The sequence below is a fragment of the Caretta caretta genome, chromosome 16, assembly GCF_965140235.1.
Source record: "Caretta caretta isolate rCarCar2 chromosome 16, rCarCar1.hap1, whole genome shotgun sequence".
NCBI classification, from domain to species: domain Eukaryota; kingdom Metazoa; phylum Chordata; order Testudines; family Cheloniidae; genus Caretta; species Caretta caretta.
This window is the reverse complement of record NC_134221.1, coordinates 11698311-11942103: the sequence shown is the minus strand read 5'-3', so window position 1 is coordinate 11942103 and position 243793 is coordinate 11698311. Positions and strand designations below refer to the sequence as shown.

The window sequence follows — 243793 nt, the reverse complement described above, 5'->3', positions numbered from 1 at the left end:
TGTCAGCAGAAGGCGGCTGGGAGACCACGCGGGAGGCTGTTGTTCAAGCACAGACCAGCGCTTGGCGCAGGACACGCTGCAAGGGCTTTTGGTCTCCCCGTGCAAGCCCGGCACCTTCCCCGGTTTTGCCAAAACACCAGCGGGAATTTTATTTAAAAAAAAAACCAAAAAAATTAAAACCAAGAACAACGAAGGGGAAACTCCCGCTCCAGGTTCACGGCCGGCCCCGCAGCCCACGGCCCCAAAGAAGCCCCCCCCCCGCGCCGGGGGCACGCGGAGGCGGCTCCTTTGTTAGCCGCAGCCTGCGGGGCCGGGCGCGCCCGGCGGCCGCCCGTGTCACTCCGGCAACGCACAATGCCGCCCGGCCCCGCCCCCCGGCGCCCCAGCCCGTCGGCCATTGGCGGGGCGGCGCCCCACGCCTGCCGTCACGGGGCCGGGCCCGGCGGGCGATTGGCTGGGCGCTCCCTCGCCGGCGCGAGGCGCGAGGGGGCGGGGGCAGGCCGGGCTCGCGGCCGGCTGTCACAGCGAGCCGCGGAGGGATGGTGCGGCGGCCGGCGGCCGGGCAGCGCGCATCGCACGCGGGCGGGCGGGCGGCGCGGATGGGGCAGCGCTGCGCGGCGCCATGAGGGTCCCGCGGAGCCCGGCGCGGCTCGCCCTGCTCTGGCTGGTGGCCGCCCTGGCCGCCGGCTCGCTGCCGCGGGGACCCAGCCCGGCCCCGGGCGCCGAGGCGGGGAACGAGCTCAGCCCCGAGGCCGCCGCGCCTCAGCCCACCTTCGCCGCCACCCTGGGCAGCCCCCAGCCCAGCGCCGCCGCGGGGCGAGCGCGGCCGGGAGCCCCGGAGCGGGCGAGCCTGGCGCCGGAGCGGGCGAGCCTGGCGCCGCCGGGAGCCCAGCCCGGCCCCGGCACGGCAGCCTCCCCGGTGGCGGCAGGTTCTCCCCGGCCCAGCCAGTGGCCCAGCACCGGCCTCCCCGCGGCAGTCCCGTCCCCACCTGCCGAGCAGGAGGACGTGGCCACCGGCGGCAGCCAAGGTGAGTCCCCGCCCCGCCCTGCTGCCTCTTTTGCCCCGCGCGGGGGGGACCATCCAGGGAGCCGCGGGCTTGAGCTGGGAAGGGGCCGATGAGGACGATGCTCAGGGTGCGCAGTGATGCCTGAGGCTCCTGAATGTTGAGCCAGCGCCAGAGGGAAACAGCCCCGGTGCCTCCCTGTCCCCCAGCTGCCGGGGACGATGGACGCTTCTGCTGATGGGGGCAGATGTAGACAGGCCAGGAGAAAAATGTTTGCTTCCACTTCCCCCACCCCGCTTCCCCCTCCAGGAAAGCCTGGGCGATCATCTGATGTTGAGCCGTGGTCAGCAAAGGGTCGTTTTTCTTTTTTGTCGTTCCGCTGGTTTTCTCACCTCCCTGCGGCGCTGGTTGTCTTTTTTTTTTTTTTCTTGTGGTACATTTGGGTCATTCGTGGCATTTAAAATAGAAGACCCCGCAGAGGGATTTTCAGGATCAGGCCACATAAAGTTTGGTTTAAAGATAAGCAAGGGGCAGGTGTAAACTTGATCAGTTGCACATTAACAGAGGGTGGAGGCTTTTAGCTTTTCATTCACGGCTATTTCTCCTGTACGTCTGTGTTGTTGACATATGGACGGTAATGACAAATGGACACAGGATAAAACCACAGACGAGAGTGGGAAGCTTTATGCTAGGCAGATGCCTGATGTCCGGTATCTACCTTGACAGACACCTGCTGTTTTTACCTTTTTATTACACTTTGGCAACACTGCTCATGCAAATACAAAAAAATTAGTTTTATTGAGCTAGAATATACCCAGTATTTCACCTCTGGTTTTTATAAATGGATGTGAGGGTGAGAAAGAAAATGTGGAATTTTGTTATGTACACATACTAACCCTTATTATGGGTTTGATCGTGCTCCCATTGAAGTCAATGGGAATTTAGAAATTGGATTGAATAGTAGCAGGGTTCCATGCCCCTATATTAAATAATGCTTGTACAAGCAAAGATCAGATTTTTCTATTGATCAAGGAGCCAACAAGGAGGAGTTTCATTTAAAAGAAACTTATTTTTAGAGCCTTTTATATTCTGAATTGTACATGGAGAGGAGGGGGTAATTGTTTGTGATGCCTTCAAGCAATGGTTTCCAGCACAAATAGTACAAATAAAGATGCACTAGGCTCCAATTCTGCTCCCTTTGACCTTGATGACAAAATTCCCATTGGCTTCAAAGGGAGCAGGGTTGGATTCATGTTGTGTTGATAAAGGGGGCATGTTAGCCATAATGGGGGATGGGGTAAAATCTATACAACACCCGTGACACACCTGTATATCTATCCACTGAATGCATCCGATGAAGTGAGCTGTAGCTCACGAAAGCTTATGCTCAAATAAATTTGTTAGTCTCTAAGGTGCCACAAGTACTCCTTTTCTTTTTGCTAATACAGACTAACAGGGCTGCTACTCTGAAACCTGTATATCTATAGGTATTTATAGATATATATGGCCGGGGGGAACCTGGGATGCTTGTAGGAGAATACATGGAAGAAGTGTCTTTGGTATAATCACAAGTACAGATGATGATGATTGATCCCTGAGTGTGCAAGGGATGGAGAGGGCACAAGACACCTTCTCCTCTGTCTTGAGTCACTTGTGCAGGGGCCCAGGAGAAGATGCTCGGCACAAGAATAGCTCCTAGCTAGAGCAGCAGCACCTTTAAAGGGGCAGGGAAGAATGTGGAGGAGGGCACGATCATCCTTCCACCCTAGCCAGCAGAACTGGGCAGGTTCAGAAGGGAGACCACACTACATCTTTAAGGGATGTAGCAACCAGTGTGTGCCCACTGTAAGGCATTGTGCTCCCTGGCCAGCCCCTAAAAGGCAAGTTGAGTCATAAGAGTAAGAGATTCTATCCACACGCCGGTGACAGGAAATTTACGTAGGCTGGGATTCGTGGTACTTGTTTATGTGGATGCTGTCTAAATTCTGTATATTGGGGAGGAGGGAAAGGGATATGTAAATGATGAGTATTTGCCAAGACTTTGGGAGGAGCCTGTGCAAATGCAATGCCTGATTTTTCATGTGAGTTAAAAAGGCCTTCAGCTTTTTTCCATTCTGGGAAGTATCACAACATAGTCATAATCAACTCTAGGGCTGATTCTGCTTCAGTTGAATTCAGTGGAGCTATACCCAGTTATACCAGTTGAGTATCTGAACCTTATTTTTGTATTGGCTCTTCCATACATCTATATCCCCAAAATGCCTTAAAGAGCCATTATGGGAAAGGGTGAGATATGAAGCAGCAGAGGCCAGGGAGAAAAGCTGTTTTCAGCTGAGATTTGAAGTGATATGGAGAATTAGCGAGGTGGAGCATACACCCCTCTCCAGAGCTTTTGTGTTCTCATCCACATGTGTTGGAAACTCAGTTTTCTCCTAATGAAAGTAGACAAAACTCCGCTGAAGTCAATAGAGCTATTCCCATTTACTCCCGCAGAGAATTTGTCCCTATAATTTCAGAAACGAAGACTGTTTATACAGACAGACACTTATAAATACACCAACACTGAAGATATTTTGAAGAAACAATGTTAAATTCCGGACAAGGATGTGAAACTGGATGGTATTTTGCTGCTGCTTTTTACCACTTCAGCAGTCAGCGTCCTTTTGAGCAGATGATTTCAGCCAACTTTTCTTACATGGCTAGAAATGTGGTTTGTGGGAAACCTGGATTCTTCCCCTTTCCCACCCACACCCTTTTGTTTCTGTTGTGTTTTGTGTCTTTATTTCCTTTTGAAGACACAGGATGGTTTAAGGTTGGAAATGATAGATAAGACTAGGAGCAGGTTGTATTTTCTCAGAGCAAAAGCAACCTTCTCAGTTGTACAATGATTAAACTTCATCTGCTCTGTCAACAAACTAATTGAGTGAGTTGCAGTTTCCAGAATATGTAGTTTGAACCTGAGGGCCTGAAGTATTGAGAGTGAATAGACAGGTTGTTGAGTCATATAAAGTAAATATTCTCCAACTGATTTTATGCCTAGTGTTTCTCTGCTAACTGGTTGAAATCTGTTGGGAGAGAAGATGACTTATATTAGGAGCAGCCACTATAGCCACCACCCAGAAATGTTTATGGTCATGTCTGGAAGTACTGTAGTGTATCACCTCTAAAACAGGTAATGCAGTACCAGAAAGTACTCCTCTATTACGCAGCCTCCACAAGGACAGTACTTCTAGCAGCAGTATCTTGGAATTATATCCAAACCCCTCACCTTTTAAGGCTAAGAGAACCAGGGCCTCTTGATTTCATGCTTTATTGAGACAGTGAGCGGAGCTGTCTAGTTTCCATATAGACAAAAGTACAAGTATCCTGCATAGATGATGCAAGACGTGAAAGGAAAGCTCAAAATTTAATGAGGATCCTCACTCTTCCATGTTCTGTGCATGATTCTTCCATGTTCCATGTATGATTCTTGCATGTTTGCTGGGATGGGTGGTTTCAGTTAAGGACTGGGAGTCAGGAATTCTTGAGTCTAATCCCAGTGCTGCCTCTGACCTCCCCTCCCTGCCCCGGGGCAAGTTACTACACCTGTCTGTACTTCAGTTTCCTCATCTGTAAAATGGGAACAACAATACTTCCCTTATCTACTGCAGGGATGGAAAGAAAATTTGTTAATCATGCTTGTGAAGCTCTTAGAAGTTGATAAATGCTAATTATTATTAATAGCTACAGCCAGTTGATGTCCACATTATTCATCTTTGGTGCCTTTAATACCGCAATGATAGGCACCTTAGAAACACCTCTGTGGACAGGTTACACTCACTCTTGCATGTTGTTCGTTAGTAAAGGCAGTTTGAGTTTGATTCATGGAGGGTTTAATGTACAGTAACAGATGTAATGGGTTTAGGCCACCAAGTCCGGAATACATGAACCAGGAGAGCGGCTTCCTTTTTGTGTGTGCAACATAGTTCATTTTAATCCGAGGCACATACCTGATTTCATATGGAAAAGCCTGTTTGATTTGCGAAGTTGGTATATGTGGTAGGCACAGCCATCAGCCTGCACCCTAGTTAATCCATATATTTTTAGTACTGTTCCAGTCTATGAAGTATCACTGGGAATCCTGTAGGGGCAGAGATTCATTTTCAAACAGTCATGTGTGGTTTTAACCGCACGACTACCATTACAATCAATGGCCATCACATGGCTGACTACAGAAATGGACCCCGTTTTATCAAGGCTGCATTTACTCTCAACACTACTATTGCAACCCATAATGGGGAGAATAACATTTTATTGGAAGCTGGTGGGCTGGATTCTCATCTGGTTTAAATAAGGAGCAACTCCATTGGAATGAATAGAGTTACGCTGGTGTCAGAGTAGTGTAAATGGGAGGAAAATCAGGCCTAATGTTTGTTTGGCTCTGTCAAGATGTGAAGTGCTATTTAAGTGCTGTTACTATTATTTTATTAGCAATGTATTTTTTCCTTCCACACATCAGTTTACAGCTGTTTCAACAGTAGGTGCAGTGTTGTCAACTCTTGTGACTTTTATCACTAGTTTCGTGATATGTGATGTGGCTTTTTCCCCGAGTCTCAGCTCCTGAAGTCATGTGATAATATCAGAACCTCAGCTTTCATTTATAAGAAAAGTAAGTTTCTAGCCCTCAAGGTTGTGGAGAAAAGCTTGAAAATTTGACCTCTCAAGGCTCCAACAAGGGAAGCAAATAAAGAGTCCCCAATTTTTTTTAAAGTTACTATCTTTAAGTGAATCTCAGGATTTTTCAGGGGCTTAGCTCTTTGTGTGTGGGGGGTGATAGGGGGAGGCATTGATGATTCCGATCTTGGGAGTGGCTAGGCAGGTCATTTAGTTCATTATAGTCAAGGTTTTTGTTTTCCATACACAGAGAGCAAAATATTTTTCAATCCAGAAGATTTATTTGTATCAGATGAACAAACCAGAGAGAACAAATGCAAAATCTTCATGAGAGAAAGATCAGAATGTGTCTCTCACTGTATAAATCCCCCATCTTGATTCCCTTTCAGAGCCTGGCTCGGGCCCAACCCCAGAAGATGAACAGGAAGACAGACCTATTGAATGTAATGGTTTGCTACATAGAAAATGGATTGATTGCTACCTACACCTCAGTCCAAAACCCTAAATCCAGACATCCCTGGAATTTTGAGGTTATTTGAAATCTGAACCCAGATCCAGGTTTCAGAAACTGTCTCCACTTTTGCAATGGTTCTAATCGGATCTCTAGCTCAGTACCACGAAATTTTGGGTGTTCAGAATCTGGTTCCATATCTGAATTTTGCAACATGTACATTTTGAGCGTAGGGGAAAATAATAATTCTTTGAGCACCTATCGGGAAAGGTACCTGAAGTGATTGTGGATACGCAGCATTATTTGCATAAATGAAGCAGATCTTGGTACATTGAAATGTGGGATATCAGGCAAAGCAAGGTATCCTGACAGTAAGTGACCTGTGTAACCACATTTAGAATACTACTATCTGTGCTGTTTTGTTGCTGGGAATACTCTATCCAGACTGAAAAGGTGCAGCCGAAAGCAGCCAGATCGATTGTGTCCATGTTAGAACGAAAGATTAGCTAATAGACTTTGCTCACAAACAAGAAACTAAGGCAAATCCCATAGAGGGTTATAAAATCCTGGAAGGAGTACAGTACTTCCAATCAGCTGTCTTGTAAACAAGAGATGTTTCGGGACTGGGGCCATTGAGGGCATTTGCAGCTCTGTTTCCCTACTCATTCTGACACCTCATGGCTCTGATTGGGTCCCCATCTCTAGTTTGCCTTTGACTGTGTCCTTGAGGTTTGTGCTTTGGGGAAAAGTGCAGTGTACAATACGTAAAGGGGAAGGCAGGGTGGGATAAGTATGGGACTTGGAACCAGGAACAGCTCCGGTCTGAATCTCTGACTCAGCCATAGGCTCCCTTTGTGACCTCAGGCAAGCTATGTGAACCTGTCTTAGTTTCCCCATCGGTAGATGAGGGATAATAACACTTTCCCACCTCACAGGGGGTGCTACAATGTAATATTTTAACATGCACAGCACTTTATAAATCTGGACTAACACAAAAGGCAGCATTGTAAGGCAAGAGAGATGGATCTGAGTTTGAGTTTGGATCCAGCTGAACACTGCTGCCACAAGTACTCCTTGTTAGTTTGTATCAGCAAAAAGAACACAGCTACCACTCTGAAACCTGTCAACATTTTATAGAATCTCACCCACTATTGCATCAGACTTAAGCTTCTTGCATCAAATTTTCAAAGCTCCTAAATGCCACTGGGACTTAAAGGCACTTAGCTGCATTTTGAAAATTTTACCCCTTGTCACGAAAGTGCTACATAACTCCTTTGTCTCAACTTACTCATCTTCCTTTATCAAGCTTCGTTTGGGCTCCGCAACCTCTCAGCTGCTTTGGCCTACATATTTATCAGTTTCTTGCACAATCCCTTCAGTTCCTTCTTCCACAAACCCCTCTCCTTTACATCGAATGACCCCCTCCGAGCTGATCCGTGTTTTCCTACCCACATTTACGTTCCTCTTAAAGACCCACTTCTGCTACACTGCCTACAGTGAATTGAGCTGACTTGTGTGTCATTGGCCTGTTACAATGCCCTTTCCTCTGTGCTCTGTCTGTTTCTTTCCTTAGGCTCCAACCTTCTACTTGAGCACATCAGACGCGCTGAGTGCATTGGAGGTGCTACCCTAGAGAAATAATACTAAGGGCTGTCTCTGAGGTTCTCGAGTGATGTTTGGATTTGGGCCTATCTTTAATAAAGAACTGAAGATCAGTTAAAAGAAAAGGAGGACTCGTGGCACTTTAGAGACTAACAAATTTATATGAGCATAAGCTTTTGTGAGCTACAGCTCACTTCATCGGATGCATCGAATACAGACTAACATGGCTGCTACTCTGAAACCTGAGGATCAGTTGCTTTCCAAGTACCTGAAAAGCAGGCAGCTGTTGGCTGCTTTTCATGGGGAATGAGAAACAATTTTGAGGAGTGTTTTTTATTCAAATATAGGCTAGCATGGAAACCCGAGACCTGGAGAACATACTCCCTGCCACTCTTTGCTTCCCTTTCTTCCTCCATCTGACTGAGGCTGATCTTTCTCACGTCTGCTCACAAAACTGCCTCTCTCTTCCCTAGATTTTCACCACTGGATGAATGCCATGATCTTCCTCTTGCCACTGCTGCTGGGGGTTGGTGTATCTCGGTATGGCATGGCAGGATGGTAGGGCTTCACAGTTGTTCCTCTTGGGTACATTAGAAGTTGTAATGTAGGAATTACTAGGTGAGGTTCTGTGGCCTGTGTCATGCAGGAGATCAGACTAGATGATCATAATGGCCCCTTTTGGCCTTAAAATCTATGACTCTCCAAGCAGGGAAGGCTCCCAATCCATGGATATTGATATCTCTCTGGTGCTGGAAGACAACTTGGCTGAAAGCAATCCAGGAAGAGCCTGATGGTGCTTGCCTTATCTTTAGACAAAAAGGATGGGATACAATATGTATAGAACGACCTATGGGAGCTGCTCCAAGCCGTCACAGTCCTGTCCTCTTGCTAAGCACTTGGAAATACAGCTTACGCTTGGTATCATTTGAAAGCTCTGGATTTGCAGTTCGACATGGCTGACAAGATACCAAGGTTTCAAGGAGACAACATCAGGATTTAAAATTTTTTTTTTTTTTTTTTAAGAAATGGAAATTGAATCCCGGCTGGGAAGTAAGGAATGGTTGTGCTATATAGAAACCATCCTGGGAGGGGCCAGAGGAGTGAGGGTGTATGTTATAAATCATGAGCCTCCTATTGTGAGTCTGAAAAAATAAATAAATAAAATCATGTTGCCTTCAGCAGGAAACAGAACAACAAAGCACGCATTGCCGCTTCCATGGAGCGGGTGTGGTGTGGTCTCAGAGCCATGTCAAACTCACATATGCATCGAACTGTCAGCAGGGCCAACCACAAGCATTAAAAACAATCATGAGTTAGGACAGAAAAATAATATGGGATTATAAAACCTCATAAATTTTGGGTCATCTTACTTGCTGGTTCTTGAGCCTTTAGGGATCACATTTTCAAACTTTCTCAGCAATGAAGAGGGCTAGAAATTTGTATGTTTTTTTTGTTTTTGTTTTTTTATGAAAACTGAGTCTCACAGTATCACATGATTCCAGGAGTTGTTGGGGCTGAAAGAAAAATCCCAAAGAATGCTCAGTATAAAATTGCAAGAATTAGCAATGCTGAATTACAGAACATCCTGATCTGTTTACTTAAGGTACCTATCTGGCTCCATCATTGCAGTGTATGAGCACCTCACAATCTTTGAATGTATTTATCCACACAACTCCCCTTTGAGACATGGCAGTGCTATTATTCTCATTGAACAGATGGGGAAATGAGGCACAGAGAGACAAAGTGACTTGCCCCAGGTCACACAGGAAGCCTGTGGCGGTACAGGGAATTGAACCCAGGTTTCAGGCCAGGGGTTAGGGCCTAGGCTGTCTTTCCTTTCTGGTAACTAAAACCTCAGTGCTTGAGTCCGTCCCCTGGACTCCAAACACAAGGTAATTCATTCTGCTGCTTATAAAATTGAAACGTTCATGCCATTTGGCAGACAGGAAATGCTTCCACAGATCTGATCCGATTGCCCAAGCTCTCAAGAGGGAGTGGGATGTTGCTACTCAAGATATATCTTTTATCAATAGAAATAAACTCATTTCTATGCTGGCTGTGAGGAGTTCAGGTTTCTCTTGGGAATATGTGGCTGGGGGAAGGGATTGTTGTTTCTGTTTTCCTCCATTAAAAACCTGTTTTAAAAAAACAGCTTACAGGGACTGAATTGCCTTACATAAATTAGATTGCAGCAGAGACTTTGTTTAGCTGTTATAAATGAGGTTCCTGCAAAGACTCTGATTAGCTTCAGAGCCCTGGGTGCCCATAGAGTGTTTGATCCTGCTCCCTTGGGTCACACTGAGCAGCCATTGAAATCGACAGGGCTCCTTGTACAGTAAGGCGTTGATCAGCATGAATATGGGGACAGAATCTGGCTCCCAGGTAGGGATTTTTATATCTGCTACCTAAAGGCTAGATTGGAACTCTGCCAGGTACTCTGCCTGGTGAGTAGCTGCACCACCCCACGAATGGACCAGAGAACCCAATAGGATTCAGAACCTCAGGTCCACCCCTGCTCCTGCCCGCTGGAGGAGGAGTGAGTTACTTCACTGCCTTCTTGGGAACAGCACATGACCCCTCTCTGCTCCTGGCCAGGGCTGCTCCTCCTCACAGTGGGGAATTTTCAGAAGAGTAGTCCCACCTGTCCTCCCCACAGCCAGTGTCACAGTCTGAGCAGGACCCAGTGGGAGAATAGTAGGGGCCTTGTAAGGTTGAATTAGGTGTGTGACGGTCTAGCTCTCAGTGGTGGTTTTCATTGAACAGAAGAGAGAGCTGCTTGGTTGAGGGGGTTTTCTGGAACATACGTCGCTGACTGCAGAGAACAGACCATCTAAACATGATGACATAGCCCTAATCTGCCTAGGAATGTTTGATCTTAACAAAGCTAGCCCATTGTTTAATGACTGAATTCCTTTCCTGGTTGATGCTCTTTGGGCTGCTGCTCTATTAATTCCACTGAGAGTTGGCAACACATGAAGAATTGCAGAATAGGGGTAGAGGGTGAGCTTTCCTGGGCCTTCTACACCAGAGCCGAGCAAGTGAGATCAACAGGACTTTTCTACCTAGGGAGGACTGCAGGGCTGGCTCTAGAATTTGTACTTTCTGCTCCATGCACACGTGCGTCCTATTTCAGAGCAGGTGTAAGTGGCAGCAACCTCAGTTGAGTTGCATCTGCTTACACCAAGTCTGAGTTTGAACCCATGCTACTCAGACTAGACATATGCTGAATGTCCAGTATTTGAAGTAAAATTTGCCCATAACTGTAACTAATTCAGAGTCTAAGCATGAGAGACTAGAGTGTTTTCCTGCAAAACTCCTGCAACGCTGCCCCTTCCTCTAAGGTTCATGTCTACACTATAAGGTTTGCCATGATGATCAGCTAGCATTTTGAATTCATTAATTCCATGTCCATATAAATAAACCCAGAGAAGAATAGCCAGCCATGACAGTCTTGGGTATTTGCTAGTACTCATTGCTATACATGCCTTTTAAAAATTGGACAGGGGACTGGTTCTGTAGCCTTTCAGTGAGAAAATGGAACTATTGTGTTTCTCTCTTCAGAGTTCCTGAGCTGTTTGTAGCCAACCTTCACACGAACTAAATGAGAACCCTTTCTCTGGGTTTGTCTGAATGCCTTCAAGCACTGATTTTGGGGTGTGTCACCCAGCATTCCATCAGTCATGCTTTCTGCCACGGGAGCAACAGTGCCAATGCCTAGAAAAAGGAGGACGCATGTCCCAGTGGTTAGGGCCGTAATCTGGCAATGGTGAGACCTGTGTTCAGCTCCTTGCTCTGCCACAGGTGACCTGTGTGAACTTGGGCAAGTCACTTAACCTCTCCATGCCTCAGATCCTCATCTGTGAAATGGGGACAATAGCACTTCCCTACTTCACAATGCTGTTGTGAGAATGAATACATTACAGATGAGGTGCTTAGATGCTACAGTGATGAAGGCCATAAAAGGACAGGGGAGAATGTGGGTCTAGGACAGAGCAGGCTAAGAGCTGGGAGTCAGGATCCTGGGGTCATATTTTCAGTTCTGTTGCTCAGAGATTTTAAGGCCAGAAGGGGCCATTGTGATCATCTAGTCTGACCTCCTGCACATCTCAGGCCACAGAAGTTCATCCATCCACTCCTGAAATAGATCCCTAACCTCTGCCTGAGTCACTGAAGTCCTCAAATCTTGATTTAAAGACTTCAAGTTACAGAAAATACACCATTTACTCTAGTTCAAACCAGCAAGTGACCTGTGCCCCGCAATGCAGAGGAAGTTTAAAAAAAAAAACCCCACAAAAAACCCCATGGTCTCGGCCAGTCTGACCTGGGGGAAAATTCCTCCTCTGCCCCAAATACGGTGATCAGTTTGACCCTGAGCATATGGGCAGGACCCACCAGCCAGATGCCTGGGAAAGAATTAGCTGTAGAAGCTCAGAGCCCTCCGTGTCTAGTATCCCGTGTCTGGCTGTTGGATGTATTTGCCATGAGCGGGCTCACATGGACTGCAGCTGCTGACTTGCTCGGTCACCTATACAAATTAATTAGCACCAGCCACTGTACACATTTGAAGTCAGTGGGAGTTTTGCCATTGAGTGTAATGGGAACAAGCCTGTGTTCTTAATCTCTCCATGCCTTATTAATGTTGTCCATAAAATGGGTATAATACTTGTCTACCTCCCAGCAGGGTTGCCAGGCTTAATTAATTAGCGCTCATCTGGAAAGTTAGTTGGAATTTCCCCCATACATGTCCATATTGATTCAGTTAGGGCTGCTGACGTATTTTGGACCTGCAGCTGCTACTACTCAAGCCACAACAAGGGATATAGCTAAACTTTGAAATGAGAGGAAATTTGAACACATAGGGACACTTGGTCTTGGGGCGGGAGGGGGTATATTCCTCCCACCTCAACCTGGCATTCCAGCTCTTCATGGCAATTATTACTAAATCAGTTGTAAATGTGGCTAATTTGACATTTCACAAGCTTTAAACTTGTGTGTGTGTATATATATAAAAATCTGTGTTAACCTCTTAGTTCTTGCTTTACACTGCATCTCCTCTGTGTAATCAGTAGGCTGCATATAACCTTTACCTGCATAACTGGTCATGCTTGCAGCATGCTTTCAACTAAATCTGCTTCGTTCCTTTCCCTACAAATTATATTTCATCAATTTTACGGCAGCTTTACATGGTATTTTGACTGAGTGGCTGCCTATATTAACTAATAAAGCAGCTAAGATAGCTTTGATCCTGTATTTTTATGGAAATGATGGCATGTATTTCTGGGTAGCTGATTAATGCCATGTGTGTTTTTAATGTACTAGCTTTACTGTGTGGTCTGTGCTAAATGATTATATGGTCAAGCTGGGTTCTTTAAGTTTCTTATGAAAAGCATGTTGAAATGGATCATATTTGTTTTTTTTCAATAGTCTCCTCTTGTACTATTTCAGTTCCCATAGATCTTTTCTTTGTAGGGTCACTTACATTAGCACGGTGCATTCATGTTTTATTGGTAACAATAGAGAATTCATTGACTGCATTACACAGCCCGTAAATTTAGAGCATCAAGTTGGAGGCTCATGGAAGATAGAGATGTGAAAACAACCTGTCAGGTCCTCTAATCCATTCCCTTCCTAATGCTGATTATTTCCTGCAGGGTATTTTTCTGCATCTTTGTCTAGTCTAGGTTTAAATGCCACAGTAGTGGCGCTTTCACCGCCTCCATAATCCATGCTAGTAAGGATTGTTCTCTGTGGGAAGCGTGATGGGGGCCTGTGCACACTCAGTCCCTCCCGGAGGAGGGCAAACCAGAGTAAAATAGACAGACAGGAAAGATGAAGTGGCAGATGTGTAGCTGCAATGTATGTTCTCCCCCGCCAACCCTTTCCATTCCTGGGAGCCCATGAAAGCTGCTCTATGACAGCTCTGTGTTGTTGGGCCCCTAACTCTTATACTGCAGTGGCGGCACCTAGAGTCCTCAACCAAGTGAAAGCTCCATTGTGCGAGGTGCTGTACAAACCTAGAGGAAATAACAGTCCCCGTCCCAAAGAGCATACAGTATAAAAGGCAAGACAAGGGTGAGACCAGTGTGGATCAGAGGGGAGAGGATGAGTGGGAAACAAAAATAACAGGCTGCTTTGACATTGATTGTGTGCATGTGTATACCACACCGCCAGTCCTCAGCAGCAATCCTAACTCTGGAAGGGCAACTTCAGCAGCATCCTAGCAAAAAAGGGAAACGAGTCTAATTTGGGGCATATAATTACTGTCTTCTGTCACCCAATGTTTAACAATCAAGGTTAGCGGGTACTAAGGAAACACTTCTTTATGGTATGATCAGAACTATCTCGGTGATGACTGTACTTTCCGGAGTCAGGCAATGACTCATTCCGAGGACACCACCTGAGTCAGAAGATCTCGCTGTTCCTAAAATAGTTTATTTTTAATCATTCCCTGTGACCTATACAATAATGCAGCGTGCAACATGCCCCACCCTTGCCTTTATTTGATTCTCAACCCAAGGGTTGAAGAATCCCTTTCAGAACTGTTGATTCCAAAGATTACCAGCTCTTTTCACGGTAACTCTGTTGTTTAGAGGCAGAGTTTCTGAATGGTGGAACAGTCCTAGACCCTGTAAAGGAGTCCAGGAGACCTCATTCTCTTCTAGAGTGGAAGCGTGTAGGTTTCCCAGTTCCTGGAAGCAGTAAGCAGATGTCCTTCAATTCACTTGCAGAGAAAATAGGATGAGAAGGCATTTCCTTTATATCGTTTCACCTGAAGTGAAATGTGCCAGCTTTGCTCACCCTGTGGTGTTCTGATGTGGCTTCCTGAAGGAATCAGCTTTTTCTCTGCAATCTGAGATGCAGCACGACTAGCGTTCTCTGGGGTAGTGGTGACACAAGTAAAAAGTGAGGTGGTACATTTGTGAGCCCGTGAATTGGGACTTCCAGGCTCTGGGGCAGCCCCAGTTCCATAATTATGGGAGCCTTTGTGTAAGTTGCTGAGCTCCATACCCATAGGTACCCTGGGTATAATGAGTCAGATTCACCTCCTAGCCCACGTCCCAGTGCCAGCCTGTTGGATCCCATGGGGAATTCTCTCCTGTGAGAGGACAGGTGTTTTGTGGTTCCTCTTGCCCTGGTATCCTTACCTGGAGATTCCCCCATGCAGATTCTGCACCATCATGAGAACCGCAACAGAGGTCACACTGATGCATGGATTTGCCCCCAACAGTTGTGCTGTCATGGGGAACAGCAAGGCATGGTCAAGTCACTTTTGAATGAACAGGAAGGCAGGAGGGATGATCTTGCCGTTAAGGCACTGGGCTGGGTTTTAGAACACTGGGATTCAATTCCCAACTCTGCCACAGACTTCCAGTATGGCTTTGGACAAGTCCGTAGTCAATCTGCGTCTCCTTTCCCATCTGTACAATGGGGATGACAATATTGCCTTTCTCCCATCCTTTGTCTAGATTGTAAGCTGTGCGGAGCAGGAGTGCCTTGTGCTCTGTGCATGTACAGCACCTAGTACAATGAGACCCTCATCTTGGTTGGAGCCATGAGGGGCAACTGTAATACAAATAGTAAATCATGCTCTTTGAAAGTCTTGCATGAAAGGTGCTATAGAAGTGCAAAGTATTATCGTTCTTATTTATTATTATTAAGGCTGGTTGAATGAAACTAAGCATTTTTCCCATTGGGTTTTGTGAAAAGTCAACATTTTCTGTGGGGAAAAGATTTTGGTGGAATTTTCCACTGGAAAATCTAAATTGAATGTTTCTAAACCAAAATTTTTCGAACTTCTTGTTTCACAAAAAGTTTCAATATTTGACTTATTTTTGTGCTCTGATTTGGGATGAAAACAAATGTTGACATATCAGACATTCCCCTTTCCAGTCAGCTCTATTACCTTTCTTACCATAAACAAACAAAACATAGCGTTACTGGTTTGTTTTGCCCAACATACAGACCTAGTAACATATAAACACCATAAAGGCAGCCATACAGAGAAGAGAAAAATAGAGCAGGATCTTTTATGCCTGCATCAGAATAGATGACATGGGAACAGGAGAGACTTTCTGGGTAGACTAAAAACTAGGGGCTGTCTTTCCAAAATAGGAATAGCTTTCATGAGTAATTGACTAAATCAATGCCTGGCTATTAAATATATGGTCTTGTTTTACTGCTTTAGGAAACCAAGCAAATTGAATTGCATAACGCAAGACAGATTGTATAAGATGGTTTCATTTCCATACTCCTCTTTCCCTTGCAGCTCTACAACCAACAGTCTAGGAGAGCTGGTGGGTTTTTAAAAATTATTTTGAATTAATCTGACTTCACAATATCAAGCACAGAAAGATCCAAAGATTTGGTAAACAAAGTTCGCAAATCAAATCAGAATGCAGACCTGTTGGCTCTTGTCGGGGCTGGATATTATTCTTTTTCTTTTCTTAGAGCCTTCTCTTCTATTTATAGCAGCCACTTCATTCTCTGCCTTTGTCATATTCTCAGTCTGGCTTTTTTCTTTTTTGTGGGCTTTCCTTCTCTTCAAGTCCTGTTACTCGGGCGAAACTCCCCCTGAAGTCAACTGAGGTTAGAACTGTGGAACTTGCCTCCTCTGCCTTGGGGATTTGACCCAAACACAGCTGCTGGTGCAGACCTGCAAAGGGGCTGTTTGCACAATTGGAGCTTACACTGTTTTCAAGCCGGGGGAACATGTTTCAGTGCAAATAGTGGCTTTGCCTGTCTGTGCTGGGAGTGCACTGGTGCTGTAATTTGAGTGAATCCCTAGGGTGGACAAGACCTGGAAGCAGAATTTGATCCAGTGGGTGATTTTCCTCCATAGGGAGTCTTGCATAGGGCTGGCTGTCTTCACTCTGTGTAGACATCCTCTTCCTGTTTGTCTTTCTCTCCCCTTTTTGTCCTCAGATACTTATTATGACTTATTTTTATTTCCCTGGTGCCTAAAAACCCTAGTTAAGGGGCAGGACCCCATTGTGCAAGGTGCTGTACCAGAACAGAACAAAAAACAGGAGTTTCCCATGTGCTGCAATAAAGGCTTCCTCCCATACCCCCAACACTGAATGCTAGTGGGTTATGATGACTATCCTCTTTGTTCTCACTGGAGATTAAACCCCAGGCTTCTAGACCCCAGCATATGAGCCTCTAGAGATTGTGCTAAAGTCCCTTAGCTAGGAGCTTGTAGTACTGTAGTAGGGTCATTCTCTATGGATCAGGTGCAGAGGGAGCTGTATAACTCACACCTAATAGTGAGCTATACAATGTCAAGGTGGGGGAGGAGCTAAATTCTCCAGTGAGTTATACTATGAGAGAGAGTTCACCAAATACCTGTTATGAAAGAAAAGTTAGCAAATGCTATATCTGCTGATAGAGCTTCTCCCTTCAAGGGCAAGCTGGACACACAGGGTATAAGCTTTCTGCAAAGTACGTATTATTATTAACGTGCCTTCCTTGGCTTGCGGCTGCTGTTGAGAAATCCAAGACTGGCTCCAGATAATGAATGACAAACATTTCCCTTGTCTTAACTATTTTACTGTGAGCATTTTACTCCTGGAAGTCTACTATTCGTTGTTAATAGCATGCCACCGTTGACATTCATTCCCACTGAAGCACGACATTGGGATCGTCTCTTTTGTTTCATCTCTCGTTGGTTTCTTTTCAGGACACACTGTTGTGCAAGCCTAACCTGTTTAAAATTAAAATACATTGATGACCAAAATACTTAAGGGATGCACTGATAAATGAGTCTTCAGTGCTGGCTTCCCTACAAAACAAGCCGCGTTTTAGGACCAGTTGGGGAAGAGGAATGATCTTGGTGTGAGAAGACAGGCCTAGGTGTCAGAGAAAGGGGGTTCTGTTCCCAGCTTTTTATTGTTGGTTTTTGCGGTAGGGCCTAGAGACCCCAATCAAGGACCAGGGCTCCTTTGTGTTACGTACTATACAAACATAAAAGACACAAGCTGGTCCTTGCCTTAAAGAGCCTGCTGCTCTCACTGACTCTGATGTGTGGTGTTGGGCATGTCATGTTAGGGCCTGGTTTTCCAGAGGTGTTGAGCACCTGCGGCTCCCATAGACTGCAGTTAAGATTTTGGGAGTCTGGTTTTCAGACTCAAGAGCTTTGTGCCTTGTTTTCCTCATCTGTAAAATGAAGACAATACTCCCCCTCCTGCAACGTCACAGGTGTGTTTTTTGTAAAGCTTAACTCATTCATATTTGTGAAGCTCTACTTCATACTATGGCACTGAGGTGTGTGTGTATATATATTTTCCTTTCTACTCTCTCATCTGGGAAGTTTGGCTGAGGTTTTTTATTTTATCATGGAGGAATCCCTGTATTTTAGCCTTTATTGGTCTTGGTGTCCTTTGTGCCTGATTCTCCATTGACCTGCCCTTGCTGGCATCACCTACATCTCTGCAAAGTAGATCTAAAGAGCTTCGGGGGCACTATGCTGATTTACCTCAGTTGAGGATATGGCCCACTGGCTTCAAAGGAGCAACACTGACTTGCACCAGCTGGTCATTTTGCATGTTTACTGCAATGGAGGTATATTGATTTGGGGATATGGTGCTTTAATGTAAGAGTGATGCAAGGCATCCACTCTTCGGTTTGAACCACTAAGATCCAGTAAAACACTGGAGATAGAAAATGTTAGAGTCCTTGGGCCATTCTGTTACGCTGGAGTGGAGCCTGTTGACACTCGGTTTGAATTTGGTCCATTGACTTTAATGCATTGAACCAGCATAATTGAAAGGAGAATTTGGCCTATCTTAGTGACAACAAAGTAGTTGGAATGGTCCATATTACCAACAGCTGATGATTACATGCATTTCCCTATTTAAAACAGGTAAATGGTGATTTGAAGCCTAGTAACATAGGAGGAAGGAATCCCTTAAATTCTGGCATCCCCCTCAGATTCAAGAATACTTCATATATACATAAAAAACATTACAACAGCTTAAAAATAAAAAGGGCTCAAGTGCAGGATTGGTTGAAGTTTCATTACCCTGCCAGTTGAGAAGAACAGAGCCAGCCTGCAAAATGGATGGTGCAATGAACATGTCTTGTATGCACATCTGCACATCCAAAGGAAGCTGGTAGATTTCATTTCAGGCCACTGACAATGCCCATTTAAAATTGTGCTCAGTCTAATACCTGCTTGCATTTCTTACTGGGCTCTGAAGGATGGGACTTCGGAGTGGATGATTCTTGAACTTTTCTCTCCTTTGCTGAGTGAACTATTTTGTGAAACCAGCCAGACAGGTTTGTCCGTGCATTTCTAATGCTGTGACACAACAAGTAATGAGAGAACAATCCAACAGACTTGAATGTCCTGTTGATCCAGTAAGGCAGATGACTTAGGTACTTAGCATTGAGCACACAGTAGTAACACACACACAGAGTGCTTTACGAACATTACCCCATGGAGCAGATCAAGGCTGCTAGAGTTGGGACGGAGAATGCAAGAAGCCCTAGCCCCCAGCCCTGTGCTCCATCCACTTTTGTTCCTAACCTTGCAGTGAGACCGCATGTACATTTTAGAGAGGGCTCCAGCCCCTAGGAATCTTCCTGCTATAATGTAGATGCTCAACTCCCATGGTGATGAGTGCAGTAAAAATGTCTGGTGTGGCGTATAACACTTATGAATTGTTTTCTCTGGGCTGCACTTTTAAATTTTTCAGGAACCTGCCCATTTGCAGGAGCATTGACTCTTTTATGAGGTGGAACTGATGCAGCATGTTAAAGGGGATATACACATTCTACCTACTCATGGAGATCTGGAGTCTTGTTTGCCTTGGGGAGGGAATGGTCTGTGTGTGCTTTTAAACCACTGTGTGTATAAGGAAATCATAACACTGATAGCTTGGTATTCATTCGGAAGGTTTCAGGGACTTCGTGCTGAACTTATCCAAGTTGGAGTGTTTGTTTATGTATTCTGAACTTGCTATTTAATGGAAATTTTCCTTCTGGATGCGAACGGCTGGTGTACATAAATGTAAATAATTCATGGTGGGGGAGCAACTGAACTGAAATGGAACATCATTGCAGCATCAATTGCAAGCTTTACACTAAGGAGAGAACTTAGGAGCCATGGTACAATACTGATTGAAGCATTAATCTATGGTATGACTCCAGTTTTTAAAAAACAAAGGTAAATGGGATGTCGGGAGGCATAAGAACATTAGAATACAAATCTGAGGAAGTGCTCTTTGGGTGAAGTAGGAGTTAGGCCGTGTCCGCACTAGCGAGCTTACAGTGGCGTAGCTGCATTGGTGCAGCTGTGCCGCTGTGAGCTCGCTCATGTAGCTGCTCTCTGCTGACGGCAGAGCGTTCTCGCGCCGACATGGTAAAACCACCTCAACAAGTGGCGGTAGCTGTACCAGTGGGAGAAGCTCTCCGCCGACACAGCGCTGTGCGCACTTGTCCTTCTGCAGGCAAAACTTATTTCTCTCAGGGGTGGTTTTTTCCCCCACACCCCTGAGTGACATAAGTTTTGTTGACATAAGTGGTAGTGTAGACATGGCCTTAGATGCCACCTAAAACGCTTATGGCTCAACTTTGCCTTCTGTTACACCCATGCAGCCCTACTGATTTCAATGGGATCGCATGGGGTAGCCGCACCTAGTAAACTCATATGGTGCTCCAAGGGCATACAATGGCCGATGCCAGCCCCCTTCTTCAGAGGGAAACGGAGCTCCGAAGAACACCCCAACAGTTGTCATCTGACAGCATCCACTGCCCCAGTTCCATTGGTCCTGGATAAAGGAAGATGTTCTTAGTGAATTTTTTTTTTTTTTTAAAAAGTCACAAAATAAGAGAGCTGATAATAACTGCATCCAGTTGGGTTAGGGTTACCATGTTTCAGGTTCCCAAAAAGAGGACCCTGTTGGAGGGGCAGTACAACTGGGGGGTGCTGTAGAGGGTACCTGGGGCCTCCCTCTTGAGGTGAGGGGTAGTTTCATCCCTGTCACGGTGGCAGAGCTGCTGGTGCAGACCCAGGATGCAGCAACAGCTGTCAGTCAGCACCTCCCGGCGGGGCTCTCCCCCTCCCATGGGAGGGCTTGGGTGGACCTTCACAGCTGCCATATCCCATCCACTCAGATGCGGATGCAGATGCAGGTGAGGGGACCCAATCGGGAAGCAGACCAATCAGGGCTCTTTCTGAGCTGCAACATTTGCTCTGCAAAAACCTGGACATTGCCTCTTCTTTTGATCCTCCACTTCTTTCCAGGTGGATTTTTCAAATAAACGAGGCAATGTCTGGGAAAACCCGGACATATGGTAAGTTAACCCTGAGTTGCATACTGTGAATTGTATGGCGAGTGAGCAGAAAGCTAGTGTTACAAAATACGAAAATAAAACCTAAAGAAAAATAGCCAGAAACATTCTCTCCCCCAGCTTAAAAGGTGTCCCAGTCTGTCATGTGTCCCAGGGAAGTGTCTCTCCATGCTCTCTGGTTTTATAATTTTGTTCTCTTTGCCTGGCAAGTGTTAAATCCGAATTAGCCTATGGCATTGTGCCATTGTACCCCTGAAACTAGACCAAAATGGCAAAACCTGCGTGAATCCAGTCCTCATAACTCCTGTGTCTTGCTATCCCTATCTCTCTACCCCACCCCACCTCCAATGTAAGTTCTGGTAGGGCAATTCCACTTATTGAACAACAGGATAAAACAGTTTTATTGAGCTCAGAGCCTAAACCCTTCAATAATTAAAAGAGCAGGAGCGCACCAGCTCTGGGTTGGCAAAAGCTCACCTTCCCTCCCCCCCCCCCCCCCCCCGCCTTTTGTTTTCCATACCTGGCATTAAAGGTGACTTGTAAGGGGTGTCGGAGGGGAATTGAGTTTGTACTCTTTTTTTGCACTTTTTTTTATGACGGACAAAAGTCCTGAAAAGGATTTGTTTTTTAATTCTAATTTTTATTAAATTAGACAAAAATAACTAGATTGGAAAACATTCTGGCAAGTGGAGACTTAGTGAAATGATGACCTCACAAGACCCAAGAATGAAAGTCGAGTAAGTGAGATGATTTGGGATTTTTAGTCAGGCTGTTTTAAGTCTCTTTTTAGGAACGCTTTCAGTGACTGGTGAACACTTTGGATAATGGAAGCCTTCATGAAAGAATCCACACACTTGCTCCTTCAATATGGTATTAGTGCTTACAATAAATACCCCACAGAGCTCCCAGAGGTCGCCAGCAAAACCAAGAAAGACAAGAATTTTCATTCCCAGTGATTCTAAGGTGTTTTTTTGTTAATTTGTTTTTTTAAATAAATAAAGCAAAACATCAGTGCCCCCACCCTGTCAGGCCCTCTTTATACATCCTAAAAAAATCAGACACAAGCTCAACTCTTAAATTCTTTTGCAAGTCACCTTTAAGGTGGACTACTCATTCTGTGCAAAGCCACACAGAATACTAATACATGGCAACCTTCAGCTGTGGCTGTCAGTTTATGCTAAACACTTTTCCTGCTCCCAAGCATGCATGAACATTTCAGTAATAGTCTCTTGAAAGTACTTAGACTGTGCGATAATCTGCATGCATAGTCATTAGTCTTTGTCCACCTTAACTACTTTCAACAACCCCAGTTAAGGCTCTGGGGCAAATCCCTGGGGCTTGCATCTCAGAAATGAGCATTGTATCAAGTGGGAAATGACATAGGCAGGCAGTTTAAACAGTGCTAACTAATGCGTATGGTTGCAGCTCTCTGTCACACGTGGGCATAACAGAGAGCAGAAACTGGCCCTTGGTCAGTCATTTTTCAGTGATGAGGAGGGTGTGGTATACAGCAGCCAAGATGATGCTAGCCATTGGGCATTCCTATGAAGAGAGGAAGTGGGGTAGTTCATAGCTGACCTCAGAAGTACTGCCACCACTGAGGCAATTTCTTAAAACCCTCAGGACAAGTATTCTGCATATAGATTCTAGGATCCAACTATAGAGGATTGTGTAGGTCAGTGTCAGAACCTTGAACTGCAACCGCAGAATAAATAAGATGTAAACAGAACTTCATGGAGATCAAGTTGTATTGTCGTGGCAGGAATCTTTTTAGAGAGGCATTGTTAGAAAGCAGGGGTGCTTAGCCCTTGGAACCTTGTGGTGTGCTGAAGTCGGAATCATGCAAATATGTTTTTCAGTTTGGAGGCGAGATGGGGCCCAAGTCTGAAAGCTCTGATCCAGTTTGAACCAGGCTTTTGGCTTAGGCCTAGCTCTGGTTTGTTTCTAAAAACATTAATTTTGTTGCTAGAAGAAATTCTGCACTGTAGCAGGATTTTTAAAATTGCTCAGACTTAGCCTAACTCTGCCCCCCATGAAGTGGGTGGTAAAGCTGCCATTGACTTCAGCGGGAGCAGAGATAGGCAAAGGCCAAGTGCTTGTGACTCCACCCTTTAGCACAAACCAGATATGGAGCACACTCCCTTTTCTAGATATGAAATCATTGTATGTTTGTCTTTATCATTGTGCCAAGCTGCTTGATGGTCTTACATCCAGGGCCAAATTCTGTCCTGGCATATGTCGGTGTAACATTCAATGGAATCAATGAGAGTTACACCCACTTACACCAGGACTAAATTTGGCTCCACGAACTTAGGCACTAAATGCTAAAGACTCTGTATAACATGCTTTACTGTGATCACAGATGCCTCTGGAGGAAAGAGTTTGGAAAGACACAATCTCTTCCTTCCAGCAAAGTATTTTTAAGTAAGTTTAATTATATGAGACAAATGCGCAGTCCGCGTACATTGTCTGTAGCTAGGCTGAGTGTTTCTTCTCCAGCCACGCAAAGTACCTCATCTGTAGCCAGCTCATTTTTTTCCATGTCAGGGAGGAAACCTGGCCTAATGGGTAAAATGCTGGGAGCCAAAAGCATGGGTTTGATTTTCCCCCCGCTGCCATAGGCAAGCTGTATGTGACCTTTAGGACGTCATTTGGGTTCAAATTTAAACAAAAAAGATCTCTGAGACCTGGGACTGATTCTCTCTCCCCACCCGCCCTCCGTGCCCCCCCCCCCCCCCAGTAGTGCTGAGGTTTGGACCTTAATCTTTTGGTGTGGACCTTAATCTGTTGGTGCCTCAGTTTTGTCAACTGGTTTCCCACCTCACCAGGGTCTGGGGATAGTGAATTCACTGGTACCCTTTGAAATCCTGACGTGGGAGGTGCTATGAAAACCATACTGTGAATTCTGTGTTTGTGCAAAGATCCCAGCTCCCTATCACAACGATCAGGAGTTGGGATTGCAGCTGCACCTTTAGGGAGAACTGTAGGTATCCATCTCTTTGCACAAGGTTTTCCATGTGTTTTTGGCATTGTGCAAGTAGGAGATTCTCCCCCCCCACCCCAATATTAATTTCATAAAATGAAGGAGGGGTAGAGAGCAAATCCTTTTGGACAGAAGATTTCTTTCCTTAACTGCTATGGTGGCCCTATCCTGATCCTACTGAATTTGATGGCAAAGCAGCTTTTCTTGTATAATTTTAAGCAAGATCGTTATGCAGACAAATCCCAGGGAATGTAGTCTCCTTGCAGATTGAACACCATCCAGATCAATCACTAGCTAGGTCCTTAAGAGGGTCTGGCTGGATGTTCACTCTTTATCCTCTACCAGTGATCTTATCATACCACCAAAGATTTTGGCGCTCAAGAGATTGCCAGCTGTGCAGTGGCATTCCTGGATAAATGCACAGCTTAATTTTAAGCAAGAGAGAGAGACAAATCACCTTGGTTGCTTAGTTTCCATGGATGCAGAGAAGCAATGGCATATCAGCACATCTTGAAGTTACTGTGTGAAATCCTGGTCCCAGTGAAGTGAATGGGGGTTTTGCCATCTGCTTCAGAATAGGACCAGTTTTTTACCCATTAACTTTAATGGAGCAGGATCTGGCCTCTAGGTACTGTATTGTTGAGGACACAGATACATAAATTTGCACAACCAAAAGCCAGGGAAATATTCTGCTTTGACGTAAAGTGTACCTTAATGTACAAACATAACTAATCTAATGAAGCTCCTGCAGTGTGAGCCAATTACATGGGTTTAAAACTGATTTAATTGCATTGATAGTGTATCTAAAAAAACAAAAACAAATATTACGTCTTGTTACTGCCCTTTTGGTGCTGGTGACATAAATACAGCACCTCCTTGCCAAAAATGTCATGTGAGGTGCTACACTTAGTTACAAAAGTCTCTTCAGTTAAGATCTGTTCCTTTCCCGACCTCCAAAGCAATGCAGCATATTTTGTCCATTTTTAATGCATCTTTTGCAAATGGTTTGTCTTGGTGGCACAAACTTCTGCAAAACAAGTTCAAGGAGGAAAAGCACTTTCTGGGATCAGGTATGGTGTTGTGTAAGAAAGGGGTGAATGATTAATCTGGTGACATTCTATGTTCCATGCCCCCCTCCTTGCATGTGTACGGTGATTTTTGCTGTATGTCTGTTATCCTGTCATTTTCTGATATTAGAATTCCATGTAAAACCAGGAGAAGAGAGGCTACCAGATTTGGGCCTACATTGAAATTTCAGCCCTTGTATAGCTGCATCAAGACAATCCTCTTGATTGACCACTGCAGCAGGATTTCCACCAGTAGTTTACCAGCTGGTGCAAAGCCCTGGGATAGATACAGTTTATGTTGATGCAATGCTATGTGCACTGGTGCAGTTTATCCTGGTTTCAAACTATTAAATTGCATGACTGTAAATTGCATTGAACTGGTGAAAAATCAGGTCTCTGCTAGTGATTTGAATTGGTACAGCTGTGCAAAATGGCAGAAATCCCAGGGTAGACAAAGCCTTTGTTCTTCAAGTCTGGATGAGCCAGTTATGCTGAAGTGAGTTACACGGATAAAAGAATCCTTAATTATCTCAGCCAAAGCTGTTGAGGAGCAATGAAGCTGGCAGCCCACAAACAGAAGGGTGAACACTTATACTGGGAGCCAGCATGAGTGAAAGAGCTTTTCATCCAGCTAAGTGACATCACTGCCTCTTCATTTAGTGCTAAGGTGTGTGGGTGGGTTGTGGGGTATGGGAAGGGAGGGAGGAGAGGATTCCTGGATAAGCCAATTGAGGTAGCAGCTGGAGGTTCCAACAGAGGTGTCACCTGATCTGATAAGAACATCCTAGCAAGGGGGATGGTGCGCGGGAACCTGAAACAATACAAGGGAGCTGAGAACAAAGCCAGATTATGTAGCATTTGTTCTCTCTAACGCACCTCCAATGCATAAGAGTCATCCCATAAGCTTTCCACCTACTTAGATTCTGATGTGGCCCTTACCACTGCTATAGCCAAGCACCTCCCATGTAGATTTATCTTCACAACACCCCGATGAGCTAAGGAAGTATCATCCCCCTATATTATAGATGGGTAAATGAGGTGCAGGGCTGATTAAGTGACTTTCCCAGGGTCACACTGTGATCTGTGGCAGAGTCAGGAATTGACCCCAGTGATTTCCCAGTCTAGTGCCTTAACAGCAAGCCCATCTGTCCTCCCTAGAACTGGTTGAATTCATATTTGTTACAAATTTAGCCCTCCCTCCCCCCCATTTGTGAATCAGTCCTGCTTCTACAAATGTATTTATCTGTAAATATTCACTAAATAGTTTCTACCAGCAAAATTCAGCCTGTAGGTTGTTAGTGAATTCCATTGGCCAGCTGAAAGGTGTGTGATTGGTCACCTAAATCGCATGGTAATTTTTCTTGTCCCTGATTTGCATGACGAACTTTTTAAATAGGTAAATAAGGGCTAGCAAGTAACACACTTTCTGATATGAACTTTTGGCCAGGTAATCATTTGGCTTTGTCTACACCAGTGCTCACTTCTTCAAGAAAGAAGTGCTGGGGCTCAAGTAATAACAGTATCAGTTGTATTGTCAGTGTGGGACATTGTGGGATGGCTTCTGAAAGTCAGTAATGGTCAACATAAGCAACACAGTGTCTGCACTGACACTGTGTTGATTAATGACATCAACTGTGACTCTATGCCTCTTAGGGAAGTGGTGTTACTATCTCGGCATAAAGAGGTACTGACGTTAGTGGGAGTCAAATTTAAGTGAAGGCGTTTCCACAGCTAGGTCATCGCAGGGCAGCATAGTATAGACCATATAACATAGACGAGGCCTGAAACACTACAGCTGAAGTGGCATAGCTGTGCCAGTGTAGCATTTAAAGTGTAGCTACACCCATGGCTGGAATCAGTCTTGCTCACCTGTGTGTTAGTGTTGTTAAAATAGGTATTAAAATTATAAGAATGTGCTTAGTGTTTAGACTGTACTGAATGCTTGTAAGTTGCTGCATGCATGTAATCTCACTTACGACGTCTGTATCCCACATGTAAGGTAGTATTTAAGCATTTGTATTATAAACCTCTGTGACTGTGTAAATCACCAAATAGGAGAGAGACATTAAGTAAAGTGCTGACCTCCAACAGAAGGTGTTCATCCTGGCCAAAAAAGAAGGCCCATCAACACCAGATGAATTTATTGTAGAATGTTAAAGAGGACAAAAGACTTTGTTGATTGCTCACCAGATGAGTCATGCAAGTGAATTCCTCCCATCAGCTGGGTTTGCAGCTTGAAGAACCAGGGTGAAAGGGAATAAAAATTCCTAACAAGAAGGAACAGTATCTCTATGCTGCTTGAACTCTGGAGGGCAAGGTTTTTTAGGCATAAACAAGAGGTACCCAACTGTTTAGCCTGGGTTAGCCCTAAAGGACATATAGAGCTTGCTTATTGTAGAAGCTTCTATTTTCTTTTGAATTTAAGATTGTAACTTTTGTGTGTATCTTTACCGGCTTTAAACTTGTAAATAGTTTTCTTGTTTCCTTTTCCTTTTAATAAATCTGTGTATAGTTTAATGTAGGATTGACTACAAGTGTTGTCTTTGGTGTTAGATCTAAAGTGTGATTGACCTAGGGTAAGCGGCTGTCCTTTGGGACTGGGAGTAGCCTGAATATTGCTGTAACTCTTGGTGTAAGGGACCACCTCTCACAAAGGCAGGCTATGACTACACTAGATAGATGACAGCTGTAGCACTGGTAGTGGAGACGCTCTAAGCCGATGGGAGAGAGCTCTCCCATTGACTTAATCCACCCTCAACAAGCGACAGTAGTTCTGTTGGTGGGAGAAGCTGTCCTGCTGACATAGCCTTCTTCACTCCGGTGCTTAGGTTGATGTAATTTACGTTGCTCAGGGGCGTGGCTTATTCACATCCCTCAGCAACATATGTTACACCAACCTCATCATCGTTCTTCAAGTGTGGTGTCCAAATCTGGACACACTACTCCTGCTGAGGCCTCACCAGTGCTGACTAGAATGGGACAGTTACCTCCCATGTCTCTGATACTCTTGTTAATACATCCCAGAATATTAGCCTTTTTTGCAACTGCATCACATTGTTGATTAATAATCAATCTGTGATCCACTATAACCGCAGATTTTTTCTACAGTACTACTGCCTCATTAGTCATTCCCCTCTAGTATTTGTGCATTTGATTTCCCTCCCTCACTTCCTTAGTGAACTACTTTGCATTTGTCTTTATTGAATTGTTCATCTTGTTGATTTCAGACCAGTTCTCCAATTTGTCAAGCTCACTTTGAATTCTAATCTTGCCTTCCAAGGTGCTAGCAGCCCCTCCCAGATTGATGTCAACCACAGATTTTATAAGCGTACTCTCCACTCCATTATCCGAGTCATTAATGAAAATATTGAACAGTGCAGGACCCCACTAAATACATCCTCGCAGTTTGACAGCGAACCATTGATAACTACTCTTTGAACCAGTTGTGCACCCAACTTACAGTTATTTCTCTAGTTTGCTTATGAAACTGTCATGTGGGACTGTGTCAAAAGCCTTATTAAAATCAAGATAAATCACATCTACTGCTTCCCCCTGCCATCCCCCATTCATTAGGCCAGTGACCCTGAAGGACATAAATCCACACCATGTAGAGGTCAAGCACAGGAGTTTATTACGTACAGCGCTGATGGAGTGTCACCTTGCTTATTAGGCTCAGAGACACTGTCAGTCAATTGATTACAAGGGAATATATGGATTTTCCATGGACAGGGGAAAGTGACAGGGTAGGCAGTCCCACGCCCCTGGATAGGTCTAGCAGCAAGACATGATAGCACAGTAGCAATGGTCAAAGGTTACATAATGTCTGCGCCCATGGTCTCAAGTAGACAAATTAACATTTAACATTTAATTAGTACTTTAATAAATATATTAGTATAAAGTATATATTTTGAATTCTGATTTGGGGTCCATAAGAATGAAGTAGTTCCTTTGATTGTCCAACAAATACATATTTAGGGGTAAAAGAAAAGAAACAGTGAAAATATGTGGCAATAAAGATTCTTTCAGGTTGTTCATTTGTGTTTTAAGGCAGGCATTGGTCCCTGGGAAAGGGAGGTGGAGGAGACCATATCTTATACTGACATGCTTGAACCTTTCATAAACTCAAGGTTGGATGTGTGGGAAGAACATCACCCTACAGAAGAAACTAACACAACAGAACAGGGCTTCTTTGTTTTATTTGCAACTTTGAATAAGACACAATTATTGCCCCCAACATCTGGCGTTTTGCTGACCAGGCATATCTCAGCAAAAGCAAGGTTATCTTTTGGTTATTCTGCTTTCTCTTAGCTAATCACTATTTGCTAGGCCTCTGACCTCTTGACCAAACTCTGGACTTTGGGCCTGTACACAAATCCATACACCAGGTTATTACATCAGCAATGGATTTTAACCCTTCAGGCCCTGTCAAAGAAGGTTGGTCTGCAAATTAGGTTGGTCTGAAATGATTTATTCTTGACAAATCCATGTTGGCTATAGTAATTTTGTCACTCTGTTATCTGGTAGGTGCTTACAAACTGATTGTGTAATGATTTGTTTTAGTATTTTTCCAGGTATTGAAGTTAAGCTGATTAGTCAGTGATTCTCCAGGTGCTTTGTCTCCCTCGCTCCACCTCCTCTTTTTCTTTTTTTAACATAGATACTCTGTTTGCCCTACTCCCAGTTGACCTCATCTGTATTCCTTGAGTTCTCGAAGATAATTGCTAGTAGTCCTGAGATTTGCTTCAGCTAGTTCCTTAAGTACCCTAGGGTGAATTTAACCAGGCCCTGCTGACTTGAATACATCTAATTTATCTAAATATTCTTTAACCTGTTCTATCCCTATTCACGTTTGTTTTCCTTCCCCAGTCATAGAATCATAGAATATCAGGGTTGGAAGGACCTCAGCAGGTCATCTAGACCAACCCCCTGCTCAAAGCAGGACCAGTCCCCAACTAAATCATCCCAGCCAGGGCTTTGTCAAGCCTGACCTTGAAAACCTCTAAGGAAGGAGATTCCACCATCTCCCTAGGGAACCCATTCCAGTGCTTCACCACCCTCCTAGTGAAAAAGTTTTCCCTAACATCCAACCTAAACCTCCCCCATTGCAACTTGAGACCATTCCTCCTTGTTCTGTCATCTGCTACCACTGAGAACAGTCTAGATCCATCCTCTTTGGAACCCCCTTTCAGGTAGTTGAAAGCAGCTATCAAATCCCCCCTCCCCCATTCTTCTCTTCTGCAGACTAAACAATCCCAGTTCTCTCAGCCTCTCCTAATAAGTCATGTGCTCCAGCCCCCCCTAATCATTTTTCTTGCCCTTGTCACGGAGTCCCTGGGCGATGCTCTGGAACTGCTCCCCATGAAGCCAGTCAGGACTCTGGGGCAGTCGCCTTTCTGTAAGCAGCCTGTCTTCAGGACACACAGCTCACACAGCTTCCACCTTCCTGGGTCTGACCTCGGAGCATTCAGCATCCTCTGCCCCTCCGTGCACTTCCCCCCAGCGAGTCCGCTCAGGCGGGGCTCCTGGGGAAGCCAGAGGGTCCTGCACCCCAACTTCACAGTCAGACGTGACTCTCAGCCAGCCAGTAAAACAGAAGGTTTATTAGACGACAGGAATATGGTCTAAAACAGAGCTTGCAGGTGCAGAGAACGGGACCCCTCAGCTGGGTCCATTTTGGGGGGGCAGTGAGCCAGACAACCACGTCTGCACTTCACTCCATGTCCCAGCCAGCCCCAAACTGAAAACCCCCTCCAGCCCCTCCTCCTCTGGGCTTTGTTCCTTTCCCGGGCCAGGTGGTCACCTGATTCCTTTGTTCTCCAACCCTTCAGCTCTCACCTTGCAGGGGGGGAAGGGCCCAGGCCATCAGTTGCCAGGAAACAGGGTGTCAGCCCTTCTCTGTGTCCAGACCCCTGCACACACCTGCCCTCTAGGGCTCTGCAATGATCATACACCCTTACTCCACCCACTAGATACTTAAGAACTGCCTGGGGAAACTGAGGCACCCCCACACTATTCAGAGGAAACATTAAGAACAGTCCCACTTCGTCACAGCCCTCCACTGGACTCTTTCCAGTTTTTCCACATCCTTCTTGTAGTGTGGGGCCCAAAACTGGACACAGTACTCCAGATGAGGCCTCACCAATGTCGAATAGAGGGGAATGATCACGTCCCTCGATCTGCTGGCTATGCCCCTACATATACATCCCAAAATGCCATTGGCCTTCTTGGCAACAAGGGCACACTGTTGACTCATATCCAGCTTCTCGTCCACTGTAACCCCCAGGTCCTTTTCTGCAGAACTGCCTAGCCATTCGGTCCCTAGTCTGTAGCGGTGCATGGGAGTCTTCCGTCCTAAGTGCAGGACTCTGCACTTTTCCTTGTTGAACCTCATCAGATTTCTTGTTAATATTGTATTAAGCGTCTAGTCACCATTAACCCTTTTAGCAAAGACTGAAGCAAAATATGCATTAAACACTTCAGCCTTCTTGATACCATCAGTTATTAGCTCTCCTTTCCCTGCTAAGTAGTGGACCTACACTTTCCTTTGTCTTTCTCTTGCCACTAAGGTATTTATAGAGCCTCTCTTATTGCTTTTTGTGTCCCTACAACTCATTTTGTGCCTTAACCATTCTGATTTTTGTCCCTACATGCTTGTGCTGTTCTTTTGCACTCTTCCTTAGCAACTCATCCGTGTTTCCACTTTTTGTAGGATTCCTTTTTGATTTTCAGGTCATTAAAGAGTTCCTGATGCAGCCATGTTGCTCTTATTATTCTTTCTGTCTTTCCTTTGCATCAGAATAGTTTGCTGTTGTGCCTTAAATATTGTCTCTCTGAGAAACTGCCAGCTCTCCTGAACTCCTTTATCCCTTAAATTTTCTCCCCACACCACCTAACCTACCAGTTCTGAGTGTGCTGAGTCTGTTTTCTTTGAAGTCTGTTGTCTTTAGTCTGCTGCTCTCTATTCTGTTCCTTAGAATTGTGAAACGTGTCCTTTCATGGTCTATGGGCCAAATGTGCCTCTGGTGTAACTCCACTGACTTCAGTGTACCAGGGATAGATAGTATGGTCCTATGTATTTTCCTAGAGGCTACTTTTGTAAGGTCATTCTCACCCTATGATGAAATTAATTCTTTTCCTGGTGTTCACCAGTGTGAACATTAACTGCAGTGGAATCACTCCTGATTTACCCAACTGTTGGTGAGAAGAAAATCGGGTCTGTTCTCTTTATGAAGGCAGTTTGAACGTGTAGCTTTCCATAGTCAACTTCTACTTAGTGATTCAGCTTTTGCCTTACTGTTGAGGTTCCACTTGAGTTGGTAACTTAACCACATATATATTTTTTCTACTCAGTCTCCAAGTATTCCCAGACAAGGAATTAAGAAAGGAACCCTTTTCTCCTTCCCAAAAGAACTTCTCTCTGCTAACCCTTCTGATAAGGCAGGTTCAAGAACCAGACATCCTGATTCTTTTCTCACTCATGGGTGTAATTCCACTGAAGTTAATGAAATAAATGAGAGGAGGATTCAGCTGTCTTGTTTGGTGTTTATCAGACTATTAAAAGACCTTGGTCTCATGGTTTAGGAGCACATAAGCCCCTTGTTGATGGGTTCTGCTTACAGGGCAGGCTTTTGAAGAGGCTTATTTTTTAAATTGCATTTGCTCTTTCAAGATCAGCACGGAGAAGATGGCTGATGAGTGGAAGATAATAACTAAGTGCCTGGTCTGCATTGTCTGTTCAAGGTGTTATGAGAACAGAGTGCTCAGATTTCTTTCCTCTTCTCCGGGAATCAAACGGAGCATGGCTTGTCTGAGACCTGATGGCCATAGGAAATCTCTCCAGCTGCGCTTTTCTGGATTAGTTAAAACAAGGCCTGAGGCTACCATGTGAACCAAGGAATTGGTAAAATCTGCCTTGGCCCAGGAGAGAAGTTGGCTTCTTTAATGTTGACATTGTTGCTGTTAATCTTCACATGGTGAATTTAGCGCCAGCCTATTTGAAATCCTGATGTGAAAGGTGCTAGACTGGCTGCCTTGGAGATCCAAGTCCTCTATTTGACTATAGTACAGGTATAGCATAAGCAGCAGGGATACAAACTTCCCTACATTGTCCTACCAATATGCACAAACCCTAACCTGCGGGGACCACTCTGAGAGCTAGGAGGGAGGCTACGCCTACTGCCAGTTCATTCCTTAGCCCTCTGCTGGGGTTGCTGGTGAGTATCCTGACTAGTGCTACTTGTGGTAGTTTCTATGATGTGGACTTCTCTCCATGGGGAGCTAGACTAAGATCAAACTCATTTCAGCAAACAGCCATCAGATGGTTTCCCCTTTTGGCGACTGTTGACGTGGACTGGATTTGAACCAGAAAACTAAGGATAAATTCATACTTGTAACTCCATTGACTTCAGGGATAGATTTCTGCAGCCAGTTCTTAACCCTGAGAAATCCAGCCCCTCAGTCACTAACCTTTTAAACTTTTTTTTTAAGGTTTGGGATACAACTTTGGGGCTCTAAAGGGACCTGGAAATCAGCTGATCCTATGAGATTGCTACCATTTGGGCCCAAAAATCTCATGAATGAGACATGCCTACACAAACACCAGGCCCTTGCCCTGGCTCAGTGTTGGACCGAGATCCTGTCTGTCAAGGGAGTCCATTGTTGGGCTTTGTCTAGACTAGGTTTTAGAAGGTGTTAGCTAACACATGTTAACAACCTAGTGTGGACAAGGCAGTGTTCCTTTAACACATTACAAATCCTTGTCTAGGCAAGGCAGATGTTATGTGAAGGGATGTTACCAATATACATCTTCACTTAATTGCAGAAGATGGGGCAAACAGAAGAATGTTTTGAATAACAGCCCCAGAACCTAATTTGAGCTCCATTCTCATTTTGCCCATATAAGTCTCAAATTTTCTCCCTATTTATCCATGCACAAAATTTATAGCCCAAGTGCAAATGATTGAGGGATTATTCTTACTCCAGCTTTTTGCAGCTCATTTAAAGCCGCTGTGTGAATTAACACATTCTTTCATGAGCTACAATTCCCCAAAGCACCAAGGAAAGTTTGTGATTCTAATTATTTTGCTTTAAGCAAAGTACACAGAGACGTTAATGATTATATTCCATATTATTCATGTAATTTTTTTATTTCCCTCTCTCTTTAGGACGTGGTACATAGATATTAAAATTGAAGTATGCTAATAAATTTTCAGGCCTGCTGCTTAAGAGGTGCCTTGATCCTGTATCAAAAGAATGTTGCTGACACGATGATTATATTTCTTGAGGGGTATCAGACGATTGCTTACAAATGTACTCCCAGTTTGAACTTCCAGTAGGCTGGGAGTCTGGGGGTTGCCTAGTGCTATTTTGGAGTTGTTTGCCAGCATTCCATTTAATCCTTGTCTCATATTGTTTATCTATAAACTTGAAGCATTCAGTTAGCTTTGTCACAGCCTGGGTGGTTTAAAAGTATGGAAATTTTAAATAGAACGGACTGAATATTTATATGGTTACAGACGGTCATGAAAACGTTGCATTTTCCTACCAATCGGCAAAAGTGAAATGCCAGCAGACTTTTTAAATGAATTAAAAGGAAAGGATGGATTTTTAACTGTGGATTCTTCAATCCTTGAGCATTTCTTTCGCTCTCTTTGGTATTTCTAAAACTGCATGTATTCTAGACATCTTAGGGCCCAATTCTTATTTATATTAAGGCCCTTGCACATAGTGTAAAGCATCCAGTGGTCTTGTCTACGTGGGAAAACTTCCCAGCAGAGCTGTAGTGGGATAGCTATTCCGCTACTGGTATAAATCCTCATGCGGACACCCTATTCCAGAATGAAAGTGGTTTTTATTCTGTAATATTTACTCTACTTTGGAGTGATCAGAATCAGTTTCATTCTGGAATAGTGTATCCACATTGGACACCAGTATAGCTATAGCAGAAGACAGGTTTCAGAGTAACAGCCGTGTTAGTCTGTATTTGCAAAAAGAAAAGGAGTACTTGTGGCACCTTAGAGACTAACCAATTTATTTGAGCATGAGCTTTCGTGAGCTACAGCTCACTTCATCGGATGCATACCGTGGAAACTGCAGCAGACTTTATATACACACAGAGAATATGAAACAATACCTCCTCCCACCCCACTGTCCTGCTGGTAATAGCTTATCTAAAGTGATCATCAAGTTGGGCCATTTCCAGCACAAATCCAGGTTTTCTCGCCCTCCACCCCTCCACACAAATTCACTCTCCTGCTGGTGATAGCCCAGATAGCCCAGTCAATGGGGGCTGCAGGAAGCGCAGTCAGCACATCCCTCAGCCCGTTCTGCTTCCCGCAGCCCCCATTGGCCTGGAGCAGCGAACTGCGGCCAGTGGAAGTCGCAATTGGCTGAAACTGTGGACACGGCAGGTAAACAAGCCAGCCCGGCGCGCCAGGGGCTTTCCCTGAACAAGCGGTGGATCACAGTTGAGAACCACTGGTTTAAATGGTCTGTATGAAAAAGAAATGGCTAAAATGTGCACTTCTGTACACTTTGAACAGGGATCTCTTCTGTACACTTTGAACATCACGAGTCAGAAAGGAAGTGAAAAATTAATTCAGTCTTCTACTTGACTGAACTGTTTTATAGGTGATTCACAAATGAAAAATGTGGATCATGCTATTAAATCTGGCAGCATGTACGATTGGTGTCTGCCTCCCGTAACTGAAAGGCAAATAATCAGTTGGGGCAGGAGGAAGGTGCTATAGGGTAGTCAGCAGTCCCTTCCATGGCTGCTTAGTTCAGGTCAGGATAGAGAGACCTTGTAAGATGACACTAGGTTGCACAGGCTATTAATTGGAGAACTACAGGGTCTGTGAGTAGTAGGTCTACACTGCAATAAAGCACCTCCGGCTGCTGACTTGGGTTTGAGCTGCGGGGATATAGAATTGCAGTTTAGACATTCAGGTTCGGGCTGGAGCCTGGGTTCTTGGACCCTCCCCCTTCACGGATTCCTGGAGCGCAGGTACCAGCCTGAGCCTGAGTGTCTACACTGCAGTTTTATAGTTCTGCAGCCCAAGCCCTGTGAGCCCAAGTCAGCTGACATGGGCCAGCCGTGGGTGTTGTATTGCAGTGTAGACAAACCTAGAGTGTCCAGAAGCTTCAGTAAAGCATCCCCTTGCAGCCAGATCCTGTCTCCCTACTACATTACAGGCATCATTGGAACTCCTAGTTAGAATTTTCATACCTGTTTCCCATGTCATCTTTCAGTCTTTCCAGACACTTTGATGCCTTGATGGCAATACACTCCTCTCCCTCCGCCTCCCCCCACAAAAGGGGGTTGGCCCATAGATGCCCCTTGCTGTTGCGTGATAAACACCCATTTTTTCATGTTCTGTGTGTATATAAATCTCCTCACTGTATTTTCCACTGAATGCATCCGGTGAAGTGAGCTGTAGCTCACAAAAGCTTATGCTCAAATAAATTGCTTAGTCTCTAAGGTGCCACAAGTCCTCCTTTTTCTTATTGCTCAGTAAGAGTTTTGTCAATCACTTGTGTCTTTTGTATTAGTTGAGGGCCTGATCTTGCTCAATCTCTCAAAGTTTTGAGACTAGATTTCCCTTCCCATTTTTCCTCGTGTGGGGTCAAGTCAAAGACCTTGCGAAGCTTAAGATAGAAGCAGGTAGGTAGGAGCAGAAAGAACCTGTCCTCTGTATACCAGTATCTCCTTTGGCTTTCGATTACATCTTTACTTACTGGTTTTACTCATTAAGGTCTTATTTCATAAGAAGGAAGCTGGAAAACTTCACCCTAGAGTTAAATAATTTGAAGTGAACAAATTATATTAACACATTTAGCTTCTCTTGTTTGATGGATATCCCTCAAATCATCACTTATTCAAATTTATTCAAATGTAGACAAATATTTATTTGAATTTTTTACTCTTTGGGTGGATGTTAAAAATTCAATATGTTGCTTAGGGTGAGATTGGTTGGCTAAGTCACAAGGTATTGTTTCTGGTTCTTGATTGGATGGGTGCACTTCAGACACCTGGAATACAAACGTAACATTCTGTTTCAGTGCATTCCAGCCTGCATGGATTTGAAATGTGCTTTCTGCAAACATTTGTGCTAGAGAGCCTCTATCACTCCAATGTTCCCAGAAAGTCAGCACTAAAGGGGCAGGAGTATGGCCCATAATTGTTCATTTAAGAAACTCAGTTGATTATTTGCAGGACATTTTGCTGTATTTACCAAGCTGTAGTGTGACCACACACAGCTTTAGCTCACCACTAAAACATATGCTGGGTGTCTTCCCTGCTTGACTGTGGCACGGTCCTAGTTCTCTTCCTCTGAGAAGCACCCCAGCTGCCCTCTCTAAAAGCCCAACTCTACAGAGGGAAGGAGAGTTTTATTCCAGATCTGATTCATTGTCAGAAGTGACCCTGAGCAAGCGAAAGACTGTCCTCTTACATCAAAACTATGGTGAGGTGGGATTTGGGCCATCTGTCCTAACCCCTAATAGACTGCAGACAACCAATTCCTCTGCCACAGGTACTGTGCTGGGCTACTGTAGACAGTGGGGGGCATGCCAGAAACGAAGCCAGGGAAGAGAAGGTGTAGGATAATGGCAGATACCCATTCTGGCTTGTGCAAGCCATAGGCAGCATTGGGGGGCGCTACTGTAACTTAAAGCTGCTGCTGGGGCTGCTCTGAGTTACTCCAAAAACTGTTCCGGACCCTGCAGCAGCCCAAAATTGGGAGGGCATGAAGGTAGCTTAAAACTCCCCCACCTACATAAGAATGGCCATACTGGGTCAGACCAAAGGTCCATCTAGCCCAGTATCCTGTCTGCCGACAGCGGCCAACACCAGGTGCCCCAGAGGGAGTGAACCTAACAGGCAATAATCAAGTGATCTCTCTCCTGCCATCCATCTCCACCCTCTGACAAACAGGGGCTAGGGACACCATTCCTTACCCATCCTGGCTAATAGCCATTAATGGACTTAACCTCCATGAATTTATCCAGTTCTCTTTTAAACTGTGTTATAGTCCTAGCCTTCACAACCTCCTCAGGCAAGGAGTTCCACAGGTTGACTGCGCTGAGTGAAGAAGAACTTCTTTTTTTTGTTTTAAACCTGCTGCTCATTAACTTCAATTGGTGGCCCCTAGTTCTTATATTATGGAACCAAGTAAATAACTGTTCCTTATTCACTTTCTCCACACCACTCATTATTTTATCTACCTCTATCATATCCCCCCTTAGTCTTCTCTTTTCCAAGCTGAAAAGTCCAAGCCTCTTTAATCTCTCCTCATATGGGACCCATAATTGTGGCTGTTGCATGAAGCGTTATTTGTGAGCAGACAGCCATGGAAAGAAAGAAGTAGTCATGAAAGCCTCATCTGTGTCTGATCACTGTTACATAGAATGTGCCTGTGATTTTTCAGGGTTTCTAACTGTTTCGGCAGCAGAAAGTGCACAGGAAACAGATCTGAGCCTGGCTGAAGTAGGTTCTGTAACAGCTACTTCAGTGCCTCCCCAGACTGCTTTCGTTCAACAAGATCACAGAAATAGCCACCAGGCTTGCTGCTAGGAGAGCTTGAACGTTGGTTTTCCCAGGTTGTGAACAAAAAGCTGCTGCATACTCTCCTTTGTTTTGGATTATCGCTGCATTTTCCACCCTGTCAAGTAACTGGTGTAAGCAGATCCTAGCCTGTGTATTCCATATCAAGCCCGTTGTCTGAATCCTTGCCGTCTGGAATCTTTTACTTGACTTAGCGGAACAGTGTTTGTTTCATGGTCAAAGATCTGCTAACATAAGGGCTGAGATTTAATGATGCAGGAGGTCAGACTAGAGGATCTGGTGGTTCCTTCTGGCCTTTAAACTCCATGCTTTCAGGAAGCTTACCAATCATGAGACCATCATTGTGTCTTCAGCGTACAGACAACAGCCACACCATGAGGGAGGCTTGATTATTATTATTATTTTTTTTTTGTAGTAGGCAGTGTTGCAAAAATCAACCAAAAATCAGTTTCTCATTCTAACTGGGCAGCAAGGGCATTTTTATTTTTCTTCAGTGTGGGAGAACTGTAGAGGAAAACACTGCACGTAGTATTCATCGATCTTGAGAAGGTTTGATGGAGTGTATAGACCCCATGCTGAAGATGAAGGTGCCACAGAAGCCCTGGGGGCAAGGCTAGCCATGCCATGCCCTGCCCTGCCCTGCCCTGCCCTGTCAATCATGTATGGTAGGGAGGAGGCCATTGAAAGGGAAGAAAATACAGGCAGCTGTAGGGGAAGAGCATGATTGCCCTAAGTGGGAAACTGCTGGAGTGACTCTGGAAGCCACCCAGGAGACTGTCATCCCAAACCTATGGGGAATGCAGCAAACTCTCGGGCTAAGCCAGACAGAGTAAGTCTGACTCAGTAGCCCAGCTGGAGGGAGTTCTTAAAACCCAGTACGTGGGAACTATATCCCTGGCAGCACTGTGGACCTTCCACTCCCTGCCCCCTGAAAAGCAGGTACCCTTGAGTGTGTTGGGGTATTTATGTCTCCTTTTGATTCCCCGACTCAGAGAGACTTAAGAAGGCCTACAAGGGGCAGGGCCCTCTTCTAAGCATTAAGGGACTGGAACTGGGCGGGGCCACATTCTTCCACCATCTGGTAGAAAAACTTCAGGGGACTCCTTCACAGAAGGCTTATGACCATTTTCTGAGAGAAGTCGTCTGGTGTATGGGAGTGAAACAGATGCCAGAAGCCTGTCAGACTTGTCCAGCCACTTATGAGGATGCTGTTTCAGAAGGCCTTGCTAGAGAAACTGAACCGTTTCTAGTAAGAGTTGGAATGCAACAAAGCTTGGCACTAGGTCCCTTTTTGTTCATGTTGGTGCTCGATGCTCTTACAGAAAACATCTAGAGTGGCACCCTGGTGAGTGCTTTTTGCAGGGGATAGTGCTCGTGGGGGAAACCGAAGAGGAAGTGGGAAGAAGATTTAAAGAGTTGGGAGGTGTATACTTGAAAGAAATGGCATGAAAATCAGCAGAACTAAAACAATATATGGTCTGTTGATTCAATGATACACTGCAGGAAGATGAGACTGTAAGTCTGGGGGGCCAGCCTCTACCAAAGGTACAGAAGTTCAAGTACCTAGGTTTCATAGAACAGGATAATGGTGAACTTGGTGACTAACTTCTAAGCAGAACAGGAGAGGCTTGGACTAAATGGATAGAAGTGAGTGCAGTGATAGGTATTCTCCTATTGCAGATCAAATTGAACAGTAAGATCTACGAGATAGAAATTAGATCTGCAGTGTTATATGGCTCCGAATGCTGGACACTGAGGAAGAGACAGGAACAGATCTCAAATACAGTGAAAATGAAAATGTTAAGACAGATGCTTGGAGTTACTGGGATGGATCATGTTCAGAATGAATGAAATAAGGGAAGTGTGTAGGTGCTACCAATTATAGAAAAGCCGAGATAATCCAGGCTTAGATGCTTTGGGCATATGAAAAGAGTATCAGAAGAACATATAGGAAACAGGATGTTAAATTTTAAAAGTGGAGAGTAAGAGAATGGTTGGAAGATCCAAAGCTAGATTAATGGATATCGTACAAAAAGAATTAGCTCTGAGGAACTGTTTGAAAACAGACTGGAATGGAGAAGGACTCAGAGCTCTGACCCCACATAGATGGGACCAAGGCTAGATGAAGATTTTTTTTTTTTTTTAAGATAATAAGCTCTTTGGGACATTGCTTCCTATATCTTTGTATATCTAGAGTATGTTAGGCACTCTTGCAATATAGATGATGATCCAATTAACTGGCCTCAGTCAGGGGCTGGATAGGACCAAAGATTTCTCTTTTAGATGGCTTAACTTCTCTGATCAGGGACGAAAGATGCAGTGTGTCTGAATATAGCCCATCTTCTATTAATTTTTCCATAGCTAACTTTTTCTCAAGATTTATAGGCTCTCAAAAGGGAATCTGTTACCTCAGTGATGAGATGAGTGGGAAATAAATTCTTCCTGTTCGTGTTTGAGATACCACATTGCGTGTGGCACTCTGTCCTTCTCTAAGGGTGGGTGGGCCACAGATAAAAGTTCATGAGCCTGCTACAGTGTGGTGTGACATCAATTAACGGTCTTTTCAGAATCTTAGGGTAATTAACTTCTAAAGTAATAACGACGAGGAGTCCTTGTGGCACCTTAGAGACTAACAAATTTATTTGGGCATAAGCTTTCGTGGGCTAGAACCCACTTCATCAGATGCATGGAGTGGAAAATACAGGAGCAGGTATAAATACATGAAAAGGGAGTTGCCTTACCAAGTGTGAGGTCAGTCTAACGAGACAATTCAATTAACAGTAGGATAGCAAGGGAGGAAAAATAACTTTTGTAGTGGTAATGAGAGGTAGGTAATGGTAGGTAGTCACCTACTACAAGACAGGCCCAACAAAGAAAGTCACAGAACGCCAGAAAGGACGAAAGAAAGAGAGTCCCATATGTTGAAGAGGCTAATCTTGTGACCTATTGACTGTCACTTATGGCACACCGACACCATGATGATGGGCATGGTTGAGAACCAGAATGGTTGAGAACTTTGCTGGTATAATGGAGTGAATAATTCACAACATAACCTCTTATCCTTCAAGTTCTTGTGGACCGGCAGATGCTGCTACTGGCTTCTGCGGCTATTGGTTCACCCTCATTCAGTTGGGCACCGCATGTGCATAGCTGAATAGGACTCCGTGAAGGTGCTCTGTGAAGGTGCAGTCTGTGTGCCTGAAGTTGCAGGATTGGGGTCTAATACATTCTATGGATACATTAACTTTTCTTTTTCACTTATGGAACATCTGCTATTGTATTGTGACTCTCGCTAGAATTTATTCAACATTGTTAATTTTGGTTTTGCAGTTGTTGTTTTTTAACAGTGGAGAGTGCGGGGCTTGTGAATGGAGCTGGGTGAAATTTTGATGAAAGACTGCAAAAATCCCATAGTCCGCTTTGAACATCTCAGCCAAAGTCTTTATTATTCTTTCTATCGTTTTGAAAGCTATGTTAAGACATAGAACATTGTAGATGCTGCAGATGTAAAATATAATCCAAAGCATGACTTATATTTGGTTTCCTCCAGCTGCAGTACTTGAGATCTCATCTATCTAATGTATTTACATGACCTCCCCCGTTACTATAGTGTCTGAGCACTGCACAATCTTAGTATATTTACCTTCACAACTCCCATGTTAGTTTCTCTGTGCCTCTCCGCTAAGGCTGGCAGGGCAGTGCTCTTAGCCCTAAGTGCCTTGATCAGGCAGGAAGTTTTTGTAACAGAGCCAGAAACTGCACCTGAGTTTCCCGAGTTCCAGACTAGCACCATAACCATTAGACTTCCCCTTCCTCTCACGAAACTCTGAAAGTTTGAACCACTTCACTGCTCATTTGAATGAATTAGGCTGGATTTGGCTAGTCGTTTGGGCCAGTGTTGCTTTTCCGCACCTTTTTGCTAGATAGATTATCTGAGCTCTGCAACCCTCCCCCCACCCACCCACCCCACCCAAAAAAGGTCTCTTTTGAGAGGATATAGTCCAATTCTCCTTTTTACTCTGGAGAAACTATAGTGATGTCAGTTGAGTTGCAATTAGAAGAGAAGTTGGGCTGTAATAGCCATGGCTTTCCCTGTAGAACTGGTGGACTATCAACGAGCAGCAGAAAGCTATCGCAGACATTTCTGCAGTGTTACGTTGACTCTAGCCTTGTAAAATAAGAACGAGCAATGATTTATGTTATGCTGCGACTGCAGCAGTAAGATCTTCTGAATATGGAGCAATATGTAATAGTTGTCTCTCTTCTCCACCACTTTCATAGCCCTCTTAGCATCTAGGAACACTGTTCAATTAGATAGAACATCATCTTTTTTATCAAATTTGTTATGACTAATTACTTTTAAAAACTCATTGTATGGAATGTAATTAATGTGTTTCATAGTTTGATTTAAAAACTGAAAAGGGACCGCTTATTCCAATAACTGCCCATGACCTGTGCTCATTGGTAGAAGTCAAAGTGCCAAAATCAATGAGGCCACACCGGTATAACTGAGATGGGAATTTGTGCTTGTGATGGGAAGTGGATGTTTACCTCTATAACTACAGGTCTCCAGGTTTTCCTTTCAGTAATCAGTTCTGATCCAAGAAAATACAGGCCCAGTTCTAATCTCACTTACACAGGGGTAAATGCAGAATAATTATTGATGTTAGTGGAGTTACTCCAGATTTATGTTGGCATGAATGAGAGAAAATTTTTCATCTCTTAATCTGGTGCAAAACTGATCTGTGCATCTGATGGATTGAATTACTGTAAAAACAATAAACCTGGTATCACTCTAAATATTGAGCTGCATGACGTTTAACTGTCTGGATATTTGATTCTTAGGAAGTTCCCAGTACTTCCCCATTCAACCCTTTATGAGAAGAAGGCTTCCAGCATTCCTTTCACCGTTTTTCATTATTTAATTCCAGAACTAATTTGGCATAATCTTAAAAAGAATGTTTTAAATGTATGTAACCAGTTGGGAAGTTGATTTATAATCTCTTCCTCCACCCCAAGTTCCACAAGCAAATATACCAAGAATAGCCATCATGAAATGAGTAAATTAATCTGACGAATGGATAAATGTACTTTCTCTCTGGGATGCCGGTATTTCTAAAGGCACTTTTGAGATCCTCGGTAAGGTTCCAGTTCAACAAAACATTTAAATACATTCTGAAATCTGTCCATGTTCAGACCAACACTTAAGCATGTGCCTAAAGCTAAACATGTGTTCAAGTCTCCTTGACTTCAGTGAAACTTAAACAGGTGCATAAAATTAGGCATATGATTAAGTGCTTTGCTCAGTAGGGACGGACTGCTGAATAGGGACATAAGTGTACACTATAATTGTGAAGTACGAATATTGAAATATTTTATTAATTTTAGGCCCTCCAGTGCTCCAGTAGGCAAAACTCCAGTAGGCTTCAGTGGGTGACTTCTGGGGGTAAAGTGTGTGAGATTGGGTTCTTGATTGTAAATTCCTCTGGTTAGTGGCTATAGCAGCTGCCTCCATGTGTACGGCGCCATGGACCCTGGCTGCTCTCGGTAAATAATAATCAGTGTTGCCTAACTCCCTCGAAGCCTGTTTTCCATGTCAGACATGAACCTTATTCAAAATTCAGTCTTGGTAGATAAATACTTTAAATTATTAATAGCCCAATATTTTCCAGTAAAGAAAGGAAGTTGTAACTAATTGTGTCAATTTCTAGTTTGCTGGGGAGAAATTCTAATTTTATTGTAAACACTTCAGTTTATGTAGACTGAGAACTTGTGGTCTGATCTTTTGCCTCTGCCCTTTGAGGGCTGGATTTGGTAAACCTTCCAAATGAAGAACTTCCATGGAAGTTGGTTGGAGGGGGGTGCGTGGCTGCATGGCTCTTCAGATAAGATGATAGCCCTGTGGTGACTCTAGTGGAGTTCTGCCTGCCAACAGCAAGGCTGAAATTGCTTCGTTCTGTTTTAGGTAATGAGAGGAAGGATTTTCTTGTGGTTAAGGCAGTGGACTGGGACTTGGCGGGTCTGGGTTCAGTTCCTAGCTCTGCCACAGATTTCCTGTATGACCCTGGGCAAGTCATTTTAGGGCAAGATTTTCAGATGTTCAGCATCCACACTCAGAGGCACATTTTCAGAAGAGATTGGTGGCTCTTTAGTAGGCACCAGCATCATGGCTAGATTTTGAAACCTGGGCAATATCCACAGCTGTTGTTGTGCCATTTGCGATCAGCACTCAAAAGTGCTCAGCACTCAAAAGTGCTCAGCGCTCGATGTGTTGAGCTTTTTTGAAAATCTGGCCCTTCACCTCACTCTCTGTGCAGTTCCTCATCTGTAAAGAGGGGATAATAATACCGCCTTAGCTCACTGGAGTGTGATGAAGATAAATCCATGAATTGTGAGGTGCTCTAATGCTGTGGAGCTGAAGGCTATATAAGCAGATAGCGATGTTGCCAGATGTTGCAGTTTTATCATGAGTCTTGTGATATTTGGTGTCTTTTTGAAAGCCCCAGCTCCTTGAGTCATGTGATTATGGGATAGTCTCAACTTTTTTTTTAAAGTAAGTTTTGAGGCCCTGACTGATCATCTTTGACTGGGGTTGGCAATGCTGTTTCAAAGCTACACACGCAGAAAGAGCATGCAAGCCTGATTGCCCCAAATATGCTCCTGGAAATTTTTGCATGTTTACAGAGAGTTTTTTCCCCAATGCTTATATACTTCATTTTATGACCTGAGCATGTTAATTTCAGTTTCTTTTTTCTTTTGCAGACTATCTGTGTAACTGCAGTGCTCTTGGGAGTGCAAGTGTGAATGAGTGCAATACTTCAACCGGACAGTGCGAGTGTCACAAAGGCTACACTGGTCTGCGGTGTGAAAACTGCGAGGAAGGATATCTCCTGAACCAAACCAGTGGGCTCTGCCTTCCGTGTGGCTGCAGTTCCAAAGGCTCTGTCAACTCCCTGTGTGACAAGTAAGTAACATGACATTTCAATAAGCCTCCCTAGGGATTGTGTGCCATGTTTTGTAATTTGGGTGTATTTTGAGATCCAGGGTGTATTTTGAGGCTCAGGTGTGGGATCTTCTCACATAGTGTGGAGTGTGTGTGTGTGTGTGTATGTATAAGCTGGTCTTATAAAAACTAATGAAGCATATGCTGCCCCTCCTTTTAAAGATCAGATTATAAAAATATCCATAGCTGTAGCAAAAAACCTAGCAATTCACAAGGGAGTTAACTTCAGTTTCTGAGCTGAATGTATGCTGCTACAGAATTTTGCCTGTAATTCCCTGTGCATCTCTCCTCTCACAAGATTTCCTTCATTTACCAGGGAAGAGTGGGTGGAGGCGTGCATTGGGGTGTTGGGAGAGGTCACTTTCAAAGGTTATTTCTTGCATCAGAGGCTGGGATCTCAAACAGAGCTTTGACTTTCTTTCTCTGAGCATCACAAAAGAAATAGTTGAGTGAGAGACTGTAACGGGTCCTTACTTCTTCCTTTGTTGGATGCACTGCTGCATCAGTTTCCCTCTTTTCCTAGTCAGATCTCCACAACTGGTGCTTTTGAATTACCCTCTTCTGAGGTCTGGTTTATTTACATAAAATAACCATTTAACTCAGAGCTAGAATCTCCCGGCCTTCTCTAGACTCACCAATTCATTACTCTCCTCATAGGCTCAGCACAGGGGTTATTCATGGAAGTAAGTACTGTAAACTCTCTGAGGCAAGGACCATTGTTTTGTAGTGTGTTTGTACAGCACCTAGCACAGTGTGGTCCTGGTCTGTGCCTGGGGCTCTTAGGCACTACAGCAATGTAAATAAAAAGAAAAATAATGCAGCCTACATTTTCCAGGGTTTTTAGGTGCTCAGCTTGTGAAATCTCAAATGGGCCTGATTCTCAGAGGGTGGATTGAAAATCTGGCCCTTTTAAGGCATCTCAGGTTGGACACCCAGAAATTAAGGCATCCTGTATCACTAGTCACTTTTGAAAACTTAGGCCTATGCTGGTAGCTAAGTGTTTAAACTGAGAGTAATAGGACCTGATCCTGTAACTGATTATTTGTTAATGATTGCTGAGTGATTAAATTCTTCTGGGATTACGTGCAGGCGAGTGACGTTGATAACAGCTGTAGAAAGTACACAGTGTAGCTCACTGTTCTGTCAGCAGCTTTCGAAACTCGAATTGCTTGCCACTGCAGGTGAAATGAATAAATAACTGGATTAAAAATAAACCTCTCTCTTTTCTGCTGTGTCCAATTTGTCTCTCTCCCTCCTCCCCCCCCACCCCCCCGACCCAGGGCGCATTTTCCTGGGTCTGTTTGGTGCAATGTGACAGCTCTGCTGAGAAATCCTGGGCCAAATCTCATGCACTTCCCTGATTTCAGCATGACTCCTCACATAAGTAAGGCAATCAGATCTGGCCTTTTATTTGGAAACACAAGGGGTGAGAATGTACCAGCTCCTCTTCAGTGAGGGAATTAAGGACACACGTGGTTGAGAAAGAAAAGAAATGCAATAATAAAAGCTGGCTGGATAGTGGGCAATTTAGGGATGTAACTGCTTGTCTTTGCCAAAAGTCATGGGTCACCTTCAGGAAGGAATGTGGGGGAAATGTTCTTGTTAGAAGGTGACTCCGCAGTGAGTCATTGGAGGTCTAGCAGCCTTAAAGCCCCTTTTGCAGTGCCCATATAATTGCTGTGTTGTAATTGGTTGTTCAGTAGGATTCTAGTCACTTTATCTGGGGTATTTCATGCAGCTTGGGAGCCCCCTAGAACCACATAAAATCCACTGTTTCAACTTGCAAGGGGTAGGACAAGCCTTTTCTTTGGCCTTGGACTCATGTGGTTTTCTAACAACTGAGAGTGGGGTTTGTAAAAAGCCCGGGCTCAAAACAAGATGCTGTCAAAGCTAGCCGTGGTCCTGAGCGGCAAATGGTCGCACTGGCTCTCTTGCAGGCTGTGAAATTGCCTGCAGGCTCCTGAAGTGGAGAGGGGTGTTGGATTGTTTGGCCCATTGTAGAGACGAGAGCCTGCTGTAAAGTTTACATCCAGATCAGAACTTCACGAAAGGTTTTTGATCTGGACCCACCTCTAGGCAAAGTGGCTGAATGGTTTCTTGTTTCTGTGTGAAACCAGAATCTGTCCCAGACTGACTCAGACATAGGTTTACTGACTGGCTTAGAGTTTAGGCTGAATTTTGCATTTTAAAATGAGAACCCAGAATCAGGCAAGTTCAGGGGTCTATTAATACAGTTGAGCAGAATTCTAGAGTGCACTGTCCTACCCTAAGGAAAGCATAAAGGGTACTGCTAGTAACTGCTGAATTCTCCTTCTGTTAAGGATGCATCAGATACTTGATATTATTTGCTGAAGTTGTTCCTTCCTGTGTTTGTAGCACATAACCCCCTCCCCCCCCATGAGTAGCATTGCATGACTGTCTAGATGATTTGAAGGATTTTTTTTTCTTACTGTAAAGGATTGTGCTGTTACACCTAGGAGACTTGGCTTGATGGTCCAATGATCTGATCTAGTAGAGCAAATCAGATGCCTAAAAGGGGAACTCTGTCACAGTGGGTATTATCCATCTGGAGTCTGTGCTGGCTTCCACGCTAATAGACACTAACAGAGGCTTCCTGGCAGTGGAAACTCAACCAGGGACATGGTAAGCAGCTGCAACCTCCCCTTCACTGGCAGCCCACAGGAGGCAAATGGTGCTGGCTGGGGATGGTGTGCGGCTAGGACTGCAAGGAGGTGCTTTGAGTCAGTGCACGCTGCTGTTGCTTCCACTGGCAGATTTCCTGTGGAAGAATTCCAGGCCCATCACTGACTAGTATGGAGCAGCTACACACTGAACTCTGAATATAATCTCATGCCCTAATTTCACAAGAATAGGATCAGCCTTTCTTTGCAATGTAAACTCTGTGCAGTTTTAAGGCTTAATTCAGTCCCTCGGTGCATGGGACTCCATTGGCTTCGGAGGGAGTTCTGCTTGCTAAGCTGTTGCAGTTTCAACCCTTGCATCAGATGGTTTTCCCCCTCCACTTTATTTACACCAGCTAAGAGTCAAGGGAAAAACAGACCCTGATTTCTCTTATTTGAATTACTTCAGTCAAATAATCATGCCGGGTAAAGTTTATGCAGCAGAAAGGTCAGAACTGCTGATAGGGCCCAGACTGGAACCTTGAATCTCAGCCCCGTATTTGAGTAGCTGGGTTGAGGAAGGTGCCTTGGAATCAGAGGCTGGGGAGGTACCATGAAGGAAATGGGAAGTATCTGCAAGGGAGTGAGTCAGCGGAGAGGAGGGTGTGTTCCAGAGCTTCCTGTGGGATCAGCAGGAAGGGTAGCGAAGGGCAGCCTCTCCTGGAATTAATGTAACAGGGAAGGTTTGATTTAATTTTACCTCATTGACCGTTCTTGCAGCCAGGGCTTGCAGGCAGAAGTAACATAAGAATGGCCATACTGAGTCAGACCAAAGGTCCATCTAGCTCAGTCCTGTCTTCCAACAGTGGCCAATGCCAGGTGCCCCAGAGGGGATGAACAGAACAGGTAATCATCAAGTGATCCATCCCCTGTCGCTCATTCCCTGCTTCTGGCAAACAGAGGCTAGGAACACCATCCCTGCCCATCCTGGCTAATAGCCATTGATGGACCTATCCTCCATGAATTTATCTAGTTCTTTTTTGAATCCTGTTATAGTCTTGGCCTAGCAAAGAGTTCCACAGGTTGATTGTGCATTGTGTGAAGAAATACTTCCTTTTGTTTGTTTTAAATCTGTTGCCTATTAATTTCATTTGGTGACCCCTAGTTCTTGTGTTATGAGAACGAGTAAATAACGCTTCCTCATTTACTTTTGCCACACCAGTCATGCTTTTATAGACCTTTTTCATATCCCCCGAGTCATCTCTTTTCCAAGCTGATTTATTGGTAAAGTACTGATCTCTCACCAAAACCAGTGCAGGTAATATGCAAGATCTTCCCAACCATAAGAATATCTAGTGCTGTATAGTACCTTCCTTCCTGGGATTTCAAAATTAGAGCATGTCAAAAACATTTTTCCAGTGGAATGTCTTTTCATTGGAAAACTGTTTTGTCGAAATGGAAATTCTTTCTGGGGGGAACAGGTTGATTTTGACAAGATTTCATTTTGAAAATAAAAATTGGGGGAAAGTGTTTCAATAAGGTTCCAACTTTGCATTTTGAAATCTATTTCAAATCTTACAAAGTATAATATAAAATCAAGTCAAAATAGAAATAGAAAATTTTTTTCCAAAAGCTTTGGTTTACAGGAAATTTCCATAATTTGGGGGGAGTGGAAGGTTGTTTCTGATTTGAAATGAAAACAAATGTTGAAATGTCAGACTCTCCTGTGGAATGGTAATTCAAAGGTGTGACCACCCCTACTCAAAATGCTTCAGAAAGGTCAGATGAGTATTATCCTCTTGGGGGAAGCTGAGGACCAGAGTAGTCAAGGGCAGGTTCTGATATCCTAAAACTCAGGTTGAATAGGACCTTATCTCACAAATACAGCATATAATCAGTGGGCAAGGCAACTTGTGGAGAAAGATGTTTCCCAGCCTGGTTGTGGATATCAGGATCTTTTCCCAAAAATCAGGTTATGAATCACCCTGGTGAGCAGTCCGACTGGAGTGAATGGGCATACTCAGGTGAATGTGAGTGAGGGGTTCACTTCACAGTCTGGCCTTGAGTCACGCGCCTAGCTTCACACATCAGTCAGTTGGCATAGGAGCTCATCTTTCCCCACTCCCAGCCCTCCAGTTTTAACCACTATACCTTATAAAATAGAATCGTCCAGGAAGCGTTATTGGGAATTTAGGGAAAGATTCCCAAAGGCACTAAGGGGAGTTATGTGGGATTTTAACATCTACCTGCCCATTGTAATTTGGAAAATCTTTCCCTTAATTCCACCTGGACAGAATTTGGGATGCTGTGGAATTCCACAGCTTTTTGAAGAGGGAACAAAAAGCAAAAGTAGGCGAAAATGAGGTGGGTTGGGGGGGAAGTGAGATAATGCTATGAATACAAAGCTGCTCTCTGTTTCTAATTCCACACCCAGTGCGTTTTGCCACAGACAGAAATGACCTCCAGGTATTCAAAAAAAAAAAAAAAAAGTAGGTCAGTTGTCTGTTGCAGAACTAGGAACATCAGTATTGCCACAGGATGGGCAGACTCATGCACAGCGATGAGAGTGTGTGAAAAAATTAAATGGGAAACGAAAAACAAAGTGCCAAATACTCTACTGCATTCACAGGAGTTAAAACGGGTTAATACGGCTTGTACGTTGCAAACATATTGCACTAGATCCTTATGGATAGTTGACTGTGGGACAGGAGGGGAAATGTATTTGGGACTTTCATGTTGGATTGTTGAGCTGGTACTTTGTGTAATTTTGTTATTTATTATCTGTACTGCGGTAGCACCTAGAGCTTTCACTCAGGATTGGGCCCCCATTGTGCTATACATTACAGGAGTGGGTGGGTGAGGTTCTGTGGCCTGCAATATGCAGGAGGTCAGACTAGATGATCATGATGGTCCCCTCTGGCCTTAAAGTCTGAGTCTATGCGTATACACTCTACACAAGTCCCAGTGTAAAGATGATCCCTGCCCAAAAGATTCTGGTGTAAACTCTAGAGTCAAAATGTCCTCAGGTGTGGGGACCTATTCCCCCCGCCTTGTCAAAGTTGATAGGAGCTGCCTGTGGGTATCTAAGAACAAGATTTGGCCCCATATGATCTCGTGGCTAAAGCACAGGGACTTGAGTGATCTGGGTTCAATTCCCAGCTCAGCCACAAACTCCCTGTGTGACTTTGGGCAAGGTACTTATTCTCCGTGCCTCTGTTCCCCATCTATAAAATGGGGCTGACAATCTATCCTCTCCCAATAGTTTTTGGGACGGGGCTGTCCCTTATTATGTGTATTTACAACAGCTAGCCCAGTGGGCCCACAGACTGAGCTGTGACCTGGGGAGTACTACCATAATACCCATAATGAGGCCCATAGTTGTTTTTGGTTTGTTTGCTAATATAATGAAAATACCTTAAGCTGTTTTTTAAAAACAAGTTCACACCAGTTGCATAAGCTAATGCACATGTACCCCTTCTAAAAAGTGTGTATTCACGGGAAGACTGTCTCAGTAAACCTGAAACGTAATTTTGGACTGTGACCAGTCTTAGACAGTCCTTGATTTGAGAAGCATAATTCCTAGAGGCTGAGCTCTAAGGAGAAACAACATATCTCCTATATATCAGCTTGCGTGCACTTTTGTAAAGGTTGCTTTTTAAAGGACAACTGTAATTTTTTTTTTAAAGCACACTTTACCCGACAGCGTGTCACCCACCCCACCCCAATGTGGTAATTATTAACTAGACCTCCAGTACAGACCTTAGAATAAAAAAACAAAACAAAACCCCTTTCCCCAGGCGTAGGATTGATTTTAGGAGTGAACATTGACCTGACAGTGCTGTCACTATGAATGGTCTCTGTTGCTGCTAGTCAAAGGCCCTTTTTCGACTTGTTTATCTGTAGAGATCAGCACGGTCTCCTCTGGGATGGTGCGTTTCAATACATGGCCCACTGGCCAGTTCAGAGTGGTTTTGAAACTGGTTTTAATTTTGCTCTGTTAAAATGTCATCTTGCCTCATTGTTTTGCTTTCTGTTTAGCTATTACAGCAAACTGTTTTCTAAAAATATAATCAGGTGACTCGAATGTATTATTGGACTAGAGTGTCAAGGATAAAATGTCTGTTTTTATGATTACTGTTTGTGTTCCAGTGGAACTTGGATCACCAGCTGAATTCGGGCCCCCTTGTGCACTCTATGAACCTATAGTAAGAGACAGTCCCTGCCATGAAGAGCTCATAGTTCAAGTAGAAAAAAGGGTAGGAGGAGGATACAGAAGTAAAGTGACTTACCCAAGGTCACCCACAGAGCTGGGACTAGAACCCAGGCCTCTTGATTTGGAGGTTAGGATCTAAGCCACTAGCCCACCTTTGTAAACTGTCTCCATACTAAAGTGTGTGACTTCAGAGTGGACTTTGAAACAGCACCAATCAGGCAGAGGTGGAGCCTTACATCCACCCTGCTAGCTTTGGCTGTGGAGCTGTCTGCCCAAGGAATTAAGAGCTGTGTCATGCTGGCGTGAGCTCAAAACAAAATCCCCTTCTCCATGGATGCTACAGCTTCCTCCTCTAGCATCCCAGACAAGCTGCGTCTCTTGCTGCTTGCTCAGATGGAGCAAATCAGAAGAGCTTTGCCATGAGTCTTTAAAGGTTCTGTCTGGCACACTCAGGTGGGTCTCGGGCACTGTTTCTTGGCCGAGGGGTTAAATTACCCTGAGGAAAGTTAACTGAGTCTGGATTGGTTGAATCAATGACTTAAAACTGAATAGATTTCATAGGCTCCTGTATTTTTTATTATGTGAAAGCAACTGAGATTCCTCCACAGGGCCTCTGCTTGACCTCTAACCTCCCACTTTCTGAAGCCGGGGAAGGAACCAAGAGAGAGGGCGAGGAAGGCTGTCTTCAGCCTTCGTAATAGCAGCATGGGTCAGTGCAGAGCAGCGGAAGCTTCAGGGTCTCCGTGGAGCAATTCAATGTGGTGAGGTTAAGCTGGCTGGGATATTCGGTCCCTCCCCCGTGCCTGTGCCAGGGACCTGCTCCTCGCTGAGCTTTTTGATGTCCGCATCCTGCACAGCTGATACAGTGTAGGGAAAATCCTCCACTTTCCACGTACCTAGGATTTAGCAAGCCACAGTTCCGGGCTTCCTTCGAGGTTACCCTTTCACTGTATGGGAATCCTGGGGAAGTACTGGATTCTCCTGGTTAAAAATGGTGCTGCCCTCACTAGGGCATGAGAGAGGACGGTCAACTCAGGGCTTGTCTATACAGGAAACTTATCCAGTTATATCACTGTGGTTGTGCCAGTGTAACTCCCCATGTGGACACTCTTACTCCAGAATAAGAGAGCCTTTTTTTCTGTTTGTCCTAACCACTTCCAAAGCAAAATAAAGTAAACCAGTAAAAGACACACTTACACCAAAGTAAGATTGCCCACACAGGGAGTTATACTGGTGCAGCTACAGCAATTTAAATTCACACCATATCTTATCCTGGTATAACTTTCCCATGTAGACAAGCCATTAGAGACTGGAAGAGATGTATATGGCTATGACTTAGCTTGGAAAAATAGTTGTATTTTGAAAGCATGTTAAGCTAACCCATGTTAGACTAAACTGTGTCACGATCCAGTGAAGATGAGGCAGTGGTAGTTTTAATCTTTATTAAACCTTTACCTCAACCAGTTAATACAAATCTTGTCTTCACTAGGTTAATAGCACTGGTTAGTTCGCAAGGATTGACTTGACCTGAGGTAAAATGCACCTTGTTTTCCTAGTGAAAACAAGGCCTAAAGATTAAAGCAGGGACTGAGAGTCAAGTGTGCTGGGTTCTGGTCCTGGCTCTGCCACTGATTTGGCAAGCAACACTGGAAAATTCACTTAGCTTCTCCATGCCTCAGTTTCCCCATCTGTAAACTGGGATAGCAATCTTGATCTCCCTCACTGGGGTGTTGAGGCTTAATTAGTTCAGGCTGAGATCCTTGGCTGAAATGCACTGTAGCACTGCACAACATTCTGTTATCTCCCTGCTTCGTTATGCAGTTGTGTAGCTAATAGGGCAGCCTATTGGTATTCAAAGCTGAATTCGTAGAGGGTTTTCAGCAAATACCCAGGGTTCGTGCATGCAGCCATAGGTGTGGGGTATATCACATTAGAGGGATATCTTGTCATTCTGTTCCGCTTAAAAATAAATTGTTATGCATGCTTGTAAATGTCAAAGTGTAGATGTTCTGCCCTCGGAGGGGGATCTCACGCCTCGTATGCCCAGTAAAGGGCATGGAAATGGAGCCTCCCTAGGAACATTTATACGTCACTGTGTCCCCTGGAGCAGAGGATGCACTGAGTCTGAAAGGGGAATTCCACTTGATGGACAGTCTTGGCACTGTGTGTGCCCTCTGTGTAGGGGTCTCCCTTTGAGACGCTGACCCTGCCAGCCTTGTTCCCATGGATTGAAACAGCACTACTGCTGTTACTGGCAGATCCAGCCAGCCATATGTTACCTACATAAAGCCTGGCATTTCTCAAAAAGCCTAGCGGAATTGGGCATTGAGAGCTGGGGGCCTGATTCACCAAGGTATTAAAGTTTCTAAAGATGCAGCGAGGGGCCTAGTGGGCCTAGTTTTACAAAAGCACCTAAGTAGGTTGGGCACCCCACTCCCATTGAAAGTGACATAATCACTTTTGAAAATCCCACTACATACCTCTCGGCATCGTTAGGTGCCTAAATCCCTTTAACTCTGTCCATGAGCACTTCACTCCCATGTGCCCTTTAGAAAAACCCAGCCCAAACCTGTATTTTTTTTTTCTTCTAAAATAACTGTTCCCATGTTTATTGACTAGCAGAGCAGAAGTGATGGTTCATCTCCCAGCTAATGCCTTGTCAGCACCTCTGGGAATGAACGAGTTTTTATTTCTAATGGAAATTGTTCCATGTGGGCAACATAAAAGCAGTGGAAAGTGGCTAAGAGTATGTTTTGTTGTGTGCTTAAATTAGCTAAGTATCTGTTATGATTTCTATTCTTTTACAGCTTATTAAACCCCCCATAGTCAGTAAATGGTGAACCTGGATATTACTTTTGTTTGCTGACGGGAGTAATTCACAAACTTCTCTACCTCAAAGCAATTTATTACTGACGGCTCCTCCAGTGGAAAATTGCCAGTTGTTACCCTCTCTCTTACAGCAGCTGTGGCCTCCAAGAAATGCTGTTATTTCCCTCCAGCAGGCTTCCCCATTCCTATGTTTCTGCCCTAGAGCTGCACCTCACCTGCTGGATGAATCAGTGCTCTTAAAAATATTGAATCAAGACTTCTAAAATCCTTGATACAAAGTATTCATTATAGTGTAGGGAGCAGGAGAGTGGTGAGCTGGTGGCTAGGTCACTGGCATGGGATGGTGAAGATCTGCCTTCTATTCTTAGTTCTGCTATGTGACCTTGGGCAAATCATTTTACCTTTCTCTGCCTCTGTTTCTCTTCCTGTTCTTTGTAAGCTCTTTGGTGTAGTGACTATCTCTTACTCCATGTTCCTATAATGCCTGGTATGGGTCCCTGGTCTTGACTGGGACCTCTAGGTGCTATCGTAATGAAAACAACAACAATGGAGTGAAATATTCGGGGCTAAGTTCTGATCGGTTGCACCCAGACTTCAGTGGAATTACTTTGGATTTGCACTGCTGGAATGAAGATCAAAATCTGACTCTCAAATCTTTGCAAAAATGCTTTTTTCGTAATAGGAGAATAAAGGCTGTAAATGTGCAGATTCCAGGCCCCAGAAGGAGATATCACTTTTACAATCTTGGGGGCCCTTCCCTTTGGTTGCAAAAACACTTCATTAGGCGGAACATCTGCATAATTGGGTTTTTGCCATAAGGGTGTTTTTTAAAAATAACAATGACAATACCAGACAAACCTGCCAAAAGGCGCAACCTTGTTTTTCTGATTACTGAATATCCAGAAAAGATTACTAAAAAGGCTCACATACGTACATTCTCTATGTATTTTTGTGAGCCAGTCACTTCTGCTTTAACTCTGCCTGATATTGGTAACTTAAGAGGCAGGATAGTCCAGTGGTTAGGGCCCTATCCTGGGCCATGGGCGATGAGGTTTCAATTCTTGATCCACAACAGTGGCTGATTGACAATGGGGCGAATAAACACTTAGAGGCTATTTCTTCTCTTGCTCATACTAGTTTGTGAAGGAAAATGAATGCTGGTTTAGAAACAGTGGATGAGAGGAGAATCCGATGCTCCGGCCCAGCCTACACTTAAACGTTAGGTCAACCCAGCTTCAGAATTCTTCCATTGACCTAGCTACTGCCTCTCGGGGAGGTGGATTAACTACAGTGCCAGGGGAGCCCTTCCCCTAACTGTAGTGAGCGTCTACACTGAAGTGCTGCAACTGTGCCACTGTAACGGTTTAAGTGTAGACGTGGCCTGAGTGTAGAAAATACATGGAGCCAAATTCTCCTCTGGTGCAATCCCGGGGACTTCAAGTAACCAGTACTCAAGAACACAGAGTAACTTGGCCTAGACAAACCTTTTGTTACTCCTAGGCAACTCTTCACCATACCATAAATATTTCCTTTCATAGCATTTCACTGTTTGCCACTGAATACCCTTATTTCTGTTTATATGAGCCCTGAAACGGGGTCCTTGGCCTGGGTCACCCCTCCTTTGGAACAAAGTCTTTTTTGTTCTGTCTCTGTACAGCGCCTGCCTCAATGGGGTCCTGATTCATGAGTGCAGGTTCTGCGTGCTATGATAATACAAACAATATCCACCTTGGATGGCCCCTTCTATGGAATCTCCGCCAGAATCATTCTGTTATGAGATAACTGTCTGTGCAATGGGGAGTGATTCTACCCCAAAGGCTCCTGCAATCTCCTAGGATCTTCTCCACTGGCTCGGGGCCACTGTGCTGCATCTCCCTGACCCTGGGAGAAGTACTGTCATTGCTCTCCCCAGCCACTGATGCTCCTAGGATCCCCATTAATAGCATGGAGGAGTTAAGACAGTCCAGGCTGCAGTATCTCCGCTGTCTTATCCATGGGGCTTGTAGAGCACAATGCCTGTGCCCTAGGCCCTCCTCTCTGCAGCCATGACCCAGGGAGGGGGTGACCAGTGCCCGGGGCGGGGGAGATGGCACTGTGGAAGCGGTACTTTTGGCCAGACGATCTGGCCCTTTGACATTTATAAAATGCCCTTTCATAGCTGTTAAGTATTCCGTCTCCGGCGATGGATTCCATATACATACATTTTGTCCACTGGCACAAAGCAAGGAATGTTTCACACAATGACCCAATGTTTGCTACAATAAAGCCGTCCTTCTTCCCCCTTCCACAAAAGGAGCCCTCAGTGGGCTTGCATAATGGGCTTCTTTGGCATGTGAATCGCACACAGAAGGTGTTATTAAATTAGCACCGGGGAGAAAGTGTTGGGCTTCCAACGGCTGTAGTGGAACCAGAGGAGCAAGGAGATGAAAGTGAGCCATGTGCTAATGGCTTCTCTGTTCTTCTTTTCCCCATCTGTTAATACCCAAATCAATTAACCTGAAAATCAACCGACAGGTTGTGATGGTTGTGTTAGGGCTCAGTATGCTCACGGCAAGTACTAATGGTGATGTTCCGCCATGAAAATGTCCCATACAAATTAGTAGGAGAATGATAACTCTGCTGGAGTTGGGTGTAGCATTGTTTTAGCTGGGTTGGTCCCTGGATAAGGTGGTGAGGTCATATCTTTTTATTGGACCATCTTCTGTTGGCAAGAGAGACAAGCTTTCAAGCTTACACAGATCTAAAGAGCTCTGTGCAGCTTGAAAACTTCTCTTTCACCAGCAGAAGTTGGTCCAATAACAGATATTAGCTCACCCACCTTGTCTTTAACTTTTCTGTAGGCAGTTTAAACTGTCCTAGAAAAGGGAATAGAAAATGTTACCCCTGCTCTTGAATGCTATCAAATTTATTTTTTTAAAGCCCTATAGAAAGGGATTTCACGGGGATTCCCCACGTGTAAAGAAGACCCAAACTATTACAACTCGTGATTGATTTTCTGTATTCCACAGCACTGTGCTGTATGAACAGCTGCTTAGGACATGTTCATGCCTCCTCTCATCTATCTTGGGCTCATTACAGCCTGAAGGCCCTTTTGATTAGGGAAACTCTCCCATTGAAAGCAGCAGGAGTCTCATCAAGGTTCATTGTGCTGCACAATGTATGGATCACAGTGTGACATACCTGTATGTCTACACTGGAGTTGGAGACGTAATTTCCAGCTGGGTCATATGTACCGCGCCAGTCTGATGGAGCTATTATGCTAAGAACCACAGTGTAGCTGCAGTGGTGTAAGTGATAGGATGGGTTGGCCGCCCCAAGTTTCGGATGGGATGATATTCGGGGCAGCTAACTCACCCCACTGCGCATGCTGCCATGGCTACACTTCTATTTTTAGTGTGCTGGCTTGATCAGACCTAGTGTGGGTATGTCTGCCCCAGCTGGCAGTTACACCTCTAGCTCCAGTATTAGTTATACTCAGTGTCACATCTCAGCCAGCCCGATGTTTTCAGATTATTTTTCCTAACAAGCCCTTAGCTCCCCATGCAGCTCTCTGCTGTGTGTTGCAGAGGATAGCACATTGCACAAACCACAAGATGAGGGAGATTGTGGTAGTGGTGGCCGCGACAGTACCTGATCAGAAGGATCTCCACTCCCCTCAGCATACAGGTGCTCTGCAGCTTCAGGACATGGCGTGGGGTAGGACCAGGGGAAGGAGAAGAGGCATCAGCTGTTTCCTGTAGTATGCTCCCTGTGTGTCCAGGAAGGTTTCCAAGTAGCCAGCTGACAGCCAGAAAAATTGTTCTGGGTGGTTACCCAGCCACCCCTCGGCCCCTGTGACTTCACCCTCCAGTGCTGTCAACAAAGGGATTGTGTGGTTGCCATTACCAGTGTGGGCCACGTAACAACCCAGCTCCTGAATGGAATGATTTGGCCCAGGGAACTGTTAAAAGATCCTCAGATGCTTCTGCTCTCTCTAAGTGCCTGAGCCCCTGTCATTGATTAAAAGGGGTGGGTGGGTGAGGGGCATCCCTGCCCCCCAAGGAATGATTCGGGGGCAACTCTGCAGAGGTGTGGGGTTTCCTGCATCCCATATGGCCATTCCCCCTGGGGACTAGAATGCAGCCCTGGTGAACGGAAACCAAATCAAATCAGGTTTTACAGGCCCATCTGGTTCTGGTGTGGGATTCTCTTTTCTCCAAGTGTTTTATCTCATTTACATCTGTCCCCCCACCCCCCCGCTGGCAATTGCCCTACAGACATTCCACTCCTTTATCTGTCCAGGTTGTCTGAGAACAGTGTCCACACACAGTAATATTTCCGTGCTCCTCTCCTTCCAACTCGTGCTGTTTCCTTCATGCTAGCCCTGGTGGACCAGGTTCTTGGTGATGTAGCCTGTGGAGTGTTCCCAAGCCATATTCTCCAGCAGCGGTTAGGGTCCTGATTATGTGCCACTCCCGTTCTCCGTCAAGGTGACTCCATTTACATCTCTGTGCTCTGCTAGCATGCAATGCCATGGCGCATCAGCCCCAGACTTTTTAAACCTCTGCCATGCTCACACGGTGTTAGAGACACAAATTGGGCTGGTAAATGCTCTTGTGCCCTGCAATGGCAAGAATTGTTTTGAATCACTAGGTGGTGTCCGGCTTGAATGCACTATAAAATCCATGCACCCTGTATAAAGTATGTACTGTCACAGATCCAAATAAAGTCCCAGGTGGGCAGCCACCCTTTGGCACCAGAAATCAAGATTTTCCAACAGGGGCCTCCACTGCATGAACGCCAAGCGCTAAAAACTTTTTGGCTTCCACATGGTTAATCATTGGAAATAGTAACCAAGCAATTTGTGTTGCTGTGTCTTAATAGTCTCCCTCCCCAAAATATTCCTGGCTTGCACTCCAAATCCAATTCAGTTCTCACTCTTCAAGTATTAAACTGTGGGTCTTTTCTTTCAAGCCTTTGGATTTTTTATGGGCACAATTGCTCTGGTAACAGGGCTTTTTTGTGATTTCAGCGTGTTTATACCATTGACCTTTGCTTCGAAAAGTGTTCAGCAGTCTTCATTGGACTGGAGCTCTGAAAGGCAGTGTTGTAAGGGCTTTATCCTATAGAAGCAGTGACCACAGGCAACGCTTTATATTTGCTGAGTGATTTAATCTTACGCATGCAAGACTTGGCTCCAGGCCATGTGTAACGTGGAGAAAAGTCCTCCTAGAGGAGTACTGATACCAAACTTTCCAAAACTTTTTAAAAATAACTTCCTATCCTGTTATTTTTAATCTAACAAGTAAAATCCATGGGTGTTGTCCCAAGAACACTACATTTAAGAACAGAGGAGTCCTAGGAAAGAAACTTTGTTTAAAATGAAGCAGGAGTCTGGCTGGAAAGAGGTTGCTGGGGAGGAGAGTCCTGTTAAAATAAATGTCTGGTCAATATAAAGGTGAGAAAATAATAGAGAACGCCCCAGAATCAAGGGAAACGAGCCCAGGAGGCTAAATTTGAAACCACTTTAGGAAATGATTCTGTAAACTCTTACTTGTAGGATTACTCACATGAAGGACTGGGCTCTTAATTTGTACTCCATCTCTAAATACTGTCCGGAGTTAAACACGGTTAGAGTTCAGTTTGATATCAGCAATAGCAAGGGAGAACAACAGATGTGTTTTTCAGCTGAAATTTGAAATGAGGCAGAGATAATCAGGAAAGCAGAGAGCTACAAGCGCCTGTTCTGACTGAGCTATGCCCTGTGCAGGAACAAGAGGGATGGGGACAAAATCACCTTTGCACTTACCCTATCTTTGAGCCTTTGGGCTGCTCTAATTTACCCCTGTCTGCTCTTGGCCACAAGGAACCATTTCAGAAACTGGGAGTAGCTCCAGTATTTCCCCTTTTCCTCTCACCATGAGGACAGGGGAGTGGGATAGACCAATTATGCTGGCTCTTTGCCACAAAGGGATTACCTCTACATCAAGGGAAATTCTCCAGGGGCCATATCTACCCAGTTTACTGGAGCAGCATAAAGGAGCCAATTCTTCTTTGCATTATGGCTCCTTTATGCCACTCCAGCTGTGGCCACTGGGATTTAAGAAACCTAAAAACCATACTGCCAAAAGAAGAATTGCAAGGGACCATTCAAGATGGAAATGCATTCTGCACATCACCAGGGCTACATCTCAGCCATGTGTCTGCTGCTGCATCTCCCTGGTAGCCGAGTTCCTAGCGGTCCTCAGTGTATTGCAACTGACAGTCTCCGTGAGATAGGGAAGTGCTGTCATCCCCATTTTATAGTTGGGGAAGTGAAGCCCAGAGAGATCAGGTGACTTGCCCAGAGTCACATAGGGAGATTGTGATGGAATTGAACACAGGGCTGCAAAGTCCCACACTAGCCCTCTTACCACAAGACCATCCTTCTTCTAGGGAAGCATGTGTGTGTGGGGGCAGGAGGGTTACTCTTCACCTGCACATAGGTACAACACAGCACAGACATGTTATCCCCCCCCAGTCTCCCTCAGGTCCCTAGTGCATTTGATGATCCGGTTCAAAATTGCTTTAAGCCCTCCCTCATCTTGCTCCAGTCCCCCTCACAGATCTAGTCTGTCTCCTCCCCCTCCGTTCATGCCTGCCCTAGTTAGCACTGGCCTCTTCTATCTCCCCCTTCCTGCAACTACTGCTGTTCTTGATGAGAGAGCCTTCTTCTGTCCATGCTGAATAGTTGTGGGGAGGGCAGAAGAGGCTATGATGTAGCCATGGTGGCGAGTACAGTGGACTTCCATCTTTGAATGGTCCCTTGCAAGTCTTCTTCCTTTGGCAAGAGTCAGTATGGGAGGATTTCGGTTTCTTAAATCCCTCAAAATTGTAGCTTCCAACCACATTTGTGGTCAGACTCGTGCTCTATTTCCTTCAAGCTCAGCTGTATAAATAAACCTCCTGTAATCTTCTGCACACTGGACACAACGCCACTTGTTGCAATCATCTTGTTCTCAACTGATGCAAGACTGCAACTTGCCAAGACCATAAGTAGCTCCTTGTTTATGACAAGCTCAAACCAAAGGATGTTAAGAATACACCATAACTTTTGACACTAAAAGCTGCTGTTTCCTCTCCTCAGCTGTTTTTATGGCCATTTTTCTGCTTCATATAACAATTTTATCATAATACCAGAGAGATGAAGGCCATATAAGTATCTTTAAAATCTGTGTGTGTGTGTGTGTACACACTTTGTGATGATAGAACCCAGGTGTTCTGACTCCTAGCTTTGTGCTTTAACCATCACTGCAAGCTTCCTCTCTGTTCTGTCTCAGATGAGTTCTATCTTATAGATCCAGTGTATTTCAGTCAGTTTGTACAATGAAGCTAGACTAGTTCATGAGCTCTCAACCAGGGAGATGCAACCATTCTGCACTGGTAGATGGGATGAGGTCCCAGCTAGAGGGGAATGGGAGTCCCGCTATGGCATAGGGTTAGAATGACAGGTCTAGTTGCTTTCACTTTTTGGCGCTATCTGTCTAATCAGTCTTGTTTTCTACAGAGCTGTTAGCTCCATCGCACTGTAGCTCCGTGCTGCAAATGCTGCAGGAGAAATGTTCAAATTCAAATGAAAAATGGTTTCCATTTGCTTTGGGTTTAAAACATCATGAAAAAATTTCAATTAACTTTAGGTTTTGTGAAACCCTGTTTTTATTGTCCAAGCTTTTTAAATTCTGCCTCTGCCGGCTGCAGTTCCTGATATGGCGTGGAGGCTAATGAAACATATTTCTTGCTCTTTTCTGTAATCAGTCCATTAAATGTGTCTGAAATTCATATTTTGAAAGTATTTCTTTGTTTAGCCTCTTGGGCTAGATTTGTGGGTTTTCCTTCTGTGTGTGTGTGTGGCTTTGGGTATTTCCTATTTTTGCCAAGCGAACTATCAAGAGAAATACTAATGTAGGTTAATTTTTTGAAATGGTGCTGTCCAAAACCACTGTAATCTACAGCATTTAATTAAAAACAACACATAAATAGTACATCCAGCCATTCTGGGTCTCAGCCTCTGTTAGTGTTAATCGGCTTTTCATAGACGTGGTTAGTTGTCTCTTCTTCCCCTACAAGAACTGTACAGAATAATTGACGTTTGTTTAGGATGCCACAGCAAATGCTGAAATGCTGAATAAAAGGCAGGGAATTAAGAAGCATTGGAATGCATGTTATACATGGATATGTATATTTTGCCCTTCAATAGCTCCTTCCATATGGAAATCTCAAAGTGTCTTACATGCATGAATGGATTAATCCTTAGAACTCCCCTCCCCCGCACTCACATACACACAAGATAAGGCAGTATTATTGTCCCCATTTTACAGGTGGACAGATAAAGACCCACAGCTGTTCTGAAGCACCGTTGATTGGCTCTGTGATCTTTGGCAAGTCATTTCATCTCTGAAGTTTCCCATCTGTAAAATGGAGACATTTCTTATCCACGGTTGTGAAGTGCTTTGAGATTTTCAGGTGAAAGGTGCTACATAAATGCTCATTACTCCAAAGACTGTTGAGGTCCCTGGAAAGACTCCCATTGCCTTCTGTGGGCTTTGCAGCAGGCTCGGAGTGGCTGAGGTTGAAATAGAGCCCATTTCTGGTCCCCATTCCAGTTCTGGCCCCTGGTACCATGCCATCATTGCTATAGATGGATGGGCTGGGTCCAGAGGAAATGACATTGCCTGTTTCTCAAGGAGAACCTTTTAAAAAGTTATGAAATATTGGGCTAGCTGGATATGGTGGGGAAATTTTTCTTCATTTTTAGTTTCTAGCCTGGATCAGAACTTCAAACACTGAAATATCCCTAATCTCACAAAATTTCCAGTCCGGTTTTGTACACTCAAAGAGGTTTGGAGAAGCTCTGGTTAAGCATCTGATTTTAGGGGGTCACCTATCTGAACCAAACTCAAACGCCGAACTGTCATCATCTTATTTCATTTGCTGCTACATCGCAGTAGTGCCCAAAATGCATTAGGTGCTTTCCAGTCACAGAAGAAGACAGTAAGTCAGTGAGAGAGCTCTTTCAAAGGGAGGGATGAGTCATTGAGTTGCTGTGCTCAGAAATGGACCATTATCCAACAATAAAGTGTGAACTGAAAGCTAATACAGGGTCAAATTCTGTGTGCAGTTACACCCACACAATGAACTCAATGAGGTAGTACAGGTGTTTTGAACTCCGGTGATGCTCCCTTATGTTTTATATTCCAGCAGTTACATTTCTGGTGAACATTTGCTGCATGTGCATGACATTGTAAGAGGAACAGATTCCCCCTCGGGGAATGAGAGCATTGTGCCCGTGAGACTGAGAACAGAAGTTACCGAGTCGTCAAGTAGCACATGCAGATTTCTTTGTTTTTGTTTTTTTTTTCCTTTGCAGCTTTGGAAAATGCCAGTGTAAAGTTGGGGTAACCGGCTTCAAGTGTGACCAGTGCTGCGATGGCTACTTCTGGGTGAACCAAACCAGCTGTGAACCATGCCAGTGCAATAACTATTCCAACAGCTGCGATGTCTTAACAGGTACAATACTTCTGACTGCTTAGAGCCAAGTTCTCCTCTGTAACGTTGGTGGGGCTCCATTGACATCAGCGATGTTGCAGGGGTGAGTGAGTAGTGGTTTGGGCCCTTACCATCTAGGGTACATCTACACGGCAAGAAGAAACCCGCGGCACTGATTCTACAGACTCAGGCTTGCGTGGCTCGATTCTACAGTGCTAAAAATAGCTGCGTAGACATTTGGGCCCCTCCCTCGGTTTCAGAGCTCAGGGTCCAGCCCAAGCCGGAACGTCTGCACAGCTATTTTTAGCTCCATAGCCCAAGTTCTATAGACGCGGGCTCTGAGACTTGCTGCTGTGGGTTTCTGCTTCCTGTGTAGATGTACCTGTAGTCAACTGTCCCCCGATTTCTGCCATTGTATTTAGAGTTTAAAGCCAGAAGGGACCTCCAGATCATCTAATCTGACCTCCTGTGTAACACAGGCCACTAAATACCACCTAGCCATCTGCACACCAAGACCAACAACCAGAATTAGAAGAAAGTATTACAGCCCTCAGAAGACTAATCTCTCCAGTCTCATCCCTTTTATTTGTATCTTTCATTTAATTGTACTTATGCATAGGGCATAACATTATCTACTTGCACCATAAACTGTCATTTTGGATCTGATCCTCTTCCCATTGAAGTTGGTGGGGGCTTTGCCATTCACTTTGACAGCAATATCGAGCCTTTATTATTATATCTAGGGCTCCAACTAGGAATCCAGGGCCCCATTGTTCTAGACCCTATAGAAACACATAACCAAAAGATGATCCCAACCTGAAAAAGCTTACTTTTTGCTGTACCTTCTATTCGCCGAAGCATGTATTATTCAGATGTTGGCTGAATGCAGCCTGTATTGTCACAAATACCATTATGAGCACTTCAGAAACAGGGCATTCATATTTGTTTCTGTTTTTTATGGATTTGCCTCCTGTCCATTTTGTGTTGGCTTTCCTTGAACGTTGTGATCCATTTACACACGTTTTCTGTGCTGAAAAAAGTAAATTGCCTTTCTGTGTCTCTTCACACCAGAAACCCAAAGAGAAACAATATCATGTGACTTAACGACCTATCCCAGCTCAGCAACAGAGCTCCAATTTTGAAATTCAAACTTATATTGATGAGCCACAGAGTAAAATAAAACTCACCAAAATTTTGTCTAGTGAGTTAGAAATAGGCAATGCATTCAAGAAGTTTGCAGCTTGTTTGCCAACAGCCTGTGAACAGAAAGACACAGAATTAATCGAATGAATTATTTGTTTGTAATTATTTGCTCGGTTCTAGTATTTATTACTACATTGTCTGCACATTTCTAACAAAGACACAGAATCAATATCAACAGTCACAGAATTAACTCTCAGCACATAACACCATCACTGTAGAAGAACAAATTTAATGGGAAATCTAGCAGATATTAGAAATTTATTCTGTGTGGCCCTGATTCAGCAAAGCACTCACTCTTATACTTAATTTTAAGTATGTGATTAAGTCCCACTGAATTCATGGGACATAAGAACACGTTTCAAGTTAAGGTGTGCTGAAGTGCTTGGCTGAATCAGAGCCTTCATGTGTGTGTTTTAGCTCTTTGGTATGAAATTACATACCAAAAAAAGAAAAACAAAAAGCCAGCTAAGCCCTTGATCTTGTGGTCAGTCTATGGAAGCAGAAACCTTTGCCATGAGTGTCAAAGATCCGTCTTTATAGATCAGATTGTAGAATTGAAGCCTAACCGTATTAATGTTAGTTTAATCTATGGTGGAACGTAGAAAGTTCCTATTCTTTCTTTACTTGTATTTCCTTTTCATTGTTGAAGCAGAAAAACGATAGTAAATTAGATCTGATTTCTAACAAGTAATGTATGCATTTAGCTCTCGATATGAACTAGAGATTGCCCTTTGTTTGACTTTTCCAGCTCTATATAAAAGTGTGTATTCCTTGTCAATGTCAATGTTTCTATTGCATTAATACTGTGTTGTGGGCTCCCTCTCCTGGCTAACTGAAGACCTACATTGTTTTGACAAATCCCAGTTGGATAATGTAACGGAATTTCATATAAAAGATATTTTCTCACAGTATGTTGTATGGATATAGGTTCATTAGGTTTTAGTGTGTTAAAGAGAAAGTAGTTAGAGCAGGCAGACTGGAAGTCAAGAATCCCGGGTGTTATTCTTGCACATACTGCCTTGTATAAGTCACTTCACCTCTCTTGTGTCTGACTGTATTCATCTGTAAAATAAGTGTAACAACACCTATCTACCTGAGGAGCCACCGGGCTGAGTTAATGCTTGAAAGGAGCAATCAGAATGGAAACTGTTCTGAAATATTAATGCTTTCCACAGAGAAGAAAGTGATCCCTGGTCCAGAACCTTTAGGATGCTTTGTACGATTGAGTGACCTATTGGTCCATTGGCAACACAGCCAGTTGGAGTATGCAGAGGAAGATGCTTGCAACTCCTGCTGATGGGAAAGGATGTGGTCGTGAAATGGGGAGGTCTGCACAGAAAATGTATGCAGTTATTCCAGATTTAGGGCAGCATAACCAAGAGCAGAGTCTAATTCAAGTGCCGTAAAGCTGATGAGGCGAGACCACCTCTTGTAGTTGACTCTCCATGATTCATTCAACCCTTGGTCTCCATGGTGAGATTGCCAACGGAGGTTGCAATTAGGGGGTGGTGGTTTCCATCGTGTGGACATCTCTCCCACAGAGACCACCAGCTCATGTCATACAGGCCACTACACAAGAAGCAAATATTGACTGGAAGATTGAGTTATGGAACACTGCAAGCATCCTTAGTCACCAACAGCCTCCGCCATATGTGTGAATCAGCTGGTTCCAAAAAGCAATAACCAGCCAGTTATTCATTCTCCCATTAATCAAAGGATCAAATACTAGGACAAATTGTATTTGCTTGGAGACTCCCAGTCCCCAGGGTCACTGGTGCACCAGCAAAGAAAGACAGAGTAATGTAATGTACCTGGACTTGCATGGTGCTTGAACAGCCTTGATTGATGTTATAAGGAACTATATTTTGTTTAAGCTATAGTCTAAACATGAACCTGATGGGGATTTTATATGCCTGGTTGCTGTTGATACTAGCATTTTGTCCCCCCTAGAACACTGACAACTTAGCTCAGAGAGTGTTCACTCTGTAACTGCACTGCTCTGCGCCATCCTGGTTTGTGGAGAGGCTGCTTTTACCTTTCAGAGGCTTGTACTTGGGATTTAATTAAATAAGCTTCCCCTGGGTCACCTCCACCACTCAGTAAGACGCTTGTTGAAGCAGATGATTTTCCTGTTGATGGATGAGCTTTCGATAGGGACTGCATTTATATAGCTAGCAGGATTTGCTCCCTTTGTTTGCAGTAACATCAAATTGAATTTGACAAAGGGCTAGATCATGCCACAAGAGCACAGCCTCTAGTAAGAGGCAATGTGTTGCTTTGCTGTTCCAGGAGCACCCCAGAGAAGGAATTTTGTCTCAGGAACCCCGAATTCCTTCTCTGCTCCCCCACCCTTTCTCCAGGGAGTTAATAATTTGTTGCTGGCCTATACCAGCAGCAAATCCTCCCACACGGCCCTGGCTTAGCTCTGCTGGTCAGTGCTTTGGGAATGGAGCCAAACTCTAGGGGCTGCAGCCATCTGCTATAGACACAGGGAGAGTAGGTGCACAGCTCCTCTTCACCCCATACATTCAGACCCAAGATCCAGGTAACCTGCGTAGGGGGGGTTCTTACTCCTCCTCATGTCCTCGTATGATTGCAGCCTGCATCGCATGCCAATCTCCGAAACTTGAGAGCAGTGCTATTGGCATTGGGAGTGAGCCTGGTGTCGGTGAATTTTGATTGACAGAGAGGCCAAAGACAGATGCAACATAGACTTTTCACGGAATTCTTTGGTTAACTTAAACAGTGACATTACAGTAATAGAACAAGTGTACAGCAGAAATCAAGAGAGCTGTCCTCGACATCCCCAGGGTGATCCTTACAGGGCCTTAACCCATCATTCGGACTGTTACAGCTATTTCAAAGGCACCAAAAATCACTGGGGCTACTCTTGTGAGTGAGGCTTGGCAGGCTGACGCCCTTACTCACCACGACTGAGACAGGCTAGGATATTTCTCCTGGAGGATGGTTTGATTTTAATTGCATGAATTTATTAGTATATGTAGACCTACATTTTACAAAAGTTTTGAGTGATTTTGGGTGCTTGTTTTTGACTGCCTAACTGGGGGGCGAGGTGGTCAGAAAGTATTGAGGTGCCCCAAATCAGATTTTCTGAATGTGTCTTAGGACTAGCGCCTAACAAAAGGGGCATCCAAAATCACTAGTTACTTGTGAACATTTAGGCTGTGCAATAAAGATCTCTGCGTGTGTGTGTGTGTGTGTCTCTCTCTCTCTCTAGATATTTAAAAATATCCTTGATAAAATGTTCTGCTGTTTCTAAATGAATCGTCTGTTGTTTTTGTTGATTTCTCTTAGGCACCTGTTTCAACTGCCAAGGAAATACAGAAGGAAGCCACTGTGAAAAATGTAAGGTGGGCTTCTTTAGAAGCATCTTCCCAAGCCACGAATGTAACCGCTGCCCGTGTTCAACAGTGGCATCTACCGGCAGTTGCCACATAAGTAAGGCTCTTTTTGTATGCTAGTGAAAGCAACTTCTTTCAATATATTTCATAGCTAAACCTTACTCTGGGCTGATTATCCTCATGTGCCAGTTTGTAAGCTTTGCCTTTGAATCCCTCTTTCGTGGGACCTGGAGTGTACGATTGGAAGTGACACGTGACATTTAGGAGCGCAGTATTTACTGACCGTATTCTTGGAGTATTTAGGGTGCTTCTTGTGAGAGCAACAGTGTATCAGAAACCATTGCAAAAATCTCCCTTGCTGCAGGCATTTGCTGTTACTTGTTACCGTGGTTACCCTCGTGGTTCCCGCTGCTCGTTTTCATTGTCTTTATTGTTTTGCAGACAAAAAGACCTAGGTATGGTGGAGAGCTAGTCTGTTTTATCAGCAGTGATTGAAATTCACCCTTCTGCAGAAAGTTAGCAACAGGCCTGTGCAACCCTTAATTCCCACTTAAGTGGAACTGAAGCAGTGCATAGGCAACACGCTGGCCCTTTGCACAGGGGTAAATTTCACCCAGTGTACACAGAAAATAGCCCTGCCCCAAATAATCTGGGCTCTTTGCTTGGCTGCAGGGCATGTGAAGATGTCCGTGTCTTACAGTTTTTGCAGTGTTGCTTTGAGCTCTTGTCATCTCATTACTAGAGAGATAGCAAAGGGGGGATGGGATGAAATTAATTGGGGGGGAAATTTAAGCTGCCGTCCCTGGCTGTGTAAGAGACTTCCCAGAGAAGAGAGACGGAAGCCCCGTTGCTTGGGATTTTCAAATTAATTTGCACAAAACATGCCATTGGGATCAGTCCTGCACTAATGGGGAGATGGCCTAGAGTAGGTTTTCCCAAACTTAGTAGGTGGTTGGTCGCTTATTTGAAGACTGAATTTTTGTGACGCCCTTACATTTGCTATAAAAGCAAGAATAAGGAAATGTATTAATGATAACAAAGCTAGGCCTATGTCATTTGTGTGCTCTTTCAAGAGGTTGGTGGTGAATATTTGAGTTCTAAGGCAAATGGTGTGAGGGGGAGTAACCTTAGCTTTAGGTTGTAATAAAATTTTCTACGCACTGTGATTCCTTCCCCCCCCACCCCTACTTCCCCAGGTCGAGATGATCTAAAAAGTTCTTGTCCATCCATAACTTCCACGATGCAGTCCCAGTCGGCCAGATGCTCCCTGCAATCCATCACTCAAGACAGATGTGTCCCGAAGTAGTAGTAATCTCAGATTGGCTGGAAATATGCTAACTATGCTCTGTGACTGGGCACCAAGATCTAGAAACCTAAACATGTTTTTTTATTTTTATGGGGCAGCATAGATATACAGGGCTTAACAGAGAAGTCTCTGCTGCAAAGCGCTTACATTTTAAAGGCTTTAGCGTTCATCTTTTACACAAGCAATCTCCCATTGACTTTAGAACCTGAGCGCAGATCAGTGTGATGCAGAGCAAACATGCAACTGGTACAAGGAACATTCTTTCATGGGGATCGTTCAGTGATATTTGTATGGGCTCTCTTTTTTTCAGAACCTGGTCAACACATCCCAACGTGTGACAGATGCAAAGCCGGATACACTGGCCTGAACTGCGACCAGTGTGACAATGGCTATTACAATTCCGACAGCATCTGCATTAGATGTAAATGTAACGGGAATGTAGACCCAGACCAGTCACCCAAGGTATGCAAGCCAGACACAGGGGAATGCATTGGCTGCCTCTACAACACGGCCGGGTTCCATTGCGAGGAGTGTCAGGAAGGTTATGTCAGAGACCCGGAGGGAGCCAATTGCACCAAGAAAGGTAAACCCTTCTCCTCGAATCGGTGTCCATGTTTCCTAACCAGATCAGACACACGCAAGCTGCCTGGGGTGTGGAAGGAATATTGGGTATATTTATTCCTGGAGGGATTTGCTGTTGAAGATGAAGCAGCTTTAGTGTCTTCCAAGGTGGACATGGGAACTCATTCCTTTAAAAGGGCCAGTCCAAAGGGGAAGCTGGAAGAAAGTTTTCCCCGTAGCCATTATAATGTTTTCTCAAGCTTCGTTTTCAGTTACCGAGAGCCTGTCTGAACATTGCCTACGTTGAAAGGAGCAGTGGCAATGTTTCTGATGCATGGCAAATCTTTGGCATTCTGGAAATGGCTCTTGACAGACAGTTCTCTCTACAGCTTGAGACAGTAGGCTGTGGGAGGGCAGAATCTTCTAGGTTTCGGCACAGAAAATTATTTAATAAAGTTCCTTTCCTGCAGTGAACTTTTGTGTGTTTTCTCATGCGTGTTTGTGCACATGCCTGTATAAAAAGAGACACTAATATATTCATCTTATGTTATACAGAAGGTCAGACTAGATAATCTAATGATCCTTCTGACTCTAAAGTCCATGAATTGAAGATACGCCTAGGTTTTCGGTAATTCATCTGTTCCCCAAAACTGTGGCAGGCAATATCATGAAATAAACCAAAACAAAAGATTATGTATAATTCGGTTTGTATTCTGATTTCTGGAGCTGGATGCAAACTCTTAACCCCCCGGTGAGTTGCGTTATTTGACTACATTCAGTAGCACTTCTCACATCAGTAAGGATTTACAGGATTGGCACTTTATAAAGGCTTTTTATCATAACATGTAGTGCTTTAAAGTGCTGTGCAGGCCTTAATCAACCGCTCAGAACAACTCTGTGAAGTATTATCACCTCCGCTCTGTAGCTGGGAAACTAAGGCACAGAGTGGTTAGCAACTTGACCAAAGCCACACAACAAATCCAGTGGCAAAGCAGAGATGTGAACTCACTATTGCCTGATTCTGAGGCCTCTTATCAGTCCTCATCCTCATTGCATCTACTCTCAGGTGCGCGATGGCAATGAAGAAGCTACCTTATAACTGTATAGCCCTGAATAAAATGGTAGAAAGTTCTTCTCCCATAGTTCTTCTCCCAGTGGTTGTCAGTAAGTTACTCCACGAGATAGACTGCAGGCTGCATGCATGTGTGGTTGTACATAGGAAGGAGAGCGCAGAATTCCAGAACCTATCAGGACCAAATTCATCCCTGCCATTCCAAGAGATTTAGTTCAAAGGCATTACAGTAGGGAGCTGATGTGACCTTCATTCTCTTACTGATCCCTGAACGGACACACTGCAAGATTTTCTGTGAGCGGAAGAGGGATGATTAGTAAACAAGTTTAATATTCATGTGCTGTAATTTTATGTATGGCTGTCTCTGCAGGGTTGCAGATAGAAATTTCACACTGGTCCATCCGTTGTAATGCATTGGTTTTGTGTTGAAGGGACTGAGTGACCTTGTTCCATAGTAACACACATGCCTTTGCCTTTGAATGACCCTTTCCAGCCTGCACCTCTCCTGCCACTTTAATGACATGGTGAGATAGCTGATTACTGACTTGGGAAAATACTGCCCTCCCATCTCACAGGCAGCTGAGGCAGCTCTCATGTTTCCTTGGCACCTGTTTTCCTTTCCATGTTAATATTTAAAAGATCTGCATTTTTGTTCCCTGTTTGCTGAACGTTGCTCGACCATGAGCGGAGATGCTGGAGGCACTGCGTTCTAGCAGATTTTAGGACCAAGATTTTCAGAAGTGACTAGTGAATTTGGAGGCTTCCAAATTTTGGGCAGCCCAACTTGAGGCAACTAAAAGGGGTCTAATTTTCAGGGGGTGGATGCTCAGTAGGCCCTTTTAAGGGGTCCCAGTTGGATACTGAGAAAACTGGAGCACTAAAAATAATTAGCCACTCACAAAATCTGATCCTTTATATTTGCTTAGTCACAAGAGCAGGCTAAGGCAGGATCCTTGAAGCACCCGGGATTTGGGCCATGATCTTTTGAGCTCCTTTAATTTGGATCCATGAAGTACTGGGCTCAGGGATCAGCCACGAGTGGTGTGAACACAGCAGCTGATATCACAGATCTGTCTGCTCAAGTACTGCAGCAAACTTTTGTGGATGACGGCTCCATTTCACCATAATTCATCTCACAGAGCTATACTAGCTTCCTCCTCCTCTTGATTTTATATAATTAAATGTTGCTGGAATATTCTAGTGGAAATGGCACTGACTGCTATAGGGAAGGCTGAATAAGTGTTTTCATTGTAACCCTCCCTGTTTTCAGTTGCTTGGGGTCATAGGCTCCAATCCTGCATAGCTGAAGTCACTGGGAATTTTACCACTCGCTTCAATGGGAGCAGGATAGGGCCCTGAGAACTTATAAATCCAACAGCGTGCATTTTCCAAACAGCATGCACATTCATAACAATGCCATCAACACCACAGTCTAATTAAACCACTAGTGAGACAAAGCTAAGGTTGAGTGATGGTAGAAATTGGTCTGGGTGAGAGCCAATGGTCATTTATTATATGATGGAGAGGAGCTGGGTGGATACCTTCACTGTGCATGTCTAGTGTGTCTAATGGCTAGCATATATTTTAATGTGTATATGATAAGGAAGCTTAAAGCTAGTCAGTTAGGTTGTGTCAACAACGTTTTAACCTTAACTGTCTTCTAACTAGACTGTTTTGTGTGGGAACCTTATTGGAGGTTGACCTTTAGTAACTTGTAATAACTTTTTATTAAGGACTTTATTCAGTGGCTCAATACTGCAGTGATTGGTGGTATAAAAATACCTAAGATAGACAGGACCAAATTCTCTTCTTAGTTACGCTCAAGCAATCACATTAAAATGGATGGAGTGGGATGGATGTAGCTGAGAGCAGGACTTGCTCCATGGAGCAGAAACATTCTAAATCCTCTGTCTAGTTGTAACATGTTCTGGTTAGGGATCTTTCCACCTCTACATCCATCCCTGGGCTCTCCTATTGCTGGCGCTTAGGGGCTGATCATCCCCAACTCCTATTGCCTGTATCAAATTAGCCTTTCAAAGGTGATTCTCCTCCACACTAGTATCCAATCCGAGACTAGATTCTCCCCCTACTACTAAAAGGTCTCTTCAGAAAACCTTTTGTATGGGTGAAGTCCTGGCTCCTCTGCCTTTGTGGAGCCAACATTTCACCCAGTGAGTTGCACTTGCATTCATCATGAGTGATCGAGGTCTGGTGGGCCAGATTTTCAAGAGCAGAGCACCCACAATCCGGGCCAGATTTTCTAAAGAGCGCAGCTCTTATTTGGGCACCTAAACAAGGAGGAGGTTTTCAAAAGTACTCAGCACCCAGCAGCTCCCATTGTGATGCTTATGACCAGAGTTTCAAAAGAACTCAGACCTCAATGCGCTGAGCTGTCTTGAATATCTGGCCAAATACTTTGATGTGTAAATGGGACCTGAACAATTCTGACCTTAAAATTTTAGTTTGTTGCACTCATACTAACAGTGATGAAAAGGCAGAGCCATTTATTTCCTGTTCTCCAATCATGGCTCACCATGTATTTTATTGTTCGTATATGTATTTATTTATGTATCTTTTTTGTATTTGTAGAAGTCATTCCTGGTCCTGAACCTAGAGGGTTTATAACTGCTGCTCCCAACACCAGCAGGTCAACATCATTTTCAGCTACTGTAATAAACAGTACGTTAGCGCCAACAACTGTGCAGACTATATTTCCTATCAACTCCTCTGACAATAGTACCTCCTCATTAGCAGACGTCTCCTGGACTCAGTTTAACATAATTATTTTGACAGTTATCATCATTGTTGTGGTCCTGTTGATGGGATTTGTGGGTGCTGTCTACATGTACCGTGAATATCAAAACAGAAAACTTAATGCTCCTTTTTGGACCATTGAGCTCAAGGAGGACAACATTAGTTTTAGCAGCTACCATGACAGCATACCCAACGCTGATGTTTCAGGCTTACTGGAGGATGACGGAAATGAAGTGGCACCAAATGGACAGCTGACGCTGACAACTCCCATGCATAACTATAAAGCTTAAAACAAGAGTCATTCCAGCTATTCCAAAGTCGGCTTAAAAATATTACAGTCCTCGTTGAAGGGGTATCTAAATCTGTACCAAGGCTCCAAGCAAAGGAATTTTCTACCCACGTACTCTTTTACGTCAGGCATGGTGTAGCTTGCTGTTGAGCAGGAAAGGAGTGTAGTGCATATGAATTTCAGGTAAAATTATGACATGCATTCAATGTATTGTTTTCCATGACGATCCATGGAATTCATTGCTAAGGACTTTCCATGAAATTATGCTGACCTTTAAAGTATATTTTTATATGAAAAGATGGGGGGTGGGTAGTAACCAATGCCCCCGATTAATCAAAAGCTACTTTGACTTCCAACCAAGCTAAGGCCTACACCAGTAGCCTATATTTTGAAAAGCAGCCTGTTTAATTAACAGCAGGCTTTCAGAAAATAGACTTTTGTAAAGACTTCATTTTATTTCCTGGTATGAATTTGTGTTTTTATATATAAAAAGGGAAATCATGTTCATTTCACTGTACTGCTAAGAGACTTCTAAATGTGTAAATGTTACACACATACTAAAGTCACCATGTTCAGTTTTCCAGCAATTTGGGGAGCAGAAACAATCAATCATGAAAATTTCGGGGGGTGGGCAATCACTCTTTTCCCCTTCTGAGTTCTCTCATACAAAGTGACGATACTATTAAAACACGGAAATCCATTTTCAGTAGAAGGAGTTAATGAACTTGTATACATGCTGTACAAGGGAAGACGACAAGACATCTCAGGGTCACGTGTACAAATAGCAGCTTGGCTTAATATCCTACCCTGACAGAAATGGTGTGTTCTGTACATAGAATGTAATATGTCTTCTCTCCATTGTATTTATAATTATTTGTAAAAAAAAAAAAAAAAAAAGTCGTGAGTCCTATTTTATCATCTAGATTTTATCTGTACAGCGGTTAGTGGCATTGTAAAAAATATGGGGATTGTTTTAAAATAGTGTAAATCAGATGGTGATGTTGCTGGAGCTGGGACTCTGGCAGACACCCATCATTTAAAGTTCTTCTTCTGATATCACTGAAATTTTTTTAAAGTTGTGTGTTTCCTCCTCGTTATCTGTAACAGTTCAAACTCCCCCACTCATTTAAAGGTATGGACGCTAGTATCATGAAGAGAGACTAGTCAATTTCCAGAAATGAGGTGTAACCTTTGGTAATTTGCTGTGAAATGCCCACAGAAAATGCAAACATGCTGTTACAAATGCATAATTATTTATGGCTTGATCCTGAAAACCATGACGAACATGCACTGCTGTTATTCACATGCATCATTCCTTTGAAGTCCACGAGACTGCTCTTGTGAATAAAGACTGCTGGGTGTGAGCAAGGCTTGTCAGAGGCGCTGAGCTTTGCCCTGCCCCGGTTGAAGATAATGGCAACACTCCCCTTGACTTCAATGGAACCAGGACGTCACCTAAGAGTTGACCAGATCTGGTTCTTTATTGCAAACTTTGAGTTAAAAAAAATTATATAGACTCTGTCAAGCAATTTATGCCTAGAAGTTCTTATAGCTTTAAGCTGCTGTTTGCTGGGGAGAGTCAGGAGGCTCAGTTGCCAAGAAACACACAAAGGTCCATTGGTTAGGCAAAGTCGTACTGTTCTGGTGCAGAGACAGACTAGCTGTTAGCAGAGGGAGCAGTTAACAGCTGACAGTCCTTTTCTGGCTCAGCAGACTGGAGATAGCCACAGGTTGCCTTCTTGTTCCCCCAGGTGACTTTAAGATGTAGGCCTGAATACAGGCTCCTATGCATAGGTGTAACATGGATGATGAACATACATCCATGCACCACTGAGGAAGAATGCTGACAATAACAGCCTGTGGACAGCTGGTTAGAACCCCTAACAGCACGCCATGACCCCTGCATAGACCCTCTCTCCTGTCCTGTTAACCGCTGGCAGCAGGCGATGGGGGGAGGTGTAAGGGGCACTGGATAGTTTGCTCCTTTCAGTGACCCCGACGCATTCCATCTGTATCTGTGCAGTGTAAAAATAATGCCATGGGGCACCTCAGCTCCACCCTACCTTTTTTCAGTGTGCCTCACGCACCAGCTTGGCACGTGGTCCTTTTCAAGAGCCACATCCAATCTCTCTCCCTTATTCTTTTCACTGTACTCACAGGCTGTCTTTAGGCCCAATCCAACTCTCCTTAAAGACAATGGAAAGCCTCCCATTCACTTTAATGGAGTTTGAATGGGATCATTTGTTTGATTTTTTTCTGAGCTTGGCAAACTATTACTGTCCTATGAAAATCAATACAATTAATGTTTAACAGAGTCACAAATCAAACCCTTTTCCTAACCTGCCCCCCACGAATACAGCCGTGGTGCATGGGTGGTGGTGTTTTGCAAATGTTTAAAAACAATGCTGCTGATAAACAAGGTAGTTAACCATGTTGAGCTATCGCTGGCTCATGCATCATCAGAAAGAGAGTGGAAAAGGAGAATACTATTTATTTATTTATTTATTTATTTTATTCTGTTTGTATTCCACTGGTGCCTAAGGACCTCAGTCAGGGTTGGGGATGCATTGTGCTAGGTACTGTAGGTACACACAGTAAGTTACAATCCCTGCCCCCAAAAGATATTACAGTCTAATTTAAGATGTGGCACACGTGAACGTAACAAAGGGAATTTGAGGTGGAGGGCAAGGAAAATAGTGATAGGAGGGTGTGATAGACCATGTATATAAGCCAGATCCAAAGACCGCTGAAGCCAATGGAAAGTCTCCCATTCCCTGCTGTGGGCTTGGGACAGGTCCTAAGTTTATAAGAAGTTGGATTCAAGTCATTCAGAGATGTTTTAAGTGATAAAATAGAAGGGAAAAAGGACAAAGGAAAATCATAGATTGCACACGAAGCTTTTGAAGAGCGGATTAATGACAATGGAGAGAAATGACTAAAGACGGTATGTAATTACTTGGCAGTGTCCTTTGTAATATCTACTTGCCTGATCTTTACACCGTGAAAAAAGTAACTTTTCATAGGAGATTTTAATGACCCCCCATTTTAGATTCTGGAAATAGTTCATAGAGCAATAATGCTGACAGGCAAAGAAAGAGTGAGCACTAGGGTGTGTCAGAAGTCTTTTGGGGGAGCTTGAGGAGAGTTTGCAAAGAAGAGAAGAACTGCTACCAAATGTTCCTTCCTGAAACCTTGGAAAGCCTGCAGGCTAGTTTATAACAGGGATGGGACACTTCTCATTCGGATTTCAGATCCTGGTTTTTGGTTCTCTCCCATTATAGAGAGTGGCCAGCTGCAGAGTTTGCTTCTGAGTTCAGACACTGACCCCCTCCTACCCCACCGTTAAAAATGGTGGTATCTGGATCTGGGGTTTTGGTTCTGGCCCTTTTCTGCCTTATAAGCAAAACAAGATAAATGAATATGAAGGCACTATCTCCGAGCCCATGTTTGATGGAGTGAGGAGGTCAGTTCATCTTACGCTTTGTAATGGTGGGAGGGCAATAGTATTTGGGATACGTTGCTGATGGCAAATTATCTCTCAAATTTTGAGAAAACATCTCATAGACATCCTGGGAGTCTGATCCAAAGCCTCTGGAAGTCAATTGAGTCTTTCCTTTGGACCCTACTTGCATAAAACTTTTCAAAACTGGACTGACCTTACTGGGACTGTGGGAGGGATACTCTGTTATATAGCAGGCTTTGATTTGGAACTAACCTCAGCCTAGCAGAGACTGGAAACCTCACAGAGGTGAGGCACTCGGGAGGATGCCTATAGGAGGGTGACATGACTCAGCAGAAGAAACAAAAATAGTTGCAGTCAGTCACGTCCTTTTGCTGAGATGGATAACCAGATAAGAAATCAAAACACAATTAAAGAAAGAGTAAAGAGGAACTCCCCTCCTTGAGGTTCAGCCTAGTTCTGTGATCGCTGGGCATGGAGCTTGCTTGTATCCCCTCTGTTAACCACATACCTGAGCATCTTTACAAAGGGAGGACGAAAATGAGCTAGTTGTATCTCTTGAGCAGCTGAGAGTGCACCCTGACATAGCGCCTGGCCTGAAATGTTCACTGGCAACTGCCTCAGCCTACCAAAGTCCTCTGAGCATTTCATGCATTTTATGACTTGCCACACAGCTTCCTGTGATGCAGAGTCTGTGCCATAGCAGCTTGGAACTTGCACAGATAAGTAGGAAGAGGACGGCGCCGGTGCAGTAGAGCCAGTGGAGAGGCGAATCATCAAGTTAGGGGTGGGGCATCTAGGGTCCTGGACACAGATAGCTGAAGTATCAGAATTGATACCGTGATGGCATTTACAGGCCTCACACTGAACCAGGGCAGGCAAGAGAGAAATACTGGACTTGGGAGGCCCCACCCCTCAACAGGCACAAGGCATGTTCCCAGTGGAGGAAGAGTTTAAAAGGAGACAGGTAGGCCAGGAAGGCATGAGCTGCATGTAGTAACCAGGAAGTGAGGCTGATGTTGTGCCAGGAGTGGTAACATCTTTGTGAAGGCTGCTCTAGCAGTAGGGACTTGGAGAGCCCCCTACTTGATCTTTGGGAGTTGAAAGCCCTAAGAGACTGAGTAGAGTCTACTAAACCAGTGACCATGCCCCAAAGTGAGGAGCTTAAGACTAGTAGGAAATTACTTGGGGGAAATGTAATTTGGGGTAGCTCAGTAACTTGGCAGGACAGTTTGATAAACTCCAAGGGCCCTGGTTTGGGACCTGCAGGATTGAGTGAGCCTTGGTCCCTCTGCCTTTGTCCCCTGGCTCCTTTGTAATGACTGAATGGTGACAGAGCAGTTAGAGCATGAGGAGGTGACTGAGGCTGCAGCTCGGACCCCTCTGGGATGACTAGACTAGCAGAAACCGTAAGGCCATGAGCTGACCACGAGGCCAGCTGGTCATCAGACCTTCCTCGTACAGATACCCGCACTGTTGGGGGTTACCACTGTTCCACCTGCTAGCAGCTAACTGAATAGTATGCAGTCCTGCAGGACAACATCATTCATTTTGGGTGAGACAGTGGGTGGTATGATGCACTAGCTATGTGTGCATGGTGCAGATGGAGTAATAGGGGGACATGGTAGTCCAGAGAAAAATGACAGTGAAAGATCAATGGCTGCTGTTCCTAATGGTAACGATCTTATGCCCATACCCTGAGACGTGAGCGCCATTACGGCACATGTTCCCGCTGGTCTGGATGAGGCAACTGAAATTCCATAGTCAAGTACCTGAGAACAAAAAGACTCCTCTAATGGTGTGGGTGAAGGGTAAAAACAGTAATTTTATAATATGCATAGGGCCACCCTGACAGGATCACAAGGTAGGATGCTATTCTGTGAGCACAGGATGTGGCAGACATAAAAATATAATGGGGCTAATGTGAATTTAAGGTCTTAAATCTCATGAACCATCATAGCTAGAAATAACTGCATGAAGTTTTAGGCCTGGGGAATTATCTTGAAGTGTCCTATATTGAAATAGTCACTCCCTTGGTCCAGGCAAAATAAACTTAGACCCTCAGAGGTAATTTATGAGGCAGGATGGAGCGTCTTTACCATTGTAATGGCATTCTGGGGCAGTTGACCTCTGATATAAAGTATCTCTATTCCAAATATTAAATGCAACATACGTGATATGTGGCAGACAATCGGTATAGTCTCTTCTAAAATGAGGACCTAAGACTGAAGCCTAAACAAAATTTCTCTTTAAAGTGAAGTTTTAAAATTAGCTTCCAAGAAACTCTGCTATTTATGTCTCCAATTAAAATAAAACGTGGGCCTAAAACATTAAAATTACATTCGCTCCCAACTAAAATACAGGAGTCTTGCAACACATCCAAATAAGGTGTCTCCTAAGCATATACTAAGCTTACAAATGTATTTCTAAAAAAGCTGTGTATGATTTGAATATGTCAGAATTTATACAGAAGAATGTTATTTAAAATGAATAAAAATGTATATAATTTGTATCTAAGCCACCTGGGAGTTTGCTTTTCTTTTGTTTTTAAATATAGTTTAAGGGCTGCTTCCAAGCCCCATGTGAAGTCAATGGGGAGTCTTTCCATTGACCTCAGTTACAGTTGGATTGTGTCCTAAGGGCTTGAATGTGACCTCGTACCAATAATTCCATTCATGACAATGAAGTTATTCCTGCTCTATATAAGTGAGATCAAAGTTATGCCTGATGTGTTTTTTAACACCATTTACCAACACAATTCATATCCTGCCATATTATGTTTTGTTTTTTTAAAAAAAAGCCCTATGAAATGATTATTTATTTTTATTTATATTCTTGTTAACACATACCAATTTTTCAGCTCAGTAGCTTGTTAGTCAATGAGTCTCTACTCATTGTAGGGGTGTAATACTGATACAGATTTATTTTTGGCATAAAAGTATGCAACCATGTAAAAATGAAATTAGAGAAGACCATAGTATCATGGGTGTTATCCACATCTACATTGGGATCTTCAAAGGAACTCTGTGTGGACCAGGTGTCTCTGAAATCTGCAACTGAGGAGTTGATGAGTTAGAAAGGTTGTTTATACCCACAAAAAAAGATTTTTATATCTTTGCTTCTGGAACCTTTACAGTTCTTTCTCATTTGTCATTGTTAGGAAGTTAACTCCCACTCACAATGGAGAGGTAAATACCAAATGGCAAGACTGCTATTGCCACTGAATGTTGTTTGTGATGCTCTTTGTCCCTGATTCAGCAAAGCACTTAAGTAATTGGGATAAATTAATGGGAATTAAGAATGTGTGCATGTGTTAAGTGCTTTACTGAATTGGGGTTTTAAAAATGAAGGGCTTGAGTTTCTTATTCTCTACACTTTTATTGGTTTAATTTACTCCTGATTACACCAGTGAAAGGGCTTGATGTTGTAAATCAATGGGAATTTTGCTCTTGACTTGAATGGGAACAGGATCAGGCTATTAGTGAGAGGATCAGGCTCATTATGGAGTGACTTGAGAACATTGCAGCAAATCCTGTTCCTCTGAGGAAAACCCAGGTAAAGAGGCTAAGCATGAACGCAATTATTCTGCCACTGATATTACAACCCTTGGGCTCTAGTGAGGTGTACACCTGTTGCACTTTTCCTTCTGAGACTTTGGCCTGCGGATGCACATAATCACATATGCAGTGACGAGGTCTCCGTTACTCCCCTTCATTTTGTACTTCATTTCTGAAATGGCAAAGAGCTCAGCCAGAGTAGGATGGATGATAGGCTTCTCCCATACAACTTGTTGGTATGAGGATTTACTATAATCTCCTAAAACATACAGCTAATTAAGATAAGGTAAGCAATGTTAATCTGATTAGCAGAAGGTAAGTCGTTAACTGCTTCAAAACAATACATATTCTTCCTTCACAACTTTTATGGTGCTGCTGCGGATTTTGTAAAATAGACATTGCAGTAACCCCATGGAAATTGCCCATAACTCCAGTTAATGGTCCATTTGATTGTTTTGATCTTTTTGTTTGATCAGAAAGAGTTATCCCTTTGCAAGCCAAATGTACATTTACCTTCTCAAAGGCGGGCCAGCTGATTTCATTTGAACAGTGATGGTTCATCAGGATGACTACACAGCATGTGTCTGCAGAAACATATGGGTGTCTCTTGCAGGACATACGCTGCACTGGCCTATGTCACTTAAAAGGTAATTGCGTTGCCTAGAGATTTGTTGTTGATTGTCATTGATTTAATGCCATATGCCATTCATTCATTCATATATATATATATATATATATATATATATATATAAGCAGTTAACGACTTGCCTTCTGCTAATCAGATTAACATTGTTTAGCCTTATCTTAATTAGTCAATAATTAGCTAATTATTGATCAATGAAGAACTATCGTATATATAGACAGGTTTCAGAGTAGCAGCTGTGTTAGTCTGTATCTGCAAAAAGAAAAGGAGGACTTGTGGCACCTTAGAGACTAACAAATTTATTGGAGCATAAGCTTTTGTGAGCTACAGCTCACTTCATCGGATGCATTCAGTGGAAAATACAGTGTGGAGATTTATATACACAGAGAACATGAAACAATGGGTGTTACCATATACACTGTAACTAGAGTGATCAGGTAAGGTGAGCTATTACCAGCAGGAGAGCGGGGGGGGGGGCCTGGGGAGAATACTTTTGTAGTGATAATCAAGGTGGGCCATTTCCAGCAGTTGACAAGAACGTATGAGGAAATAGTTTTACTTTGTGTAATGACCCAACCACTCCCAGTCTTTATTCAAGCCTAAGTTAAATGCATCCAGTTTGCAAATTAATTCCAATTCAGCAGTCTCTCATTGGAGTCTGTTTTTGAAGTTTTTTTGTTGAAGAATTGCCACTTTTAGGTCTGTAATCGAGTGACCAAAGAGACTGAAGTGTTCTCCAGTTGGTTTTTGAATGTTATAATTCTTGATGTCTGATTTGTGTCCATTTATTCTTTTTCGTAGAGACTGTCCAGTTTGGCCAATGTACATGGCAGAAGGGCATTGCTGGCACATGATGGCATATATCACATTGGTAGATGTGCAGGTGAACGAGCCTCTGATAGTGTGGCTGATGTGATTAGGCCCTATGATGGTGTTCCCTTAATAGATATGTGGACACAGTTGGCAACCGGCTTTGTTGCAAGGATAGGTTCCTGGGTTAGAGGTTCTGTTGTGTGGTGTGTGGTTGCTGGTGAGTATTTGCTTCAGGTTGCGGGTCTGTCTGTAGGCAAGGACTGGCCTGTCTCCCAAGATCTGTGAGAGTGATGGGTCGTCCTTCAGGATAGGTTGTAGATCCTTGATGATGTGTTGGAGAGGTTTTAGTTGGAGGCTGAAAGTGATGGCTAGTGGCATTCTGTTATTTTCTTTGTTGGGCCTTTCCTGTAGTAGGTAACTTCTGGGTACTTTTCTGGCTCGGTCAATCTGTTTCTTCACTTCAGCAGGTGGGTACTGTAGTTGTAAGAATGCTTGATAGAGATCTTATAGGTGTTTGCCTCTGTCTGAGGGGTTGGAGCAAATGCGGTTGTATCGTAGAGCTTGGCTGTAGACAATGGATCGTGTGGTGTGGTCTGGATGAAAGCTGGAGGCATGTAGGTAGGCATAGTGGTCAGTAGGTTTCCGGTATAGGATGGTGTTTTATGTGACCATTGCTTATTAGCACCGTAGTGTCCAGGAAGTGGATCTCTTGTGTGGACTGGTTCAGGCTGAGGCTGATGGTGGGATGGAAATTGTTGAACTCATGGTGGAATTCCTCAAGGGCTTCTTTTCCATGGGTCCAGATGATGAAGATATCATCAATGTAGCACAAGTAGAGTAGGGGCATTAGGGGATGAGAGCTGAGGAAGCGTTGTTCTAAGTCAGCCATAAAAATGTTGGCATACTGTGGGGTCATGTGGGTACCCATAGCAGTGCCGCTGATTTGAGGGTATACATTGTCCCCAAATGTGAAATAGTTATGGGTGAGGACAAAGTCACAAAGTTCAGCCACCAGGTTTGCCGTGACATTATCGGGGATACTATTCCTGACAGCTTGTGTGTGGAAAGTTGGTGTAGAGGGCTATTAAATCCATAGTGGCTAGGATGGTGTTTTCAGGAAGATCACTGATGGATTGTAGTTTCCTCAGGAAGTCAGTGGTGTCTCGAAGATAGCTGGGAGTGCTGGTAGCGTAGGGCCTGAGGAGGGAGTCTACATAGCCAGACAGTCCTGCTGTCAGGGTGCCAATGCCTGAGATGATGGGGCGTCCAGGATTTCCAGGTTTATGAATCTAGGGTAGCAGATAGAATACCACCTTGATTATCACTACAAAAGGTCCCCGCCCCCCCAGTCTCCTGCTGGTAATAGCTCACCTTACCTGATCACTCTCGTTACAGTGTGTATGGTAACACCCATTGTTTCATGTTCTCTGTGTATAGAAATTTCCCCACTGCATTTTCCACTGAATGCATCTGATGAAGTGAGCTGTAGCTCACGAAAGCTTATGCTCAAATAAATTTGTTAGTCTCTAAGGTGCCACAAGTCCTCCTTTTCTTTTTGTAATATATATAGTTCTTCATTTAACATCAATAATTGGCTCATTTCTTGTACCAAGTAAACAGACTGTCACACATTTTAAGAAGATCTCTCTAATATCCATCCTAATGTTCTGTAAGAAATTTTGAACCAGCGTGACCTGATTAGGTTCTGCTGCCATATGGCAGACTTGTTTTTGAAACTGACTTCAGACCAGCAGCGATTGAAAGCATCACAGCATAGGACCCACTGCTACAAGGTAAGGAGCACACTGACCTCGCATCAAAGTCAACAGGAGTTCAAAGCCCTCAGTACTTCACAGGATCAGACCCCAACTGCATAGCACCAAAGATTTTCTATTACACTCAGTTCAGAGAGAAAGTCCTCAGGTCTGCCAGCCATTGCCTGACGTTTCCCAATCAGTTTTGTGCACTGTAACCCCAGCTCTGTTTCGTGTCTGCACATGTACAATTAAATGAGAAGTGGGCAACACCAGTGCACTAAGGTTAGGACAGGTAGGGAGGGGAAGCGTACAGCAGCAGTGGAGGTATACGTACCTGTGGTTGGGAACCACAGCACAACACCTGTTAGCAAGTTGGGTGATTTTTTTTTTACAGGCTTGTATGTGACTTTCAGTTTGTCTTGGAAGAGAAAGTAGTTGTATGGACATGGAGAAGAATGACAATCCAGAATGATAATGATGGTGAAAGTACTGTAGTCCATGCTCACTTGCTTGCCCCAGTTCCAAGCTTATGTCTTGGGGAGCTAAGAATCCCATTGCTATAGCCCAGCTGGTTAGGGTGAGTAAATGAAAACCAACAGTCCAAATAAAGAAAAAAATCTAATAAATAAACATGGGTCTGATCCAGCAGACTTGAATTAGGCAAGCATCTCTCACTCAGGTGTTCTTCCTTGTATTACAGGTAATATAGCAGAGCATTAAACTGAAAGTATTTACCTTTTCATTATTGATGCTGGGGTCTTCCCTCCTCCCGCCCCAAAAAAATTCGGACAAGGGAAGTAGAATAGTCAGATTCATGTTTAACAGTTTCACAGTCTGACTCTCATGCATTAGCCTAGTACTACAATTTGTATGTTACAAATGTGGCAGGTGAATGCTTAAATCCCACCGGAAAGTTTTAAATATCTTTTAAAATATACAAACGTATCTACATAATCCAGGAATGTCACTCAGTGTGTCACTCTCAAGCCTAAAATGTCTGAGTCAGTAAGAAGCGATGGAAGCCGCTACAGCCATGGCTGAAGGTTCTTTTAATTCAGAATATCACCAGATTGAATCATCACTGGGTTTTGCAGTCTGTTACCGTCCAATTTTTAAATTCTCAGACATTTTGATTTTATGAATTATGTCCACATGGCATGCACCTACAGTGCAGCATGTATCTATGCCCTGCCAAGAGCCCAAGGCCCTTGTGATATCAGAGATAACTCAACCAATCACCACCCTTACTCTACAGCTTATTTACATGCAACAGTTTCATTGGTTGTATGAGGGAGACTGCACAGATGGTAGATCACTTGGACCAGCTGCTCACCCCTGGGCTCAATTTCCACCCATACAAATCCACACAACCCAGACACAATAACCCCAAACACACACAGGCCCTTCCTGCACCACATAGCCCTCATTTGCCACCCGCACAAATCTCCCAGCACAACCCCACCCACCCACAAATTTATACAACCACCCAGACCACAACACAACTAGCATACACAATAATCCCAAACACACCTAGTTGCTCATAGCAGGGCACATGTGTTAGATATGTGGTGGACAACTTGGGGCCCATAGACCGCATGCAGCCCATCAGGATAATCCGCTGGCTGGCCGCAAGACAGTTTGTTTACATTTGCACGGCCGCCCACAGCTCTCAGTGGCCATGGTTCGCCGTTCCCGGCCAATGGGAGTTGCGGGAAGCGGGTAACGCATGAAAGCAACAGACATACAGTACTATTTGTACGATAATAGAAGACCTGGAGGCACACAAACACGAGGGTTGACTGAAAAAAAACAGAGGGAGAAATTGGAAAAATGTTACAAAACCCAGAATTCTTTTTCAAAATTTCAAAATGTTGATGTTTCAAAATTTGAGCATTTCCAATAGTACGGTGACAAACGAGAAAATAGCAAAACTTTTATCAATTTTCTTTCTTTTTTAAACTTTAAAATTCAAAATTTCATCACCATTAAAAAAAATTAACCTACACAAATGACAGCATTAGTTCATTACCCTGAATTTCATTTGTATCAGATACAAATGCTATCTAATGGAACTTTGCACATGCTTATGTATTTTTTCCCCCTTTAAAATTACTATAAACTGTGTGATTAACTGTACAGTGTTTATTTTACTGATCAGTGCCATCTTTTGATTTGAGCTGTTAATCTCTGCACTTTTTTGGTCTTTCCTGTGTGTCACCATTTCTTTGTTATTTATTTTTCATTCTTTAAGAATGTAACTTCGGTGACCATTGATGAGTTTTTTTAATGTCTCATATTTCTTGCATTCATTTGTTGGCATCTCTTAAGACTCTAATAAAGCCCCATCTTTTAAAAAATAATAATCTAGCATCTTTCAATTGAAATGCTTTCTTATGTCTGTAACAGTATAGCATAACATAGCAATCTTAGGACCTGATCCTGCCAACACTTACACACATGAATAACTTTTACTCATCCAGGTAATCCTGTTGAAGTGAATGGAGCTATTTGCATACATAAATTTTTTCATATTGGTAAATGTTTTCAGGATCAGGTCTGTTTATTATGGCCCCCATTATGGGAATGCTTATATGCGTACTTAAAGTTACACATGTCAATAATTCTACTGACTTCAGGGGGCATACTTATGCGAGGAAAGTTAAACACATGTAAATGTCTGCAAGGCCAGATGCTATAACAGGGAATACAGCCCTGCGATTGTTGAAAAGCTCCAGCTTCGGTAACAAAATATAAAAAGCAACTAGTGTATATGCTGCTTAGATAAAGATAGGACAAAGAAGACAAAGGATGGTCTGGGGTAAAAATGCTAGTCTGGGACTTGGGAGAGCTACATTCAATTTCCAGCTCTGCCTTTGGCTTCCTATGTTACATTAAACATCTCTAGGATAATAGCACCTCCCTACCACATAGGTGTTGTGAGGATGTCATAAAAATAAAGGGAAGGGTAACCACCTTTCTGTATTCTGTGCTATAAAATCCTTCCTGGCCAGAGGCAAAACCCTTTCACTTGTAAAGGCTTAAGAAGCTAAGATAACCTCGTTGGCACCTGACCAAAGTGACCAAAGAGGAGACAAGATACTTTCAAATCTGGAGGGGGGGAACAAAGGGTCTGTCTGTCTGTGTGATGCTTTTGCCGGGAACAGATCAGGAATGCAGTCTTAGAACTTCTGTTAGAAAGCAATCTAACTAGAAATGTGTTAGATTTCCTTTTGTTTAATTGCTGGTCAAATAAGTTGTACTGAATGGAATGTATATTCCTGTTTTTGTGTCTTTTTGTAACTTAAGGTTTTGCCTAGAGGGATTCTTTGTGTTTTGAATCTGATTACCCTATAAGGTATTTACCATCCTGATTTTACAGAGGTGATTCTTTTACCTTTTCTTTAATTAAAATTATTCTTTTAAGAACCTGATTGATTTTTCATTGTTCTTAAGATCCAAGGGTTTGCCACCTTTGTTATCCTGCAAAAATAAGATGGGTCCCATTGAATCCAGTGCATCTGGAGGTAGGGCTGCCAGGCATCCGGTTTTCGACCAGAACGACTGGTCAAAAAGGGACGCCGGCGGCTGCGGTCAGCACCACTGACTGGGGAGTTAAAAGTCCAGTCGGCGGTGCAGCGGGGCTGTCAGGCTCCCTCCCTGCCCTGTCTCCGCCCAGCTCCCGGAAGCAGCCAGCATGTCCCAGTGGCCCCTAGGCAGAGAGGTGGCCAGGGAGGCTCTGTGTGCTGCCCCCGTCCCAAGCACTGGCTCCGCAGCTCCCATTGGCTGGGAACCGCACCCAATGGAAGTTGCGGTGGTGGTGCCTGTACATAGGGAAAAATGGTGGGTGCTGAGCACCCACTGGCAGCTCCCCATCAGCTCCCCTCCTACCCCGCCAGTGCCTCCCGCCCACCGGTGGGCCCCACAGATCAGCGCCTCCCTGTGCCTCCTGCCTGCCGTGAACAGCCATTTCACAGCGTGGAGGCAGGAGGCTGGGAGGGAAGGGGGAGGAGTGAGGACATGGCGAGCACGGGGGCAGTGGTGGAGCAGGGGCGGGGCCTTGGATGAAGGGGTGGAGTGGGGGTGGGAAGAGGCTGGGTGGGGTGGGACCTTAGGGGAAGGGGTGGAATGGGGGCGGGCCCTGGGGTCGAGCACCCCCCGACTCTTTAGAAAGTCGGCACCTGTGAACGGGGCAGTGCACGGAGCCTCCTGGCAGCACCTCCACCTAGGAGCCAGACAGACATGTTGCCGCTTCCAAGGAGCTGCCCAAGGTAAGCACTGCTGGGAGCCCGCACCCCAACTCCCTCCTACACTCCAACCCTCTGCCCCAGCCCTGAGCCCCCTCCCGCACCCCAAACCCCTCATCCCTGGCCCCACCCCAGAGCCTGCACCCCTAGCCAGAGCCCTCACACCCCCCCGCGCTCCAATCCTCTGCCCCAGCCCTGAGCCCCTTCCTGCACCCCAAGCCCCTCATCTTCAGAGCCCACACCCCCAACAGGAACCCGAACCCCCTGCCCCAGCCTGGTGATAATGAGTGAGTGAGCGAGCGAGCAAGGGTGGGGCAGAGCGAGTGCTGGGGGGGGCCCTCGGAGAAGGGGCTGGGCAGGGGGCGGGGCAAGGGTGTTCAGTTTTCTGGGATCAGCAAGTTGGCAACCCCATCTGGGGGGCTGGATGAGACATTGAGGGCCTCGCTTTTAGAGCGGCTCCCCTTCCCCTTTGGTCAAGAATTAAGGGGGCTGAACAGCTCTGAAAAGCAGACCCCAGGTCCTGTGCTGCATGTGGGCCATTAGCAACCCCAGGGCCTGCTCGGTAAGGGAGGAGGCAGTCTCGCTTGCCCCACTGTGGTGCAAAGCCCTGTTCGCCCCTTGGTGGCTGCTGTCCACCCCAGAAGTGGCCGTAGTATCTTAGGTTTCAGAGTAACAGCCGTGTTAGTCTGTATCTGCAAAAAGAAAAGGAGTACTTGTGGCACCTTAGAGACTAACCAATTTATTTGAGCATGAGCTTTCGTGAGCTACAGCTCACTTAATCGGATGCATACCGTGGAAACTGCAGAAGACTTTATATACACAGAGACCATGAAACAATACCTCCTCCCACCCCACTGTCCTGCTGGTAATAGCTTATCTAAAGTGATCATCAAGTTGGGCCATTTCCAGCACAAATCCAGGTTTTCTCACCCTCCGCCCCCCCACACACAAACTCACTCTCCTGTTGGTAATAGCCCATCCAAAGTGACCACTCTCCTCACAATGTGTATGAAAATCAAGGTGGGCCATTTCCAGCACAAATACAGGTTTTCTCACCCCCCCACCCCCTTTTTTCAAACACACACACAAACTCACTCTCCTGCTGTTGTGTGTGGGGGGGAGGGGGGGAGAAAACCTGGATTTGCGCTGGAAATGGCCCACTTTGATTATCATGCACATTGTAGGGAGAGTGGTCACTTTGGATGAGCTATTACCAGCAGGAGAGTGAGTTTGTGTGTGTATGGGGGTGGAGGGGTGAGAAAACTTGTATTTGTGCTGGAAATGGCCCACCTTGATTTTCATACACATTGTGAGGAGAGTGGTCACTTTGGATGGGCTATTACCAGAAGGAGAGTGAGTTTGTGTGTGGGGGGGCAGAGGGTGAGAAAATCTGGATTTGTGCTGGAAATGGCCCAACTTGATGATCAGTTTAGATAAGCTATTACCAGCAGGAGAGTGGGGTGGGGGGAGGTATTGTTTCATGGTCTCTGTGTATATAATGTCTTCTGCAGTTTCCACTGTATGCATCTGATGAAGTGAGCTGTAGCTCACGAAAGCTCATGCTCAAATAAATTGGTTGGTCTCTAAGGTGCCACAAGTCCTCCTTTTCTTTTTTCGTAGTATCTTAGTGAGTCTGGAGGGCTAGACAGCGCCTGACGCACTGTGGGATCTTAACCATTTCCACCCTATACCTCCTGCGCCAACTGTGCCCTGGCTAAAGATGGCGACTCCCATGCGTACCTTCGTGCCCTGACTAAAGATGGCGCCGGGTCACACCCTCCTTCGCTCTTCTGTTAAATGTGGCGGCTGCTCATACGCCACCCCCCTTTTTTTTGCCCTTACTCAAGATGGCGACTGCCCACCATCACTACCTCCTTTGTTCTTAGTCCTGAACGCGGCTGCCCTCAGGCAAGATGGCGCTTGCCCACACAATCCCCAGCCTGTGCCCTCAGCAAAGATGGCGGCGCCCCAATAGATTCCTATCGTGCCCGCCTCCCGTGCCCTTTCAGAGCGGCTTCAGCGGCTTCACCGTCGCCTATACAAGATGGCGGAAGCGGCTGCGGCCGTTTGAATTCCAGCGAAGCCGCCAAACTCGGACAATAACAACCGGAGTCGCCGCCGTGTCCCTGCAGGGCTCGGGGCCGCCATGGACTCGCTGCCGGGGGAGGACCTCACCCTGCCCGTGGAGTTTAGCGGCAGGTAGGAGCGGAGCGAGACAGGCAGCCTGGGACCGTTTGGTTTGGGGGCCACCCGGCGTCTGGTGGGGGCAGGGCCGCCCGGGATCAACGCCCCCATCTCCCGGGGGAGACAGGCGCGCTCGGGATTAACCCCCCCCCTCGGGTCTGGCATGGGGGGCAGGGGCGCTCGGGATTCCCCCCTTCTCTGGGCTGGATCTAATATGGCCGGGCTGCTCGCTGTTGAAGCCCCTCGTCCCCCGAGTGTGAGGTTGGTGGAGGTTGCTGTTGCTTGGGTCTCACACTGGGGCAGGGGTGCTTTTTATATCCCTCCATCCCATGGATTCGACACGGTGGGGGCTGCGTGGCTCTTCCTATCTTGTCGGGTCTGAGATTGGGGAAGGGGTGCTAGGCTGCTACCTGGATCCCTCCCCTCCCTCTCGGTATCTGTCATGTACTGTTGGGGGGGGGGGGGGGGGGATGCTGGAAATATTGACAGAGGAGGGACTTTTTGTGCGCTTTCTAAACTTTCCATCACCGCATTTGCCTCCTGTCTCACTCTTAGCGTCAGTATTTCCAGACTGCCAGATGTCTCCAGAGATGAACCTCGCATTGGCCTGGGAGTTAGTGGAGGTAAGGGCAGCTGCCATGTGATGGTGAAAAGAAAGGGGTCCGGAACACTTCAAATGTTAATTTTTGGAGACTGCAAAATTAGGTTTTAAAGATCTTAACTTGTTCTTACGGCACTGAAGACCTATAGAAACATTTCTGTAATGTTCCTGTGATAAGTGCTCATTTTTCCAAACCATTAATCATTCCCACAGCATTTGCAATCCAGATATTGCAGCACTGAGAAGCTGAAAGTGAAACTGATCACAACGTGAAACTGAATTAATTACCCAGGTGGTAGAAATGTCAAAAGTTAACAAAGAGCATAAATAGTGAAAAGTAAACATGAAAGGCCTATTCACTTTTAATAGATGTTAGTAACAGAGGCAAATAAATCTTTATATTTGCAACATATGAGTTTTGAATGTCCCTTTAAAAAAACCAACAAACCTTATTAAATTCAAGCTATTGCTGCAGAAACTGGTATAAGTCCAAGATACCAACAGATTAAGTTTCTGTTGTTGTTAAGGTCCTGATCCTGCAAGACACTTAGCAGCCTTCAGAACCTGGTCCTGAACTTCTTGTACTAATCATCAGAGAAGATGGTGGTGGTTTACTTAGTGCTTTGTTTTAGGGATATCACATGAAAGTCTCTCACCAGACTTTCCAGCTGTAGTCCAGTTACCAACTGCAGATTCTTTATACATACTTGTTTTTTTAAAAAACATTACCATCAGGTATTACTCAATTGTATTGAGCAGGGATAGTAATTCAGCATGTTTTGCTTTATGGTGTGGTGGCTGTGTGTTCATCTTACTTCAGGTTTGGGAGAAAATACAGCATGAAATATTTATTTTGAAGTAACATAGATAATTATAGGAGTACTTGTGGCACCTTAGAGACTAACAAATTTATTAGAGTATAAGCTTTCGTTGACTACAGCCCACTTCACCGGATGCATAGAATGGAATATATAGTAAGAAGATATATATACAGATAAGTTGGAAATTGCCATACAAACTGTGAGAGGCTAATTAGTTAAGATAATTAACTTTGAGAAGTCATGGAAGACGGGAGAGATTCCAGAGACTGGAAAAGGGCAAATATAATGCCCATCTATAAAAAGGGAAATTAGGACAACCCAGGGAATTACAGACCAGTCATCTTAACTTCTGAACTTGGAAAGATAATGGAGCAAATAATTAAGCAATCAATTTGCAAACATCTAGAAGATAATAAGGTGATAAGTAACAGTCCGCATGGATTTGTCAAAAACACATCATGTCAAACCAACCTGATAGCTTTCTTTGACAAGGTAACAAGCCTTATGGATAGGGGGGAAGCAGTAGACATGGTATATCTTAACTTTAGTAACACTTTTGATACTGTCTCACATGACCTTATCATAAATAAACTAGGAAAATACAACCTAGATGGAGCTACTATCAGGTGGGTGCAAAACTGGTTGGAAAACCATTCCAGAGAGTAGTTATCACTGGTTCACAGTCATGCTGGAAGGACATAACTAGTGGGGTCCCTCAGGGATCAGTTCTGGGTCCGGTTCTGTTCAATATCTTCATCAGTGATTTAGATAATGGCATACGGAGTACACTTAGAAAGTTTGCGGAGCATGCCAAGCTGAGAGGGGTTGCAAGTGCTTTGGAGGATAGGATTAAAATTCAAAATGATCTGGACAAACTGGAGAAATGGTCTGAAGTAAATAGGATGCAATTCAATAAGGACAAATGAGAAGTAATTCTTCCACTCTGATTAGGCCTCAACTGGAATATTTTGGCCAGTTCTTGGTGCCACATTTCAGGAAGGATGTGGACAAATTGGAGAGAGTCCAGAGAAGAGCAGCAAAAATTATTAAAGGTCTAGAAAACATGACCTATGAGGGAAGATTGAAAAAATTGGGTTTGTTTAATCTGGAAAGAGAAGACTGAGAGGGGACATAAGTTTTCCAGTATATAAGGTTGTTTCAAGGAGGAGGAAGAAAAATTGTTTTTCTTAACTTCTGAGGATAGGACGAGAAGCAATAGGCTTAAATTGCAGCAAGGGAGGTTTAGATTGGACATTAGGAAAAACTTCCTAACTGTCAAGGTGGTTAAGCACTGGAATAAATTGCCTAGGCAAGTTGTGGAATCTCCATCATTAGAAACTTTTAAGAGCAGATTAGACAAACACCTGTCAGGAATGGTCTAGATAATTAGTCCTGCCATAAGTGCAGGGGACTGGACTAGACGACCTCTCGAGGTCCCTTCCAGTTCTATGATTCTATGAAAACTAATAAAGCACAATTATAGCAATTTTTTGTGTTCTGGTAGCCAGTTTTCTGGCCTTGTATTTTGAATGTTATTCTGCCCACTATTCTTTTGTGTATTTAGCCAAAACTATTGTAACTTAATTTCAACGAACTTCTGCCATGCAATAATGAAAGCAATTTACATATACCTTCTCTGGAAGAATATTGAATACGAAGCAAGCAATTATAAGAAATATACCTATATTGCAATATGGCTGTGATCCTGTTACAGTAGGTGCTGTACGAACTATGTATCTCATCAGGTTAATCAAATCTTCCACATTTGAAGACTTCTGATTGGCATTCGTGGGACTATTGAAAGGCTATTTAGTGCATATAGAATTACTTGATAACTTTGGAAGTATTTATTTCAATATTTTCTCTAAATTGTGACAACTCTGACCTTGGTACCTCAATGACAGAGAGACAATATAAAATATGTTTTATTTTGTGTATTATTTGGCTTCTTGAAATCTCTTGTATAGAACCTCTTTCCCCCCCTCTTTTTAAAGTTTGCGTATGTTAACAGCAGCCTTAGTGCCGCATTTACGTGCTTTGATAAATTTTGGCTCTTGCAGAATGAGTACATGGGAGAGAAACATTTTGATTATTTATAATCCATATACAGAGAGAAGTAATTACTATTTCTTTGCTGCATCTTCCATGTATGGAAATCTTGGTCTTGTGTGGGACAATACTGTGCAGTCATGAGCACCCTCACCTTCCATTGATTTAAATGGATGATGCAGGTGCTCAGCACCTTATACAGTGATGCTTATGGTATATTTTGTCTGGATTTTCTTGTTTTTGTCACAATAACTTGTTTAGTCCATAATGTAAAAAGGGGACATGAAATGACAAATGTATTTAATGCTTCTAATACATTCTGATTATTAAAATAAGCTTTTACTGCTTCCAAATAAAATTGTTCCTTTGCATCCTTTGGTATTTGGATCTATTTTAATTGTCTTCTCAAATGTCTAGTGTTACTGGATGTGGCGGAAGATGCAGTTTCACCAACCAGAGCTCGGACCATGAAGGATTATGAAAATGTAAGTAAATTTGTAATGTAAAATTTAGTGACCAAGTTGGTTACTAAATCCTATGCAATGTGCTGCGGAATGGACTACTGACAGGACAGAGATGTACAATAACTTCATGGGGACCCATAAATAAATACGTGCTGACTCTGGGCTAAGACCTCAGTTGGTGTCAATTAGCATAGCTCTGTTGAAGTCCATGATTAACACCATCTGAGAATCTGGTCATCTGTGTTTAGTGCCCATTTTTGAACTGTAACTTTCAAGATTGAAGCACAATTCTGTTGTTCGGGCTAGCAAGTTTCCCATCTTAGTTGCTGAATAACAGTGGGCACAGCTCCGTGTTCAAAACTCCTCCTAAAGAATAGTATTAGTGCATATCTTTACAATGCAATATATGGCATTTGTCTGACTTCATCATTTTACTTAAAAGGAATCAATGGCAGCCTCATATTCAAAGAATTACTGAATGTGCATTGATTTAGGGACAGCATAATTTTTTCAATGTTTGAGTGCTATATCAATACCTTCCGCCATCAGATTTACTAGGCAAATGTCTGTGTAACACAAATAAGGAAATGCATTTTTGACTGTGTTAGAGGCTAGGGCAATCTCTGCATGGGCCTCCATGCCTGCTCCAGATATCCCCTTCCTAGGGTCTTTTCTCCACTCCCAGTTCCCTGGCAGGTGCAGGCCTTGTCTAGACTACGATTTGGAAGTGTGATCTCATCACACCTTTAAATCCTAGTTGCGGGCAAAGCTACAGATAATGCTTGCTGTTGCAGCTTCCCACATAGAGCGGCTGTGAAGAAAAGTTACTGCCTGTAGTGCATGCATCCTGAGGCTGCATTAACCTTTCAGTGGATTCTCTGCAGGACATGTGAGGGGAATGGTCCAGTATGCTGCTCTCCCTGTGCATGATGTCCCTGATCTGTATGTGAGAGGGAGAACAGAACAGAGGAGGCAGTTGACCCCTTCATGGGCAGTGGGGAGGTTCATGCACAGAAGTTTCCCTTTTTGTGCAGGCCCTCAGGATGTTCTGAGCCCTAAGGAATTAGAGTGTAGAGTTTGAAGTTTGAACATGCATAGAAATAGGAATTTAAGTGCTCGTATGGTCTGGTTTCTTTGCAATAGAAGGAATTTTTGCTCCAAGTTTACTTTTGTGTGCAACTGGAAATGCAGGTAAATGAATGAAAAGAGAAAAACTTTTTAAGTGTGCTCTTTCCCCATTTACTTTGTGCTGGTAAGCAGAAAGGAGGAATGTCTGGTTACAAGTCTAAGGACTTTTTTTTTTTTTTTCCCTTCTCAACCGTTTAACTACAGTTTTGTTGTTGTAAAATGGCCTCTGCTGGCAGGAACTGTTACAGTGCAGTGAAACCACAGACTGTGGTGACAGATGTCACTTTGTATAAAAGTGGCTTTATGCAAAAGTGGAACTGCAGCTAAATTGAAAAGGACAAGTGCTATTTTCCTCACTGACGCTGTCGTATGGAACCTTGCTATATAGACTGTACTTGAATCGCAGAGTCAGTTTCTCTCAAGAAATCTGTTGGGTTTGTTGCTGGCACCCAGTGCCGAGAGGCAAAACAACAGCAGGGTTTGGTTCGCTACCCGGTGTGCTTCACCCAATAATCACAACAGGGTGGAGAAGCAGAAAAGTTTATTTGAAGCTTCAAAAAGGTACAGGGAGAATAGAATCTCAAATCCTGCACCCAGAGCAGGAAGTTACACAGGCTTTTATACATTCTTTCTTTAGCATACTTATTTAATAGCAAGCTGCCCTAAGTATGCATATAGCCAGCCAATCCAGTTACCAGCTAGTTCCCTTGTTTTTTGTATCATTTGTTAAACTATACATAAAGCTGCTTTATTCAGCATTGTTTTTTTATATTTGCCCTGTTTGGCCTTGTTTAGTTTTAGGCAGTCTGACTCTGCAACATATTGTTGCAGATCCTCAGCATAACTGCTGTGAGTGCCTCCAGGTGGGGGGGCCAAGGGCACTTGGGCCTAGTATGCAGAGCTGCTGCGAGTGCCTCCAGGTGGTGGGGGGAGCCAAGGACACCTGGGCCTACTGCAAGGGGGCTTCATCGACACTCGTGGTCTTCCATCCCCTTGAGTTACCTAGTGGCCATGCCCCAGTGTCCCCAACAGGTTTATTTCTTTTTGTTTATATTTAGAAATAAGAAAGTTTAAAGAAAAATAAATTAAAACTGGAGACTCAGAGTTAATTCCTACAACTGTGTTAACTTGCTCACATTTTACATTTTAGCTTTATTGAGCTGTCATTTTAATTGCATTATGTAATCTAAAAACTCTGTAGGTATGACTGAATTAACTTTGCTCTGAGTTTGTTTGGCATTTGTGTTTTTAAGTTCTTAGTTTATTATTGCATTTTAATTGTTGTTTGCATTTAGGATGGGATTTTCTAAAACACTCAATATTGTCCTAGCTCTGCTCTGTGCTGCAGATGTGATGAATGTTGGACTAGAAAAAAGTTTCACTAACATAACTTATGTTCATATGTTTTTAACTTTAGTGTTTTTATTTGCTGAGCTAATTAAAATAATGGCAACCTGGAATAATCTGTTGGCAATTTAAACAATTAAGCGATAAATATTGTTTGTATGATTCATACATATAGTCAAACTGAACTCAGTGGGACTACTTGCTTGAGTAAAGTGAGTAGATTTGGTCCCTCAGGGCCCAATTCTACAGCCTTCTCTTTTATGAGAAGTTCTTGACTTCTGGGACTACTGTAAAACAGGGTTTCAGTATCTTCGTATGCTCTAAGGCGGGAAGCCCCCAAACTGTGGGGCACGCCCACTAGGGGGGCACGAAGAAAAGTTCAGGGGGGCATGGCTGGGGCCCAGTCCAGCCCCCACAGGGTTGGGGAGAGAGCACCACCCACCAGCTCCACTCCTGACGCTGGCTGCTGGGCTTGGCTCCTGGTTGAGGCTCCGCTCCTGGCCCTGCTCCCACCCCCAGCTGTGGCCCCGGCCTTGGTCCCTTTATCCCTGTCCGTTTCCCAGTTCTGGCTCGGAGGGATGTAGACAGCGGTATGGGGGGATGAGGTAAAAAGCTTGGAGACCATTGCTCTAGGGCTTGGTCTTCACACAAAGTCACGTTGGTTTAACTAAGGGCTTGTCTACATTATCTGCTGGATCGACGGGCAGCGATTGATCCAGCGGGAGTTGATTTATTGCGTCTAGTCTAGATGTGATAAATCAACTGCCAAGTGCTCTCCCGTCGACTCCGGTACTACACTAGGGTGAGAGGCGCAGGAGGAGTTGACGGGAGAGCGTCAGCCGTCGACTTACTGCAGTGAAGACAGCATGCTAAGTAGATCTAAGTACGTCGACTTCAGCTACATTATTCATGTAACATTTGTTAGGGGGCTTATTCCTTCACCCTCTCACTTCCCTGGTCCTTCTCGCATGAACAGAGAGCAATAATACCCAAAGTCCAAAGGTGCAAACAATTCGATGTTTTTTGGGGTGACCTTCCAGCAAGCTTAATCCAAGTTCCTTTTTCCTTACTTTCAAATCCTAACTTACTTCCTGTTTGCCCCTAATTTATATAGTAATATTCTTAGCTATAGCTTAACCAATCATTTTACTGAAATTTACCTAACCAATCCTAACGTATTGTAACATGATTAGCTAACCAATTATATCTCACCACCTTAATTAGTTTACACCCAGCAAAATTAATTCTACAGGAGACTGAAACAATCACAGAACCAGGCAGAGACCATGCAAATAAACAATAGTAAAGGAGGAACTATAATAACAAACCAATACAGAAGTGAGGATTTCACAACGACATCTATAAAGACATAAGGGTTATGTGTCTATTGATAAGTGAGTTCTTACCAGACAAAAAACTATCAAACTAAATTGCCTTTTACATCTTCTAGGCTCTTCCTTTCTCTGGAGGTGATAGATCGGATCACCTTTCCAACAGCCTCAGATTGCCTTATTTCAATATGACTCGTTTGGAATGTTTGGATGTGACGCTTCCCAGCTTATGGCTGCCTCTGCTGCTTTGCCAAAGGCCTTAGCCTAAGAACAGGGCCTCAGACTGTCACAATGAGAGAAGGCCCGTACACAGATTTTCTTTTATACCTCTATAATTAGCTAAATTATAAACATATACCTAAATTCTTAAAGTATAGGTCTTTACAGACAGGCTTGAATATCTATATCCTAACAGCATTGCGTAATTTAGATCGATTTCCTTCCCCCACCCCCCTCGCCAGTGTAGACCAGGCCTAAGGTGTGATGTTGGACCAGGCCTAAGGTGTGATGTTGCACCAGTTTAATTGAATCAGCGCAGCTTTGTGTGTGAACACTTAAATTGGTTTGTGTATTTCCACAGATTTGCATTGGTGTAACTAAATTGGTGCAACAACACACCTTAGTTAAATCAGTGGAGTGTGTGTGTGTAGACAAGGCTTGGCTCTATCACTCTTCGTCATCATTCATTTTGCTTTTTAGTACTGTGGAGTGAAGACTTCCAAAGTCTGATAAAGTTCCTCCTATTGCAGCAATGTGTGTGCAGACTTTTGGCCCAATCCTGAAAACCCAGGCTCACTTGGGTGGTCCTTACTTTTGGAAGTAACTACGAGGCTACTCACTGAGCAAGAACGACTTAGTCTAGAGGAAGAGATTGCATTTTGGGGCTCTGAGTTAGTTTTTTCCGCAAAAATAATTAACTTTTACAGGCCAATCATCTTTTAAAAAATTGTATTGTTAATAATTTTTACAAGCTGCACAACACTGTCATTCTAGAGAAGCCTATATAAATATTTTATTAGTAGCTCAGTTACATGTTCAGTTTCTTTCTCCAGAAAGCAGCTGGCAGGAGACACTTGTTTTATTTGAATACATGTTTCATGCTTGATCTCTTAAAAAATTTAAAAGGAGACTTTCTCTTTAATTAAATCATTAACTAATATGCCTTATACCTATTGGGAAAGTTAAAAGTCACAATTGTTAAAGGACATATGTACAAGAAGACTTGTTTTAATACCCTGCGTGTATTTATACGCTAACAGGTGTGCTATAAAGTATGTGACTCTGTAGGATAAAGCTTTTATTGGCATTTGATTGAGATGACAAGGCTTACCGTGGCTTTGCCTCAAGATTGATGTAGCGACATCCCAAACTTTTACCAATAAAACCTTTATATTCCATACTTCCATGTATTTTGTTCGTTTCCTTTTTATAGGAAAATAACTACTACAAAAAATTTTAAACCTATTTTTTAAAAAAAATCCTTTTGTCTATAAAGCCAGGCTGCTTTAATACATGATTTATAAGCCCTTTGGGGCAGGGGCATTCCCTTCTGGTCTGCAAAATGTCATGCTAAAATGTGTTGTGTTTTAAAAACAAAACAAAAACAAACACCTATTTTATAACTGTGTTTTCCCCTAAGGGCCAGTGTCTCATGGCCTTGCAGGGAGCTGTATCATTAGAAGTGGTGTGTTTCTATCTTAGAAAGGGCCAAGATACTGGCCCTTATCCAGTCCCAAATTACTAATAAGCGTATTACCTATGCTAGATCTTGTGCCAGTGTGTTTTTGGGGGGGCGGGGGGCAATAGGCAGGAGGAATTCCACATAATGGAGAAGAGGGAAAAGGTGGTGGTCTCTCTTTCTTTCTCTTTGGATCGATGTAAGGGGTGAAGCAGCTGATTTGAAAGCTGTTCAGAGGTTTAGAAGGTCAGAAGTAGCCTAAGGGAGGATGGTTTAGGGAGCCGTGTGTATGTGAGATGGTCCCACAATTGTAGTGTACTTGCGGAATATTAATTTATTACTTTTGACTAGGATGGTGTCAAGATGATTGTATCCATTTCCATTGTTGGATAACTTTTTAAGTAGGGCTTCTTTTTTTTTTTTTTTTTTTAAAAGATCTCATATCTTCACAAATTAACAGACCATGATCTTTATTACATTTTATTTGCCTTTTGCACTGTGAGGAACTAAAGCAAATACAATATCAATTTTACTTGTGAAATGTGACATGGTTGGTTTATTTTTCTTCTTCAACAGCAAATAACTGACCTGAAAAAAGAAAACTTCAATCTAAAGCTTCGTATATATTTTCTGGAGGAGCGAATGCAGCAGAAATTTGATGGTCCAACTGAAGATATCTACAAAATTGTAGGTATTTAAAATCGTTGCAAGTAATTGTGTATCTTTCCAAACAGTTTCTACTGTCTGAAAAATTGATGTACATCCTTTGTTGGAAATTTTAGTATTGCCAGTTCTTTTTACTTCAGTCTAATTATATGCAATAATAAAGGGATTAAAATGATCTTTATACAATCAGAAAGATTAACTTCAATTTTTTAGTACTAGCCAATGAACAATTAAATTATTAGAACAATAAATCAGAGCTTCCTTCTCCTCTGAAATCTTAATTTAAATAACTTGTTCCTGTGATTATTGGAGTCTTCTCATTCAGTTACATCACTGATGGTTAGTGTTCACAGTGTAATCTCCCAGACCAGTCACAGCAGGAAGAAAATGGAAGTTCAAGTCATAGAAGCATAGAATATCAGGATTGGAAGGGACCTCAGGAGGTCATCTAGTCCAACCCCCTGCTCAAAGCAGGACCAATCCCCAACTAAATCATCCCAGCCAGGGCTTTGTCAAGCCTGACCTTACAAACTTCTAAGGAAGGAGATTCCACCACCTCCCTAGGCAATGCATTCCAGTGTTTCACCACCCTCCTAGTGAAAAAGTTTTTCCTAATATCCAACTGAAATCTCCCCCACTGCAACTTGAAACCATTACTCCTTGTTCTGTCATCTGCTACCACGGAGAACAGTCTAGAGCCATCCTCTTTGGAACCCCCTTTCAGGTAGTTGAAAGCAGCTATCAAATCCCCCCTCATTCTTCTCTTCTGATGACTAAACATCCCCAGTTCCCTCAGCCTCTCCTCATAAATCATGTGTTCCAGTCCCCTAGTAATTTTTGTTGCCCTCCGCTGGACTCTTTCCAATTTTTCCACATCCTTCTTGCAGTGTGGGGCCCAAAACTGGACACAGTACTCCAGATGAGGCCTCACCAATGTCGAATAGAGGGGAACGATCACGTCCCTTGATCTGCTGGCAATGCCCCTACTTATACATCCCAAAATGCCATTGGCCTTCTTGGCAACAAGGGCACATTGTTGACTCATATCCAACTTCTTGTCCACTGTAACCCCTAGGTCCTTTTCTGCAGAACTGCTGCCGAGCCATTCAGTCCCTAGTCTGTAGCTGTGCATTGGATTCTTCCGTCCTAAGTGCAGGACTCTGCACTTGTCCTTGTTGAACCTCATCAGATTTTTTTTGGCCCAATCCTCCGATTTGTCTAGGTCCCTCTGTATCCTATCCCTACCCTCTAGCGTATCTACCACTCCTCCCAGTTTAGTGTCATCTGCAAACTTGCTGAGGGTGCAATCCACACCATCCTCCAGATCATTTATGAAGATACGGAACAAAACTGGCCCTAGGACCGACCCCTGGGGCACTCCACTTGATACCGGCTGCCAGCTAGACATGGAGCCATTGATCACTACCCGTTGAGCCTGACAATCTAGCCAGCTTTCTGTCCACCTTATAGTCCATTCATCCAGCCCATACTTCTTTAACTTGCTGGCAAGAATACTGTGGGAGACAGTGTCAAAAGCTTTGCGAAAGTCAAGGAACAACACGTCCACTGCTTTCCCTTCATCCACACAGCCAGTTATCTCATCATAGAAGGCAATTAGATTAGTCAGGCATGACTTGCCCTTGGTGAATCCATGCTGACTGTTCCTGATCACTTTCCTCTCCTCTAAGCTCCTACACCACCTGAATGTCATACTTACACCGTCTGTCTGAATGTTAAGTTATTTTTTTCTGCTATGCTACTTACAGGCGATGTGAAATTGACAAGAAAGCCTCTGCTTCCCTGGAGAGCTGGGTGGCTTGGAACCCTGCTCCCAGCTGGGAGCCGGGGCAGGGGAGGGAGAGGGGGCGAGAAGCCCTGGGCAGTTTCCCTCCTACCCCTCCCCCCACTCCCTGTGGGGAACGGGCAGGTAAGAGGGGGCAGCCCACTGGGAGCCTGTGGGGCAGTCAGGCTCCTGGCAGGTAGCTGCCAGCAGAGCTGAGAGGCCGGGCTCTCAGGTCCCCACACTGCCCCTCTTAGGTTGGTGGAAGTGCTCTTGGTGAGGAAACACACCAGAGACCCAAGGAGGGTAGTGTGGACATGCACTATCGTAGTAATTACCACGGTGGCTGTAAGCTAACATAATATAGGTTGACTTAGGTTTGTAGTATAGACATACCCTAAATGCCTTGTGTAGGCAAAACCACTTGTATGGCTGTGAACAACTCAAGGTGTCTGGTTTGATCTGTTTAAAAAAATGGTAAATTTTCTTGTAAATATGGTAAAAAGGCAAATAGTCTTTAATGTCGTTGTGTGACATATATACTGTGGTGTTTTAATGTTATGATTTTAAAGAAGTTTTAGAGACTTTTGAGACTATTTTCAAGCCTTGTAAAATAAAGACTCTTTTAAAGGCTAAGAATCAGAAGTAATTTCCTATTTCCATCATACTCTGGACCTAATTTGTTATTGCCTATTAGAGGAAAATGTAATCAACATGCAGGGTTAACTTTGTGCATTGCACTGGCTTGTGTGGCATCTTATCATCTAACTTTGTCTTGTAGAATATTGAGCTGAAGGTTGAGGTTGAAAGTCTGAAACGTGATCTGCAGGAGAGGGAAAAACTGCTCATCAAAGCCTCGTAAGTATGTTGTCTCTCTAAGGGTCTGCAACCTTTCTAGAAGTTAGGACTGCCAAGAACTTGCCATGTATATAATGAGTTGTCTTGTATCTTTTGTACATGAGGATCCCTGAGGATTTTTCAAACTCGTGTGTAGAAATTGCATCACCTATCTCTGAAGTGAAATACTGTAATTGTTTAAAAGCACAAAGGACATAGTTAGAATAGGCAGTGAAGAATATCATATCAAATATCATATCATATCCTGAACCTCCAGGAGTAGATAGAACATAATTGCCAAAATTTGGGACTGGATTAACATCCCAACGCTTGTAAAAGATCAAGATGTCCCCAGAGCTTAATGGTCACTTGCCATCAGGGCATCTGTTTTGATATCTCATCCAAAAGATGGTACCTGAAGTGTCACTGTCATTAGTGGGAGGACATTGGTTCAATACTGATTCAAAGTGAAACATGCCACTTCCCATTCTTCAAAAATCTAAAAAGTGTGAACATTTATTATTTATTTATTTTAAATCTGGGTTTAATTAGATTTGATTAGAATAAGCTCTTCCAATTGGTATTATCCAGTGAATATTTAACTGGATTCTGACTTTATCAGTATGTTGTTCAGATCTATGTATAACTGGAAGAGATGTGTATTGTAGAAAAATTGGATGGCTTGGGAGGACTGGTAATTGGATAGAAAACTCTTCACCTCCAGGTGCCTGGTTGAAAACCAATCTAGGTTGGTAGTGACTGAAAGCTGTTACTATCTAACAGTTGCTAAGTGGCATCTGTTCAATGAATTTAGGTCTCCGTGTAGTTCACCTCACAAAGTATCAAATTGTCACTAATGAGTCCTCTTGTTGGCAGCCTGAGAGAGGCCTGTTTCCAATGGGGCCCCGATGACTGAATTGCCCAATTACCCTTAAATATGATCCCTCCAGATCATGGTTAAGGCATATTGCTGGTCAGGGTAGGGAAGCATGCACTACTGAAGCTTATGATAGAAAGCAGAATTGAGGAAAAATAGTAGGTAAAGCACAATTAAGGTAGGGTTGCCACTTCATTATATAAGAATCACAAACAAAATCGTGGAAAACTAGGGAAAAAAGAATTGGGCAGGGCTTTATATATATGTGTACCCTTCAACTAGTTCATTTTCTGTTGTAATGCTGCTTTCTGTGGAAATTTAATCTTGCCAGAGGCTTGCGAGAATTTTTTGAAGCTTAAAACCATCAAGATAGTATCTAATTTATATATATTATCAAAGAAATGATAAAAGCCTCTTTCTTATCAACTGTGACAAGACTTGTGTAGCGAACTCTCATTGCCTTATATCAAGCAGAGACAATACCCCAATCGTTGTTATATAAATGTAGACATTTCTATTTAATCCGTAAAATAACATACAGACCATGCAGGTACATTGGAATCCCTTTGCCTATATAATCTGCATGCCCCATGCTTTAAGTGTGTCATACTGTACAGCCATAATCTGATCGTGCTAGTACATGTCTGTCACCTATGCAAGAATAGAAAGATGCCCAATTACCTTGTTATTTCTCAAAAGTACAAGCACTAATTATGAGCATGATCCACGCTCTTTTTTCTTAAATGCTGAGATTTCTACATCTTGTTCTTGTAGTAAAGCTGTTGAAAGCTTGGCTCAAGGCGGTGATGCTGAAATACAACGCGTGAAAGAAGAGGCTCACAAGAAAGTACAAGAAGTGGAAGAAATTCTCACCAGCAGAATAAACCTTTTGGAAGAGGCAAGTCTCCAATATTGAAGAGTAATTGAATTAGTTATTGACTCTACTGTGCAGAGCTCCCTAGTGCCTTTGTGCTCTCCGCTGAGATATTTACCATTGTGCCCTGCTTAAATGCTGCTTTCAGAGCTGCTGTTTCAGCTTCACTGGAAAAATAGCCAGAATAAAAAAAGAATAAATGCCATGAATGGGGAAGCTTTGTCAAATATTTTTAAATCTCGGAATTTGGAAGATGTGCAGAACCCCACAAAGTACTTACTTCTCTAGTGGATTTTGAGTATGTTTAGAACAAGGCATATTATCTCCTAATTGGGGTTGGGGAGTCCATCTCTTTCAAGGTAGGCCTTTGCAGGAGAGGTGAAAGGTTATCCGTGATACTTGGGGTAATGAGGGATTGGGTTTTGAAAGGTCTTGCCAGGGAAGTGAAAGAGGTGCAAGAGGTGGTGTCCTTCCACAGGCCCCCTAACTCTGGGGTTAGAGACCTTTATATACCGGCCTGAGTCTGTGACATGGTGACTTGTAAAGTCTGTGCTCAGTATATGTGACTGGGTTGTGAGAGGTCACCTGCAATACCTATTCCTGGGAAGATGGATGGATTTCCTGTATTCTGCTCACTCACCTTCCACTTCAGTATCTGCTTTGGTGCTGGTGGGAATTGGATTATGACATCCCGTCTGCCAGGTGTTGACTGCAGCTGGAGTCTGGTAGCACATTAATTTGCGTGTCTCCGAGAACGTATCTTAGCAAAACTTTCTTGAACTCCTCTATGTCAGTGATGGGTTACTTCTGCCAAATACTGGTCATTGATATGGTTCTGAAGGATTAACAAGGGGATTCCCCAAGTGTTCACAACTAATTTATGATAAAACCTGCTGTTCTGGGATATGTGCTCACAGTTGAGTGGCCTGACATTGGGAGCTCTCAGATAGTCCTTCTTCCCCCTCTCCCCCTCGAACAAAAATGCTTTCTCATCATCAAGAAGGGAGGCAGAACCACTTGGCAAACAAATATATATTAAGTGTCCTTTGCTGGAAATGCATGTACCTAGTTCCAGAAATATATATTCGTCATAGATTGATAACCTATCACAACCTGGAACTTGTATAATTTGTCCAGGGGTGTGAGATTTTGTGGGTGAGTATGGGTTCCTTCTCTGGGAAAAGATTTCCCAAAAGATGTGTACTTGATGCAGTCTGACATATTCCAAAGCTGTGCTCTCCCACTCAGGAAAAAAGATACTTTAAGCAGTATTGTTATGAGCTTCAGGATTGCATTCTCCGTTGGGAAGACTTAGCAGTATCCCTAGAGGGGGAGAGCTCCTTCAGAGGGATAGCAGTCACTCTAACCTTCCCTATAGTTTGCTGGAATCTTAACATTTGTATTCTCAGAGTGTTCTTTTGCATTTCATTCGTGTTAGTAATTTAATGTCAGTGGGTGGAGAGAATCCTCTCTGTGCCAAAGGGATCCATCAAACCATTGTTTGCCTAGAACTTCATCAAACAGAAGATTGGCAAATCTTCTAATATCAAGGTTATTTTAGTGTTTTCATGCAACTTGGAAAGAATGGTGTGGGCCTCTGAGGCTAATTTTCTTTATGCTTCTGAATCGGACGAATCAGACGAACATAGGAATATTATTCGTCATACGTTTATACAGCACTCTGTTTATACAGCTCCAAAGGACATAGCCAAGACATGTTCTCTGTCCTGAAGAGGTTTTGATTTAAAAGTAAACACACACAAGACCTAAAACAACTTTTCAGGAGTGGAAGGGTCTGGGCATTACTAATGATGAAGGATTTCCTAAAGAAGCTTTTTTTTTTTTAAAAATAGAAGCAATTTGTAGGCGAGTTTACTTGGCAGATAACAGGGAGACTGTTCTGGGCATAGGGAGCAAAGCTCATAGAAGGCACAAAAGTGAGAATGGGAGGAGTAAGGAAGATTGAGAAGTGCACAGGGAGACAAAGACAGTGTCGGGGAAATGGCTACAGGATATGCTAGAAAGTAGTCTAGCCATTTTGTTATTTTCAACATAAGCACTCAGATCAGTTGCTTCATGTACTTTGGGAGAGTATGTATTCTCTTTATCACAGCCAATGTCATCAGAAAATTCCTGAAGAACTTGGCGAGAGTTTAGTGATCTTGCCTATGTTTTGGTTGGTGTTGGGGAGAAAAACGTATCTGTGGACAGTGTGTGTTGATAGTAGTTCTTGATGAATACTGCGGACAATGTATATTGGAAAGGGTACTTCTTGCTTCCATCATAGCTATGAATATCGATTTGATCTTTTACAGAGTAAAAGGCCCTTTAACATGTCCTTGATTTTGATTGTAAATATTTATTTCTCAAGTTCAAGAGTTGTAGGATAAGCCTGCATTGTCTGGTGGAAAAAGCAAAGCACTGCAGTTGGGAGAGCTCCGTTCTGTTTCCAGGTCCGCTACATACTTGCTGCAAGTCTCTTCACCTCTTTATACCTAATTTTCTTTCATTTTGTAAAATGCAGATTGTATACTCATTACTCACGGGTGAATGTTGAGGGTTCATTCATTAATGTTTATAGAGCACTTGCAGATTTTAGTGATGGGTGAGCTAGAGGTGCAAAGTATGTTAAGGATGTTAAACTTACTTAATGGTTGACCATATACAATGTTGGGAAGGGAAATGTAGCATGGAAGAACTTGCTAAATGTTTTGTGTTAATGTTCCAATGCATCATGCTTGTTTATTTTGAGTGTAGAATCTTAAAGCTGCCCAAGAAGAAGTGGAAAAAGCCTTTGCCATGACAGAGAAGGAGAAAGTTCTAAGACTGGCTGTCGAACAAAAACTCTCTACAATTACAAATACACATCCGAAGGAGCTGGATAGTATTACAGAACTGCCAGAAAAAGACAGGTCAGACGTCTGTTGGTAATCTCTCTAACTAATGGAAAATGTTAATTGTTAAAAGGTGATAAAAACAAACCAGTCAATATGAAATAGATTTTAAGGGCTTGATCCTACCCTCATATACATCTGAGATCCAGGAGTGTTAACACATGTAAATCAGCTGTTGAACAAACACAGCAGCCAGTGTTACAAGCTACATGTTTGATAGGAAAATGGAGCCTTAAATGTGGTTTGAAAATGAAGAGTGGGGGAGAGCATGTGACCTAGAAACGCGTGTACTGCTTTAAAGCATGTTTGTGGCCACATTGCTTTTTATCTGTGTGCAAGAATAATATGCTTATTGAGCTGTTGCTTAAGGGGTGTGTGTGCTGTGATTTGTATGTTTGTATCCATTTCCTGCTTTCATGGTGTTCAATCCCATTGACACGTCCATTGAGGTTAGTCATTCTAGCAGGAATACAAAATATTGTGCAGCAGTTTGGACTGTAAATGTTTTGGTTAGTTTTTGGAGGTCTTTGAGTTGGTGGGAGATGAAAAGTGCCTGAATCATGAGTTGGTGACCATGAGGCAACGTGAACGTGGGCACAAGCGCGGGGAGAGGAATATCAGTTTCTATGCATTTTTCCCCTTTAGAATTAAAACTTCAGAGCTTCTGTGAATAAGTGTGATAAAAATGTATATCTAGTCAGCAGAGGTCCCGGCAAAAGTTGTCAATTGCCAGTGAAAGTCTAGTCGAGCTCTTAAAATTTGTCATCACGGGCTTAACTGTAAAGAATGTCTTCTGATTCTTGGATGGTAAATTGCACAGTTGGTCCACACTACTAACAGATAGAAGGTTACATTTGTCTGAGTCCTTTAACTTCCTATGTGTGTTCTTGGAGTAGTGCCTAAAACAGACTACTGGACTAATGACAGGTTTAGGTGTGATATTTCATAAATCGTCAGATATAAAAGTTTTGTACAGTTGGAAAATTGTGAATCTGAACTCTTTAGTGGCGTAAGTCACTCACTTGCCCTAATAAGATACTTTACCTTAAATCCTGCCATACTGAATACTATCTTGCTTCTGCTTGCGCTCCTCCTCCTACCACTTCAATTCCATCATGATTTTTACCAGCTACTGTCCTGAATCCCTTGACCTGGAAACAAATGCTTGATAATTCCTGAGATTTTTAAATTGCTGTTTTCAAATGGTGTAAAGCACTAATTTCTAACTCTAGTAGCTTGTGAGAGAGTAGCTGCTAAAGTGTGGGAGAACAAGATGGTGATCAGAATGTCTCAATTTTTATGGTCCAGTATTGCATTGATCTACCAGGGATAGATGCTTGGATGCTGGATCAGCACAAATACTTTCGGGAGTAGAACACTTAAGAAAGTGTACTGTAAGGACTGAAATATTCACTATGCATGAGTTTGACAATATAAGAGTCTAGGAGCATCAGTCTTGAATTACAACCACAACTATATGAGGATACATTCAAAATGTTATTCCACCAAACACCGGTGGTGATCCACCGCTTTTGCTACACAGCAGAGGATCTCCAGCTCTTAAAGTCTGCAGACCACTTCATTGGAGACTGTACTCCCAATCCCTTTATTATTTGATCAAAAGATTTTATTTTGTAGATTATCAGGAAGAACTTTGTGGACTCCTGGTGGTCCAGGGACAGTGGTTTGGGAACTGCTGTCACATGGGGCTGAAAATTCAACTGTGATTTTTTTTATTTTTATTTTTTAGTTAAATCAATAGAAGCAATTTAGGTGTGATACAAGCACTTGACTAACGAAGGGACTGTAACTGACATTTGTCGTCCCATTCTGTGTAAAGACATTAGTACTCTAATATGTGTTCTAGTTTACATATTTCCTTCCAGTTATATTTTTAATATATGCATGTTCTGCCATTCATTACTTTGTGTGTGTAATATGGAAATTGGTAGGAAGTGGTCTGTACTGATGGCTCTTAAATATTAGAGAGCGTTTAGATGCAGCACTCTTCATGTGGAAAATGTTAGGATGACAGGGTTAAGCATTTTGCTTTCTCACCAGTACTTAAAAAGAGTATTGTTCCTAAAAAATAAAAACTCTTTAGATAACTTGATTGTATTGCTTGCTTGCTTTAAATTTTCTGGTTACTATGGAGGGAAAGAGAGGGGTTGGTATTTTGAGAGTGCTTTCCAAAATGTTACCAGTGCTCTTTGTCCTATGGGAGGCTGCCCATAAAATCTGCCACAATGGTTTGGGATTTGGTTTTCGATGACAACGCAAAATTAATATCCACATCTTGTAATTTTAGACTTATAGAGCAGCTGACTCTGTCTCTGAAAAGTAAAGAAGCTATAATTCAGCACCTTGAAGAGGAGAAGTCTCAAAGTGAATCTTGTGATGGGAACTTATCAGCAGAAAAAATCAGAGAACTTACTGTTGCTTTGGGTCATGAAAAAGATAGTGAGATAGAGGTGAGGAAACTGAGTGAAAACTTGAACGTTATGAATCTCACATGGTTTAGGATTTTAAAGGTCTTAAGGATAACTGTAAATAAGTGACTTGAGCTAACTTTTAGTGGCCTCCTCCACCCTTCAAGTTCTCCATCCCAAATTCCTTTCATTGGTCACCTTGTAGTTTTGGCAGCCAGTATTGATCAGTACCACACTTCATGCTTTTCATTGTTTAGATGTCACATCAAAGGTGGTGGTTACTTTTTTTTTTTTAGTAATTTTACGTTTTCTACACAATTCTGTAACACATAATATGTCATTGTCTCATAATAGAAATCCAAAAATAATCTGCTAGATGTTTTGAGCTGAAGCCAATAGGCATGTAATTCTTATTAAGGCTTTCCCCCTTAATAGAGAACTCTCCTCATGTAATACAGAATATCACGTGAAAGTTAAAATGATCTCTTCACTGCTGTGGTCTGAATGAGAGGCTTTGATAGGCATAACCAAGTCTCATGAAAATAGAGAAGGCCAACCCCCAAATTCTACAGAGGGAACTATCTACCAGTCACCTGTCTATTTTACTTGCCTTGTGGAGAAAGTCAAATGTTATCTTGAAGATTGGAAAACAGAAGTGAGTCTTAAGGCTAGTTTGAGGTCTTCAGGGCTCTCCTCAAACCATAAATGAGGATTGATGGTAGAATCCAGATGATAAATAATGGAAGCTGTCAAGCGTCTAAGAAATTTTATCCTTGGTAGGTTTTGGGTTTTTCTGCTCATTATAGTGTCTTACGTTCCAGTCAATTTAAAACAGTACCTTTCCCTCCTTTCTGCCCTAAATCAAATAATAGAAAGGAGAGCACTTGGTCTGAGGAGTGGACTTAAAAGCTCAGAAGAGCTCTAGCTCTTTATAGAAACTCATTGAAAGGATTGAAACCTTCAGAAAATCTACCCTGGGTTGATTTGATCAGGAATATCATGTTTTACGTTTATCAGGCTTAACATAGTTCTTTTAAAACCAGTTTATGGCGTGTGGGCCAAAATCAGTTCCTTTATTATTAAGTGACCGTGGCTATGTCCACCTTAGAAACAGTATTCTTTTCTCGGGGTATAATAGTGATGAGAGAGATTTGACTCATATTACTGGTACAATAAATAACCTTTACTCCACTGTCCTCTTAAAGATATGTAAAAGTATAAGTTGCTGCTGCTTATGTCTCTCTCTTTTCTGGGGAAATTACCCCTCAAAAAATCTTAATTAAAATAGAGCAATTTTTAGTAAATTGACTTTAAGTGTGCCCTGCTGTCATAGATAACTGCCCCTTTAAAAATGCATTTTTGTTAACTTGTCAAGCAGAGTTGTCGTGTGTCATCAAGGAACATGGCTTTTCTTTAACTTTCCAGAGTACAGTTCTGTAGAAAGATCTCATTTGGGAGAGGTTGTTTTCTAGAAATCTACAATATAGTCTTGTCATAATGTTGGAGTCCTATAACTATACATTTTATTAACTAACTTAGTTTGGAGGAATACTTCTCTTAACAAGTTCCAAAAGAAAGTCTGTATATGAAGTACTAACTGTCTGATTTTTAATGATGGTACCCACAAGTTTAGAGTATTTTTTTACTTCAGGGTGACAATTATTCTGTTCTTATAGGCTGTTAAAATGGAACTTAGAAATGAGAGAAATTGCTTGGAAAAAAAAATCCAGGTATGTTTAAAACTTGTTTCTCTTTGAACATTTATAACCTGTATGTTGGGGAGTCTTTTCTCTTATGTTTTCTTAGACGTGAAGAGTTAGTAATTCAAATTGGATTAATGCAGAACCTTTGGCAAATTTCTTTTGTTGTATTAGGAGACAAAGCAAAGGCTCAGCCTATTTCCAAACAGCAAAGTAGATAGGAGAACTCCTCAAATATTGAGACAGTACGCTTGATACTCATGCCCATCCTGGTAGATCAGCTTTTCTTCATCGTATTCCTGTCACAGATCTGTAAGGAGACATCTTAGAGTTGGTCTATATTCTGCTGTAATGGTTTGACTAATGAGATGTAAGAACTGCATGAGCTAGTGCATTTAATATATACTGTGCATTTATGGTGTATTTTGGTATAACCTTTTTAACTTAGTGCAACCTAATGTAATCTATTTAGTCTCTTCAAGAAGAACTACGAGAGAGGGAGAATGAGCTTAGTGTTGAAAAGAAAAATGGTTTGAAAAGGGATAAAACCATTCAAGGTCTAACTCTTGCATTAAAAACAAAGGAAAAAGAGGTATGTTGATTGTATGTTTCTGGTTAGAACTATCCAGATAATTGAGGAACTAATCCATCTGAAGCTGCTGTCTTTCAGCTGATTTGAGTAGGCCTTGGAGCAGGCCAGTAGTGCAAATCCAAACAGTTCTGTGCAAGACTGTGTGTCATATTTGCTACTTGAAATTGGAGTGTGATGGCTGGAGTTTTGATATTTGGACCATGGAAAAAAGATACATGACTGAGCTGATACACTTGCTTGCGAGAGATGGGAAGAGAGAATTTCTTACTGAATCCTCAGAAGCAATTGTAGATCTGGCAGAAAGGCACAAGCTATAATACCTTATGTGTTGTGAGAATGAGCTTAATTTTAACAAAAGCCAGGGTAGTGGGGTGCCACCTTCAAATGAAGGTCAGACATTTGTGGAACAGTGTGGACACATAGCACAAGTTATTGAACTTGTATGTATAGTTGTTGTACTGCTTTTTTTTACATATAAAGCTCAGTTGGGCATTTTCAGTGTTTTATAAAGTTTTTTGTTTGTTTACCTTTGGGTGAATAAATTTATTATTCAACTCTGCCCATTTAGAAAGATCTTTGTTTTGACACTGTCACTTTTTTGATACTTGTATTCATGCATCCATGAGTATTTCTTTTGTCTAAAGAATGAAGATCTTAATTCTGAAATTGAAGATCTAAATGTTTCATTGACTAAGGCAAGAGAGGCCACCCACAAAGCTCAGATCCAGAAATTCAAGGTAAGAAACAAACAATTTCAATTGCTTTTCAGTATTTTCATGCAGAAGGTGCACTGGGTGAAGAAACTAAAACTAATTTAAAATGTCTAATTGTTAAGCAAATTGTCTAAAGTAATTCAGTTTTTAAATTATGGAACACTAAAAGTACAGATGTCTCATGACTATCTTGTTCCTCAATTCTTTTTCTTAATAGCAACTGTGAGAATGAATAATTAAATTAAAAAGAGAGTAATCTTTAAATGTAAAATAAGAATAGATTTTCATAAATTTCCAATATTCTGGAGGCATGGGTAGAAACTCCATATTTTAGGTGGTGTAGAGCTTTCTTATTTAGTGTAGGAAGAAAAAAAATCACTAGCTTTGGTAAACTCCAGTGATCAGTTTAAATTTGTTGATGATCTCACAAGTGTTGAATGAAAATTTACTGCACACGTTGACGCTAGTCTGAACCATGCCAGGGAAGATAGACTTCGAGTGGCTTCTTTCTTTCCTCTCAACTGGTGGTGCTGAGTAACTTCTCATCTACCACAGAAGTCTTTCTTGAGGGTTTTTTCAGAGTTCTTTTGTTTCTTCTATTCACGTATATGATGAGACCACTTGGGAAGATAGTGAAAGATTTTGGGCTGCATTGCCATAAGTGTGGTGATGGCACATAGCTGTCTCCTTTTCATAAGCAGACTAGGAGTGGGTGTGTGAGACTTGGTGTTTTTGTTTTATTTTGTTTTTTGTAATAGGTGTGAAATGTTTATTTTAGAACAGTGGAATGTTTGTAATAAAACAGTGGAATTTAATAACTTCCACGTGTGCAGAGGAGAAAAGGACTTTATGGTAGTTTGTGCAATATAAAGGGCTCATTTTATGGAACAGGAAGCCTTTGGTAAAATGAGTATTGGACTTCAAAATAGATCACAGAACCAAAAATCACATCTTATCTTTTATGTTTGTGCATTTGTCTTAAATCCAAAATCTAATAAAACTAAGATTCCCAAAGTGAGTAACTAAAATAGCACTCATTAAAAACAGAAAACGATGTTCCGTCATGAGGTTCCTTCTCTTCCTGATCTCTGTGGAAAGAGTCCCAGGAGTGTTATGTGCGCTAATGTGTGTGCACCAAAGCTACTGAGGTATGTCTACACAGCAAAGAAAAACCTGTGGCTGTTCCATGCCAGTTGATTTGGGCACACGGGACTCAGCTGTTCCATTGCTGTGCAGACTTCTGGCCTTGGACTGGAGCTTGCTTGGGCTGCAGGACTCTCCCACTCTGCAGGGTCCTAGACTGCCATCCCAAGCCCAGAAGTCTACGCAGCAGTGAAACAGTTCCGCAGCCTGAGTCCCATGCGCCCGAGTGAACAGGCCAGCCATGGGTTTTTCTTTGCTGTGTAGATATACGCTGAATGGCTTGAATGTTACCGACTGTTGGCATTTTTGCTTTGAATTGAATTGAAGCAGTCACAATCTAATGAAACAAGATCTTTTAGCTGAAAAATTAGCATTGCTTTATAAATTGATCTCAGAAAAGATAAAGTTTAAAATAAAAAAGCAAAACACTAAAATTGTGTAAATATAAACTGTTATCCCCAGTTCTGTTTCAAATAGCTTTTGGCCCCTGAATGTATATATCGCTTACATGTTGGAACCCTTGCAGTTTTACACCAGTAGAGTCCCATTTAGAGAAATACAGTCGGGCCACTTTGGTCTTGTGAAGGGTGTTAGTTTTATAAAGTTGAAAACTAAACTCTCCTGTCTGCAGAACCAATGTAGCATGGTGGGTGGCAAAGCAAACCTTTCCCCTCATTATCTTGCCAGTTAATTTCAACACTGCGTTGAAGGGACCCCTGCTCTGGGTCAGTCAGTAAATCAAGCTGCATGGCCCATTCCTTCATTATCATTTCTGCTGTGATCATCAACAAGGAGGCCAACTACAGTGGTGTATATGTTCTGAAGTGAACAGTGACTGCCTTCGAGTTCATATGCACAACATGCTTATGACTTGGTCACCACTGATAGCCTGGATTGAAACTAATGACCTGGATGTGAAAAACTTTATGTACTATTATCACTTCTAAAAGCCCCAAATTCTTCTCATTTTCACTCTAGACTCCTTTGGAGTTTAACTTTTATTGTCTAAACCAGGGGTTCTCAAACTGGGGGTTGGGACCCCTCAGGGGGTCACCAGTACAAAAGTTTGAGAATCACTGGTCTAAACCTTAATTACCGAACTACTTGTTATCCCAACCTGGATCTCACTGAAGGTCTTTATTACACTGAAAATTATCTTAATTACCCAAAATAAGGTAATGTTCCTATGCTATTTGGATAATTGATATTACACTGAATTTTGCAAGTTGAATGAAATTGTTGAAGGGAGAAAGGGGAGGAAATATAGGCAGGAGTGTAGACTTCCAAGCTTCATAAAGGACATGTACAGACTATGAAAGCTGCTTTCTCTTCTAGGGTGCTGAGGATTATCAAGCTCTCTTGATGGAAAAAGAAACCCTCCTAGCAGAGCTGCGTTCCGAAAACCTTACAAAAGATACAGAGAACCGTAAACTACAAAGGAGGATTAAAAGGACTGATCAAGAGCTAAATGATTTGAATCTAGAGAGAGAGAAAATGGAGCGGGAACTGGATGAAGCACAACTACAGAAGAGTAGAGGCGACAAAACCATTAATGTTGTTATCACATTTTTCTCGTTTTTTAAAATAGTGGATGAAGTTTAATCTAGCATGTCTTTCTTTTCTAATGTATTCACTTCTGCACTCTGAATTTCATTTGAATAGTTTTGAAAGTTAAATGCCAGTGACCAAAGTCAGTCTTCAGAAGGACATGGTTGAGAGGGTTAAGACAAGTTTTGGGGTGTATCTTTTAAGTTGTTCTAATTGACTGGGGCATGTTCTTCAGATCTTATTTTTATTTATTTTTAATTAAAGCCCTCTGGTTGAGTCCTATATAAAATCAGTAAATAAGTGGTAAATGGAAAAAGTTAATTTTTAGAAAGTCTCAATCTTCCTGAAGGTAGAATCTCTAACTTATCTAGTAGTGTACATTTATGATAATTCTGTTGTATCTGGCAGACTACATATTTTGTAAATTATCTTAAATTACACTACTCTAACTTAAACTTTTTTTCTTTTCAGCCCTGTAATAGTATGATAGCAAAGTATTTAAGGGTTACAACCTTGAGCTGAATTCTTGCTTGTTTTTACCATCACATCTTGTTCTCTGTAAATTCTATAATTTTTAATTTCAGTTTCTATTTGTAAAAATCTCATTAACAAAGGATTGGCTGCTCACAATCCAAAACAAGCCTTAAGTGCGGTGTCTATTCATTAATTTCTCTGCAGTTCTCTGCTTTAGGACCTTTCACATTGTTTTCTTGTCCAGACTAGCACATTCTGTTTCAGCAAGCAAGGCTCCAGCAACAAAGCGAGAGCAGGTTTCCTTCGTTCTTCGTTTTGAGTAAAAGCTGTGCCTCATGCTGAGTGCCTAGCTTAAAGCACAACTTTGTCCCCTTGCGTGGCTTCTCATGTGGATTTTATTTTGAACTTCTCACCTGCTGGTTCAGTGAGGGCTGGTTCTTCTGTTCTGGCAACAGCATAAACAAAGGGGATGATCTTTCTCCATTGGGGATGGTCAACTCCTAAAATCCCTATTGCTGCTTTTAAGCAAGGACTGACCTTGAGCCATGATGAATTACTGAGCTTGCATCTGTAGAGAAAAAAGATTGCATAGACAGGCTGAACTCTGTTTATTATTAAAGGGTGCATAGTTACAGGCTAGTCATATGAAGGTGTCAGTGAGGTTATGCTCTGTATTAGAGCAGCTTCTGCCACTGTTAAATGTTCTCTGCTGGGGGCACTGTACTCCAATTATTAAAGGCCTCTCACTGTACTAATTATATACAAAATTTGCAGTAGACCTCTTGCAATATTGTCTAAATCCAGTAGAGGGGTCTCTTTCTCTGTAAACAATATATATTTTTCTCTACAATATCCGTTTATTTTAGTTATAGCTTTAGTTTGATCTCAAGTGTGGTTCATTTGCCATCACAGAATCTCTGTCCCTGCTGTTCCTTGAAATTTCTTCTGTGCATTGAGGTTAGGGGGAAAAAAAGAGAATGGATGATTCCTGTCATTACAACAGCCATAAAAAGCACATTTTATTGATTTAAAGTATTTTATCTTCAACCGTCTTCTCTATCCAGAACCTTCATCTTCTCTTAAGGGGGCTAGAATATAAATGTATACAGGAAAGACAGGTTTGAGGGGGGATTCACATAGTTACATCCATCGGAGAAGTCTGTTTGACTCAATTATGGCCAAGTTCTTCATGTAAGTGATTAAGTTCCTTGGGGAAAAGTGTCCCTGCCAAAAGATGAGCAGTCTTAAAAATTACGTCCCTGATCTACTCCTGCTCTTACGTAGTTTCACCACCTCTGCTTCAGTTTCGGAGCTGCAAGTACATTTGGATATAATATTGCCTATGAATTGTGGCTCACTGAGTAGAAGGTACATGGGAGTAAAAATGTGTGCTATAATATCTTGCTCTTTGAGAAACAGAAAACCATTTTAGTGATCTGATGCAAACATTTTATGTGAGCAGCCTTAAAAAAGCTGTTCTATTATTATTTTCATATGGACTGGCATACAGTTAAATAGACATAAAACTAACAAAATGGATCTGAACTGTATAGGAACCCTTATCCAAATTCATAGTTAGATGCCATTTCATATCTGTCCTTGTTTTTACTTGTTTAGGATATTTTTAATGACCTTTCACACAGAATAATCATAATCTATTTTTGTAAATAATATCAAAACAAGCAAGTGGGAGTCTGTGTCCAGGAGAAAAGCCCATGAGGGGTGCTTCCACCCAACTTCTGACCTGGCCAGTATAGAATGGTCAAGGAAATATTTTGGTAGAGTGCGGGGTAGGCTTGTGCATTGGAAAAAGTGGAAAAGATCAGTTAAGTTCAGTATGTGAAAGACTGTTGGGATCTGTTCACCCAAACCATCAACATAAACCGTTAAGATCTTCCTCATGATGAATAGGAATAGGGCCTCTCTTCAAAATGGCTACCCTGTCCTACTTTCACATTCTCTTTATTCAGTGGATTTTTAGCTAGCTTCAACTAATTAAAAACAGGAACATCAGCAACAAAAGAACACACCACCCCAGCATTATGTATTAGTTGGTGCTTAATCATCTATTTTTTGTCTTTAAGAGAGAACTGTCTTTAGACAGTATCTCAGCATTATCAGCTCTGGATAGTTTGGTTGCTAAAACAATCAACTACTGAAATGCACCTTGTTTAACAAAGTGCTTCATATAGAATGACCAGGAATAAAGATGGACACATCTTAAATATCATGGGCATCTACTCTGTGTGTGTGTGTGTGTGTGTGTGTGTGTGTGTGTGTGTGTATACAACATGGTCTCAATATTAGGTAAAATTCACAAGTTGGTTCAAGCTTTGATGGTGAAATATCTTAAGTAGCTATTCTACCCTGTTCTAAATACAGGCAATTAAGGTCTATTTCTCAGTTATAGTCATATTTGATCAGCTGGTTGGGAAGTGCACAATAACTCATTATCCAGAATTTACCACCTGCTCTTCCTTCTTGAAATGAAACTGAAAGAGAGGTTTCAAGGCTTCAAGCCTTAATTATTCACCAACCTGTTTTCCATCTGACAAGGCGGGGGGAGGCACTCACTCCTGTGTTCAACCAACATTAGTTATAATGTTTCAAATTCATTTTTTCTAAGTTCAACTAACTATCATTAATCATAGGAAAAATCCCTTGAGACAGAGATTGTCAGAAAGCATTGTAAAGGGCTGTAGCTACCATATTATCCGTGTAACTCAATGTATAGAAAACAATAGACTTTCTTCTGTTCAACCAATCTGCTGTAGTGATGGATAGTTTTGTGTGTTATAGAAGCCTAGCCCATGCAAAGAAAATAATTTTCAGTTCTGGTCATGGCTTAGTGTAGCAGGGATTTGGAAATCTCATTGGCTGAACTACTATCTCTACAGATGGACATACAGAATCCTTTACATTCTCTGAGGAACCACTACATGTTGTCCATTCAAAATTTTTTCCCCCTTAGCCGTTAACATCTGTTACTCCAGGGAGGAAGCAGTCTCTGTGCCTTTCTTGACAAGTACTGCTTTTTACATCATGTAAGGAGGAGGAAAAAGCAACCTCTTTTCTATCCATGTCTGCTTACGACTTCTATCTATAAAGCTCTCTCTGACTTCTCTTTATCAAAGCTAATAAGTTTCTGGGCTCTATTGGAGTTCTAGGAGAGGGTTAGAGCACAAGTGTTTAAAGTCTTAGCTGCCTAAAACGAAATGTAGACTCCAAATGTAGTGGGGAAAAATAAAAGTCAAGGTGTGAGCTATATATAGAATGCATCACTAAAATCATAGCTCTTCAGTCAGGCCTTGAATGCCAATTTACGTGTTGCAAATGAATATGATTGATGTGACCCAAATAAGGAATTCTGTAACTTGGAGCCAAAAGCAACTATAGTCCTGCGATTTCATACTACCTTCACAAAGGTCATTCTGTCCCTGCACTGGAAGTTGTATTAATTTGGTCACTAACTTGGTGGAAATGGAAATGCATTTGAGGGCACGTGTATGTATGAGAGCAATGGTGATAGTGCCTTCAGCAAACACAAAGTTTGGGACTGATCCTGCAGTCCTTACTTAAATAGTCTCTACTCCAAGCTAGTAATCCCACTGAACTCACGCAGACTACTTGTATTAGTTAGTTTGCAGATTTGGGGTCTGAAGTGTCTATTAATTATTTCTTAAAGTGAGTGCCAATATTAAGCTCAATAAAGTAAAACAAAAGGCAGTGTAAATAATTGGTATTTAATGCACAAAACAAAATAATAAGGGTCTGATGTGAACTTGCATAAAGCAAGTAATTAAGTCAAGAAAATCACACAAACCTTAAAGAACAGATTGCCATTAAAGTATAACCATTGTTATTTCTCTATACCTAGAATAGGAAGTAACTGTGATGTGTTAAATACCAGTCTGGGTAAATGTTCTTTATGGGTGACTACTGTGTGTGCAATATGTAAAATATTTAGAGCATACAATATTTAACACATACACTTCTTTAGTAATGAAAGTCAAACTAGTGTTCCTTAAAGATCATCTGGCTCTACGGGGTTTTAAAAACAGTTAAAGTTATGCATACTAGTGTATATTTTAAATGACATCAAAGCAATTTTTGACAACTGGTATCTTCCTCCATTCTATTATACAATCCTTGCACTGAGCATTTTTGCTCTCTACTGTGAAATAGGAGTTGTCAAACAAGATCAATATAGAAACAAGACCACTATAGGGAACAAGCTGCCCCTCCTTCCCTTCTTAGTCTTGAAACTTCTAGCAAAATCACCATAAACAGATCATTTTACATGGAAGCAACTAATGACTGATGTTGGAAGTAGGGGGGGGGGAAGAGGAAGACTATGAGAAACCAAGTTACCGTTCTGTTTTGTTCCCTTGTCCTATCCTGCCTCTTTCCTCCATCCTGTGACTGGAATTTGTCTAGTAATAAGATATACTGTGCTGGTGCTTGATCCTGCAAACACTCCCACATATAGTTCCATTTTCTTTGCGATTGATCCCTTTAGCAGTCAAATGTTAGGAAGTGGACTTATATCATTGTTTGAAACACACTTTGCCCAAAGACTTCTGATGGGGATGCGCCCTCTTGACCCTCACATGTAGCCTCACCTGTAGATGAAAGACTTCAAACGGACAAGAGAAATGATTGCTAGGAGAATTAGGAACTTAAATAGGTAGAACATATATGGAAGTTTGTGACTGTGTCTCTGACAAAATAAGGGGGTTAGTATTATTTGTACTACAGTAGTGCCTAGAAGCAGCAGCCAAGATCCTGGTTTCATTATACTTGCTATTGTACATGGATCCTGTTAGAGGTAGTCCCTGTGCTGAAGATCTTACAGTTTATTTAAACAAGACATGAATTTGACTGATGGGGAACTGAGGCACAGAGAGAGTAAGTGAGGGTCACACAGGAAGCATTTGTGGAGCCCACTCCAGTGCTTTCATCACAAGACTAACTTTTCTTCCCTGGTTGGTGTCTAAAGCTCATGCTATAAGGGAAGGGAAATGATTGAACACTTCTGCCTTCTGGTTAATGCAAGAGCAACTAGTAAAACAGCCTTAGTGCAAGGATTTCCATGGTGTGAATGGAAGAAGGAAAAGATGACAAACTGAATTACCACTAAGCCATTTTCTCCTATTTCTGGCAAAGGCGTAAAATTGCTTTGATTTAAGAAATGAGTGTTCATGCTGACTGACAGTGACAAAGTGTGTGTGTGTGTGTGTGTGTGAGAGAGAGAGATATTTTCTACTGCCTTTGAGTCCAGTCATTCTGAAGGAAAGGCATTAAGACAATAATACCATAGATTAATGTAAGACAGTATTGACACCTCACTCTTAAAGTTTTATTGCCTAAACTTAAGATGCTAAAAGGAAGACAGTGACTCGGATAAATTCTTTAGAACATTCAGTGATAGGAGTAATTTAAAGCAGTGGAAAGTTAAACTAATAGCATGGGTTGTCACTCAAGTTTTTTGTGAAGCTGATTTTCTAAATATTCAGTTTCATCTTTTTGTAGGACCTTAGAAATCAGCTAGAGAAATTACACGGGGAAATGATTGAGAGAGAAAAAGCAGTGGAACATCATTACAATATTCTTTTGAGTGAAAGCAATCAGAAGTTGCAGAGTCAAGAACTAGTTATCAAGCAACTAACAGACAGTGTCAATCAAAAGGATCTATTGCTTCAGGTAGGTAGATGTAAGCTGAAATGAAAACTTGTCACTTGATTTTGTATGAGAGTGATTACAAAATCCCATTTTTGTTTGGAATTACTGTTGATTTTCATGATGATCCTCTACATTTTATAATATTGTATTTGCAGAATAGATACATAGCTGTGTGGCTTTCAACAAGAGTTCTTATTAGGGTTTATGAAATTTAGGGTGGGGGAGGGAGGAAACTTTTCCCGTGTTCATGAAGAGATTCTGCTGCTGTAATGAGATGCTTTAAGAGCTCCCAAAGCGTCCAGGGTATTCATAGAAATGTAGGGCTGGAAGTCACCAAGTCCATCCTCTCACATTAAGGCAGAACAGGTGTTTTTTCTAACCTCATCTTTAAAACCACCAATGATGGGGATTCCACACCCTCCCTTGGTAACCTGTTTCAATTTGCTCCCCAGAAACTAGAAGTTAAGGAAGGGGTATTGATACTGAACTGCTCTCTCATCCTTATAAGGAAGTTCCTTCAAAACGGGATTAAGGTGCATTGATGGGCAGCTCTGGGGATGCTGAAAGTGCTCCTGCTTAAACCTGTTCTGCGGATAAAAGATGCTCTCTAGCAATGTCCCACGTGCCCTTAGCTACTACAGAAGTCAGTAGGAATTGAGAGTGTTTGCACCTACAGGATTGGGACTCAGTTTGGGCTCATACTTTAGTGTATCAGTGCTGCTAATTTGGCATTTTCTATGCTCTCTAATTTAACTATTTAAATATAAAAGAATTTTGAATATTTTGGACATTAATGGGCAATCAAAGAGGGGCAATCAATATGCTATCTTTTTCTCCTATTGTGGTCTTACACTGGACTTTTTTTCACCAGACAACAAAGAACATACCTGAAATAAGTTGCTTTTGAAGTTTATATTAATGGTTATATATTTTTTGCTGTAGTAATACTAAGCTTTGTAGGATTTTAATTACATCCATTATTTTGTTTTGCTAGAAACTCGATGCAGCAATTAAAGAAAAGGATGTAGAACTTCAAGAACTTTTTAATAAGTGTAAAAACCTTTTAAAAGCTAAAGAAGATCTTGAGTTGAAGAATGAAGGCCTAATAAAAGAAAAATGTGCTTCCGAGTCTCAACAGTCAATCATCAAGATTGTCAAAGAGTTGGAGGTAAGTTTTACTCAGCCTTCACCTCTACAGATAAATAGAAACATTGGGCCTGATCTGCCTCCTGTTGAAACCACTGGGGTTTTCCCATAGATTTCAAAGAGGTGGGATCAGGTAAATTGTAATTAACCTGTATAGCATAGGGCAGTGTTTCTCAGTCTTTTCAGGATGACATCCCTTATTTTGGAGAGTAAAAACAAAATAAAAGACCCCTTTTATGGTATATGTAAGAGTAAAAAGTGTATCTTTGATAACAATAGCTCTACTTTGTATGTGTTTCAAGAGGCTGTTTGCAGTGTTATTGTAGCCACGTTGGTCCCAGTTTTTTAGAAAGACAAGGTTGAGAGAGAGAATACATGACCTTGAAGGATAAGGGAATGGGGGAGCGAGATTTTATTTGCTTTGAAACATCATACAATTTTCAATACCTTGTGATCTCCCGATTACCCTTTTTGACCTCTTGCGGGTTATGAGCCACACATTGAGAAACACTGACATAGGGTAATAGAATCAACCCATCATAATTTAGGGTAATGGAATTAGCCAGTGTAAACCAGGATTAACTCAGATCAGGATTATTATAATTTGTGCAATTGATGAAACTTTTGTGTGGCAGGAGGAAAGAAACCAGCACTTGATTAATCATTTCATCATATATTTTCTCTAGTAGTTGACGTCAAGGTTATAAAATTGTATATTACTGTTATTGTTCATGTAGTACCATGCGTTACCTAGGGAGGTGGTAGAATCTCCTTCCTTGGAGGTTTTTAAGGTCAGGCTTGACAAAGCCCTGGCTGGGATGATTTAACTGGGAATTGGTCCTGCTTTGAGCAGGGGGTTGGACTAGATGACCTTCTGGGGTCCCTTCCAACCCTTATATTCTATGATTCTATGATTCTATGATAAGCATACTCTGCACTGAACACTAGTGAATTATGTGAAAATACCAGTCTGTGCCCCACAGAGTTTAAAATCTGAAGGCACGAGAAGGCAAAATTCTGTATAACGCAGAACACATAGTTGTATGGTCACTATGGCTGGAATATTTGGACATGTTACTGAAGGAGAAGAAGAAGGGAGCTTGATGTACTTCTAACAGGGAAGAGGAAAGAATGTACAAAGCTGAGTGAGCAAAGGAGACAAAAGGAGAAGTCAAGTAAGAATTTTGTTGACAGTTGGGGGCAGAAGATGTAGGTAATGAAGGTAGATTTAAGGAAAGAATACTGTACTAAGTTAAAAGCGTAAACTAGTACAGAGACTTCAGAAGTGGGGACGTGGTGAGAACTGAAGGATGAGTAGATAACATGGCTGTCCTTTTCAATTCACAATATAAATAAAGAAGAGTTAGGGTGGCTTATACGTGTCACCAGAAACCTGAGATCATAATACAAAATCACAGTATATACATTTTGGTTACTGTATATAGTACTCTGGTACCAGCAAAACAATCACATACAGATGTGAAGTTTTTAATCCTATTGTAAGACATTACCTATTGTCTCTATGAATGTATGTTTTTGTTCTTATAGTGCTTTTATTGTGTGCAGATAGAGAACAAATCGGTTTCATTTGAAGGCACACATTAAGTTTCTTGTCTTTTTCCTGTTATTTCCGAGAACTGTTTAAATTCAGATCTCCAAAAGGGCACTTAAATAGATCAACAAGAAATGCACAGCCACTTCCAAATCATGCAGCAGTAGTCACTTCACTTGTTTCACAATGTGCCAGTCTTTAGTGAAACCTGCTTAAGGACATACACCTGCTGTGCTATGTAGACTGTTGAATTAATTCCCTATGAGGGTAACAACACCATTTGCCCTTGGCAAACCCAAAATTAATTAACAGGGGACTCATAAGCACCGACTGGGACTTAGTGGATGGGTGGTAAACTCACAATTGAGGAAACGTATTAGTGTTGGCCATAGTATGCTGCAAACCCATAAACAGAAAAAATAAAACCTGTGAAAAGTCAGAGATTTTGCCTCAGTAGTTATCTGCAAGAGAAACAGGTCAGATAAAACCGACTACACTTCATTCACATACTTTTTCCTCATGGGGGCAGCTAAGATGCTACAGCGATGGACTCGTATAGAATTAATGAAAATGAAAACTAACTGCCCCCTCTTCAACCCTACCGTCCCATACAGGTGTACAGCCAGAAACGAGAACAATGACAAATGGAGCTATGCATAGTAATGACCCAATGCCAACTTCTAATCACAGTCTATTCTCTTGTGCTAGTTCACTCCTTGACTGAGAACAATACCTAATCAAAACTCATTCTCCTCTCAGCTCCACCAGTGTCTAAGATCACACCCTGGAAGAGCCCATAATGGCATGTTAATAGTACGTCCTTGGATACTGATTATCCAAAGCTGTGTTCTCATTGGCTGATTTGGCCTCTTTGATGAAGTTACAGAGCTGCACCATCTCCCAGCCAAGTGCGAAGTTGGAATCTCATCACCAAGAAATTCAAGACACTAAATCCCATATTTTAGCCTAGCTGCTGCTTTAAAGTTTAAGAAACTAATTTGCTGCAACTTAGCTCTTAATATCTTTTTACTTTTTTAAAGTAAAGATAAATTTTAAAGCAGCTCATCTGAAGCACTGCTTGGTGCCTTGGCCAGGATGAGGGAGATAAAAGGCAGTTTCTAATTGAAGTCTGGATTCATGAGCCACAGTAGTGAGCTAGTGGAGAGAGAGAATGTGTGCACTGGTAATTAGGTTAGTCATGCAACTTCTGACTCCTCTGATATCTGTGCAGTCTCAGAATGATGCATTGTGGGGTTTACCACTAGAGAATGCAGAAATGCAATGGACTCCTATGTAATTCTGAAAATATTTATTTCTGTACTTAATGCCCTTTTCCCCATTCTCTCCATACAGCCCTGTTAGTAGGGCCATTTGTCACACAAATGTATTTTAATTCAGTTGTTACAACTTTGCAGTTCATTTTAGTACCAACAAAAGCAACAGAATTTATGAGATGAGTCTCTTGCTCAATCCTTTAGTTATGCTTCTGGGCTCTGGTGTTAAAACAGGGTGCCCATTTTGTAAAGCATGTGCTTCAGTAACTGGGCACAGAGGTATCCATTTTTAACTCAAAATTGATTTTGCAGGTGTAAATAAAATCCGTATAATTATTGTACTGTAGCTTTTCTGTGCTAATGCACCTTTCCAAGAAGGTGCAACACTTGATGCTGAAATAGGAAATCTCGTTAACTGATACCCCCATAGTAAAACTGACTTCTCTGCCGACACAAAGCACATTGCAAATCCTGTCATCAGCTCATTGTTTGTCTTTTTTTATAATTACTTCTGTATTTAGGGAGTTAATACTGTGTGATCAGGGAATTGAAGAATCCTGTGTGCACACAACTGTGGTGTTTAATTTGCTGTAGTCAGAGAATTATAGTCAATGCACCAAAATTATTGATATGGCTAGAGGATAGCCGTTGATGTGTGCCCTGAGAATTGGAATTGAGGCAGTTGTTGCAGTACTGCAGACGTGTCTCAACTATTGAAATTGATGCAGTGTGCACTTTGTTGCTGAGTCATCATGACTATGGAAAGTGATGCGGTTGACATGTTTTTTTAAAACATGTGTCTTGTCTATTAAATTGTGATCAGCACATTGCAATCGTTGCATTCAGCCTGTTGAAGCTGAAGTTGTAAACGCATTACCAGGGAAGTGATTCAGTTTCTGATTTTGGTAAAGTGAGCTTATTGCTGAAAAAAATCACCGTTTTGAGGTTGATGTCCATGCATCATCACACTTAAATGTGCTGTTTGTTCACTACCCTGCATGGGGCCTGATGATTGAAATGGGCATAGCTAGTGCATTTACACATTGACTAACTCCCCTATACAGGAATTTCTGCCAATGGAGTAACACCTCTAATGCATATATCGCCCACTTCTCCTGCCTTACAAAGCAGAAACAGGAGACTGGTGTGTCAAGCCCTCAGCCTTATGGCATTTCCAACTGTTGGGAATATAACATGTACCAAGAAGAGTCACCAATAGGAACAAGTTGTTATGCCATTCTTCCTCTCTAGACAGAGGGCTCAGTGATATCTGGCAGCGCCGCTCTTCCTAAGGTCTTCACACTGTTTTTCTGAGCTCATTTCAGTGCAGTCTTGGAGGAAGCTGCCAACCTCTGGGGTGCCTAGTCACATAGGAGTTAGTCAGTGGGGAAGTGTAGCCTCCTCTCAGTCATTCAGACTTCAACCTGCAGACATTTCCAAATGATCTAGATTTTGTTAGAAAACTCTCTTGCTTACATGAAGAAAAGGGATACTCTTGTGACTATGCTGTTGTGTTACCTACTGTGGAAATTTATATCCTTTCCTTCCATCACTTGCCATTTAAGAAATCTTTAGATGGAAATAGCCTTCCAAGTCCTCTAGCATCTCTACTTAGCAATGGATTTTCAGACTTACGTTCAGACTTGAATGGATTAGGTTGCCTCGTTACATAGTCTTGTAGTGAAAGTTTAATATTTCTATCCTACATGTCTTGCAGCTATCTGTACTAAAGTATTTGCCCTAACACTGTATGTCAAGAGGTTTAATGACAGGTTTCAGAGTAACAGCCATGTTAGTCTGTATTCGCAAAAAGAAAAGGAGTACTTGTGGCACCTTAGAGACTAACCAATTTATTTGAGCATAAGCTTTCGTGAGTTTTTAATGTTCATTAACTCCCATAACATAGCAGTCTAGGCTAGGATATAGGTTACATATCTGCCTTACTCTTCATGAACCTTTGGGGATTTGCTTGGAATAATTTACTCCTACACCTTGTATAGGAGTGACAGTAATAGTACACAGAAAAGGAGAGGGTGGATCATGCTATGTCTCTTCATCCTTCTTGATTTTCAGAAATGTAAAAGTAACAACATTTCTTCACATTTTTATCTAACTTCTGGCTAGCTAGTTGAATTTACAGGTCACAACAAACTGGCCAGAGTCCTGACTGGTGCCATGAGGCTTGTGGTGTTCATATCTCCTAAAACTATTCTCGTCTGAACTTCGTGCACCATGTTAGTAATAATATACATGGTGTTTAGGTTTCCGTTCTCTAACAGCCCTGGTCTTGGTATTCATGAGGGATTTATTCTGCTGAAATCTCCTAGTACTAGGAGATACAGGATGGTCAGTACTAAGCTAATGAAATCTTCCCTTGAACTCCTCACATACTTGTACAGTCTGGCTGTGTCTGTGGATTTTGTTTCCGGTGATAATGACCACAGCCAATGGAGTGTGGAAGCTTCCAACACAGACATGGAATCCTCCTTTTCTAATTGTGCTGTCAAAGATGGATATTGCTTGTTCAGAGAAAGATATTCCCTCACCTCTACACCCTTTTCACCAAGATCGTACTTTTTGCTTCAACCAAGATTGATGTATAAAAGTCCTTAGGCATCTCTCTAGAGCAGACTAAAGCTTCAGGAATGTCAGTTGAAGTTGTTTTCTTCTGCCACCGGTTCACTGATCAAACTTTTCCTTGTGAATCATGGTCTAAATGCTGTCTGACCTCCATGCTTCGTGATTATTCTTGACATACTACAATTCCAAAGTTTTGGTGTGATGCTCTATGTCTGGCAACCTGAATTAATTTTCCTATATGCTTTCACAAGATACTTTTTGAAGACTCTTAACCATCCACTGAAAGTGTAGATTTGCCCTTTAAGTCTTCAGCACTCAATTTTTGGTTGAGAGTCAGCATCTCTGCTACCTCCTATTATATTTACTTTATTGATTATAGCATGTCTCGTTAAATACAGTAGATCTTGCTAATCTGAATACTTTGTTGTTTGTGGATATAAATTACCCTTTAATATGTATTTTGCAGTAGTGGCCAGAGAGCCCAGTCAGGAGAGGACCACTACTGTGGTACGGCATAGTACAAACATATATTAAGATATGGTCCCTTCCCAAAAGATCTTATAGTTTTAAAATGATGTCGTATCCTCTTTTCTTAGTAAGCAATGTTAACCAGATTCCTATTATGAGGTCTAAGTTGAACAAAACATTATTACTTTTTCAAAATATAGAATGAATTGAATATTGAATATTTACAAAGTATGAAGTTTTAGCATAAATAATGAAAAGTAAACTGCAAATGTCCCTGCTTTTTGTATTGGTTACTTTGTGAATTTGAAAAATTCAGTAATTTGCAATGACTCTTTGCATCATTAGTATGAATTAACAAGGTTCTACTGTAACTGGGTCCTTGTTGCAATGCTTTGCTTTGGGATTGTAATTGAAGTACTAACAGCTGGTTGAAATCCACAGTGTAGGTTTCTCTTCTGTTAATGATCTGTTCACTAATGATAAAGTGTCTCTGGAGAATGTAGTTTTCAAGGTTTTGGATGTAATATGGAGAAAACAGAATTACCTTTAATTCTTGTTCTCTAGACGTATGTTGCTATAATAGATCAACTCTTAATTTTCTCCACAAAGCTGGACTATTTGATTTTTGCTTTCTGTATCTTTGGTCAAAGAGTAAAACTTATGATTACAGGCACTAGGAGTTGTTGTTCTCCCTCAACAAGAGCAGAAAATACAGTGGTTGTCATTAGAAAATCAAAATTTGCCAACTGATTTCCCACAGCTACTCCAGTTACTTCCTGTTCTGTGCATGGGGAAATCTCTGATATTTCAGATATTTTTATGTGGTAACTGCAAGTAAATGTTGCTGGCAGCAGCTATGCCACCTACTGAAAGGGACAGCTGAGAACTCAAAAATCATAGAAATCTCTATGAGGCACATAGTGGGAACATAGACTTATAAGTGGTGTGGTTTTACAAGAGCATACCTGCAATTCTTGCTCTCAAAAGGTAAATCATTTTTTTTTTCTGGAACAGATATTAAAGTATCTGACTCGTAGTAATCAGGGTGATTGTTCAGGAAGTTGACTCAATGGATGCATGTATCTGACATGTTCAGGCTTTGTCAGCCATTTACAATCCCTTTTCTTAAATAATAGATCAAAGTTTTTTGCCAGAATCCCTTGCCAATAGAAAGGTTTCAGAGTAGCAGCCGTGTTAGTCTGTGTTCGCAAAAAGGAGGAGTACTTGTGGCACCTTAGAGACTAACCAATTTATTTGAGCATGAGCTTTCGTGAGCTACAGCTCACTTCATCGGATGCATCTGATGAAGTGAGCTGTAGCTCATGAAAGCTTATGCTCAAATAAATTGGTTAGTCTCTAAGGTTCCACAAGTACCCCTTTTCTTTTTGCCAATAGAAAGTTAATTTTATCCAAAATATAGCAAGTACTCTTTGAGCCATAGATGCCGACCTTGTGGGTGCTTCAGGGCTGGAGCACCCATGGAAAAATCTAGTGGGTGCTCAACACCTGCCATCGGGGGGTGCTCAACACCTGCCATCGGGCCCCGCCAATCAGCTCCTCCCCCTGTTCAGGAAGCACTGAGGGGGGAGGGGAAGGAGCGTGGGCAGGAAGAGGTGGAGGGGAAAAGGTGCGGCGGGAAGAAATGGAGCGAGAGTGGGCCATGGGGGTGGAGCGGGGGTGGAGCGCCCTTGGGGAAATCAGAAAGTTGGTGCCTGTGCTAAAGTGGAGCATGAAACCCTCAAATTACCTGCCTGCCAGATCATTCCCTGGTTTGTTAGTGTGTAAACTTGGACGTGAGGAGACTGGAAATGGGAGAGGGGTAGGAAGCTTATTTTGTATACTGTGATAAAAATGATGAACCACTGCTTAGATATGTGACTGTTTCATGGTAAGTAAGTAACAGAGCACTATTAGCCTTCTATAATAGCTTTCAGATTCAACTCTGATTCTATTCTGCTACTCCAGCACTAGTTGTTCTTTTGCCTTCTCTTAAAAGCAGAGACTGACATAATTGTCATCTCTAGAGAGTATGTGTGTGTGTGTGTGTGTGTGCATGCGTAAGAATCTATATATATATATATAGAGAGAGATTCTTACGCATGCACACACACTTAAAATCACTTTCTTGGATTAATATGAATTTATTTTTAACTCAGGAAAAAAAAGAATCTGAATATGAAGAGTTGATCCTTGCTTTAAGAAAAGAGCAGCACATTTATTCTACTCTAGTGAAGACTCTGAAAGACTCAGACAGGTAAATATTATTTCTTCTTTGCTTCAATGTCATCTGCGCTACAAGTTGGGTAAGATGGTGCAATTCCACTGTCAAATCAGTGGAGTTTCACGGGTTTATACCGGGCCGGAATTGGCCCCAAATACTTCCTTTAAAAGAGGGGGATGCGTGGACTGGTTTGTATGGTTCAAAATAGCCCAACTCTGATGATTTTCAGGATTTGTCGGAAGGCTCATTTTCTCCCCCCAAACATTTGAAACTTGAAGAATTATAACAATTGGGACTGTGAATTGCTTAAGGGGCCAGGGGATTTGTGGTGTATTATGTAAAATTAAAAATACAATTCCTGCAACTTATGTGAAGGGCATCTAAATATGTTGATGTGCCTTTTTAGTACAAACATATGTTGATGTGCCTTTTTCGTACTTCTATAAAATGAAATAAATAAATCATAAGAGGACACATTGTTTAGTGGCAAAAGCCTAGGCATGGACGACATGAGATCTGGGTTCTATCCTTGGCTCTGCCACAGATTTTCTGTATGACTCTGGGCAAGTCAGTTAGGGTAAAATTTTCAAAAATTATTTAGTCCCTTAGGGCCAGATGGTCAAAAGTATTTAGATGCCTAAAGATGCACAGCTGGGATTTTAAAAAGTGCCTGTGGGTTTAACTTCCATGAAATCAATCACTTCGAGGCTTTTGAAAATTGTATCCGTAATCTCTTTGGGCACCAAAACGAATGGTTAGATTTTCAAAAGAACCTAGCCTATTGAAGGGCCAGGTCTTTTGAAAATCTGACCAAAATCATCACAGTGTGAGTTGCTGGGTGCTGAGCCCTCTTGAAAAACTGGCCCAATATGCCTTAGTTTCTCCTTCTTTAAAATACAGTTAATACTTACCTAAATCAATTTGAGGTGTGAAAATTACTTCATTAACTTTAAATTTATAGCAAAGGAGGTAAGCAGATTTTTGGGGACGTTTAAAAAAGAACAACATGATTGTATTTTTATAGAGTGTGTTTTCTTTAAGGTATTCCAAAGTGTGTTACAAAGCATGAGTTAGATAAGATTTTGGCGGTGGAATGAGTGTGTAGCAAAGCATGATAGCCTTTCTGGATTTCACAATAGCTCTCATACATCTTTAGGCCATGTCTATACTACCTTTTATGTCAACAAAACTTATGTCACCCTGGGCTGGGAAAAACAGCCCCCCATGAGCGACATAAATTTTGCCAGCATAAGCACTCATGTGCACAGCGCTATGTCTGGCGGGAGACAGTCTGCTGCTGGACACAGCTACTGCCGCTTGTTTAGGTGGTTTTATTATGTCGACGGGAGAGCTCTTTCCCATCAGCATAGAGTGGCTACATGAGTGCTGAACTGCTGTAAGCTTGCTAGTGTAGACATGCCCTTAGACAGTAGAATCTGTTTTGTTGAGAGAGGAGTTGGTGGTCAGAAAACAGGGATTATTCCCTACTGTAATGGGATTATTGATTTTCTTTTTGAATAGTCAGCTGATACATGTAGAAGAGAGTTCGGTTTAACATCTCATTTGAAGAACATAAGAACGTAAGACTGGCCCTACTGGGTCAGACCAAGGGTCCATCTAGCCCAATATCCTGTCTTCTGACAGTGGCCAGTGCCAGGTGCCCTAGAGGGAATGAACATAACAGGTAATCATCAAGTGATCCATCCCCTGTCGCCCATTCCCAGGTTCTGGCAAACAGAGGCTAGGGACACCATCCCTGCCCATCCTGGCTAATAGCCATTGATGGACCTGTCCTCCATGAATTTATCTAGTTCTTTTTTTTAACCCTGTTATGGTCTTGGCTTTCACAACATCCTCTGGCAAGGAGTTCCACAGGTTAACTGTGCGTTGTGTGAAGAAATACTTCCTTTTATTTGTTTTAAGCCTGCTGCCTATTAATTTCATTTGGTGACCCCTAGTTGTTGTGATATGACTTCTAACACTGAAACTCCCTTTTTTAGTATGAAGATTGCAGGGATTAGATGTAATACTAATAATCAGTACTTAGCTTTGATGTGGCACTTTTCATCTATAGATCTCAAATCCCTTTACAAAGTTGAGGAAGTATCATTGGGCTCGATCCTGCACCGTTCAGGACAAAGGGAGTTTGGCTATTGACTTCAATGGAAGCAGGAACATGCCCGTTATATAGATGAGGAAAGTATAGTGCAGAGAGAGGAAGTGACTGGCTCACGGTCACACAGGGAGCCTGTGGAAGGGCTGGGAATAATAGCCAGGTCTTCTGACCCCAATCCAATGCTGTGTACGTTGGATCATGCTGCTTAACTCCTCAGGTAGGGCTTGAAGCCAGAACCTGAAGGTCCAGTGTGCTATTAGATAAGCCCTGCAGATAATTTCCACAGTCATGTGCTGACCTTCATTAACAAAATGGGTTTTAGACAAAGAATATATCCTGGTTTTGGTTGACGTGTGTCCTTTTTTTAGGCTTTATTTATTCCAAACCACTTTAATGGTTTCATTTTGGAAGGGTCCCTTTCTCAGAGCCAGGACCATGACATCTCTTTTGTCTCCCCACACAGGGAATCGTTGCTTTTTCCAGTAAAAGCATTAAGCTGTGAAGAGGTGATGTGTGCTTACTTAGCTTTTAGAAGTGTGTTTTATTTTTGCTGAGCATTTAATAGTATTGAGACCTTTCTCTTAGAATATATTCTTGAGTGAGGGAGAGTTGGTTAAAGCAGTTGTTGTGGAAAAAATACCGACAGCAGCATTCTTGTCATTTTGTTGGAAGATGGAATGAAAATCTTTTTGTACACAGGTTCTTAATAGCATGAGTTTTGCTGAAACAATTTTATTTACTATGCATTTATATGCAATGCTACTGCACTCACACAAGTGTAATGTGCCCCAGTGTAATCCTCAGCAAGCTGGACCTAAATTCTGTTGAAATGTCCCTGGATGCTGAGCTGCTTTGGTGCAGTAGGTTGGAAATACTGCAACAGCTTCATTTATATTAAAATATTGAGGTTCTGCATGAATTAAATATGAAAATAAATATATAATCAGTGCAGTAGCACCTTGTTATTTTAATATCTAATTCAAATTATTTTAACCGGTTTCATTTTCAATATACTGCAAGGGTTTTTTAATTGACTGTTCATAATGTGTTATTGAAATTGTTGAGGTGTGTGGTGGAGTAAACTGAAGCTTTTGTCAGCTAGATAGGGGACAGCTGCTTCTGTTGACATCCAGGAGGCAGTTTGGGAGTCTAGGACAAGCACATTAGGGGGATGTTCCTGCTAAAATGCTCTGTAATTAATTTAGTTAATGTTGGCACTTAAATTGTCATCTTTAGGTTTTGGCGTTAACATCCCATTGAGACAAATGAGACAATTTATACTTCTCAGAGCTATTTTTTCTGAGGAAAAACAACACTTCAATCTACATTTGGTTCACATTTTCAAGATTATCTTTGTGACTGGTTCCCCCCAGAGTGCCACCTGGAACTGGGGTACCACTGAGCCCTCTGACTCACTGGCCTGGGCTCCCTCTCACACTGTGCTGCTGTGACAAGTTGCAAAGCTCTCCAAGCTTTTGCTTTCACCAGATTCACACAGGTATGGACATACTCAGTTGAAGTTACATGCAGATGCTCTAGCCACCAGCCTAGGATCCCAGAGCAGTACCATCAAATCTGGCCAGTATATGTTTAACACCTGGTCCGCCTCTCCCTCAATGTGAAGAGGACCATGCGCACTTGTGGTGACCAAGCTGAGATTTTCCCCAGACACCTTAGTCAAATGCACACTGGTTTGGATTAAAACATAAAATAAATTTATTAACTACAAAAGGATAGATTTTAAATGATTATAAGTGATAGCAAACAGATCAAAGCAGATCACCTAGTAAATAAACAAAACTGCAAACTGAGTTTAACGTACTAAATAGGTAGGATATGAATTAGCAAATTCTCACCCTGAGTGATAAACAGGCTGGCAGATTCTTAAGGCACAAGCTGCCTTTGCTTTGCAGCTTGGGTTTCCCAGGTTTAGATACACAGGCTAGAAATCCCTTTAGCCTGGGACCATCACTTCCCCCAGTTCAGTCTTTGTTCCTCAGGTGTTTCCAGGTGTGTTGTTGTAGGGAGAGTGAGATACCATCATGATGTCATTTCCCCCGCTTTATATCTTCTCCCCACTGGCTGGAAAGCTCTTTTGCTGTGACCTGGGTAAAACAGTTCCCATGGTGTAGTGCTATCTCGGAAAGGTTTCTATTGTACACAGTTCCTGGGGTAATCCTTGTACTTGTGTGCCATTAACCTTGTTTGGCCTTTTTACTGTTGTACCTGAAAGGCTTCTTGTGGGTATTTTCAACCTCGCAACCTGTGTTCAGTAACACATACCTAGCCAAACTTCATAACGTCACATATGATGATAGCACATACAATCCAATGAGATATGAATGTCTAGCAGAGCAAGACTTTTAGAATGATACCTCACAAGGCATACTTTGTGCAAAACATATCCTAATTATATAACAATGGTGAATAAGGGGGTGCCGGGGTGTCACAATCTTTATAACCTGGCTAGATACTTGTTTTTTTTTTTTAAACAAAATCTTAGATTCTATAGAACAATTCTATGGCAAGGGGTGGATTTTGCCACAATTTCCATGACTGAAGTATGATGGAATACACAGAGCCATCAATATAGTACATTAGTGATATCTTTTGGATATACTTTTCATAAGCTAGTGATTTTGATTTTCCTGAAAAAGAATTATTTAGAAGTTGGCCTGTAAAATATATCTACCCTGTTCAGGCTGACTTACAAATAATAGTTCTCAAAACTGCTAGAGAGGTGGCATAGACATAAAGGTTTATTTTCAACTTGCTATGTAGGGATTTGTTTATGCATTAAGATAAGTGTGTGATGAAAAACAATGATTGCTACTGTGGAATAGAGTCTTTATGGAAGCCTGATGTATAAAAGATGCTATGGTAGGTAACACAACAAAACATTTTAGAAGTTTTGAATTGAAACCTAAAAGAATTATTTAAAATTTTCTGATTTCTTCCTTCTCTTTAGTATAAACAGCTTGCAAACAGAGTTGAACAACATTTTTTTGTTGCGAAAACAACTGGAGGAAGATATTCTAGCTAATCGGAATCTACGGAAGGTGCTGGAGGATCAAATTAAGGACGCAAAAAACAAAGGAGGTTTGTCTGTGTGTGGTAACATGGCCCGGTCCTTTATCTTTTGCACACAAGAGAACTGTTTTTATTACACTCAGTTTGTTGTGATCATGTAAAAAACATTGAAAGTAGATAAAGGTGTAAAAAGATCTTTTGTCTGTTTTCTTACACTGATGATCATTTTGGGAATTTGTAACTGAGTGGCTTTGAGCATTCAGAGTATAGGGACAGCTTTTATCTTCTCCTGCAGCCAGTGTTAGTAATTCTATGGCAATTCTGCTGCAGTGATCATTTCAAGCTGCCTACAATTTCATATCCACAGAATTTACAGTTCTCTGCGGAAGTCAAGGATCCCTGGCTTTGGATAATTTTATGGGCATGGGATCAATTCCTGGCGATGAAATCTAATTATTTCACCATATTTGATAAACAGCCTCTGTTTAGAGAAATGGATAGATTCTTCCTAACATGACATGCATTTTCAGAAGCAGAAAAAAAAATAGCCAGTTCTATTATGTTGGAATTTCCTTGAAGCATGATAGAGCTTTTTAATACAGTAGACCCTCTGAGTTATGAACACCAGAGTTACAAACTGACCAGTCAACCAATGGAATAGAACTTAGATGTCTCTTTCCTACTCTAACCACTGGACTATAGCCTCCAATATAAATAAAGTTTTACTGTGTACTCTGAGCTGTATTGGATATGAACTGGTGTTTCATTGTTTCCATAAACAAATCACTGAACGCAATTGTATAGGAAAGGAATAAGCAGCTATCTTCTATTCAGTCTGTTGAGCCAATGGCAAAATAAAATTCACTAACTTTATTTAAGCTGGCTTTTACCATTGGGACTTACAGTTCATTTTCACAAAATTCTGGCTAAAACAGAATAACTATTCATGCCTTACTTTTCCTCACTGAAAATTATTTCTAAATGTAATGCTAAATATGCAAATTATAATTCAGAATTAGATTCACAGTGCATGCTGATAACCATGGAAAATACAGCATGTCTAGATGTCAGAGGCACAAAGGAATGTAAGGGGAAAGTTCTTTCAATTAAACAGAAAGCTTAGTGTGAGGGATGAAACATTTAACTCTATAGTTCCTACAGTTTTAGCAGTATGCACTTATTTTAAAAAGTCCTTATTTTGCATTTCTTTGTTGTATCCTCATATAAAGGAGTAACGTATCTGAAATGATACCCACTCTTGGTTATTTTGACAGATGAAACCTTTTCTTTTTGTGGTGATCAAACATCTTATATGAGTATTTGCCTAGGAGAGCACGATCATTTAAACCTACAGGTAGACCATCTGTCTCTTGAAGAACTTAAAAAAAAGGTATAGATCAGTTTTATTATTTACTGTATTTAATGGCGTAACTCTCCTACATTTATAGTTTGTTTCTGTCTCTCTCACACACAAAACCATTTTGATCATTTAGATACAGTTGAGGTATTCTGAAAGTATTTAAAAATTCTCATCTGTGACAGGAGGTCAGATTGGATGACTTGGTGGTGCTTTCTGGCCTTAAACTGTATGGCTCTATATAAACCTCAAATACATTCTTTTATCCGTAAGCCTTCCAAGAGCAGAACATTTCACAAATTCCTCTTTAATAATAATAAAAGATGATGGTGATGATTGTTATGATTTGCACTTCTATAGCACATTCCATCCAAGCATCTCAAAGTGCTTTGACAAATTTGATGTATTAAGACTTCCAATATCCGTGTGAGGTAGACTAGAATTATTATCTGTATTCTGTAGAAGGAGAAACTGAGACACAGAGAGATTAAGTGACTTGCGCAAGGTAACATATCAAGGCTGCGACAGGGTACAGAACCCATACCTTCCTCTCTCCTCATCCTGTGCTTTAACCACTAAACCATGCACGGGTTCATCCTAAAGAATGCACAAACATGTGGACAAAGGGGATCCAGTGGACATAGTGTACTTAGATTTCCAGAAAGCCTTTGACAAGGTCCCTCACCAAAGGCTCTTACATAAATTAAGTTGTCATGGGATAAGAGGGAAGATGCTTTCGTGGATTGAGAACTAGTTAAAAGTCAGGGAACAAAGGATAGGAATCGATGGTAAATTTTCAGAATGGAGAGGGGTAACTAGTGGTGTTCCCCCAGGGTCAGTCCTAGGACCAGTCCTATTCAACTTACCCATAAATGATCTGGAGAAAGGGGTAAACAGTGAGGTGGCAAGTTTGCAGATGATACTAAACTGCCTAAGATAGTTAAGACCAAAACAGACTGTGAAGAACTTCAAAAAGATCTCACAAAACTAAGTGATCAGGCAACAAAATGGCAAATGAAATTTAATGTGGATAAATGTAAAGTAATGCACATTGGAAAAAATAACCCCAACTATACATATAATATGATGGGGGCTAATTTAGCCACAACTAATCAGGAAAGAGATCTTGGAGTCATTGTGGATAGTTCTCTGAAGACATCCATGCAGTGTGCAGCGGCAGTCAAAAAAGCGAACAGGATGTTAGGAATCATTAAAAAAGGGATAGAGAATAAGACCGAGAATATCTTATTGCCCTTATATAAATCCATGGTACGCCCACATCTTGAATACTGTGTACAGATGTGGTCTCCTCATCTCAAAAAAGATATACTGGCATTAGAAAAGGTTCAGAGAAGGGCAACTAAAATGATTAGGGGTTTGGACTGGGTCCCATATGAGGAGAGATTAAAGAGGCTAGGACTTTTCAGCTTGGAAAAGAGGAGACTAAGGGGGGATATGATAGAGATATATAAAATCATGAGTGGTGTGGAGAAAGTGAATAAGGAAAAGTTATTTACTTGTTCCCATAATATAAGAACTAGGGGCCACCAAATGAAATTAATGGGTAGCAGGTTTAAAACAAATAAAAGCAAGTTCTTCTTCACACAGCGCACAGTCAACCTGTGGAACTCCTTGTCTGAGGAGGTTGTGAAGGCTTGGACTATTACAGGGTTTAAAAGAGAACTAGATAAATTCATGGAAGTTAAGTCCATTAGTGACTATTAGCCAGGATGGGTAAGGAATGGTGTCCCTAGCCTCTGTTTGTCAGAGGGTGGAGATGGATGGCAGGAGAGAGATCACTTGAGCATTGTCTGTTAGGTTCACTCCCTCTGGGGCACTTGGTGTTGGCTGCTGTCAGCAGACAGGATACTGGGCTGGATGGACCTTTGGTCTGACCCATTATGGCCATTCTTATGTTCTTAATATCAAAGTCTTTGGCAAATATATATTAATGAAATCTCACTTCAGTCATGGCCAGTGAAAAGACAGCTGAGTATTAATAGATCTACGTTTAAGATTAGTTAATTGAAACACAGAAAGATTAAGTGATTTGTCCAAGATCATACAGAGAGTCAGTGGCAGAATCCAGATGGACTCTCGGTCCTATGCTCAGACCATTAAACCATGCCTCCTGGGTCTCTGAAGTATATATATGGCTCTAAATTTGGGGCACAGTTATTAACAGAAGACTTTGATACACTAGGTGAACATAGGTTGTTAATGTCTGCTAAAGTGTTTTGGGACCTGATTCTCTACTCTGGTTTGCTACTTTTACATAAGTGCAACTCCATGAAGTTATATTGGCATAGAAATGGTAATAGACTGGAGAATCAGACTCCTTATTTTTTAGTGCTTCTCAGTGAATGCTGCTGCTCTGTTCCTATAACACAACTTTCACTTGCATCAAAATAACCTTTTCCCCAGTCAACCTGCAGGCATGATAGAATCTGAACTTTTTTCTTGCTAGTGAATTTTGAAATCTGAACTTCACGATTGAAGTCTTCCAAATTAGCATTCCTTGAACACTAGCTTCTAATATATTTGTATAATGTTCCTGGTTCAAATGCATACAATCCCTTGGGCAGAGATGGAAGCATTAAGCTTTACTGGAAGTAACTAACATTATAATTCTGAAGTTTAACATATTGTATCGCGTTATTTAAAGAAATTTAAATCTGCTTCTTTATGTTTTAGGAAGAGCTTTATAGTTTCTGATTGTTTCCCTGTGTGTATTTAGGTTGCTGAACTCATCTTGATGGTTAAGGACCTGCATTCAATTAACCAAGAGCTAAAGAAAAAACAACTTGGACTCTCCAGATCAGAGACTCAGGGGAAAGAGACACTGAAAATATTAAACCAGAATGAGGTAGGATCTCTATATTAAAATATTGTGCCTAATTCTCAGTTGCGCTGCACCTTGTATGGTCACTTATATCCATGCAAAGCGGGTGTAAAACACTGCTAGATCAGACTGCTAATATTTTATACTCCATTTTAAAATGATATAAATAACTGTACAAGGTGCAGGGCAACTGAGTATCAGGCCCAAAATGTTTTTAGTGTTCAGCAATATTTTCAATTGATTTTTAAGAAAACAACATATATTTTAAAATATTAATTGGCTCTATGATCTGTTTATTTTATAAATTTGCAGGTAGGAGTGGTTGATCTTATTTTTCAAAGAAAGTTGCAACCTCCATAACATTTAGGTATCCCTCAGTGGCTGCTTTATGCATTCCTCAGCTATCTGAGAACTGTTCTCACTTCAATGTGTAGTCCTATTAGGGTGTAGACCATATCTGCTCCATCTCTGAGGCCATGTAGGTCTCTCTGGCAGCAAAATTGGGGTGTTTCCACTATGCATAGAGGAGAGGAACCTGTGTTTTAGGGATCGGTGCAACACAGAGCAGCGTACAAAGAAGGGGGCAGAGTTGTAGAAGATTGGGCTGATAGACGTGCAGAGGAATGACCATTGGGTCCTCTGTTCTTTTGCCTGTGTCTGGGGTGTATTAGGAGTAGGACTGGGGGGGACGGGACATTCGGCAAATAGTAAATTTACCAAAAAATGCATTTCTTAAGGTGCCAAAACTATTTGTGAATTTGGGTCAAATTTAGCAAGTAGTTTCTGCTGGAAAAAAACCCTGAAAACAAACCTTTTGGAAATGTTGAAGTGGTTCATTTTGGTGTTTTGATTCAAATTGACATTTTTTGAAATGATGGAATTTCAAACTGACATTTTCTAAATGAAATGTCATTTCAACCCAAACAAAAATGTTCTGTTTTTTGTTTCAGTGAGTAAAGAAAATACAAAATCTAAGTTTCCATTCAAAACTAGATTTTATTTTTTTTGATTCAGCCATCAAACTGAAAAATCAATTATTTGCTCACTAATTAGGACTGCTTCAGCAATGGGGCTGGAGTACTCTCTGCATAGCAGCTTCACAGTCTGATGGAAAAGATTCTGGATATTGGGTCCCTATATTTGTCCTGTTATACAAGAAGATAAGGGAAATAGTGTACATGTCCAGTTCACTTCCATGGCTTTTCATAGATTATTCTTGCCTTAAATGCTATTGCTAATACCTTTCTTTTGCTTCTTTAATTTCACCTTCCTTTGCACTACGTGCTGAATGATGATGAGATCAAGAGCAAAAGGAACAATGAGTGTGACCAGCATGTTCTATCTTGAATTTCTAAATCTGTTTAAACCCAAAGAACAGAAACTACAATGTTTAAATAATATGTTTCAGTTGTGTTTCGGTATTGAACTCATTTGAGGGCAGTGTGTCATGTATTGCCTAGGTGCTGCATAGATCCCTGGGCAACACAGGATGAGTTTATCATATATGCTGCAGATGAATTGTAAAGACAATTATCAAAATTCAGACTAAATTTCCTTGCTTTTTATCATTTAAGTCAGGCCTTTCAGGTTACTTTTAATTTAAATGTCTTTTTAATTATAGATTAACGGTACTGCTTTAGGTACTCTTGGGATAACATCCATTTTAAAAAAACAGTTAACTTACAGATTTATAGACTAACTAGGTTAGCACTGAAAGTCTAGTAGGTAAAATACACGTTTTAAAAATGGGGGTTAGTACATATATATTCATATTTCCAGCAATTTGCTTAGCAGTCCTGTAGAGGGCACTGCCCCCTCACTGATTCTACATTTGATGCCGGTAGCAGCACCGGTATGCGCTGAGAATATCAGAGCCAAGAATATTGTCCCCTCCTGTGCTTGTCTTGGTGCAATTGGAACATGAAAGGCCATTCACTAAAGAATTGTATACATGGACCTAGCTTTAGAATAAACAAGAGAGACATTTGTAAAATAACCTGTGTATAAAATGCTGGTAAAGGCCAGGAGGCAAGTAAAAAATGCTATTCAAGCCAGTGCCAGAGTGACTAAGGTACTATTGAATCCCAAAGTTAAAGGCTCAGCAATCCAGTGTGTTTCATTTTAAAGGTTTTTATGGGCCGTATAATCAGTCCTGTCAGTAAAAGACCTGCTTCATGATTCTGGGCTATGGGCCATGATTGGTGCATTTTTACAAACTAAATATAAATGAGAAAAATACTGGATTCTTCACTGGTATCTGTTAGCATGCACTGCTAAGAAGACACCAGTGTCTGTCCTCCGTATGAAATTTGGCAGGATATAACAAGATATAGCCCTCTTGGGTGCTTCTTAAAATGTACAAACCTTTCTTTTCTTTAACAAAACTGGAGTTCAGACCAGATAAATCTGCACCTTAGATCCTCTGCAAGGCATCTTTCAAAAGACTGTCAGCCCTGAGTAGTCTGTTTCTTGGCTCCAAGTGGTAGAGGTGTAAAGATAAAAGGGCTGTTTTTGCTCTGCCCTCTGAACATCTGCTTTCTGTGAGAGAAGCAGCTTCACTGATTCCAGCCTTCAGGGCTACAGGGATCTTTGCAATCCAAGCATATCAGTGGTTCATTTACGAAAAACATTCAAGGTTTTCAGTCTCTAAGGAAATATTTTAAATAGGCATCTTATTCTCAATAGATTTCCTCCTGGCGTTAAGCCACTTATTTTCTTTTAATATTTTGTTGAACATTAGATTGTATTCCTTTGAGTACAGAAAGTTTCTTTTCAATCTCTGAGACTTTAGCAGCAAAAGACTCAAATTGCAGCCAGTTGCTGTAATGCTATACTGCAGTCTGTTTCGTGTAAATGTTAATAGTTTAATTGTGAACAGCATAACTTATGGATTCGCATATTGGCCTGGAAAGGGGGATACACCCCTGAAAATGATGCTGATTAATAAAGGATAGTTGTGCTGTGTTGGAAGCTGTATAAATCAGGTGAGTATGAGCATAAATGAATTAACTAGCTTTAAAAATAAAGCTTGGTCCTACAGCCTCATTTTGAAAATCAGACCCTGGCTATAAATTTTTGGATGCTATAATTAGCTAATATTTTCCAATTTTTTAATAATCTGTGAGTAAGCTTAATGTCCATTGAAGTCAGTGGCTACAGTCAGACAAATTACAAGCTTTTCCAAAGCACAACTTTGCCTGTACATCACAGTCCTGATATGTAGCATCCCTGCTACTCCAGTTCTGAGACTGCCGAAAATGGGAATTTGGATGAAAATACCAAATTAATTCAAACCTGAGACCCAAAGCAGGATTTGAATATAGGGCTCTAGAGATAAAGGGAAAACTACTAATACACTGCACCATCCAGCTCCCACTATTATTTTTTTTCTTAAATTAATACTTACAATTCATGTGTAAACAAAAGTAGTGTGGCTTACTTTGCTGGGAGGTAGAAGGCAAAAGTGCTTTTCTCATTCACTGCTAGTAAATATATACATGGTAAACAAGTCGCAGTAAGAAACCCACTTATATGCTCCCCACTGCTCAGAGAGAAAAAGATATACACACATCCCCACTACATCTGCAGAATTCTCTTAGTCTGAGACTGGATCCGTGTGCCTTGAGCCTTGTGTCTTCAGTGTGTGACGTCAGGGAAGCAGGTTTATCTCTTCACATCATAACCATTAGCACTGCCCTGTGTATGCATTGAGGCTATAAATTCAACATGCACTACTTTTAGTCATTAGCTCCTTTCCTCCCAATGTACCTCTAAAATGCTGTGTGCCCAAGGGCTCAATGAACAACTGCTCCCCTGGCTATGCTTAAGAATCTGCCTTTTTGTCTTTATTGAATTTAGGGTAATTTTTCTTTAGTCTAGGTCACAAAGGAACTGACTGTTAGACGCACTAGTGTGATATTACTGCCTTTAAGGCATGTACATTACAGCCTTGCTCCAAGACTAAAATCCTTGTGTAACAGAGCTATGAATCCACTCTCCCAATACCATGTATTGTCTGTAGATTAGACAGACAATACTACCTTCAGAAAATGCTACTTACAGGTAATAGATTCTCCTTTCCATTTCTTAATGAGCTTCCAGCACCAAAGTTCCTTTACAAAAATCTCTTAATCAAATTACTGAGAGGTGTTGCTGTAGAATAAGACTATATCGATACCAGAGTATGGGCTAATTCTGCTGAAAGGCCCTAAACATTTGGTGTGTATGTTGCAAAAGCAGCATTACTGGGTACTTATAATCTGCCCAATGTTCTCTCTCTCTTCCCTGGCCTGAAAGCCATTCTAATCAGGAACATAAATAAACAATATGAGGGTTTGTGCATTGAAACCGTTGTTGAACTTAGATGTATATGAACAAAGATGTGGGCCAAAGCCTCTCCTGGAGTTCTACTCTGAGGCACTGGTCACAGAATATTGGAATGGCTTCACTGCAGCTTAGTTTCAGGGGAGCCAAGTTTTCGGTGGAAAACTCCTTCCCCGCTTTCCAGTTGCTGTGTAAGGCTTTCTTGCAGGGACTTGCCAGAATATTGCCCCTTGATGTAATCAGCTTAATCATTTTTAAATTAGTATTGTTGTCATTGGAACCTTTTTAGATGCCTCTCGACAAAAGATTAAATTCTGACGTCTGTTGCCGGAGGCAAACTGGCTGGGGGAGCTGAGCTGTGGTGGGGGAGCATTCTGCCTGCATGCCTCTGTCACTCCTGTTGTTGAATTCTAACAGGCACAATGCAAGGGGTTCCTGGCCTTGCTCCCAGGTTGGCTGGTCAGCCCTCTTGGAGGTTTGGAGTGCTACTGGATAACACTAGACAGTAGCTTTCCTCCTGCCTCTCTATTCATGGACTGCTAGTAGCAGCATTCTGACTGGGTCTTGAGGGGGGTAGGACATGGGGAAAGAAGACGTTCTTGGCACCCTCATTTCCCCTCCTCTTTCCCCATGGTCCATCAGTGAAGGACAAAGCAGTATTTAGCCTACAGTGTAATAGTAAATCTTTTTATTGTTACGCCAAACAGGGTCTGCCCTGCTTAGCAAGAGGTTTTTTTTTCCCATGAATGCAGAAAAAGATCATAAAATAGTAGGAAATAAAAATAATCATTAAATGGAAAAATACGACAGGCACAATGGAAATATGGCTTGGGGAGGGGGAAAGGTGTTTGCAGAAAGGGGCTAAATTAGCATTTTTGTACAGTTCAGAAGGATGTGCAGCAGCGAGGGAATGTAAAAATTCAGATTTCAGTGTACTATGTATGAATTATTTCTGTTTTTTGTATTAACTCCCTTTTGATCTTACTGGATAAATCTAATCTAATGTTTGTTACTTTGTATTACAGGCATTTTTTATTTTTCTTTTAAGACATGTCACTGACTTATTTATGCATGTTTCATACCACATTATTTTTGTGCTACATTTTCACATCGTTCCATACTTTGTATAGTTTCTTGAAAGAACAGAGGAAACCATGACTCAATCTGGAGATTTTGACAATAAGAATGCAGAGAGCTGTCAACGTTCTGAGAGGACCAGTGAGGTAGGATTGTGTCAATATCATTGTATAATAATTTTACCAGAGAGTTACATGTTCTGGGTGCACAGTTACAGCTGTTTAACTTGATATATTACAGCTGGATTTCTTTTTGCTGTATGTTTAGAGTATACAAGTCTAGACTCTGCAATTCCCTGTAAGCAGGTAGAGTCCCCTCCATGCTCTGAACAGAGGATACTCTCACTGGATATAATGCAAACATCTTTTCCTGTTTGATTTTTTTCTTAGCATAAATAAATCATAAACATCAGCCTAAGTTTTCTCCTCAAGTTTGTCTGTTCCTAGGTTTTTCCCTGCAGGATCTCCTTTGTCACAGTCCCTAGTTCCCTTTGATCCAGAATGATACTCAGCCTCTCTTAAAGGGCCTGATCCCAAGCCCCTTAAAGTAAGTGGGAGTCTTTTGATTGTCTTTAGTGGCCTGTGTAATCAGGCCCAGAGCTTGGCTGGAGTTAGTAAGATCCACCTGCTGTTATGACTGAGCAAAAATTACTGTACATCTTCGTATAGGTTTCGAACACCTGATGTCAACGTGACTCAACAGAAAGCCTCCATTCCTGTGGAGGGTCCTAGAATCTGACATCCTTTTTTACTGGCATTCAAACGAGATATAGTATACTGTGAAAAACACATAACTAAGATAAATACTATGTTTTCTGTTCAGTTCAAAATGGTAATATTAAAAAAAAAATGACAATGTGATGTGCCTCAAAATTTATAACTTCTACATATCCCTACTTATCTAGGCATGTCCTCAGTTGCCTTTGGATCATCATCTTGATCTGGATATGCAGGTAAATGATACAATATAAATAGCCTCTCATTATGTGTGGAGAACCTTGTAGTAGGTACGTAATTAAATCTCTCATTGCTAATGGCTCCAAAGTCAACAGGGTTCATCATGAATGGGCCCAATCTAAATCATATTGAAATAAATGGAAAGACTCCCGTTGATGTAAATGAGAGTTGCATCATGCCCCATGTGTGGATCTGTGGAGCTTACTAATTCAGAGAAAAATCACTCTGCTTCATGAAATAGTCTTTGCAGATCTTAAATTTGCCATGCTTTGTAAGCTGTGGAATCATTAAAAACACTAAAAGCTTAGTTTTTTTTGAGCATGCATCAGAATGTTCCAAACCATAGTTATGAAATGGCCTTTCTTAACTGTCATCCTCTGAGTAGTTACAGAACCAGCTCTGATCCTTAGTCATTCCCTTTTTGCTGAGTTCTTTAACCAGACTGCCTCTGCAGATTTGCACTGGCCCTCTGTATTTCCCACTTCTTCACAATTTTATACTTAGATTTCATCAAGGTGGAGAGGTATTGAAGGAAGTTGATCGGGGAAGTCTTTTATTACTGCAGTTTGGAATGTTTGAGTTGCTGACTGTTGTACCCTCTAATGGTTTCTACAGCTTTTGGTAGTTCTGTGGCTTCTGAGATAGGTTGTACAGCTGATTCATGCTATGGCAATATGTATGGAGAGTTTTAGAGGCAACTAACCCAATTTTACACACACAAGAATGGTAATTCCAAACACTTCAGACGACATTCTGCCCTTGGACATTCATGCTAACTGGCCTGCACGTGGGCATCTGAGGGCAGATTTTTATATTTAAAGACACGTGATTCAAATGTGATCTAATCATGGAATGAATTACAACGTGGGAGCCACATACCAACAGCTTCATTAGCCAGGAGAGCATCCATAGATAAACACCACCAGGGAAATCTACTTACCGCTAAACAACTGATCTCTATGAATTAACCATATCAAATTGATGTTCATTAGTTCCTGTATTAATAAACAGTAAGTTGAATGTCTGTGACTGCTTTATAATGTAGATTAAGACCATCAAAGATTACAAACCATGATTATGAAAAGATTGTAGCCCTGAACATAATAGAACTGCATACCTGCCTAATAAGAAAACATTTGCAATTTTTTTCCCAGCAGATGACTCCTTCAGACTATTCAGATGGTGTCTGCAAAGATAGACATTATAGGAATCCAACTAAGCCTCGGTTTGAACATGATATAGCTGGCAAACACTCTGGCAGAATAGAGATGAATGAACATGAAGCAGAAGAGATGAACCTGCTCACATCTCTTTTAAATGAAACTGGAACATCTGTACTTGAATCTAGGTAAGCCTGAGGGATAGACACTACTTTTGACAGTATTTCTATTTGAGGAGAGAATAAAATAATTTTGCTAAAGTGAATTTAGATAATGGCACTGTCTAATTTACCTGAGAGATTGGCACGGCTCCTTCAGAGCCATTTCAGTCGATCATACAATTAAGTAATTACGAAACATGCTATCAGTAGGAAGACATCCTTATGAAAAATCCATTACAAGAAAAGTTTCTCTAAAGGTATTGCTTCATAGAGCCTTGCTATGGGAACTGATCCTTTTCAAGATGTGGGACTGGTAGTCTTAAAGGGCTAAAATAATAATAATAATAATACTTTGTGCTTTTTTTTTTTAATCCAAGTATCTCAAAGCACTCTACACACAGTGAATTAACTGGGAAAAAAAAAAAAAAAAAAACCCCAAACCCTGCACTGGTGTAAGAAAGTTGTGTGTGAGAAACTGGGGAGAAGTGACTTGCCCAAGATTATTCAAGAATGATAGAGCAGCCGATATAACCCCTTAGTTCTGATTCTTAGTCCCCTGCTTTTAAATATGCCACTAGACAACATTGCATCCTTCAATAGGAATTTCTTTAACCCCTGTGGCCTTAAGCTGGAAGCTGTGGCCCTAGAGTCTGGTGGGAAATGAAATGCCTTTAACTGCAAGTACCTTTCACTATAGCTGACTGATTGGTGAGCTTGTTTTGCTTGCTTGTGAGAATACTTGTTTTTACTGACATCACTGAAAAGGAAGTTTACAGCTCTGACTGTTTTACAGCAGCATCATTCCTTTAGCTTTTTCAACAACACATTAAATCTCTTTTAAAAAACCCCTACCAAAAGCAAGAGTTTTAGAAGAGGGTAGTTTTAAATAGATTTTTTTTTCAAATATATGTAAATTTAACATTAAATAAGAGCAGATGGCCCTCCAATGGTTCTCTGGCTGCATTCACTCTCAGAGCTGAGGTGAACTTCATGAGTCACTCAGTCTGCCCTTGTCCAGTTCACTTCAAATAGAGACCCTCAAGTGAGTTACAGCTTTGAATTCATTCCACAGTCTTACAATGTTGTGTATAGAACTCTCCATGCTGTCCTTTTACTGTAGTTGGTTACACAGGAAAATCTACCGAGAAAAGACTGCTGGAAATAATTACCTGTTCCTCAGCATGCAGCCCCAAAAGAGCAGTAAAGATATAACGTTAATAATAATGTTCACTTCATCTAAAGATTTCAAAGCACTTTACCAATACAACTGATTGATAAAGGTTCACAGCATCCTTGTGAAGTAGGTAAGGATTATTCCCACTTTACAGATGGAGAAACTGTGGCACAAAGAGGTGAAAATGACTCATACACAGTGAGTAGCTGAGTTGGAACTAAGGTCATGTCTGCACTAGGAACACTTTATGGGACAAAGCACTCCTACTGCTGTTGGAACTATACTGGCAAAGCTGTGCTTTGTACAGGTATAGTAAAACCAGTCCCCATGGGTGAAAAACGCTATACAACAATGATTTCTTTCAGAGGTCATCAACTTTATTCCTTTAGCAAACCAGGAAATGTTTGTGGAGAGTGATGTGAACTACCTTCTTCATGCAAAGTTCTCAGTGGTCCCACCTCCAGGAGCTCAAAGTCCAAACTCTGATCCATCATGTGGCAAGGCATTAAACTGCCTATAGGCAGCTACACAAGCCCCAAATCTGTCTTCTGTATTTGAAATCAGTTTTACAGTTGAGTCTACTCAACCAGTCCTATGTTTCTACATTACTATTCAAGCCAGCCAAGAAACATAAATGATTTTAGTCATCAAGAAAATACTGAGTGGCAGATGAGACAATATTCCTGTCTTAAAAGATGAATATATAATGTTGTTTTATTTCTTAACCTTACTTAAAAGTCTGGTAATGAGCAATTCTTTCACAATCATCTTTAGCACTCTTGTGTGTAATCTCTTCTGTGTCCTAGTATAAATTACCAGATTGACTATGATGAGCCTGTGCTGTTGGGTAACTTAATTCTCATTAATGATATTAGATACCAGAAAAAAAGACATAAAAAGCATAGTTAGCATCCTCCATTTCAAATGCCAGCTGTGTAAATGCAGTTGTTTTTAAATGCCTGTTTATATGTTTAGCGGCACAAACAGTTCTTGATTGGACACATGAAATCAGCTGTAGAATTTGAGGGTTGTTTATAATCTAATGTCCGTTGTGTAGCTTCTCTTTCATCTTAAAATCTAGCTTTCCAAACTGTGGCCCCTGGTCCACTGGTTATCTGTGGAACACTTGCTGATGGTCTGTGGAGGGCAAGGCTGTCACATTCTATTGGCTGCTCCTGCTTTTTTCCAGCTTCTGCATTTTATTAAAAGACAGCTGACTATATATGAAGGCCCAGATTTTTGAAAAGAACTCAGCACCCAGCAGCTCCCTTGTTTCCAATTGGCACATCATTAAGATGCCTATAAGGGAGGGTAAGATCCTGAAAATCTGGCCCTACATACCTTCCTGATTTTATTTCATGTAAGCAATTGCTGTGGTTTGTTATATGATCACAAATGGGAGGAAGGGATGTGATCTACATGATCATAAATGGGAGGGGGAAATGTCCACAAGATAATCTCTCTATGAAAAAGAGAAGCTCTTCCCTAAATCTACTGGAAAGTAAAATGGAATCTCCTAGGAGTCTACAGTATATCATGGCTCTACAAAAGTGTTCCTTAGGAGGTGTTCTTGTTTCCTTAAACAAAAAAGCAAAACACATGTTTTTTTTTTTTTTCCCCTCTCTCTCCCTGGATAAAGCAGACAAGAACAAGTGAAAATTGTAATTGCACTGTTAGATCATCTGAGCACAACTGAGCAAGAATGTTCAAGTGAAGATATAGAGAATAAGGATGAAAAAGATCTTAGGCAAATGGTTATTCAACTAAGAGCTGAGCTGAGACATTTCAAGCAGGTCAATACGTTCTTAAAGCAGCAAGTAGAATTGAAATCAACTTTTGATGGAAAAGAGAGGCTTTATCCAGATACAGCTCCACAGGTTAATAAGGTTATTGAATTGTTAAAAGTGGAATTGAAAGATACAGCTACACAAACAATGACTATGGAGGGTAACGTCATGAGACTCAAACATGAAGGCAAAAGAGGCGCCTTAGAAGAAAAAACAAAATACTCAAGATTAAATGCAGAACCACAACAAGAAAATGCATATAAGAAGGATGAGCAGCATGAGAGACTTTCTGTTGCAAGTAGAACAAATAAAGTAAGTTTATTTGAGATTCCCTTTATAACAGTTCAGGGCAGACATAGAGATGAGAAAAGTGTATTTCATTTCTGAAGTTAATCTTGTTTTTCATGTAATTTTAAAAATAAGTAAAAGGGATTTGTGCCAAATATATTCAAGATAATTGTACTTACTGTACAGTGCCTTTCATCCTATACTTCAGTGTGCTTTAGAAATATTAATTAATTAAGCCTCAAATCTCTCAGGACTTGATACCAATAAATATTGTATCAATTTTACAGGTGAATAAATTATGGCATATGGGTCTTGATTTTTGACTGCCTTTTTACTTGGTATAGTTGTTCATGAGACTGTAAAGCAGGGATGGCCAACCTGAGCCTGAGAAGGAGCCAGAATTTACTAGTGTACATTGCCAAAGAGCCACAGTAATACGTCAGCAGCCCGTCCCATCGGCTCCCCACGTGCTCCCAGCACCTCCTATCCAGTGGCCGTCCCGCCGATCAGCGCCTTTCCCTCCCTCCCGATCAGCTGTTTTGTGGCATGCAGGAGGCTCGGAGGGGGAGGGGGAGGAGCGAGGGCACGGCAGGCTCAGGCAGGAAAGGGTGGGGTGGGGGCAGGGCCTGTGGCAGAGCCAGGGGTTGAGCAGCGAGCACCCCCCGGCACATTGGAAAGTTGGCGCCTGTAGCTCTAGCCCCAGAGTTGGTGCCTAGACAAGGAGCCGCAAATTAACTTCTGAAGAGCCGCATGGGGCTCCAGAGCCACAGGTTGGCCACCCCGATGTGTAAAGTGTTTGTGAAAGTATACCATTCTGACTTGGTACTGTTTTAAGCCTAAGCAGAGAATTAGGCCTGGAGAATTGAAGAGACTTGCCTAATACCTCACAACAAGCAGTCCTGAGTTCCAATTACATTGCCTCTTATTCTTAGATAAGTACAGTCAAATTTTCAAAACTGGCCTCTAAAACGGCGAGTACTCTAATTTTCCAGTGCAGACTACGTTTGCATGTGTAAGTCAGGTGTTGGACACCAAACTGCCTGATCTGCACATGCATATAGCTTATGGCTACAAACATTGTGTATATATTGGTGTGAAAAACTGTGTCTACAAAAATGTATGCATGTATAGTGGCATTAGCAACTTTGGGAGCTGTGTTGAGGCCACTTTGAAGATTTAGCCCCTGTGCAACAGACAAGAACAGCTTTTGGTATTGTGGGCTACTAATAGAGAGCTTGTAATCTCTTCTGAATAGGGAGTAGCCTGTGCGTTTGTATTGATTAAGAGGTTTCTGTGGGGTAACAGTATCAGCAGCTTGTTATTTTTGCCTGGATCAAGCCCTAACGTGGATCTGAAAGAAATTCAGGGTCATTAACACATTTTAATAAAAAAATGAGGAAGCTATCAGCATTGGATTTATTTTCCAATCTCCAAATGATATTGTGTTCATATGTACCAAAGGCATTGAGTTTATCATTAGGAAAATGGAACTTTTTATTATTTTAAATTGTGTAAAGACTATAATTGCTAGGAAATGAATATGGAAAAATATTGCAGAATACGAAATAATAAAAGAAATTACAGCACTCATGATGCTGGTGGAGCAACTACATAACAAAAGGAGTAAATCAGATGTATTTGAAAATATTATTGATTTTTATTATTATTGCACACAATTCTGTAGCATTCATCAGCATAGTGTGAGAGTTCTCAATTCTGAGATCTCACGGTTTCGTTTCTCCAGTTGGGACAGCTAGGACACATTTAGGGGAAAAACCAAACGGTGCCAGGATGAAAATGTGACAATAGATTATTATTTCTTATGAGACTTAAAAAAACATCCAATAACACTACTACACTAGTGTTGGGGTGAAGAGAAGAGGAAATGAAGAAAATACCTTCTGGACTTTGTAGAGCAGATGTGGGCAAACTTTTTGGCCTGAGGGCCACATCTGGGTATGGAAATTGTATGGTGGGCCATGAATGCTCACAAAATTTGGGTTGGGGTGCAGGAGGGGGAGAGGGCTCTGGCTGGGGGTCTGGGCTCGGGTTGGGCCAGAAATGAGGAGTTCAGGGTGCGGGAGGGGGCAGGGGGTTGGGGCACAGGAGGGGATCGGGGTGCAGGCTCCGGGTGGTGCTTACCTTAAGCAGCTCTTGGAAGTAGTGGCATGTGCCTCCTCCGGCTCCTATGTGGAGGTGTGGCCAGGCAGCTCTGCGTGCTGCCCCGTCCTCTGGTGCTGCCCCTGGAGTTCTCATTAGCTGCAATTCCCGGCCAATGGGAGCTGCGGGGGGTGGCGCTTGGGGTGAGGGCAGCGCGCGGAGCACCCTGGCTACCCCTAAACCGAGGAGCCAGCAGAGGGGGGACATGATGCTGCTTCCGGGAGCCTTGGCACACGCACACGGAGCGGTTTTTGACCCTGCTCCCCGGCTGGAGTGTGGGAGCGGAGTAAGCCCCAGACCCTTCTCCCCACCGGATTAAACAGGCTGGAGGACTGGATGTGGCCCCCGGCCCGCAGTTTGCCCACGTCTTTTGTAGAGGGTTGAGAGGATTCTCTGTGAAAAGAAACAAAGAGTTAAGGGAAAGGCACAGAGATCCAAAAGGAACTAGTGGTTAGAGAAGACAAATGAGATGAGTATATATTCCTCAAAGGCACACACAGCGTAGATTAACAGATATACTTTTAGATTAAAGGCCTTTACCAATAGACAGTTAATCTGCCGTCTTGGTTACATGCCCTAGAAGACACATGGCACGGGGCTTTGGATTCATAAACAGCACTTATCTTTAGAAAATTATAAGGGCCTGGGCCAGGTATCTCGTTTCCCTGTGACTGCTCAAATTCTTTGCAAGGATATCACTGTCTTGTTTCCAAAATTACATAATATAGCTCTTAATTGGTATGCACAAAGTTTTACTAGTATTTTTTTCCTGGTGATCTTGTTTATTCCCCCTTACCGACTATATCATACCCATTACCAAACCCCATGTTTTATTGCATCTGTCTTTCAGAGTGATTTCATTTATCCATTCAAGAAATCCCGTATACCCATTCCATTAAAATCATCTAGATCATTAGGAAACATTCCTTTAACCTCCTGTACACAGAAGCCAGACATGCATCTGCAGCACCGGCTCATGGCACTTGATGAAGGTCTGAAGGAATGTAAAATACAAAACAGACAACTTCACAAAGAGTTATCTTTGAGCGGATCTGTAATTGAAAATCTGCAAGAGAAGCCCGAACAAGAAAGAGTATTGGTGAGAGGTAAATAAACATTTGCATTTAAAGAGCAGATAAAATAACACCTAGTACTGCTTGAAATATTTTCTTCTTTTCTTATAGAGGAAAGAAAAAATAGATCACTTTTACATATATACAATACTGCTTAATCTTACAATTTGCTTGGGGACAAATATATATCCTAAAAATATTTAGTGTTTTGGTTTTTTTTAGTTAGATTTGCTTTGCAGCCAAAACATAATACAGCTTGGTATGCTATGAAAGTGCATGGTATATATGGCATAAAATACATAATACATGATAGTCTCAGCACATTTATATAAATATGGGTTACCTTAAATATTCATTTATAGGATTCCAAACCTAATGGAAAACATGGAGAGATGAAAGTATAGATGTGCTGTACTTGTTCATATCGTATATGTGAATGTACCTGATTTTACCATTGATCTGTCAAGGTGTCAAGTGGCTTTTTCCAGTTTAGTGAGATTAATTTAAATCTAACCATAAACAAAATACCTATATTTGCAAAATATTATAAATGATAAGACAGTTGACAATATATATTATATAAAGATGCAGTATGGCGAAAAAGTACATTTAGCTGTAAGATTAATAACTTGGGAGGGTGGAAAGGCATGGCTAGAGGGGAAGAGAGATGTTTTAAGGATGTGAAATGAGAGAGAGTCAGTTTTAAAGTATGGTGTGTTCTACAAGGCAACAGCTGTGGAGTGGAAGGCTCTCTCCCCAACAGTAATAATGTTGTGGAAAAGGACAGTGATGACCCAAGTGCTTAAGTGAAGTGTATTGGGGAGTAGAATTAGAACAAGGGACCCTATCCCACTCTTATTAATAATACTAATACTTTGCTCTTATCTAGTGTTTTTTATCAATAGATCTCAAATCACTTTACAAAGGAGGTAAGCATCATTATGCCCATTTTACAGATGGGAAAACTGAGGCATAGAAAGGGAAATGACTTGCCCCAGGTCACCAGCAGGCCAGGAGCAGAACCCAGGTCTCCTGATTCCCAGTCCAGTGCTCTGTCAACTAAGCCACAGTAATACTATGTACACAGTGCTTCCCTTTATTATTTATTTGTTTTCATTAAAACTGACGGGAGTTTGGTCATTAACTTCAGTGGGAGCAGTATCTAGCCCCTGGTCTGTGAAGTAGGCAGGAGTAAAGTTCCATGGAGAATTTTAAGAATGAAAATAGCTTTATATTGGATTCTGAAATGAAATGGAAGGCTGCAGTCCTTTTGTCCCCTATACTCAATTATTTTTGCATGTATGCCAGTATGGGTAGCAGCATTCTGCACTTGCTGGAATCCCAAGACCTGGGGCTCTCAGAGGTTGTAGAGAATGAAGTTAGAATCATTGCTTAAATTGGTGAAATTATTTATCTTCATTGTAAATGTACACAAAAAACGAAAAATAAAACACTAAAAATCAATTGAGTATATAATAAGTGTACTGACTGCTTGCATGTGTTCATCATGTGATGCAGAATTTTGTGGTAAGATCTTCATCGGGGGTAGAAAGCGTTGGACATTCAAATTTATAGTAATTATCTTGATAGTTAATTTATGTATTTGAAAAATATGTGCTTAGGCTATTTCACATGATCTGCATATTTGTGTGTTTATGCTTACTACTGCAGTTCTTTATATGACTTCACCATTCTGAATTGTTGCAGTATCAGTTGTTTTACTATCCTACTTCTTTATTTTTAAAGTCACTTAGCTAAGTTTTCTTTACTTTTTTCCTTCTATTTCTCTAGCTGAATCATTGGTCAGATTGGATTGCAAAGAGATCCAGGTGGATTCACAGGCTGTTGGATTTGATACTTGTGACAAGAATGAAAATAAGATGATCATGGATCAGAGAAACAGTCAAGGTAGAGCATGAACACAAAGTGATAATGAGAAAGCAGCACTATGAAAGCTACTAATCTTAAAATATATTGTCTTATTGTTTTCTATAAATAATTATAGATAACTGACTCTACTGTAGATAATTGCCCCTTTTTACCATTACTTGTTGGTTTTAAATATTATTTACTTAATTAGTATAGAATAATGGTCCCCAAGTTAGTATCTTAAGGGTTATGTTTTCAGAAGGGTCACACGGATTTATGAGCACAGTTTCCAATAAAAAATAATGAGTTGTGTGCCTAACTCCCAAACACTGTACTGCAAACCTCCTCAGTTCCTCTGATCCATTCGGTGAATTAAATATGTTCATTATTGTGCACTTGCCACACTGTTATGAAATGCAAGGAGGAAGCAATAGAATGATAGCATTCTGCTTATCTGAATTATTTGAAGGCATTTGGCTTAGTTGAAACCTAACTGAATCATTGAGTGAAAATGTAAATGGGGTTAATTCCATGTACCGTGTGCTTCTCCATAATCCATTTGTCTTTTTGAGAGGGCTTGAATGACCTCTTTATCTAGTTGCATACAGTGTACTGAGTAGGAGACTAATTCTGGAACCCTTACTCACGTTAACTTTACTCACAGGTGTAGTCTCCCTGAAGCCAGTCAGTAAGGGATTGCAGGATATACATTTATTACCTGTGTGTGGTACATTAAAGTGTGCTAGCAGTTTCTGCTTTAAAGAGCAACTAATGCCTTGTGAAAAACCATAACAAGCATTCTAATTAAAAACAATACTACTTCCAATTTTTCTAACCCCCCCCCCCCCCAATTCTTTAGTATGTAGGACATTTATGTGAAGGCAGGATTATTGATCTTAAGAATTCATCTGATTTTGCTCTTTGTTCCTCACCTGAATTCACAACCTTCTGGGAGATCTTAATCATTACAGCAACCAACTGCAAAGTCACAGAGGATTGTCTTTCTGGTGGAGAATAAGTAGGAGTAGCCAGTGAACTCTTAAGAAACATATCTTTTTCTTCTGCTTGGGATCTGCCCGTGAATTCTGGTGCAATGAAGTTTTCTCAAGCGTATTGCTGTCTTGTGACTCAATAGCATTTAGAACGTTGAACAACATAAGTAAGCAGATGCAGCAATTGCAGAGCATCATCCTGCCCTTCAGTGCACATGGGATAGATAGCGCAGTGTAACCACCTAATTTCTTTCCCAACCTCGGATTCAGCTCGCAGAGTTATTTTTATTTGCTTGTGCTCATTCTTGGCTCAGGCATCCATATCCATTCCACTCCATTTTTTTTTTAGGAGTCCATTGAGACTTTGGATTGGCTTAAGGCTGAATCCTGTGAGATGCTGAGCATCTTCAACTCCCACTGAAGCCAGTAGTGGTTGACGGTGTTAAGCACATTGCAGGATTAACAAATTAGAATGAAAGATCCTTTTTAAATGTATCCATTGGTGAATGTTGGGATTTTACAGTGCTGTTCCTCCTGTCAGTATTGCCTATTTCCAGTCCCTGTGAAGGAGGCTGTTGAACCTCCTTGTTCTCACCTCAAGACAGTAGACAAACTCTGATAGGCAGTACAGATGGTTGACAGGCTTCCTCACACTAAATGGAATTACTATAGGGTCTTCACACTACGTTGTCTGTAGTTGGCTTCTACAGCCAAAGGGCCAGATACACACTATCTAAGGAACACAGAACTGATCTGTCACTAGTCCTTCAGAATCCTTCATTATTTTATCAGCAATTTCCAGGCTTTGGTTTTTCTTCATTTCCATCTGACCGTTTGCCACTGAAATCATAGGATTTATGTTTGGGTGCCCTGCTTCTAGAACAATTTGGCTTTACCAGTATGCTATGCTTGTCCAGACTATACATGTAAGGGGCCCTGGTCTTGCTTCAAGATGCTCCAGAAAGAGGGAGGCAAACAATCTCAAATATTGGTGATCTTTTGCAGAGCTAGCCTTATAGTAGAACTCTGTTTCCTGGTAACAGGAAAACTCCAGTCCCCTGGCTACTTCCCCTCCCCCAATAAATGTAGAATAGAATCATAGAATATCAGGGTTGGAAGGGACCTCAGGAGGTATCTAGTCCAACCCCCTGCTCAAAAGCAGGACCATCCCCAATTAAATCATCCCAGCCAGGGCTTTGTCAAGCCTGACCTTAAAAACTTCTAAGGAAGGAGATTCCACCACCTCCCTAGGCAACGCATTCCAGTGTTTCACCACCCTCCTAGTGAAAAAGTTTCTCCTAATATCCAACCTAAACCTCCCCCACTGCAACTTGAGACCATTACTCCTTGTCCTGTCCTCTTCCACCACTGAGAATAGTCTGGAACCACCTCTCAGGTAGTTGAAAGCAGCTATCAAATCCCCCCTCATTCTTCTCTTCCGCAGACTAAACAATCCCAGTTCCCTCAGCCTCTCCTCATCTCATGTGTTCCAGACCCCTAATCATTTTTGTTGCCTTTCGCTGGACTCTCTCCAATTTATCCACATCCTTCTTGTAGTGTGGGGCCCAAAACTGGACACAGTACTCCAGATGAGGCCTCACCAGTGTCGAATAGAGGGGAACGATCACGTCCCTCGATCTGCTCGCTATGCCCCTACTTATACATCCCAAAATGCCATTGGCCTTCTTGGCAACAAGGGCACACTGCTGACTCATATCCAGCTTCTCGTCCACTGTCACCCCTAGGTCCTTTTCTGCAGAATTGCTGCCTAGCCATTTGGTCCCTAGTCTGTAGCTGTGCATTGGGTTCTTCCGTCCTAAGTGCAGAACCCTGCACTTATCCTTATTGAACCTCATCAGATTTCTTTTGGCCCAATCCTCCAATTTGTCTAGGTCCCTCTGTATCCTATCCCTGCCCTCCAGTGTATCTACCACTCCTCCCAGTTTAGTATCATCCGCAAATTTGCTGAGAGTGCAATCCACACCATCCTCCAGATCATTTATGAAGATATTGAACAAAACCGGCCCCAGGACCGACCCCTGGGGCACTCCACTTGACACCAGCTGCCAACTAGACATGGAGCCATTGATCACTACCCGTTGAGCCCGACAATCTAGTCAACTTTCTACCCACCTTATAGTGCATTCATCCAGCCCATACTTCTTTAACATGCTGACAAGTTAAAGAAGTATATATGATGTATAGAAGTATACAGTTTTTACTGGCATGAATCTCTGGTGATGGCATTACTCATGAGTGGGTTAGCCAAATGTGAATTGTTTAGGGCATCCCAAATGAGTATCAATAAAACCTTTAACACTACATGGTTGTATGGATTTTATTTAGGCCACATTTTAAAAAGAACTTATTAGAACTTCTTTTTCCAACTTACTATTTTTATTAGCAATCTTTTAAAATCCTCAGACTTTAAATTCCACTTGGCTGCATATGGATATTGGAGCTGGAGAGAAAATAAAATGAATTTTTTAGAAGATTTTTTAAAAAAGTATTTTGGTCGGCTTGTAAATCAGTGTTATAATGCCTTGTGTTTAGGGACCCACCTTGGTGGGTTGAAAGATATTGGACTTAGCAATAGTCACTTGTCTAGAACGGAATATAACAAGTGTAATTTTAAATCCCTACTTGGGGAGAAAGCTGGTTTTATGTATTGGAAATTGGTATTTGGAAGCTGATGGGAGGTTTGAATGTTAGAAGTGTAAGATGGATTAGTGGGTGCAGATAATGAGGTCAAAGATACAAACTAAGTGCAGTTTATTTTATTCCCTTGTTGTGGAAGTGAAGAGATTTGTTCAAGTGCCATTATGAGCTGAATGTCAAATAAATATTAATGCTCACATACAATCCTTTTATTTTCAGAAACAGAAACTCCTCATAACATTAGCAACGTGAATATTCTACATTCATTGAAAGAGCTAAATAAAGAATTTTATTCCATGGATAACCAGGACATTGACTCAGCTACAACATATTCAGGTTCCAAGAGTCTGCTTTCTCTCAAACTGAGTATAGCAAGTACAGATGCATTTGATGACTATGAAGTCATAGACGACTTAGAAGAATTGAGACAAAGAATTAAGGATATGAAGTCTGAGCTTGAAAAGTACAAAATGTTCATATTTCATTTGCAGCCTACTAACCCTTTTTTGTCCAGTGATATTTTTAATATAGTTTTGAATGATGCTGAATTGCCCATGGAAAGACATGTCATACAAATGCAAGATACTGATAGACAAGAGACCAAAACATTTTCTACGGTACATCAGCAAGTGGATTATGAAATCCACATTGAAAACCTGAATTCACAGTCTACAGAAACACCTGATGAACAAACATCACAAAATCTTAAGCAGCTATTATTAGAAAATGAGGCTGAACTTGAAAGAGAGCAAATTGCAAATATGCATCTTCTCGATGAAGTATATCGTCTGCAAAACAAACTTAGAGAAACATCACCATCCAAGTGAGTAATGCTAACACATTTTCAGCCCCATGAGTAAGTGCAAGCACAACTACTGTAAGAGGTCATTCAAGAGATATTCATATTTACATACCTCCACAGTGCAGTGGTGAAGGCTAAAATTTGTTAACATTAATGTAAAGTGACAAAGATTTTTACTTAGAAATTGCCTTATAAGTAAAAAAAAAAATATTTCTACTATTTAAGAACTGCTTCTAATACATCCATATCATCCTCCCATGATGGTTTTTATGCCACATGCCCTTCTCTCTCCAGAGGCATATACAAATCCTCCCTGCAGGATGCTGTCTCCTGTGTGATTTCTCGAGTGAGGTTCTCCCTCTTGCAGGTTTCTCTGTGGGAGGGGATGACTTAAGTCAGATTGGCAGAGACCCTGGGTGTTTTTCATCTTCCTCTGCAACATGGGGCACTAGTTGCTTGCTGGTTTAAACTAGAGTAAATGGTGGATTCTCTGTAACTTGAAGTCTTTAAATCATGCGTGCAGCTCTGGTCAGCCCATCTCAAAAAAGATACATTGGAATTGGAAAAGGTTCAGAAAAGGGCAACAAAAATGATTAGGGGTATGGAACAGCTTCCATATGAGGAGTGATTAATAAGACTGGGACTTTTCAGCTTGGAAAAGAGACAACTCATGGGGGATATGATTGAGGTCTGTAAAATCATGACTGGTGTGGAAAAAGTAAATAAGGATGTGTTATTTACTCCTTCTCATAACACAAGAACTAGGGGGCACCAAATGAAATTAATAGGCAGCAGGTTTAAAACAAACAAAATGAAGTATTTTTTCACGCAATGCAGAGTCAACCTGTGGAACTCTTTTGCCAGAGGATGTTGTGAAGGCCAAGACTATAACAGCATTCAAAAAAGAACTAGATAAATTCATGGAGAGTAGGTCCATCAATGGCTATTAGCCAGGATGGGCAGGGATGGTTCCTAGCCTCTGTTTGCCAGATGCTGGGAATGGGTGACAGGGGATGGATCACTTGATGTTTACCTGTTCTGTTCATTCCCTTTGGGGCACCTGGCATTGGCCACTGTCAGAAGACAGGATAGTGGGCTAGGTGGACCTTTGGTCTGACCCAGTATGGCCATTCTTATTTTCATATGTTCTTCATATGCTCTTATGATTTGAGGACTTCAGTAACTCAGCCAGAGGTTATGGGTCTATTAGAGGAGGGTGTGTGTGAAATTCTGTGGCCTGCAGTGTGCAGGAGGTCAGACTAGATGATCATGATGGTCCCTTCTGATCTTAAAGTCTATGAGTATAAGCCACAATCAATGCTCCTGGAATTTTGCAGCACTCACGTTCTAATTTGTGTGGCAAGAGTAAGGACATTCTACATCAGATCTGAAATAGTCTGAAACAAGTCTATGGGCAGTTGGCTGCCAAATTCCTGGGAACCTTCTTAGCTGTGTGTCTACATTTATGTATGCAATAGTAATGCTAGCACTTACAATGACAATATGTTGCACTTATATCAGTAGTGCCTTCCATTCAAGTATCTGAAAGCACTATACATTGAAATTAATGAATGAAGCCTTACAGCAGAAATTCTTAAACCAGTGGATCCTCCTTTTAAGGCTTGGAAATATCATCATTTTACATATGTAGAAACTGAGGCAAGGGAAGTTAAGTAGTTTATCCACAAATCAGACTGACACTCTCCATCCTAGAATCTGGATCTCCTTATACCCAATCCTGTGGTTTAGCAACAAGACACTCTTCCCCCTAGGGAATACCTGATGGCAGCAGGTGGAACACAGAAATATCTTCAACCCTTTAGGTTTCTCCAGAATTCATGATTGATGCTGCTGCATTGCAAGCCCTTGATGTGGCACTTTAATGTTAGCTTAGAAAAATACCCACCTGCTCCATAAAATATATGAACTTGCATGCCTAGAAAATACACTTCACACACATGAATCTAACTATGTAATCTAAGGGATGGCATGGGCTGCATAAAGTTTTTATTGCCATGGATTTGGTATGACTGCATGACTCACAAGTGGGAGTGCCACACAAGAGTTACACATCTCTCCCTAAACAAGTAGAAATAAAAATGTTATAGCAACCCACACTGTCATAGTTTTTGTTTATGCCCCATATTTTGTTCATGGTTTTTTCCTTTTTCAGTCCCTTCCTCCCCTGAGGTGCATGCTTCTGTAGAAAGAAGCATATCAATGACAGGGACAATTGCAATATAAAGTGGACATCTATATCCCCAAGTGCAGTATCAACTCGGTTATTCTGAGCTGAAATTTATATCCTGCCTATTGACGTACAAGAATTTAGGCAGTAAGTTGGTTGTCATGATCACATCTGTAGTAATAAACATAGGAGATAGTAACCTAGAATTTGTCATACTGGATGAAACCATTAGTCCACAAAGTCCAGAATCCTGCCTCTGGCAGTCGACAGTACTTAATGTTTCAGAGGAAGGTGGACCCCATCTGATTCCCTTGGCCCGTCACAGACAACCATTGTAGGAATGTATATTTTTAGCCTCTTTACTCATTCTTTCCCATTTATTTCATTGTAACTCCTTCAGGTGCCATCTGACTCGCTTGTTTGTCGGATTCTAAGAATCAGGTTAATACTGGGTATTTTGGTGGCCTACAAGCCAATTCATCATTTCAATTCCTGCCTATCTTCTAAATTAAGCAGTTACATAATGCATAATAACCTGCAAGTTGTCTGCATGAATAGTTGTCTGCCTAGTAGTAAGGGCAAGACATCTTTGTCACTGTTGCTATAGGGCATTTTTAGAGAAATTGGATTTACATGATATTCTGTTCTAGAATTGTAATTCATTTTAGTTTTTTTTAAATGGTAGTTATGGTCAAAAAATTCTTTTAAAAGATAACTTCATTTTCACAGATATGATTCATTAGTTCATTCCCAAGCTCGAGAGCTCTCCTTTCAACGCCAGCAAATTAAAGAGATCCACAGCATCTGTGTTACCTATCATCAACATCTGACCAGCCTTATTAAAGCTTTTGAGGAGCTGCTTCAAGCCAGTGATGTTGATTATTATGTTGCTGAGGGTTTCCGTGAACAGCTGAATCAAAGTGTGCAACTTTTTGAAAAGCTGGAAAAGAAGTTTCTATATGGTATGTAGTTATATTTTCCAGCCTGTTGTCTGTCTATAGTACATAAATATTTTATTGAAATCTGAAGAATTTTTATTATAATATTTTTGCCTTGCATATCTACTTCTATGTATTTTTCTTATGTTTGTCGTCATGTCACTCACAGTGGGACCTTCCCGCTACAGTTCTTTCAGTCAGAATGGCACGCAGACAGCTGCTGTCCCTGCCACTGCATGGCAAATTTAATTCTAGTGCTCATGCAGTGGTTGATTTTTAACTTTGTAATTGTCATTGCAATTGGATCCTTCCATCTCAAGTTGTTCCTGTGTCACAAGACAAACACACCAAGCAACCAAAACTACTTGGACTAAAGCCACATGGTACTGCAAAACCAATGACCGTTTCAACAACAAATGGACTCCAGGATCTTTTAATATAGGACCCAGTCCAGCTTCCATTGAGGTTAATGCAAGTAAAAGTCAATGCAATACTTTTGACTTATAGGCCTTTTGAATCATGCCTATGTGTCTGATCAGCTCCCATTGAAGTATTCATAGGAGTCTTTCCATTGACTTCAGTGGGAGTTGGATTGGGCCCATAGAAAGTTCAGAGGTTTTAGAATATAATTGAAAAATGTGCCTTTTTTGTTTAAGGCTATACATACATTAAATCATAAACACAGACTGTCATTTATAAATGTGGAAAATGCGTTACATAAGGTAGAGCTTTTCCATTGCAATACAGGAATTGCCATACCTCTGGGCCATCTAGTCTCTGACTGTGGCCAGTACAGATGCTTTGAGAAGGTGCAAGAAATCCTTTAGTGGACTACTGTGGAATGACCTGACAGTAGAGGAAGTCCCTCCCTAACCGTCATCAGTTAGAAGGTTGGATTATACTCTGAAGAATGAGCATTTATACACCTTCTGAAAAATGTCTGTCTTTTGCGGGGAGATATTTCTTGGGTGCTCTGAGATCTCTCTCAGTCTAGTCTCAGTCTCCATGCACCCAGGCTGCAGTAAGGCATTAGGCTGCAGAGCAGGTGCCTGGAACATCCAAGCAGTAGAGCTCTCAGAAGCTGTCAGTCATTTGTATATTGTTCCTTATGTTTGTAGGCTATTTTAATCATGAAGGTGTGTTGAGATCCAGAATCTTATTGTAGAGATCCAGAATCTTATTGTAGAAGGGTCCTTGGGGACATAAGCATGGCAACAGCATGCTGAAGAAAAGACAGATTTACACCTTAAATCATAGCTATTTAAAATGCAATACTGTTCCCTAAAATAGTCATTGGAATTGATATTTGTCACTCAAAGGAACAGTGTGCCATAGCCATTATCCTAATCTTCATTCTTTGTTACTGAGGAAGTTTGAGTGACAAAGTGATGGCAAAGAGAAAAAGCAATACTAAGAGAACAAAGTCCACCAAGAAAGCTCTTTCTCCTAGCTCCTCAAGAAAGGCCATTCCCAGTATATCTGTCAACTGACAGCATTTTTGCAGGTGTCAGCTGCAAAGTTATCTTCAAGCAAACACTTGAGGTAGTCTTTTAAAATGGGGACACTGACCCCAACATCTTCATGTAATTGCCCGTAGAAGACTTTCTTCTGAAACATTCAGCAGGCAATCAAACAATGGTCCCTGTCTTGTCCTTCTTTAAAAATAGCTTCAGCATGTTGTAGCTTTGATGACTCATGCTAAAGAGGCCGTATACGTGAAAAAGATGCTGTAACTAGTGTGTCATACCAATATAACAAAAGATTGAGTGTATTCAGTCATTTCAGTGGATACTTGCATTACAAATCAGGAGATTTTGTACTGCATAAGCATTAAAATGTTTTAAACCCCTGCCCCAACCAGCAGATGGTATCCTATATACTATGAAAAGTCACTGACAACTGAGACAGTTCAATATATCTAACACAATGGTATTGTACTGAACCACACATTAAAATAAAATGTCTATACCAGGGGTTCTCAAACTTCATTGCACCGTGACCCCCTTTTGACAACACAAATTACTACACGACCCCAGGAGGGGGGACCGAAGTCTAAGTCCGCCTGATTCCCACTGCCCCGGGTGGGGGAGCCAAAGCCAAAGTCTGAGCCTCACTGCCCTGGGTGGGGAAGGGGTTAAAGCCAAAGTCCAAAGGCGTCAGCCTCGTCCTTCAGGCTTCAGCTTCAGCCTGGGGCAGTGGGGCTCGGACTTCAACCCCAAGCCCCAGCAAGTCTAAGCCAGCCCTGGCAACCCCATTAAAATGGGGTCCTGGCCCACAGTTTGAGAACCGCTGGTCTATAGGATTATAAAGAACATTCGGCTTACTAAGAATTGACTGTAAAGCAGTAGCATAAATAGCCTTCTGCGTGTGCATTTCAATCCTGACCTTCACTACAGACCTCTGAAATTCAAGTTCTGCGCTTTTCTTGACCCAGGACTGCCAGTTGTGCTTAATAACATGGAGGCTTTGCACTGTGAACAAGTGTGTGTTTCTTACCTAGGCTGGTATCTATTTGTGCTTTCCAAGTCACTGTTCAATTAGCACTTAAGTTATTCAAATATGTTAATGCAGAGAAAAAATTAGATAACTAGTATTATTTTGAGTACACTTTTCTTCCTTTTAAAAAACATATTTTTATTGTGCAGGAGAATCATTGGATGCAGAAGTTGCCAAACTTTATGAATTAGCACAAAGGTAAGAGTATCATTGAAGACTGGCATTAAACTTGTTGTTGTGTATTTAAACGATAAAAAGCCTACATGTTTTATAGCCCAACTTCAACTCTATTGCTCTTTGAGATGGCTGTTGCTTATACATCTTCTGTTCCATTAATATCCATTTTGTTAATAAAATATTCATAGAAAACAAGCCGTCTCTCCCTGCTTTTCAGCAAAGGTTTAACAGCAGAGCCACTAAAGTGAGGTGTCAGGTTACTAAGACTCTGTTACTTTTACTAGTATAAATAAAATTAGAATAACATACTAGGGCATATTAGCATAAGTATTTAGGCTGAATGCTCAGCACAACTGAGAGAAGAGGGTTGGCAAAGGTGTCTTTAAGTTATCTTTCTGCTTCCCCTCACCCTGGGACTGAACTGTAGGGACTAGCTAAGGAACTTGCTGCCTTGGGACGTTGTGAAGGCTAAAAGTATAAATGTGTTTAAAAGAGAATTAGATAAGTTCATGAAGGATAGGCCCATCAGTGGCTATTAGGCAAGATGGTGAGGGACGCAACCCCGTGCAGCATGGGCCACAGGGGGCGTGCTGGCCACCGCTTCCCGCAGCTTCCATTGGTTGGGAACTGCGAACTGCGGCCACTGGGAGCTGCAGGGGGCTGTACCTGTGGACGGTCAATGTAAGCAAAATCTCTTGCCGCCCGCCAGCGGATTACCCTGATGGGCCGCGTGCCGAAGGTTGCTGACCCCTGCCCTAAAGCTGGGAGTGGACGACTGGGGATGGATCATTCGATTAATTGCCCAGTTCTATTCATTTTCTCTGAAGCTTCTGGTGCCTGCCACTGTCAGAATGCAGGATACTGGGCTAGATGGATCATTGGTCTGACTCACCATGGCCGTTCTTAAGTTCTTATTACCAAAATGCATTGCTCTTCGACTTCATTCTCAAAACATCCTTACACTAGAGGTGCGGAGAGCAGGTGCTGTGACGTTACCTAAATTGGTTTTATGTCAGCCCAGGATTATTTTGTGCTGGAGCAATCCTCAACTGCCTTAAGTTAGCTGCAAGTCCCCTTGCCACTAAAGGCACTTAAAATAGATCAGTTGTGGAAAATGAACTTTAAGGGTGAGATCCTGGCTCCACTGAAGTCCATTGGGGACAAAACTCCCATTGACTTCAGTAGGGCCTGGATTTCACCCTAGATTCTTATCTCTGATATGTGGAGGTATATCACTATGTATCTTTAAAAATCTGCTACTATACATGTATCCTGTGAATTTGACACCAATCTCTCTCTATTCATTGTGCTTCTAAAGCAATAATTATCATTGTACATTTAAAAATATTTTGCTTGACACACAAGGGATAATGAGAAGACCACCACAATGTACCAGCAACTTAAGGATGAGTCACCTATACCATCTGCTTTTCATATCTTGTCTGACTTTGAAATGTCAGAAAAGTCATCTATTGGATCACCTGAACATCAACAAGACCTAGTGGAGGAAGAACATGACAAACTAGCACTTGTGCCAAACAAGTTTCCCCCAGGTAATTTTTTCCCCACTGAAGATTTACTATATATTGGGGAAAATTAAATAAATAAATAAATTCATAAGGGAACTAATTAAGAAATAATGTGGAATGTATATCTGTTTCATCTTTCCAGTATCTTGCATAATCATTATAATTTCAGTAATCATGCGTACCAAGATGACAATCATGCGTACCAAGAAGCTATCTTCTCTTTGAAATGAAGTTAGCTATGATATTTTGTGCCTTTGTTGTTTTGAACTGTCATCTTGTACAGTACTGTAGACGGTCCTTAAATAGACAAGTCATGAGGGAAAACAGACATTGTCAAGAGATTATTAAATTAAAAAAAAAAAGACAGATTTTCTAATTTTATAAAACCCAGTCTTGTGTTTCCTTGAGAATTGTAAGTGCTGCATAATTAATAAGTGGTGTCATGTTCGACCTGGATAGTTTCAGTAAGTGCAACCGATTGTTAAAGTAGTTTGCTGTAGACAGAGATGGAAGTTTAACTGCTGAAATAGAGTGCGGTGTTCAGGAAACTTTTTTCAACATAAACCAGCAGTAGATGACATGGATAAACTGACAAACAAGATAGTCACAATTAGAACAATACGTTCCTGATTATTGCTGAAACATACAGCAAAGGAAGAGGAATTGTCGAATGGCAAAGCAAAAAGGAAAAGGTACTGTACTGAAACTAGATAGAATAGACTTATTTGTTAAGGCATGGAGTCTATAAAACATAGTGTATGTCAATGACTTATTTTATACGTGAGTTACTCTAGTGATCATCCTGTTATGGGAAATCGTATACAATTAGTATACTAAGTCTAGAAATGAAGTTGTATTGTAAACTTAAGATTCATTACCAAATAAATAGAACAGTTTAACTAGAAAATTGTGTAGTCACACACTATTTTTAAATAGACGTTTAGAAAAGATTAAAATTAGCACCTATGATTATTTGAGAACATAGAATAAAGAGTTCATGAAAGGAATGTTGAAATCTAAATCACAAAATACAGTATTCAGTAAGACCATGTAAGTTATCGAAAAGGCCCATTGTGAATACCATTCATTTAGCCTTTCTCACTGATTTTTGTAAAAGATTTTCTAGCTCTTTTACCACATCACACACACTGCTCTATGTACTGTACCCATTGTAAAATAATATCATTTAATCAAAATGAAAAGAGAACTCTTGATTTATTTAGAGTTATTAATGGAGCATCTTCAAGAAATTCGATCTCTGAGACAACGTTTAGAAGACTCCATTAAAACTAATGAGAGATTGAGGCTGCAGCTTGAACGACAAGTAACGGATATGGAACTAAATCAAGGTAAGACCTTATTTTATCATGAGTGAAATACACTTTTGCTTAAAGCCCGAGTGATTGAACTCTGCTGGAGGAGTGTGGGTGGATTGAGGGGTAAAACCCAAAGTGAGGGTACAATATGCGTGCCATGCAACCACCCCATTGGCACTACTCCACAGTGAACTAGATTAGCAGCTGCAGCCCCACCACACTGCTTGTTTATTTCCATAAATATGGATCCCATGACCCTTGTCTTTGACTTCCTCCATTGCATGAGGTATCCAATCCAGAGATCCCTTCTATAGTGTACAAGCATCCCGTATGGCTGTTCCACCCACAGCTTCACACACTCTCCCAAAACAGGGTTTAAATGCTGTGGAAGGCTTTGTGCTAGCTCTCTAGACCTTGGGTGAATTTCATCCTGGGAGCTGAAAAGCGCTTTTAGACAGCGCTGTTGTCGGGTAAAAACGTAGATTTTCTGGATTTGTCTTCTGTTTTTTATGGCTGACGTGAATAAAACCAGACTTCTTTGTGTTTCGCGTGCCTTCTCCTTATAGTCTTCTGGAGTTACCAGCTCTGAGTCTTCACTGCATCCAAACACAGACAGGGGCAGAGGCAGGGAGCTAGTTGCAGCTACCTAATTTTAGGGCTCGCCAGTTCTGGTGTAAATTAGAGCAAGAGGAGTCCTGTTCAAATGCTGGTTGCCGCCACCGATGGCGTAAGGGTCTCTTACTCTCCCTGAGGTTTGAGTATCGTAGAGCTCATCTTTCTCCCTCTCCTCCCTTTTATACTAGGGGTGCTGGGAGTGGTTAGCGTAGGGTGTGGCTGCACGACCACTACTAGTTCTCTGTCAGTGGAGAGTCCCCTACATGATGGGGACGTTCTCCACAGAAGTCTCTGGATGTTTTAAGGCCACTGTGTGCTGCATAGCAGCACAGTCAGACCTACATGGAATGGAGAACGTGGTCCACTGTCTGCAGCTTATCGTTAGAATTGCTTGCAATGAGAAGGTCTTTCCTAACAAAACAGTATTATGACTTTAACTGAGGAATACGCAGCAGAAACGGATGGACTTTTTAAAAAGTCAGTTTTTATTCAGATCTCTCTAATGTTAGTGTATGAAAATATGTAAGTCAACAGATGCTGAGAGTGCTCAGCACCTTTGCAAACCATACTGTTCATTTTTAAAGTTTTTTCACAAGGAATCAGCCAGTCTTTAACCAAGCAGGCTTTTATAGTAAGTACAAGGCATATTTTTCTACACATAGCTTTGTTCTGATTCTCCTTCCCCACACTTTCCCCCTAGAGCAATGTATTAATCTGCAATATTACTTATATCAGAAGCAGGCAACAAGTACATGCATGCTTTCCTCGTACTCAGTTTCACGAATACTAGTATTAGATTAATTACATTTACATCATCCCCATAATCCATTTCTGTTGTTATTTAAATGGATACTACCTACAAATGGCAGTTTGCTTTCAAGAATAATTTACACTGATGGAAAGGTGTATAAAAGGCACCCATTTCATTCATGAAGTATTTATGCTGCTGGAAAGCCATACTGTTCTCATGAAATAACCACACTGAAACAGTTCCAACTGTTTTACAGCTTCATAAAGATGCTGGAAAGGGCATCCATTCATTCAGTGAAAGTATATTTTCTTTATAAACTGTCTGTCTTATGCCTTCCATCTGTCTTCTTACTACTTTAGTAGATTTACCAATGCATAGAGGGAAAATTTGGAGAGGAATGGGAAAAGTAGCTATTTATTACAACAAGCCCCTCTTTTCTACATTATTCTCTCAGCATTTCCTATTGCTTTAAAGATGTGTTTTGGGTATAGAGATGTGTGTTCTCTCTTCAGATAATAATGATTGCCACGTTGCTCAAGATTTTTATACTGTTTTGTGTGTTAATTTTGAATTTGGCTATTAAAATAAACTCGTGGCTGAACATGAACTAGTTTTAGGCCTTGGGGAGATGTATTTTTTAAAACAGATGGTTTAAAACATGTTTTTATTTAATATCTTTATTTTGTTTTCCTTAAAAAACAAACAAGATAAAACATATACTTAAATGATAGGCAACCTGTAAAATTCATTTTATATCGAGTTGTTTATTCACTAGACTCTAATACCAAAGAATTACTTTAGTCTGTCTAATAAATATTTTATATTTGTACATACGTATGCCATGTTTTGCCATGTTGCCATTTTATTTGTAATATTTACTTTGTCTTAAGTACTCGGAAGCCTCTGGGTTTGTAGCACCTTATGAATCATGGAGGTGGTGGAAAGACTCCATAGTCAACCAGAGTTGAGCTGCAATTTTCACTAAAATCAGGACTAAAATATTTCCATCATTTCAAATACTAGACTTTAAAAACGTTTAACGGTTAATTCTGAATTTTCTAGGTTTCTAATGCTTGTTTTGGCATTTTTAAATATAGTAAAAACAGTAAGGCTTTTTATCCTCATGTTACTGATATGTACACTCATGCTTCAATTGCAACTTCAGAGTACTTTTTGTCTGTGGGGGGGGAATGTTTATTTATCTTTGCTGCTGTTTTCTATGGTGCCCATCTCTCAGTCAGTCTTCCCTTGGAAACCTATAAGGTCCACAAACCTTTCTGTGTTCACTGTTGCGATACATGACTTAACCAAAACTCCTCAGCATAACTGCAGTCACAGGCCCTGATCTTACACTCACATCTACTAGCTGGACCCAGACACCTGACCTGTGCAGAGCCCCACTGAAGTTAGAGGGGCTCTGCACAGGTGCAGAATTCTGTGCTAGTGGGTCTAATTGCAGGATCGTGGCCTTATTACTATTGGGGCTACATTTCCCCTTTATTGGGTAAGAGACCTAATAGAGTCTAGAGCCTTTTACTGTAACTTGTCAATTAACATGAGAGCTGGGTGACATGCAATAAATTAAATTGAGATCAAGATGAGATCATCAAGTTCAGACACTTCAAGTTGAATTGCTTTGTTAAAATCTGAAAGGCAAAAATCTTTTGAGTTCACATAGCTACCTTAATTCTAATATATAGATAGTAAAGTGCCATTAGTGCCAGGCTCCTAGAGCCTTTGAATCTTTCAGTAACGACAAGAAGCGTGTCTCATGGCACACTACATCCCAGTTAGGTAGTGGCTAAGAGCTTCAGTTGGGATTGCAGTAAAATGAGGTTAGTCAGAGAAACTACAGCACGTCAGATTGAATTGCTGTAGCTGAAAGGCATCCACTGTCTGCATTCAGCTATTTCTTTGCCACACGGTTATTTCTCTATCAACTGAGCAGTTGGCACCCATTTAGTTGTCTTGATCTTTGCTAAAGCAGTAGTGTTTGGGTCAACCATTCAATAAAAATATATTTTAAATAGCACTATTAATCCCAGTGGATCCTGAAGAACTTTGCAAGTCTAAACAGATGTACGCGTTTTACACAGGACTGTAGCTTCATTCCTCATTGAAATGTAGCCACCCCGGGAGTGGAACATGGCACAGCATTGTAGGGCACATGAATAATGTTATATCCAGTTCAAACTGCACGTGGCATTTAGGGAGGTAGAATGATTCTCCAGGCTTGTCCAGGACACCAGAGTTAATTCCTTTGCTCGTTCAAATGCCATTGGATTTTTAGTGACTACAAGTGGCCAGGAAGAATCTCAGTTCTTAATCATAGGCAAAGGACAGCAACTCCAGCAGCACATTCCTTTAGCACTGTGTTGGGTCAATGGTTCAGCATTAACTTGGTATTGATGACACTTCTGCTTCCACTACTTCCCTGCACCACCCCAGGTTTTCCTTGAGGGACTCCCATGCCAATTCTAATCCAGTCACACTCTGCTTAGTTTGTGAAAGCTGAATGGCTCTCAGCCGAGGTGGTATGGCTAAATGTAATACAGTTTGAACAAAGGAGATGTACTGGAATTGATCACATGTTAAATTTCAGTACAATACTCTTCAATTTAAAAGTGTGTGATGGTCTCACAGGACTTCTTGCAATTTGACACACTACATTTTTTGGCTGGTGCCCAAAGATGGTTGCGTACCAAATCTTCCCGAGATAATTTAGCAATTTTGGTAACGTTAGCACAATGATTGAGGGTACTTAGGATGCAGAGCTTTGGTTTACTTAGAGTTTACCTGAATTGCCTTTCAGTCTGCAGCAATGATAACCTTCAAAATATATAGTGGATAAATATCTTTCATAACATGTTTTTCTGCTTTGTTTAAATTGTTCTTGTCTGGAAAGTTTAATCTTTACTGACCTAGAGATGACTCATTAATCATTTTTATGTATATATTTATAGGTTCTTCAAACATTTTTATCCATGGCTCAGAGCAACATAATTCCCTGACTTCTGAAATTCATTTCCTGAGGAAGCAAAATCAAGTTCTGAATGTAATGCTTGCAAAAGGATCTAGAGGTAAAATATGAAACTCTGCTTTAAAGGAGCAGCTTGCAATTTGGAAAGCACCATGCATTTTTATTCCAATCAGAAAACAACAAAGTATTTACTTTTCTTTCATTAAATTGCCTCCACAGCTCTCCCCACTCGTGAAATTGCATGACCAGCCTTTGTATTCAAACGCTGGATCATAGGCATGGAGGAGTTGGAATAGCAGCGCTCTACCAGTATTGTGCTGCTTCTCTCTCTGCCCATAGCATTATCTGTTTTTGTGTCCTCTTTCATTTCCTCTCTCCCTCTTTTTTGCATGTGTGTACATTCCTCTTTTCCTTTCTGCTATTTTCTCTCCTTCCACCCCATTTTGTTGTTGCCCACTTTCCCAAGCTGTGTTTAAAGATCTTGCCAAAGGAAATTGGCTAAAATTATTCAGTTTCATTCTGAATGGAGCTCCTTTCAGGCAGAGCTGGCTGCAAAGGGAAATAGACTAATTTCTCTTAAGGTTCTAGAGCCTGATGCAGAGGGAAAACTGGTTAGTTCTAGTCAGTTTCCCTCTGCAAGCACTTTACCTCAGTTCCATTATTTTTGAATAATCAGTTTCCCTTTGCACCTTCTGAGCTTGGCTCTCAACTCTCCTCAGCTCCACATGTGCTCTAAGCAACAAAGTAAAATTAATTCAGTTCCCTTAACAAGAAACTCTTTAAAGCATGTAAAGCTAATCCTTGGGTCAGATGCCTTTCTGTGTGTGCAGAGTGGTATATGGACCGTTTGCATAAAAGAAGCACATGAACTCTCCCCCAGTTTCATGTTTTCTGATCTAGAATCACTTGGTCTTTAGCAGTTTATTCAAGGTTTATCTTTCTGTCAAGGTTCCTCCCGCACTCTGAACTCTAGGGTACAGATGTGGGGACCTGCATGAAAACCTCCTAAGCTTACTTTTACCAGCTTAGGTTAAAACTTCCCCAAGGTACAAATTAATTTTATCCTTTGTCCTTGGAATATCCACTGCCACCACCAAACTCTAACTGGGTTTACTGGGAAACGTAGTTTGGACACGTCTTTCCCCCCAAAATCCTCCCAACCCTTGTACCCCACTTCCTGGGAAAGGTTTGGTAAAAATCCTCACCAATTTGCATAGGTGACCACAGACCCAAACCCTTGGATCTGAGAACAATGAAAAAGCATTCAGTTTTCTTACAAGAAGACTTTTAATAGAAATAGATGTAAATAGAAGTAAAGGAACCACCCCTGTAAAATCAGGATGGTAGATACCTTACAGGGTAATTAGATTGAAAACATAGAGAATCCCTCTAGGCAAAACCTTAAGTTACAAAAAAAGACACACAGACAGAAATAGTCATTCTATTCAGCACAGTTCTTTTCTCAGTCATTTAAAGAAATCATAATCTAACGCATACCTAGCTAGATTACTTACTAAAAGTTCTAAGACTCCATTCCTGGTCTATCCCCGGCAAAAGCAGCATATAGACAGACACAGATCCTTTGTTTCTCTCCCTCCTCCCAGCTTTTGAAAGTATCTTGTCTCCTCATTGGTCATTTTGGTCAGGTGCCAGCGAGGTTACCTTTAGCTTCTTAACCCTTTACAGGTGAGAGGATTTTTCCTCTGGCCAGGAGGGATTTTAAAGGGGTTTACCCTTCCCTTTATATTTATGACACTTTCATACTGCATAAGCTAGTGTTGCTTTGTTTGACCATATGTTTCTAAAGTCAGGGCTTAAGTTTTGTAAGAATTATGTCTAAGCCCTGGTCTACACGACAAACGTTTATGTTGATTTAACTATGTTGCTCAGGCGTGTGCAAAATCCAGACCCCTGAGCGACGCAGTTATACCGACTGAACTCCGGTGTAGACAGCGCTATGTTGACGGGAGAAGCATAGGTAGCATCTTCACTAAGTGCGACATCGGCGCATCTGAACCAGGGCAGCTGCATCCCTGCAGTGCTGTAAGTGTAGACAGGCCCTAAGTAATGACCATCACAGCAAAGCATTGTTGCCTTTTATTTTTAGTACTGAGTCAATTTCCCCCCGGGTTTGTGGGCATCTTCCCCTTTTTATCTTGAGAATAAATACCTCCTGCTGCAGAGTTTTTTGGTTCCTAGTATCTGTCCAGTCTCAGCCTTATCTCTACTCCTGTGGTGTTAGATGAAGCCATATGGGCACCTCCTGTTGATTTTTCTGAACCAAGGCACTCTATTTCCAATGCGAAGCAAAAGGATTTAGTCACAATACATGTGAAATGAATGGGAATCATGTGGCTGAATCCCCACCCACCATGCTGAAAATGACCCCTTTTCCAATTCCAGTATTTTATTTCACCCTGTTGTTTTGCTAGCATATATTCATAGTTGGCTTATAGCTCTGTGCAAAGGTCTGGGATCTAGAATTATACCAGTATTTTAATATAAAACTAGAATAGTAGATTCCAGTGATATTAACCCTTTGCACCCTAGCTACTTCCCAGAGGTCTTGGTGTCCTGCTGCAGAATGTAACTGTCAATGAAGTCAATGGAAGGTGTTTAAATCATGGGGTAAGAGGATTGGGACCCATGCATTTAAAAGCCCTTGGGAACTTCCATTTTCATAGACTTTCAGCTAGGTTGCTCTGTTGAGGAGGGAGGATTTCTAATGGCTGGGAGGTGGAACGATTTCTCCCTGCTTGACCTCCTGCTGGGAACTTCCTCGCTCCTTACCAGCACTAGCTTCCTAACATGACCAACTGCCCCTACTGACAGTTCTCAGTTAAGAAGCCAGCGTGGGGGAGGCTGGTCATGTCATAGGCAGGGGAAAACTGGCAAGGTTCTGATGGCATGCATGCGGATAGTGCTGGGAAAGAGCATTTCAACATTCAGTGGAGGGGATGGAGGGTTCATTGTGGGACAGCGAGAAAGGTAGGAGAGGCCTTACTCATACCTTCTCCCCTTCAACAGAAGACAAGTTTAGTACTCAGTAAGAGCACTCAAGATGAATACGCTCCCCGTTGGAGCCTAATCCTGCAAGTAACTGAGCAGCCCTTTTCCTGCTGATTTTGTCAGATGGAGGGTGTCGACAAATGTAAGGTAGTGCTCAGCCTCATAAAATTGGGCCATGAGTGTTCTAGGGGTTAAACTCTACACTCCATTCAGGCACATATATCTACCAAAAATGCATTAGAAAACTGGAGTACTAAAATCATAAAACTCACAAGAGCATCTTATTTCTATTATTACTCTGCCAATGCTTAACGAGTTGGATTTGTGGAGTAGTGTTGTTTGAGTACATTGTGGGAATTGCAACCAACTTGTATTTTTTCTTATTGCAGATAAACAAAAGGAAAATGAAAAGTTAAGAGAATCCCTCTCTAAGAAGAATGCAATCATTGAACATCTTCACAAGGATTATGAATGCTTCAAGAAAGAAAATGAAAAGTTGCAAAAACAAATTGGCAAAAAGGAGGATGAAAATAGACATTTGACTCACGAGATTTACAGCAGTCGTAATGAATTAAACAGGTATTGATCCTGTCTCTATTTGACTATTTTCTCCTCCAAATGAACACTGTGTGTCATGCATGTGTTTAGCAGTGGCTGTTACTGAGAGCTGCATAATTACATTCAAGGAGCGGGGAGAAAATTAGAGGGGCGGGGAATTTTAGATTTTAAAGAAATGAATAAGCAAAGTTCACCTCTGACTTATGAGTACATTGGAACTTAACAGGTGGCAGACAGAAATGAATGTAAAGCAACATCAGCTGTCTGAGAATGACAAATTACTGCAGTCACTCCGAGTTGAGCTAAAGGTGTATGAAAAGTTGGACGAAGCAAGGAGAAGGAGAACAGGTATAAAATGCACTGTCATGTCTCTGCTTTGTTATTGCAGCCGTACCAGCTCTGGCTGTGATCTTGTCCGATTACACAAGACAGGAGTTGTGCTGATTCAGTATTTCTTTGGTTTTACTTACATTTCCATTGCTGCTACAGAAAGTAGAATCATAGACCTGGAAGGGCCCTCGAGAGGTCATCTAGTCCAGTCCCCTGCATTTGTGGCAGTCTAATTATCTTGACCATTCCTGACAGGTGTTTGTCTAACCTGCTCTTAAAAATCTCCAATGATGGAGATTCCTCAACCTCCCTAGGCAATTTGTTTATGAACCACCCTGACAGTTAGGAAGTTTTTCCTAATGTCCAACCTAAACCGCCTTTGCTGCAATTTAAGCCCATTGCTTCTTGTCCTATCCTCAGAGGTTAAGAAAAACAATTTTTCAACCTTTTACATACGTGAAAACTGTTATCATATCCCCTCTCAGTCTTCTCTTTTCCAGACTAAACAAACCCAGTTTTTTCAATCTTCCCTCACAGGTCATGTTTTCTAGACATTTAATCGTTTTTGTTGCTCTTTTCTGGACTCTCTCCAATTTGTCTACATCCTTCTTGAAATGTGGCACCCAGAACTGGACACAATACTCCCAGCTGAGGCCTAATCAGAGCGGAGTAGAGCAGAAGAATTACTTTTCGTGTCTTTCTTACAACTCTCCTGCTAATACATCCCAGAATTATGTTTGCTTTTTTTGCAACAGCGTTACACTGTTGACTCATATTTAGCTTGTGTCTGCTATGACCCCCAGATCCCTTTCTGCAGTACTCCTTCCTAGGCAGTCATTTCCCATTTTGTATGTGTGCAACTGATTGTTCCTTCCTAAGTGGAGTACTTTGCATTTGTTCTTATTGAATTTTATCCTATTTACTTCAGACCATTTCTCCAGTTTGTCCAGATCATTTTAATCCTATCCTCCAAACCACTTGCAACCCCTCCCAGCTTGGTATCATCCACGGACTTTATAAGTGTACTTTGTTTGCCATTATCTAAATCATTGTTGAAGATATTGAGCAGAACTGGACCCAGAACTGATCCCTGCAGGACCCCATTCGTTTTGCCCTTCCAGCATGACTGTGGACCACTGATAACTACTCTCTGGGAATGGTTTTCCAACCAGTTGTGCACCCACTTTATAGTAGCTCCATCTAGGTTACATTCCCTAGTTTGTTTTTGAGAGGGTCATGCGAGACAGTATCAAAAGCTTTATTAAAGTCAAGATATACCACATCTACCGCTTTCCCCCTATCCAAAGGCTTGTAACCCTGTCAAAGAAAGCTATCAGGTTGGTTTGACACAATTGTTTTTGACAAATCCATGCGGACTTTTACTTATCACCTTATTATCTTCTAGATGTTTGCAAACTGATTGCTTAATTATTTGTTCCATTATCTTTCCAGGTACAGAAGTTAAGATGACTGGTTTGTAATTTTCTGGGTTGTCTTTATTTCCCTCTTTATAGATGAGCACTATATTTGCCCTTTTCCAGTCTTCTGGAATCTCTCCCGTCTTCCATGACTTCTCCAAGATAATCGCTAATGGCTCAGCTATCTCCTCAGTCAGCTCCTGCTGATAGTTTAGGCTTTGTCTACACTACACAGCTTTTAGCTACGCGGCCATGTGGCTAAAAGTCAGGCAGGGTAAACGCTGTTTGTCGGCACTTTTTCTGACAAAATACTTCCACCCCCTATGAGCGGGGTTCGCGATGTCGACAGGAGAACGCCCCTGCTGACACCGAGCCATTTACACTGCTGCTTCCCGTGCAAAACTTTTGTCTTTTGGGGTTGGGGGGAGCTTTTTTTAAGCACCTGCGAACGATGAAACTTTTGTCGTTTTGTCATTCAATTGGCAGTGTAGACAAAGCCTTATTAGCAAGTGGCCCTCTTCCCTCAGAGTCAGTATTAAGAGAACATCTCCTACATTGTGTCAGGGATAGCGTGCTGCTGGAGATACTATTGTTTGAATGGTATGTAAAATTGAACCCCTGCCCACTTGTGGTTATTAAAGCTGTAGGGGAAGGGAATGAAACCTACCTGACTGCTTCTTCCACCTTCCAGGAGCAAGGGGGCAGAAACCCTTCTGAATGAACATCACATTGGTGGAGGTACGGAACAGCCCTCATTTTCATGGCACGGTTTCTGCAAAATCCAACGGAAATCTTTGCAGAAATTAATGCTGTTCCTTGCTATGTTAACTTGAATCCCCTTTATAGTTTGGTTTAGTGCCCAGCTGCAGCAGAAGAACCCAGTTGCAAAGGGACAAAGGGAGAAATCTCAAGGATAGAACTAAATTTCTCTGCAGAACTTGCAACATCCACATAATTAGAGGATCACAGCAAAATTCCTCCTCATGCAGCTGCAAACCCCTTCCTGATGAGTGGAGAACCTTTTTGGATCTTAGGGTGCAGGACCTCAGGAAGCCCTTTTTGTGCTTTGCCCCTGCTATGAAAGGGAAGAACAGTGCCCTGAGAGTTTGTCAGTTTCAGATTGGTTCCTCTAGTTGCCAGGTGATCACAATTCCCTTTGTCAGTGGTACTCCATCCCTTCTCTTCATGCCAAGATTACCCATTCCTTTTTTTTCTTCCCCCTGACTGTGCATTAATGCACTTCAGATTTTATAAATCCTTTCCATTCTAGTCTCTTATTAATCATCATCTTGCTTTTGGCGTGCGACGTATTAGCTTTTATTGACGAAATGAAAAATAATTTTCAGCTCTTATTAAATTGTTTGAGGGTAGAAGCAATTAAGATTTCCTTTTTTTTGGTCAAACCATTATCTTAACACTGTTTGTAGTTAATTCTTAAGATTGAGAATAAAGCTGGCTATAATTTACTTGCTAAGCATTTTGATAATGTCTAACATTATTTTAATTGTTAACGATATTAAGTGTTTCTTTTAAAGACATCTTGGATCCTGGACATGAAGAATTCCAAAAAGATCAAAATAATCCACTTGATTTACATGAAATATTGACTGAAATACAGAGTTTGCGAGTGCAGCTTGAAAGAAGCATAGAGACAAACAAGACGTTGCATGAAAAATTGGAGGAGCAGCTTTCAAAAGAAAAGAGAGAAGAAGCAGCCTCAGTGTCAGCTGTGAATATCAACTACCGTTTCAAACGAGATTCACAGCATTATACGGGAATGAACGGTACTGTGCAGTACTTGCTGTTATAACACTGTATAGAAACCTGCGCCTTGTTCTTCAAAGATGCCTCTCTCTCCTAAGGCCTTATATGACATCAGCTATGTTATTTGAGCGCTGTCCATCAGCTTTTCAAATCTCTTTCCTTTTAGAGTTATTAGTGGACGCAGAGGTGAAACTAACACTGTCTGTTCGCCTCTAACTGTCAGTTCCTTTTCATTCAGAAAAAGGTTTGCGGATGGTCTCTGGAATGGATGGATGATGAGGTTAAGTTTCCATAAATTTTGCTTACCTGGGGGTTCTTTATTTAATGCAGAGCTCTCCAGCATTTGCTAGAGGTGACTGTGCATTACTCAAGAATGATCAGGAAGTGCACTGGCTGGTCTTTGTGTAAATCAGCTGTCCCCTTTATACCTTGAGAAGTATTTTATCTTTATTTGCACTGGTGTTCAGTGATAGCATTGTAACAAATCAGAATTCAGGGGAAAATATAGTGAAGTATTTTACACGGAGAGTACAGAAGGCACAAGGATCCTGTCTCCTCTGTCCCTCATGGACCCTGCACTCAGGAGAGCACAGACTGTTTCCTCTTAGTGCCCTGCAGACACAAGTCACCCAATAAAGGGGTGAGGAATGAACCCACCTCTCTTCCCTCACACTAGCCTGCCTAAACACCCTGCTGCACTACAGAGAGCAGGTTACACCAGCCACAGGGGGATTGGGAGAGTTTCACACACATGCACCCATGTGGGTCTATCTAGCCCAATCTTCCTTGTACTCTGTATAAGATACACAGATTCTCAACCAATCAACCATCAAAAACCTCTCATTGACTCTCCACCCTGCCCAGTCATAATAAGATCTTATGGACATCAACCCCCCATTTTCCCCTACCACCTATGAGAAAAGACAATGGCAGGTTTTATTCCCCGCCAGGTGAGGAAGACCCTGAATGCAGAAGAACCAGTATGTTAATTCTGTGCAGGGTTTTCCGTGCCATCAGCACCTAGATTACTGTAACATTTTCTACATGGGCCTGCCCACTCAGAAGCTTAAGTGGGTGCAAAATGTTGCTGCTCGCTTGCTGAGCAATACTGTAGGTCGTGCAGGGAGCCCATAACACCGATAAGTGTACTGGTCCTAGATGCTGGTCTTATCATAGAATATCAGGAAGTCATCTAGTCCAACCCCCTGCTCAAAGCAGGGCCAGTCCCCAATTTTTGCCCCGATCCCTAAATGGCCCCCTCAAGGATTGAGCTCACAACCCTGGGTTTAGCAGGGCAATGCTCAAGCTGCTGAGCTATCCCTCCCCACATCAGCTTGAATGATTAGAGACCTGCTTATCTGAGACACCATTACTTTCTGCCGTACTGCTGCAGCTGAGACTGGAGGGTTGGGAGGGAAGGATCCAGGTGTGGGTTATTTGAGTGCAGACAGGGCAGGCTTTGAAGGCTCTGTGACAAGGCCTGGATTTCTTAGCCTTCTGGCCATGCTCCAGTGGCTGTCTTTTCTCATAGGTGTTTGCGGGGGATGATGTCAATAAGATCTTATGATGACTGGGCAGGGTGCTTTACTTTTTGTGGAGTGTCAGTGAGAGGTTTGTAATTGTTGATTGGATGAGAATATTTTACTGATGCATTTCCAGTGATTAGATTTTGAGAGGTACCCAAAGATTATGTGCTAGAGAAATAAATATACGCATGCCCTGAGTATTGGAGAGCTTCGCTTTACGGGGACTCCTGCTGCTGAAATACTCAGATTTAGGGAGTAGGACCAATGAGAACTTTCTACTGAAAATAGGTTACCTGCTTACTGATGCACTCTCTTTCTGTTCTGGATGTATAGATGTTGGTCACAAATTCTCTGCTCCAGGCAGTAATGTATGTGAATTACAAAATTGTGGACATGGCACATCACCAGCAAAAGCAGGTACACCCAAGGACAAGAACATCATAAATAAGCAAATGTTCTGTATCCCAGGTTTGCCTTTTGAGATTTAGTACGGTATAAATTACTTTCACATTTTGAAAGGATCAGGCTTTAAAAATTAAGTTAAACTTATTCTCTCCCCACTTTAGAGATGCAACTAGCATCTAAAGAAGATTTAGACAACTCTTCGCGGTGCAGTAGCAGCTCATCCACTGGCACATCATGCACCCCTCGTCTTGTTCCCGGTCATCGGATGTGGGCAGACAAAAATGGACGCCATATCCTTGGCTTGATTGAGGATTATAATGCTCTACGGAAGCAGATCTCAGAAGGGCAAAAGCTGGTTTCTGAAATGGAGGCTCCTCTTAGAGAGAGCACTGGGATGAAACACCTGGAACCTGGCGTAAAGGTACACATTGAGAATGACCAGGGGGAAATGAATTTGCCTAGTGTAAAACATGTAGATCAGATAAATGAGCTTCCCTGAACAACTCCGCCAAAGCACCTCAGCCTTGACATGTCCTACTCCGGTTCTTCTACTTCTAGGTCCCTTTTGAACACAGACCATCAGCTGCACGATGATGTGGACAAATGACCTCCTCCTAGTCCTGAGTGAACAATCTCATTTTTATCTGTGGCTTTAAATGTGTTTTAACCTGTGTGTCTCAACAGGTGAAACTACTGCTTCAAAATTGAAGTTAGGATTTATTACATTGGAAATATAATCAGAAATCAGATAATGAAAACATGAAGACAAACTATGTTAAAATGGAGTTAAGGTGGAAAGTAGAACTGGTTGAAACTCAGACTTTCCATTCCGCAGGAAATTTCAGAACAAAAAGTAGAATTTTCAAAATCCCTGGGGAGAGGAAAATCTGAACGTTTTGTTTTGAAATAACTGAAGTGTTTAGTTTTGAAAATTAAAAAAAAAAAAAAAAAAAAAAGGCAAATGTGAAAATTCAAGCCCCAGGCTCAACCATGACTCCTTGGGAGTTTAGGTTCCCCATTGGGATTTTGTAATTATTCCGAAACAGAGTGTAATTCAGATTTAAGGTTAATTTAAAAGAAATCCAAACTTGTCGAAGTACAGAAATGCAAAATTAAAGTTGATTGGGTGCCTTAACTCTGCCCTGTAATGACTCCTCCACAAAATAATTGATACATATTAATGATGGCTGTCATACTAAGTTAAATTGATTTTTGAATAAACAGTATCTTTCATTGCCGTGTCTCCCCCCCCCCCTTATTTATTTATTTTTTTTTTGTCAGTTGAGTCTAGGTGGGAAATCAGCAGCTAGTCTAACAACTTGGGAATTTCCCAACTGGTCAAGTTTCAGCTTTCAAGACACACTGTACTGGATACTCATCAGGCTTCCAGTTGTAGCATACTGATATAGAGTTATCATGGCTGGGCTATACTCCTAGATGTAATAATCTATTCTGCTTTTTCCTTAAATAAGCAAAATGCTTGGTTTGATGTAGGAGGAATATGTTGTATTGAGTTTTTCACCACTTCCCCTTTTATTCAAAAGAAGAAAGGGTGCTTGATTGACTATGTAGAATCTTATACCCTGTGCACATCCATTACTAAATTCAGTTAATAGACCACCTATGTTAAGGTTGTTGAAAAATCCCTGCTGGTCTTTAAAAAACGGGGGGATAATTATATCATGTTAAATTGCAGTGCTTCTCTTTACCAGTTTCATATTAGCAAAGACATTGAATGTAGAGCCCATAACAATTCTGAACATTTTTTCAGGCATTGTATGTGTGCTTATATACTATAGTGATGTCATGTCTGCATGACACTTAAGACTCTCTGAAGTATCTCACATTTTCAGATGACCTAGTTAAGATACTAATAATGACTGAAGAAGTAATCTCCCAGCATGATTGTAACTTGTTTTGTTGGTGTAAAGATAAAAGCAATAAGTTTCACAATTTGCAGTCTACCACCAAGCTTTACATCTCTGAAGTTTCAAACTACTTAGCAAATGGGATATTTTACATGACAGGAGGCTTGTTGTTAGATAACAATGCTAAATAAGCATTCACATGGCATGTTGGATGTGGGAAGGCAGAACAAATGGTTTTCTCCCACTTTCCCCCCCATTGCCATCACTTTGGTAATTCATTTGCTCCCCGTGCAGTCTTTCCCTCCTCTCTTCCCTTTATTTCACGTTTATGCGTTTTCGTCAATTTGGTTTTCTCATCTGTCAGCAGAGGAAAACATTTTAAATGTGCCCTGTTAGTTATTTTAGCATTAAATGGAACAGTTTAAAGGGTCTGCAAAGGAAGAAACATCTCTATTGCTTAAATTGATGTCTGGAGTCATTTGACTTTCAAATAGCATGCCATGAAATGCAAATAGGGAAGGAAAAGAGATGCCAAGTATTTTCCACATTATAGCAAATACACTAAATGTAACCCATTATTAATCACTATTATTGATTAGGATAAATCCCCCCCTCCCCATTCTTGAAAAATGTATAATTCAGCACTCTCTCTCTCAACTATTAAATTAGTTTATCCTGGCACACAATAGCTTTGTTCCTCATCTTAAACATGAAATTCATAGCTACTGGATTTATACCTTTAATTAAAAGCTACATTTTCATAATCCTTTAAAGATAAATATATCATGTTTCTAATCCTACTATACAGGTTCCCGACCAGGAATCACTGAATAACTTTTCTACAAACATTCACACAGTACAGCAGATTTTAGAAGAGGCTGCACGTTTATTAAAACTTCTCTGGAGAGTTTCACTTCCTATGAAAGTTGTACACAGTACTGCTCACTGCAGTCAGGTACGATGTTGTTTCAGTGTAAAGGCAAAAGCAATGAACCATTCAGAGGTTGTTCTGAAAGTTACATAAGATGGTCATATATGAATCATGAAGTTGTTTTGAAGGTTATAAACCGGGTCTGGCCAACCTGCAGCCTGTGGCCACATTCTCCTTTACTATGCAGCTGCAGCTTATGAAGACTTTAAGACCAAATGTGTGATAGCTCTCATCTTTACTATGGATCTCCACCTTGGGGTGACTACAGTCCACAGCGTGCAATACTTCATTTTGATCTAAGCAGAGGTGGCTCAGATCATGAGGCTATCATCTGCTCTATTTTATGCAAATTACATGTTATCCTTGGGTTCTAGGCAAATGGACTTTCAGCTGGAAAAAATTTGGCCACCCCATTATCGGCCCATACTCAGTCTGATTTATATGTTACAAAAAGAACAGGAGTAGTTGTGGTACCTTAGAGACTATTAGGGGCTGTAGCCCACAAAAGCTTATGCTCTAATAAATTTGTTAGTCTCTAAGGTGCCACAAGTCCTCCTGTTCTTTTTGTGGATACAGACTAACACGGCTGCTACTCTGAAACCTGTCATTATATATTACAGTAACACACAGTAAGAATCTCCTTTCCAGTTAATGATAAGCACCCTATCTCATGGCTTTGATGTAATCAGAATGCTATGTTTCACCTTCATCACTATCACATCTGATCTATAAAACAGAAATTTTTTTAAAGTGCAACAAAACCCCAAAACAACTTTTATAACCTTTTTAACCAAAAAGGATTACAATATGGAAATGAACTAACGTAAACGGAATGCATAGATACGTGTCACAATATCACCACTCAACATTGAACTGTTCCAAGCTAAAAATCAAACTGTGGCTTTAAAATCTAATTTTTTTTCTCGTGAGATGTTTTGTGTGTGAGAGTATGCGTGAGAGAGAGACAGAACATTACTAAAAATAAATGTGTTGGAAGGCAAAGGTTATTTTAATAACATTCTTTTGTTAAAATGTTGCACTATCTTTAAAAAAATTATAAACTAAAGTAACCTGTGCTCTCCAGTATATCACTTGAGCTGTGATCCTGTAGTTGGTGATGCTATCAGAAAGCCTTGAAGGGGTGTGTAATTCAGCTAGTACTGTGTATGTGTGTATTTAAATGTGTTCGGTGTGTGTGTGTGTGTGTGAGCCTGTACTGCAACACATGCGCATACTTATCTGAACATACATGTATATTTCTGCACATGTGTAGACATTCACACACTATCGACATACACCACTGTCTCTCAAAATACACCAAATACAGAAAAAACTTCATTTGCATGCACATCCAAACCATGATGATAAGGATCAAGGCCTGCTCAAAATCTGGCCCCATAAGTTCAAGAGAGCTTGTGCTTAGAGCTGGAGTTTGTGCAAGGATCCAGATCAGTGACATTGTCAAGTGACCTTGGCGTTCCGTTTAGTAGCCCTGTCCCAAAGGATAGTAATCACACCAAGATGATGGAAGTAAAGCCTTTAAATAAACAGGACAGATTGTAAACTAATCTTGCAATCACACTGCTCCTGTCACTGTTATGATGCATTCAGATCCTCTGATTAAAAGCCATTTTATAATATATATATATATGGAAAGTAGAAATACACAGTAGACCAGGTTCCCAAACAGTGGTCTATGGACTACTTATAGACTTTTGAGCACTCGCTGGTCACATGGTACTGGCTTGCTGTATAGTTTCCAGTGGAGAGCAAAAGAACTGATGGGAATGGAAGATTAAAGAGCAGAAGTAGACATTGGTGTTATCCTTTTCCCAAAAGGTTAAAACATTAATTGCATTAAAGACAACTAAAAATGCACAAATACTTTCCTCAAATTAGTTTTCTGTGTAAGGAGTTGCTCTATTTGCCTCTTGGATGTCTTGTGATTACAGATGGTACAGTTGAGATTGGGAGGGGTGGTGGCCATGAGACACTCCATTAAGAGGTCCATACTATGAAGAAGTTTCAAGGCTCTTTCACTAAATTGTTTAGCAGTTAACTATATGCTGTAGTTTATATAAGAATTCTGAAGTCCATTATTTGCTTCTTTCAATTTAGGATGAAGGAATGAAAACAGAAATACTTAGACTCCATAAGAAATTGTCTGAGCAGGAGAAGAAGCTACATATTACTGTCAAACGCTTGCACTCTACAAACCAGCTGAAGGAAAACATGGAGAAAGTCATCATTGATCAGTGTTAGTGAATGATCTATTATTAGTTCCTCAGTTTCTTCTATTTTATTTCTGTAGATGGTTAACTAACTGAAATGAAATGAATGAAGAAACTGTTTCTAGTATGAAACCACTTCTGTTGAAGTGCTCCTGAATATATTTAATAGCCAGTGTTAAATGCTTCCTGGACTCCAAAGTATATACTATATAAAGCTTGAGGCTTTGTTCCATGAGGAAGAAATTCATCCCAGTGCATAAGGCAGGCTGGCACATAGCTCTATGTCCCATGTCACTCCCCTAACTTAAGTGTCATGTAGGGACTTGTGCAGGCCTGTTGTAATGGGGTGAAATTTCACCCATAAGCCATTGTTGTATGATCCTCATTGTCAAAACAGATCTGTTGAGTTATTTCATTTAATGTACCAATTTCCTATCTTGCAAGGACTGTCTATTAAGGGGAAGCAATGTTTTCTCTAGTTCATTATATCTCTGTGGCCCTTTCCCTCCCAAAATAGTGATGATACCAGAGTCCTAGTAAACCTAGAATTATTGAGAGTTTTCTGGTGTGTTTCTGTGTTGCACCTCTATCACAGTAACTGGGAATAGAGTTGCTAGTCAAAGAGAGGTGCCATAGCAGCAGAACTGACCATGTGAAACATCCTGGGAAGAGTCTAGAATACTCTCTAGACTGTATTAGAGGATTGCAGAAGAATTGAAGAGGACTCAGTAGCATGAGGATGGGGAGCTTACTACTAAGCATGGCAGTCCTGATGGGGAAAACTAGGACAGGCTGTAACATGAAATTTCGTTCTTAACAGCCATGTCCAGAGACTTATAAGAAACATGAATTAAATCACCTGCTTTTAATGTAGCTTCCAAAAATTTGTCAGAACTGCATATTCTGTAGTTGTGATTTTGTGTTGGAACTGGACTGTTTGGTGTTTGATACAACATTCAGGAACCTTAACTATTACACAAGTACAGCCGCCAACTCAAACATTCAAAACCAGGACATGTATAGGTATGGCAGATGCACTACAAAACAACTAAACAATTTATATCAAGCACAATCTTTAACCAGCCCTATTTAACTCATGTGTGCCATTCACCACCCAAACTAACCTCTACTACACCACCCTTAACTCTGACCTGTGGTTACTGGCTTACAGTCTTCAGTGTTTTGTTTGTTTTATGCCTGCCACTTCCCACCTGCTCCCTCCCCACTTCTCTCAGTGAATTGGCAGTAACAAGCCTTCAAGAGAAGATGGCAGTCCCACTCTGCTCATCCCTTGGGCAGTAGGGGGGCTCCTACATCCTGCTACTTATTCTTTAAGCCCCACTATCTCCAAGCCACTAAATGATTCTCGTTTGACAACTCTCATTGATTAGCAAATAGGCAATAGGGAAGGAAGCGGGGAAGGAGACTTTTGGCTTAAGGAAATTGTAGTCCCATGTGCACACACGTATGGCTTTACAATAATTTTATGGGATTTTTTAAAATGTGAACGTTAAAGCAAAGAAATGTAGATGTTACCCACCAATGAGCTGATTGGTGAGGAGCCTGTCTAGTCCCAAGACACACTTTCATTGGCAGTCAGATTGCATCTACTAGCTGCACAATGCAAGGTGAACATTCAATGGGATACAAACCTTCTGCTTCAGGACCTCATCTGTTCACCAGCAGGGATCTGGAAGGAGCCACTTCTCCCCTCTCTCCATGCTATATTATGGCACATTTTGGTGCATCATCGCCTCGATGGCTCAAAGGTCTCTTCCAGCATGACATATATGCTCTTTTGAGTAATTAATCTAGAATTTAAAATGTTCTCTAATATCCGCTAAATGTGTTTGAAACGGCCTTACATCAGTGCCATGAGTTACTCAAATCACTGGCAACCACATTTCAGTGTTGTTCTGCTCCAAAACTGCAAACGTTTAAAAAAAAAAAAAAAAAAAAAGTTACCTGCATCTTTTTTCTGCAGCTCAGTATTTATAGGCTGTGTTTAGACCAGTCTTTTCAGAAGTGTCATTGTAACAAATGACATTAACATTGGTTTTATTCAATCCAAATTTCTGTTTTGTTCAATTTTTTGGAAGTTAAATAGCTCAGTTTATGATTTCAAAAAGAATTCTAGAGTTATATTATTTTGTCTGTTTAAAAAATATCCTTGGGATGGAGTCTCTCTTATCTGGGATGGCAGTCCCTGTCTTCTAATGACTTACACCCGGTGTAGACCTCTAGGGTAGTTCAGTGCGGTTACACAGGGTGTAAAATAGTGTAGATTTGGGGCTAACCCAACCACACACAGCCCCCGCCTCCCCCAAACACATCCAAACAGTTCACAACCTGTTCTGAATTAGATCTTGATAAAATGAAGCCATCATGTTCTAAAATCTCCTGATGCAAAATGCTGCCTGGCTAATAGCAGCTTACTATTAGTTTCATATACTCTAAATTCTGTTCATGTATGGAACTTAATATTTTTGATTTGGAAAAATCTAGTTTTGTCAGGTAAAATGAATTTACTAACAGTTCTTTATGAGCGGAGAGCACTGTGTTACACAAAGGGACCTTGATACAATTTTCTGTAAGTTTCGTTGATTATGGGAATTATGGATGTCAGGTTACTGTTGCCTTTTAGAGCAATTTCAGAAATGTTTCTGAAGTGCATCTCTCCACAAACTCCTGACCATGCATAAAGGAAGCTAGGTGAATCAGAGGAAGCTGCTAAATTGTATCTTCATGCTTAAAGTTCCTATTTCAAGTAGCAAGAAATCACAAGATCAAAGTGGGTGACCTTCCCTTCCATCTTATTCTCCACAATCCAAATTCCTGCTAGCTGGGTAGCACCCCTAAAAGTCTACAGTCTGCCTTCAAGTCCCCTAGCAGTATTAGCTTGAGTGTTCCTAAATATGTTTAGAGGCACAGATAGGCACATTCTCATGGCTATGAGTCTCTCTTACACATTCTTAGGACGAGAGAACTCTGCTTATAAACCTCATCTGAACATGTAACAATGCAGAGCCAAATTGCTGTAATCTGCCAGAGCTATAATTATCTCACGTCAGCTATATCCGTGGAGTTGGTGGGTTCTTATTATTGTAATGAAAAATCTTTATTATGCCTAAATTGTTTGTTTGTTTTTTAAGACTGGAATATTAAATTTCTACTTCAACAGTATTTTTGAGCAGTTGAGCCGAGAGCTTAGAGAATCACATTTTTAACCTGGCATTTCAAAGATCAGTTCTTTATATAAACAACCCCCACTCTATTCTTAGGTCTTTTTCTCTCTCAGGGCTAACCAACCAGATTAATAGATAAAAACTTGGAACCCTTCAGAACAAGTCACTCTTGCATGATTTCTCCAGGGGGTATATAGGCTGTCATGTCCTTGAACTGCCAGTTCCTTCATGCTGGAGGAGCTGGCGTACATATTTCGCCATCTGTCCTTCCTCCCCCGCCCCCCCCCCCCAATATCTTCCCTCTCAGTCTCAGAGAACTGATTTTAATTGGGTCATGCTTCATCTCCCCTTTCCATAGACTTTGACTTCCATGGAGGCTGCATTGAGCCCTTACAACATAAGCTTCTTGGAGCAGGGAATCCATTTGATCAGTATTGTAGAGGGCTATGCACATCCATGGCTCAAAATAATTCTCTTAAATACAGTGTTGCAATATACATGTTATTACTTGGTTAGTCCTAGTTATGGGAGGAGTATTTTAAAAGCTCTCACCCTTTTGTTCTGCATATCTGACAGGCAGAATAGTCAGGTGGACTGAGCACAGGCCTGGGAAATGGGCAATCATGAATTCTAGTTCTGGCATTGCCACTGACTGCCCCTCTGGTCTTGGGCAAGTCACTTAGCTGTTCATGAAATTATACCCACATCCCAGGGTTGTTGTAAGCTTACTCAGTGTTTGTACAACAATTTATATCATCAAGGGGTGTCAGTTCTCCTAGGTTTTGATAACTAGGTTGAAATGGCTAGGGGAAAAAGGGTGGATGGGATGGGTGGTGGGTCATTTGCCCAATTTGTAGATCTTGGTGTGTGTTTTTACTATTTTTTAACAGCACATCTAATAAATGCAAAGAAAGAAGTGTAAGTGCTAAGTAGTATTGTGTCTAATCTATACTCTCTCTTTGCAGTGGCTTTAACCCATGATGTTTTAAAGAAGGCTAGAGGAAACCTAGAAGTAAGTAAAATCTGTTTCCATGAAGTGCCCTGTGGTACGTAGTACTCTGCTATTGTAAGTACATTTAATATAAATTGCCATGTTAGTAATATACTTTGCAGCATTACTGTCAGTTGCTTGGTTTGTATTTCCCACTGGTCTGGTGTAAACATGAGGGGTTGGTTACATTCATTTAATAAATTTTCCTTAATATTTAATGTTTAAATGTTAAAATTTAAATTGCACATGATAGGCTTGAAAGGATTAGATTTTGTCGGTAAATGCCAATTTGTCTTACACACACAAACAGATGATGGAAATAGTTTTCAATCTAAATTTACAGATAGGCAAGGTAAGAAAAATGCTGCTTTGAGAACTTACTAGCATTTGTTTTAAGGATATTTACCTTGCAAATGTTGACATGGTATGTTTAATAGTTATAAAGCTTTAATGTTGTGAGTCTCAATATCTACTTTCATTAAATAACTGATGAACCCCCCTAAGAATTCCCAAGTTAAAAATTTAAAAAATAATTTATCAAACATCTGTCAAAATAATAAAAAAACAGTCAAATTCTGCCAATCCTACTTATAATTAGTGTTTACCAGATAACTGGCTCAACCCTGTCTTCTTGCTTATGCCTTTCGTAGCTTAGTAGTCCTATCCTTTCCCACCTCATCCAGTTGTTCACGGTCAGCATAAGGCCCAGTCCAGTAACCTCACTTCCAATGCCCTATCGTATCTTCTGCCCAAGCTCATGAAGAAAATCTTATTCTGTGCTGCCTTCGACATGTCTTAATAGTTGGCTTTGTTTTTTAAAATCTGGACCCAGTGGGGAAAGCTTCTGCAAACAGACATTTGCTAATGCAACCTTTTAAATTAGTTTGAGTTCTAAACGGTCTCCTTTTGCATCTCCAGAGCTGAAGTAGAGCTCTGTGTAGCTTGAGAGCTTGTCTCTCTCACGAACAGCAGTTGGTCCAATAAAAAATTATTACCTCAGCCGCGTGGTGTCTCTAATATCCTGGGACTGACCTGGCTACAACAAACCCTGCAAACAACCCTTTCATATTTGATTTTCCTCAAGCACATTTAGACTTCACACCCTGGAGACCATAGCATATTAACATCCCTCTCTGTCCTACTCTTTTAGTCATACGCCCCTTTAATGACACCCCTGCTTGTAAACCATTTCCAACTTTCGCCACCAACTCCCCTCCATCCTTTTACAACTCTCATCTTTTATGAATCGTTCCTCCATTAGCCCCCTCACAATGATTTCTCAAAGCTTTTCTTATCTAGATGCTGTGTTGTTGTCCCTACCTTGCCTGGGTGAGAACCTGATTATGCAAAAGGATCCTTATTCCTACAAGGAATTGTATTACGCTCAGCAGGTCTCCATGCAGAAGTAATAGGCCATGCTTGCAGATGGTCCTTTTGCAAGATCAGAGTCCTAGAGCGTAAGATATGTCAATTTGGGGGCTATTCTAGATCTTGGAAAGTCCTATGTGAGTTTAAAGTGCTATGAAATGTATTAATAAGTGCTTTTCTTACCAGGTTCAGCCAGCTGAAAATCAAAAAGCAGCTTCACATACCAACAAGAAAAGGATTCTGTGAAGGACAAAGTTCCACTAATAAAGCCTGTTCCTTCATGTGATCATTGTGTAGGCTTCTTTACAGTTTAAGCCTTAATATTGGTTGGTTTAAAAGGTTCGCTTGGAACTTCAGTAGATGACACCCTTTGACAAAACTATTGGGAAATAACTTATTTAACATAGGGTAAAGATTGGTTTTGAATATTTATTATATGAACAGGTACTGGAGAAAAGTGCAGAAAGTGTTTAAAATGGGCTCATCTGAACTTTTCTACGTTTTTCTTATGCTGTAATTTTTTTTTTTAAGTAGATGCATTCTGTTTCTTCCTGTGGTACGATATTTCCTAGTGCCTAAAAGACTTAGTCCAGGTAGTTAGCCTTCTCCAAACTTCTTTTACAATGAATACTTGCAGCAGGGTAACAGTTTTTCTTTAGAAAAAAGAAAAGGAGTACTTGTAGCACCTTAGAGACTAACCAATTTATTTGAGCATGAGCTTTCGTGAGCTACAGCTCACTTCATCAGATGTATACCGTGGAAACTGCAGCAGACTTTATATATACACAGAGAATATGAAACAATACCTCCTCCCACCCCACTGTCCTGCTGGTAATAGCTTATCTAAAGTGATCATCAGGTGGGCCATTTCCAGCACAAATCCAGGTTTTCTCACCCTCCACCCCCCCATACAAATTCACTCTCCTGCTGGTGCTAGCCCATCCAAAGTGACAACTCTTTACATAATCAAGTCGGGCTATTTCCTGCATAAATCCAGGTTTTCTCACATCCCCCCCCACCCCCATACACACACAAACTCACTCTCCTGCTGGTAATAGCTCATCTAAACTGACCACTCTCCAAGTTTAAATCCAAGTTAAACCAGAACATCTGGGGGGGGGGGGGGTAGGAAAAAACAAGAGGAAACAGGCTACCTTGCATAATGACTTAGCCACTCCCAGTCTCTATTTAAGCCTAAATTAATAGTATCCAATTTGCAAATGAATTCCAATTCAGCAGTTTCTCGCTGGAGTCTGGATTTGAAGTTTTTTTGTTTTAAGATAGCGACCTTCATGTCTGTGATTGCGTGACCAGAGAGATTGAAGTGTTCTCCGACTGGTTTATGAATGTTATAATTCTTGACATCTGATTTGTGTCCATTTATTCTTTTACGTAGAGACTGTCCAGTTTGACCAATGTATATGGCAGAGGGGCATTGCTGGCACATGATGGCATATATCACATTGGTGGATGTGCAGGTGAACGAGCCTCTGATAGTGTGGCTGATGTTATTAGGCCCTGTGATGGTGTCCCCTGAATAGATATGTGGGCACAATTGGCAACGGGCTTTATTGCAAGGATAGGTTCCTGGGTTAGTGGTTCTGTTGTGTGGTATGTGGTTGTTGGTGAGTATTTGCTTCAGGTTGCGGGGCTGTCTGTAGGCAAGGACTGGCCTGTCTCCCAAGACTTCTGAGAGTGTTGGGTCATCCTTTAGGATAGGTTGTAGATCCTTAATAATGCGTTGGAGGGGTTTTAGTTGGGGGCTGAAGGTGACCGCTAGTGGCGTTCTGTTATTTTCTTTGTTAGGCCTGTCCTGTAGTAGGTAACTTCTGGGAACTCTTCTGGCTCTATCAATCTGTTTCTTTACTTCTGCAGGTGGGTATTGTAGTTGTAAGAAAGCTTGACAGAGATCTTGTAGGTGTTTGTCTCTGTCTGAGGGGTTGGAGCAAATGCGGTTGTATCGCAGAGCTTGGCTGTAGACGATGGATCGTGTGGTGTGGTCAGGGTGAAAGCTGGAGGCATGCAGGTAGGAATAGCGGTCAGTAGGTTTCCGGTATAGGGTGGTGTTTATGTGGCCATTGTTTATTAGCACTGTAGTGTCCAGGAAGTGGATCTCTTGTGTGGACTGGACCAGGCTGAGGTTGGTGGTGGGATGGAAATTGTTGAAATCATGGTGTAATTCCTCAAGGGCTTCTTTTCCATGGGTCCAGATGATGACGATGTCATCAATATAGCGCAAGTAGAGTAGGGGCTTTAGGGGACGAGAGCTGAGGAAGCGTTGTTCTAAATCAGCCATAAAAATGTTGGCATACTGTGGGGCCATGCGGGTACCCATAGCAGTGCCGCTGATCTGAAGGTATACATTGTCCCCAAATGTGAAATAGTTATGGGTAAGGACAAAGTCACAAAGTTCACGGTATACATCTGATGAAGTGAGCTGTAGCTCACGAAAGCTCATGCTCAAATAAATTGGTTAGTCTCTAAGGTGCTACAAGTCCTCCTTTTCTTTTTGCGAATACAGACTAACACGGCTGTTACTCTGAAACCAGTTTTTCTTTAGGTCTGCCTTGCATCACTGGATTTTAGGACTATGGGAAGCTTTCAGTATTTTAAAGCATTGTCAATATGTGCATGAAGGATTTTGCTGAGAGCTACCTGGTGTTGAGCTAACATTCTAAAGTAGCAATTAGAATCTGATGGTAGGTCTGAAAATGTGAATTAAAATCAGACATTTGTTAAACCTGTTCATGTTAATTATTTTGTTTGGAACTCCAGAGCTTTTGGAGCACTATCTTACCATAAACCACCTGTGATCAAAGTCTTCCCAATTTTTGGCTGGGTCACTTGTTTTCTCTGAAGAAATATGGAAGCGTTCCTGCCCCTCTGGTGTTCAGTAATCACTCGGAGAAGGTGGTTGACAGAGATCTGCTTCATTCAGTTCCAACCACCTCTGCATTACATAACCCAAGCCTCTTAGAAGTACAGTTCAAGTGTAAACCCGAGTAGAATACACGGGTTTGTGGGGGTGCTCAGCACATCAAGGTCAGAGAACTTTGCTTAGTAGTAGCTGCAGGGGCAGCACTCCTAGTACAGCAGCCCCTCCCCCCAGGTATTTAAGGGCAGCACTGCCCCAGCCCCCCTCAGTTCCTTCTTCACACCTGCTCCTTGAGTCTGAGCACTCCATGTGCTACTGGACCTCATGCTTTTTCTGTCTGTGTTTGTGGTTTTGTTATATCGTAGTTTATAGTTCATTATTGTAGTATCCTTAGGTTTTTGTTAGGTAGTAATTACGTACAGTTTAGCCTGGTGGGATGTCCTCTCCGGGTTTTAAACACTATCCATCATGTGGGGTAGCTGTCCTCAATAGTGACTCCCCCCGCACCACACACTTAGTGTTTATTGGGCCTGCTGGAGGGGCATATGAAGGAAGATGCTCCATCTGTAAATTGTGCAAGAAGAGTACAGAGGTGCCAAGAGACTTGTGCCTTAAGCAGCACCTTCTGGAGCAGGTCATGAGACGTGCTTTGGCCCCAGGGAAATCTGCAGATTGTCCTGTCCTGGAGAGCCTTTTGGAACCACCTTATTTCCTCAAAATTTCACGTATGAAACTGCAGCAAAATAATTTCATAGTAAAAGCCCTTGTACCCCAGCAACTATTGGTGTTTCTCTTTTACCAGTGACTTTCAGTGGGAGTTTTGCTCTTAAGTCACACGGGTGTTTTGTGTCTCAATAGGAGCTAAGCTCTCTCCACCTAACGTTGGGGCCAGATTTTCAAGAGTACTTGGAAATCTAGCCCAGCAAGGGAAGCGAAAGCACAAAAATGGAGTGCTGCTGTCTTTAGCTGACACCAGGGGGAAGCAAACTCATTGGGCTGCGTTGATAGGAATACATGGAAAAAATTGAAAGTTAAAAATAACCTTTGCAAATCAAAAGGAAAAACAGCGTATAGTCAAACTTGCACTTCACTCTCATTGTGCTCACATCTCTTTAAAAACATTGTTAATTTTACTAAGTAGCTAAATTATAGACACTCAGCTGTAATCAAAATACGCTATACATTTCAACTTTCAAAATTAATCATCCTACGTTTTTGTATTACAACACCTGAAAGAAACAGGTGGGCAGCTATATATAGTGCATCGGTATCTACTGGTTTGCCTGCAGCTTTTATTCACACCATCTGTATGTTTCTTATTTGCCTTGCCTTCCCTAGACGATTTGCCACTCCCCCAGACCAGAACGCTGCTCCTGATCCCTTGCTCCCACTGTCAGTTGTGAGGGATGCATCCATTTTAAAAGGACAAGTGCCTCTCCTAGCATTTGGATGGGGGAAATGGGGAGGGGGGGGAAATGAAAAAGAATTTCCAGCTGACCCAATTTCAAATATATCATTACCTCTTGAAAAAGAGACGATCCTGAGAGATCAAAGTATTTCAATTTAATGAGAAGTTCCTCTTAAGCGCACACAATTTATTGGGGCAGTTTAAAAATAATTAAAAGAAAAACCTTACCAGCTGGAACGCTGCAAAAAAGACAAAACTTATGGTGTGTTAATTTTGTTTAATGAGAACCAAGTTTAAATTTTCTTTAAAAATAACTATGGGGGAAAAAGACAGGAGGGATAGACAGAAGGGTTTAAAGAAGTCATTTGGTTTCTGAGTGCTGACCTTGCTTTTGTTTTATGCTCAGGGTGGGTAGAGGACTTGGTGGCCGCATGGTCTGGTAGCTAGGTCAGCTTTCTATACCACAGAGGTGTCTGGGCTTGGCCCAGACTATGTGCAAAGAGGCATGATACTGGACTGTATGCAAAAGGAACTGGCTACTGCTCATGAAAGGCCAGCATTGACCACACCTCAGCCTCCGAATGAGCCTTTGCTCAATGCAGCCTCTAAGCATGCCCCTGCAATGCCCCAATAGGCTTGAGGCACCCTGCAAGCTTGAAGCAGCCTGGAAACGCTGGGGCACACACACGTGATGTCCCCAACAATGCCCCAAACAAACCCCCGCCCCCATAGGCTTGAGACAGCCCCACGACATGCCCCTGACACACCTCCGTAGACCAGAAGCATCGTCGAACCACAACCCTGAGTTACCCCCGCCACACGCCAATAGGGTAGAGGCATCGTCAAAAGACATGCCCCTGCCATGCCCCCACCACACCCCCATAGTTAGAGGCGTCATCTAACCACTACCCTGATGCCCATGCCACACCACCGTAGGTTAGAGGCATCATCAAAAGACACACCCCTGCCATGCCCCCCAGGCTAAAGGCATCGTCAAACCACAACCCTGACACGCCCCCGCCACACCCCCAGGCTAAAGGCATCATCAAACTACAACCCTGACATGCACCTGACACGCCCCCCATAGGTTAGAGGCATCATCAAAAGACACACCCCTGCCACCCCCCCCCCCGCAAGTTAAAGGCATCGTCAAACCACAACCCTGACACGCCTTTGAGACGCCCCCATAGGTTAGCGGCATCATCAAAAGACACGCCCCTGCCATACACCCCCAGGCTAAAGGCATGGTCAAACCACACCCCTGACTCGCCCCTGCCACATCCCCCATAAGTTAGAGGTATTGTCAAAAGACACACCCCTGACATGCCCCCGCCACACCCCCATAGGTGAGAGGCATTGTCAAAAGACATGCCCCCTGCTATGCCCCCAAAATGCTCCCACAGACTCAAGGTAGCCTCAAAATATGCCCCCGCCGTGCTCTGATAGGCCCGCCCAGAGGCTCTAGGCATCCTGGCTAAGCCACTGACACACCCCCGCTACACCCGTGGCACACCTGCATAGGCTCAAGCCATCATCGTAACACACCCCTGACATGTTCCCCACTACACCCCCCCATAGGCTTGAAGCAGCCTCAAAACACCCCCGACATGCCCCCATAGGGTCTAGGCAGCCTCGAACCACGCCCCCGCCATATCCCTGATACCCCTGTGTGCTCACATCAGCCTTGATACATGCCTGAGGACACCGGGGTGTTTCAATAGTGTCCCCCATGTCATCCTCAGCTCCTGCCTCCGAGCCTGCCTCCATCCATACCTCCCACTGTGGGGGCTGACTATCCCCCTTCCACACCCTTATCTGTAGCCCTGTGCCCAATGCTGCATCTCTGCTCTGCATGTGAGGAGAGCCGTCCAGTCACACTGCACTGTGGGGTGGGTTTTGTGTTGGAGAAACACATCCAGTGAAGGACAAAGCGGTGACAATTGCCTTTCTTTGATTTGTAACCTCAAACACATGACCGCCCCCGTGTCCACAACTAGCACTGAACGTTAATGTTCTGTCTCTCGGTGCGCTGTAAGAGTGTGTCTTCACAAAGCACTTTCATCCAGAATGTCTATATTCTCCCTAAAGCGCGGCAGCTGTTGACTAGTGCACGGGAACCTGGCCCCAAGCCTTATGGTGGGAGGCAAAAGTGAGGGAGAACTACAGGAGGGAAGGTATTATGCAGCACAGAACTAGCTGAGTTAACTCCGACAGCTGGGGTAGAATCGAATCCAACAGAAACAATGAGTTAACGAGAAATGATAGCAGCTAGATACAGTTCCATTGTCTGATTACAAATCATATACTTTAATACCGTACAGAATTGTTTGTAATTGCTCCCCTCGATTCCATAAAACAAAAACATTAATAGTTTATTTCCATTCTAGCCACTTCGTTTGTGAATGAAGCCACTGCTCACTGGAGTTAGGAGACCTGGATTCTGTTGTTGACTCTGGGCCTGAATATGGGCCTGATCTCAGTTGGGGCCTAGGCACCATTGCAATAGAAAAAGAAAACCTAACTTTAAAAAAAAACATATTTCCCCTCATCTTTAGAACACTGCAGTAATTATGGTCGGGTCAAACCACTGTGTAACCGCAGTTACAGTCTCATCTGCTACCACCACTTACAGTGCAGCAATTCGTTTGGCTCGCCAGATGACCTGCAACGGATACCTTTGGTCCTTGTTGCTCTTTTCCTGCGTACTGCTCCCTCAAAGCCTCCCTCAGTGGCACTCAGCATTTAACAGCGTAAAAGCCATTTCATTGTTAAAGTCTCAAAGAGACCTAAAGTAAAATAAAATAAAATAAAATAAAATCCAAGAAGGCAAGTAACAAGTGTCATAAATTCATAGCTCGTGCATTTGGCAGAGCAGGTAAAGTGCAGTAACAGAGTGATATTTAAAGCTGGTTAAAAATGCTAATTCCATTTCATAGGAAGTTTTGTCAAATTTGGGGGAGGGAGGGTTGTAAGATTTCCCATGGTCCTTTTAGAGTTTTTTGATGAAAAACCATGAACCAAAACTCTTCTCAGTTTTTGTCAACAATATCTGGTAAATTTTGGTTTTTGAAACCTAAAACTGAAAGTTAACAATCCCACCCAAAAAACCCCCAAAACAAACAAATGAAAACAAAAACAAAAAAAAAGTTTAATTTTGGTTGCAATTTTCCTGATTCTTTTGTCACACACACAAAAAAGCAAAACGAAGTTTTCTGCAAATATTTGCATGTGTCAAAAAGCTGTATTTTTATAAAAAAATTATGAATTTTTTTTATACAAGCTCTAGTGACATTATTTGAGGCTTAATGAGAGACTAATCATTCAAATTGTGACACCGGTTTCATAAGACCTCGTTCTGCTGCTGCTGTCACTACCCTAAGCATTCTGCACTGGGTGGATGTGGCAGAAGCAGGAATAGGATCCAGGTATCCTGAGGCCCAATCCAGTACTCTGTCCAGCACCTCTGTGCCTTAGTTTCCTGTTCTGTAAAATGGGGATAATGATACCGACTCCTTTCTAAAGTGCTTTGGGATGTACTGGTGAAAAGCACCAGAGAAGAGCTAGGTGTTATTGTGTATCTGTCGCTCACTGTGGTTTTGAGCTGTTCTGCCGCTACTGAAAAGTAGCTGGACAATTGCAGGTACAGAGCCATGCTGCAGAACACCACGTATTGTGAACCGGCTTCTCGGGCGTCATGGGCTTGTGTACTGATGCTGAGTATTGGACTCAAGTTATGGTTCCCTGCTAATCTTTGCTTCAAATAGCTTACAGGCTACTAAGTAGAGACTGTGTGTTTATTGAGTTTGTACAGCACCTAGCACAATGGGGCACAGACCCTGATTGTGGCACCTGGCCATCACTGCCATAAAAACAACAAACATAGATGGTAACCCCAGGGGGGCAGGGACTAGCGTCTTATTCTGTGTTTATACAGTGGGGGTCCTGGTCCGTGATTAGGTGTTACTAACCTTAGCCCACACCAACTCAATTTCTTTCCTGTTGCCCAAAGCCTTCCCTTTTCAACCACTAGATGGCAACAAAATGTTACATTTGCTTGGGAAGCTAGCACTGAAGCATTCAAATGAGGCTGCGAAAAGGAAGCTTTGTGCTTGCCCTTCAGCAAAGAAATGCTGCTTTGAAATTCTCAACCACAGAGGGTTTGGTCCTACTCCTTACTCCCACCAGTTTCCCCTCCTAACTCTGCAGACTCAGGCCCCCAGTCATTAGAATTTCTGAAATTTAAATAGGACGTTTGGTGCCAGGGCTCTTGGTCTGTCTTATGTACTTAAATAAAACTTGTCTTTCTATACATCTGCACCCATATGGAGAATAAGGAACCAAATATGTTAGTCAAACACATCCTTGCTCAGAAGCCCCCCAAGCTCCAGGGGAAGGGCATGTACAAATACGCAGCTTAGCACAGATTTCAAAGTCCAATCTCATTTCTATCCACTGTTCGGGGTTTGTCAAAAACACCCCCACCCCCCCCAGTCAGCTCTACTCAGTGAAGGAGCCTCTGTAGAATGAAGTAGTCCTTCTCTAGCATGTCATGTTAACCAGGAAACCAGCCACTCAAATATGGGCATATCACTTTGCTATATCACCCACACCCCCAGGGTCGCTTGGGTCTTCGGGCTGCAAGAAACAGTTCTGCAGATTTGGATGGATGCTACCTGTCCTCTTCACTCTGTGCTGTTCCCCCCCTGCACAACTCCGTTGAGGAGCCTGCCCCTTTATCGGAACAGACCGTGTGGTCTATATAGTGAAATCACGTAGGGAGCCATTTCCAGTTGGCAAGCATTAATACATTACTTTACAATACAAGCATTACTTGGAAAAGGGGGTGGTATCAAGTTTAGAGCTTTCTGAAGTTTTGTGCGTCTGATACCATCTGTTCTTATCCTGAAATGGCTCCTGATTCATGCTAAAGGTGAATCTGAAATTTATTCAAATAGCCTCGTTAATACAAGCTGCTTCAGACACTGCAGGAAAAAAAACCCAAAACAATCCACCCCACCTGGTTCTCCACCAACCAGGGATTTGCTTCTCATAATAAAGGTGGGCAAATGCTTCCCTTCCCTACTAGGAGATGCTGATGTGACTCTTCTGATCAGATAGGCCCACTAGTGAAATGGAAGGACAGGAAACACCAACAGAACGTTCAGCTTCCAAAACAATGTGTCCTGCTGGGAAGTTGATTTCCATTTGGATCCAAAATAAGATGCCTACATTGGATTAAAAAAACCAAAAACAAAAGCAACAACCACCCCACATTAGGGAATAAATTCCAAATTGGAGGAGCTCACCAATAATTTCTGCAGCCCAGGAATTCTGGTGTCTCTGGGAAGTTCACAACCTCCGCTGTGTATTCCAATATTACTCGAGGGAATTCTGTGCCAAAAAATAAAATGTGCAGAATTTTAAAATATTGTGTGCAGAATTTGGGTCAATAAATAAATGTGGCTCCAGCATGGCAGTGGGGAGCATAGGCCCCTGGCTCATTGAGGTGGGAGATCACCCTGAAGCCCCCCACCTCCCCTGGTACAGGGACTTGGCAATGAGGCTGCACGTGACCCTGACACAGTGTAAAGGCTGGGCCTGCCCCAGAAACACCCTGGGGCCCTTTGCCTCTGCACCAGGTGCACCTGGTGGAGGTGGGCAGGCTCAGTGCAGCAGGATCCAAGTATGGAGGGGCTTAGTGAGTGTGTGTGTGGGGGGGGGAGGGGAGGGCGGGAATCCATGTATGGGGTGAGAGGTTTCTGTGCGGGGCAAGCTGAGTGTGGGCAGCTCAGTGGGAGATCTGGATGCACAGGGGGCTTGTGGGGGGGGGGGTTCAGGTGCAATGGGACTCTGCAGGGGATCTAGGTGAAAGTGGTGGTGGTGGGGTCGGTGTGAGGAGATGGGGCTCGGCAGGGGGTCTGGGTGTGTGTGTGTGTGGGGGGGGGGCTCAGTGGAACTTGCTGGGGTGTGGTCCAGGTGCAGCTGGTTGGGGTCAGTAGGGTAAGGAACTTGTCGGGGGGTCCAGCAGGTGTAGAGCTGGTCAGGGTAAGGGTTCAATGGGCCTGATTAAATGGGGAGCCCCAGCTGCTGCCGAGGGGATGCCACATGCCGGGCTCCTGCTTCCCCTATCCCCTTTTCTTCTCCATCTCACCCCTTCCCCTCACTCCCCCTTTGTTCCCCACTGCCTCTTACCCCCATCCTACCCCCTTCCCTCATTTCCCCCCTACCCAGCCCCACCGTGGGCACTCACTGTTGTACAGAAGGCTCCCAGCACACAGAAGAGGAGCACACTAGGACACAGGCGGCAGCGTTCAACTGCAGAGTCCGTGGAGCCCAGACAGCCTCCTTCAGCTGGGAGCTCTGCGCTTGCAGAAATGAGGGGGGCAGTGACACAACCCTGTGTGCTTCCCATGCCTCGCCTCTGTTGGGGGGGCAACCCCCCAAAACTGCACCCAGGGTCACTCCCCCCAACCCCCAAATTGCATCCATGGTTGTTCCCCCACCGTGCGGCTTCTCTGCTGTTTTCTGCAGGGGAGCACAGGAATTTGGGGAGGGCATTTTCTGCAGGCACGCAGTCCTGCAGAGTTCCCCCGGGCGTGAAATATTGCTGGTTTTGCTAGTCAAGAATAGTTACATCACCCATTTAACATAATGCAGAAGAAGAAATCACAATGGGGAAAATTTTGTCCCACTGTAAGGCACATTTATGGCGCTCTGGAGGTGGAAAGGCACCGGCGGCTCTGTGTTGCCCAGGAGGCCATAGGGGTGGGGCTAGGACTGGAGGGGGTGTGGTCAAGTACCTTGCACTCAATAGGCTGGGTCAGCTGCCCAGTAGCAGTTGTTGGTTGGGGAAGCTGCCATGAGCTAAAGCAGCCTTTGGCGACAAGTCGAACAGACAGCAATGCTGTAGCGAGGCCCCGGACAGTCCTAGAATCTGGGAGCCATTAAAGGGTGTGTAAAACCACCTTTGTGCTTCCCCTCCTGGGGACGCATCACAGCAGGTACAGCGGAGGGGAGGGGAGGGGAGACAGAGTCTGGCTCAAAGTACAGGCACATGTATCACCACCTCCAAAACCAGGCGTCAAAAAAACACCTTGATAGCTGCCCATTTTAAGCAAGTCACTTCTCAAGTAGACGGATCACAGGGGCCATTAGGCCTATTGATAGAACTATTTTAATTGTGGGTGTTGCCCCTTTGGGCTTTATTCTACATACATGAGGCAAGCTTTATTCTACATACATGAGTCAGCAGTGTGCCCTTGTTGCCAAGAAGGCCAATGGCATTTTGGGATGTATAAGTAGGAGCATAGCGAGCAGATCAAGGGACGTGATCGTTCCCCTCTATTCGACATTGGTGAGGCCTCATCTGGAGTACTGTGTCCAGTTTTGGGCCCCACACTTCAAGAAGGATGTGGATAAATTGGAGAGAGTCCAGCGAAGGGCAACAAAAATGATTAGGGGTCTGGAACACATGACTTATGAGGAGAGGCTGAGGGAGCTGGGATTGTTTAGCCTGCAGAAGAGAAGAATGAGGGGGGATTTGATAGCTGCTTTCAACTACCTGAAAGGGGGTTCCAAAGAGGATGGCTCTAGACTGTTCTCAATGGTAGCAGATGACAGAACGAGGAGTAATGGTCTCAAGTTGCAGTGGGGGAGGTTTAGATTGGATATTAGGAAAAACTTTTTCACTATGAGGGTGGTGAAACACTGGAATGCGTTACCTAGGGAGGTGGTAGAATCTCCTTCCTTAGAGGTTTTTAAGGTCAGGCTTGACAAAGCCCTGGCTGGGATGATTTAACTGGGATTTGGTCCTGCTTCGAGCAGGGGGTTGGACTAGATGACCTTCTGGGGTCCCTTCCAACCCTTATATTCTATGATTCTATAACAATTGTACGCACAGGCAGACCGACAGCGGGTGAATTTAGATGGCATTTGGACCTTCGATTCCACCATTGCAATGAGCATGTGCTTGCATAATCTTTATCTTTAATTGAGAATGGACCCCCCCTCATTCATAAGAGCACCAGAGCCCCTTTTTAATGTGGTCGTGTTGTTTCTTTAGAAAAGATATTTGGAATGATATTTTCCCCCTGACTAATGTACTTGGATAATGCATTAAACTCGTGTGTCACCGCATTCATTATTCAGGAGATGTGCTCTTTATTTTGCACTCAATGGTGTACGTTCTCAAAAGGGGTCAGAGTCCCACAAAAAAAATCCTGAATAGGAGCAGCTCCAAAAATGTGTGCATTTATTTAAAAAAGAAAAAAGCACACTGAAAAATTGGCACTGACTCTTGAATCCTGGACAGTCAGAATTTCTCAGTGCTGCTGCACACCACACGCTCCCAAATTATGCGGATTTATTCTGCTGTTGCACAAAACAGCAAGTAGCCCTATTCACAGCCTATGTATGAACCCTAGTGATAGAAGGGGCTTGGGGTGGGACTCACAAGAGGGACTTGTGAGTCCCACCCCAGGCTGAGTGTTGCAGAGCTTAACTTTTAGGCATCCTGCCCGCAAGTGGAAGTCACAACCCCAGGCTCCCCCTACAATGCATGGGAAGGGGAGGAGCCTAACACAGGATTCCCAGAAGCCAGCATGCTGAGTCACCTAAAATAGCCAATAGGAAATGCTGAGGACGGGACTGTGGCCGAAGCCCAGCCTCAAAGGGAGTTAGGTGCCTAACTCTAGGGTGGCACCATCCTCCACCGAGGAGTCATGGCTGTGAACCCTCTTTGGAGACTGCTCTGGCTTGCGCACCAAATCTTTTACCAGGAAGGAACTACTGGGCTAAAGCATTTGCCCAGGCTTGGCTTTGAGCAACCCAGGTACAACTCCCCAGTCTGCCTAATATGGAGCAGGGACTTGAAGTTGCGGCTCCTATCACCCAGCTGAGTTCACAAAGCACTGGCCTGAGGCAGCTGGCAGAAACATAGATTTGGGTGCCTACAAAGTTAGGTGGCAACTGAGTGGCGGTCTTGAAGATCTTTTGAACTTAGGCCCCAAACTGGTACTTTAGGCACCTAAGTCCCCCTTGTGACTTCCACCCTTTGTTGCTCCATATGGATCTCACACAAACCCATGAAGGCAAAGGATGGGAAAGTTAAGCCTCTTGAACAGTTTAGATGCACTCCTCCTCCCCGCACAGGCATGAGCCTTCCCATTACTGCATCTATCTTCTGTTTCACCCCTTCACCCAACTACCTTCTCCCACCGCAGCAGTGGGTGTTTGGTGCAGCGCACACAGTGCTGGGATGGGGTGGTTTGGTACGTCGGGGCGATAGCAGTCTGACCTTTCCCTGTCACCAGCTTCTGAGGACAAATATCAGCCGGAGCCCAATGCCAGAGCCTTCCTACTAATTCTGACGAGGAACCAAACTACATAAAAATATTAACCTGTGTGAAATGGGTCTTCAATTTTCCACGTCACACGCACAGGCTGGCTACTTTTAGAGAAAAACAAACAGGTGCCTCAGATGTGCCTCACTTTAAGCCTGTTTCACAGCCTAACTGTGGTGCTGCTGCTAACCTCCCATTATAATCGGGTCCCAATTCCCCACCGCCTTGCGTAGCCATTTACGCGCCTGCCCAGTGGTATGGATGAAGGGAGGATTCTCATATAGTACAAGATGGCCTCCTCCAGCAAGACCCTCATGCCAGCTGCAGCCAGTGGTGCTGCTTGCATGCACTTATCACAGCTCAGTCTCGGCGGGCAGTGTCTCTTCCTGTAGGAGCTGGCAGAACGCTGAGGTGAGAACGCTTTACATGCCAGGGGTATGCCCCAGATAACATGAGCTTTTGTGACTCAAAGACTTCATCAGTGCACTCCAAGGCCTAGCCCTGACCTCCTTACTCACAGCCAGACCACCACCCTTCCTTCTGGAATGCTGCCTGCAGTCACCCAAGAGCATGAGTACCAGCCTCAGGGCAGACAGCTCAGAAGCAGGGCACAAACCCCAAATTGGCTGTGAGTTCTATACTTCGATGTCATCAACTAATCATCAAGTGGAAACTCCTCAGGACTGTAACGGTCTAACCATGGATCTCAGACAGTGTCCTGCGTTCGTCCCTTACATGAAGGATCACAGCAATATTTAGGTTACGCCCAAAGAACCAGTCACTGACCCCCAGTCAATCAGATCTTTGGTTCACCCCAACAACGCTTTGTAGTCAATCCTCTAATAAACTACATACGGATTTATTAATTAGGGAAAGGAAACTAGTTCGTTACAAGGTTAAAGCAAGTATCAGGGTAGCTGTGTTAGCCTTTAAGGTGCCACCGGATTCCTTATTGTTTTTGTGGATACAGACTAACAGATTTATTTCAGCATAAGCTTTCATGGGTAAAACACCCACTTCTTCAGATGCATGGAGTGAAAATTACAGATGCAGGCATTATTATACTGACCCAGGAAGAGAAGGGAGTTACCTTAGAAAATAAATCTGTTAGTCTTTACAGTTAAAGCAAGTGAAGATATATACACAAATGCATTGCAATCTTAAGGTCAAAAACTAATAGAAGCTTCTATAATAAGCAAGCTCTATATGTCCTTTAGGGATAACCCAGGCTAAGCATCTCTTGCTTATGCCTAGAAAATCCTTGCCCTGCAAAGTCTAAGTGGCATAGAGATGACCGACTTGTTAATCCTCCTCCTACCACATGCTCGGAGCTTCAAGCTCAGCTGATGGGAGGAATCCACGTGCATGACTCATCTTCACGGGGAGTGGGTGGAGAGCAGACAAAGTCTTTTGTCCTCTAACGTCTCACAGCAGCCTGGTGTCCCTGGACCTTTCCTGTCGGGAAGGACACAACACCTCTAATTATCTAATTATTAAAGAAGTATGGGCTGGATGAATGCACTATAAGATGGGTAGAAAGTTGGCTAGATTGTCGGGCTCAACGGGTAGTGATCAATGGCTCCATGTCTCGTTGGCAGCCGGTGTCAAGTGGAGTGCCCCAGGGGTCGGTCCTGGGGCTGGTTTTGTTCAATATCTTCATAAATGATCTGGAGGATGTTGTGGATTGCACTTTCAGCAAATTTGCGGATGATACTAAACTGGGAGGAGTGGTAGATACGCTGGAGGGCAGGGATAGGATACAGAGGGACCTAGACAAATTGGAGGATTGGGCCAAAAGAAATCTGATGAGGTTCAATAAGGATAAGTGCAGGGTCCTGCACTTAGGACGGAAGAACCCAATGCACAACTACAGACGAGGGATCGAATGGCAAGGCAGCAGTTCTGCGGAAAAGGACCTAGGGGTGACAGTGGACGAGAAGCTGGATACGAGTCAGCAGTGTGCCCTTGTTGCCAAGAAGGCCAATGGCATTTTGGGATGTATAAGTAGGGGCATAGCGAGCAGATCGAGGGACGTGATCGTCCCCCTCTATTCGACATTGGTGAGGCCTCATCTGGAGTACTGTGTCCAGTTTTGGGCCCCACACTACAAGAAGGATGTGGATAAATTGGAGAGAGTCCAGCGAAGGGCAACAAAAATGATTAGGGGTCTGGAACACATGACTTATGAGGAGAGGCTGAGGGAACTGGGATTATTTAGTCTGCAGAAGAGAAGAATGAGGGGGAATTTGATAGCTGCTTTCAACTACCTGAGAGGTGGTTCCAGAGAGGATGGTTCTAGACTATTCTCAGTGGTAGAAGAGGACAGGACAAGGAGTAATGGTCTCAAGTTACAGTGGAGGAGGTTTAGGTTGGATATTAGGAAAAACTTTTTCATTAGGAGGGTGGTGAAACACTGGAATGCGTTACCTAGGGAGGTGGTAGAATCTCCTTCCGTAGAAGTTTTTAAGGTCAGGCTTGACAAAGCCCTGGCTGGGATGATTTAATTGGGGATTGGTCCTGCTTTGAGCAGGGGTTGGACTAGATGACCTCCTGAGGTCCCTTCCAACCCTGATATTCTATGATTCTATCTCTCTCTCCTGTCTGGTAAGTTACACAGTGATAGAGGTGCACAATAAAAGCTGCTCAAATATTACCTTACAACATGGGATACAGCTGTTATTGTGAGATTATTGAATGCCTGTGAGTTGCTGCTGCCTGCATTAAGGTCTAAACATATTCTTAGAATTCGAATACCTATTTTAACACCACTAAAACATGTGAGCCAGACGGATTCCAGCCACGTATTTGTCAGCGTTCAGTTAAGACACGGGGTCTTTGCCGTGAGCTAGCACCTGGTCTGCCAGCATCCTGCCTGCTCTTTCCCATGGAAGGGCTGAGAGCCCTTGGAAATGGCTTGACTTTACTGGAGGTGGTAGAGTCAAAATAGCATCATTTCTCCTGCCCTGGAGTCTGGGGCCCAGCTGCAGGAGATGAACAAGCAGAGCTGGGAAATACCTGCTCTCCACAGCCTCTTACGTCTCCAAACCCATGGGGGAAGGTGTCTGAGGACCAGTCACAGAGATCACTGGGGCGAGGCTCCTATGAAGTCAGGGTCCCAGGGAATAGTGGCAGAGAAACGTAGCTGCTGCTGCGATGGCCTAAACCCATGATATTTTCTCCATGGGGTCTTTGGATGTGGGCACATTAGTTGGGCCACCCATCTGTACTACTCTTCAGGGAGTGGCCCACCTACATGGAAACCCCACACTGGAATTTTGGGGATTTATCTGGCCCATCCTTGGGTCTCCCTCTACTTGGGGCATGATCTATTCCTTAGTCCGGACTTAGGCAAAACTCCCACTGGAGTCCCAGGGGAGAGATTTCACACCTTGGTCAGTTGTATCAGACAGCATTTTTGCTCATCATTAATGGGACAGACTTAGATAGAGCCGCCAGATGGAGCAGCTGCAGTTTCCAGTTGTCAACCAGAATTGTGGATGGTTGGAACAACAAACTTTCCTTCTTAGGTCTCATTTTCAAACGCCTCTAATGACCCATAGTGCTAAAAGCAGACTTCAACTGCTCCAGCTAAAGGGCTCAGCTCCCTCATCCATCAGCTGTAGCAGGCTCTTTTCCTGTTTGGTGGATCAGCCACTAAAGCGAGGCAGACACCCCTGCTTGAGTTCTATCAGCACCTCTGAAAACCAGGACATTTCTATGTTGTGGCTTTCACAAAACCTTCTGGGGACGAAAAGAGCAGTCCAGAAACAAGAGTTAAGTAGAGTTAAGAACAGAATGAAAAAAGGGTGGAGGGGAAACAAATGTAAGGAAAGTGGGTGAAGAATTAAAAACAAAACAAAAACAAACAAAAAAACCCCACCTGTCAGAGAATGACTACGAAAGAAAGAAGGAAAAAGGATAAATGGAGAGGGGAAAGGCCTAGAGAATAAAATGGCTAATAGGGTATATGGCCAATTATTTCTGATTCTTTGGCTTAAGCATGATTTATCACTGTAAGAAATGACTTCTTAAGACAGGTAATATTGAGGCCAAAGCTTGGACACTACTGAGTCAGAGTAAGCACGATATTAATGTTCACAAAAGTGGAAATTTTTACCTACCTTTAGCCCAAGTCTCACAGGTCCACACATTCTTCCAGGCCCTCAAATAAAGGGCTAGTCAGTGAATGCTCCCATGGACGTGGGGGCAGTTTCCTCAGACAGGCATGAAGGCTGCTTGAGCAGGACAGTCATTATTATAGCAGTGCTGAGGGGTTGCAACCAAGATTGGCGCTCCCACTGCGCTGCTGTAACCTACTGGCCACGGTGCTAGACACCCGCTCCGTGCCCGACCCACAGAGGATGAGTGTCTTTTACAGCTTCCCAGCTAAACTGTCTCACTCCTTTGCTCAAGCTGGAGAGACTCACACACTGAGCTCTGATGGTCTCTGGTTCAGTCCTTGGTGTGCTGGCTAAGACAGCAGCCACCACATATATTACTAAGAAACGAGCCATCTCTCAGAGGACTTACACAACAATCTGGAGATAAAAGGTGGTGAGAAAAGTGTTTTTAATCCATATTTTAGTGCTGGGGAACTGAGGCACAGACATGCTAAGTAACTTGCCCAACATCACAGGAAGCCTGAAGCGGAGTTGGGAACCGAACCCAGGTATTTCAGTCCCAGTGCAGTGCTTTCACCCAAGATTATCCTTCCTCAAATCTTCAGTGTCCCAGAGGGGTAAATGCAACACATGGAAAGACCTATTCGATCATCCAGTTCCCTCCCTTGAAGGCCAGAATTGTCCCTAATAGACACAATGCTCTGATCCACTCACATGCTGAATGTGGATATTTTAAATGTACCATAGCAAAAATTCTACATCAGATCCTCAGGGGATTCTGTGAGGGAATTTAAGAATAGAGGAGGGAAAGAAGGGGACACAGTGCTTGCTTGCACAGTGCAGATAATGCCGACTGAAATGTGAATTTCAGGCACTTGGCTCTATGTTTAAAAAAAAAAAAGAAAAAGAGAGGAGACAACAATGAACTAGAAATATCCACAGCTATTAAGTCAGGTTACAATCCTTCATGATTATTGTGCTCTGCAGGAGCCTCTGCCCAACTGGCTAAACCAGAGAGAGTCAAAGCATTTTAATACATTCTGACATAGAAAAGATTATTCCATTTCTTTCTGTTTGTTGCAAGCTTTGTTTTTATTGTCTGTGTAGCGAGGTGGGACTCACTGGCACGGCGCCTCCCGCTGGTCATCCTAGGAATTAGTTCTCCAGCCTCCAGAGCACCCTCTACAGGCCGGTGTTCCGCTTGCCCCAGGCTCCCGTGTCCCTCCTGGACCCCGGTGCCCCTTTATCTTGGATGCTGACCCCTAGCGGTACACCCTCTCTCTGGGTCTCCCCACCCAGGGGAACCCCCAATCCTCTATTCCCACCTCACCTCAGTCTATGGCTACTGCCAGTCACCATCTAGCCCCAGCTCACTGGGGCAGACTGCAGTGTACAAGCCATTCATCACTGGCAAAGAGGGGTTTGGACCTGCTGCCTTTGCCTACCCTGGGCTGCACCTCTGCAACCCCAGTACCCTTCCCAGCCTTTAACAAGGCCTGCAGCCTGGGGGTTTTCCAGGCTGGAGCTCCCCCAGCCCTGCTCTACTCTAGGTACCTTACTCAGCTCCCAAGCAGTCAGGCCCATCTCTCTCCACAGCTAGAGGGAGAGTCCTGCCTGAGCTCCTGGCTCACAGCCTTTTATAGGGCCAGCTGTGGCCTGATTGGGACGTGGCTCCAGCTAAGGTGCCTTCCCCATCAGTCTAGCCTTTGGGTCACCGCCCCAGCCCTGTAGGCTGTAACCCTTTAAGGCCCAGAGCGGATGACCACCCCACTACAGTCTGTTATACATCAACCACTAGAGAGAAACACAGACAGACACAGAGAGAGACAGACAGGACACACGCGCAGCATCGCTGATTAGGAAGGACTATTTTATATATATTATGGGGAAACACATACCATTGGCCTGGTGACCTTGGCCAGGGGACATGGGAGGTGGTGAGTAGAGACTCAAAAATGCTTTCTCCCACCTGCCCATCTCAAGTCTATAGCATGAGGCTGGACCAAGGGATGAGTTGCACCCTCTCCTCAGAGCCTGGTGGACATGCAGGAGTTAAAGGGGCCCCAAAGAAGCATCAACACCTGCCTTGGGCCGCCATTCCTGGAGGGGCGCATGTGCGGGCAGAGGAGCGGGTGGCTGCAATGGAGGAGGCAGCTTCTCTTCACACCAGAGAGGTTGGCACAACATCGTGGTTGCTCCATCCATTCCTCCCGCCGCTTCCACACTCCCCCAAGCCTCTCTCCTCCCAAGATGGGCATTCCAAGGCAACTTTGAAGTGAACCCCAGAATTTCCTGAGCCTGCTATCCCCTCCAAAGAGCATCTAGGCCCAAGTATTTCAACTATCGCCGCACCTACCCGGTCCCTTGCAAAGCCTGGCATGTACGCAGGACAGGAGCGATTTTACAATATTACAGCCGCAGTAATCTACGGGCATGTGGGCAAGACAGAATGAGTGAGGTGGTGTGTAACAGCGAGAGAGGATGAGGTAAACTCCATTCGAATAGACTCTCTCAGAATTACTTGCATTGGCTCCAGCAGTGTCTGAGTGTCATAGCCCCTTGTATGGCAAACAAGCTGGGAGAAAGTGTGAGTTAAAAGGGAGGAGGGGGTGAATCAGGTATAAATGTGTGTGTGTGGGGGGGTGTCTCATTTGATTCTGGCCTGGAGAGTCTAAATAAGAAAGTCTAAGGCCATAGCTATGCTGCATAGGGGTTGGGGTGGGAGGGGAGCCGCAGCTGGACTGTGGTGGGGTCTGGCAGCCAGGCCTGCAGCCAGGTGCGGCTCTGCTCCCGGTCCCGCCTTGTACCTGGGCCAGGAACAGAGCCACGGCCAGTGGCAGAGGCTGGGGGCTGAAGCAGGGTCAGAAACCGAACCGCACCAAGGCTGGGGATGGGGCCAGTTGTGGAGATGCGAGCTGGGGTTGTTGTGGCTGGGGGTGGGACCGGAGCAGAGCTGGGGGTGGGGAGGTGCTAGGTGGCACTCCCTCCATGAACCCTATGGGGGCTGGCCTGGGCTCTGCCACGCCTTCTCCCCCCCCGGACAGTCTCCACCCTCCCCTTGGAAGGCGTGCCCCAGATTTTGGGGACATCTGGTCTAGGAGGAGTCTGATCTGGTGCAACATACACAGGGTGGTAGAAAAGCCCCAGTTTTTTCCACACGAGAAAGTTGCACCACTTTAAGCTAAGATGTGACATTAAACTGCTGCTAAATTGTGTGGGACCAGTTTAAACCCGATGCCAGGTAAAGCTGAAGAAAAATAGATTGCTCTTAAACCATGCTGGGGGTGGGGGGGGGGTGGGCGTGACTGATGGGACTTCTGTTATTTTGAGAGGGCCTCTGTCCCACTTCTAAATTTAGCTGTAGGGCAGAACAGGAGAGCGCATGGACCTACATCCAGCTGGGAGCTCAGGGTTCTCTTGCCGACACACACTTCGGCATCAATTGTATGGCTTGTCGTGCCCACAAAGCATTATCAAACGGAGCTGAAAGAGCAAGAGTGTGTCAGAGAGACAGAGAACCTCAATAATTGTGCACAAATGGGGCGAGGGGAGAGACGATCTGAGCGCTCTCTCACAGGCCAGACCTGTCTCCAGAAGCACGCCGTCTTGGAGAGGAAACTTCTCTTTCTTAAGGGAAATACCAGCCACAGTGTTTGCCCAATCGCAGCACTGGAAAACTAAGTGCCACTGCGGCAATCTCTGGGGTGGACATTTTGTGTGTAAGCGAATGACTAGGTGAGATGGAGTCTTTCATCACAGCCACCACATCACAGCTCTGCTGGCAGGGAAGAAAAAAGCATTATGCTGTATGGAGGAGGTATATAGAGAAATAGCTTTTACTAACCCCTAGAAAGTTTCTAAGTGGTTTGAAACACATTGTGCGGTGCTTAAAGGCACACAGACACCTGGGAGTGTTAAGAAACCCACCCTCACATGCACCTTCCTGCTCCTTCAGCTGGGAAGGACACAAAACAGCTGGGTAATTAGAGTTTATTTCTTCTCCCTACACTAATGTAAAAAAGCCTCTGAGTTGAAAAAGAACTTTATATACAGTGCCTTATTCTTCAGACTGTGTGTAAGCATGTACACACACACACACCTTAAGAATGGGCACTGAAGTCCAAGAACGAGGCCATATCTGGTGGTACAATTACAGCTGTGGGAATCAGGGGGTCTTCAGTTCTAATCCTGACTCAGTGCCAGACTAAAAGGTGCCCTGGGTAAGTCATTTCGCCTTTCTGCCTCAGTTTCTCAGCCTGTAAAGTAAGGATAATAATCTATACGCGTCCACCTCCCGGGGATGTGGTGAAGATTAGTTAGTGACGTTGAAGTATTACAGAAAATGCTAAGAAGTATAAAGATCATTCCCTAGATTAGTCACTAACAAGCATATTTTGAAACATTGTGAAAACGCAGAATGTCTGTTTCCTAGGGTTTGGTGTGGATCAACCCACTGTCATGTTGTTTATATGAATAACTTTCCACTTCTATAGTATTTGCCGTCTGAGGATCTCAAAGCACTAACTTTGTGCTTTGTCCCATGAGGTCTCTGAAAACAACTACAATGCTATCTCATTATTCACCTTCAAATCCCTCCTTAGAGCTCTCCTTTGCCAGGATGCCTACAAAACACAATGATGCTAAGGCCACTGATGCACTGATACCACTGCCCATCAATAAGTCTCATTCTTTCCTTATATTCCCTCATCAGTTGTCTCTTGTCTTATACTCACATCTTAAGCTCATTGGGGGAAGGGACCGTCTTTTGGTTCTGTGTTGGTACAGTGCCTACCACCATGGGGTCCTACTCCCTAGGACTCGTAGATGCTATGGGGATACAAATAATAAGTCATATTTCTAGTGAATCTTTTTTTAATTATGAAAAGTTATTCACAGATCTGCCATTCACGATGTTAGTAAATGAATATAGGTTTGAATATGATTGGTTTTACCAAACTATTTTTATATTTTTAATACAATGTTGTGTCGCACGAATTGCCCCGAGTTATACTTAGCTTCCAACTACATTTTGAGCTCAGTTTTCAGGTATCCACTAATTCCAAATAAAAAGGGGAGTCACCGCCTTCCTGTTTAATAATTCCCTACAGGAGCATCATAGCGCATCACAATTTAACTCCCATATTGTTTCTCCACGGGAACCTTCCCGTATTTTCTTCCACTTACAGCTCTTTCAGTGCAGGCACTGGTTCACTCCACGATTGCCTAGTCCTACCTAGGGCTTATTGACAGAACCGTGCAAGGCTAAATATGCAACCAACCGAAAAGCAAATGAATCTCAGCTGGTGTCATGTTCGTGGGAGAGGCCTTGATCCTGAGATATGCTGAGCACCCTCAGCTCCCATCAACGGCCCAGTCTCTCTCAAGAACAGGCCTCAAAACTGAGCCATTTTGATTGAGAGGTTCCTTTTCTACAAGGTTTTGATCTGCTTCCCCCCTCCCTCCCCCAACTCTGCCAACCTGCAAGCCCCACTGGAGCAAAACCTTTTGCAAGGAGTAGGTGCAAATATCAAGGGCATGGGAGTAACTGTCAGCCATTGCCACATATTTAAGTATTCCCTGCCATGCATGAGGATTTGTGGGCAGAGCCCTCACTGAACACTGATGGGACATGGCTGGATGTCCCTGTGCGTAGCACGGAACTTATGCAGCCTTCCAGCTGCTCATGATGGCAGTAACACTAACAGAATGATGCAAAAAAAAAGAATCGGAAAACCCAACCTGTTTTGCTTCAAGTAATCACAGCAAATTTCACATTCTGCAGAAGCCACATACTATGAAATTAAATAACTCCATTGTGTGTCAATCTTGCTTTTTAGCTGTCATGAATAGAAGAGGCAAGTTCTTTGCTTCCAGAGCATAATTTCAGCCCAATTTCTCCTTCTCATATTTCCCCCTAAATGATGCTCAACCTGAAGGCTACATGGTGCTTCCGATGTACCATCTGACAAACAATAAATGCAACATCATCCTCCTAAATCTCAGTCGTAGCCTCACACACTCCAACACCCCTTTAATATTTTATGTCTTAAGGGCAAAGAAAAGAACTGGCGGGAGAGGCTGGTATCATCGTATCTATGGATATGCAGTCTCACGAAAGCTATGACAATCCCGTCATTAATACGGTCACTGGAAGTCTTTGGTGGGATTTTGATCTGCATGATTTGAGAAACATTTACTTACATCCTGTAAACATGTAATGAAGTTCTCTCAATGCACCACAGTAAAGATTCGGAAGAAGGTAACTTTTAAAAAAGTCCTCCATGCAGAAAACTAGTGTTAAGCAGAGCAAAAATACGGGTGGCTAGAGAAAGAGAAGCCTGCTGTTAGAGTTTCACTCAGTGGTCCACCCTTATCAGAGAAACACACAAAATAAATGTGTGGAATAAACTTAAAATAGTTTAGGAGAAACCTATTAATTTATAGGTTTCAGAGTAGCAGGCGTGTTAGTCTGTATCCACAAAAAGAACAGGAGAACTTGTGGCACCATAGAGACTAACAAATTTATTTGAGCATAAACTTTCGTGAGCTACAGCTCACTTCATCGGATGCATTAATTTATAAATCCTGCATCTGGGCCGGGGGTTAGACTAAAAGGCCCTTGCTGTCCTTTCTAATCCCATGATTCTCTAAAGAAGGAAAAGAAGCGGTGGGGTTAGGGGACAGTGGAGGAATTTTAAAGTGATTTGCTTTATTGAGTACACCAGATGTCACATTGGCATTTAAAAATCTAAGGTGGTTTGTTCTGCAGTACAGATTGTCTTGTGTTTGATCTCCTAAACCCATCTTCATCCATCATCATCATAACTGTCAAGATAACAAGGGCCAAGTTTTGATTGCAGCCGGATTATTTTTGTTGCGGGAGAGACAAAGATATATACACAGTGCTTGTGCCTGACAAAGTATTTAAACAAACACAAACCCAGACTATACTTCAACCCCTACAGCTCTGTGTTAGAGAGTGGAATTCTCTTGCTGGGACAGAAGGCATGCTAAGGCTGTAATATAGACTTTAAGTTGCTCTTTTCCCCCCCACATTTGGGTCAAATGTAAGATAAAGCTGTGTGGCCCGGTAACGTGAGCAAACATGGCGCAGAACTTGCATCAAGAGTTAACATGAGGAAACTGAGACAGCATAAGAATTTGACGAAGCCTCTCTTCTCCGGAGGACGAGCCTAATGCTCTACTCTCTCCAAATCCTCAAGCTCCGGCACGGCTATGATGCTCCCTCTGAGAGCTGCTTTCGCAAGGCCAGTTGTGGCTCTCCCCGGTGCTCTGCCTGCTGGCTTACATCGCCCTAGGCCCCCTAGTCAGTAATCTCGGTAGAGAGGTCATGGACTGACTGGGCCAGGGAGAATTAACTCCTCCCACAGCCCCCTAGAAGTGTTCCCTCCATGGCTGAGCTAAGTATCTATGCCCGTTTGGAAATCCCAGTCTAAGGGAGTTGGGTGCTTACCTCCATTAAATTCCTTTGAAAATCCCAGTCCCACTGTACACGAGTGGGTGGTTCATGGCAAACATGTAACTGCTACTTCCCGTGCTTGATCCTTTCTATAGCCAGACAGGAGACTTCAGTCTCTAGGGCTACTGATCTCTACATTCCACAAGTTTCTCTCATGCGAATAACACTATCCATATCTATGCAAAACCAAAGAGCATAATCACCAGCACAGCATCCTCCTCTGCCCCTCCCACAACCCTCCACCAAAAGAATCACATTTTGAAATGGGGAAAACCTAAGGTTATATGGCTATTAACGTTAGGTGCTTCTGCAATATCAGAGGCCTTGCTTATGTTGGGGGCCAACTGTGCTAGGTGTTATGCAAGCAAATGTCACAGAGGCAGATCCCACTTTTCTTACTCCCATGAGGAATCCCATTGATTCCTTCAGGCTCCTAAGTAATGGGATCAGGGTTTGACTGTATTCGCTATAAAAATACAGCTTTGATCAAAGGTTTTATCCACATGATTTTGTGGGGGCTGCATTATTTATAAGGGCCAGTGAAACATTTATACCACACCATCACCTAGCCCATATAGGCCATCTCATTCTCCTGGGAAGTATTTTAAAATGTTCCCAGCAGTACTGTTCTTTGCATTCCTTTGGCTATAAAGCCAGTCTTAGTACCATGAATCCACCTGTACAGGCCTTACGGGGAGAGGGAAACTAATAAAGCTTTGAAATCATTTTTTTAAAGAGCTTTCCAGCTAGCTTCTCTGTGCAGCCGAAGGTCTCCTTTTAAAGGTCTGATCTCTCACAGTGTATTCAGCCGAGAAACAAACATCTCATACGATTGGAAAGGGAAGAGTTATTTAGCATTCTTTAGTGCTATGAAGCTCCTATTTCTAATCCCAATGGCTGATAAGATGCTGGATCTTAAGCTTGTTATTTTGGTCCTGGACTGAATGGCCCCTGCTCTGCACCTCAGGATCAAGGTCACTTTGAGAGAAGTGCCACATTTGGAAAAAATGAAAGAAAATTGGTGTGACAAATTGTTACAACCCCCCCAAAAGTTGCTGGCTGAAAGGCTTGGAACGTTCACAGCAGTTATGGTAGAGATGGAGCAGTGGGCAGAAGGCAGGGGAGCTGTCCAGACATGCCTGATTGCATTTTGTCACATAGTTCCACAACAGATCACACAGTTGTCACGTCCAAATGATATAGTATAATGTTTTCAAAGTCAGATGCTTGAAGCTAGGCACCTAGACCAGATCCTCATTTAGGAGCTGAAATAAGTCACCAGAGATTCTGAGCAAACACCAACTCCCAGTGGCTTCAGTATGATTGCAAAACAGACTTTCTGGCTAGAAGGGACCATTATGATCATCTAGTCTGACCTCCCTGCAAGGAATTTGACCAGGCAATTCCTGCACTGGCTCAATAACTCCTCACTCATTAATCAGCTCTAGAGTCTGTGAGCACCAGCACTTTCTGCAACTTTCACAGAGCTGGGCAAAGGATGTCCTAGATGTCCTGGTGAGCTCAGGGTCTGTAAGCCTCTCTTCTAATGGGGTGCCTGGACAGGCTTGGAGCCCCCCTGCCTTCTCACTGGGGACACTTTTGGCAACCCTGTGAATGATTCAGTGACTAGAAACAGAAAGTGCATCTTTAAAACTGTGTTGATGACAAAAAGCCCAATGACTATATTCTCTCTCTCTCTCATATCTATCTATCTATCAATCTCCATCCCCTTTTTGTTGACCTACTGCCAATATTTGTTAGCCTAGAGGATCCAGAAAAACAAAGTCACTTCAACCAACCTCACTTGTTCAGGAGGGTTAATTTAAAAAAACAAAAACAACCCCCCCCCCCGCAAAATCACAACATCTGTGGTGCATTGGTTGTATAGTGGTGAGCATAGCTGCCTTCCAAGCAGTTGACCTGGGTTCGATTCCCAGCCAATGCAGGGATATGATGTTTGCAGGGAGGGATAGCTCTGTGGTTTGAGCATGGGCCTGCTAAACCCAGGGTTCTGAGTTCAATCCTTGAGGGAGCCATTTAGGAATCTGGGGCAAAAATTGGGGAGTGGTCCTGCTTTGAGCAGGGGGTTGGACTAGATGATCTCCTGAGGTCCCTTCTAACCCTGATATTCTATGATCAGTTCACTCAGTGTAACTTTTACAAAGACTGTATTTTACCCCAATACCATGGGAACAGTCTGGCATCTTCTGCCAGTTCATGAGCTAATCTCTCTAAAAATGGAAACTTTTCTGGGGGTCTGGCAGTGGAAACAGAGATAATATAGCAATCTAGTAAGGACCTGGATTGGCCCAGCCCCCTCCGCATTAAGCCAAGTGGTTATTGTTTGTTAAAGCACCAGCAATCTCTTTGCAGCTGCGAAGGAGTCTGAATCAATACCAGCTTCTGCTGTGGTTATTGCATTGAGAATAATAATCTCTGAAGCCCATCTGACCAGTTAGCCTTGGTTAATCTGCATTCAAAACCAGAAGCTCCTAAGCGGGCATTGCTAATAGAAGTTGGACACACCTTACTCAGAATACTGTGGTGAACTCATTAGTTTGTAGAGTAGAGATAAAAATCTGATTGGCTCAGTTGTGTCACAGGCACAATTCTGGCTCCTAATGCAAATTCTCCTTTGGCTTAAGTGTCAGTGTCCAGCACCCTTAGATAGGGAGGGTTTGTGTTCTATGCCTCATCTCACCATGACCGTCGGTGAGAGTCTTGGTGCTGTTTATCGCACTGGTGTGGTCGGTGCCATGGAGGAGGCATGTCTATGTTTATGCCTTGACTTCCTGTCCCTCGCCTTGGGCTTGGCAGAGGTCCTGGGGCAGATGGTACCAGAGGTGCCCAATGCCTCAATGGTGTGGTGTCAGCACCGAGGACAGCGACCCAGCAGGAGAGACTGTCTTTTTATTTTTTGGGGCAGTTCTCTCCGCAGAGAGGTCGATGTTCTTTTCCTCAAAACTTTTGAGGAGTGAGCCCAGTCTTTAGTCAGTTCTGAAGCCGATGGGGAGCTACAGGGGAGGTGGTCTGTCGTCCCAGTTTGTGTGGTTGGAGTGATTTCTCCATAAGAACCAGTTTGAGGTGGAGATTGTGGTCATGCCTGGCTCTTGCCTTTCGGTTACTACAGGGAGTGCAGGTTTGAGGGATGTGCGACTCAGCGGGGCATCAGACACACAAGGAGTGTCCGTCTCAGGCTGAGGGTGGTTGAGAACGAACTGAGGGGGTTGGGTTGCACGCGCGCCAAAAGAGTTGCCAAGCCAACGCTGCCTTGAGACAGCTACGGTGCATGCGTGACCCCGATGGACACGGCTACTGAAAATCTCCGAGCAACAGCGGCCAGACGCACCAACACCTGAAATGGAGCATCCACAGAGGGGGACACCTCAAAGAGCCTCAGTTACCGCACCAGGCGAGCAGCCTTCTCTGTCCCAGATCTCACCAAGAAGTTCTAAACAGTCTTGGGGTGCACCAGAGTAACTGAAGTGAATTCCTACATGGCCAGGGTCTTCTTACAATATAACCCTCCCCTTTCGCTACCCAGCTAGTGGAGATTTTAATTCTGACAGCGCATTCCTAAGAAGGTGACTTTGCCTGGATGTAAACAATACAAACTAAAGGACAGTTCCATCAGGTAGACCTCATACTTCAGGGAGTGTGAAGAGCAGTACTCTGCAGCCCTCATAGGCTGGGAAGGACCTCCCGGGCCATCTGATTCCTGAACAAGTGCAGGAGTGGTTTTATCGTAATTTCTTTAGGTTTCTTTTAAGAGAGAGGTGAGTCAAACACTAAAGTTGCTGACAGGTATTGAATTGTTAGCCCTAGAAAAGAAGTCCTCTGTCCACAGAACAGGTACAGGAGGGACAAGGACAATGCAAATCTCTTCCCTTTTCCCCTACAACATGCCTCACCCCTTGAGACAGTCCTTCCAGATTTGCGTTAAGAGGGGAGTTCAGGTCCATGGTCCATTTGTCAATGGAGATGTACAAAAAGGAATCCAAGTAGTGCAACCCAGGATGGTGGGTTGTGCGGTGTGGACACAACCATTTACAGCCGATCACTTCACACAGACCAACCAGCCCTCAGAAGGCTGAAACAACGTTCCGTCTCTCCTGACTTGAAATATCAAATTTCTCTGCATCCAATTTTCCTTGGACACTTTTACCCCTACAGCTTTCCCCAATGTCCCTGGGTGAGCTGTTCTGTGGCCCCGAGAGTTGAACAACATCTGTTCTCACTATCCAACTTTATATCCAATTCTGGGGTTTTCTAGTTTTGGGCTGTCACGCCTAGTCTCTTGTTTTAACTACCTCAATTTGTGGTTTTCCAGGAACAGAGACAGCTGAAGGAGCAAAGAAATTGAATTGTGTCGGATTGCCTCTGGCCTTGATAAATTCAGATTCTTATTCACGAGAAGGCTTAAAAAAAAAACAACCCACAACAAAAAAATAAAAAAACCCTAATCATTGGGATCTCTTTGTTCAGAAATCTGTATTCCATTAACACTCTGGCATAAGGCATGATGAAAAACAACGGAACGGGAAACCCACAACAGTGGATAGCCAGAAAACAGACGCACAGTAAATTAACAACATACTGAATGTGCAAAAATGAGCAGAGGACCTTGACTCAAACAACACAGTCCTGACGGGAAGAACAGTCCATAATGTCTCAGAGTAGGATGAAAGCATTTGTCCAGGAGGGCACACGTGAATTAGGTAGCAGAGATAAGAAGGAGCCAAATTCTAGCAAGCAACAGTTCCTTTAAACTGATTAGCTGTTTCACTTGAAGCCAGAGAGGGGCCTTCGACACAATAACATGATGCTTGGAAAATACAAGTGATTGTTGTTTGCTGGCCTTCCATCAGGCATTTGTACGTGGTGTTTTGCTGTCAGGAGACGCACAAATTGCAATAATCTAGCTACATGGCGACAAAAGTTTGCCTCTGCATCCTAGTGAGAAAACAAGCAGGGAAGTTGGGCAGAGCCCCTGGGATGATGAAATGCCATTGACACATTCTAGGTGGATGTGACAGGAAAGCTCAAGATTCCAGAACAACTCAGTGAGGATGAGGGTTAGCAGCCTTGGTAACAGAGTTGTTTTGGGGGTAACCAGCAGGGAGGCGTGTGACAAATTCCAGTCAACAGTAATTACCAATGTCATCAGCACCTACCTTTAGAGAGCTACAGGACATCCAGTACAGCACCAAGGTGGCAATCAGGCAGCACAGTGCCATGTGGTGAGGGGAGAAATACTGGTTGCCAGCGCCTAAGAGCACTGCAGAAGCCACGTAAGTTCTTCAGGAAGAAAGACATCATCTTGTTCTCGAGAGAAGCCCTCTGGCCAATGCCCAGAGCAGCACTGACTGGTTCAGAAGGGAGCATCATTCAGATGGGGTTGGAAATGAGAGTTTGCCATTCATTCTCGTTTGGACACTAGAAAACCAAAAGGGATCAATACTATTCAATGATAATGGCTAGGCAGGTTGCAAACCAAGACAACTGGCTTATTACACTTACCAGTTGTGCTTGCAGCTGGTCTATGAAAAATATGGGTTATATTGTTGTTACCCCTCCTTTCTCCACTTACTTCTTGTCTTTATGGAGAGAAGCTTTTGGGGTGGGCACTGTCTTATTATAGGTCTTTACGGTGCCTAGCACAACTGGGATCCAACTTGGTCCACCCCTGGAGGCAATCATAGAATCACAGGACTGGAAGGGATCTCGAGAGGTCATCTAGTCCAGTTCCCCTGCACTCATGGCAGGACTAAAACTAGACCATCCCTGAAAGGTGTTTGTCTAACCTGCTCTTAAAAATCTCCAATGATGGAGATTCCACAACCGCCATGTGCAATTTATTCCAGTGCCTAACCACCCTGACAGTTAGGAAGTTTTTCCTAATGTCCAACCTAAACCTCCCTTGCTGCAATTTAAGGCCATTGCTTAATGAACCTACGGAATGGCATAGCAGATCAGCAATAAAGCTGGGACAGATTGCACGTCTCCTGGCTCTCACCCTTATGCTCTGGCCACTGAACCAAGAGCAGCCTATAGATTGATGATAGAGGATGCAGGATAAATCCCTGGAGAAACTCTGAGCAAATGTCTGCCACACAACGTACTTATTAACCTAGGATGTGACGTGGGAACTTAAAGGCAAGAAAGTATTTTTAAAGATATTACCCCACAAAGCAATATAGAGTAGGACCTCGCTTATTTACACTTTGCCAGTCTGCATATCCCATACACTAATCAAGATTAGCTGGTTCCCCACTCCTCCAGAGACATAACAGCACAGTTGCTTGTGGAGAGGTCTTTGATTACTAAAGCTGTGTTCCTTTTGCAAGATGTTCCGCAGAACATTTTCTAGAATATCTGTTTTTTCCTAATGCTTTTCCACCATAAGCAAGAAGTCCATCCGTGCTCTCACTAGGTCGCTAACCTGGGAGGCACTCGATACAATGAGATGGGTGCCAGTATAATACCCCACCCCTACCCCAAGACAGTTGCATGGTGCTTAGAAACCCTCTGTTAAAGTGACCTCTGAAAGTAATCTAAATAGCAGCGCCTCCCATGTTCCCGGTGCATGCGTTTGTTCAATTTTGTTTTGGGTTTTGTCTTCTTATTTCTTGCTTTCATTGCTTCTCACCCAGTGTGCCCAGGTCTTGATAGTTCATGTAGTAGCTACTATGAAGTATGTAGTAGCTACTATGAGGGCTTAGCATAAATAAATTAAATGGAGCTCTACTGAACATATGAACAGAGAACATTCTGCATTGCATGATCCTGGCTTTATATCTGTGGGCCAGATCCTCAGCCACTGTCAGTCAATGGAGCACCAACTTCAACTGAGTTTTATTAACACTCGCTGAGATCTGCCCCTGTGTTTGTTTGTTTACGACTTCACAATGGGGCTCCCACGCATTGATTTAAATGAGCAACACTCTACGGGCAGTTCCACCACTGTGGCATTTCTGACTGAACAAGAGGTTGGGTAACAGAACAGGCCAGATTTTCCTCTCCCTTTATAACTCCATGGAATTAATTCGGATCGACGCTGGTGCACTGGAAGCGAGCGGAGACTCAGACCTAGTATGCGCTGTATAAATAGTACCAGCTAGAATGCACTCCTTTTGTATTAACTTTCCCATTGCTGCTACCCCTAATCTTGGTGAAAAACAAGAGATTTGGCATTTCTTGCCCATTCACTCATTAGTGCCAAAATCCAGCATTTGTGACATGACAGTTGCTACAGAGCTGTCACAACCATACCGGGACTGAAATAGGAGTGAACATAAGTTACATCTAGCCCATCCTGCTGCATGCTTCCCTACAGAATATTCTCATGTGTAGCCTTAAAACTATACTGGGCCAAGCATTGAGACTATGCTAGGGTCTAGTCAACATTAGGGCAATTTCCTCCTGATCTTCCCCATGATTTTTCCCTTTCTCAATCAGTTTTATATCTCCTTGTACCACCCAATCCATTTTCTCTTCCTCTTCTTGGCTTAACTCTCTTCACTAGCTCTCAAAAGTAGGCTCCAAAGAGCTCTTCCTGGTAGGTCTGTGGAATGAAATATGGAGGGCCATGTAGTGGGGTATTAGAGCGTAGGGAAGGGAGGTGGAGTCCAGGAGAGAATCTGTCTCATGACATTGTCTGCAGAATGAAAAAGTTAGAAGTGCCTCGTTATACAGCTATATCTCCTGTGGTCATCATTTAGTCAAACTATAATGTATTTGGCCAAAAGCATCCCTAGGATAACTCTACCTATCTCAGTTGCCACGGTCCATTCGTTCTCAGGCTTCTTTGCTGAAATTGCCAGCATGGGTTTCAGTTACCAGTTCTGATGCTGGCTTCTGTACATTGGTACCAGCCTGATCTTCCAGTAGGCAGATATCCGCCCTTCTTTTCACATGGGCCACTGACCACTCATACGATTATGCTCAGCAGTTGCTATTTCACGGTTTTGTAACTGTGGGGATACAACCACTACAGTATCCTACTGGTTTCTTCGAGTTAAATATCAGCTTTGATTTTTCTTGTGGGGGTAGGGGGAGGAGGACACCAAGATCTGCTTAGTTCCAGACGTTAGAAGCCGAGACTGAGAGGACTATTTAATTTTCAGCCGATACGAAGAGACAGCGTCTCTTCTCCGTGTCCAAGTTCTGCTGGTAACATTGCATATAAAGCGAGTGTTAAGAGAATATGGTCTGAATTATTTTATTCCAGTGGCACCAGGAGGCCCCAGCTGAGATCAGGGCCTCATTATGCAAAGTGCTGTACAAACACATAGTAAGAGGCAGACTCTGCCCCAGATTGCTTACAATATAAATAAAAACAGGAAGGAAAACAGAACCACAGAGAGGGGAAGTGACTTGCCCAAAGTTACACAGCAGGTTGTCAGCACCACTGGAAATGGAACCCAGGTCTCCTGATTCCCAGGCCAGTGCCCTATCTGTTAGACCATGCTGCCAGCAGACTGGATTAATGAGTCATAGGGATAGAGAGGAAGGTTTGGTTCGCACATTTAAAAGATGTTTAATAATTCTTCGCAGGGATGGGCACCGTGGGGAATGCCAGCTTGGAGGGAAGCTGTGGGATATGTTGTATTGATATTGATCTCAATGTCCCCGAGAGCTAAAGGTGTTTTATAAACTCTTTCACTGTCCAGCATTAAACAGTGATGGATAGGTTTGGGGTTATTAATTTACAGAGGCACTGGTTGTTTGGACTCAGACAGTTTCTCTGTCTGGTTTTCTTGCACTTGTTATCATATTCAATAAATGAACTCAAATGAACTCAGTCCATTTTTCATGGATAATTTTCAAACAGGCAAAAATTATAGGTTACTGTAACATCTTATGAACTTTCCACTCTCCTCTTACATTTGAGCTTAGAATAGGAGTAAATTTGTAGGCCCAAAAGTCAGAATAGGACACAGGTGATGCTGAATGGACACAAGACCGTCAACACTCCTTTTGGGCTCAGCAGTGAAGAATGATATTCACTTTCTGTGCAGAGGAAATGCACAGGGGTGAATTTTACCAGAAGAGACAGGATGTAAGGAAATGCAGAGACTTTCCAGTAAATCCCAGGAGACTCTTACAGTACCAGCAGTCCTAGTGGGGAATTCTGCTTGAAGCCAGCCAGGAAGGAGTGCTGGCACAGAAGCCAAATGGCATGGTTCCCACTTCTCCAAATAGGCAGAGGTGATTATGTGATGCCAGGCAAGGATCTTTCCAGCTGGAGGTATTTTAAATACATACAAAATAACGTCGGAATTATAGGACTGCAATCTTTAAATTATATTTAAAAAAGATGCTCAAAGCATATATCATTGAATTATGAACAGCTTTGGCAGCTTTATTGATGATGTTGAATCTGGTAGACAGATGCATTTACACTGCATAAGCATTTGAGATGCTAGAGTAATTGCTTATTAGTCTTGTTGTGAGGCAAAACACCAGATTGAAATAAATAGAAGCTCATGAACAGAGAATTTTGCTGCCTCTTTGATTATTTTTTCAAGCTAACCATCTGCTAAGCATCTGGGATTCTTAGAATCCAAGATTCATACCATACACAGGTGGGAGTTGAAAAAAATACAAATATAAAGAACTTGGAAAAAATCCAAACTATAGTGTCAAATGGTTGTGAACTGACTGAGGAACTTTTTCTGACAGTGTAGTGTCCAGATCTGAATGCAATATTCCATTATTATCAGGACATAAAACATAGGTCACAATATAATTCAATATAATATATTTCAAGAAAGTTAGATTCCTACTGACTGAAGTTTACCCCAGGGAGGTGGCCAGCTCAGGACTTATTGAGCATATTAGCAGTGCAAAGCCTTTGTGCTCACTTCTGACCAGAGGCCTGATGGTTAGTTAAGACCAAGAAAAGACGGTTCTACTTGCAACAGAAACCTCTTCACCCCAACAACGTGACTTCAGGGCCTGGTCCAAAGTCCACTGAAATCAATGGAAAGATTCCCATGATTCCTTTGGGCTTAAGTCACAGGAGATTTGCAGAGACCTCTTTTAGTTTCCTTTTGTGTGGATCAAGAGGCCGCAGGTTTGGGAACTCAAACTTAGAGAGAACTGCCCTGATCTCAGATGTGAAAGAAATTGCTTAGCAGAGGAAGGATTTAACGCTTGCTGTTTATTTCAAGTTTTGGAATTCACCGAGGCGCCTGGAGAATAACAAACCCACTGTGTGAGCCAGGGGATCTCTCCCCAACTGTGGCAAGCTTATTTCCTCCAGTTCCACACTTTGTTTGTTTAAACACACTGGGCTTGATTCTCCACTGCCTTGATCAGTTATTACACCTGCACAGAATGGGCTGTAAAAGAGACTACACAAAGTGTAAGGCAATGGGGAATCAGGCCTTTTATTGGTTCTTCCATCCAAGGACCTCACAAAGCATTACAAATAAAGTCATCCTCATAACCTCCCTGGAGCTGGGTGTTATCACGATTTTACAGCTGAGGAAACAGGCACTGAGAGATGAAGTGACTCGCTCAAAGTTGCACAGGGGGCCGGGCAGAAATGGGAACAGAACTCGGATCTTGTAACGCCCAGTCCTGTACCTCAGCCATCCCACCTCTCAACTGGGGGGCAGGGAAAACATCTCAGAATGAGACACTTCAAAAGGGGGAGGGAGGAAATTCTCAGTGACTAAGTAATGCATAGACGTAGGTTTGGCATTCTGTACATTTTCCACTACCTGTGACCAAGAGAGGGTTCTATTCCCAGCCATGCCCCGACCTGCTGTGGGATCTCAGACAAACCACTTCCCGTCTCTGCACGGTGCCTCTGTTTCCCCTCTCACACACTGCAGACTCCTCTATTTAGACTGTCAGCATTTTGGGGCAGGTGTGTCTGTCACTAAGCATTTGCACAGCGCCTAGCACAATGAGATCCTGATCTCAGCTGAGGCCTTGAGGCACTATTGGAATACAACTAATAATAACCAGAAGTCCAAAGCAAAAAGGGATAAAATTTAGGATTCATAAAGGAGAAGTTTGCTATTTAATTTATCATTGTCTGCCAGACAACAGTGCTGATAAAACAAAATATCTGAATTTCCCCCAGCTGCTAATGCATTTCATGCTGAGAAAAGGGAAGCTAATAAAAACAGCCAGCTAAATAACTGTCCAACTAAGGCAAATAATCATAAAAAGGGATATTTATTTTTCTTTTAAAAAAACTGAATTAGACATGCATTTTCAGCATAAAAAGTGCAATTATAAAAAAGCTTTTAAATTAATATTTGTTTGTAGTTCTGAATTATTAAGAATTTCTCCCAGTCACTGGACAGAGCATTTCAGTTAATCTCCCTTGAACAGACATGCACAGGTATTTCTAAGACTTATCCCTGTGTTATCATGTGTCACCTCAAAAAGCAGTAAACAGTATCACAGAGAGCAGAGTTTGTGTGACAAATTCAAGATTAGGTGAATTCCGATCTAAAAATTAAATTGCTTATCGGAGAAATAATATTAAAGTAAAATAAATTAGAATTGCTACTGAAGATTCTAAAAGTAATTTTTAAAATTAATTAGAATCAAAAAGATGGATCTCAAAGGATAGGACAACTCTAATTTAGACAGACGGTAATTAATTCCTTATTTCAGAAATTAATTAATGGACTGTAAGAGCAAATCATTCCTTTGCTGACGTTAAACTCCTGAGAGGTAGATTCATCTGGAACAGGAACGTGTAAACCCCCTCAGTTTCCCCCCGCCCCCTTGCACAGTGATGTGGAAATTCATACCAGCAAGCTTCCTACTGGGGTGACCATGTTCAGACCCTTGACCCACCCAGACTTAGGCACCCATCACCCATTGAAAGCCAGTTCGCCTAACTCCCATAGGCTCTTTGAAAATCCCGGCCTAAATAATAATTCTTCCTCCCTTTGGAGCTACGAAGATGCCTCTCAACACAAACAGGGAAGGACTCTACCCTGGCCCTTGCAGGAGTTTACAAGGATAGAAGTATAAAGAAGCGTCATCCCATTCGTACCTCACTCCCCAGCAGTAGACACAGCTATAGTTCTGTGCTCTGCACACGGCCACCCAAAAGGAGAGTGGGGAAGTGGTATCATGGAACCCTACCTCAGCTGCAGCCAGCTGAAGGACAGTGGACCATGCTTGTTCCCCCTTCACAGAAGCAATGACCCTGTCTCAGGCACAATCAGGGATTAAAGGAAAGGGGGGACATCTTCCACTTCCTGTTAAAAAGCAAAGGGAAGCTCCCACCTTTTCTCCCTAGCTTGGGTAAGCCACACTCGTGCCACAGCTCCCTCCCATCCCCTTTGTTGGTGAAGCAAAGAGCTCCCCTCCTCCGGTTTCAGTGTATTTTAACCACTGGCCATAATACCTCCTGGAGCTCCCCCTGGGCCAGCACAGCTCCCCACTGACCACCCTGTGGCTCTGGGCCTTAAAAGGGAAACAAAGACTCTGCAGAGACAGGGACATACTGCCTGGCTGTGAAGTTACTGTATCTGTGTACACCAAGGAACAGAGTTTAAAGGGGATGAATTTCCCTGCGTCCCCCTTATAAAAAACACCAGACACATATTTTGTGGCTCTGAAATAATAAAAGTCCACATCAGATTCACAAAGCAATATCCATGAATGAAATAGCTTGAGTACAACAATAGGCTTAGGGCATCAATTTCCACTATCAATAAATAAATCCACTGGCAGCCTGATCTCATGCCAGCCCCCAGGGGTAGAAGCCAAACTATGATGCCAGTCGAGGCCTGGAAAACATATTCCACTTGCTGGTGTCTGGATCCCTTTGATAACTAGCTACATTTATAGCTTATCCTCGGAGCTGGAGGGTTTGTTAAGGAGAGGATAAGCAGGGCATGAATTGATTCCTTGCATCAACTGGACATTAGTCCAAACCAAAATCCTGGATGTGCCAAGACCTGAACTTTGGATCTGGATGTAACCTCTCCTGCTAGCCCTTCTCCCTGGGATGGATTGAGCCAAAATCCTGGATCTGTAACTTTGTGGGGGGAATCCTGGATATGAATTCAAACTTTGGATCCAACCTTTCAAATGGTAAACTTCTTGGGCCAGGGACTCTATGTTTGCACAGTGGCTAGCACAGCGGGGTCCTGGCCTTCACGCATGACCACAGTATAAATGGATTAATTTATGCAAGTTAGGCCATTAGGTTTTCACTGGAGACAGGCCTGAGTGCTGCATGCACAGAAGCCTGCAGCCATCCCTGGCTTAGAGACAACAGGAATGTGTAGGACGCAGGATGTAGAGGGTGCAGAAGGAGTGTCTAATGGGGATTGGAAGATAGTCTTCCCATGGCCCCAGAAGCTGTTTCTATGGAAGAGGAAATGTTGGAAGAGAAGGGCAGTTCAGAGAGCAGGTTAGGATTCGACCTTTAGGATAATAAACTAAGGAGAATTTATGGGGACTTTGTATACATACACATGAAATACGCAACACAGGTTGCAACACCTAAAGCTAAGGTTGCCTGGCACCTCCCTTTTAAATCCATGTTTTCCATTACTTAGAACTTTGCCAAACCATCTGAGCCCTCCTCATGCTGGGAGTTTGCCTAAGGCCGAGGTTTTTTGGGAGGAATTGATGTTCGTTGCACTTACTGGTGCTCAGGCCTGGAGCTGGCTGAAATGCGCATTTTCTGGTTCCAGGAAAAATTTCAGGTTTTCGAAACCTGGGTTTATTTCACACTGGACCAAAACCCAATTTGCTGAAATTTCTTGAAAAATTGAAAATTCCATGTTTCAGGATTTCTGAAATGGTGTTTCTGATGCAGCGTGAAACTGACATTCTTACTATTCACCAAATAGCAGCGGCAAAACTGACAAAAAGGAAAGTCTCACCCAGCTGCTTGCAGGACAGCCAGGGTCTGTAGCTCCGGAGGCAGCCCCCACCCACATGACTGTTGCAGGGGCAAGGACCTCCAGACTTTTGGGCAACCTTTGGAAACAGCTGACCTGAAAGTCTGGAAGCCTCAGGGTCCCTGGAAGTCCACATGGAGCCACAAACCCTGTAGGTCTCAGGGCTTCCAGACTCTTTGCTGCAGAACTTGGAGTCCAGCACTGGCTAGAGCAGGGCTGCCAGGGCTTTCATGGTCCTAGCTTCAAACAGGGTGCCTGGAAGCCTTGGCACAGCAGGACTGCCCCAGAACCCTGGCTGGAACCAGGGCTCTCAGGGTTTTAGGCTTCCTGCTTCATGGCATGGACCCTGGCAGAGCTAGGAGCCTGGACACCTGGGGAACAACAGCTTTGGGGTTGGCACAGACCCCACTATAGTGAGGAGCCTAGCCACCCCTGAGATCCTTAGCTCTAATCAGGGCTGTGGAGCCTGGCAGGCTCCCTGCAGTGGAGGTGTCAACTCTGGGACACCAGCAAACCAATGGAAACCTGCTTGTGTTTCAGTGAAAGTTTCATCAAATCTGCAATAGATTCAGCCAAATATTTTACTCCAGTGAACGGGAATTTTCTGACCATCTCTATTCAGGCCTTCTGCAAATCAGATCCCAGAGTCTCAAACTGAGACTCTAGGAAATGAGAACTCACAATCAGTAGCCACCCACGAGAAGTCTGGTTTAAGTGACAATTGGCTGAGAACTTAGCTGCCAAACTCTAACAAGTCTCCACTGAGCATTCATCTTCTTCAAATGCTTGCAACTTGGCCAAATCTGGGTGTTTTTTTTAGGAGACCAGCAAAAGGCACATACCTGGTATGAGGGTGACAAGCCGCCAAATTCAAAGCTTGTGATTCAATTTGCAGAGGAGGTAGACTCTCAACAAAGTGGAAAAAAAATTGGGGGAAGGTGGTGGTGCAAAATAAGCTATTTTTCCTTAATCTCATTCTTGGAAACAGCAGACTCATTTTTGCTGCAATTTTCCAGAAATGTTCAGCCTGATGCAGACACCCAGGAGGTAAAATTTGAGCCAGAAATGCTAAAATTTGCCAAATTTTTAAATAACTGAAAACAGAAGCTTACAATGGGAAATGTCAGGCAACCTTAACTATAGGTGCCATCACTAGCTCTCCCTACAATTACATAAGAGTTTTAAGGGACAGTGGGTGCAGATCTGACAGGTGGCCAGGTACTCAAATACTCGCTTGGGTCCCCATCTGCTACTATAAACAAGAAACCAGACTCCTTTTCACTACTCTGGTGTATGGAGTCCTCCACTCAGATCTTCCCACTGTGAGCTTCATGCCCTTGACTGAGATTTTCAAAGGAACTAAAATGGGATTAGGATGCCCCAGGCCCATAGGTTCCTTTGCAAATGCTAGCCATTGCTTTTAGCAAATGCCAGCAATACCTATTTCATTGCAATGTGCAGAACAGAAAGAAGAGCACTGCCAACCTCACATCTGGCCCATCCCAAGAATGGTGTTGGGATCTGCATTTCTGAAAAGGCAACATCTTCTTGGGGGCTGGTGTGTGGGACGGCTCCCACCTGCCCAAGTGATTTATTTCTGCTGTGTTTCTTAGATCCTTCCATTAGAAAAAGGAGAAGGAAATAGAAAAACAAAGAAGGAAAATTGTGCTCTCAACTGGGCTCATGCTGCAAACTCTGCAAAAGAAATGAGATGGCTCTGGTAACATAACCAGCTTCAGAAAAGTGTTGGACATCACGCACCATCAATGTGACAAGGACAGCTATCATACATACTGGTTGAGAAGTCACGCCTTTACTATGCCAGTTGCAGAGGAAACCCATTATATTTAATGACAGCTGTTAGCTTCCAACTAACAGAAGTATCCTATTTTAAACAAGGCTTCTTATGTTATGGATTTCCCATTTAGATACAAGTTAACCTCAAATCTTCCCCTGAATCCCTCCCATATAAGTGTGCCGATACTCATTGTACCAAGCACGGGCAGGGAGAGGCCATACCAGTTTTCTCCTCCTCCAGCCAGCTGCTTCAATCAATTTTCTTCCAGACAAGCACTTGAACATTGTGTTACAGACAGCTTCCTTTACAGCTCACTGAATCAAATGTTCTCCACTCTACAGTGTTGTCTCTTTCATTTACCGTGTGACAAATGGCAGAAAATTGTTTGGTTTTCTGTTATTAGAACCCAGGGATATTAAATTTACATCAAAACAACAGAGGGACTAGACTCAGGGAAATGAAATGTTACCTCTGGAGAGAGGAAGGGACAGGTTTACCGTTGATTACCTCATATGGCTTTGGCTTTCTACTCTCCCCACTCCTGCTTCTCCCATATTAAGTGAAAAGAAAAGGAGTATTTGTGGCACCTTAGAGACTAACCAATTTATTTGAGCATAAGCTTTCGTGAGCTACAGCTCACTTCATCGGATGCATAAAGTGGAAAGTACAGTGGGGAGATTAATATACACAGAGAACATGAAACGATGGGTGTTACTATACACACTGTAAGGTGTTACTGATCAGGTAAGGTGAGCTATTACCAGCAGGAGAGCGCGGGAGGGGGAGGGGGAACCTTTTGTAGTGATAATCAAGATGGGCCATCTCCAGCAGTTGATCATCACTACAAAAAGGTCTCCCCCCACCTCCTGCTGGTAATAGCTCACCTAACCTGATCACTCTCGTTACAGTGTGTATGGTAACACCCATTGTTTCATGTTCTCTGTGTATATAAATCTCCACACTGTATTTTCCACTGAATGCATCCGATGAAGTGAGCTGTAGCTCACGCAAGCTTATGCTCAAATAAATTTGTTCGTCTCTAAGCTGCCACAAGTCCTCCTTTTCTTCTTGCGGATACAGACTAACACGGCTGCTACGCTGAAACCATATTAAGTGGGGACCCTCACGAATTTTGTGTTCCGATTTAGGGAAACAGGCTGCAGCTGGGCAGGACAGGGTTAGGATCAGGCCTCCACCAGCAGGTGGAAATAGCCCTGGCAAATATTTGTCAAACATAGGGTGACCAGATGTCCCGATTTTATAGGGACAATCCCGATATTTGGGGCTCTCTCTTTTATTGGCACCTATTACCCTCCACCCCCTGTCCCGGTTTTTCACACTTGCTATCTGGTCACCCTAGTCAAACAATATGTTTAGCATTCTGAGGGATAATTAAAGCCGGCCCATATAGTGCGTACGGAGAAGTTATTACCTCCCCTTCCCAATCCCATGGAGAAGATTGTTCTGAATCCACCTGCCTTTGGAACACAAAATTGTGCCAAAAAGTAAACAATGGGAGTTTCATGAATTATCCCAAGAGACCAGTGCTGAGTAGGGGGTGAATGACACCAGGAGTAGGAAAATCCCCATCTCCCCCCGCACTCCAATTCATAGAGACCGGGGCATGTGTGTGAGTACACGCACACACAAACCTCATCGCCCAGGGTTTATTCTGACACTCCTGCAGCTTCCCCGGACCTCAATCCTTAGGAATCTGGCGTATTGCATCTTGTTTTATTTCTTCCTTCTTTTCCCTTTCTCTCTCTAAAGCGTCTCTTTCTATCCCCTTCCTTGTCCCTGCATTGTGCTTTCTCCCTTCCTCCTATGCTTTCTTTCAATCTCTCCTCTCCAGTCCCCGGAGTCAGAACCACTGCCTCCCAACCCTAAGTCAGGCATGCTCAGCCCTCACACCCGTATCAGACAATAGCCCCAACACACGCAGCAGTACAGCTAGGGCTGGGAGAAGAGGGGAAGCAGGAGCTGTTGCAGCAGGGGAGGTGCATTCAGCTGCAGTCTTTTTGTGGTGTGTGCATGCAGCACTTAGCACTACGGGGTCCTGAGCCACGATGCGGGGCCCTAAGCACGACCATAAAACAAATAACTTTCGCTGGGGAACTCCGATGCAATAGTGACCAGATTCTCCTCTCCCTGGGGCTTGGTGCCGCTCTCTGACTCCCCTCTCCTCCAGAAACGGACAGCAATATGAGGGGATCATACAGCTTATGGCCCATCTACCCCATCACCAGCTTGAAATCTGCCGTCCTGTACACCCAGGTCCTTGGGAGCATCTCTGGCTTACACCGTCCTCTCATCGTGTGATGTAGGGTGACCAGATGTCCCATTTTTAAAGGGACAGTCCTGTTCGTTGGCACTTTTTCTTATATAGGTGCCTATTACCCCCCACCCCCGTCCAGTTTTTTCACAGTTGCTATCTGGTCACCTTAGTGTGACGAAAGTCATCAAAACTGAATTGGAGCAATGGCAGGTCTGCAGTGGGTTTTGGTTTGAAAAGTATCTCCTTTATACAGGGGACAGGGGCCTGTCAACACCAGGAGTCAGCTTTTGTGAGCTTTTTCCAGGAAGGATCATAAATCCCGTCCCCATACATCCCCTCCCCAAACCTCTCAAGGAGTCTTTTATCCCCACTCCCCTATCTCCAAGTACTGAATAAGAAGCAGGAGGCCTCAGTGCAGATATCTCCACTAGGAGGTCTCATCCTCTTACTGGAGCCAAGCAAGCTCACAAACCGTTTGCCAGACACACTCTTAATCCATTAGCAACCCCCTTGGTAGCCTCTCATCTGCTTCCTAATCATCAGAAGGCCTCTGAATCTCTGTACGGATACCAGAAAGCATCTTCTCTTCAGAATAAGCTTCTTATCGTCTTACCAAAAAGCACATTGCATTTGGTGAGCGGAGAAGAGACAGTCACAGCACACTCATTATCTCACCTACCAAAAAGCCATTTTCATTCATTTCCCCCTTTACAGCAACAAACATCCCCCCACCTTTCCCAGTAGTTGATAAACATGGAAATCTATTCTCCTTCCAGCACGGGGAACAAGGAATCCTTTACTCTCTCCCTTAAAAAACAGGAATAAGCCTCTTATCCTCTTACCAATAACTGTGAGCATCACAAATCCTGTATCAGCTTCACTAGGGTTAGGGTCGTTTGCATTACGTGAAAAGATTTTATAAAGTGGCAAACAAAAGACAGATGATTCCATTCCTTTATCTGAAATATCCATCCAGTGAAGGCAGAGTTGTTTAGGCGTAGATTTAATTGGCTATTATTCAGTATCAGGTTTAGGCAAGTTCTCCAGTTTCCCACAAAGAACTTCTGAGCTAATTTGTTCCTACTTGAGGATAAAAGGTCATTTTGCTGACTAGGAAGTTAAGTAAACAAAATTAGCATCTGATTTAGGAGACTTCTTATTCCTTCTGGTGTAAATTAGTGTAAAAATTAGCAAGACTGTCGGTTGTCTCTGTTTTCTGCATTTCAAATGCATCTGTTCCCTCAATGTAATGGTGGAGAGGCTTACTGTATCTTTATTTAAGCAGGTGTATGTATATGGGTGGTGGGGAGGGAGTTGGGAGAGGAAGGGCTGAATACATCTGCTTATGAAGAGGAAAGTACTCAATGACAATAAAAGCAAGGCCAAGAAGCTGACAGCCACTGCCAACACCAGGACACTGAAAGGTAAAAATTTTAAACCACGTTTCTAATACAATACAGAATCTACCTGTGGAACTCTTTGTCACATGATAGTCGTAAAGCAAAGAGATTAGAAGGATTTTATATTATAAACAAGAACAGAATAACTAGTTACATAGGCTAGGACAAGCTTTTATTTTGGATATCAACCCTTGTTCTAATAAGAAAAGGAGTACTTGTGGCACCTTAGAGACTAACCAATTTATTTGAGCATGAGCTTTCGTGAGCCACAGCTCACTTCATCAGATGTTTACCGTGGAAACTGCAGCAGACTTTATATACACACAGAAATCATGAAACAATACCTCCTCCCACCCCACTGTCCTGCTGGTAATAGCTTATCTAAAGTGATCAACAGGTGGGCCATTTCCAGCACAAATCCAGGTTTTCTCACCCTCCACCCCCCCACACAAATTCACTCTCCTGCTGGTGCTAGCCCATCCAATGTCACACTCAAACTCTGGAAAACATTCTCATATCATGGTGATATTTTTTAAAGTCAGAATCACAGAGTTTAAGGCCAGAAGGAACCACCAGATAATCAAGTCTGACCTCCTGGACATCACAGGCCACCAACATCACAGATGCACTAAACCCAACAATTGAAATTACTACAGTCCACAGGAGACTCGATATAGGCCCCAGGAAGACAATAAGATGGACTGAGATGCACCAGTGCCCAAGGCCCTTGCAATAGCATAGAAATGATTAAGTGAGATATACCCAGATAATCCTGGCAAGTGACCCACACTCACATGCTGCAGAGGAAGGTGAAAATGCCCCCACAGCAATGCCAATCTGACTTGGGGAAAAATTCCTTCCCGACCTCACACATCACCATCAGTTAGACCCTGAGCATGTGAGCAAGGATCAGACAGCCAAGCACTCAAAAGAGAGATGCTTGGTGCCATCTCGGAGCCCTGTCCAATGTCCCATCTCCAGTTTTTGCCATCCCTGATGCTTCAGAAGAAGGAGAAAAAAAATACCCCAACAACCCCAAATCCAGAATACATTGGTGGTGGGGGTGAAATCCTTTCCTGACTGCTGCAGGTGGTGGGCTGAAACTCTGAAGCATGAGCTTTTGGGAACATAAGACAGATCAGGAGTGAGACCCAGAGCTGCTGAGCCCTGACATCTTTCAAGTCTGGGCATAAAACCCAATTATTAACTGCCTTGGGTTAGGAAAATATTTCCTCGAGAGGCAGGTTACTGCAAGTTCTCCATTACAAGGGATTTAAAATTTCTTCTGAAGCATCTGTTCCTGGTTACTGTTGGTCAGGCCAATAAATAACCCACCCAAGCCTGTCCATTCCCCAAGTGGCCAAGCAGAGATGGACTTTGTGACATGTGCACAAAGTTAATAAATCCAGACTCTGGGGTGACCAACCAAAGGAGGACATTTTAGAGTTGAAGGGCCTTCTCTGGAGAATCTGCCATTAGCAGGAAATCTCGGGTAACCTAAACCAAATCTTTTAAGGCTCTGAGAGCCTGTACTTTGCATAACATATGCTGTTAGAATGAGTGGTGCATAGAATTAGGATTGGAACCAGGCAACCATTTGTAGCAAATAAATCGTTTACCCCGCCAAATTTAACCTGTTTTCCTATTGGAGTTGTTCACAAACAGACTTTGGTTTTTAAAGATTTGTTCATCATTCAAAATTGCTCCGAGGCTGGAGAAGAGATTTCAGTTTTGGGGTGGTGTTTGTGAACTCTTCACTATGTTTATTTGTTATGCAGGGTGTGTGATGGTTTTCTTGAGACCCCCGCTGCTGTTTCCGCCTGGTGATTAGATGACTGAAGCAATGTACAAATTAAGACGTTGGAAAAAGATTTCAAAAATGGCTGCCTGAACACTTCTCGTATGAACTTTTAAATGAATAGATCTGTATATTTTTGGCAATATAAAAAGAACGATCACTGTAGCACTGAAGCGCCAACACAACATTGACAAGCCCTTTCCTTTCCTCAAACGTTCTTGCAAATGTAAGCGGAGTCAGGGTGAGCTCCACCCTGACATCTGGTGGTGAGGTGTGGCAGGTTGTGGAAAAGAACTTCAGGGACTGATCTCATTTGCATAGGCACACCCACCCCGCCTAGAATGAGCCCATAGCTGCCCAAATGGTCACTTTGGCTGCTGTGGGATCCCCAGTGTCTCTGTTATTGGGGCAGGAAGAATAAATTGTTATTATCCTGATTATGGGAATCAAGGACAGTGAAACTGTACTTGGCCTTTTGTTATGATGGAGGGACTCACCATCAACTAAGTAGCACTCGCTAGACAAGGGACATGGGTTCCAAAACTCTGTGAATTGAGAGAGGCTGGAGATAGGTATTAGTATTTGGTGGTGTGGGCCTATTTGTGAGGGTCTGAAACATTAGTTGCACCTTGGTCTCTTTCCACTGTGGAACATCAGAACTAATTTTGGGTCAATTAGGAGTCTAGCTACAGGTGCTGAGCTGAATTCACTTTGGCCTCATGGTGCACCAGCACTGAGGCTCCCACTACTACAAGCTGAAATCACTAAAGAGCTGAAATCACTGAGCACTGTGTTGAGTAGTGGGGAGCCTGAAGATCTATTGCAGAGTGGAGTGGAGCAGTTGGCGGGATGGCGAGCGGAGTGGAGCGGAACAGTTCGTGGGATGGCGGGAGCTGCTTGCAGAGCAGAGCGGTTTGTGGGACGGCTGGTGGAGCGAAGCAGAGCGGCTCGGAGTGAAGCCCTATGGAGCTGCAGGGCAGTCAGCTTCAGATCATGTAAGGTGTCCCCTTACCTCTTCCCCCCACCCCACATTTTCACCCAGACTGGGGAGTAACACTCTGCAGATGAACTTTTGAACTCTGGGGCTGGACTTTTGGGTTGTTGGACTTTGGGTGATTTTTGAGTTGCTGGACTCAAGAGACGTTTGAGTTGTTGGACTCAAGAACCTGAGGGAAAGGACATGGCCCAATTTGCTGGGGTGGGTCATTGCTCATGGTTTGGTTGATGAACTTTAGTTGTGGTGTTTTCCCAATTTAATGCTGATGTCGTTTACCTCATGTTATTAAAGATTCTCTGCTACACTGAGACTCTGTGCTTGCGAGAGGGGAAGTATTGCCTCTTTGAGGCACCCAGGGGTGTGTGTAAGATTTTCCCAGGTCACTGGGTGGAGGCTTGAGCCAGTTTTGCAATTGCTTTGATGAGAGAGAACCCCTGTGTACTGAACCCGGCCCTTGCTGCTATCAACTCGGCCTGGCAGAAGGGTTACACAAACAACAGAAAAATTACTCCATGAATATTCCCAGAGCGTGAACTTAAAGCATCACAAATGCCATCAAATCAGATCTGGGGGTTCTGATTCACAGTGAGCCTGGAAGTAAGGGGAAAAATTTTTAATGGTGAGGGTAATTAACCAGTGGAACAATTTACCAAAGTTTGAGGTGGATTCTCCATCACTGGCAATTGCTAAAATCCAAGACTGGATGTTTTCCTGAAAGAGATGCTCTAGGAATTTTTTCGGGGAAGTTCTATGGCCTGTGTTACACAGGTCACACTGGATAATCACAGGCCTTGGAATCTATCTATACAGCTGCATAGAAACATAGGACTGGAATGCACTTCCTGGGTGGAGTCCAGTCTTTGGCTACCGCAGGCAACCCTGTCCTATTATCCTGTTCATAAGCTTCATGATTCCTCCCTTGAAGTAGTTGCCCAATTTTAGACACTTATTCTTCTCTTTGGCCCTGATCCTGCTGTGAGCTTCTGGGGGGGGGGAGGGATTTAGGGGGATTCATGCCCCCAGACAGAGCCCCCTGAAGTTAGTGAGGCTCCATGCAGGCATAGGACTCCACTCCACATTGCTCATTACAAGAGCCTTAAGTTTCTTTGTCTGAGGGTATGTCTAGACTACAATCAGAGGTATGACTG

General features: G+C 42.7%; 2 protein-coding genes and 1 non-coding gene across 6 annotated transcripts; all 3 read left to right on the top strand.

The window, feature by feature from the left end:
* Nucleotides 1–602: 602 nt before the first annotated feature.
* On the top strand, nt 603–81308 carry MEGF9 (multiple EGF like domains 9). The gene is made up of 6 exons (XM_048822405.2): nt 603–1028; nt 45377–45578; nt 64666–64805; nt 69303–69446; nt 70966–71238; nt 74878–81308. Exons 1-6 carry the CDS (start codon nt 623–625, stop codon nt 75330–75332), a joined length of 1620 nt encoding a protein of 539 aa, XP_048678362.2. The 5' UTR covers nt 603–622; the 3' UTR covers nt 75333–81308.
* Nucleotides 81309–91789: 10481 nt separating this feature from the next.
* Nucleotides 91790–195543, top strand: CDK5RAP2 (CDK5 regulatory subunit associated protein 2). Of its 4 annotated transcripts, none has more exons than XM_075120564.1 (39): nt 91790–92004; nt 92545–92612; nt 95878–95945; nt 101985–102095; nt 104636–104712; nt 106343–106466; nt 109200–109354; nt 111645–111807; nt 113442–113495; nt 113938–114057; nt 114702–114794; nt 117249–117467; nt 123468–123638; nt 124612–124785; nt 132794–132891; nt 137943–138073; nt 139279–139394; nt 142099–142227; nt 147657–147749; nt 148508–148555; nt 149717–149907; nt 152694–153153; nt 156140–156395; nt 158154–158270; nt 162101–162704; nt 165601–165833; nt 168455–168503; nt 169848–170035; nt 171235–171360; nt 175657–175773; nt 179072–179261; nt 179467–179588; nt 182524–182772; nt 184612–184746; nt 184845–185104; nt 187360–187506; nt 189601–189739; nt 193864–193910; nt 195444–195543. In XM_075120564.1, exons 1-39 carry the CDS (start codon nt 91952–91954, stop codon nt 195501–195503), a joined length of 5955 nt encoding a protein of 1984 aa, XP_074976665.1. In that variant the 5' UTR covers nt 91790–91951; the 3' UTR covers nt 195504–195543. The 4 variants fall into 4 exon arrangements, with proteins under 4 accessions (XP_074976665.1, XP_074976664.1, XP_074976666.1 ...); XM_075120563.1 differs by having other exon boundaries at nt 149714–149907; nt 152697–153153; XM_075120565.1 differs by having other exon boundaries at nt 149714–149907; nt 184612–184695.
* A 26812-nt stretch (nt 195544–222355) lies between these two features.
* TRNAG-UCC (transfer RNA glycine (anticodon UCC)) lies at nt 222356–222427 on the top strand. The gene has a single exon. It is a non-coding gene; the product is annotated as a tRNA-Gly (tRNA).
* Nucleotides 222428–243793: the final 21366 nt, after the last annotated feature.

Bases quoted from the DNA above. Each gene is read 5' to 3' on its own strand.
- CDK5RAP2 (XM_075120562.1), top strand. From the start codon at position 91,952: ATGGACTCGCTGCCGGGGGAGGACCTCACCCTGCCCGTGGAGTTTAGC. The intron at 92,613-95,877 runs GTAAGGGCAGCT...TCAAATGTCTAG, and splicing joins TGGCCTGGGAGTTAGTGGAG to TGTTACTGGATGTGGCGGAA. The intron at 184,747-184,844 runs GTTTGCCTTTTG...TCCCCACTTTAG, and splicing joins GCAAATGTTCTGTATCCCAG to AGATGCAACTAGCATCTAAA.
- MEGF9 (XM_048822405.2), top strand. From the start codon at position 623: ATGAGGGTCCCGCGGAGCCCGGCGCGGCTCGCCCTGCTCTGGCTGGTG. The intron at 69,447-70,965 runs GTAAGGCTCTTT...TCTTTTTTTCAG, and splicing joins TACCGGCAGTTGCCACATAA to AACCTGGTCAACACATCCCA. The intron at 71,239-74,877 runs GTAAACCCTTCT...TTGTATTTGTAG, and splicing joins AGCCAATTGCACCAAGAAAG to AAGTCATTCCTGGTCCTGAA.